This window comes from Dunckerocampus dactyliophorus, chromosome 16 (genome assembly GCF_027744805.1).
Source record: "Dunckerocampus dactyliophorus isolate RoL2022-P2 chromosome 16, RoL_Ddac_1.1, whole genome shotgun sequence".
NCBI lineage: Eukaryota > Metazoa > Chordata > Actinopteri > Syngnathiformes > Syngnathidae > Dunckerocampus > Dunckerocampus dactyliophorus.
In genome coordinates, this window is record NC_072834.1 from 22,961,026 (window position 1) to 23,249,383 (window position 288,358).

The window sequence follows — 288,358 nt, forward strand, 5'->3', positions numbered from 1 at the left end:
ACTGTTTAACTAGCCATGTTACATGCACTGTTCAGCACTGTTTAACTAGCCATGTTACACGCACTGTTCAGAACTGTTTAACTAGCCATGTTACACGCACTGTTCGGCACTGTTTAACTAGCCATGTTACAAGCACTGTTCGGAACTGTTTAACTAGCCATGTTACACGCACTGTTCGGCACTTTTTAAGTATCCATGTTACACGCACTGTTCGGAACTGTTTAAGTATCCATGTTACATGCACTGTTCAGCACTGTTTAACTAGCCATGTTACACGCACTGTTCGGCACTGTTTAACTAGCCATGTTACATGCACTGTTCAGCACTGTTTAACTAGCCATGTTACACGCACTGTTCGGCACTGTTTAACTAGCCATGTTACATGCACTGTTCGGAACTGTTTAACTATCCATGTTACATGCACTGTTCAACACTGTTTAACTAGCCATGTTACATGCACTGTTCGGCACTGTTTAACTAGCCATGTTACATGCACTGTTCAACACTGTTTAACTATCCATGTTACATGCACTGTTCAACACTGTTTAACTAGCCATGTTACATGCACTGTTCGGAACTGTTTAACTAGCCATGTTACACGCACTGTTCGGCACTGTTTAACTAGCCATGTTACATGCACTGTTCGGAACTGTTTAACTATCCATGTTACATGCACTGTTCAACACTGTTTAACTAGCCATGTTACATGCACTGTTCGGCACTGTTTAACTAGCCATGTTACATGCACTGTTCAACACTGTTTAACTATCCATGTTACATGCACTGTTCAACACTGTTTAACTAGCCATGTTACATGCACTGTTCGGAACTGTTTAACTAGCCATGTTACACGCACTGTTCAACACTGTTTAACTATCCATGTTACATGCACTGTTCAACACTGTTTAACTAGCCATGTTACATGCACTGTTCGGAACTGTTTAACTAGCCATGTTACACGCACTGTTCAGCGCTGTTTAACTAGCCATGTTACACGCACTGTTCGGAACTGTTTAACTAGCCATGTTACACGCACTGTTCAACACTGTTTAACTAGCCATGTTACATGCACTGTTCGGCACTGTTTAACTAGCCATGTTACATGCACTGTTCGGAACTGTTTAACTAGCCATGTTACATGCACTGTTCAACACTGTTTAACTAGCCATGTTACATGCACTGTTCAACACTGTTTAACTAGCCATGTTACACGCACTGTTCGGAACTGTTTAACTAGCCATGTTACACGCACTGTTCAACACTGTTTAACTAGCCATGTTACATGCACTGTTCGGCACTGTTTAACTAGCCATGTTACATGCACTGTTCGGAACTGTTTAACTAGCCATGTTACATGCACTGTTCGGAACTGTTTAACTAGCCATGTTACATGCACTGTTCAACACTGTTTAACTAGCCATGTTACACGCACTGTTCGGAACTGTTTAACTAGCCATGTTACATGCACTGTTCGGCACTGTTTAACTAGCCATGTTACATGCACTGTTCGGAACTGTTTAACTAGCCATGTTACATGCACTGTTCGGCACTGTTTAACTAGCCATGTTACATGCACTGTTCGGCACTGTTTAACTAGCCATGTTACATGCACTGTTCAACACTGTTTAACTAGCCATGTTACATGCACTGTTCAACACTGTTTAACTAGCCGTGTTACATGCACTGTTCGGAACTGTTTAACTAGCCATGTTACATGCACTGTTCAGCACTGTTTAACTAGCCATGTTACACGCACTGTTCGGCACTGTTTAACTAGCCATGTTACATGCACTGTTCGGAACTGTTTAACTATCCATGTTACATGCACTGTTCAACACTGTTTAACTAGCCATGTTACATGCACTGTTCGGCACTGTTTAACTAGCCATGTTACACGCACTGTTCAACACTGTTTAACTATCCATGTTACATGCACTGTTCAACACTGTTTAACTATCCATGTTACATGCACTGTTCAACACTGTTTAACTAGCCATGTTACATGCACTGTTCGGAACTGTTTAACTAGCCATGTTACACGCACTGTTCAGCGCTGTTTAACTAGCCATGTTACACGCACTGTTCGGAACTGTTTAACTAGCCATGTTACACGCACTGTTCAACACTGTTTAACTAGCCATGTTACATGCACTGTTCGGCACTGTTTAACTAGCCATGTTACATGCACTGTTCGGAACTGTTTAACTAGCCATGTTACATGCACTGTTCGGAACTGTTTAACTAGCCATGTTACATGCACTGTTCAACACTGTTTAACTAGCCATGTTACATGCACTGTTCAACACTGTTTAACTAGCCATGTTACACGCACTGTTCGGAACTGTTTAACTAGCCATGTTACACGCACTGTTCAACACTGTTTAACTAGCCATGTTACATGCACTGTTCGGCACTGTTTAACTAGCCATGTTACATGCACTGTTCGGAACTGTTTAACTAGCCATGTTACATGCACTGTTCGGCACTGTTTAACTAGCCATGTTACATGCACTGTTCGGCACTGTTTAACTAGCCATGTTACATGCACTGTTCGGAACTGTTTAACTAGCCATGTTACATGCACTGTTCAACACTGTTTAACTAGCCGTGTTACATGCACTGTTCGGAACTGTTTAACTAGCCATGTTACATGCACTGTTCAGCACTGTTTAACTAGCCGTGTTACACGCACTTTTCGGCACTGTTTAACTAGCCATGTTACACGCACTTTTCGGCACTGTTTAACTAGCCATGTTACATGCACTGTTCAGCACTGTTTAACTAGCCGTGTTACATGCACTTTTCAGCACTGTTTAACTAGCCATGTTACATGCACTGTTCGGCACTGTTTAACTAGCCATGTTACATGCACTTTTCGGCACTGTTTAACTAGCCATGTTACACGCACTGTTCGGCACTGTTTAACTAGCCATGTTACATGCACTGTTCGGCACTGTTTAACTAGCCATGTTACACGCACTGTTCAGCACTGTTTAACTAGCCATGTTACATGCACTGTTCGGAACTGTTTAACTAGCCATGTTACATGCACTGTTCAGCACTGTTTAACTAGCCGTGTTACATGCACTGTTAACACTGTTTAACTAGCCGTGTTACATGCACTGTTCGGAACTGTTTAACTAGCCATGTTACATGCACTGTTCGGCACTGTTTAACTAGCCATGTTACACGCACTGTTCGGCACTGTTTAACTAGCCATGTTACATGCACTTTTCGGCACTGTTTAACTAGCCATGTTACATGCACTGTTCGGCACTGTTTAACTAGCCATGTTACACGCACTGTTCGGCACTGTTTAACTAGCCATGTTACATGCACTGTTCGGAACTGTTTAACTAGCCATGTTACATGCACTGTTCAGCACTGTTTAACTAGCCATGTTACATGCACTGTTAACACTGTTTAACTAGCCATGTTACATGCACTGTTCGGCACTGTTTAACTAGCCATGTTACATGCACTGTTCGGCACTATTTAACTAGCCATGTTACATGCACTGTTCGGCACTGTTTAACTAGCCATGTTACATGCACTGTTCAGCACTGTTTAACTAGCCATGTTACATGCATTGTTCGGCACTGTTTAACTAGCCATGTTACATGCACTGTTCAGCACTGTTTAACTAGCCATGTTACATGCATTGTTCGGCACTGTTTAACTAGCCATGTTACATGCACTGTTCAACACTGTTTAACTAGCCATGTTACATGCACTGTTCAGCACTGTTTAACTAGCCATGTTACATGCACTGTTCGGCACTGTTTAACTAGCCATGTTACATGCACTGTTCGGCACTGTTTAACTAGCCATGTTACATGCACTGTTCAACACTGTTTAACTAGCCATGTTACATGCACTGTTCGGCACTGTTTAACTAGCCATGTTACATGCACTGTTCAGCACTGTTTAACTAGCCATGTTACATGCACTGTTCGGCACTGTTTAACTAGCCATGTTACATGCACTGTTCAACACTGTTTAACTAGCCATGTTACATGCACTGTTCGGAACTGTTTAACTAGCCATGTTACATGCACTGTTCGGCACTGTTTAACTAGCCATGTTACATGCACTGTTCAACACTGTTTAACTAGCCATGTTACATGCATTGTTCGGCACTGTTTAACTAGCCATGTTACATGCACTGTTCGGCACTGTTTAACTAGCCATGTTACATGCACTGTTCAACACTGTTTAACTAGCCATGTTACATGCACTGTTCAGCACTGTTTAACTAGCCATGTTACATGCACTGTTCGGAACTGTTTAACTAGCCATGTTACATGCACTGTTCGGCACTATTTAACTAGCCATGTTACATGCACTGTTCAACACTGTTTAACTAGCCATGTTACATGCACTGTTCAGCACTGTTTAACTAGCCATGTTACATGCACTGTTCAACACTGTTTAACTAGCCATGTTACATGCACTGTTCAGCACTGTTTAACTAGCCATGTTACATGCACTGTTCGGCACTGTTTAACTAGCCATGTTACATGCACTTTTCGGCACTGTTTAACTAGCCATGTTACATGCACTGTTCAGCACTGTTTAACTAGCCGTGTCACATGCACTTTTCAGCACTGTTTAACTAGCCATGTTACATGCACTGTTCGGCACTGTTTAACTAGCCGTGTTACATGCACTGTTCAACACTGTTTAACTAGCCATGTTACATGCACTGTTCGGCACTATTTAACTAGCCATGTTACATGCACTGTTCAGCACTGTTTAACTAGCCATGTTACATGCACTGTTCGGAACTGTTTAACTAGCCATGTTACATGCACTGTTCAGCACTGTTTAACTAGCCATGTTACATGCACTGTTAACACTGTTTAACTAGCCGTGTTACATGCACTGTTCGGAACTGTTTAACTAGCCATGTTACATGCACTGTTCAGCACTGTTTAACTAGCCATGTTACATGCACTGTTCAGCACTGTTTAACTAGCCGTGTTACATGCACTGTTCAACACTGTTTAACTAGCCATGTTACATGCACTGTTCAGCACTGTTTAACTAGCCATGTTACATGCATTGTTCGGCACTGTTTAACTAGCCATGTTACATGCACTGTTTGGAACTGTTTAACTAGCCATGTTACATGCACTGTTCGGAACTGTTTAACTAGCCATGTTACATGCACTGTTCAGCACTGTTTAACTAGCCATGTTACATGCACTGTTCGGCACTGTTTAACTAGCTAGACATACACATTGTTTGGCACTGTTTGGAGAAAAGCATTTATTTAACCAAAGTAAAAAAGTCTTTCTGTGTGACATCTTTGTGTGTGCTAAATATCCCATGTTACAAAGTGGACACCTGCGACAAATTAAAAAGTGTGGAAATTGCAGTACTTTGAACTTTGGACTTACTTTGAAATCCAAATTATACTTGTAGTTATGAATTATTATATTTCTGAAAAACCATGCTAGAGTGAAGCCGCAGAGTTTAAAGCGCTATGTGGCGAGGGAGTACTTTATTTCCAAAAGAGATATGCATTCAAATCAATAAAATAAGAAAGGAAGTCTGAATCTGAAGCCCGGTCAGAGAAATATTGCAGACAGTCTGCAATACCGATATCAGTACAGATAAGGGGAATTAAGGTACTTGATGCATATTAAATAGCCAAGCTGAAAATAATTTTAGTCATTGTTGTACCATGGGGGTCAAAGTGTAGCGACACACCAATGAAATGATGGATTAATCCATCAGGGGTTGGACAAGACTGATTTCTCCTGAATGTTAATCTGCCAGGACCTCTCCCCCAGCATCTGTAAGACCCGCCCCTACGAATGTTCTTCTGAATGACAAAATAATGAGGAAAAATCCCACATACATCCTGCAAAACCATACTCTGTTATACTGTGGCAGCAGACCTCCTATTGTCTGGCGTTTTAATTTCTTGGGAGGTGCAAAGGATTGATCCCAGCCCCACACTGAACATCATATTTCTAACATCCTAGCTGTGGTAGCCTTGGGTACAAATCACAGCTACTATATGCATTCCCAAAACTGGATCGAAAATGCAAGCTGTCTCAAATCAGCCTATGAAGAGCAAGGAGACTATGAATAAACACAGGACGGAGGACAAGGACGCTGCTGTAACTGAAAGAAGCAAATTTATGCAGCATGGCCGCACGGAGACTAAGCCGAGCCTGAAGATCCAGTTCAAAGATGCACTCATGAGGAGAGGATAGCTTCCTCTGACCAGTTGCAGGCAAACAGCTCACTCTGCTGCACACAATTGCTACTGCATCAGTGGAGCATTCAAGCACCAATACACTCGGGGCGGCTGGTGGATTTTGTACCTGAGGACAAAAGCGACCCAATTCCCAGCGCTAGCGCGTCACAATGATACAAGCCGTCAATAATGTACAAAAACACAGCATAACAAAGTGTGGAATTACACAATCGGGGATAAATACCATAATTACGATACTTATCAGACCGATATCAGGGAATTATGACATCATAGAGATAAATCTGATAACATTTAAAATACCCATGCTCTCCTCCCATGAGGTGAGATTACCGGTACTGTGCAGGTGAGTGAATCGAGCGCTCTTTTTTCTCCTTCCTGTGACGATAACGGCCTGTCATGACTTCCCCTGATTTCACTTGCAAACAAACGCTTCACTTTCCGAGGAAGACAACTTGTGTGCTGGTTGTACCAAATGCTCCACAATAAGCGGAAAAAAACCCATCAAACAGACAAAAAACCTCATCAGCCACCTGCAATGCCATCACCACGGAGTTTGAAACGTTTTTAAATGTGAGACCTCCGTGGCGTCACACCGCCTGCTCGGACTGTGTGCCTGAATACAGTGCACCTTGCTGGGCCACGCCAGGTGGCTCCTCCTGCGCTGCACTCCAGTTCTCCTGGCCTCTGTAGCGGCACATCAGCTACTCGGAGCGTGTGCCTGAAAACGGTGAACCTTGCTGGGCCACAACAGGTGGCTCCTTCCGCTCTATACTCTGGTTCTCCTGGTAGTAATGTCATGATATTTGATTAGGACAATACAGATGCAGTTGGTCAAATCCTAATTTGTCTGCATCCGTCTTACCTCCAGGTTTGCACAAACTACACCTAAATTTCAATTTTAAGAAGCAGACCTAAAAACGTTAACGGTTATCAGTACCACATCGGTCCTGAGAAGCACAAAGTTATCAGGATTGGTTTGAAATCTCTGCATTTCTATTACTAAAGCAACCAAACCAGTTCACCCTTTATCCTCCAATACAGTCGTCTCTCGCTATGTCGCGGTTCCAATACCGCTGCCTCAACGTATCGTGAAGCCATTCAATCCCAGCCATTTCTCAAAAGACATCCCTTCCAGTAGCCGGCATTTTAGACGAATTCGACTGATTTTTCAAGGCTAAAAGTCATGAACAGGTTTTCTATGCCCTAACCAAGTATCTGCCATAAACGAGGGAGGACGGCACATCATCTGTAAACAACTCCAAACCTCTACACTACAACGTCATTTGCAGCAGTTAAGAATCAATATCATCTAACAACATGACAAAAACATGACAAATGAAATAAAATACAGATTTATATATACAATATATGTACATTCACTTATTCACTTCCCTCTGTCCTTTCTTCAAGGTGGGCCACAATCAATTAAGCGCTGCGCTGTTCATGTGATGATGTGTTCAAGCCCACTGGTAAGTTTGAGTGTTCGGCATAGGCTTTCAGACATCAACCAATGCCAGACGTGTGAGACGACTCTGAAATTTGATTGGTTTAGAGAAACGGACCCATTTCTAATAGTGTTTAGGTAGCATGGGCCAGCACTACTGATTCTGAAGGCCCTGGACAGATGACACGAGACATGCTAGGAAATGAAGATATTGGAGCGTTGGGAATGAATTCATACAATTTCATGAAACAAAGTGAAAAGTATTGAAGTTGTGAATGTAGGTCAGTGCTTCTGCTCGTGTTCAGGCCGGCAGAGACGGCGCACCACTGGCTGCTTTGTATTGGATTTTGTCTGGACGTGATCCTCAGTCTATGATGGAATTAGGGTAGGAAATATATTTTTCAAAATATATCAGGAATGCAACAAAGGTGGGAAGGACATTAGGCGTTGCACATTACACACGATTCCCTGCAGTTTTAAATCTTGCAAAATTCAGATATAAATGAATGGCGGTGTTTGACCTCAATTAACTCGTTTAACAGTATTGCCTGTCCTGGAGCCTTAAACTGTCTTTCTGCACAACCAGAGGCTGCGTCATTAACATTTTCACAAGTTTGAAAGCACTTTAATCAAACTCACGTGATGTACATTAGCTCCATCCATCCATTTTCGATGCCGCTTGTCCTCACCGGGGTCACGCAGGCATGCTGGAGACCATCCCAGCTGTCTTTGGGCCAGAGGCGGGCTACACCCTGGACCGGTCGCCAGCCAATAGCAGGGCACATATAGACAAACAACCACACTCACATTCACACTTATGGACAAAGTAGAGTCTCCAAAAACCTAACATGAATGTTTTTTTTGGAATGTGGGAGGAACTCGCTGAAAACCCACGCATGAGAACCTGCAAACTCCACACAGAGCTCAGTTTGCAAAATGCAACCGTACACTGATCGGGAATTGCGCCTGCTGCACACTACAGTAGAAACCCAGCATTTGTGTCTAATGGAAGGCCTTCATTATGAAATAAACCACTGAGTTTGCGTCTGGTGAAATACAGACACTATAGTTTACCCCATTGGAAAAGGTGAAGTTTGTGTTGTGTTGTGTGTGAAGGACGGAGATCAGCAGGCTTTCATGGGTCGATCAAGTAAATGAACTGATTTGCAACTGTCTGCAAGAGTGAGAGTTAAATAAATTAGAGGCACTGCGGCAGAGACACTATCAGATGAACCTATCAGAGAAGATGGCTGCAGTAATTGAGAAACAATCTCCTCGGTTCAAAATGGGAGGACAGTCTTCATCATTGGCAGCCAAGGCCACTCGTTTTGTCTAACTGCTCATTCATTCCCTCACGGTCCCAGTGTGGGAAGATTCACCATGGCGACACCGCATGGGACACAGCTTCCTCAAGGATGCTTGGCTTGCTAAGACACCCTGAAAATGGGACACAGTAATCCCTCGTTTTTCGCTTATGAGTGAAATTCCACAAAATAGGATTATTTATAAATCAAATATTTCCGTAGTTAGAGCGTGCTTACGACCTTCTAAATAGGGTTTTAGAGGCCTCCAGACATGAAATAGCACCCCTATAGTCACCTTTACACTCCCGCTACTCAAAAAAGTAGACATAAATAAAAAAATATTTATATAAAATATATAAAATAAGTCATTTAAGACATACTGGTGGTGCTCGTGTGTGTTCTGGTGCTGGAGGGAGCTGAGTGAGGGGTGGACAGGAAGTGACATCGGGGGTTCAGAGTTGAGTTTTAGCATGGCTTGGGTTACGGCCGCAACAGTAATACAGTGTTCCCTCGCTCCATCACGGTTCACCTTTTGCTGTTTAGCGGGTTTTTTTCATGCAATCTTAATTTTAGTTTTAATCTTAATTTTTATTTTTTTTTTTACAGCGTGTGAACTGCTTGACCCTTTAAGAAGAATTGCGTCGTGGGAAGTTGACTGCTGTAGTTCTATGCTTTAGCACCAGGTGGCTGTCTCACTCTCCTGTTGTGATCATTGCTAGCAAACTAGCTAACCGTGTGAGCTGCTTGCTAACCGCCAATAAACAATAAAAGTAGAAGAAGCAGCTGACCGTGTGACTCCGAACGCTGTAAGCTTGCAAGTTTTCTCCCCGACAAAACCCACAATGTCGAAGAAACCTTGTGCACCCAAAAGGCGGAGGAAGCCAGCCAGCGCACAAGAAGTTGGAAGGCAGCGGCTGTACGCCGCCATTCCGGAATAAATGAATCCTCGGTTCAAGGAGGAGGACGAGGGGAGGAGCAACGTGTTTTGACAAGCACACAAAAACGCTTCAACGGAGCGGCGCCAGGATGAAGAGTGAAATACGCGCGAGTCACTTCATAATTTCTTGTGTCCAACCTAGTAGGTTGATCATTAAAATTTAAACTAAATTTGAACTTTAAGAGTTTAACCAAGAGAGAAATGTGAGAAAGTGTATGACGTGTATGGTGGGGGTTTTACAGCCTTAGAACATATAGAATCAATCAATCAATCAATCAATCAATCAATCAACAAATAACGTTGGCTGCTTCGTGGATTTGACTTTTTGTGGGCTATTTTGGGAACCCCTTCCCCGCCATAAACGAGGGGACACTGTAGTAGTTAGGGATGATTGTGCCTGCAGTGAGCCTGCAAAACAAGCCTGTTCTTCCAGCGTTCAAGTCTGGTGCTTGTGTGTCTCACGGAGCATGACAGTAACATTGCTGACACCCAGTGACGAGTTGTCCTTCACAACTTTGCGCTTCGAATTTTGGTTTTTAAAAATATTAATAAATAAAGCTGTTTGGTGGTTGAGTGGGGCCCATTGTTAGCCAAAAATATGCATATTGAAGCAAATGTTACATTTTTTTTTGTCTAAATGAAGCATTTTCAAGCATAAAAATGGCTAAATCAGGCATTCAGAAGACACGTTCAAAAAGATGTAGTATTCTACACTGGTCACTAGGTGTCAGTAATGTCACTGTAATGTTGGGTGAGACACACAAGCACCAGACAACAGGCTTTTGTTACCTCCGCCAAGTGCGGCGCAGAAGTTATGTTTTTGCCGGCATTTCTGTCCGTTTGTGTTCAAAATAACTTGAAAAGTTCTGAATAGATTTGGATGAAATTTTCAGGAATTGTCGGAAATGGGATATGGAAGAGCTGGTTAAATTTTAAGGGTGATTTGGATCACCGTCTGGATCCAGAAATGTTTCAAAGGATGCTCTAACATTGCGAGACAGGACCATTTTCGGTGTTTGTGCACATAACTCCACAAAAAATGGGAATAGCACTTGCAAAAAAAAAAAGTTTTCCACAGGCTCTACAAAATATCAAAGAATGCAGGATTATTATTTTGGTGTGAATCACAATATGGGGGGGGGGGACTTTGGTGCTTGGCGGAGGTCTGCGCTCTTCGAGTGCTTCTCTCGTTGCAGGTTTGAATGATTTCACAACAGGCACAATAACCCCAAACACGGGTTACTGTTACGCACGTAACACACGAAAAGCTAAAACTCAACTCTGAACCCCCGACATCACTTCCTGTCCACGAGCACCACAACACATTTACAGCAACACACACACGTACGTGTCTTATTTTTTTATACTAAGAGCGTAACGATGACTATGGGGGTGTTTTTCATGTCCAGAGGGCTCTAATAATGTTAAAAAACGCATTTAGAAGGTTGTAAAAACATTTTCTATGCCTTAACTACAACAAAATCCCGTTTATAGATAAGGAATGCTACCTTGCGGAGATTCACTTATGACGGTCGAGTCTGGAAGCAATTCTAACCGCCATAAACGAGGGATTGCTGTACCACATATCTACAAACAAGTGTCTCTGGATGCCTAAAATTTGTATTTCAGTCCACTTAGCCATTTTTATGCTTGAGAATGCTTAATTTAGGCCAAAAAATGTGCTTAAACGCGCATATATTTTGACTAACAGGCCGTGTTCAACCACAAAACAGCATTATTTATGAACTGAAACGTTACGGGAATTCGTGTCCTGCCCTCACAAAGCGCATGAAGCGTGGGGTGTACGCAGCACGCAACATACACGAACGTCAGGTTAAAGCCATTAACCACCGCAGCGATGACCAAACGGAAGGCTATTTACTCGCTTTAACTTCACGTCCGTTCAGCGCATCATTAACATTCACCGGCTAATGGTCACCACACCCCTCCCTCCCAGTCGCCAGCCTGTGTGCGCAGAGCTTGAACCTCATTTCCTGCCGAGGAGAAAGGTTTGCTCTTATATGTGTGAGGATTTGCAGTCGGGCAAACAATGAAAGGTCATCCCGTCCAATCTACAAGAGATTGCAAAGAACCGTGAGAGGCCCGACTGCAGATAGAAATATGAGCCCAATGAGGATTTGTTCTCCACGTTCAACATTCGTTTAATCTCTCCCTCTCATTTCCCCCTTTCTATCTTTCACACCCCCCCCTCCCTCCAAGCCTTAACAGTCTGGCTACCCGTAGCCATGTGTTTAATAGGATGAGGGAAATCATGTTAAAGGCTTTAAAACCTCTGCAGTGAAACGGTGTCGATCTGCCAAGCCTGCCCCGCGTCGTTCAGTTCCTCCTTCTTTGCGTGCGCTCAAACGCTCTCCTCTTTTTTTGGAGTGACTTAGCGCCGGCTCGCGCCGCTCACGCCCACAGGCCCCGGCTCATTAATGGAGGGAAAAGACGCCGCAGCCGTAAAACGTCTGCACGAGTATTTGTGTCGGGATGTTTCCTCACTTGACGGAACGGACACAGCGATTGGAAAAAGCGGGTTGCTAGGCGAGGAAGCTTCCGTGCAGGAGTTGTACTGTACAGAAATACAACTACGCTGTATTATCTGCACCAGCGAGACTCCAGGCTGCCGTCGGAATCCCAAATATGGATCACAGACTGAATGAATGTGCTGCCGTGTCCTACTTTCCTCATTGTAACCAAATTTGCCAAAGGCCCTTTATAATAGCTGGAATACAACTGGACTGAATAAAATATGGAAACTGAAATCACAAGACAGTACGCTACTCGGAGAGGATTAATGTGCTATATCTAAAACAGTCCTATTAATATTGCATTGAATAAAAGCAAGCCTCTTTTGCAAATTTCAGTGGGAGCTACAGCACTTATGTTGAATAAAACAGCTTGCTAGCTTCCCTTCTCTACAATTCTATCTAGAGAATGGCAACAGTGGAAAAAAACAACAAAAACACACACACTGTTTAACAAGTAATCTAAAGAAAACAGCAAAAATGGGAAAATAAGCAGTAATTTTACAAGAATAAAGTCAAAATATACGACAAGTTGTATTCAATGACAACAAATTTCACAATTTTATGAGGATCATTTTTTTTTGTAGCAAAAAGTTGAAATATTAAAGAATAACAATTTTTTTAAAGTAATATAAGAAACAAAACAAAAGATGAACTCGTAATTTTGGGACATTTAGGTTGCGTGAGGAGTTATATTAAGGCAATAAAGTCCAAATTTTATGGGAATGAATTAGAAAAGAAGAAAGTGAAAATATTTGGAAAACTATATATAAAAAAGCAACAGCATAAATGGTAATTGCTTTGGACATTTTACAAGAATTAAGTCCAAATGAAAAAAAAAAGTTGCATTTTAATGGAAAAGAAGTCACAATTTTACGACAATAAACATTTTAGTAGCATAAAGCTGAAATATGAAAGAAAAATTACATTTTAAAAAAAAGTCATAATATGAGAAACAAAGAATGAAGTTGTGATGTTTGGGGAAATTAGGTTGGGGGGTTAAAATATTACAGCAATAAAGTCAAAGTATTATGATAATAAAGTAAAAATACTATGAGAAGAAAAATTACAAGAAGAAAGTTGTAATATTTGGAAAACGATATATAAGAAAACAACAGCATAAATGGTAAAAAACATTATAAAAAATTAAGTCAAAATATTTTTTAAAAAGTCATATTTTAAAAGATAAAAAGTCGCAATTTTACAAGATAAATCAAAATATTATGAGGAAATATCATTTATATCTATTTATATCGTCATTTTAGTAGCATAAAGTTGAAATATTAAAGAAAAAAGACAAAAATAGGTTAGGGGAAAAAAGTTACAATATTACAGGAATAAAGTCAAAATATTATGGGAATAAAATTTACAAGAAGAAAGTTGAAATATTTGGAAAATTTGGGGAAAAAAAACAGCAAAAATTTTACAAGAATAAATTCAAAATATGAAGAGAAAAAAGTTTTATCTTAACGAGAAAAGAAGTCGCAATTTCACGAGAATAAATGAAGAAAAATCATGTCATTTTTACTGCATAAAGTCGAAATAGTATAGAAAAACGACGCTGTTTAAAAACAAAGTCGTAATATCACGGGAAACAATCAAAACAAAGAATCAAGTTGTAATTTTGGGAAAATCAGGGTGGAAAGAAGTGATAATATTACGAGAATCAAATTAACGAGAACAAAAGGCACAATTTTACGAGACCAAACACGTGTGGAAAAATCATGTCATTTCAGGAAGAACATAAATCAAATACAGCAAATGGCAAAAACAGTAAAAAAAAAAAAATTCAGAGAATAAAGTAAAATTATGAAGAGAAAAAAGTTGTATTTTCACGAGAAAAAAAAAGAATTAAGTTGTAATTTTGGGAAAATGAGGATGGAAACCTCATGTGTGTTATTGTATTACTAAAATAGTCAAAATAATAGGATTTTTTTTAACAAGAACAAAGTTGAAATATTTGGAAAATTAGAAAACAAAGCAACAGCAGAAATGATCCAAACTGCAGAAGTTTATGAGAATTGTGTCAAAATATGAAGAGGAAAAAGTTGCAACTTTACGACAATAAACTCTGAATATCATGAGGAGCATAGAGTTGAAATGTTTTTGTTTTTAAAGTTATATTATGATGAGAAATAAAGAAATGAATAAAGTTGTAATGAAAAAAAGTTCCAATATTACAAGAATATTTTGGGAATAATGTCATAATTACAAGACGAATATGGACACATGGAAAGGTGAAACAGCTGCAAATTTTATTGAAAAAACAGCATGAATGGTAAAAACAGCTGAGATTTTACGTGAATAAAGTCAGAATATTAAGACAAAAGTCTCAATCAAATGGGAAAAAACTCCCAGTTTTATGAGAATGAACTCAGAACGTGTAGCATTTCACCATCACAAAGCTAACATGCAGTATTACAGTATTACATGCAGTAAGTACATACGGTAGTGTAACTTCTTAGCAAGCCCACATTGGTTGGTTTTAGGGGTGCGCCGATCGATCGGCTGATTTCCGTGAAAAAGCACGGTATCGGCACAGGTCAATACTCGCATTATAACGCCGATCAGCTCCGCCCCCACTGCACCATTTCACTCAAGGATGATCGTTATCGGTATCGGCACCATGATACCCTGATCGGAGCAACTACGTTTCCCAAAGATCAAAGTGGCAAAGTTGCAAGCTTTCATTTTTCACCATGTGGCCAACAATCCGAACCCCGACGTCACTTCCTGTCCTCCACATGTCCAGAACACATTTATTGCAACACACACGTGCACGAGTGCGATGTATGTTTCAAAAGGCTTATTTTCTCTGATTATGTGTATTGGGCAATATGAGTGTAAAGGTGACTGTAGGGGTGTTATTTCATGTCTAGAGGGCTCTAATCATGTTAAAAAACGTATTTAGAAGGTCATAAACTGGTTTTCAATATTCCAATTTTAACCCAGGAATCCTACTTTGTGGAAATTCACTTATGTTCAGGTTTGGAACCAATTATTACTTTATATAACGTCCTTGAATTGTTTTTTTTTTAAATTTTTTAATAAAATAAATATTTTTCAGTATGCGGCACTTAATGGAAAGAGTTTGGACACCCCTGGCCTGTATGGTAGCCATTATGTAAGCTAGGCAAGCATGAGGTTTAACATCTTGCAGATGTTGACGACGGCATCATAACACGGCAGCCATGAGGGTTTGTTTATTGCCTCCCCTGCCATCTTCTCCTCGTGACGCCTGACAAATGAGCAAAGCAATGTCCTTGCTGTCGTTTCTCAAGGAGATTTGTGAGGCTGTTGCATGCTTTTCCCTGCAGGTGGCGCTGTCTGACCGCGTTCAGGTTTGTCTCCAGTTTTCTCTAATCCTGGAGCGACTCTGTCGGGGCAGATAGTCACGGTGCGCGGCTGAGGCTATCAGGAAGGAGAGGGAAACCAGGATTGAAGGCGAAGATGGGAGGATAAACGTGGACCAGCGAGGCAAATGGGGCTCACGAGTCACTCGTCAGGTGTTACGGGGTAGAAGGGTTGGAGAATAGGTGGGAATTGTGCGTGCGTGTGCGTGCGTGTGTGATCCCTGAGGACATAAAGTTGCGGGCACTCTTCTTCTCAATGACTGTTTGTCTTCAACCAGGTTCTCTGGTTACACCCTCCCTCCCCCAAGTGTCCATCTCCTCGTGTCTCCGAGTCCAGTGAAAACCTTCCCCCACCCCAGCCTGTCTCTAGGAGTTGCAGGTGAAATTAGAGGGTATCATTTCCTGCAATCAGCAGAATGTGGTTCAGAGCACCCCCCCCCCCCCCCCCCCCGCCCCTCTGGCCCCTTCCCACCCCAGCATCCACCCACACACACACACAAATACCCTCCCATGCCTGGGGGCAGAGAAACCTCAGCAGTCTCAGCGAGAAACCTCCCATCCCTCCCTTGGTTCTGTCTTCCACATGAGGTCACTTTCATCTTCAGATCGGGGGTGCTGGTGGTGGTGGTGGCGGGGGGGCACGCACTAATGAGGGCGAAATGCCGATGATGTGTAATTTGGGGTGAAGAGATTTCGGGAGAAGGTGAGGGTTGAATGCTAAAGGGGGCAGGTAGAGAATGAAGGTGTGCAAGTCACACACACGGACACGTCACATGCTTAACCGATCACCCATGAATAAGAAGATTATGCCGCTGAGTTTCCTGGAATGTTCTCTCCTGTCCTCCCTCAACAAACCCGCCCAACCCCGACACACACACACACACACACACACACACACACACACACTCTTCTCGGGATGCAGTGTGGATGTGTCGGTGCTCGGATGGTCCGGTGCTCCACAGTTACATAATCTTAGACCCGTCATGTGTCCCTAATGCAACTCACTCTACACACACACACACACACACACACACACACACACACACACACACACACACACACACACACCCACACACCCACGCACAACACCATCACTGAAACATAATTTCAGCTGTGCCGTACTTTGCGCAGTCTTTGCAGTACTAGCATGGTAGTGTGAACCAAATATGGCTCAAACTGATGCTGTTAAGGGTGCACGTTGCATTTTCTACTCTTTGTTGGCGCTTTTCATCCATGTGCGGTCGTCCCTCGCTGTATCGCGCTTTGAATGTCGCTACCTCACTATAGCGTGCTTTTTCAGACGGCTGTTGCGTGGTTGACTGTGGCCTGTTATTAGTGGAAACCTTCTATGTAGTATTGTGGTCACGAGGCATCAGTAATGCTATGAGACGTGATGTTAGATTACATTACCTTTCGCACTGCATGGAGACTGAGCCAGCAGCCCAGGCGTGTCTAAGTGACTATTGGGGTGATTTTTCATGCCTACAGGGCTCTAATCATTTTAAAACCCGTATTTAGAGAGTCAAACAGGTTTTCTATTCCCGTAGAGTATGATTCCTTATTTCTAAATGGAACATATTTGTAGTTAAGCCCTTCTAAATGTGTTTTTTTAACACAATTAGAGCCCTGTAGACATGAAATAACACTCCTATAGTCACTTGTAGTACCCAGGTAATAGAAAACAAGACATCTTAGACATAAATAAGACATTAAATAGTCTCACATGTTAGCAATAGCAGCATACTTGCTGGCTGTTGTCTCAGTGTGATGTTCCTGACTCCTGGTGGCCAGCGTAGTAGAATACGACTGCAACGGCACAGTGAACATTCACACAGAAGCTGCTGTCAGCCACAACTCACGCCAGTCACTGGCACTCCACACTGCTAAACATTGTTTTGGCAATTTCCTCTCAATAAAGATTGTCCACAGAAACCAACACGTCTTTTGTTTATTTTATTTTCCAAGCTTTGAAAAGGCACCAATCAAGCAAGAGGACTTCAATGCTGCAGTCTACTGGATAAAGAAACACAAGCTTATATTACCAGGACGTGAAAGCACACATGTAGGGTGTTGCCATGCAAGCAGACGCTTGTACTTTCAACACAAGGACAATAAATGAGAGAAGCCCTGCCGGGCACCACTAGGATGCCTCTGGCTGGCTGGGGTCACTGTCCGTCCCACAGCACAGAAAATACAAGAAATACAAACGGTCATGTGAGAACTGTTAGACTAAACTTGTTGGAAAAGATTGCTAAAATATTTATTTTTGCTAACACTCGGCAACTCAGCAGGCTGATGTCACACATGTGACCTCCCAGGCCCCTCCTCTTAAAGGGGCACACAGCGTTACTGGTATTACACAACATGTAACAGCTTCTAATTGCCTTATATTTGTATTTTCCTTCATTTAGTCATTTTTATAATCGAAAAAACTTAATTTGGGCCAAGAATACGTACCATTGCTTATACATGCATATGTTTTGACTGATAATAGCCCATATTCAACCACGAAACAGCCATCATTGATTAATTCATACATTTTGGACAAACCGCGACAGAGTGAGACTGTGGTGGTTCTCTACCGCCAAGGTACTCAAAGCGCTGTGACACTGTTACCGCGTTTCCTTACCGATGACGCAGCATCAGGAGCAAAGGGGGGTTCAGTATGCTGCCAAGGATACTTTGACAGGACGGGCGATCGAACTAGCAACCTTCCGCTTAGGAGACGACCACTCTGCCACCTGAGCCATGCTGCCCATTTAGTGTACTACCCATCCATCCATGTTCTATACCGCTTCTCCTCATTAGGGTCGCGGGGGTATGCTGGAGCCTATCCCAGCTGACTTGGGGCGAGAGGCGGGGTACACCCTGGACTGGTCGCCAGCCAATCGCAGGGATTTTGTGTACTCCAAAACACACAATAGGTACAAATCAAAGTAAAACCATCGTGTTATGGTTCTTTGTGATTCTTTGTGATCTACTATTGGAAAGGAGTGGTTTGGCTCTTTAAAATGAGAACGAATCTTGCGTGTTGTGATTTATACAAGACTGGGGCTTCCCATTTTTTACATGCCCAAAATCACTAACCTGTTAAATGATGCATTTTCTGGGTGCAACTCGAAATGAATTAGTATTCTCTTTGACAACTTTTTTTGTTTCAGTTTGGAAAGAAACTCTTGGATGCAACGTAATTGGCCGCGGTTCAGAAGCTTTGAAGTAAAATTGCTTCGGTGGAGAGGACTATTGTAAACTGGATTACGAGTCAAGGGGCTAATAAGTAATCATTCTTATTCTCTATCATCTTTCACTTTTCTTTTCTTGCCGTGCGTGAGAAGAGCTCGCGACGTCCTGCCTCTTCACCCGTGCCCTACACGGCCTCTTAATTGTTGGCATTGTATCGATTTGAGTGCTTGTCGTGAAAGAACATCACAGATGAAACTAAGATTACAACTACAAATTTTTCAATGAATAGTTTGAAAAATACAGTCAAAGCTCAGACCCTCGGCGCATGTGGGCGGGGCTCCAGCACATCACAGACTATCGACAGCAGAGTAGCGTAGCCACGTCCAGCCAAACCACACTTCCTGATGAGTTGAATGAGTTCTATGCCCGCTTTGATACCCAAACTCCTGATGAGCAGAGAGGGTGGCTGAACCTGGGGAGCACACAGGACTCACCTCTCATGGTGACATCAGCTGATGTGCGCAGGGTTCTAAACAAAACAAACCCACGAAAAGCAGCAGGGCCAGACAACATCTCAGGACGTGCACTTCGGGTTTGCTCATCAGAGCTAGCTGATGTGCTTGCTGACATATTTAACCTGTCGCTTGCACAAGCATCTGTACCGACCTGCTTTAAGTCCACCACCATAGTGCCCGTACCCAAGAAGAGCAACGTGACCTGCTTGAATGACTATCGCCCTATAGCACTCACTCCTATTGTTATGAAGTGCTTTGAAAGATTAGTCATGACCCACATCAAAAAGAGCATCCCGGCGGCAACCGTGGACCCTCTACAGTTTGCATATCGCCAGAACCGGTCCACGGATGATGCAGTCAACACTGCCATCCACACAGCCCTTTCTCACCTACAGGGCCAGGACACATACGTCAGAATGCTATTTATAGACTATAGCTCTGCATTCAATACAGTCAGCCCCCACAAACTCACAGATAAGCTCCTCACACTTGGCCTGTCTCCCTCCCTCTGTAACTGGGTGTTTAACTTTCTCACAGGCAGGCCCCAGTCAGTCAGAGTCCACAACCGCACATCCAGCTCAAGAATTGTGAGCACTGGGACCCCACAGGGGTGTGTGCTGAGTCCACTCCTCTACACGCTCTTCACCTACGATTGCGTGGCCTCCCAGAACAACACCAGCATCATTAAATTTGCAGATGACACTACAGTCATCGGACTGATCACTGGTGGTGTTGAAACATCATACAGAAGAGAGGTGGCGGACCTCATAGCTTGGTGTCGTGATAACAATCTCCTTCTCAATACAGATAAGACTAAAGAGATGATCATCGACCCAAGAACAAGGGAAAAGGAGCCGCATAGACCCCTGTTTATTGATGAGACTGAGGTGGAGAGGGTGAAAACCTTCAAGTTCCTTGGCACACACATCAGCGAGGACCTCACCTGGTCTCACAACACCCAACAAATTCTGAAGAAGTCCCAAAGGAGACTGTACTTCCTGAGAAGACTGAGGAAATTTGGCATGTCCACCACAATCCTGAGTTGCTTCTACAGATGCACTATCGAAAGTGTCCTTACCGCCTCCATCACTGTTTGGTACGGTAACTGTACAACACGTGATAGGAAGGCACTCCAGCGGGTGATCAAGACCTCACAGAACATTGTTGGGGCAGCCCTCCCCACACTGCAAGACATTTATAAATCTAGAGTCCTACGAAGAACACACAACCTCATCAAGGACAGCATACATCCACAACACTCACTATTCACACTCCTACCGTCAGGCAGACGCTACAGGAGTTTGAAGTCCAGGACCACAAGGCTGGCAAACAGCTTTTACCCACAGGCCATCAGGCTCCTCAACGAAGCACTCGCACACGCCGCACGCAACACACGCACACACTCATAGCACTTTATTTATTTATTTATTTGTATTATTTACTTGTATTAATGTCTCGTCTGTTGTTGTTGCTTAATTTATTGGTATATATGTTTATGTGTTTATGTTTCTTATGTTCTTATTCTTTCATTTGTTTTCTTTCTTTTCTTGGGAGAATGAACAGAATAAGATTTTCATTGCATAGTATAACTGCTGTTTTACCATGCACATGACAATAAAACTCTCTTGAATCTTGAAAGCTTGGTTTTTGAACACCGGCGTTCTTATGATTCAGTTTTCGATGAAAAATGTCAGGTCTCGTACGCCGTCTCGCCCCGTCCAGGAATTCATGTGATTTTGTATTAATTCAACCAATCATTCTTTTTCTATGCCGCTTGTCCTCATTAGGATCACGGGGGTATGCTGGAGCCTATCCCAGCTAACTTCAGGCGAGAGGCAGGGTGCCCAAATGGAGATACGAACCCAGATAGTCCAGATCTCCGGACTGTGCGGCCAGCATGCTAACCACTAATTCAACCAATCCCTGCAAATTATGGGTGACCTTGCAACTCCGACCAATGCCCGCAACTTCCCCATACATTTTGCCACATCATCGTCATTTTCGCCAGTTGAATTTGTCCCAGAACAGGGCTGAAACGCGCATGTCAACTGCCTAACCAAAATGTCTACTTCCTTTGTAGAGCGATGGCCGTGTAACAATATCTCAAGTATTGATTGCACTAATGGCAAAACCTTCATACACACCCTTCGGTAAAACCTCTTCTTCTATAGTTTGCTTCCGTCTGTGTGTCTGTCTACAGCGCCACACGTAGGTGTGCCCTGTGTATTACTTTGTTCACCCATTGAGCCGTTCCCGTCTGGATGCAACTATTTACTAATCCGGCACAGTGTGGATGCAAAAAAAAAAAATGTTTAAAAATCCCAGGAACGTTTCCGTGTGGACAGGACCTTAGGCTGCGACAATGTCCAAAAAAAAAAAAAAAATGAGATGTGAGATATTGAGAAGTTGTTTTTGGTGCGAATCTTCTCCTCCCTCTTCGTTGCTCGCCATCTTCCCAACAAGTCTTCACTAATAATTCACCACTTAGGATTATTTCACATTGTTTTTCGTCATGTTTTAGGTTCCTGGAATGGATGAAATGGATTTGCATTCATTTCTGTGGGAAAAATTGCTTTGGTTTTCGTACGTTTCACGTTTCATCTGACCTTTTGGAACGAATTAATAACAAAAGCCAAAGAACTTTTTTGGGGAATTTTGCCCATCATCCACAATCGTCATGAACACACATCTTTCTCTTTTCTGTGGGTTCTATATTTTGGTCCTTTTAAGCATTTTCGGAACTTCCTTCCTGGGTGCATTGATTTCACATAGCAACGTAGAAACAAATGCTACACCTAGCATTCACTTTTCCAAACTCAAACACAGCAAAAACACAGCAGCAGTAACAGCAGCTCCAACATGGATGGATGTAGCTGCCTGAGGCATTGTGAGCGTGGCGAAGATAGTCGCTGGCAAGCTGGTAGCTAGCCGGTGTGGTGTGGCCAAGTGTCACTACGCTAGTAACGTACGTAGTTCGATCGGCGTAAATACGTTAATGACAGTAATAACGTCGCTGTAGCTTGGTTAATACGCATGCACCATTACATGGAAACGGTTTATTTCAGAAGGCTTTATAGGCAGAATAAGTGTTTCCCATTACGTGCATTCTTATTTGCATTTCAAGCTGTTTTTATATCTTTACAACGCACAGTAAAGAGAAACACATATGTGTTCGGGTCTCACATAAGGATTGTGGATGACGGGCGAAATTCCATTAAAAGTTTTGTTTTTATGGAAAGAACAAACGATGCAGCAGAAAGTGGTTGAAATGTGCTGTAGCGAGGGAATGATGCATGCAAAGACAGGAACACAAAGACAGTGGGCTTAATAGAGAAAAAACAGACTCTTAGCAGGGCGTGACAAATGATCCTTTAAGCCACAGGGCACTAGATGGGCAGTCTGAAAACAAAGGCAGTAATTAGACAAGGAAGCTTTCTCCAAGCGTGGCCAGAAGCAGGTCACATTAAGCAAAGTGGAAAAGTCAGTTGTAGCGATGAAAAGCTCATTGTACTTAAAAGTTATGTTTTGTCCAGAAAGTTTTTTTTAAATGTATTTCTTGTAGTTGACGTTACATTTTGTACGTCTTTTGTGTGTAGCTGTTGTTCTAATTTTCTTGTTCAGCTGATATCTCATGGTTTGTAATTGAGTTTTACAAGGCCCACTGAAGAGGAAACCTGCTGTTTCTGGTGTTATGGAATTCAATTTGTTCAACTCAAGTGTCTATTGATTTTCTCCACTCACTATTAACCAATTAGATCCAATCACTGGGAGGCTATGAAGATTTGGAACACCAGCTACTACTGTATCAAATTGGTAAATGAGTACATTGGTGCATGACAGATGCCTATTGCTTTATTTCAACAAAAAACAGAGTGTTGTTACATATAACAGATGAATTGGTGGGGGAAGCGTGTACCCATATGCAGACACAGTAAGGATGAAATCCTCCAAAAGAATTTTAATCTTAAACGGAGAGAAACGTAAGCGGCAGGAACCACAATAAAGTCTGGCAGCAGCAAACCACAAATGGTGAATAGATGCAGCAGAAGCAATGCGACAACAAAGACTGAACAGAACCCGGGGAAAGGGATAGACTCCGGTTCATGCGGAGAAGACAAAGCTGCTCGAACACAAAAGGTAGGCGATGAGCTAGTTGGCTGGAAAAGGACAACATGTCTAAGAAAACATTTAGGTAAATGCAAATCACTTCTAGACATTTCCATGCAGTCTGATACAAGAGAGGACAAAAGCACAGCTGGAGGGGAGGAAGTTGCCCTACCGAGTCTCTATCTAGTGGACGAGTTGGTCAACTACACTTTCACTCACCCTTTGAAAGACAGCACAGCAAAGCCACATGAAACATTCAAAATTGCAACAAAAGACAAAGCTTCCTAGCTTCAGTTTCACTTAATCACGTTTCAATCCCCATTCTCAATCCTTACGGACAGGTAGCAAAATATGTCAAATGGTTGGACACGGTATAGATCAGGGATATTCAACTGAAATTCACACAGGTCCAGATACAGAACATTTCCTCAAGCTAAGGTCTGGTTTTCCCCGCTTCCCAAAAATGCCCCCCGGGTAGTAATTTGGACAACCCTGGGTTAGGATTGTGAACCACTGTTCTACAGGATCAGGATTTGGGACAATTGTCCAAACTGTGCTCTGAAACTGCTTATTTTTTGTGACCTGAGCTCAGACCTGAGTGGGTACATTTGGTCCTAAAGTTTGTGCTTTGTCTCACGGTTTCACATTGTCACCTTGGATGAGTGCCACATTCTGAGCATATACTGTAGATAGTTTTGTGCTTGCAGAAGGAAGATTGAACATAAATGAGTCCGTCCGTTCTGGTCTCAAAGCACTGTCCACTTTTCTGTTTTTCGAGCGCAATGCGCATTTATTTTTATTTTCACTTGTCTCGCTGTCCTCTGGCTCCCCCACCATTGCCGATGGTCAGGACCAGGGAGGAAGGAGTAGCAAGCGGGCGCGTAGGTGCATATCTCGTAACTTTTCCTGTAGCTTTCACTTTTTTCGCTGTCCATTTTATCCATATCTATCACTCTTTTCTCGCTGTCCACTTGATCCTTCTTGCTGACCACTCTATCCGTTTCTGCTGCTCTTTTTTTGCTGTCCAGTTTATCCATATCAGTCTTTTTCTTGCAGTCCAGGTTATCCGTATCTATCACTCTTTTCTTGCTGTCCTGTTTGAATCTATTTATATTACAGTTTTTTTTCCTGTCCACTTTATCCATATCTAGCACACTTTTCTCGATGTCCACTTAAACGATATCTATCACTGTTTTCTCGATGTCCACTTTATCTGACTATAGGTCCAGGTCCGTATTGGATGCCGTCTGTGTTTGGACGCCGCGGTTTACCAGCTAGAGACCCCATTCCCTGGTATACATGATGGAAGCCATGTTTTGCATCGCGCCCCTGCCTCTTGCCTCTGCCTGCATGCCTGTGCACGAGAGCACATCTGTATGCTCAAACACTGTCACACCATCAGAAAGAGTGGCATCTGTTGAGATGTTTCTACATGGTGAGAGCAAAAGGTATCATATTAATTTAATTGCAAGCAGAGTCAGGGCCTCTGCTGAGAGACCGGCTTAATGTGGCAACAGATGAGTGTTCGGGGTAAACAAGGATTTGGCTGTCCTCCACGGGAATTGAGAGGACAGAGATGGTGGATTAAAGCGAGCAGTTTTGGCTAGAAAACCGCCCAGCCCGTGGTGGCTACGGCTGCAAATCCGAGCGCTACCTACCACTGACATGAGCACTGGACCCCATGTAACAGTTCACGTGTGATCTCAGATATTTAGTGTCACAGTCCATCCCCATGAGCACATTAAGTGTGGTTAATTCAGGATGGTGGCAGGGGAGAATGGCAGGCAACATTTCTCACACATTTCTCCTTTGGCTTTGAATGTGGTGTCTTTGCACCCGTGCTTTTGGTTGGCGGCTGAGCTGGGATGGGCTGCGCAGATTTGCCTTGCAACTAAAGGCTCATACCAGACCTTCCATGCAGGGGCTTGGAAATGCGCCAGTTGTGTCTTCAAGTGAACTGCGGTGAAGATGGTTACACACCGACTCCCTCAAATTCATCTCTGTGGTAAAAAGGCTACTCTCTGTCCTGCTTTATTTCTCATTTCTCATCCGCTTAGAGCAATATATACAGTCGGTACGCTGACTCGTTTAGACCTACTATTTGATTGTTTTGACACCAGTGCAATGGTAAGGGCATTTACAGTAGTCTTATTTTAATCAACACAGCTTACTGGCAGCTATTACAGTCATTAAGGTCGTAAATACAGTTTATGCACACAGGAAATACACCAACATGCATTGTAACTCCTCGGCCAGGGGAGGTTTTATTCAGCTGACCTTTGCCAGTGGAACAAGTGGTTGTGTGAGGAAGGCAAACCATGACAATGTAAAAAAGAAAGCATGGCGGAAACTCGGTTTTCCTACACCCCAGTTTTCATAGTATTCCAACATACTGTATGTCAGTTATGGTACGGCCAAACAGTGCGCCTAACAAACAGGCCGCGTGCCCAAACAATGCATCCACGTATTGTTGACTCAGTCTCTGTGAAGAATGGATAGTGGTTCTTTCAGATTTGGGACACTAGAGGCACATTCCAGCCTGTATGTGTGGTTTATTTGTTCATAGAACGATGGACAACTCTGTCGTCTTCCTGCCTCCTTTCAAGCACGCTGATGGTTCAAGCGCACTGCGTAGTTGTGACTGTTAGAGGAATGTGTTCTCTTTTTATTCAGGTTTTTATTCAAGTGCCGGAACTTTGATAAAAGATGAAAAACAATATTTTATTCAAGAACAAACTCGTACCAAAGTACAAAGTAGTGTCTGTTACAGTAGGATTGTAATGTAAAGGTTCCTTAGTTGCACAGGGAATGGTTTAGCTGAGACACATTACCGATAGTGGCCGGGCCAGGGTGTTGGATTGGATTATTATATATATATATACAGTATATATATATATATATATATATATACACATATACATATATATATACACAGTATATATATATATATATATAATTTCTTATGGGACAAATTCATTTGGTTTTCATACCTTCTGGTTTTCGTCTGACCTTTTGGAATGTATTAACGACAAAAAACGAGGTTCCAGAGGACAGGCTAAACAGATATCGTGCAGTAATACAGAACAAATGCAAAAAATGCAGTTCCTCTGTTCAGGGTCACGGGGTCTTTGGGTGAAAAGGTGGACTACACCCAGGACAAGTGGGCTACGCTCAGGACAGGCCACCAGTCGGCAGGGAGAAAATCATTTACACTGTCATGGAGTTGGAAATAACCCAACACTGGCTACACAGAAGTCATCTGAGAGAACCACTTCACGATCAATAACCTTGATTTGTTTATGTCAAAAATAGTTTTGCAAGTGTAGATTATCAAGCAAAATTGCAGAATCTCAAGATGCTTTATCTTTATGTTTCTTCCTTTGTTTATTTTCCATTCTCAGGGACTTTAGTGTTACACGAGACGTTACACGTGGTGGTTACTCATTAGTACTCGGCTGACCTTTTTAGTGGATCAAAAAATATTTTTGCTGAAGCGCTACCTTGTTGATCATTTAAGGTCAACATACTTTGAACTTGTGATGGCCATCACCATGGTAATGCAGGAATGAATAAATATAAATCAATTGACTTGATCAATCCCATCAGGGAAACTAACAAAACGACAGTGATCGTACAAACCAGGGCATCAAACTCATTTTCACCGTGGGCCACATCAGGTCTGTTTGCTTTCAAAGGGCCTTTGAATCTATTGCAACTGGACTGCTCATGTTGTCTAAGAAGGCGTTTCGCCTCTCATCCGAGCAGGCTCTATCAGTTCCTGCTCAAAGACTAGGTAGGACAGCTCTAATCTGAGGGGATAGCGCGAGATCCAAGCATTTACTCTCCAAGGTAGAGGCCCGCTCCGACCAACACTTGTTTCTTGCTTCTGTGACAGTCATTAAGAAACAGTGGAATGAGGCCTGTGCCTGCCACACAACTCCGATTGCACGCAGTGCAAATTTTCTGTCAAAATTGACGAAACAAATGTGTGATGTGCATCATTTCCAGGCTTTTGTGGGCTATGAAAAACAATGTGGTGGACCGAATCTGTCCCCCCGGGCCTTGAGCTTGACACCTGTGGTATGAACCAGTAATGGGACCATTGCATCAGGCAGCTACATTGTTACAATGAATACATTCTGTGGCTAAATTAAATCATGCATGTCCCACTTCTTTAGTTTATGTCATGAAAAGCATTAAAAAACATCATTGGGATTAAATGTTTTTATTTTTTATACTTGGCTTGGACCTTTTTGATGTTTTCACCTAACCTTGTGTCCTGTGCAGACCCAGAACTGAATCATCCGAAATGCCTTCCCTTGGCCAACTTAGGTTTCACAACACAGATTGGCAGCACTTCCCAGACACACACACACACGCACACACACACACACACGCACACACACACACACACACACACAAACCGGCAGCCAGGTTCAATTTGTACCCTGGCATACCTCAATACACCTAAAGCCGGATTTAAAAGTTGACACACCTGAACTTCCCTGCTTTTTCTGCCTCTGTATTAAACTATTCCTGAATTTGTTTTGTCGGCACAGATAAAGATGAAACAAACAAACAAAAAAGCCGGCAGTTATTTTGACGTTTTTGTAATCAAAACATTACTCAGCCCCATTCTACCTCAGCACTTTAATCTTAAACATGAATAACTATGTGTTCCCTGAACGTGGCCCTGTAATTACAATCTCTCTTTGACAACAACATACAGCACATGAGAGACCCCACGGCATTGCCCCTTGCTGGGGCTAATGCAAATTGTCCGTTAGTTTTCCGGTACCTTGATAACATCATAGATCTGCACGGTATTCTCACAATAGTACAAGTAAGCCCCGAGTGACTTGACTGCAATTTCCATTAATGCATTGCAGCTTCCCTGTGGTTCAAAGGCTGTCCTGCAGCAGAGCTGTGCAACATCAAACAGAACTTGCTTATGAAGGAGAATATTGGAATGTGGAAGCTTCAGCTCAACTATGCATGCTGCAATAGTGGTTTCTGATTTTTACACAGAGACGGAGTTGATTCAAGTTGTGTCTACACAGAGGCATGAATATGTCAGATTACCCTGTATACTGTATATGCAGCCATGGCCAAAAACATCGGCATGCCAAAGAAGCACATTTTTGGCCAAAAATGTTAATGTTTTTGACCACGGCTGCATAAAGTAGGTTGATTTGGGTGTATTCCATTCTATTGTACTCTATGAACAGAACTATTGATGAATTATGTGTAATTATGTTATTGCAATGTTGAACTGAATCGTGAATTATTTATTATTTTGTATGTATTCTGTATATCTACACAGTCATGCTCAAAAACACTGGCATCTCTCACTGTATTGGGGCGCAATAATACAGAAAATTCACAGTTCGGTTCGATTCTATACTTTAGTCCCGCAGTTCACTATTTTCAATACAAAAAAAGACATTTTCATGCCTTTTTTAACTTGTAGTTTATTGAAATTATAAACATCCATCCATTTTCTATACTGCTTCTTCCTCGTTAGGGTCGTGGGGGCATGCTGGAGCCTATCCCAGCTGACTTCGGGCGACAGGCGGGGTACACCCTGGACTGGTGGCCAGCCAATGGCAGGGCACATATAGACAAACAACCATTCACACTCACATTCATACCTATGGACAATTTAGAGTCACCAATTAACCTAACATGCATGTTTTTGGAATGTGGGAGGAAGCCGGAGTACCCGGAGAAAACCCACACACACACGGGGAGAACATGCAAACTCCACACAGAAATGCCCAAGGGAGAATCGAACCCAGGTTCTCCAGGCTGTTCCTGTGTTGGCCAACATGCTAACCACTAGACCACCGTGCGGCCCAAAATTATGAACATTACAATTATAAAATAAACAAAAACAATTATCGAAATGACAACACAGCAGAAGCCAAGGCAACACAAAACGTTTTTCAAATAAACCTAAACACGATCAATGAATTTCCGCTGATTCAATATTAATAAACAAAAACATTTTGTTGTTAGGACATAGAAAACCTGTTTATGACTTGCAGGTTTTAACATTATTAGAGCCATACACTTTTACACTGCATTTTCCTTTGTTTACAGTACATCACATTGGGGTCAGTGCAGGGACATAACAGACAGACGCCGCTAGCCGAGCAAGCTAGCGAGCTAACCAGTTAGCCACTCCAATTTACTTATTCTAAACGTAAGAACCTGTTTCAAACAGAGTGGGGAATAAGGACAAAGAAACCAAAAACGTACCACTTCCACACGGAAAGAGAGGAGAACCTTTTTTTCCCACTCAATCTCAGATGGATGGGCTCTGCCGGCTCAGTAGCCAGTCTCCATGCAGTGTGAAAGGTAATGCAATCTAACGTCATGTCTTATAACATTACTGATGCCTTGTGACCACAATACTACATAGAAGTTGTCTTTCAATGTTTTTGGACTAATAACAGACCATAGTCAACCACGAAACAGAGATAATTTATTAATTATTTTTTGAAAACGTGATCAACTGAGGGAGCAATATTGAAAGAGCGATATAGTGAGGGACAGCTGTACTGGGAACAGCTTAATACTGTGCAGAACCTTTAATCTCCCAGGCCTGACCCGAGCTTGAAGGAGACACTGCCCGGGTGGGCTAAAAAATGCAATTATGCACAGCCTTTTTTTTTATTTTCAGATTTTTGAAATGCATTTATTTGAATCCACACTGCTAAACGTCTTACTCTCAAACTCACAACATCTTTTCAGATAATGGTAGCTCTTAAAGCTGCACATTTTGTTGCAGTCGCAAATGTGATGAATTATTATTTACTTCATATGCCGGTCTCACTTATCTCTCGCTTTCATCACCAATTACACTCCTCCACATCCGTAAAGGTCATAATCATGTCAGAGAAATTCTTGAGCTTTTTAATCTGTTTACAGCACAGCGGCTGCACCATAATCCTGCACGCGCCGTCTCGGTGTAAACACATTATGTCTCAAGCTGTAATCTGACTAAAAATGTCCACTGGCTCAAACCTTGCATCCATTAATGCTTTTATATAAATGTTGCCAACACACGTCTAGCGAATAAACACACGCATCAATATGTGAATCCAACCCATGCCCCCACCCGCCCCATGTCTGCAGATGTGAATGTGAGCAGGACATTCTAGAAAAAAAACAAAAAAAAAACAGCGCTCTCACGGCGCCCTGGTACGACCACCTGGTATGTGTGACAGCTGGAAATGGATGATGCCTATAAACAGAACAGCATGCACACCCAGTGACACACGCATGCTCTGCACCTTGCAAAGAGATGAGCAATGGCAAACAAACCTTTGTCAAGATCACGCTCTAACACACTTTCTCTATCACAAATGTAAATTGCTGCATGAGTAAAGAAAGACATTACAGCATACAACACCTGCAGTCATCTCTTAGCACGGGGGATCCCTGCATTCTTGCTGGAACTGGACTGCATTTCACAATATTTGCCATTTGAGGTCCAAAAGGAGAAAGAAATCTCGGTTGCTCTTCATCTCTCGTCTTATGTGAACAGATGGAGGTTGTGTTTCTCCTGACGGACTCATTGGGCCAAGTAATTGTCACAGGATTTCAACTAAAGCGTGTTTAAACAAGTATCGCCAAAGTGTTGATGGAGTCTCCAAGAATAGCTGTTTGTGCTTTTATTTGAGAGACAATAAGCACGTAGCGTCATGTTTGGTGAACTCAACAAATGTATGTAGAAAGTAAGAGGTTTTATTAAATCAAGGATACAAGCTGAAAATCTGGCAACCATGACTACTGATGGGTGTTTAACGGGGTCAAAGGACTGGGTTATAGAAGTCCAAAACGTCTTGCTACAATTAAGAGTTAGCATTCAATTGGTTACAAACAATGTTGCAAAACCAAGCCCCCCTTGATCCGTCCAGGCATCCATCCATCATCTTCTGCTTATTCGAGATCGGGTCGCAGATGTATACGCCTACGACAAGAAGCCTGATTTCCCTCTTCCCGGCTGCTTTGTCATTTGAGAGACAGTCTCTCCAACATGTCCTGGGTCTTCCCCAAAGCTTCCAACCGATCGGACGTGCCGTGAACACCTCCCCAGGCATCCTGACCAGATGCGCAAGCCACTTCATCTGCCTCCTCTAAATGCAGAGGAGCAGTGGCTTTACTCCGAGTTTCTCCCGGATGACAACATTTCTCACCTTACCTCTAAGGGACCATCCAGCCACCCTACAGATGAAACTCATTTTGGCCACTTATACCCGCGATCTTTCCTTTTCGGTCCCTACCCAAAGCTCATGACCGTAGGTGGGTAGGTTGACCGATAAATTGGGGGTTTTGCCTTTCGACTCAGCTCCCTTTTGACCACAAGCGACTGATGCAGAGTCACAACACTGCAGACGCCGCTTCAATCCGCCTGTCCATCTCGCGTTCCATCATTCCCTCACTCGTGAACAAGAACCTGAGGTACTTCAATACCCACCTGGGGCAGGATCTCATACCTGACCCGGAGATGGCACTTCACCCTTTTCGAGCAAGAACCGTGGACTTGGACACTCAGCATCACGACCAGATGATGCCAACGGGACCACATCATCTGCAAATAGCAGAAAGCTAATCCTGCAGCCACCGAGCCGAATCCCCTGAATGCCCTGAATGCGCCTAGACATTCTGTCCAAAAAGGTTGAATGAACAGAATCAGAAAAACCAACACTCAAAAACGTTGTAATGACATCCACCTTAATCCTAAAATAAAATAACCTAACTGAGAAAGTTAATAGAAAGTCTCCAATAATAAATGCAGCAAAACTGCATCAATGAAATTCCTGGCTCAGGATCAATAGACTGTAATGTTTGCTGGATTTCATGGCAGTGATTTCAGTGCCAGAAGTTAGCTTTGAGCCTTCTAGCGATATTCTGATGCTAAATCAGCGGAACATCTGTGCTGGGAGGTGCTCATCTGATGACCCAAAGGACTCTTCAGCTATGAGCCACAGAAATACAGAGCATACATCTACCACTCACATCTACATTTTCTGCTTCACGCTTTCCACCCAGAACTGTCATGTTCTTTAAAGCCACGTCTGCTGCTGCTCAATGGGTTCACATTTAAATGGACGGGAGGTACATGAGAACTTGACAAATCCCTTCACAGTTCCCGCAACATAATTTCCATCAAATTTCCATGAATTGCTCTAAAGTGCACACCATCTTAATCCCTGGATATAGCATGAAGTCTTGGTGGTCCTCACACTACAAGGTGAGTTGTGACAGGTTGTCACACTACAGTATCATCGCCGAGAGAGAAAAGAAATGGGAAAGCTACGTTTGTATCAGTTTAAAGCTTTGATGTGGTTGTGTGTTCAGCTACAATCAACTCGCCTGCAGAGAGGGAGTGTACGTGTACGTGAAACATGACGCATGCTGCAAATATGCTCCTATATTCAACGATATTTAACAGACAAATCACACCATTGTGCACAAACTGGCGAGCTCAAAGCGGGACGGTGACCCCTCAACGATCCCAACAGAGATGGTCGAGCATTGGCCGAGTTGTTCAAAACTTTGCAAACAAAAAAGCCCACAGTTGCTTATAAAATGCAAACCTAGCAACACTGATGTCTATATTATATCTTATACGTCTTATTATGTCTACAAAATTGGGTAACACAACCGTAAAAGGTGACTTTAAGGTGTTATTTCATGTATAGAGGGCTCTAATAATGTTAAAACACGTATTTAGAAGGTCTTAAACAGGTTTTTTATTCTCTAGCTACAAAAATATTCCATTTATAAATAAGAAATCTTATTTTGCGAAAATTCACTGATCACGGTCAGGTTTGGAGCCAATTAACTGCGAGAAACGAGGGATTACTGTATATGTACATTTTTTTACATTTTTGAGGTCATTGATACACCTTAGTCATCGCAACGCACCAGCAGACAACAAAGCCTAGCATGGCGGATGGCCGGCGAGTGAGAAATTTAAGCTACCCTTGCGTTCCAGTATGTGGAAACACTTTGGCTTTTGCAAAGAGGGAGAGGTTCTGAATAAGTTGCTCGCTGTTTGTAGGATATTTACTGTAAAGGTCAAGTAAAATACGACGGCAACAGACAAATCTCTCCATCCACCTACTAAGGCGCCATGGGATTTCACACAACCCTGACCATCCAGGGACCTCTCATTTCCGCTACAGTAGCAACGCAAGGTAACATCAGCGCTTACTGTACTTTTATTGAAAAAGTATTAAATATTGAAAATGAGAACAGAAAAGAGTTAATTCAACCTGAAGTGTTGGTTGCACTTCCTTCAAATAAAATGTGAATGCATTTGCCATTAATTGTTGTTTACTTGTTTGTTTACATCCATAATTCATTTATACCTGATTCCCTTACAAAAAAACAGCGGAAATCTAGGAACCGTCACCTGCACTGCCCAGTATCCACGTATTTATTTCACAGTCAGACTGGTTGAATTTTTGGCCAAAAAGTTACTGAATCGATGTAAAGTTACTGAATTGTTTCGGATCGTATTGTTCGAAATGAACCAATATTGTCCTCTTGATTGATTGATTGATTTGAACATTTCATTTCTCTTCAGTATACATCACATATCACAATTCATAATTCCACATGTTCAAAATCGTATCGGCAACCACCAATCATGATATGAATCGAATCGTTATTAAAACAAATCGTTACTCCCCTAATTTGCGGACCTTTACGATTTGTATCCTTGATTCAGTCCATCTGTACCGTGGTGCCGCTTTCACAGCAGGGGACAAGTAATCTGTACAGAACGTTTTGTTTTAAGCAGTTTGTTTCATTTGTCTTCATCCTTCCCGTACAGCGTGCAGTGTACTTTAGTTTTACGGCACTGTGATGAACACAAGTAGACACAGCAAACGACAACGTTGGAAGGCAATGAATCATGCTAAACAACATGTTCTGAGATAAACATTGTCTGGTTGTTTCAGTGTGTTCATACAAGCCCTGCTTGTTTCCTGGCTGGTCCAACCAGAAAAGTAGCTGGTATTTTCAATGAGATGTTTGGAAGGTGCTGATCATACACATTAGTATTTCTCTCTAGATATTTCCAAGATGAAGGACCATTCGACAAGTGAATGTTTTATAATACTTGTGAAGAAGCAATTATCCCGTCTTCAGCCAGCGAGCTATTTGAGTGTCGGCAGAATCTGATGAGGTGGGTTCTCTGAGCGCATGAACGCAGAAGCTTTCGAGAATTTGCATGCACCAGGCAATCTTTACCTTCTCAGTGAAAGGCAGGTTTAATCCTACAGATTTACCCGGTGAGACTTTAACCTCAGGTACGAGTGAAGACGGAGGCGCTGAGAAAATAGGAATTTAAAAAGAGAAATAAAGAAAGTGCAGACCTTTTCTTGGGTATCAAGTGTCGGCTCAAACGGTATTGAAAATACTCCCAAAATGTTTTAGCAATAGTTCTCTTTAATCTAATTTTTATATTTAATCTAATTCTGCCACTGAAGGAGACAATTACTGGTGATCCGTCCTGGTTGTAAGCCAGGTCCAAACAGTACTGTACTGTACATTCAAGTCCCCAGTCTTCTCATAGCTGTTGTTAAGGATGAACTTTGTAAAAGTCTAGTTTAGGATTCAGGAATATGGCAAAATTATTGGCATCTATTTTAGTAAACTTTAAGTTCAAATGGAAGCGCTGAACAACTGGTAAAACTTAGCGGAGGGAAATCTCATGATACTGAATAACAGGTTGGCACATATGTAAAACCTTTTATGGGAAGGCTAAGGGGAACAACTGCAATCTGAAAACGGGTTGGTTGAGTTACCCTGAACTTGAGGAAAATGATCTCTGTGTGTTTGTTCTGTCAGCACGTCGGGATGTTACACAGGTGGTGTTTATGTGCTTTGTTATCACACGTACCCCAAAAGGGTTCCGTCAGTGACGTCATGCATCCCCCAACCTTGACCTGTGGCGTCTGATAATTATCGTGCACCCGTGGCATACACCGATATGTATCTCCCAGTGTGTGTTCACCTATGGTGGGATTCAAACGCCGACAGTATATAGAACCCTCCATGAATTCTACATAGACTTCTGAAAAACCTTTTTTTCCCCAAAGTTGTTGAAGCAAACTCCTCGTGTCTGTTGAGAGTTCAAAAAGAAAAAAAAAAAACATTTGTCCCATGTGCCAAGGAATTCTTACGTTTAAAACCTAATTACCATAGACTGATCCGAAACGGAAATGGAGACAGATATGTACAGCCTGCAGCTAATGAGCAAGCCACCCATGGGTCACGGACATTGGAAATATAATTTCTGTATGCAAGAAGCAAGCTTCAGATTCCACATGGATGCATAATGGAGGGGGATTAGCAAAGAATGCCTCCTGTCATCTGCGGACAGCGTGATGAGCTGAGAGGGGATTGAAGGAGAGAGAGAGTGATAACGGGAGGAGGGAGACAAAGACAGAACTAGGCCAATTGTTTTGATGTGCTTAACTCTTTCTGGCTTCGTGTGTGTGTGTGTGTGTGTGTGTGTGTGTGTTTGTGCGTGCATTTGTAGTCTTATGTAAACATGCTTATACGTCTGGAGTCAGAGTATTCACCACGGCCATTGTGCATCACAGTACAAAGCACCGGGACGCTCGTTATACCAACAGTACTTTGAGCTGGAGTGACATGTAGTTTAATTATATATGTAAACCATCCAATGTTAATTGATAAATCAGCCAATTATTTCAATTAACGCCAGTATTTCAAGCAGTTACTAAACTGCTGATGGAATGCTTGTCGGAAAACAACACTCTCACGTGGAGGATGTCCGGGTGGGATGTATTGTGGTAGTCTACATTCATGCATTTCTGGCATTGAAATCATCAAATCTATCAAAAGCGAAAAGAGCAGTCTAAGGGTTTGCAAATCTACGAACCAGGCAGTGGGAGTTTATCTGGGTTAGTGAGTCTTTATCAGTGATAATAATAGATGAGCTGCACCTCCTGGCCTACTGGGAGGTGCAGTTTGCACTTTCCAAGTCACCTAAATGGCAGGGATTGCTGTTTGAGACGGGCCATTTAATGGCTGGTTTTATCCACATCTGGAAGGGATTTGATTTGAAGTTGAGATTCTCAGACGTTGGTGGCGAGTATTCAGGAATTACGCTTGAGAAAGAAAAACACTACCTTACAATGGAACCGATTGCGTTCATTACTTTTATGGACAGAATTTCTAGGCGCAGCCAGCGCGTAGAGGGGATCCGACTCTCACTGGATCGGTTTAAGTACCTCTGGGTCTTGTTCACGAGTGAGGGAAGGAGATCGACGGGCGGATTCGGTGCGGCGTCTGCAGTGTTGCGGACTCTGGATCGGTCCGTTGGGTCGCTGGGTCTCCCTTAGAGACAAGGTGAGGAGCACGGTCATCCGGGAGAAACTCGGAGTACAACCGCTGCTCCTACGCAATGACAGGTGGCTCTGGCATCTGGTAGGGATGCCTCCCGGAGACCTCCCTGGGGCGGTGTTCAGGCTAGGTCCGACCAGTGGGAGGAAGACCCAGGACACGTTGGAGAGACGATGTCTATGAGTGTGTCTTTGGTTAGAGCAGTGATTCGACAGGTGGGTCGTGACTAGACGATCCAATATGCATCTACTGTGGATAAACGGGTTACGATGCGATTCAATCGCGATGTATTTTAAAAACAGAACGATTCGATACAGTGTACAAACGATACTGTTCAATACGATTCTATGGTTACATTTCTTGATGTGGACATGAATCTTATATTATCATATAAAGAAGCCAACAGTATAAAAGTTGTATTCTTACAGTATTTAAGTGTATAAAACAGCACATCATATCCCGACCTGTTGCCGACCTGTCCCACCTTGCTCAACGGCCCTTGAACGCACCATCTAACTTTCTTCTATGCTGTACAGATAGACTGTTATACTGTATTTTCCCCCGGTTTCTTTCACATCATATTTGCTCCCAAATGCTGCTGCTATGTGGGAATGCATAAAGGGAAGGTTTGCTGACCTTACTGAGTGCTAATGTGCATATTTGTTTAGTGCACAACCTCTCTGAAAAACAAAGTCCAGGCTGCTACTGGTGGATGGTGGCTCTGTATTCATTTAGTGCTTTTAATTTGATGTTCCTGTTTTAGTTTTACACAAAACATAATCGATAAGACAAAGTGGATTGCTATAATGTACGTATGTTGGTGACTGGCTAGCGCACTGCTAATGCTATTTACATCCATTATTGTGGTCAGTCATGCTAAGCTACGGAGCATGCGTGAGAATCGTGACAATCCAGCAGCCCAGGCTCTCGCGTTGTTTGTGAGCCGGACTGTCAAATGTTCGCTAATCTTGCAAAACCAGTCTCTACAATCCATTCATCGATGGATTCTTATCGATCCAGGAGGCTGCTACCAATGCAGCTGCTTCTCTCGCTTTTCAAACCGCATATCCGGTCGCATCGGTTTATCGTTCACAACCCTAGTCGTGACCCAAAAGTGGGTCGTGGATTCGTTTTCATTGAGTCGCAGGCCTTTGCCAGGGAAAAAAATATAACGTAATTACTCAATGTCCGTGAATGCACCTCACGTTTGTGTCTGTGCTACTGCGTTTGCTACGCCGCGCACCTGAGCAGCCGCGTAATCTTATAAGTTTGAGTTGTAAAAATGTCTGCAATTTGGGTTGCTGCTTGTCACTGAGGGGGGATGGTGGATCCCGCAGCCAAGTTGCTGTACGTTGCTGAAACAAGCAAGGTTCCACTGTATATTTTTATTTTCTATTTCTTTGTTAGCCACACTTGTTTTATTGTGTTGATTTGGCCCTCTAGTGGGCTGTGCATGGAAATTTAGGGCTCCAATATGGGACCCCCCATCAATTCATCAACAATATTAGATGCTCTCTGTGAGTAAAGGACCCAAATGGCAATTTCTTTACCAGGCTTCATTATAAGGATGGGATAGTTTCATAACCTCTAGAAACGGGAACATCCCAAGAATACACAACAAGGCTTCTTTTGGCGTAACAAGTGACACAAGCACAACAGAGAGCAACCTTTGGCAGCGTTTTTACCGTCATGTCCATTAGGAAATTGATTCTAAACTCGGAATATAAGAGTACACTTCCGAATGACGGAATCATTTCGAAAAGGAGAAAACATTTACTTCTCTTTACTTGTCAATACAAACTTCATTATCTCATCTGTGCTTTCCTTCCCGCCGTGCCCTTGTCTCTCCACGGGGACCAAACACCCACTGTCACCTGTCAATCAAGTCGTGACGTGCGGTGACCTTGTGCGGCATTGTTGGAAAAGATTTGCATTGACCTTGCTTTTTCCTTTTGCCACCGCTTTCCTCGGAAAATTGGCTTGCAAAAAAAGGAGCAAGCATTTGATTGATTGACCCTAAGATCAGTTCCGTTAAGATCAGTCAGCTTGATTGGGGTTTAAATCTGAGGTGCCAGAGATTTATTTATTTATTTATTTTTACATTTAATAAGGCCATAGCTTAATGATGTTGCTTGACAATTAATTAACCTTTGAATCGACATTGTTTATCAAGCTAATACAAACATTTATTTGCAAACAAGGTGGACGTACAGCGGAACCTTGGTTAGCGTCATTAATGCGTTCCAGAAGGTCCGACGCAAACTGAAACTTACTCCCAGAAGAAATCATGGAAATCCAATCGATGCGTTCCAAAGAGCCAAAAATGTTAACACAAAACATGTGGTCATGGTAGAGATGCACAATATCTTTTTTTTCAAAACTGATGCCAAGAACTTTCTGCTTCTCAATGGTACCGATAACCGCATTCAGATATGACCAACTGTACCTGTTGATTTGTCCTAATTAAGTATCATGACATGACTACCACCACATCACTACTATCAGGAGAACCAGATAGAACCAGAGTAGAGAGCAGAGGGAGCCACCTGCTGTGGCCCAGGAAAGTGCACTGTATTCGGGCACATGCTCCGAGCAGCCGGTGTGTCGGTACGGCGGTCAGGAGAACCGGAGTATAGAGTGGGAGGAGCCACCTGGCGTGGCCCGGCAAGGTGCACTGTATTCAGACACACACTCCGAGCAGCCGGTGTGACGCCACGGAGGTCTCTGGTGTTTCAGGCGGATGATAAGGTTTTGTGTGTGTTCGATGTTTTTGTTTTTTTTCCACCTCGAAGCGGACCATTTGGTACAACTAGCACGTAAAATGTCTTCCTCAGAAAGTAGCCCAAATGTTTCCAAGTGAGCTCAGGAGAAGTTACGACAAGCCGTAGACTTCACAGGCAAGAGAAAAAATGAGCGCTTCATTTGCTCACCCGCATAGTATGGGTAATCTTGCCTCATTTTTTTAAATGATCAGTTATCAGAGCTATGTTTAATGTTATCGGATTGATCAGTATGTAAATTAACATTTAAAGTCACTTTTACCTTCATTGAAGACTTGATTGTTGACAAAGTCACCATGTGGCAGTGAAGTCTATCGTGTTTGTTCTTGATCAAAATGCTGGCACTTGCAACTTTCTTTGGCTCCACTGTGGCTTCCTTTGCAGAGACTTGTGGCGTAACCGTGCTAGTTAGCAAAGAACTACAGAGTCAACCGCTGACGACAACACACGGGCGGGCGATGGAGCTGAATTCCAATTCCGGTTTCCATTTTCTCAGCAAGCTAAAAGGCTGCTAACAAGGATGTTTTGTGGATGGATTTCGAACGGTAAGTTTGCAAAAAATACATTTATAGTTGATGGCGCCAGCTGTCCCGATTCAGCCTCATTTCCAGAAGTCACATCATGTGGTGACACCTCTCAGCTAAAGCAGCGTAAATGAACGCTTCTCGAGGTAGATGGTCGACCTGGTTCAGTATATTTTTCATCAAAATAGTAGGCATGCCAAAACTTTGTGTTGCTGCTGGATGTTCATACTATCCGAGTGATACTGTAAGTTTGTTTTCTGTTCCAAAAGAGGAAGGTTTAACACAAAAATGGACAAAGCAAGTGCAGAGAACGAGAGACAGATGGACGCCCACCTCTCTTCTTTGCGTTCTCTTCTTTGCAGTGATCATTTCACTGATGACTGGCATGAAGGAACACCTTTACGAGAAGCATTTGCCTTGAAAGTACGGGATAAACGCATTTTGAGTTGAGTTGAGTTTGCATGTTCGTGTGTGGGTTTTCTCCGGGTACTCCGGTTTCCTCCCACATTCCAGAGACATGCATGTTAGGTTAATTGGTGACTCTAAATTGTCCATGGGTATGAATGTGAGCGTGAATGATTGTTTGTCTGATTGGCTGGCAACTGGTCCAGGGCTTACTCTGCCTCTCACCCAAAGTCAGCTGGGATAGGCTCCAGCATACCCCCGCCACCCTAATTGGGATAAGCGGCATAGAAAATGATTGGATGGATGCTTTCCGCCGGTACACAGGGAAAAAAAAAAAAAACAAGAACGACCACTACATCAAAGTTATGTCTTGTTTACAAAATGTCTTCTAAACACTATTCCTTGATAGCGACCATGCTGCAAAACATTATATATGTTATACTGTACAAACATCTAATCACAGCCATGTTTACTGTGGGGGGTGGTTCGAAATACACAATGAAGAAGGCTACAAAGACCCCTTTACACTCATGAAGAAGACAATTTAAAACAATAATTGAAGGACTCCAGAGTAATTTCCACTTACCATTCTGTGTTTTGAAGACGACCGATCATCTCCATGTCTTAAGGCTTAAGTCCAAGTTCTGCAAGTTCTCTATTTCACCTCCAAATGTTTCTCCCGTCTCAAAAACTATTGCCACACCGCTCACATCTTCGCTATCATCACTGTAAACATCATCAGTCGCGTACAGTGCTATGTTTATGTACCTGAGTGATACAGTATCACCCCGATGGCGTCACTTCCGGAAATGAGACATTTATAGTTCATGGTGCCAGCCATGGACTATAAATGTCATTTTGGAGAATCTACTGTTCGCCTTCAAAATTGAACATCATAATGACAAACAACATATAACATATTTAAGCAAAGTTGATGAATGATGTCGGGTACGCTTGACTGCATTTATTTATATTTGTTGCCTTCATTTGTGTATTGTCAAGCTGAATAAATGAATCAGGAGGAGAGCGGTGATGATGACTAAATTAGAAGAAGATGAAGCGTAATACCGACAGAGACCCAGCAGGGGAGACTGCGCTACAAAATGCACTCTGTGTGTGTGTGTGTGTGTAGGTGTGTGTGTGTGTGTGTAACAAGATGGAAGGCTGTTCCTCCAGAAGTGAGGAAGACCAATTTGCTCCTTTCTTTTCCTTCCTCCATCAACATGACATTGTCGCTCTACGACATTTTTGGGTTTTTTTCCTTCATGAAAACAACCAACCAGCAGCCTCTGCAAATCTATGAGTTGGTCTTTATTGCCTCATGTTGCCCGTGAAGCTCATTCTCAAACAACGCAGCTTCTCGCTCTCCCTCCCTCCCTCTCTCTCCCTCTCTCTCTCTCTCGTGCTCATGAATGTCACCTCTACTGACGGTAGCTGCCGGAATTCACACACACATACTCTCACAACCACTGGCTGACTTTGGATGAGGAGGAGGGGGAGGACGCGGGGCAGGAGGGAAAGGGAGAGCTGGGGGTGGGGGGGGATTTGGTGAGGACTGTGGGAACAGAGCGATGCCATCAAGAGGCAGAAGACGAGTCTCGATCTATCTGGGTCCATGCATCTTCACTGTTCCCGCAAGCGTCGCCAGCGTACCGACTGCTGTTCTACCTCCGGATTTAAGTCGGCTGGATTACCGCCGGGACTCCCGGATTGTTGTCGGGTGCTGCCACGTTTAAATGGGAGGCAAAGTTGGACCCCCATGGACTGCACAAATGGTGACCAACACTTTGTTTTTTCTCGCATCTTTAAGAGCTTCCTAGCATTGGAAATGATTTCACTTTCCCCGAGTGAAAGTCTTTTTATATGTGAAATCATCTTTTGTATCGCTTATTCCAAGTAGGGCCAGTTTTTGACATTAGGAACTTGGCTGTGGACCCATTTTTCGTTGGTGTTGACGATGCGTGAAAAAAGCAATATATGATAAAGATCTACCCTTTTTAAAGCCATTCTTGCTATTGTTATTATCAATATGTGACCGCAGCACTTTCCCTCTGTGATATCTGCGTATGATGTGTACATTGGACTGCAGGTGAACTTGCATCCTCCCAGTTCTTCTGTCTCCAAGGGAACCCTCCCACTAAACTCTTCCCTGTTAACCCAGTTAGGGCTCCCCTGCGGGGGCTTCTCTAAAACCTTTCGTCCTACTCCAGTTTTTGCCGAAAAACAAATCCACAGCGGCAAGAGGGGGAACTGTGAAGGAAGACACCCCCCTCCCAAAGTTGAGGGGGGGGTGGGAAGATGGCAGCTCTCGCCAGCTCACTCATTAGACAGAAGCGGGCGGTCAAGGACGACCAAACCAACCGACCGGTGGCCAGCAAGCGTAAGCCCTGTCCGAAGAGCAACAAGTCCTTGTGCCAGAAACAGATCCTGGTTCTGATCTCCAAAGTAAGGCTATGTGGGGGTCGCAAAGGTCGCAACGACAAGAGACCAGGTGAGTCACCGCTACACCACGTTGAACTTTATCAACTATACAATTAGCCTAATCATAAAACTAATCTGTAATGCATAACATCAACATTTTATGGGCCGTTTTATTTCAACTGTAAAGATTTTGTCCCCATTTGCTATGTACTTGGTTTATGTAGATCATGAAAAATTATGACTGTTTTGCCCCCAGTAAATTCTATTCTCGTTTTGTTTCCTAAACAAACCAAAATTCTGGATGGTAACCAAAAACTCTCCCACCAGGGTTCTCCCAGAATGACAACAGGGTTTAACGCCCAATGTGGGTGAAGATACTGCGCTATGCTGGGCAATATGGAAAACACAAAAAACGACCGTAAATAAGAGGAACATGCTTGGGAGCAATTGCATCACCAAAAACAGGCACCAGACACCTTAATAGTCTGAAAATGTAGATCTAGTGCAAAATAGAACTTAATTTTCATTGACATTGTCAGGAGATGTATTAATAGGGCTGTTACATGTTACAATTTTTTTTAAATCAGATTAATCACGGTTTTAAAATTAATTCATCGTGATTAATCACATTTAAAACTATGCCAAAAATATGTGACTTTTTACTGTATTTCATTAACAGAAAGATAAATGTAAGGATATGATTATATATTTTTGTTCGTGCTGTCAAAATATGAAATAAATTTTAATCAGCATAATCACATTTTTCAAACGAATTAATCATGATTAATCGCCGTTTAAAACCATGTCTGAAATGTGCCCATTTGTACAATATTTATTTAATTAAAAGAAAGATAAATGCCAGGGCTGTCAAATGATTACAATTTCTAATCAGATTGATCAGTTTTCAAATTAATTAAGCAAGATGAATCCCTATTCATGAATATGTCTGAAAAGTGTTCATTTTAACTGTATTTTATTAATGTCAGGGCATGACTATATATATATATATATATATATATATATATATATATATATATATATATATATATATATATATATATAAAAAATTGCTAGAGATGTCAAATTATAAAAATTTTAATCATATTGATCAGTTTTGGAATTAATTAATCACAATTAATCACCATTTAAAACTACGTCTGAAATATGCCCATTTTTACTGTATTTTATTAAAATAAATATCAGGACACGATTTTATATATGTGTCTGGGGTCTCACACGATTAAAATGTATAATCAGATTGATCAGCTTTCAAATTAATTAATCATGTTCAATCACCTTTGCAAAATATGTCTAAAATACATGTTTCACTGTATTTTATGAAAAGAAAGTTCACGTTTATATACATTTGCTAGGGCTGCTAAATTATTACAATTTTGAATCAGATTAATCACAGTTTTCAAATGAATTAATCGTTATTCATCACCATTTAAAAATATGTCTTGAAATGTTCCCATTTTTCATTTTATTTTGTGAAAAGAAAGATAAATGCCAGGACACAATTTTATTTACATATAGTCACATGACTACAATTTTTAAAGCAGATTGATCACACTTTTCATATTGATGAATCATGATTAATCTCCATTTGCAACTGTGTCTAAAACACGCCAATTTTTACTGTATTTTATGAACAGAAAGGTAAATGAAATGACAGGATGATGTACTGTATATATTTGCATGTATTAAGAGCTCCAGATGAACGCACCATTTCAACCACGCTAAAAGATTCCACACATCTGAAAGTCTATTTTCCTGTAGCTTTGATTTTGTACATTTTGTATAAATGACTGAAAAATCGATGCCATTCAGTCGCTGATGACTGACAAAAACGTTTCCTACTATTTGCCCAGATTTCATTGGAATTCTGCCTGCACTGGCCGGATGGAAGGCCGAGGGTAGCTCCGAGTCGACCGGCTTTGACATGTCAGAGTTACTGTAAACTCCGCTAACCAGGGATGCTCTCTTGGCATTCACGGCTGCAAAACAAGCACAACTGGGGAGAAATGTGAGCTGGGTAACTGTCAGCTTCTTTGATCGTCATTCCCTTTGAAAGCGCGAGTCCCTGAATGCAACATGATGTACTGCAACATATCAATGAAAAGAAATCCAGAATACAAACTATACAGCCTAATTGGTACAGTGGCCATATAGTGGCTCACTAAATACATTTTTCAACATTTAATAGCTTTTGGGATGTCACCCCTGTGTGTGCTCCAAAATAATTGCTTTTTAAAGAACACTGTTCCATCAACGTAGGAGAGAGCATAATCAGCAGTTATATTAGTACAGTTCTCCTTCATTGTGGCTGACAGTTTGTTGAATTATTCCATTCATGGCAGGGGAAATGTTTTCCTTTATTTCGGAACAATAAGCAGGCGTCAGACGAACGACGCACGTGCTGCTGAGCAAACACATGAAACACGAAGACGCCACATACTGTCACAATTGATTGGGGAAGACACTGAGGAAAGTTCGAGTGTCTGTATCCCCGCAGAGCCAAAAGCTGCTTCTAAGCAGATTGAATATGGGGCGTGATGAGCGGTGCTTTGTGCTTGATGAGGGCTTTCCATCATTCTGCACCACAACAACATATGTCTGCTCGGCTTCAAACGGCATTTTAATGCAAAATCTGCAAAGTCCACCCGATGGCCAGAAGCGTGTCGCATGGCAGATAGCGTATAATATTGTACAGTAATCATTACATCAATTCAAACCACTTCTCTTTTCCTCCAGTCATAAGTTCATGCCAATGATTGCCCGTGCAGCAAATCTGACGTAATACTACTGCAACACACCGTAAGATTAAAGCTTTGTAGTCATTAGGTTTTTGTTTATTTTTGGTGTAGTCTGGACAACACTCCATTTTAAGAGATGCCAGATTTGCACCGTGTCCGTTGTTGCGGTACAAAGAGGTCAACTGCGGACATAACGGCCTTTTCTCTTACAGAGCCTCTCTATGACAAAGCAATGTTCACAACAAAACTCACAATGTTAGCACTGCCTTGCATTGGCATTTAACACTGAATTCAGCATAATTTATAGTTTCATGGAGAATTCAGCCACCAATTGTTGACCAGCACACACGTCAATCACCGGGAATGTACCTTTTCTGACAGTTGTCAGATCAAAACATGACGTTGGTAATCCAGCGTTGTCAGCACTCATGAAGTGACAGAGACTGGCTTTCGTCTTCGCCGCGTGTCGTCACTCGTCTCCGGTACAAAGAGAACAGAGGAGGTCTGGTCAAAGAGCGGAAGTGCGTCTTTTAAAAATGACAGCTCTGGCAGCAAATTGACATACAGTCGCCCTCGCTATATCGAGTTTTTTCAAAAATAATTAATTCAGAAATGATGGCTGTTTGGTGGTTGAGTATGGCCTATTAGTAGTCAAAAACACTGAACGTTTTACAGTATGTAGTATCGTGCTCACTAGGCATCAGTAATGTTATGAGACATCACCTCCACACTGCGTGGAGACTGGCTACTGAGCCAGCAGAGCCCAGCCCACATGGCGTGGCTGAGACGGACACGCCATGACTGAGATCGAGTGGGGAAAAAAGGTTCTCTCATTTCGTGTGGAAGTGGTAAGTTTTTGGCTTCTTTGTCCTTCTTCCCTACTCCGTTTGAAACACTAAGTTTAGAATAAGTAGACTGGAGAGGCTAACTTGTTAGCTCGGTAGCTTGCTATGCTATGCTGTCTGTTATGTCCCTGCAGAGATCCCGTAGCCTGCTCAATGTGATGTAAACAAGGAATAATACGAGTGTAAAAGTGACCACTATAAACAGGTTTTCTATGCTGTAACTACAAAAATATTAAGTTTGTTAATATTGAATCCTACGTTGTGGAAATCCACTTATCGTGGTCGGGTCTGGAACCAATTAACCACCACAAATGAGGGATGGCTGTACTTGTTTTAACCACAGCATCATGAAACACGCTTTCACTAGTTCTTTGGCAACCATATTATAGTGCAAATACCATTTCTTCTCTTTAGCGTTTCTTTTGACCGCATTGCTATCAGATAAGTAGTCAACGACTACACAATTGAAAAGGTTTTCAAATTGCATGAAAAAAATAAGAGTGTTAGGAATGGAATATTTTCTACTCTGTCTTAGACAAAATACGGCAACGTGCTTATCTACCACAGAGGCATAACACACTCACGAGACCTTTCACTTGGAAATGATGCACCCTGTTGTTTCTGGAGACCTTTTAAATCTCTCTCTGAGGAGCGATTAGCTGTCCAAATTTATACTAACTAGCGATAGTTTTCAAACCAATATCCCAAACAACAAAAAAAGAGAAGTTTACACCCATTGTACTGCCTCTCGGACAGAAGTTAGAAAACAAAGCGGAACAAAGTTCTTTGTTGGAGATCAATTGGACTGCTAAACCTTTGCTGGCTGCTAATTGTTCTCTCCAGTGCTGGCATTGCAATTGCTTGCATCTTTTCCTTTTTTTATTTAAATTGTAAAATGTTGAAATTGATAGAATAATTTCACAGATGTTAGAATAAAATAATCTGGTAGGGGACTTTGAGTGAGAGAAATGCATCTATTGTGTGTCTCCCAATATTTTTCAATCAGTTGTATGTAAGTGTTGTGCAACTCTTATTGTGCCAAGTATGTGTGTGTGTGTGTGTGTGTGTGTGTGTATTGTGAAGGCCTCTATGAGGAGCAATTAGACTGACAATGCACTGAGCTTAATGTAACAATAATAACAATAGTAATAATAACAACAATGAAGTCATAATAATGATGATATCTAACGCCAGCCAGTGTGGTTGTATGAATGTAGGTTGGTAAAGCTCACTCTTTGAACCTTATAAGAAAAATGCACCTTTTTTGGAATTTTGCCCGTCATCCACAATCCTTAGGTGAGACATGAACACACGGTGCTCAATGGGTGCGCCCCATTACGTGCATTCTTAGCTGCCTCTTTTAAGCTGCTTTTACATCTTTCGAACACACAGAAAAGAGAAAGACGTGTGTTCATGTCTCATAAGGATGGGCACATTTTTTTTTAAGTGCAGTTTTCCTTTAAGTTGCTGTGGACATCAAGTTGACAGTTTGGGCTTTTAGCTCGACGGCTAGTGCACTCGCCTCTGCACAACGGGCTGAATCAGGCGGGCTACACGTACTGCTAATGCAAGAAAACCACAATCTAATTAAATTCCTCATAGAGTAGAGATACGGGATGATCGGCGTATTAATGTTTATGGTCCACACTTTCCAGCCTGTAAATACCCGGGATGAGATAACATCACAGGAGGCGTCAAAACATTAGATCAGATTATCATTTTGTGTAACTTTTCCTACACTACATCATAGTGTGCTATTGATACAAACCTTCATTCTAATGCTATTGTGCATCAAAATATGTTTCCTTTTATCATCATTCCCTTTGTTTTTAATGTGCAGCAACAACATTGTTCAACACCGGCACCACAATGTTGGACGATTAAAGGTCAGACGATGATGTGGAAATGATGCCTTGGCATCGCGTCAAAGCCCTTAGTCAGGTCCATGTCACGCCCCGCATTACTTCTGGCTTGGCAGCTTCTTTAGTTCTGTTTATTCCTCAGTTCCCGTTTTCATGCCCTTATTTTGTATTACTTCCTGTGGTTTTTTTTGTGTGTTCCGTTTTCGGCCGCTTTTACGTTGCGTTTGCATCATTTAGCTCAGCTGTGTTGGAGCATTCCTAATGTCTCGTGCATGTTTGTGACACGTGCCGACTTTCCTTTTCCCGTCTCTGCATCCTGGGGTCATCTCTTCACCACTCAGCGCGACAGGCCAATCACATGGGCTCACAGCATAATACTTAATGAGGTTTGCTATGATATGCTGTGATGTATTAAAGCAGCGGTGTCAGTCCTCAGTTCATTTCTGGTGGAATGATATCTAACTTTCATTACCGTCTGGGAGACGCGTGTACTCAAGCAACTGCGGTTTATTCCAGCAGGTCGGCCCAACAGTTGCATGTTTGTATATGTGCATCGTTGCATCCTACAATGTCCTGTGGGAATGAAAAGCGATTAGAGATTAATCTTCCGTGTCTACGCAACTCAGCTGCACGTCATTTGTACACACAATAGTTCACAACTTGCACGTACTATAAGGAGGATCAAAACAACCGGTGGCTCTTATTTAATCTCATCTCTAATCTTTTCTAAGAGGTGGATATTTTGTTCCCAGCTAAACGTTGAAGTGACAAACTTTCCAGCCTCTCCGTGTGTTTGGTATGAATCTCACTATCAAGTTCTGGTCAGACCACCAAAAGTGGAGTGATTATGTCACGATCCGCACGGCTGTTTATTTCCTTTGTTTGGTTAGTTTCTGTTTTTCCCGTTCTGTGCTATTAATTTGTTACCTCCAGATCCTATTTTGTGTTCATGGCACCCCCTTGACTCCACTGAATCAGGTGCAAAGCGCACCTGATCTGCAGTGGTGCAGTTGGTACCTGGGCCTTCAATGGGGACTTAACCAGACAGAATTTTCAATCGGCAGACATTGTGAAGTCCAGTATTGTTAAAAAAAAAAAAAAAATAATAATAATATATATTGCCGTATGTTGTCGTCCACCCTGACTGGGATTGGTCGTTACCCCGGGATCACTGCAGGGACATAACAGACGGTTGACGGTTGGTTGGAGCCAACTAGCCTCTTAAATTTACTTACTCTAAAGTTAAGAAAGTGTTTCAAATGGCGAGGGGAAGAATGACAAAAAAGCCAAAACTTACCACTTCCACACGGAATGAGAGGGGAACCTTTTTTTCCACTCAATCTCAGCCACGGCATGCAAGCTCAGCTCCGCTAGCCAGTCTCTGCAGTGTGAAAGGTCATATAGTCTGTCAATCTGTCATGTCTCATGACATTACTGATGTCTAGTGACCACAATACTACATAGAACTTGTCTTTCAATATTTTTTGGCTAATCATAGGCCATAGTCAACCAAGAAACAGCCATCACTTATTCATTCATAATTTTTTCATAAAAATGCGATGTAATAGCGAGGGATGATTGCATATGACCGTCAGCCACTGAGAGCAGAACTTGGCTTGTCAAACAGTTTTGCTCTGATCAACAAATCAAACAATAGAAAATTGCTGACATTATTGTAGGCCAGCTAGCTGGCCCTGTGAGGCGAATCTGAAATCTCACCGGTTAAAGAAACCCTTAGCAACCCCATTGCTAATAGTGTTTAAGTGACATGGGCCAGCAGTCCTGATTCTGAAGGCCCTGGGCAGATTAGATGCAGAAGCTGACATGCAGAAGTTGAAAACTGACAAAAAACAAATTAATAAATCACCAGCCAAGAGGCATGCTAGGAAATGAAAATAATAGACTGTTGGGAATCAGTGCTTCTGATCATGTTTAGGCCAGCAGAGAAGGCTTTGCTGGCCTTGACTGAACACCACTGGTGATCTGTGACGATGCCGCCATTTAACACAGCTTTGGTGACAGCTAGTTGCCAATTTGTTTGTCCACAAATATTCATCTCTGTACCTGACTTGTTCTTGTGTGGTGCTTTCAGGGTTCTTTTTCTGTTGCTATTCCTGTGGCCTAGCTTCTATGTTTTGGGATGTTTTGTGATTCCACACTTTGAACTGCCTGTTTGCGTCTTCCTGCAGTACCTCGCTGTCTGCCTCAATCTCCTTCCTGAGTCGAACTGTTTACTTTTTTGTCTATTTTCCATTTTGTCTAGGTTTTTTTCCATGTTATCCAGACTTGCACCGTTGCCTGGCGTTAGCCGAGCTTTACTGTCATTCTTTGTTTATTTGTACTTTGTTCTTTGCCGCCTCGTGTGAGCAGACAATCATTCATTACAGGCTTTATTGATTCAACCCGCGGCCATGTCCTTGCATCCTGGGCTAACGCTAAACCAAATCATAGCAAAACATAACAGATTAATCAATAATCACCCTCAAAGATTGTTCAAGGTGGAATCGGAGCATAGCAAAAATACACTGAACTGCCTGCTGCTGTGTATCACCTGATCACCAATTAGCGCCACCTTTCCTGACACGTGGGTATTATTCAAAACAAATCAAGAATATGAAACGATAGGAAAGAGGGACGTGCATGGTATTATACGCCACGATGTATCAATGTTCTACCACACATATTCTAAAGTTGTCATGGATTCCATCTTTCAAATAGATGAAAGCACAGAGTGTCGTGGCTCTACCGAGACCAGGGGTGTCCAAGCTTTTCCACATAGCGAAAAATGAAAGGATGCAACTTTGCCGCTTTGATATTTTGTAAAGAAAAACACGTAGACATGCTAGGAAGTTAATATAAATCCAGAAGAAACTGCATCTCAGCTTTGTGATGTAGGTGAAAAAGCCTATTAGTACCGTTTATTGTCTTTGTTCTTTTTTCCCCATGTTAGCTGTTTTTTTTTTTTTTTTTTTTTCCAAATATTTCACCTTTCTTCTCAAATAATATTTGTACATTTTCTTCTCAGAATATTATGATTTGATGTCCATAATATTTGGCCTTTATTCCCATATTATACAGTTTTCCCCAACCTCATTTTCCAAAAATGTTTTTTTTTTGTGGTTCATCCATCCTTCCATCCATCTTCTCCTGCTTATCCGAGGACGGGTCGCGGGGGCAGCAGCCTAAGCAGGGAATCCCAGACTTGCGTCTCCCTAGCTACTTCGTACAGCTTCCTCCCGGCAGATCCCGAAGCATTCCAAGGCCATTGGAAAGACATAGTCTCTCCAACGTGTCCTGGGTCTTCCCCCAGGCCTCCTGTCGGACCTCCTCCCCAGGGAGGCATCCGGGAGGCATCCTGACCAGATGTCCGAGCCACCTCATCTGGTTCCTCTCAATGCGAAGGAGCAGCGTTTCTACTCCGAATTTCTCGCGGATGACAGTGCTTCTCATCTTATCTCTAAAGGGAGAGCCCAGCCACGCTAGGGAGAAAACTCATTTCGGCACGTGTACCTGTGATCCTGTCCTTTCGGTCACTGCCGAAAGCTCATGGCCATAGGTGAGGGTGGGAAGGTAGATCAACCGGTAAATTGAGAGCTTTGCATTTCGGCTCAGTTCTCTCATCACCGCAACGGACCGATGCAGAGTCTGCTTTTTTTAAATCCATAATATTTTTACTTTATTCTCATAACATTAAAATTTTTTCCGCAACCTAATTTTTCAAAAACTTTATTTGTTGTTTCAAAAACAACAACAAAAAATCCTTAATATTTAGATTTTATGCTACTAAAATTGCATAATTTTTCTTACACTGCAAGGTTGTTCTCATAAAACTTTTTTTTCGTTAGTTTAGAACTTTTCCTCTTAATATTTAGACTTTAATCTTGGAAAATGATAGCTGATTTTTCTATTTTTGCTGTTTTGTTTTAGTTTTCTTGTCATATTATGTTTACATTAGAATGTGCCACGGGTCCAGAAAAAAAACAAAAACAGCCGCAGCCCGCAAATGGCCCTGCACCCCTAATGGCAAATTACAGTTTGACAAAAAAGTGTAAGAGTGGTGAACATTTAAGAAGGATGTACCATATTTAGACCTAACACACAGCGAGGTCAAACACCATCTGGTGAAGTTGGAAACAAAACGGCTTTAAAGTCAAACTGTAGCAATAAAAGCAATGAACTCCTATCAGCATACAACAGTAAAAGCTGTAAACATGATCATTACATTTTCACACAGGGATGCGGGTGTATCGTCATGGCGCCGCTACGGACACAGGCTGCAGTAACCGGACTGAAAAGCCACGGTGCCTCATTTGGGTGCTAAATGAATGCAGACTCAGCCACCTGCAACAAGTACTCGGAGGTGATATTGTGCAAGTAACACAGCGTCCCGACTGAGGTAAAGAGAGTCGGACGCTCTTTATTGCCAAACCTTAACACGCATACAGCGATGCTCAACTCCAACACAACACAACACTTCCTCATTCATTATCCACCAATCACATGTCATAAAATGGCGTTATTTTGGACAAACTTAGGTTTTTTTTTTTTTAAGTACCTTTTCAGGCACCAGCGCCGTATTGGATAATACGTGAAAGATATCCAACCCGAGTGGATACTCTACTATAAAATGATGAGTCATCAAAATGTATAAAAATATACTGTAGTGTAGACGTCCCCCCCCCCCCCCCCCATTGACTGGGCTGCTTGGCATCGAGCTGCAATGTAGCCGAGTGTCTCAGGACAGTTTGAGCACAAACGTTAGGCCCGGCTGGGAAGCAGCAGGCCGAGTTACAAGGAGATCCAGCGGAGGATGGCATTAAGCTGACCCCAAGAGATCAGGGCTGTGCAAAGTCGCTTACTCGGCAACACCTGATCAGACGATGCAGTGTTGGGTAGCTTCTCATCAGAACTTTACTGACTGTGACAGGGGTCAGAGCAACGCAGAGGAAAAGCGTACGAGACGGGGAAGCGAGGAGGAGGCGGAATCTGGCAGAGGTAAACAGACACTAAAAGGAGAAAAGTCGAGATCTTTGCCACGAGCACAGAAATACCGTTTTAAAAGTGGAGTTGGATGGGAAGACAGGGGGCGGACGCAGATAGAGCGGGTAATCCAACATGCAGGAAGAGGAGTAAAGAGAGATAGCACATGAGATTAAAGGGAAGGTGGGTGGAAGTGAGAAGAGCTGTGAATCAGCCTGTCGTACAGGCAGTACCAGATAGGAAACCACTGGGCTGGATATTAACTGTCACTGCAGAAAGCTCCCTTCAACATGAACTTTTCACTTGCTCCCCCCCACCCCACACCCTCTATCGAGAGAGCTTTCTGTTGTTATTTTTGATTCCATAAAAGTTGAAAGGACTGTCTGTTGTTCAACTTGCAGAATTACCGACCCTGCTGGAAGCTGTCTTCAGGTGCCACTAGAGGCGTCACAAGACGCTCAGCTCGCGAGACGGGACCATACACGAGATTGGGCCTACAATAACGAGATTCGGCCGTTACTTTTAAGAAAAGAAAAGGGCACGATAATTCGGATCGGACCACGGGGAATTAGGACGTTAATACCGATAAATCCAATGACATCAAAAATTGCACAGATAACCGTCTGTCGTAACTTCCCCTGAGCTCACTTGGAAACAATCATTCACTTTAAGAGGAAGGATGAAAGTTTAAGAAATGTTCTGCGATGACGGGAAAAAACACCACGAGCCTACAAAAAAACCCGCTGCCGCCGCATTTGAAGAGTGAAAAAGGTTTCCCAGAGACCTCAGTCGCGTCACACCGGCTGCCCGGCACGTGTGCCCGAATACAGTGCACCTTGTTGGGCCACGTCAAGTGACTCCTCCCCCTCTGTACTCTGGTTCTCCTGATAGTAGCAATGTCATGATAGTTGATTAGGACAAATCCACAGGTGCAGTTGGTCAAACCCTAATTTGGTCAAGTCCGTTTTACCGCCAGGTGTGCACACTCTACAGTTAAATCTAATTTTCAAAAGTACAGTATATATAAAAAAGCTAGCGGTATCAGTTTGAAAAAAAATATGATGCATCGGGAAAAAAAAATATGACAATATTGCAATCTGCATACAGTATATCGTTTCTACACGTTACACACAGAGTGCATGCCAGACACCCCGCCTCCACCCACTGAGGCCGCACTTTGGACACCCCTGCTTTAGCGTGACATTAGTGCCCATATTCAATTGTAGCGGAGTTTACAGTTTTGTACGACTGTGCGAAGGTCAGACTAGCATTGTGGGTAGTCTGATGTGGGGTCGGGAAGAGACCCACATTCGAGTAAAACTACAAACATTCCACATCCAAGATCAAAAGGTTTGCTCAAGATTTTGCAGCATTTATATTTTAAACTTGTGTGATGAAGTCCCACAAACTCCATAGTCTTGGGATTTCCGACTCTCAACTTCATCATCCGGATGAAACATACCCGGAACAAAATGGTGTGAAATGACGAGTAATAATCTATTTGATCCCGAAAACTTTATCAGATTAAACTGCAGCAAAGCAATAAAAGTTTCAGACTAATCGTTGAGGGTTTTCTTCATAAAAGTGGAAATCCAGACAAGATTAAGGAGTTTGTGTATACATTTACTTTCATTTCATGGTTTATCTGATTTCTGCTCTCTTGATTGCAGAAGCTCCCCTCATCGCTTGCAAAAAAAAAAAAAAAAAAAAAAAAAAGTCAATGGACACGATGAGGGGATTGTCTGTGCGGCTTTCTGAATTTAGAGTGGGTTTGATATTTAGCCGTAGAGAAGCTGTTGACAAAGCTCTTAAAAGAAAGCTGCACTTTCTTGGGAATTTTCAACCACACGTCTCTCTTTTCTGTGCGTTCTAAAGATATAAAAACAGCTAAAAGGAGGCTTCTAATTAATGCACGTAATAGGACACACCTATTCCGCCTACAAAGCCAGCTATTAAAACACCTCCAACAAGGTTGAGTGGTTTTCTATCCATGCTGTGATCATGTAGTTACAGGTACTTACATGATAACATATTTTGCTCATTTTAAGCATTGGTTTCACATAGCAACATAGAAAGGAACACCGAGCGTCAAAACCAAAAACACAGCAGCAGTGGCGCCAGCTCCGATATGTAACGTTACCTTTCGCTCGTGGCCTGAGGCATTGTGAGCGAGTGTGTGATGAAGCTAGTCGCTAGCCGGCTAGTCGCCAGCCGATGTGGTATGGTGAGGTGTCACTATGCCAGTAACGTAGTTCTTGGGCGTAACAATGTTAATAACAATAATAATAGCAATGTCGCTGTGGCTTGGTTAATATGCAGCTCACATCATGGAAATGGAGCGTTGTTGGCACTTTTGAGGTTTTTTTTAGAAACTTTCATAGGCAAAATAGGTGTGTCCCATTAAGTGCATTCTTAGCTGTTTTTATATCATTAGAATGCACAGAAAAGAGAAAGACGAGTGTTCATGTCTCACATAAGGATTGTAGACGATCAGCAACTTTTTTTTTTTTTTTTTTTTTTTTTAAAAAGGGAGCTTTTCCTTGAAGCCTTATTTAAAAGTCAGGCAGCTGAAGGATGTGTATGCAGAGAAGGACCATTTATTTCCTGTCGTCCTACAGGTAGCACCTTAACCTCCCACGCGTACTTGCTAAGTGGGATCTGTGGGCGCTCTGATTAAACCTGACAGAGACAGATTGAACTTACCTGGAACAAACAAAAAGACAGTGAAGATGGGGGGGTGCTGATGAGAGTACCAAGATGAGTGAAGAAGAAGAAAAAGTCCACTCAAAAGGACCTGAGAAGTTATGTAACACGTCTCGTGGGACACCTTTACGAGCGTAAAACTTAAAAACAAGTGACTTGATAGCCGCTATAATATTCCCCGTGGCGGTGTTCAAAAGAGATTGATCATTGCTTATTGCCACGCATTATGTTGTGAAGTGGAGTTAAAAGAAAATGCAGCACATTGAGCTGTGCACACAGAGACACAGTGCCATCATCTCGGATGTTTGGCTCAAATGTGTAATAGATTTTCCACTCATCCTGTGCCAAGCTGCTCGTAAGATTGTAAGATCCTCTCCAACACTTTGTTTTCTCTTCTTTGCACTTTTCCTTCTAGTGACTCTTTCACTGTTGGGCTGGGAATCTTTGGGTACCTCACCATAACGATACAATTCGCAACACATGGCTCACGATAACTATAATACAGTATGTCCATTAAAAACAAAATACATTTCATAGTTTATATTTTGCAGCATGATTTACCCACATTACAGCAATACAGTGGTCCCTCGTTTATAGCGGTTCATTGGTTCCAGACCCCACCGTAATAAATACATTTCTGTGGTATAGGATTCATTGTTAATAAATGGAATATTTTCAGTTAGGGCAGAGAAAACCTGTTTATGACTTTCTAAATATGTTTTTTTTTTAACATTATTAGAGCCCTGTAGACATGAAATACCACCCCATAGTCAGCCTTACAATCCTATTATTATTTGTTTACATCACATTACGCAGGCTACAGGATCAGTGCAGGTGCATAACAGATGACTGCCGCTAGCATAGCAAGCGAGCGAGCTAACTAGTTAGCCTCTCCAATTTACGTATTCTAAACTTAAAGTGCTTCAAACAGAGTGGGAAAGGGAAAAAGAAGCCAAAAATTGACCACTTCCGCACAGAATGAGAGGAGAACCTTTTTTTTTTTTAACTGGATCTCAGCCATGGCATGTCAGCACAACCCTGCTGGTTTAGCAGCCAGCCTCCGTGTGGTGTGAAAGGTAATGTAACCTAACGTCATAACATTATAACATAACATTACTGATGCCTAGCGACCACAGTACTACATAGAACTTGTCTTTCAATCTTTTTTTTGACTAATAATAGGCCATGGTCAACCACAAAAGTCGTCATTTATTTTTGAAAAAGCACGAAATAGTGACAGAGTGATACTCGAACCGAGATATAGCAAGACAACATCTTTTTTTTTAGCTGTTTTACAAGATGTAACATTCCAAAATGGTCCCTGCATCCTTTGACTTTTCCATATATGGTCCACAGTGGAAAATGTTTGGACACCCCTGGCATAGCAGCTATATTTTCATACCAATTTAAAAAATGATACGGGCATCAATAATCCAAATCGCAATAGTTCCCCATGACGATATTTCGTCACACTCCTATTTCAACGTTCGGGAAACTACACCTGGCGTTTGCAGTGCAGTTTGGCAAAGATTGCGTGACGATAAAACAACGTGACAAACGATCACAGCCCTGCGGGACTTGTGCTCGTGCTTGTTCTGCATATTCAAGTTTCTATTTCCATCTGCGCTGGGGGGTCAATGAGAGAACGGACAGGTGAGCTCTTGAACGCAGTTTCTCAGCTCACCAGGTTGGTCTTTTGTTTGCCCGTTAACGTAAGAGCAGCCAAAACCCGTTTGCGTGCGACATGCTCGTCAGTGTCGTTTAGAAGCAGCTAGAACTTTGTCTCCCTGGGCCGCCATTGTCACCGTAGGTGACTTATGGAGCCTTGAATTTAAATGAAGAGGCAATTGTTAGAGTCACAGGTGACGTGATTCACCGTGATACACCTCACTCAGCCAAATTCCTTCTTTAACCTCAGCCCCTTGTTGCCACCCTCCTGTCTATTTATGTGCAGCATCCTTCTCTCCCTCTCTCGCATGCCATGCCCCAAACCCTTTCTCTGTATATCTCCATCATACCATCAGCTGTTCTTTTCCTTCCCTCTTTGCCTTTCTGCTGCTGTCGCTTGTATTCACATACAAAGTTGATCATCATGAGCAGCGCTCTGGAGCTCATGGCCCAGTTTAGAAAAGTGAGAAAAGGGCAGGAACCATGTTTTCCCGTGAATAAAAGTGAATGAAATAAGAATGAACATTTCACAAGTTCATACATGCCGCACAATCCCAGCAGAAATTTTTTGTTTTGCTATTATTTCTTGTGGCGCAACCCCAGGATGCAAAGGCATGTCAGAAGGTGTAGTCAGAAAAGGTCATTATTGCCCAAAACGGCTCAACAAGGCTGACACAAAAAAAGCCTAAAAATACAAAAGTCCAAAGCAAAGTAGTACAGAATGGCATCAACTCACCATCGAAATGACTTCCAATAATCCCATACCAACCTAATGGTCCAGCATTGTCCCAGTGACACTGCTGCCCTTAAGAAGCCTGCTGATTGCTAACAAGGAACAGCTGAGACAAGTAGCTGCCTCAGAACAAAACGAGCTCAAGAGAACTCAAAACTGTGATAAATCATTCAAGGTTAATGGAATATTTTCACCGAGCACAGAAAACCTGACTTCTAAATATGGTTTTTAACATTATTAGAGCCCTGTAGACATGAATTAACACCCCTGTAGTCACCTTTACACTCCTATTAGTCTTTGTTTACAACACATTGCTCAGCAGCGAACTAACCAGTTAGCCTCCTTTTTCTAAACCCAAAACTTACCACTTCCACATTTTTTTCCACTCTATCATGTCGGACATACCATGGCTGACTTCATGCAGTGTTAAGGTAATGTGATGTAAGGTAATGTCTCAATGTTTTGTGTCATTACTGCCACCTAGTGACCAGAATACTACCTATCACTTGTATTTCAATATGTTTTGACTAATAATAGACTGTAGCCCACCACAAAACACACATCATTTATTCATTAATTTCTGAAAAACCACAATATAGCGAGAGAGTGAAAATCAAACCGCGATATTGCAGGTGGTTGAGTCTACATCTTTTGAGGTCTGCAGCCAGTCAACAGCTCGAATATCAGCATGTCACACGCTCACCCCCCCATGAGTTTCTTCCATTTTTTGTATGTAGACGAGCCGTACGACCAGTTGTAGCCTAGGCTTTAAACAGGATTCCAAACAATAACAACAAACGATACCAGAACTTTCTCCTTGTCTGGACATCCGTCCTTTACTGGAAGCAGAGCTTCTTGGCAGGAGTAAGGGACACACTTAACACTGGAGAATCTGAAAAACATTGAGTAAGCGACTCTTACAGAACCATAAGGTCAAGTTGACCTCTTCTTAAGTGCAGCAGGAGTTCACAGAAGGATTCATTCTACAATATATTCCCCACTTTTGGAGTTCCCAAAAGAAACAAAAATGTTCCTTGTTCATACCTTTGTGTCCCAGTATAATTTCAATTTGGCCATTTCTTAAAGCGAGTTCACAGATTAAGTTCATGTGGATCCTGATACATGTTCATCCTGACTAAATGGGCACGGAGGGGAAGGGAAGGTGTTGTGGGCAGCGATTTATTCTGAGCCAAAGGCAGAGTGAGTGAGCAATGTTTTGGCTGACGTTATCACCGCCCAGATTCTTAATGTGCCTCTGTAAGAACGGTGTTGGTCGTCTTCAGTCCTTTTCTTCAATCACCCGCTCATGATCACCACAATGTTATCTGGAGGGACTCTTTGTACTTCTTGTATTCCCTGGCCTGTTATGATCTGTCAGTCAAGTACGTCAGATGGACATATGTTTAGGATAGTTTGGCCTTGGCAAAGGTCTGAGCTCTCGTAAGCGTCATTGTCGGTGTCTTGGTGGATTGGATCTCATTCGACGGCACAGATGCACGGAGAAGAGGAACACAGCAAGAGAGCAGCTGAGGGTAAAATAGATCATAAGCAGGGAGGGGAGAGACGGGAAGTCCTGAAAATATAAGTCAAGGAAAACCCCCAGTGTTTGATTCGGTCAGAGTCGACGAAGAAACGTCCTTGGCTGCTCAGTCATGCGGCCCCCAGTAATTACCTCCAGCCCTCTCAATAGGAGCTCAGATAGCCGGGTATTAGCAAGCAACATACGGAGCTTGACTCAAGCCAGATAAATACATTAGTGCAATGATAACTAACACAGACCTAACACTGATGAGCAATAAACCTCAACTACTGCTTATTTTTCAGTGCAATTACGTTGCAGCTCAGGGTTTAAGCGTCCTTGATGGCTGCAGTGATGCATGAAGTGATTGCCTTGGGTTCTTATGCACATTGAACTCATTTATACAGACACACATTTAATTGCTTGGTGAATGGTGGTACTATTAGGATGAGGCACCAGTCCTCCCCTGGGGGTTTTAAGATGATTATTGGTGTTGAATCTAAATTGATGAGGGGGGGAGTCCCTGCATGTGGAGACTGTGAAATGGCTACTGCTGGGCTACGAGACAAGCTGGGTTTAATAAACACAACGTTATCAATGAACTGTTTACATAGCCATATTTCTTTCCAAGATATTAGACAGTCCTTGTTAACTTCCAGAACGCTTCCCGTCAGACGCTGCCGCTGCACGCATGCCTTTCTACCTGTCACCAGCTATTCTTGGTCCCACTCATGTGTGATGAAGGTCACTTGGGAAATGGGCCTGCTGATGAGTGGACATGTTGTGGGCAACACTTGTGCCAGTGATGTACACAAACACTCTCTTTGACCCACACTCCACTGACCTGCTTCAGATCATTTTTTCTGTCACTCAAGTCCACATGCGTCCCATGAGTGACGGATGCCGTCATACATGGGAAATACCCACCGTGCAAGCTGCTTGCCTGGAAAGATAACATGCTGCTGCAACAATATCAAACTCTGTTCAGTAGCTGAGGCCATAAAACTAATTGATTACCCTGAAAGCAATTTTCCAAAAAGTGGATTTTGAAGTGACTTAAAAGGTGAAAAAGATTTATAGCCCTCATCTGTTTAGTCTTTTGTTAGTCTTTTTTTTGAAAGTACAAAAATGCATCAGTGAGCCTGGTAGGCTACAGTATGTCACAAAAGTGAGTACAACCCTCACTTTCTGCAAATATTTTATGATATTTTTTCTTGTGACACACAACACTTTTAAAGTTATAAAGTAGTCAGTGTACGCCGGCTTGTATAAGCGTGTATATTTGCTCTCCCCTCAGAATAAGTCGACACACAGTCATTAATGTCTAAACTGCTGGCAACAAAAGTGAGTACACTCTTATGTCAAACTGTGCCAATTGGGCCCAAATTGCCATTTTTCACTGTGGTCAGGTGACTCCTAACAAGGCTCCAAGGTCTCAGGTGTGACTAGGGAGTAATTGTGTTCAATTGGAAGTTCAGTGTGGCACTTCATGGCAAAGAACTGCCCGAGGATGTGAAAAAAAGAATTGTTGCTCAACATAGATTTACAACTTTATTTTGTTTTCTTCGTTTCTCAAAACATTACAACTTCAAAAAATGAAAACAAAATGATTTAATATTTCAACTTTATGTTACTAAAATGACATTATTTTTCTCTTAATATTAGCAAAATTGCGACTTTTTTCTCTTGATATTTTAACTTTATTCTTTATTTAAAACTTTATTTAAAACTACGGCTATTGTTTTCATTCTTGCTGTTGTTTTTTTTTATTTACCAACTATTTCAACTTTCTTCTTGTAAATTTTCTTCTCATAATTATAACTTTGTCATATTTTTTACTTTATTCCCGTAACATTATCCCTTTTTCCAACTTTATTCGCTGTATTAAAGTAGATCTGTAGATTTCTGTAGATTACAACTTGTTTCTCTCAATATTTACATTTTAAATTACTGATTTGTCCAATTTTGCTGTTGTTGTTTTTTCTTGTTTTTTTGTAGTTTTCTTGTTGAATTATATCTTTTACATTTGTGAGCCAATAAAAAAAAGCTACAGTGTCCAAATGGCCCCCGGGCCGCACTTTGGACACCCCTGATCTAAGCCCAATTGAGCATCTGTGTGTCATCCACAGTTTCTGCAATGCGATTCACAAAACTTGACAAAGACGATGGCTGAACCCAACACAGGAGCCACAGTGAATGTTTGCAAGAGAGAATGCTAAACATGTCAATGTCTAATTTATTTGCAACGAAAACCTGGGTAGTTTCGCTTCCATTTTATCTTTACCCATAATCAATGCTTTATTAGATTTTTCTGAGGGGATTTGTCTTTGATGGATGAACAGGTTGTTCTGTTTCCAAGATAACTCAAGGAGTCACATTCAGAATGAGATGAGATTAAGCAGAAGAGGAGGAGCTACAAGTTTTCATTATGGGATCTGGGATCCCGTCACACAAGGGGGGACTGCCATTAGCCCCGTGACCCTGCACAATCAAGTTTGAAAATTGCATTAGCGGCATTTAAAAACAAATGTGTCTACGGGAATGACGTTTGATGTTTTTGAAAGGAAGACGGACATCAGTGAATATTCCTCAATATTATTCCTAAAGACCTTTCAAATAGAGCATCTGGTTGGGTGATAGAACTAGACTTCTTTTTGCCTTTGCTGTTTGAATCAATCTTTTATACCCAAAACACTGAACAGTCACTTGTTTTTCCGGATGTCATCCCGTCTTCTACCCATGTGGCACAGCACAGGCTACATTTGCATCGCTGTGACAGAAACACAAGAGTTTTTGCTCATGTAAACAACTGTGGGTTTTGCCAATCCAACCAGAGGTAGACAGCTGTCACAGCAAGTTACTATCTGTCAGTGCACTTCTCTAGGGCTTTTGGGGGGCTGCAGGGGGGCAACATGACAGCAAGCGGGACACAAACCATTAAAGCAGGAGTTCAATGTTTATGGAAGAAAGTCTCTGCATGGTGGAGGGTTACGTAAAGATGCCACAAAGCAGTAAGTACTGTCAATATTTGGTTAGCCTGGCTTAGCACAAGGCCTTCTTCATCTGTGCCACAATGTGAGACATCTTCCACCAGCCTTTAAATATTTAAAACAAGGAAAGCAATCGAGATGTTAACGAAAAAAATTGCAGAGAGACAAATTTAGTTACTTAGCAGGCTGATTCCTGGTCCAGGGGGGATGACTTAATTCATTATGAATGGGCAGACAATTCCATTCTGATTCCAAAAATCAAAACAACGATTCCAAGGAACTGAAACACTGGGAAAATTCCCAATCCTCTGAAGCAGGGGTGCTCACACTTTCTCAGCCTGCGAGCTACTTTTAAAATGATGTACATCCTACTATAAATACAGTAAATATATATATTTACAATATTTATACAGTAAATATGAGTGTTTATGTACGTTACACATGTACATGTATATCAGGGGGGCACGCACAGCATGAAAACATGATCATTCTCTTACGATAAAACATACAATATATAAAATCTAACCGCAAATGACTACACTGAGTACTAATGATTAGTATTTCACATTCACAGTTTCAAAGTTTACAGGCAATCAGAGTAGTTGCCGTTCATTCACGGCAATAAAGATAATTACACATTTGTGTACATACCCTGAGTAGTATGTCAGTCAAAATAGCAACATAGCGTTGATTATACTTACACTTCATTACGTCCAGTTAGCATTTGCTGTCAAACATTACAGATATGCGTACAAGAAATGAAAATGATTCCGCAAAAGACAATGTGGCTGTAGTCAAGGGAACTTATTAAAAAGCTTTCAGGAATGGGAACATTTTACAATTCATCATGACGGAAGCGCAGAATTCATGCACGTCTACAGTGGAGTTCATGACGCGAAGCAAAGCCATCAAACAATTGACTTTTTTTCTACATAACTAGCCGCTACAAGTGAATGGATAACTTTTGTGATAGATATGAGTGTTTCAAACAGAGTGGGGAGGAAGGACAAAGAAGCCGAAAACGTACCACTTCCACATGGAATGAGAGGAGAACCTTTTTTTTCCACTTGATCTCAGCCACGGCATGTCCGTCTCAGCCATGGCGTGTCGGATGGACTGTGCTGGCTCAGTAGCCAGTCTCCATGCGGTGTGAAAGGTCATGTAATCTCACGTCATGTCTCATAACATTACTGATGCCTCGTGACCACAATACTACATAGAACTTGTCTTTCAATATTTTTGGACTAATAATAGGCCAAAGTCAACCACGAAACAATCCTAATTATAAATTACTTTTTTTTTTTAAACGCAGTATAGTCACAGAGCGATATTCGAACCACGATATAGCGAAGGACGAGTGTCCTTGACTTGGGTGTAAATATGTCGTGCTAGACATTTTCGGTCACAAGCGCGCAAACCTAAAAAGCCTAAAAACTAGTCTTCAACCTTTTCAGGCATTGCCACGTCGGAATGCGGCACAATGCGTGCCGTTTAAGGCCACTGATTGACACCTACATTTGAATTTTCATAATGTATCAGTAAAAATTCATGAACCCAAACTGAATTTAGAGTAGAATCATGTAAAAATATGGCTTAGGGCTTGAGGAGTTGAGGTTGCAATATGGGAATGGTAATAGGGTGCCACGAGTCGACAGTGACTGAATCAGTGGCAGTAAAACATGTTTATGTTTTTTTTGTTCAGGGAAAATACCACTGGATTGGAATGCATGGGTTGTTCTGGCTTGAGATGGCGTCTGTGCAATCAAGCCAGCTAATTGAAACATTAGTTGGAGTGTGTCTGACACCCTCCACGTGGACATTTTGATTGCATGCGCCATCTATTGAATTTCTGCTTAAGTGTGCTTTTGTTTGTGGTGCCACTCCTCATTAAATGACAGCTTGATTGCACATCGCAGATATCTCTCCATTCATCGTGCTCCTCCCTTCATTTCCCGCTTTCCTTATCTTCCCTTCCTTCATTCCACTTTTTTGCATAGTAACACACCGCTCTGATGTTTTTTGGCGGGAGGAAAACGTTGTGTATATTATTTAAAGCTGGCATGAGGAAGAGCGTGAGGGCAGGGAGCTGCTGCGGTATTTTGACAAGCAGAATAGAAAGGCAGAAGTGGCGCAGCAGCGTGCACGGAACGACGGGAATAGGTCACCATTTCACTTATGTCTTGACCCCGGCACACTTCCTGAGGGAAATGGTCCTCCAGATCTCATCACTGCATCATCATCCCGCTGCTTTCTTGCTCGTCACGAGAAGACAGACATATTGCGCAGCGCCCCCAGGTGCCTCCCGGGGGGGTCGTGTGAGAGGGCATGGGCGGAGATTAGCCAACGAGAAATACCCACAAGCCTCCCCGCCGCTCCGGACCGCTCTGTCATAAACTGCTCCTTCAGCCATGTTGGTCTCCCTCATTAGACTTACACTGGACGGGAACGGTCAGTTCGCTGGTACGGTGAAAAATTGAGCGTTAAGATGAGTCATTGAGGACCCCGCAGGGCTCTCCTCGCTGTGTGAGGAGCCAAGGAGGAGGGGGTGAGGTGCTGCAAAGGTTCTGTCAGTTTCTTAAATTAAAATAGGCTGTGGGGCTTTCACTCATTAAACATTCACTCTTTTCAAACCCCCCGCCCCCATCCTCTCCACTACCACCAAGGTTTCTGATTGCATTTTTTATGTTGCTAACTCTACAACTCTCTCTTTAACTTTAACCTCTGACGACCTTAAAGGAAACGCACACTTTTTTTGGGAGCTTTGCCTATCATCCACCACGTCTTTCTCCTCCCTGTGCGTTTATTAAGATATCAAAACAGCTAAAAAGAGGTCATTACTGTCAATTCTGGTGTATAAGCCGCACGTGTGGTACTGTGGTGTGCACGAGTCCAAGAGGACCAGGCAGGTCTTTATTTGACAGGAGCCAATCATGAACTACGAAAAAAATCACGACGAGCTTGTCAACCCAACGGAAATTGCAGGAGGTCATTGCTCAACGGTCTGACTCACGGTTTCATCATACAAACAACATAAAACGCATCACATAGCTCCTTAACACTCAAACCTCAGAAAGATACAAACATGTACCAATATAATTTTTTTTTAGGTTTTCCCACAAGGCAGTGCATTTGAGAAAACCATTTCATTGGAGGAGCATAGAAAGCATACAAAATGATGGATGGTGCTGCAGTGCTGTCTGTCCACCAGAGGGAGCCAGTGGAACCAAAGCCCAAAGGGAGGCTGACGTCATTGCAACACCCCATCAGATGCAATGCCTTATAGGAAACCTTTACAATGTTTTTCATTTTTTTCATCTGTGTATATTTGTCAGGTACACCCTTTGAGTGTTAACTTGCTGTGTGATGAATTTAGTGTTAGCAAAGTGTTCTTTGAAAGATGACACCGTGAGCCAGACTGTTATATTGTTCTATATACTGACCTCCTGCAACTTCCAATGGGTTGACAAGCTCGCTGTGAGTGCACTGATAGCTCGTGATCGGCTCCTCCCAAAAAAAGAGCTACCGTTTCCTCACTGACTCGCGAGCGGCACAGTATTTAAACAATAAGTAGTAGTTCTGAAGTAAAGGAGATGTCACAAGACTAGAATTTGCCATAAATTCATAGAAAGACGTATGTTCATGTCTCACATGATGATGGGCAAAATTCCAAAAAAGGTGCACTTTTCCTTGAAGGGGCTAATATTTCAAACTTTTTCAAACTATTTTGTTTTTGCAAATCACTCTGCAAGATCAGAAACGTTTGACTTCAAAACCATGAGAATATCATTTCTCAGCTGTACTTTCTGTTGGCGCATGCAAACAAAAGGGTAACAGCCGTGGTAAGTCAACATGTCAGCATTACTGCAAGCATGTTAACAAGCTGACGTTAACATCTTGCTTGTTGGCGCCCCGCAGTATCGCGGCTCGCGTTCCAAGAGAAAATGACACTCTTTTTCTTGAAACTCTTACCTGATCGTCTTCCATGAATGTGAGGATTTCGTAAGGATACACAAACAGCTAATAGGTGCGCTCGTTTTCTTGCTGGAATCTCCAGAGACGTCCGACTGCAAAGAGTTATTCAGCAGAAGCACTTTTAAGTTTTAGTCAGTTTTTTGAGTTAATTAAAGAATTGCCCAAGGTGCATTTTGCACTCTAGTGATGGGAATTTCATCAGGTACTTTTGGCTTGGCTCCCTAAAAAGAGCTCCCAAATGGCTCCTCTGAGTTTTTTTTTGTTGTTGTTGTTGTTGTTCAAATTGATTCCTTACCAAAACAGGAGGGGTGCAGGAACACAGGTAGTGTACATGTACGTATCGAACTGCAGCTTAAAGTCAGGGATGTCCAAACTTTTTCCACCGAGGGCCTCACACTGAAACCTTAAAGGATGCAAGGGCCACTTTGATATTTGTTTGTTTCTAAATATTCCAAGAAAAAGTACATCTCAGCTTTGTCATATACAGAATATGAAAAAGCTTATTATCAATGTCAACTTCGCTCTTTGCTTTTCTGTTTGTTTGTTTTTTAATTTTACGACTATTTCAACTTCTTAAATGATCTTCTAAAAGGTTTTTCTCAATCCGTGCATGGCCGCGAGAGGCGGGGCACACCCAATGGCAGGGCACATGTAGACAAGCACTCACACTCACATTCACACAATTTAGAGTCTCCAATTAACCCAACATGCGTGTTTTTGGAAACCCGTAGAAACCCACCCACCCACCCACGCACAGGGAGAACGTGCAAACTTCACACAGAGATGCCCAACAGCGACGCCATCCCAGATCTTCCTGATCTCCTGACTGTGATGACTTGTTTGGACTGTATGCCCATAACATCATAACTTCTCCTCAACCTCACCTTCCCAAAAATGACATCTTTATTTTGTTTTGTTTCTCATAATATTACGACTTTTAAAGAATAATGCCTTTTTTAAAAAATTATTTCAACTCTATGCTGCTAAAATGCCAATATTTTTTTGAAATTTTTTATATTACAAGTTTATTTTAAAAAAATCTCATTAGAATACAACTTTTTCTCTTCATATTTTGACTTTATTCTCATAAAATTGCAGCTATTTTAAATTTTTGATGTTTTTTGTTGTTTTTTTACCAATTTTCAAGTACCTGTATTTCAACTTTCTGGTCTATTTTCTTCATTCGAAATTTGGACATTATTTCTATAAAAGTTAGATTTTACTCTCGTAAGATGATAACTTTTTCCACAACCTAATTTTCCAAAAATGACAACTTTATTTGTCATTTATTTAGGAGTTAAAAAAATTGTGTCCATTTTCTTTAATATTTCAACTTTATGTTACCTTATAATAACTTTTTTCTTTTTTAAACTTTTTTCTTTCAACATTTTGACTTTATTCTTGGAAAATTAGTGATTTTCCAATTTTGCTGTTTTGTTTTTTTTTGTTTTTTTTTAGAATAGAATAGAATTGTATTGTCACCGTCACAGAGTACAACGAAAATCTGTCTGGCACGCTCTCCTTTGCAGCATAAATCACTAAACATAAATCTAAATATAAGGTGCATTCTAAAATATAAAATACAGATCTTAAATATTTAAAATACAGTACGACATTTCAATAATAAAAAAGTGTCTAGGTACAAAAGTATCCAAGAAAGTGTACAGTTGTATTGCACATTGTAAGTATAATGCACATTATGAGTGTTATTACTGCACGTTAGGTGATATTGCACATTGTTATAAGTGCAAATTGCACTTGTGAGTGTATTTTTTATTTATTTTTAGACTGTGCCAATAAAAAAACAGCTGCGGGCCACAAATGGCCCCCTAGGCCCCACTTTGGCCACCGCTGCTTTCAGTGATGAGATGTTCCAACTGTGTTCTTTTGCAGAGCCACAGCTAAAGGGCATCGTCACGCGCCTGTACGGCCAACATGGATACTACCTTCAAATGCAGCCCGACGGCACCATGGATAGCACGAGAGATGAGAGCAGCTCTTTTTGTAAGTGTGTGAGTATGCCAGCGTGTCGCTGTAAAACACCTGGGAGAAGCCCAACATCCTCAGCGGGAGACGTATCGCCAACGTCGACATTGCTAATTTCTGCGGCTGACGTGACGTGAACGTTATCTGACCTCTGGAAATCAAATTAGATCTTTTTAGTCGCAAATTATGCACTATTCCCCGCAAGTTTAATTGAATTTGGAGCTTTGACCCTCCACAGACATTTCACACTGCAGTTTTAATGCACTCGATTCCAACTTGAATTTGTTCCATTTTCCACATAAAGTATTTTTTTACTATCTTAGCTTTGGAGCAGAGAGCCGCTCAGGTGCTGTGTCTAACTATCCGCTTTTAGCCTCGGCTGCAAGCCCCATTGGCTGAGGGAGAGTGTCCCGCTATTATCCAGTTTTAGAGGGAGTGTTAAGCTTAGTGAAGGTGACACGGTGTAGAGTTTGCTGCAACATAAACTCTGAGAGGTCACAGCATTTGGGCAAAAAGGGAGATGTAGCATGCAGCAGAGACACTGCAGCCACTCAGACTGCGACAACGTAGAATGAGAATCAAAACACACCTTTGCTAAGTGATATTGTACTTTCAATCACACTCATGTGACTTTTATTCTCTCTCTCTCTCTATTTATATTCTCCAAACTTCTTTTTTTTATCCAATTTAGCACAGTTCAACTTAATTCCTGTGGGACTGCGGATTGTGGCAATCCAGGGTGCAAAGACGGGGCTGTATCTCGCCATGAATAGTGAAGGATACCTCTATACCTCTGTAAGTATTCCGTGCAGATCCGTCTGTGGAAGCCCAAAATATCACTGCAGGGGTTTGTGATTGGGGTAGGTAAGCTCCGAGAGTTGCTGTGCCTGATCCTGATCATTCCTGGGAGGCTTTTTCGCGGTAACTGATAAGGAAATTCTCTCTGTAATCATATTAAAAGGGAATACAAGGAAGGCCTTTATCGGCTGCTGTCATTTTGGATGTCGAGCTTTTGAGATGTCTGTCAGTTCCATGTTTACTAGTGCGCTTGTGTCACGGCACATTCGGCTTGACTTTTTTCTCAACACTGCTTTAAGAATTGAACGTTTTATCCATTAAAGACTTGTGAACCAAAGCCCCTTTAAAGGAAAACGGCACTTTCTGGGGGGAATTTTTGTGAGGCAAGAATACCCTTTTTTCACACCTCTTCCGCCTATAAAGCCCTCCAAAAAAAACCTCCCAAATCCTCCAACGATGTTTCATGTACATGCCGTAGTCGAAGGAAAGGCTTTGTGTATCTGGGGGAGGACACTGCTCCAAGAGACCATATGAGAACAAACAAAGTGTTGTTTGCACTAACAAACACTGCAGTGGTGGAAACCTTTTTTCCACTTTCCCCAAAACGACTGAATAAGTCTCCCCAGGCAGACACCTCTCCATCGAGTAAGTCACCATGATATTCATTCATGGCACACGGAGCACACGGTGCTTGATATCACAGCGAGGCTAGCAAGGCGCTGTGTCACTATGCCAGAAAAGTAGTTCCTCTATGTTAGCTCCAACAACAACAATGTTGTAAAACGGAGCGTTTTTGGCGGGTTTTAGAGGATTTTATAGGCAAAATATGTGAATCCCCTTTACCTGCATTGTGAAAAACCGCCAGCAGGAGGCGACTATCTAGAACGCACAGAAAAGGGAAAGACGTGTGTTCTTGCCAAGCGGAGCGTTAACGTTCTGTTTTTATGTGTTTGTTTGTTTGTGTTCAACATAACTTGAAAAGTTCTGAATGGATTTGGACGACATTTTCAGAAATTGTCAGAAATGGGATGTGGAAACACTGATTACATTTTGGTGGTGCTCCAGATCACCGTCTGGATTCAGGAATTTTTAAAGGATTATTTAACATTGTGAGATAGGCCCATTTTCGGCATTTTTTTATAACTCCACAAAAAATGAATTTCCCCGCTGTGGGATAAATAAAGTACAAATACAAAAGATGTATCAGAGCACATGTTCGGGACATTTAGCCTTCCCGGTACATTGTACTATCAGGATAGGTGTTAGCGTACTAGCGTTAGCATGTTAGCATTGCTAGAATGCTAATGTTAGCATAGTAGCATTTTAGCCATTTTTATAGGTAGACACTATTATTCTAGGTGTTAGCATACTAGCATTGGCATTGCTGGCACGTGAAAATGAGCATACTAGCATTTTTTGCAATTTTCATGAATATGAACTTAAGCCGACGCTTAGTGCTATCATGCTAGGTGTTAGCATGCTAGTGTTAGCATGTTAGCATAATTACACTAACAATTATACCAACATTTTTAGTATTTTCAGAGGTAGGCACTTACACAAACACTTAGCGCTATTATGCCAGGTGTTATCATGCTAACATTAGCATGTTATCATTGTTAGCATTCTTTAAGTCATTCAAACCCTTCCATGGTATGTTTTCATGGTCAAGGAATCTAAATATGCAGATAAAATAAATGTAGGGCTAATGTTTATGGTGTCACAATATGGGAGGAACTATGACTCTTGGCGGAGGTCTGCGCTCTCAGAGTGCTTTTCTAGTTGTACTTTAGTTCATTTAGCCATTTTTATGCGCGAAAATGCTTAATTTAGGCCACAAAAAAACCTAACATTTGCTTCAATATACATATTTTTGGCCGTGATAGAGTGAAGCTGCAAAAGACGAAGGAGCAAAGTGGCGAGGGACGCCTGTACTTGTCATTTACGAGTCCCAAAAGTACTGTATCGTGTTCCGTTACCAGACAAGAAAGCGCTCTAAGGGATTCATATAGATTAGTGATGCACACTTCTTTTTGGGAGGCTATTTGTGTGTTGGTTTTACTGAGAGATGTGACAACAATTAAGTGTAAAATGATGTGCAATATGGCAAACGCACCAGCTCTTATTATCCTCTGAGCCCCTGCTTAGTATGCTTTGCGTCAGTGAACAGAGTGGGGATTTCCTCTGCTGCAGTCAATAGATGGAGTGCAGCCCACACGGATGCACGCACGCACTCACACGTACACGTACACGTACACATGCATGCATGCATGCACTTGGTGGTATGTAGGTGCTGTACGACCGAACACCTGTCTTCCGGTGTAATATCACGCATATTTGATTTAATGACCCCATATTATTCCCTGGGGTGTGCCTAACACGCTGATTTAATGGTGCGGGGAGGGACTGAAGGTAGAACGGCACAGGCCTCTGCAGATTACTGTTCAAAGCTCACGCTCATGTTTGCTTTTACGTTTAATGGCGTCCCAGGAGAATGAGAAACAGATGAGTTAACTTTCCCAAACACTGTCCGACTCCGGGAGGTGACAATTTCGAGAATTTCTCGTCCCAAAAATACTACTTCTAAGTGTCGAGTAATACCGGAGTTGCACTGGGATTCATTCCTTCTGCACCTCTCATAAGACAGGCTATACTGTAAGGGAATGAAATTGACATAAAAGTCGCTATACAGTCCAGCCTCGGTCAGCGTGCGCCCCTGGTGAGTGTGTTTTTCGGTTTCTCTCAAAAATTTACGCTGGATTTTGCCTCGGTTTGCGTCCAATATGACACACATCTTGTCGTGGCATTAACTCGTCAAACACCAAAGACGTAGTTATGCGTTTTTATAATCCCGAACGCCAGATCCCAGCGACGTATTTGTACGTCTTTTAGGTTTTTTTGCGCGAGAGGCGAAAAGAGGTGATGACGCAACTCTCCACTAATGCGTTTCACTTCAGAGCAATTTTACATCATAAAAACGGCCACAAGGTGGCAGAAGTGAATTTGATGAGAGCTCGGCAGGGATCATGCGGACGAAAAAAAACACACATGACAGGAAGGAGGAAGTGAGAAAGCGTGGAGGAGTGTCGCGCGCGGAAGGTTACGCATTGTAAGGACATTTTAACGCATGCACACGCACGCGCACACGTGCACACACGTACGCACACACATGCACACGCATAGATCAGTTCCACATGTGAAAACTGTAAATAGTTCATGGTGTTATATTTGTCAAGAAATTATTTTGATGTAAAACAAGCCTTTTTTGTGTTGTTATGTTGTGGTGTAGTTCTTTAGATATATGAGCCGTCACAAAAGCAAACACAATTCGTGTCAAAGTGAAAGTTACGCTTGAAATGTGTCTTTTCACAAAAAGCTGGTTTTCTCCCTTTTGTAGTTGGGAGCTGATATTTTCCTGAAACGTACCTATGTTCTACTGCTGATTATTAAAGAACGGAAAAAGGTAGAAACAAACTTTTTTCTTCTGATAAAAGACGGGAGTCCGATCTTTCTTTCGGTAGGTTCCATGTTCATAAAGCTGTAGAACTCAATATTCTGTGTGCCTTGAAAGACAATGAAAATGAGTTAAATGAATGTGTGCATCCAACGGTGTTCATGACTCATCTTTACTCCAAAACGTTAGCATGCTCTCTAAATGGAACCGGACGTCATATTCTCCCAGCTCCTCTCCTGTCTATGACGTCATCAGTGTTTGACACTGTAGTTCTTAGCTAATGAGCACAGTTACGGTTTGAGATTCCAACGGTAGGACAACTTTGGGCGAAAATATCACGTTTTGATGGTTGGACAGGATTATAATTACGGCTCTTAAATGTGTTATTTTATTTGTTACTTTAAAGCTTCATGTGACACAGCACACATGCACATTCATGTCATGTTTTTTTAATTCATGTGAAATGTCATGTCGCCGATCGGTTTTTGTGATCGCCTTTGAAAGGCATTTATTGGCACATGCGGATCACGTGTTTTTTACGGAAATCGTCCGATACTAATCGGTGGCATCCCTAATTGAAATGTATGTAATATCCCAACATAGTTCTTGTAATTTGCTCAGATATGAAATGCCTCTGGTGATAATGACACACAGCCGAGCGTTACTTGTTTCCTGCGTAGCGTGGATAATTAAAAGCAGAGTGATTACTGAAGGCAGCAGGCGTCACAGAGGGTCCAGGAGAGAATGGAAGGTGCTACGCCCCTCTCCGCTACCTATCAGCTGTCAGTCCGCACACCACATGATCATCCACCCGCTGAATGTACGTGTTATCATTCATTATAACAGTATTAACCGTCTCATCCAACGTTAAACCCCTTTTAATAAGCGCGTCCGTGTCCCATGGACTTACGTAACACGGCCCCTGACATGGAGCGGCTACATCTGCGCTCCACAACAACATCAGCAACACGCCTGCTGCTGCCTGACACGCTGCAAATGTGAGGTTAGCATTCTGTGGTTTTGGGTGAGAGGTGGCTTTGCTGCAGCGGTATTATGGAAATATGGTGATGTTACCATATTTATGTCACATTTGCACATATCCTGGCCAACGGACGCCTGTATGACACTCTGACCCCTGCAAAGACTGTAACTGCATGTCAGATACGCCAGAAGATGTTGACAATTCCTCTACATTGGTGGGGCATTCAAACCCCAACACATGCATACATTCTTCACTGCTCTTTATATCTCAATTGTGTCCAGCATTCGTGGTTTTCCTTGTGAGCTCGGGAGTGTGTATTATTCGTACTTCACTTGTCTTGTTTGGAGGTGTAAGAGCAATTCCAGTATAGGACGGCACGCAGAGTTAAGCTTCCTAAAGCAGGCGGGATAGATGTAATCAGAAAGGATGGTTGTGTATTGGTGGGGGACGGTGGTTGGGGGTGCTCTGCATCATAAAAAGCTTCCTTCCCTTCTTGGGGATTCTCAGCACGGACGCCACATATTATGTCGTACGCTCTCATCTGGTTTCGTTTCACTTCTTTTTAGCTCGCGACACGCAAGAAAGGCAAGCAGGTCATTCCATCGCTTCCCGAAGTGAAAGTTGAAGGTTTATTTCATTTCAAGCGACTTAAAAATACACGTTGCATTCAGCCGAGAGCAGGGATGTCCAAAGTGCGGCCCGGGGGCCATTTACTGCCCGCTTTTGTTTTTTTTATTGGCCCTCGGCACATTCTAAGAATATGAGTAAATAAGAACATTTTTTTTTTAATGGGAAAAAGAGCAGTCATTTTACAAGAATACAGATGAAATATCAAGAGAGTAAAGTCATAACATTAACATGAAGTTCAAAAAAGACTCAAATATGTAATTTTTTTAAAGTTTCAATATTATGACAAACAAAAAGAATAAAGTTGTAATTTTTTTTTGAAAATTCAGTTGGTTAAAAGTTAGAATATTATAATAGTAAAGTCAAAATACTACAAGAACAAAGACATGATTTTAAAAGATAAAATGTACAACAAGAAAGTTGAAATATTTGTAAATATTGTTTTTAAAAAAAGGAAAAACGAGCCAAAAGGTAAAGTAAAGAGAGAAAGTTCACACTAATAATGTGCTTTGTCACTGACAACACAAAGCTGAGATGCACGCTGTTTTTTTAAAAATGACGACTGATATACAAAAATACAACCGACAACCGATTAACTGGTGTTTGTGCACACCTGGAGGTAAGACGGACTGGAAGTACTTAGGATTTGGCCAGCTGTACCAGAGAACCAGAGTATAGAGGGGAGGGAGCTACCTGCTGTGGCCCAGCAAGGTGCACTGTACTTGAGCACACGCTCCGAGCAGCCGGTGTGACGACACGGAGGTGTCTGGCAAACCTTTTGCACTTTTCAAAGGCTGCTGTGAATTTATGAATTCGGGTGGCTGATAAGGTTTTTTGTGTGCTTGATGGGTTTCTTTCCCCCCCTCACTGCGGACCGTTTGGTACAACGAATGTTTGTGTACAGGTGACTTCACGGGAAGTTACGACAGGTCGTTAACGTCACAGGCAAGAGAAATAAGGAGCGCTTCAATTGCTCACCCGCACAGTACGGATAATCTCCTCTAATTGGAGCGTTTTTTTAAATGATTGTTTATTGGAGCCATTTTTAATGTTATCGGATTTACTGTTATGACGTTATGATTCCCTGATATCGACCCGATATCAGGCACCCCTAGTTTTACATTTTGTAAATGTAAATGTGACCCCCTGCATCCTTTTATATTTCAGTATTTCAGTTTTCTCTTGGTGGAAAGAGTTTGGACACCCCTTGCCGAGAGCAATAGTTCATCCCGTTCAACTTTGAAAACACGCAGTCGTCCCTCGCCACTTCGCGCGTCAACTGTCACGACATCACTCTATCACGTTTCTCCCCAATATATTCATTTTTAAAAATCATACTGCGGTTCCTCGCTGTTTCGTGGTTGACTATGGACGATTGTTTCTCAATGTAGGCAGATTTAAGCAGATTTTACATATTTTTTGCCTAAATGAAGGATGAAAATGGCTAACTGAGCTTCAGTACAAGCATAAGGCATTGGGAAGGCACACTGTACTCACACATTCAAAGACAAAGGCCTGGGCACACCTACAGTATATAACACGTACCTAACACAACATCATCCAACAAGTTGCAGTTAGTGGTTGTGTGTAAGAACTCATTAGGGTTGCCAGGGGTTATGCTGGAGCCTATCCCAGCAGACTTTGGGCGACAGCCAATTGCAGGGCACATATAGACAAACAGTCATGCACACTCACATTGTACCTTGCACCATTTGTACTTATTTGGACAATAAGTCGCCAATTAACCTAACATGCATGTTTTTGGAACGTGAGAGAAAGCCGGAGTACCCGGAGAAGAGTCACGCACGCACGGGCAGAACATGCAAACTCCACACACAGATGTTCAACGGAGATTCAAACCCAGATGTTCCAGATCTCCTGACCACCAAGCGGCCATATTATGTTTTTTTAAATATTATATCTACTATATTAAGGATAAACCGTTACCATTGCCATTACTGTATTGGGTAATAGGAATGTAAAGGTGATTATAAGGGTGTTATTTCATCTCTAGAAGGCTCTAATATTGGTATCAGTTTTTTAATAATTTTATAATGAAAGCCGAGTGGGCCCTTTAGGGAACCACAAGCAACACTGCTGTCGCCATAACATCAACACGCAGCACATACTGTACTTGAGCCGATGCTTTGCTTAACCGTGTTTGGGGTGGCAGGACGTGTTGGGTTGTCAAAACACCGCTAATGGTGAGCGAGGTAGCGGATAGATACATATATGTAGACGCCGCATCGAGCGCTGAGCCGTATGTCAACGTCTCGGCCATACTGGATGTGGCAAGAGTCGGAGCGGAGAAGATGCGTCATTCATGCGCTGCAAACCAAGTCCCAGGGAATAACATGTCCCAGGTAAGACTCAGCAATTACCTTTGACAGTATTTGGCCCATAGACTGCATGTTTTGGCCATTATAACACCTTTTTGAGAGCATAATTTGTCCACGTTGCAGCAATTCATTCATTCATATGCTATGGGGTAGCGGGGATGTAACGCGGAAACAGCGGCAGGCAGGCGAGGTAGTTTGCTTACTCGAGTTGTTATTTACAGCCACGTGGACAAGCTAATTGCTGATGCTGTGCCCATTAGGTTCACAAAAAGATATTAGCAGTGTCACAAAACCCGTATTTTAGCGATGCAAAAAATGGGAAATTGAGAGTTGGACGATCTCGGCATATGGGATATCGTTAAAATAGCCAATATCGGACATCCCTACTTATCACTCATCGGGTCTTGAACTGATTAACCGCGATAAAGGAGGGACAACTGTACATACTTTTTCCGACACCAACCAACCACTAATCTACAACCTGGATTCTGTGGTTCCGCTCGGATCCGGAGGTTACTTCAAGGTGAGTTTCAAAAATAGATGTAATTACAGTGACAAGGATTTGGACCCCTGTGCTAAACGGCCATGAAAAATGATTTTATTGAACAATGATTGCATGGTCGTGTCTGGATGCCCCCCCCCCCATCTAATGACGACATCCATCCCTTCGGAGATTACATGAATGAAAGGCAGCTGATGCGGTTTCTATCGTCTGCTTGATTTCAAGGGAGTGATTATGAAGGGTAATTACAGGATTACTTGGGGGAGGGGTTATCGCTGGTGTCACTTCAAAGGTTGAGCTGGAGGATATTTAGTTGGAGTGATGGGCTCGCTGTCAAATCAAGGGGCACGGCCAACGTTGAGCCACAATTGTCGGGTTTGGTCCTGCGAGGATGAAGAAGAGCAAGTCTCTCCATTTGTCTTCTGGATCCGTGACTCACATCCTCCCCGAGTGATCTTTTACTCACTTCTTTTGTTTTGTTTTTTTTACTTTTTCTCCTCGCTTTCCCTTTTTTGTCTCGCCCCCTTTGCTCTCCGGTCTGTTTAATAATGAATGAAGCGGATCATCTATCGATCCTCTCCTCTTTGTGTTAGCAGAGCAAAGGATATCAAACCTATCACAGGATCTTAAAATAGCTCCAAGCTTTGGTGGTCTCCAGTCGTGGGTGAGCTCGTCCGGGTTAGGAGCCAAGGCTTGTTTTGCTCTGGTCAGGGAGTGGCCGTTAAATGGGAATAAACTCCTGGAGCAGCAAAGTGGACAGAGAAAGGTCACAAAGTCCTGAATTGCCTTGTCAGCTAAAGGATGATGCCTTTCCTGTGAAGGAGGAAGGTGATGATGTATGACACGTGTGAAACTGGAGGTCTCTCTCCTACGTTTGGCCCTTTATTAACTCATTCGATACCAAAGACCTACTTATACGTCCCCACGAATGCATTTCACTTCAGAGCAATTTTAAGCAATAAAAGCGGCCACAAGGTGGCAGCAGCGCGTTTGATAAGAGCTCGGCAGAGATTGTGTGGACGGAAGAACCACACACGACAGGAAGGAGGAAGTGGGGGAGCGTGGAGGAGTGCAGAAGGTTTACGCGTTGTGGGGACATTTTAACGTGTGCACACGCACGCACGCACGCACGTGTGCACACACGCAGTTCAGTTGCAAATGTGAAAATTGGGAATAGTTCATGATGTTACTGTATATTTGTTATTTGGATGTAAAACAGCCCCGTTTTGTGTAGTTTATGTTGGTGTGGTTGTTTAGATGTTTGAGCTGATATTTGAGCAAATGCAAAAAATGTTTGTGTCAAAGTGAAACTTGTGCTTGAAATGCATCTTTTCACAAAAAGCTGGCTTTTGGGAGCTGATATTTTCCTGAAACTTACTTGTTCTCCTGCTGATTACTAAAGAACGAAAAAAGGGAGAAGAAAGACTAGAAAGTCTAATGTTTCTTTTGGCAGGTTCCATGTTTCTGTAATATTCCGTGTGCCTCGAACCATCAGTCTAAAATGGTCGGTACTGGGATTGAATGAGTTCAAGTGGTGGTCTTCCAGCTCGGGATGATTCGATTCGAATCTAGATGCACAGGTTGTCATACGACTGAAACACGACATATTTGAAAACAGAACGATTCGATGCCGTGTACAAACGATGTTTTTTGACATACCGGTCGCCTCAGTTTATCGTTCACAACCCTGCGTCTAGCCCTCGTCTGTCTCTCTAAAGTCTTGGAGAAAATGGTCGCTTCCGCCATTTTTGCCGTGCTGTGGCGGGGGTTAATCAATTCAGCAGATTGGCTTTGCTCTCTGACAGGAGAAGGACTCTGTGGAGACCCTGATGGAGACGAAGGGAGATGTATATCTGTCGCTGTTGCTTCATATCAGCCGTCAACATTACACAGAGTTGGCTTGTCCTTATGCTGAGGACACACGGAGGGAGGGGGCAGGAGGATGAAGTGATGCTGGGATCGTGTTTAACAACTGGTTTAATTTAAAGGATTTGATTTCACTTTTGCTAATTGGATTTGGTGACAGATCTTACGCAGCTGTAGCCAGTAACGCATGAATGACAAAAAGATGATTCTTTTTTAACAGGCAGTGGAAGACGTTTCATGAATCAACCACAGGTCAAAATATTGCAGTAAAAATTGCTATCAAATGAATCACAGTTTTCATCATGATAATCACTATTTGCCACTTTGTGTGAAATATACTCATTTTTACCTGTTTTATCTGTTTCTTTGTTTGTGTTCAAAATGGATTTGGTTGAAATTTTCAGCAATTATCGGAAAGGAGATACGGAAGGAGTGATTAAATTTTGGGGGTGATCCGGATCACCGTGTGGATCCAGGAATGTTTTAAACGACTTTTTAACATTGTGAGATAGGACCATTTTCAGCATTTGTGGCTACATTGTGCTACCATGCTATGTGCTAGCATGTTAGCATTGATAGCATGCTAACATTAACATACTACCATTTTTTGCTTTTTTCATGGGCATCATCCTAGGTGTTAGCATGCTAACGTTAGTGTGTTAGCATTGCTAGCAAGTTAATATTAGCATAGTAGCATTTTTAGCTGTTTTCAAGGGTAGACACTTATGAACACTGAGCACTGTCACGCTTGGTGTTAGCATGCTAACATTAGCATCATAGCATTTTTTGACATTTTCATAGGTAGACATTATTATGCTAGGTGTTAGCATTGCTAACATGCTATCATGAGCATACTAGCATTTTTTGAGATTTTCATGAATATGAACTTAAGCAGACACTTAGTGCTATCATGCTAGGTGTAATTATTATAAATTGTTTAGCATTTTCAGAGGTAGACACTTATACAAACACTTAGCACTATTATGCCAGGTCTTAGCATGATAACATTAGCACTTTAGCATTGTTAGCATTCTTTAAGTCATTCAAACCCTTCCATGGTATGTTTTCATGGTCAAGGAATGTAAATATGCAGATAAAATAAATGCAGGACTAATGTTTATGGTGTCACAATATGGGGGGAACTATAGCGCTTGTCGCTGTATCTTATGAAGAGAAAGATTAATGACAGGACACAATTATGTACATTTGTATGTATAACAAGCTCCAAATGAAGCTAAAAGATACCACCCATGTCTGAAAATGTATTTGGCTAACGCTAGTTTCTTCAGTTGTAGCAGAATCACACTTTAATCACGTTATTATGAGCCACACGAGTTGTGTTCAAAGACACCGCGTAACTTAAGTAGAATTCACATGTTTTGAGCATTGATGTATTTTCTGGGCTATCTGAGCACACTTAAATGCAGCAAATTGTACGCCCACAGTAAGAGTTACGTTAGTGACAGTTAAGAATCTCCATTTACTCGTTTTCTTTGTCTTTCTATTTATTTAGACCACACATGCACGCGGAATAAGGACTGTGATTTTCGGAGTGTCGGCGAATGCAACCCGATGTCGTCTAGTGACATGGAGGAAGTAGTGATGTGCAACACCACTGATTTCGTTTCCCATCCGATACTGAGCAAATTCAGGCTGGTATTGGCAAGCATCGATATTTCAGTATGGATCCACACATCACTGGTTGTTTGTGAGTTGGAGACGCATACAACGTATGGCGTTGCTGCCAATGTCTTCAGGTCAGAATGAGGTGATCAAAGAGAGGCAGGCTCTGCGTGGGGACGCTAACAGAGACACGAGGCTTGACATGATGCGCGTGCGTTAACGACTCTCACATTTTTTATGTAATTGATGAAATAAATAACTTCCCGCCGTTAAAGCATTGTTTTTGACGGCCCTCATTTTGTGTGAACCAAGACGCACATATCAAGAAGAACTCCAATGAATCACAAGAATAAAGTCTTCACTATGAGAATAACGTAGATTTTACGTACGTTACGTTATTTTACGGGAAAAAAATAAGATGTTGTAATATTACAAGGGGGGAGAGCTCGTAATCGTGCCCCCTCTTTCTCACGTGTCTGTTGTTGTACGGCGGATATTAGCGGATTGTGCGTTTCATCTTGGCTTCCCTGTGGACCGGGTGGCTGGGAGGTTCATGATGTCTTGCCATGTGCAGCCTGAATGTTCATCCTGCTGTACCCCAAGGATAAGAACGTCCATGCTTGCAGTCATTGTTTTTTTCCTGTTCAAAGACTCTTTTATACACGATCTCATGACGATTGCATTATTTTGCTTCCCTTGCAATGCTCGCTAATGTGAGCGCCCCGTTCTCCCTCTTCATGTTTACTTCCAGGAGAACTTCACTCCGGAGTGTAAGTTCAAGGAGAGCGTGTTTGAGAACTACTACGTCACATACTCCTCCATGCTCTACCGGCAGACCCAGTCTGGCCGCTCTTGGTACATCGGCATCAACCGGGATGGCCAGGTCATGAAGGGCAACCGGGTAAAGAAGAACAAAGGAGCCGCCCACTTCCTGCCTAAAGTTATCGAAGGTTTGTTTCCATTTGTGTGCGCTAGGTGTTTGGTAGGGATGGGCGTTGGACGAAGCTTCCTCAATCAGTCAATCACCCAGAAAGCTTTCACACGAGGGCTATTCAAGCGCCCGGTCCGGCTCGTGAACGACCACGCCGTCCCGCAAGGTCACTTCACAACTTTGGAGCGGCTAACAGCAGATACTCCTGTTGTATAGAAGATCTTTGACTTGTGTTTTGGCAGTCGGTCCTTAAAAACAGCACAGCGCTTCTGCTTGTGTTTTTCTTTAATGAATATATTCATGTTTGTATTTGCTGATGACGATGTTGGGCGTTTGGCGACGTTTCAGCGTGAAAACAGAACAGAGAAGAGAAGAGAGAACATTGACGTGATAGCCAAGTGAGAAGCCCGGGCCCTTGGCCCCGGGACTTTCTGAACAATTGGGTCCAATAAGCCCTGGACTGTCACGTCTTTCACACCGATATGAAAGCGAGACAAAATTTCACAAAACGGACAAAAATCTCAACAAGCAATTGGTAAATTTGGATGCCCATCCGTATTCCAAATGTTTTAGCCTTTGTTTTCGAGTTAAACGACCGTCAATAATCACCTTGTTTCCATTTTTCTTGCACAGTTGCAATGTATAAGGAGCCATCGCTACACGAGCTCACGAGCGAGCCCGTGAGTCCTCCTCGGAAGACAACCAAAACATCAGATTCCCCGTCCCTAAAGAATGGGCGGAAAGAAACTCCCAAGGCTGACGCCTCGTAGCACAGGAGACAGAGGGTGGGTCAGAGGGCAACGCTGACACTTGGAACACCGCCACCCATCATGCATGGAGGGCGTCTGGGTGAATGGCCCTGATGGGCCCCCACGTTCCAGAAGAGCACTATAAGATGCTGAGGGATGAAGGGTGAGTCGTACATCAGCAGCCAAGAGGTGCAAAGAGGAGTCATCCCCCCCGCTCCCTTGTCAACACAGAACGACCAGCGTGGGCTCTGAGCCAGCGACGAGCACCCCTCATCCCTGCGTTTGTTTGTCTTCTTCTCGGCCCCTTCCGACTTCCGAATGCACAGCCCCCCCATGTCTGCCATAATTGGGCTTCTTTGTCGCTTTTACAGCTGTGTCTTTTCGCCCATGTCTCTATGGAAATACAGTGGAACCTCGGATTTCGGCACTAATTTGTTCCTAAAAAACTAAACGTACAGAAATTGAGCCAATTTTTCCCATAGGAACGCCAATAAAGTCAGCTGGGATAGGCTCCAGCATGCCCCCGCCACCCTAATGAGGAGAAGCGGTATAGAAAATGGATGGATGGATGGAAATCTAATAAAGCCATTCCAGACAACCACAAATGCATTTCAGAGACAATAAGTACAGTTTTACATAGGAGTGCACGATATTTATCGGACCGATAAATGACGTCACACCAATAAATTTGATGATATTAAAAGTAGCTCCGATAACCAAAATTTTAAAAAATGTTCCAATGAGGAGATCATGTTTTAATAGCCTCTGAAAACTTCCCCTGAGCTCACTTGTAAACAAGCATTTACTTTCTGACAAAGTGTGTGTGTGTCGTGTGTGTGTGTGTGTGTGGGGGGGGGGGACGGGCACACAAAAAACCTTCTCAGCCACCTGAAACACCAGCGCCACAGCATTTGAAAAGTGCAAATGGTTTGCCAGAGACCTCCATGGAGTCACACCGGCTGCTCGGAGCGTGTGCCCGAATACAGTGCACCTTGCTGGGCCACAGCAGGTGGATCCCTCCACCCTATACTCTGGTTCTCCTCATAGTAGTGATGTGGTCGCAGTAATGTCATCATATTTGAGTAGGACAACTCAACAGGTACAACAAATCCTAATTAGCTCCGGTCCTTCCTACCTCCAGGTGTGCACAAGTTACAGTTAAATCTAAAATTTTTTGAAAAGTAAATATAAAAAAGTTATCGGTTAAATTTTTTGAAAAGTAAATATAAAAAAGTTATCGGTACCATATCTGTTTTGAGAAGCAGAAAGTATCGGTTTGAAAAAAAGATATCGTGCATCTCTAGTTTTACATAAATGACTCGAGGTGTCACAAGACGAGATGGGACAATAAACGAGATTGGACCTCCGAAAACGAGACAAGACGAGATTTTATCATTACAAGAAAAGCACAATGAAAACATGTAAAACAGTGCATGACAACATGTTGCAATCTACTAACATCATTTCTACTACGCTGCACACCACTGCACTCTGTGTGTATGCTGGCGGCCCCGCCTCCACCTACTGAGACAAAGAGACGGTAAGATGGCTCACTCCGTTCATGCCGCTGTTTATGCAGCCAACCAATGCACAGAGTGAACTCTCTTCCTGCCTGTTTGTGGGCGGGAGACGAAGAAAACAGACACGCATGCAAATGGCAATATACTGAGGCGGGCAAAATGATCCAGTTCATTTTCATTTATTGTGTGATTCATTCATTTATTTCTTCTCGTACGAGGGCCTACGAGACATTTGTTCTCCGAACGAGAAATCTTGTCATGTTTTAATTTCACGAGACCTTGTGACATCCCAACGAATGACGAATGAATGGAAACTATTGATGATCCTGGCCAGATTGAATTCACCAAGAGAGTGTACGAAAACCGAGGTTTGACTGTATCGGATTCACCATTCACACGTTCCCGTACCGACCTCGACTTCATAATCCTCACCCATGGGCCTCCTCTTGATCCCTAAAGTTGGTGACTATGCCCCCCCTCCCCGCCAGCTTTTCCCCACACACCATCTGCCGACCAGCTCAGCTAATCATCAAGGTCAACTAAAGCTCAGTGAGAGATGAAACAGCTCAGAGAGTAAAGACGTCAATTGGAATCCTGGGTCGGGTCGGGATCAGTATACTGGGGAGAGCGTGGGGACAGAATATCAGATACAAGTCCAGGACCTCAGCACCAGTAATTTTTACTAAATGCTTAATATCCCCATCGAAATCCACCTGTGCCATGATGAAAAATTGGAATTCAGGACCGGGCAGAATACTTTAATATGGAAGAAATCTATCTATTCAATATAGTATGAATTATTAGGGATATCAATCAATAGAGTTATGAATGAAGACACCAGGGGATATGTCCCAAAAAGCCCCCCCAAAAAAGACCCCAAAAGAGAATAAGCGATGTCCTCTTTGCGGCCTTTTTACCCACCAGGTGATCACTTATCATTAGAGAGCTCGCTCAAACGCTACACGTGAACAACTGGGTCGAATATTTTCAATCCAGCGTGGATCAGAAAGCAGTCATCTGAAAACGAGCGGAAGTGTATACTTCACTCAGCATCTGCTGTCAGCATAAAGCCGGGTTTGAAGGCAAACATCAAAGCCAGAGGAGCCTCTGAGCGGGAGCACTTGTTATTCTGACGATGTCTGGCAGCTTATCCACCCGCTCACTTTATCAAATCACCTTGGAAGAATCACCCTCCAAAATGTAGCTGTCTGAGGGGATGTCTTGGTGTGACTGCGCCGTAACCCCTGTGTGTCGGCGTCTTTGACGCTACAGATGCACCTTATGTGTGTGGACGGGCGCAAGGGAAGGCGATGCTGCAGCTCACCTTAACGGTGTCATTCAGAAAGAGCGTGACGCTGGCTATCGTGGATAGGCGATGCCCTGTATGGACTGTTGTCACTTGTTTTTAGGTGGGTATGGTATTTCAGGCTTCAGAAAGAGACAGTTTTAGCACAATATGCAATGACCTTGTGTCAGTCTAGAATTCTAAAGGAGAGATTGGGTGCTGACCACTAAGGCAAGCTGCTTGGGGATTAAAAACAAAGTTGAAAGAAAAGCATTCAGTCAAAGTCAACCAGAAAAGCTGCCATTTAGTTTGCAATATTGCTGCGTCTGCAGTGATGCGGACTCTGCATCGGTCCATTGTGGTGAAGACAAAGGCAAAGCTCTCAATTTACCGGTCGACCTACGTTCCTACCCTTTGGGTAGTGACCAAAACAAAGATGGCGGGTACAAGCGGCTGAAATGCGTTTCCTCCGTAGGTTGGCTGGGCTCTCCCTTACAGAACCAGGATGCTTCCCGGACACCTACTTGGGGAGGTGTTCAGGGCACGTCCGACCGGTAGGAGGCCTCGAGGAAGACCCAGGACACGTTGAAGAGACTATGTCTCTCAACTAGCCCGGGAACGCCTCGTAATCCGCCGAAAGGAGCTGATCAAAGTAGCCGGGGAGAAGGAAGTCTGGGCTTCCCTGCTTAGGCTGCTGCTCCCGAGACCCAACCTCGGAGAAGCGTAGAAGATGGATGGATGGATGGATGGATGGATAGATAGATAGACTGCAATATAATCATTATGGCCACGAAAAATACATCAGTACAAATCACAAGGACAGTGTCACATTTGAAAATGTCCTAATGAGAATTTAGTAGGATGTCATACAAAAAGCAATACTAATTGATAGATTTTTTTTAATCAATTTGTGTCAACCCCCTTAACCTCCTAACTCAGTGGTTCTCCATTACTTTCTGTCATGGACAGACTTTTCTCACGGCCCCCTATGATCGCCCCCTTTTCAAGCATATATTAATCGATCAATCGTGTTTTGTGGTTGAATAAGCCAATTATTAGTCCATATATGCAAAATGAACTAAAATAGAAATACAAGGAATTAAGAAGCCGCATTAAAATTGAGAATGTGGTATTCTGCATTGGTCACTAGGTGTCAGTAGCTGTTCGGTGAGACAAGAGGCTTTTATTACAGGTTTCAATGATCTCACAGCAGGCACAACAATAATAATCATAACAAAATAATCATAATAATAGCAACGCGGGCTACTGTTGTGGCCGTAATCCAGCTACTCTGAACACCGGACATCACTTCCTGTCCACATGTCCAGAAGACATTTATGGCAACACACACGAACACGAACACACGAGTTTTATTCATGTCTTAAATGGCTTATTTTCTTTGATTTGACCTACTCTATTGGGTAATAGCAATGTAAAGGTGACTGTAGGGGCTCTAATAACGATAAAAAACGTACTTAGAAGGTCGTAAAAATGCGCTAACTGTGAAACAATTCCATTTATGAATACAAATTCCTACTTTGCGGCGATGCACTGATCAAGGTCCGGTCGAGAACAAATTAACCAAGATAAACGAGGGATTATTGTAGTCCCCCCATGCCTCTCACCCCACTATTTGAGAACCACTGTACTAACCGCTTTGAAAAAAACAACAAAAAGCAGCCTTTTTGCGCCAAAAGATAGTGTTGCACATTCAATTTTGGCATATTTGTGGATTGAACATTGTTTTTGACTATAACTCATGATTACTATGGTACCTGCATGTGAAGATGGATTCAAGAAAGTGAACTGAAGGCTTAATATCTCGAGTGTGATAGCCTACTGAGTGTTAAATTGCAAGACGGCCAGTACATGGAGGCTGTTACTGAAGAAAGACTGGCATGTGGATTATATGCTGATAAGGAATTTCTTCAGTAAGGAATGCAAGACTCTTGGCAGGGATGTATGAGGCATGCAGATACGATAACGAATGTAAGACACGTAAGTTATGGAGGGTGAATTTAGTTGGGGGGGGGCTCCTGTCTTCTGGGGGTTACTTTCCCCAACACAGTCGTCCCTCATAATGTTGCTTTTTCACAAAATAATTCATGAATAAATGATGGCTGTGTCATGCTTGACTACGGCCTGATATCAGTCATATTAGTCAAACAACATTGAAAGGCAAGTTAAGTGTAGGGCCGCACGGTGGACTAGTGGTTGGCATGTTGGCAACACAGTCACAGTCAGGAGATCGGGAAGACCTGGGTTCCATTCTCCAACAACTGCATGGAGACTAGCTACTGAGCCAGCACGGCCCAGCCCACATGCTGAGATCGAATGAAAGGTTCTCCTCTCATTCTGTGTGGAAGTGGTACGTTTTTGGATTCTTTGTCCCTCTTCCCTACTCCATTTGAAACACTTTCTTAAGTTTGGAATAAGTAAATTGGAGAGGCTAACTATAGCTCGCTAGCTTGCTATGCTAGCAGCGGATGTCTGTAATGTCCCTGCGGTGTAGCCTGCACAATGTGATGTAAACAAAGAATAATAGGAGTGTAAAAGTGACTATTGGGATGTTATTTCATGTCTACTGGGCTCTAATAATGTTAAAACCCGTATTTAGAAACTCATAAACTACGCTCTAACTGTGAAAATATTCTGTTTATTCATCTTGAATCCTATTTTGTGGAAAAGAACAATTAACCGCGATAAACGAGGGACGACTGAACATTGTCACGTGTGTCTATACCAATTTTTGACTTTCCCTACTGCGTGATATCAACGTGAGAACACGATGGGGTAAAGTAGATCTCTCTAACGGGCTTATTCAGCTGCCACCCTGTCAACGGTGTCACATTTGATTAATTTATCCCAATTAATAATCCGATATTCACATTCCTGTACTCTTGAAAACAGCCCCTGGTGTTTGTCGAGCTGAAGTTGTCAAGAGGGAAATACAACAAGTAGACAGACAAGAACCGAGAACGTAGGCTGATATTGCAAGTCAAGTGGAGAATGGATATGGTTGAAAGTCGGTTCAAGAGACATCGGAAGATTCTTATTGCATTTTGGAAAGTAGATGTATTAGGTTTCTAAGGTGTGTGTACGTGTCTTTGACAAGGAGGTAGGTGAGACGAGACGAGAGAGAGGGGAGGGGAGGGGAGGGGAGAAACAAAGGGCATGGGAAACCATGATCGATAGACTCAATAAAGCACAAACAAGAGAAGAGCCAACTTGTGGCGGTTGCAAAAACGACTCAAAGGTCTGGCAGAGACAGGAAAATCCATTGGTTCATAAAGAACTCAGAGTTGTGTTTTCTTGGCATAAACGCTGTGAAGAGGCCACGTGGGTGAGAAAAGACTTTCCCTCGTTTCTGAGGCGCACTTCAAATTTGCCCCTGACTGTTTCCTCTGGTTCTAAGCAGCCAGACTCTTTCCGGCCTTGATTCTTCAAGCCAACCACCTCTACAAACGTCTGAACCAGGACAGGGAACCCATGATGTGGCTTTTCTTAACAACATCACATTTATTACCTCCGCCAAGGGCAGCGCAAAGTTTTTATGTTCATGTTTCTGCCGGCGTTTATCTGTTTGTTTGTTTGTTTGTGTTCAAAATAACCTAAAAAAGTGCTGAATGGATTTGGATGAAAAATGAAAAATGAAAAAAAATACAGGACAAGTTTTCCCACAGGTTCCATGGGATTATATGACCTTTGGTTTTGGGCAAAGGTCATTTTTTAGTGTAAATTTACACCTTTAATCTTCATTCTTCAATTCATGAGGAAAAAAGTCGTACATTTACAACAATAGAGTCATAAATTTACAACTTTTTTCCTCAGGAATCTACGACTTTATTCTCGTTAATGTACAACTTTATGCTCGAAATCACGGAATTTTTTATATTTTTTTCAACGTGGCCCTAATACTCCGCCTCAATTTTACACCCCCCACTCCCTCCCCCAGTTTATGTGCATTGCGAGGATGAGCCATTGAGTGCTTTCACTCGAGCGGGGAAGGACAGCATGAGCGCAGGTTGTGACCAATGACAATAAAAAGCAGGCATATTTTCATATATTCCTAGCGTGAGCGTGAGCGAGTGACGCTGAGAATAAACGGAAAGGGTTGATGAACTTTAGAAGCTATTTCACAGCGTGCGTCAGTGTAAAAAGAATGATGTGTCATATTAAATGTATGCTATGTCCATGATACATACAGTACACTATATTGTATGAGTACAACGTCAGCTCTTTTTTCTTTTCCTCTTCAGACACGGAAATATACACGTGCTCTGTTTCTGTCGTGTTCCGTTTCATCTCCAATGTAAACTCAAGCAAGTCGGAGTTCTTCCTCTCTTTTTTTTCTCCTCTTTGGTTTGCACTGATGCATCTTTACAAATGCGCCCCCTGTGTGACCTTCCTCCCAGCTGAATCCCGCCGTGTGACTACGTCGTATGTCTGTGAAAGATGTAGTCAAGTGAAAACGACGACCAAAGCCCACATGCGTCCTGTCAACACCAGCAATGACCTTCGTGGGCTCAGAGTTACGGTCACGCACGTCTTCCAAAAAGTTCCTTTCTCTTTCCTGCTCCTCTGGGCTCCCGGTGTCTCTGTCTCAAGCCAATCTTCTTGTCTTGCGAATAACTGACACTGAGAACGAGAGGAGAGATTTTTAAGCCATAAATGAAAACGGGCATTGATCGGCCAAGGAGGGAAGGCCTGGATCCGCCGGCCCCTTCGGATTCAGACACACGTTGGACTCCAAAAGAGCCGAAATGAAGCAGCAGAAACTGTCGTTTTTTTTCCTACAACTCCAGGTGAAAACCAGCAACATGTAACAGGAAGCGCTTGCACTCAAGGACCTGAAAATCTCAACTGTGGATTCACTGGCAATGGATTGCAAAGGCGATCTACGGTCTGCAATAAGAACTACTAATTGTCCTGAAGTATGTCACTGTGGTTTGACTCATGCGGGATGACTCCCTCTCAGTATCTACGGACAAAGCCCTTGATTTAACCTCTCCAATCACCTGACGTTCCATCAAACCCGTATACATTTCTACAGCTTCCCAAGTGGAAGCGGTGTCCTGTTGGGGAATAATATTCAATAAAACCGCATATATTTGTATGGTTGGAAGCAGTGCTGTTGGTGTCGTGTCCTCATTTTCCATTCCAGCTAAGATATTTGACACATTTGGAAGCATAGAATGTTGTTGGTGCGGACCACTACACCAGCGGTTCTCAAATGGTGGGTCGCGGACCCATTCCGGGAGGGTCACAAACAGCAAGTCTAAAATTCCGTTTAAATACGTAATACCCGGCTCATGTCTGACTGCAAGCGAAATATCTGATTTTATGGCCTTTTTGATCATTTCATTTTAACTTATGCGTTATTTGTGTGCATGCAGTTATCATGTTCTTCCTCGTTTCCTTAATAAAAGGCCTCTAAAATGCACTTTGGACATGTAATTATGACAAAAAACAGAATACGTTTGCTTGGTGTGACTTAAAACAAAAGCAGAAAAAATATATATGAAGGAATATAATGAAGTCATTCAATGCCAGCCATTTGTCAAAAGACAACCCCTTCAGTGGCGGCCATTTTAGACCATTTTGGCTGATCTTTCAAGGCACACAGAATGTTGTGTCCTACGGCTATATAAACATGAAACTACCAAAAGGAAGATTAGACTTCAGTCTTTCATCAGAAAAAAAAAAGTTTGCTTGTCCCTTTTTCCGTTCCTTAATAATCAGCAGTAGAACATTGGAAAGTTTCAGGAAAATATCAGCTCCTGACTAAAAAAGGGAGAAAAACAGATTCTTGTGAAAAGATACATTTCAAGCATAACTTGCACTTTGCCACAAATGTTTTGCTTTTGTGACCACTCAAATATCTAAACAACTTTACCTTAACTTAAACAACACAAAAAAGGGGTTGTTTTACATCAAAATAACAATTTATTTACAACTATAACACCATGAACTATTTACAATTTTCACATTTGGAACTAAACTGAGTGTGTGCGTGTGCTAAAAATGTCCCTACAATGCGTAACCTTCCGCACGCTACACTCCTCCACGCTCGCCCACTTCCTCCTTCCTGTCGTGTGTGATTTTCCGTCCACATGATCTCTGCCGAGCTCCTACCAAATGCACTTCTGCCATCGCGTGGCCATTTTTATGGCTTAAAAGCGCTTGAAGTGACCTCTTTTACTGTACGTAAACGTAAAAGACGTATGAATATGGCTGTGGGAGCCAGCGTTCGGGATTAAAAAAAACCTCTAAGCACGTTTTTGGTGTTGAATGAGTTCATTCACAAATAAATTAATAAATAAATAAGACTTAAATAAAAGTGGGAGAAAATAAAATCAATAAAAATCAATAAATACAAGTGTAGAAAAAATCTATAAATATACAAATAAGTGCAAAAAATAATAAAAACTCAATTTTTACAATTTTAAAAAGTGTGAAAAAATGATTAAAAATAATAAAATGAGCTACAGTCATGAAACAATGATTAGAGCACCCTTGTTTCTTCAGTTTCTTGTTCATTTGAATGCCTGACACAACTAAAGGTTCTTTTGTTTGGACAAATATAACAATGACAACAAAAATAGCTTATAAGACATTTGTTGGCAGTACAATGCTGTAGCTATTCACGTAAGAACGTAAGTGATTTTGGTTCTCAAGAAGAGCATGGAAGTTGCTAGATATCAGCTCTTACATGAAACTCTTATGAGTTATATTTGTTATCATCGTTCTATTTGTCCAAACAAACGTACCTTTAGTTGCACCAGGCATTAAAATGGATCAATAAACTGAAGAAACAAGAGTGCTCTAATCAACATTTCCATGACTGTACAATTAAATAACAATAAAATAAATAAAAATAAATGAAAAAAATTTTAAAAAATATAATAAATACAAATAAAAATGACAAATAAGTGTAAAATAATAAAAATTTAAAAAATTAAAATGAAAATTAAAAAATAAATAAAAAGGTAAAATGACTTCAATAAAAGAGGGTCCCAATTTAATGACCAAAAAAAATGTGGGTCTCAGGTTGAGGCCATTTGAGAACCCCTGCGCATTGTGCACTGCATATTAAAAATATGACCATTAAAAGCAGGATAAAGTCATCTGTGAACGGTGTAGAAAATGCCAATACGTTCATTGCAAGTGGACAAAGAGAGTGAAGCTCAAGCTCAACCCGTTCAAATGGAAAGATTGCAACAATGAATCAACAACTATTTTGGTCGTCAGTGAATCACTTTTGGATTGTAAACATGCACTGTAAACATCCTCTGAGTTGTTTTATATTAGCTTGGCTGTATTCTAAACCACCCTGCTACTTCGATAGACTTCAGGGTTTAAAAATAAATAAATTACTGAAATTATTCATTTTTTGAAATCAATAACGTGATACAACAATCACATGACTCGTATTCTTTATGCTATGATATGAAATACACTACTTTTTAGACACATTCTGTGAATTTGCACAAAAAGTGGTATTGGTACGATATCGCTGATACCAACCGGAATTTTTTTCACTACCATCAGAAACCAAATCAGTGGTATTCTGTAAAGTGTGCCAGCTACCACAGGGTGGCACCCAAAAAACAATGTTTTCATAAATATGACCCCAAATCAAAGACTTTATTATTATTATGGCATCACGTGTTATTATTATTTCATTTAGTATGAATTGTATTTCTTCTTATGTTTTCTCCATGGACAGCATATCGGTGCAGGAGCGCAGTGTCGCTTCACTGCAAGAACATCATGTTGACGCTTGTCAGCTCTCTGATTGACTGGCGATCAGTCCGGCGTGACCCTGCCTCTGCCCCAATGTCAGCTGAGCAAGGCTCCGCCCCCCGTGACCCTGCACAGGACAGTTGGTGGGGAGCGCATCATATTTCATATCCTGCTAAGGCATTCCAACAAGTCACCCAGAAAGGCTTATGGGACTAACAAGAAGGAGGAGTACACAAAGAAACCCATTTTTCAAATATTTCCACTTTCTATGTTTTCTTTTCGTAATATTATGACTTTATTCCCATATTTTCACTTTTCACCAAAACTTCATTTTTTTTTTAAAACAGAAAAAATAAAACATTTTTGTTTTGTTTGTTTGTCATAATTTTACAACTAGTATTACAAAAATAACACATTTGGTCTTTAATATTTCAACTCTATGCTACTAAAATGACATTATTTTTCATCATAATATAACCACTTTAAAGTCGTAAAATTGCAACTTATTTTGCTCGTTAAATTGAAACTTTTTTCTCTTAATATTTTTACTTTATTCTCATAAAATTGCAGCTGTTTTTTTCCCTTTTTACATTTTTTTTCCCCAAATATTTCAACTTTCTTCTTAAATAATTTTAGTCCATTTTCTTTCCAATACATTACGATGTTATTCCAACATTATTTTCACTTTCCCCCTCAACCTTACAGTAATGTTCCAAAAATTACGCCAGTTTTATTTTGTTTGTTTCTCATAAGAAAAATAATATTACAAAAATCAAAATGTTTTAATATTTCAACCCAGTGCTACTAAAATAACATTTTTTCTGTTATTATTTTGACTTTATTCTTATAAATTACAGCTGGTTTTTTTTTGCTGTTGTTTTTTCAAAATATTTCAAATTTCTTCTTAAATAATTTTAGTACATTTTCATGTTATGAAATGTTATGTACATGTTATGACTTTATTCCCATATTATTTTCAATTTTCCCCAAACTTAATTTTTTTTTTAATTATACCATTTTTTTTGTTTGTTTCTCCTAATATTACAACAAAAAACATTTTTCAACTCGACTCTACTAAGATTACATGATTTTTTGTCATAATATCACAAGTTTATTCTCATAATTTTGTAACTTTTTTTCTCTTAATATTTTGATTTTATTCTCATAAAATTACTACAACTAATATTACAAATTATTTCATTTTTAAGGAAATATAATATTTTTTAATTTAATTTTTCAGATTTTTTTCCACATTTAATGAGTTTATTCTCGTAAAATTGCAAGTTTTCTTCTCCTCACAACTTTTTTCTCTTAATATTTTGACTTTGTTCTTGTAAAATCACAGCTGTTTTTCCATTTCACTGCTTTTTTTCCCCATTTTGGCTGGGTTTTTTTCCCCAACTAGTTTAACTTTCTTTCTTTCTTTCTTTCTTTCAAGTCCTTCTTTCAAGTCCCTCCAAGTGTGCACAAACTACAGTTAAATCCAAATTTTAAAAAGTAGTTTTAAAAAGTTATTGTACCATATTGGTCTTGAGAAGCAGAAAGTTATCAGTATCGGTTTGAAAAAAAAAAGATATCGTGATTCTCTACAAAAAACAATTAACTCGAGAAGTGATGACACAACTCTCCACTGATGCCTTTCACATCAGAGCAATTAAAAACAGCCAAAAGGTGGCAGAAGTGCATTTGATGAGAGCTCGGCAGGCATCATGTGGACGGGGAAATCACACATGACAGGACGGAGGAAGTGAGAGAGCGTGTCGTGTGCAGAAAGTTACGCATTATAGGGAAATTTTAACGCATGCACACGTGCACGCGCGCACATGCGTGCACACACATAGTTCAGTTCCAAATGTGAAAATTGTAAATAGTTGGTGTTATATTTGTAAATAACTTGTTTTTTCACAACATAAACAACCCTTTTTGTGTTGTTTATGTTGGTATAGTTGTTTAGACATTTGAGCTATCACAAAAGCTAAAAAGTTGTTTCAAAGTGGAAGTTATGCTTCAAATGTATCTTTTCACAGGAAGCTGGTTTTCTCCCTTTTTTAGTCAGGAACTGATATTTTCCTGAAACTTACCTATGCTCTGCTGCTGATTACTAAAGAATGGGAAAAGGTAGAAACTAACTTTTTTTCCTGATGAAAGACGAAAGCCTAATCTTTGTTTTGGTAGGTTCCATGTTGATATAACCATACAACACAATAATCTGTGTGCCTTGAAAGATCAGTCAAAATGGTCTAAAATGGCCGCTACTGAAGGGGTTGAATTTTGAAATTAAATGAGTTAATCAAATAGTTGTTGATTAATTGGAAAATGATTAATAATCGATTTGTAGATTAATTGTTGCAGCTCTACATGTAACCACTGTTTCATAGAAAAAAAAAGCCCACACTTTCACACGTTTATGTTTTTATGCTAATTCAGTGATCATGTTTTTTCATGAAGCCTTCAGATTTCGCACTTTGACGGCGGTCTTTGAACGCTCCATAGCTGCAGTGAGATGCCAAAGTACACTACACTGATTCCAGCTACATCAGTAAAAAAAAAAAAAGCCCAAATATTCATGTGTATGATCAACTGAGGAGTCTAAATAAAGAGTCAGGATTAACCAAAATATATCCAACGGATGAATAGCTGCAATTACAGCTAGTTCACAGCCCAGCAGTCAATTAGACGCAACAATGTCAGGATGATTAGCCTGCTAAATGGATGACAGCTCATGTAGCGCAGATTAGGCTAATTAACTGACAAATCGTACTCACCATCAAGTCGAGCAGCATCCGATCTGCTAGATTATCGTGTGCTCCACACCGACACTGACTTTCACAACACTTTCAGATGCCACCTCAGTCTGGGTTAAAAAGCCTTTTTTTTCCAAGCCAGAGCACCTCAAGTCTGAGGGTTTTTTTATATATCATTCTCAGTAAAAGCACATCAAGCAGAACAGTCTGAGCTCCGACTGAATGGAGCGTTTTATGTCCTCATGCAAAATACAAGCATTGCAAAGCATGGGGCCAAACATAAGCGCTCACATTTGCAAATCACCTTCAGACTGTTCATGAAAACCCTCATAAATTTCGGCAAATGTGAGTGGAAAATTCCAAAGTGATGACACAGCTGCACACTAATAATGGATGTCACTTTTCGAGCGGTTTCAAGCCATGAAAACGGGAGCGCATTTGATAAGAGGTCGGCATGTGACTGAACGGAAAACAACAAACACGACAGCAAGGAGGAAGTGGACGAACGTGGAGGAGTGTAGCATTGTAGGGAAATTTTAATGCATGCGCACGCTCGCACGCACACGTGCACACACACATAGTTCAGTTCCAAATGTGAAAATTGTAAATAGCTGATGCTGTTATATTTGTAAATAACTTGTTTGAACTTGGTTTTCTCCCTTTTCTAGTTGGGAACTGATATTTTCCTGAAACTTACCTACGTTCTACTGCTGATTACTGAAGAACGGAAAAAGGTAGAAACAAACTTTTTTTCCTGATGAAAGAGGGGAGTCTAATCTTTCTTTTGATAGGTTCCATGTTTATATAACCATACAACACAATATTGTGCGTGTCTTGAAAGATCGGTCAAAATTGTCTAAAATGGCCGCTACTGATGGGGTTGAATTTTTAAAAACGGCTGGGATTGAATGAGTTCATATCAAATTCACTCTTTGCTCGTTTTTTCCCCCCATTTTTGCTGTTGTTGTTTTTTTCTTTTCATAATGTTATGACTTCATTTTCATAATAGTTTAACCTGATTTTCCAAAGATGACAACTTTGTTGTTTTGTTTGTTTCTCATAATATTACAGCTTTATATCTTTTTGCTTTAATATTCCAATTATTATTAGAGGGACTGCATGCAGCGGGTTCCTCCACCTGCCTCAACGGTGCCAACGTAACACACACCCAAGACATTACTTACTCTCTTGTGCCAACTTTGACGTAGTGGTCGTTTTTTGTTTTATTTTTTGTTTTATTATACCGTACTTTCAAGCCAAATGCTTCTTGTCAAGGTGCTCCTTCAAAGCAGCCATCAGTGAAATGATAACCGCAAAGGGCATCTGTCTCTCGTTCTCTGCACTTTCTTCGTCCATTGTTGTCTTAAACAAAAGAAAACAAACTTACAGTATCACTCGGATACTATGAACATCCAGCAGCAACACAGAAATTGGCAGGACTAATATTTTGATGAAAAATATACTGAACCAAGTCGATTATCTACCTTGAGAAAAAAGAAAAAAAAAATATTCCAACGTTATGCTACTAAAATCACATTATTTTTCCTCATAATATTACATTATTATTGTAAAATTACGACTTTTTTCTTGTTTGACTACAGCTTTTTTCTCTTCATGTTTTGACTTTATTCTTGTAAAATTACTGTAAATGTTTCCTATTTCTTCTTGTTTTTAAACTAAAAAATATATATATTTATTATTTCAATTATATTTAAAAAATGTGCTGCGGGCCAATGAAGGAGGCCCCAAATGGCCCCCTGGCCACACTTTTTGTATGTTTATGTCCAAATATTTCAAACGAGACCACTGCGTAAGTCATAATGCGATGAGAATAAAGTCAAAATATAATGGGAATAAAGTCAGAATTACGAGAAGAAAATTTACAAGACGAAAGTTGAAATAGTTGGGGGGGTGGGGAACAGCAGAAATGGAACAAACAGCTACAATAAAGTCAAAATATAAAAGAGAAAAATTCTAAGTAGCATATAGTTACAATTTTATTAGAATAAACTTGCAATATTAGGAGGAAAAATAATATAATTTTAGTACCATACAGTTGAAATGTTACAATTATTTTTTTGTAAAGCCATTAAACAAAATAATCTAATTATTAGGCTGGGGAAAAAGCGAGAATATTATGGGAATAAATTCAAAATATTATGGAAATAAAGACATAATATTACCAGAAGAAAAGGTACAAATATTATTTGAGAAGACAGAATATTTGGGGGGGGAAAACAATTGGGCGGCAAAGACTTTGTTTGGGATTACATAAAGATACATTCTTAAATACTAATATACATTTAAACAAATAAATGTATATAAAAATAACTAATAAATAATTTAATATATTTATATATAAATTTATCTACTTGTTTTTTTAAACAAATGTAATGTATATATTTTGGTTTTGTTAGTTACTCCCCATTGGAGAACCACTACCACATGCTAACCTCATCATGGCCACTAGATGGCGTGATTGAACTTTAGTAAGGAGCCTGAAGTGACTTCTACTTCTACTAGGATTCATTATAAACTGATGAGTCATCAACATTTGTCGTATGTGTCAGATGGCAAGGTTAAATCCTAATTGCAACACTTCTTCCCAGTCAGGCAACTTAGCACTGAACTAATTCATAACATGACTTTTGCAGTCAAGGAAAAGTTTTGATTAGAAGTACTTTGATTTTACAGTGAAAGATGACAAAGACGACAACATTTAAAGGGCGATTGGAAATGAAAATACCCGCGCCTGCATTGCAATGCACGAGTCCGGGAAACCGGAAGCAGGAGGACCCGGACAGCCGACCAAGAACAGACACTCCCTGTCAAGTCGTAAACAGTTTTAGTAGCAGTTTCTCTTCAGGTGAGTAATTGTCTTGGTCAAGAAGCAGCAAAACAAATGACAGCCTGCCGCTGCACGTGTGACTCACTGCGCCCTGCGCCAGTGGGCAAAGTCTCCAGTATCAATGTGGGGTATATGTGAACACTTCACTGCTCGTTAGAATACCGCTTTATTCTCGTCAAACTACAGCATACATAATGCATATTTGTACTGAGTGGTTGGATAACACAGGTGTGGTTTGCTGGACAAGTAACAGCCAAATTCGACAGCTACTGTAAAACCCGTTAAATGAATTAATGGGGAAAAAAACAATGTAACTCCTAAACCGAAAGGAGTGAATGAATGGACCCCCCCAAACTCACCATCTACTATCTGTTTGTCTCGTCGCGCGTGACACAGCAACAGGCTGTTCTCCGGAAGTGTCGACGTCATGAAACTGAAGGCGTGTCTTTCGGCGACGTACGCGTCGAAACTGCGTGCGCGTCCCCGCCCACCTGCAACAGAAACCGCCTAAAAAAGCTCGCTCCCGCTGTGCCCTCCCGATTCAAGGTGCGGCAGAGCAACAGGTGCGCGAGGCGACATCGTCGGCCATTACAAACACAAGTGCCGCCATTAAAGAAATTATTGTTTTATACTTACGGACAACAGCTGGAATTGTTTTAAATACTTCCCCCCCCAGAACAAGTCAATTTAAAGACGTTTGATTTAGAGGAGTGGGAGATATTTTGAGCAGGTGGACTTTGCCTCCGTTTTTTTTTTCATTTTGAAATCAGGTCGTCGTCAAAGGAGAAGAAGAGAAAATGGCCAACTCGGGTTTACAGATGTTGGGCTTCGTCCTGTCGCTTCTGGGCTTAATTGGCTTGATAGTGGGCACCATTCTTCCGCAGTGGAAGATGTCCGCCTATGTCGGGGACAACATCATCACGGCGGTGGCCATGTACGAAGGCCTGTGGATGTCCTGTGCCTTCCAGAGCACAGGCCAGATCCAGTGTAAAGTCTACGACTCCATCCTCCAGCTCAACAGTAAGTACTGCTAATCATGCCAGTAAATATCCATATTTCAGCCTTATAATCTCCTATTCGAACACACTTTGTTTTTTTCTTGAATGCTGAAACTGTTTTATAACCAAATGTCCCCAATTTGACTGAAAGGGAAGTGTATGTCTAACAGGAACAAGTGTAAGCAAATGAACCACGCCTGTAAGAATCATGGGGAATCCTTAATCCACCGTTATTTATCGTGTATTTACAACCCTCACCTGCACCCCATTGCCGGAGCTCTGCCTAACCGGTTTAGTCACTTATTGACTCCCAACCGGAATGCTGTTGTTTAAGACTCACTTGGGTGGGGGGGAATCAAATTTAAACCAGGTTTTGGAAAGCACACGCCTAACCACAACAGGATCTTTTATTACCTGTGGGGGCCAAACATCTTTATCAATAACTACACGCACAATGACGTCGTTTTATGGTCGTCTGTTCAAGGAAGTGGTAGCACTGATGCAGCACAAGGTGCTTTTGAGTTCCCTCTTGTCTTTTGAGTCTTATCTTTTCTTTTTTTTTTTTTTTTTTGGAACGCGTGGCTAAATGGGTCAGTTGGTAGCTGGATTTTCCTTCTATGGTACTCGTTGCTAAGTCAGCAGATCCTACACGCCATCAACCGCCACACCCGTGCACATCTTTTTTTGACTTGTTAATGTTTTCTTAATCCATTTGAATATTTTTTTTTCACCCCACCGGTCTTTACAACTTCATGTGTCGACCCAACCTTCCATAAACATGCGAGTAGAGTTCCGCTTCCACTCCAATAATGGCTTGACCTTTGGAAAAATACCAACACAAAGCTCGATGTTCAGGCAAGTAACGCAGACAGGATGCACACAGTGGGTCTCTTTGTTTGCGGATGGAGGTCTCAAACTTAAAATGTCCACCGGCAACCAGCACCTGCATTAGGAGTGTTCTCCGAAATGATGTAACCTGAAACCTGGTCAGACCTGTTTGAGTTGCACATACTGTTGCACTCACCCACTTCACCCTCCCCAAAACCACCATTACCACCACCACCTCTCAGGCCTTTCGAGGCGCTATATGGAATGCATCTTAGGGAGCGCCACCGAGGCACAAGGGACCAAAGTCACTCTGTCATGCGTCTACCCAAAAGCTGCAACTTGCGATTGTTCTTAGTCGAGTAGGCCCTAGACCAGTGGTGTCCAAAGTGCGTCCTGGGGGCACGTTCTTAAAAATATCATTGAACAAGAAACCTAAAATTAACACATCACCATTAATTTCACAGGAATAAAGTCTAAATATTAAGAGACAAAAGTGGCCATATAATGAGAAAAATCCGTAATTTTATGAGAATGTTTCAGTAGCATAAACTTGGAGTATTAAAGAAAAAAAATCTAAATATGTGGGCCTATCACAATAACACATTTTGCTGGTCGATAATTTGTACTGCAAATTATCGCTGATAATCGATATTATCAACATTTTTTAGACTTTTTTTAAATTGTCAGAGGTGCAATTTACATTTGAACCACCAGATGTGTGGTGTGGTGATGTTTTTGCCATGTAGCGAACGACACTTTGTGAGCGCGTACCATTTTGCACTGTTTCGTTTATATTTGCCGACTAAACGCCTCAGTAAGTGTTGGCGGTCTAGACGAAGGCTCCGCTACCCGAGGTACCTTCAGCGCAAACATTGAAATGTAATTGATTTTATGGTAATAAAGTCAAAATATTAAAATTTTTAAAAGTTGTATTCTATCAAAGAAAAAGTCACAATTTTACGACAATACATTTGTTATATGAGGAAAAATTTCATAGCATTTGTAGCACAGAGTTGAGGGGAAAAATGTTTAAAGTTGGAATACAAGTGAAGTGAAAATATGATGGGAATAAAGTTATAATTATGAGAAGAAAATGTATAAGAAATTGAATAGTTGGAAAATTAAAAAAAATAAGCTGAACTTAAAACTAATATAATTTTACAAGAATAAAGTTAAAATATCAAGAGAAAATAGCTGTATTCTAACAAGGGAAAGTCAGTTTTATGAGAGTAAATTCATATTACGAGGAAATGTCATCTTTTGTAGCATAGAGTTGAAATATTAGTTTTTTTTTTTAAAGGTCGTAATATGAGAAACAAAAACGAATACATTTGTAAATTTTTGAAAATTAGTTTGCAGAAAAGTCATGTTACGGGAATAAAGTCAAAATATTATGGAATAAAAGTCATAATTACGAGAAGAACATTTGAAATAGTTAGAAAATAAAAACAAAACAGAATTGGCAAAAAACAGTTGTAATTTTAGAAATATAACGAGAAAAAAGTTCTATTCTAACAAGAAAATGTTACAAGATGATATAACCTGAGAATATGGGGGGAAATATCATTTTAATAGCACAGAGGTGAAATATTAAAGAAATTTTACTTTTTTTTTTTAAAAGTGGTAATATTATAAGAAACAAAACAAAATAAAGCTGTCATTTTTGGAATATTAGGTTGTGGAAATATGTTACAATATGGGAATAAAGTTTAAATATAATGAAAAGAAAATTGCCGAAGATTATTTGAAAAGAAAGTTGAAATATTTGGGGTAGGGGGGGCAGCAAAAATGGGGATGGGGAAAAGAGTGAAGTTAATAACATGCTTTTTCACGTATATGACAAAGCTGAGGTGCAGTTCTCTTGAAATATATACAACTTGTTAGCATAGCTACATGTGCTGCTTTACAAAATATCAAAGTGCCAAAGTTGCATCCTTTCATTTTTCACTTTGTGGCCCCCGCCGGAAAAATGTTTGTGCACCCCCGGCCTAGATGGACCAGATCGATATGAAGCAAACACAAACAGTTGGTGCTTTGCTACGCAGCGTATCAGAAAAGAGGAAAAAATGCCCATCAGTTTCCCAAAGTCTGATGTTGCGCGTGTGTGTGTGCGCGCGCGCGTGCCAATATGACAAAATATTCACATTTGAAAGGCTTGAAATCAGAGGATATTTCCATTTTTAGATTAGAAAAAAAAGAACAAAATAGTTGTGGCTTAATCATGGATTAACTGTTGACCCATGCTGTACTTTTTCCACCCAGGCGCCCTGCAGGCGACGCGCGCCCTCATGATTGTGAGCATCATCGTGACGCTGGCCGGCCTGGGCGCCGCCTGCATGGGGATGAAGTGCACCAACTGCGGCGGGGACGACAAAACGCGCAAGTCTCGCATCGCCATGACAGGCGGCATCATCCTTCTGATTGGGGGTGAGGACCGGAACGGCAACACAAACACGTACTTTAACAGCGTTTAGATGACATTCTTTGCTTTCCCGCAGCGTTGTGCTCCATCATCGCCTGCTCCTGGTACGCTCATGACATCATCCGAGCCTTCTACGACCCTTTCACCCCAGTCAATACCAAGTGAGAGCATCACAATTCTTCCTGTGCATTGTTATTATTTTGGACAGAATAACGACTAAATAAGGAACGTTGCTTACCTTTTTATTTGCAAAGGTACGAGTTTGGGTCCGCCATCTTCATCGCCTGGGCCGGAGCCTTCCTGGTGGTCATCGGGGGTGGCATGCTGGCAGCTTCTTGCCCAAGAGGCAAACCTGCACCAAAATATCCCATCTCCAAACCTCCCAGCAGCACCAAGGAATACGTTTGAACAAGAACAGTTTTACACCCACCACCTGAGAAAGTCCATACCTGTTAATATTTTTTATTCATTTGGGATTTAAGTTGCTTCAGGGCAACATGTAAATGTTATTGTCATATTTTAACCACACTGCCCTGTCAGGATGTCCCCTAACAGCTTCAACCTGCAAAGCGCTCAAGTTTTACAGAAGTCCAAACCTGTTTTTGTCCCAGTTTAAAAATAGTTTCCATGTTACTGTGAAAAGAGCCGTGCTTTAGAACGTATAGTCGCTAACAGGAATGCACTGGATGGAGAACAGATATGGCTGGCAACATTCACAACCTTTCAGCACACCACGTCTTTGTGCCTTTTTATTTATGTCAATCATTCCTACTGAACTAATCATGTGCCAGAGTGAAACCGTGTATGATGTACAATAACACTGATTTCTTTCATTAAGATTGCCAATGTTGTTGCTGTCGGTCATAACAGGACAGATGCTTTGGAAGTGATGACTGTTTAATGGCTTTTACTCCTGTTTTTAGTCGTGGCAGTTGCTGCACTTTTTTATGTCTTTTTTTATTTATGATTTTAAGTTTTTGTTGTATATAATTAAAGTTAAAAAAGTATTGATGTGGTTGCCTCATGACTGTTATAATGTATACATAACTTTGAGGCGAACTGGTTAGCTTTCTAACTAGCGAAAGTCGGAGTCCCTACAGCACTGTTGCCAACCTTTCAGTAAGAAAAGTAGCTATTGGCTGTCCTGCAAGTCGCTAGATGGCGTCGTCGTCTAATTTGCGTATCAATTGCATATGATATAAAACGCTGCGGGATGGGGGAGCAGAGTTTCGTAGGGTAAAAACACCTTAATTACGTTTAGAACTACAAATAAACTTGATTCTTGATTTAAATTAAAATTGTTCAAAAGAAAATATTTTATCTCGGCCAGCGCCTCTCAGAGTTCTCCCATCACACGTTGGCAATTGAACAGCGAATAACAAGATTATGTTGTTTGTTCTACGGCTCACGTTAACATGACAGATGTGGTTTGTGAGTAGCACACTCTTCTGGTGAACATATGTAATAGCAACTCATTTGCACTTAGACGCGTGAACCTCCACATCATGGCTTGTGACTGCCTTTGGCCTGTCAACAGCACCCTCCGCTGCTTAGTGACAACATAAAATGCAGAATACGTGCTTTCACCATATTAGAAAACTCCCCAACTACGTCAGAAAAAGACGCTAGATTTGTCACTAGTTCCTTTTGAGAAAATTTGTCAAGGGGGATTGGAATGTCGCCAGATCTAGCCACAAAATCACCAAGTTGGCCACAGCGATCGGTTCTGCACACGCGTGACAACCACACCACGACAGCGCTTCTACGTCACTTGCTGTGGTAGTTATGTTGTAAATGCATGAACATAAATGATCAATAAACATACTTTATATGTAATATATTGGGGATTATTTTCTTAGTGACTTACTGAAATAGTTTGCTAGCATGCAGATATTGCTATCGTTTTTATTCACCAAAACAGACACAAAACGCGCAGACACAAATGTCATATCCGTATTATTTTTTTCTAAAGATATCTTGCTTTTTTTCAGTGGCGAAAAATAACTTTGAGCAAAGTATGGAACCAAGAAAAGAGGTCTTGTAATCATCCCTTTGCACAATGGATAAAAGATCGATTCTGTTGTAATTTCTCCATCTTCTGTTCTTTTGGGAGTGGGGGGTGTATGACGTTGCGGCACAATGAGGTAACAACTCACGTCTCACCACTAAAGCGCCTCATTTGCCCTGCACCGGGACCGCCTCTTTGTTACCAGTTATTCTTAAAGTGAAGCAGTTTTTAGGTTTCTGCTATTAAGGTGTTCAGGGCCACACTTCCACCGATTGGAGGCCATCTTCCTCAATGGACTTCTGCACGCCGTTGGTAGTCAATGATTGATAGCTTTGCTTTTACTGCCCCCTAGCGTCTGACTACTGAAGTGGCTCTTCGTTCTCATATGCCATGCACTGTGTCCGCCTTTCTACCAGCAGTTATTGACTACTAAAACAAAGTGCTTGCTTTAAAAAGACAGCCGACCAAGCATCCAAATGACATTTTCCTCACTTGATACACCAACGCAAATTCAACATATGAGGAAGTGATAGGCTTCCTCTTTATACATAACATCCATGTCTGGTTATGTTCCTGTTTATTTTTATTATTTCAGTGACAAAGAGGCCACATTCCAAAACACAGCACAGGTTCAGTAAAACTTTGAGAAACCGCGTCATCACTCGAACGGGCCTCATCATTCGATATTTATGCATTTGGTTAGTTATCACGACACCAGCATCTTTATAAAGGCTCACTCTTCATAGAATAGGATAAGCTTGCATTGAACAGGGGCACCCTAAAAAGAATCTCCCTTTGCAAAAAAAATAAAAAATAAAAAATTTGCTTCCTGTTAATGAAACAACACTGAGGAATAACGCAACAACAAAAAAAACATACTAACTGATCCTGTAAATCAACCAAAAGGGTGTTCAATGTTATCAGTGGACACTAACAATGTATTCCCCATAGGAACATGTGGGTGCATTGGACAAGCCTTGTATAAATCAGTCATCAACCATAACCTCTTAATAGTCATAACGTTAAACATGATTTTCAATGAGCGCAAGTGTGAGGAACATGGTGGGGGTGGGGGGTGCATGAAGTTAAAAAAAAAAAAAAAAAAAACTAATAAAAATTGGAATATTTATTTTGGGTCGGCCACAGCTTGTCTCCATTTCCACAGCTCTTCAATAACCTGAGAAGAAAAAGCAAGAAATAGACAAAATATGACTCAAGACGGCTTCAACAAACAAAAGGCAACATTACACAACACTACCTTGGCATCAGAGACTTTATAAGAGTTCTTCACAAAGTTCTCAAACTTGGGCTGGTTTTTGGGCAATGCGACTCCCTGAGACAGAGCACAAAAAAAACCCCAAAAAAAACATTTCAGTGCTCAGCAGTGCAGATACAAGACAAACCACACTCTCACCTTCTTCATCGCCTCAGTCATCTTTGTTTGGATCTCAGGGAGCGTTAAAGGTTCCTTGGGGGTTGCTGGAGCTTTAGGTGATTTTTCCCCCTTCCCTTTGGGGGTCTTCACCTGCAAAGGTTGCAGCAACAAAATACTTCTATTCAATTGTAATAATAAAAATAATAAACAGCCACGCTTCATTTGTCAAGTCAACACAAACATTGATGCATTTCTCGCTTCAAATTCTGCAGCTTCGCTCAGTTTTACAAAATATATTGGTTGAGTGCAGCCTATTAGTCAAAGATGTACACATTTAACCTCATTTAAAAAAAATCTACACATTTACACATTTAATACCTCAACTATGAATTTGCAAGCATAAAAATGGCTAAATGAAATAAGATACAAATGTAAGAACTCTTGCACTGGCCACCAGGTGTCAGTAATGTTTACTGTAAGCACCAGACCTGATCACAAGAACAGGCTTTTATTGCAGCTCTGAACGATCACACAATATAAAAATCCCCCCCAACACGAGCTACTGTTGCAGCCGTACCCCCACCAACTAAAACTAAACCCTGAATCCCCGACATCACTTCCTGTCCAACACACGCGAGCACAAGTTTTATTTTCTCTTATGGGGTGTTATTTCATGTCGACGGTTTCTGGTGAAATTCACTTATCACGGCCGGGTCCAGAAAAAAAGTGATAAATGAGGGATTACTGCATATTATTGTGTTAACTGATTTGGGTCCCTGAACACTTTCTTTTGGTTGTCGTTGAGAGAAGAGGTTTTATAGCGTATTCTTTGTATATCAGATTATTTTAACAGCTTCATTAACCTTGTGTTGACAAGTGAAACTGAGGATTTAATCCACAGGACTGAGGTTTATGAGTGAATCGCTGTGGCAGGATATGGCGCCACCTGGTGCACGGCATGTTTCTAAAAGAAGTACGGGAAGGTGAATAAGGATTCAACAGCAGGTACCTGCTTTGGGGCCGGAGTGTTGGGTTTGGAACCTTTGCCATTTTGGGCGGACTTGGGTGGTTTGGACGGCGTCTTCTTGGCCTGGTGAAAGATGTAGCGGACGTTAGCAGGAGCACCGTAGTCACTGCTGCCTCTAAAGTGGATCTACTAAATGCTCACCTTAACTGGCGAGTCTTCATCCCTACAGGAAAAAAACAAAAACACAAATCTCAGCGCAGTCCTGATTTCATTCATCTATTTTCACAATCAGGCGATTGAATGCCAGGACGTCGTACACCAGAGATCGTTTTCACAAAGCTTCTCAGAAAGCTCCTAACTTAGCCTAAAAAACTCCCCTCAAGGAATCTTGGCCCAAGAGTGATGAAGGAAATTTCTGAGTAAGGATGGAACAAACTTATCTTAGTGGGGGTGTGGTTACCTCGTAAGAGCTGTGGGTGGTTCCAAAGAGGAGGAAATACACCAAAAGGGAAAAATGCGCTCTCGTAATGCATGGACAGTAAAACCAACCCATCACACAACTTTGACTTATTAACAAATGTAGACTTATGACATTCATTTTATATTTTTGTCATGATAAAACCTCAATGACTTCATTACTGTCCATTTATTTGATATTAACGGTGGACGCAGACTCAGCTGAAAGCCATTCCTGTGACGGCCAACGATACGAGGCTGTGAAAGCGCCTTCATGGCCTAAAAAGCTTTGTGAATAACTTAACTTAGCAAGTAAAACTCCAAGATTTGTCCAAGAACGACATGACTAAGAGGTACGTTCAGCCTGAGGAAGCTTTGTGAATACGATACGGGCGGAGGTTCTCAGTACTTCAAATGTAAACGTTGGCACTCACTCATCCCCTGCATCAACATCCAGCTTCATCTTTTTCTGCAAAAAACATAAATAACTTATTTTACAACAAACAATAAAAGCAAAGTACATTAAAAACAAAAGAAAACCTGAGATTTGAGGACAGGGGACATGGCGGGTCTTTTCTTTGACACTGGGACATCTTCCTCCTCCTCCTCTTCATCATCGTCGTCATCATCATCGAAGGACTGATCAGGTTCCATCACTTTTGCGGCAAATCAGAGGCGTTAAGAGAAACGGCACCACGTCCACATCCTCTACGACCTTGTACGCTCACAGGACACTTACTGACAAGGTGCTGTCCGCTGATGTGGATCGGACCAGAGCCGGCCTTCAGACGGAAAACCGCCGGCGGTGTGATGGTGAAACCCCCGAGGCACACCTGCAAACACAACCACCACACGTCCGCACTAAAACCAAAAATGTTTTTAATTTTTTCCTGATATGAGAAACTAGTTTGTTGGAAAATTAAGTTTGGGGGGGGGGGGGGACTTACATGAAAGTTAAAATGGTTGGGAAAAAAAAAAAAAAAAAAAAACAGAAATGGGGATTTTACGAGTAAACTTGTAATATGGAAGGAAAATCATGTGAATTTAGTCGCAGAAAGTTGATATAAAGAAAAAATATTTATTTTTTTCAAAAGCTGTAAAATGAGATGCTAGTTGCAATTTTTTGGAAAATTTGGTTCGGAAAAAGTCAAAATATTCCATGAGTAAGGTCATAATATTATGAATTGTTTTACAAAGATTACCTAAGATGAAAGTTTAAATATTTTGAAAATAAAAAAACAGCAAAAATGGGGAAATTGATGCTAATATGCTTTTTCACCTACTGTACAACAACAAAATATCAAAGTGGCAAAGTTGCATCCTTTCATTTTTCACAATGTCGCCCTCGCTGGGAACATGTTTGGACACCTCTGCTTTAGGGCATACATGTTTGTTATTTTTGTTTATTTCAGGTTTTGCCCATCAGTGCGAACGCACTTATGCACTCCAAATGTTACGTATGGAAGACCAAGAATTGACCATCAACTTAATAGCGCCTCTGCTGGTTGCAGCCGGTACGACATGTTCAACCAATCAACGGCACACAAGCACACAGTAAAGCTAACGTCTCCTCCCACGGGTCCACACTTACACTCGGCAGAGTGGAGGGCTTCAGGGAAACCAGCGCTGCCGTCACCTTCTGACCCTCCGAGTCTTGTCCTTCCACCTCCACCAGGTGAAACTCATCTTTCGTGGCCGGGTCAGCACACGCCTGCAGGGCCCCCCCCGACAAATACAAGTCATTAAAACGCAGTTGCTCTCTTCCCACCCCTTCTTTGAGTTTCATGATTTTGCTTTATTAATAGAGGGCACGATGTCAGATAACAATAGCGCTGTGCTTCTCAAGTCCGATATGATACCAATAACTTTTTTTATCTACTTTTTTCAAATTTACATTTAACTGGTTTGTGCACACCTTGAGGTACGGACTCAAATTTGGATTTGAAAAACCATACCTATTGATCTGTCCTAATCAAATACCATGACATTACTACTAACACATCACCACTATCACGAGAACCAGAGTATAGAGCGGGAGGAGCCACCTGGCGTGACCCAGCAAAGTACACTATATTCGGGCACACGCTCCGAGCAGCCGGTGTGACGCCACGGAGCTCGGGTGGTGCTGGCGTTTCAGGTGGCTGATAAGGTCTGTCTTCCTCGGAAAGTCAAGTGTTTGCTTACAAGTGAGCAGACCATGAACATCACAGGTAAAAGGAGCGCTTGATTAGCTTTTTTTGTTTAATTATCAGATGTATTTTGTTATGTTATCGGATGAATCGGTATCATATCGACCCTTTAATTCTCGTGCACTCCTATTTTTTTTTGTGAACAGTGCATTTACCATCCGTAGATCCAGCTGATGCTCAAAGTCATCATCCTCTGGATTGAACAGCACCTCCTTTCCGGTTTCAAGCACGCAACCTGATGAAGACAATCAACAACACAGAAAAGCACAATTAATGTGTGAAGCACACGTCCACCTTGAAGTCCTCCAGAACAGGCAAAACTTTGGCATTAAACAACAACTACTACATTTATGGAGTAATTTCGTTACTGATTCAATAAAGCTGAGAATGTGCGTCATCGTGCCTAAAGTTGCAATTCACCGGACGTACACAAGGGGGCGCAGCAGTACCAACGTGGTTATTTCCACATGGTCCGGCCTGCCTTTTAACATAAAGGCAAAAACGACACCATAGGCACAACTACATGATTGACACGGAGCAAATGTTTTTTGGGTTTTTTTTATTTTATTTTTTAATAAAAAACCAAAACCTCGTGTCTATCGAGCGGCGATGAGTTTAAGACTGAGAGCTTTAGCACATCAATGTCCAATGTGGCAACAGAGTTCGATCATGAGCGATCACAAAGTTAACACATCAAGTCTACTTCCACCTAGTAACCCGAAAACGACAATTTCAATGAAAGCTAACACAAAGTCGAAGCAAGTGCTTATTTAGATGCGTTTGAATATCAATATAAACGGGCAAACAGAGGACGCCATGTTTTTTTGGGCCAAACCACGTGTGGGGCTGCGCCAGCCGAGTGACACGCGCGTACACCCACAATCATCATACACGTCACACAAACTACTCAGTGCTAAATACTACATTACGACATGCTGCGCATTTTAAAAGGCGTTCTATTTTCTGTTACCTCACTTAGACTGACCAGTAGTGTCCTCGCCTACGTGTATTAAACAGTCTCACCGTAAAGGAACGTCTGTGGAGACATCTGCTCGCCGCTTAAACCGTTCATTTTGTAAAGTAAAAGAAAAAAAACAAATAGCGACAAGCTTGACTGCCGTGGAGCAACAAAGAAGTTGTTCCTGTAGAAGGTGCACACTTCAATACTGGAAGCTAGCTCCGCCCCTCCTCTTCTTTTCTTCTTCTTCTTCTTCTTCCACGTCGTCGTCTTCTTCTTTTCTCTTTGAGGTCGAGGAGCCAGCCAATTAGCTCAATGTCGTCATCTGTCGTACATAAGGTGTATTGCATACTGCAAACGCGACAGCACACGCGCGCTCTGTTACAGTGTTGCGTCCTTTTCGTAACAGACAATTGCATTCTTAATAAAGTTGAATTCAGATGAATTATTTTGTATTCAAAACCCACCTCCTTCTTTTCTTTCATTTATCATTGCCTAACGTACATTATTTTCTATCAGACAATGGTGACACTTAAAAACTTTTTAATAACAAAATGTAAATTAGTGTTAACATGTTGAATCGTGTTAAATGTAATCAAAATAAATAATTGAATTCAAATCAGTTGCAGAGTTTCAGTGGCCTTTTTCCCCATTGAAAACGAATGAACAATTTCAATGTCCCCCCCATTGGTGGAAATTCATTTAACATGTAATTATTATTATAAATAAAATTATTCTTATTATTAATTATTAGGGCCCCGTACACATGAAATAACACGTCTATAGTCACCTTTACGCGCTTATTATTCATGTTTTACGTCACATTGCTGCTAGCATAACAGTTAACAAGCTAGCAAGGTAGCGAGCAAGCGAGCCAACCAGTTAGCGTCAAATTTATTTCGTCGAAACTTAACAAGCCAAAAACTTACCACTTACACGCGGGAGCAGATGAGAACTTTTTTTTGCTGACTTTATGCAGTGTCACTGTAATGTAATGTAAGGTTGTGATGTGCGGATTGATACGGAAATATCGATACGTGTGATACCAGCTCTTCATGCCCTAAAACCGATTCTCGAATCAAAACATCGATACTTTCGTCACTTGTTGTAATGTTTGTCTGAAAAGCTTGTCTGTTGAAAAGATGACCGATCGTGAACGGAGCCACGACGGTATTGTGAATTAAGTTTTCCTTCTTAATGAATTCATCTTTTATTGTAATGCTTTTATTATTTAAGGTTTTTTTGTTGTTGTTTAAAATACCATTTCACAAATTTTATATGATTATTTTTTCTGTTGTTGTACATTAGATTGGCTATATTGTAAATCACCCCCAACCTCGATATACTTCATGGTGTAAAATAAATTAATGAATTACTTGGTTTATTTAAAAATAGTAATGTATTATAATAAATAATAAAACATTAATTAAATAAATGAATATATAAATAAATTAATTAAGTGTCTTTTAAACGTATTCTTTATTCTTGTAAATTCATGACTTTTTTCTCGTAAATCTACGACTTTATTCTCAAAATCTCAAATTTTTTTTGGGGTATCATAAATTTACAACGTTTTTCTTGTAAATTGATTACTTTATTCTCGTAAATGTACAACTTTAATTATTATTTATTTAATTTATTTATTCCTTAATTTACGATATTCTTGTAAATGTACAACTTTATTTCTTACTTAGTTCATTTATTTCTTAATTTTCCAATTTTATTTCTCTTAATTTTCCAACTTTATTCTCGTTAATTTCTGACTTTATTCACGAAATCTAAATTTTTTCTTCTCGTAAATTTACGACTATTTTTTTATTTTTCATTTATTTTTTAATTTATGATTTTATTTCTTGTAAATGTATTACTTTATTCTCGTAAATTTACAACTTTTTTCTTTTAAATTAACAACTTTATTTCTTATTTATTTTCTTTATTTCTTAATGTATTTAATTTCTCGAAAATTTACGACTTTATTCTCAAAATCTCTGATTTTTTTTTCATGAATTTACGACTTTTTTTCTTGGAAATGTACGACTTTATTCTCATAAGTGTACGACTTTAATTCTTTTTTATTTCTTAACTTACTTACTTTGGTTCTTCATTTATTTCTTAATTTACGAATTTACTTAATTTTCTTAATTTATTTCTCGTAAATTTCCGACTTTATTAACGAAATCTCCAATTTTTTCCTCGTAAATTTACAACTTCATTTCTTATTTAGTTCTTCATTTATGATTTTCTTTCTCGTAAATTTCTGACTTTATTCTTGAAATCTCCAACTTTTTTCTCGTAAATTTACAACTTTTTTCTTGTAAATTGATTACTTTATTCTCGTAAATGTACAACTTTAATTCTTATTTATTTAATTTATTTATTCCTTAATTTACGATATTCTTGTAAATGTACGACTTTATTCTCATTAATTTACAACTTTACAATTTTCGTAAATTCATGACTTTTTATTCTCGTAAATCTACGACTTTACTCTCGAAATCTCCGATGTTTTCTCTCTTAAATTTACAACTTTATTTCTTATTTAGTTCATTTATTTCTTAATTCCTGATTTATTTTCTCGTAAATTTCCGACTTTATTCACGAGATCTCCAATTTTTTTCTCGTAAATTTACGTTATTTCTTATTTAGTTCTTCATTTATTCTTTTAATTTCCGATTTTATTTCTCGTAAATAAAATTGTATTCTTGTAAAATCTCCGATTTTTTTTTTTTTTTTTACCCCAATGTGGCCCTAATACTCGGTGGCACGAAAGTAAAAGACAAGCCAAAGTAAGATTTTATATCTTTATTATTGGTATGGCTTAGAATTAGTTGACTTTTCTCCTCATGAAATGAAGCAAGTCAAGGTCAAAGCAGGACCTGAGGCTATGACGTCACATGTACTGTACAGTATGTCAAGTAGCAAAGAGCTACATTAGCTGCAAAAAACAAAAACAAACACACGATTCCTACTTCAGTGGCCTTTTTACCAAACAGCCTGTGCACTTTCTCCAAACACGGCCACTTATTGCAGGCAAGTGCAGTGGCCCCCCAGCTGTCTCACCACCTTTGCGTTGAGCGCTGGATGGAGGACGTACTGCATGTTGGATTAAAACACCCAAAGCTGCCATTCGTACTTACGGAGGTAAAGCTTCCACCGGAACGTCGGCTGTATGTACACGCACGACACTGCAGCAAGTGCAAATAAACACATTACGCACACGTATGATTTTACATTTGACACATTTTGTAACCCTTTAACGACGCACAGAGACACACAAAAGGCAAAGCGGGAAAAAGAATACAGCATGAAAAGAAGATATTTCTTAAATAGACACAAACGCACGTTAACATGTCAAGGTTCTTTCACGTTATACGGCAAGCTCAACATCGACTGAAACCAAGCATCCCATAGGCCGGCAAGCACATCAATCACATGACTATTCAAATGTCGTAAAGTGTCTCCAGACAGCCGTTTGGTATGGCAGAAAAAATACACTCCTTTTTTACAACTTATACATTATATACTTGAAGAAAAAAAACTGCATCTCAGCTTTGCGATATGCTGTAGGAGAAAAAAAGCCTCTTTTTAGTATCAACTAATTCACTCTTTGCTCCTTTTTTCCCTCATTTTTCCAAATATTTAAACTTTGTTCCGCAATAATCTTTGGAAATTTTCTCTTCATAATATTACAACTTTATTCTCATAATATTTTGACTTTATTCCCAATATTAGAGCTTCTTCCCCAACCTCATTTTCCCAAAAATACAAAATTTATTGTGTTTATTTCTCATCATATTTTTTATGTATGTATATGTATACTGTGTATATATATATATATATATATATATATATATATATATATATATATATATATATATATATAGACTTTATTCTCGTAAAATCACAGCCGTTTTTGCAGGGTTTTTTTTTTTTTTAATTTTCCAAATATTTCAACTGTCTTCTTAAATAATCTTTGGATTTTTTTCTTTTTGGAATATCATGACTTTATTCCCATAATACTTTGACTTTTTACCCAACCTAATTTTCCAAAAACTACAACTTTTTTTGTCATATTGCGACTTTTTAAAGAATAACCAATTTTTTCTTTAATTTTTAAAATCTATGCTACTAAAATGAAATTTTTTCTTGGTAATAGTCTCTCATACTTTTTTTTGTTGGAATGCAATTTTTTTCCCTCTTAATATTTTGATTTTATTCTCATAAAATCACAGCTGTTTTTAACGTATTTTTTTTAAATTTCCAAATATTTTAAATGCCTTCTTAAATAATCTTCATAATTTTTCTTTTCGGAATATTATGACCTTATTCCCATAATATTTGAACTTTTTCCCCCAACGTAATTTTCTAAGAATTACACCTTGTTTCTCATATTATGACTTAAAAAAACATATTTTTTTTCTTAAATATTTCAACTCTATGTTACTAAAATTAAATTATTTTTCCTCATAATATTACAAGTTTATTCTTGAAATATAGTGACCTTTTTTTCTTGTTGGAATACAACTTTTTTCTCATAATATTTTGACTTAATTCTTTTAAAATTACAGCCGTTTTTGCTGGGTTTTCTTTCTTTTCTTTTTTTACATTTTCCAAATATTTCAACTGTCTTCCTAAATAATGTTGATAAACTTTCTTTTCAAACTATTAGGACTTTATTCCCATAATACTTGGCCTTTTTCCCCCCAGCCTAATTTTTCAAAAATGACAACTTGTTTCTCATATTATGACTTAAAAAATATGTTTTTTCTTTAATATTTCAACTGTATGCTATTAAAATTATTTTTTCCTCATAATATTATGAGTTTATTCTCGTAATATTGTGACTTTTTTCCTTGTTGGAATACAACTTTTCTTAATATTTGGACTTTATTCTCATAAAATCCCAGCCAGTTTAGCTATTTTTTTTCTCCAAATATTTCAACTGCCTTTTTTAAATAATCTTTGTAAATTATTACTTTTCGGAATGTTATGACTTTATTCCCATAATATTTTGACTTTCTCCCCCAACCAAATTTTCTTAAAAATTACCACTTATTTCTCATATTTACAAATTTATTTTTATACAATTACAGCTGTTTTTTTTTAATTTTCTTAAACTATTTTCACTTTATTTTAAATTTTCTTGCAATTCTGATTTATTCCATAATATTTTGACTTTATCCTCACAACATAACTTTTTCTGCAACCTAAACTTATTTTTCCTCATATTTTTTCGACGTAATTCTCGTAAAATTATGACTTTTTCCTCATTAGATTACATCATTTTTCTCCTCAATATTTGTACTTTATTCTTGTAAAATTGGTGTTGATTTTTCCATTTTTGCTGCTGTTGGTTTCTTTGTATTAGTTGTCTCGTTAAATTCTATTTTTAGAACGTGCCAGGGACCAGTGCAAAACAAGGAAGTGGCCCGCCTTTGAAAACAGGTACGAGAGTTTGACCTCCATGCTTTTTCTCTTTTTAGCGACAAAAGAATTCAAGTCCTGCTCTGTCATGCAAGTCTTTGTCTGCATTCCGTCGGCAGGTGGATTAAAAAAAAGGTCAAAAGGACGAGAGACTGCAAGTCCCGCACGTCCTCTGTGCATCCACGCACCGAGCCCTCTGATTGTTCGTCATCCGTGGTTTCCTCCTCTCGTCTTACATCACATTCTCAAACAGCTGCATGGATCTCATCATGGTTTCATCCTGAGAGGACAGACTACAGGTAAACACGCTGGAATTGTACACATGCAGTATACACACACACACACACACACACACACACACACACGGTAAATAACCAGCAACCAAACTCATCCCCTGCAAGTGTAGCCAGAGCCGGCTGGCCCATTAGGCAATATAGGCTGATGCTCAGGGCTATTCTCAAGCTGTGGCAATTTTTTTCCAAATATTTCAACATTTTGTTTTTCTTGTAATGTTAGAACTTTATTCCAGTCATAATTATTATGGTAAAATTACTGCTGTTTTTTTTCTCCATTTTTGCTGGGGTTTTTGTCTTGTTTAATTTCATTTTTAGAACATGTCATGGGCCAAATGAAAACATTTCATTTTATTTAAATGAGACAACTGAATTGCGACTTTATTCTGGTAAAATGATGACTTTTTTCTGTAACTTTTCTCTGGTAATATTATGAACTTTATTCGCCTAATATGATATCTTTTTACCAAGCTAATTTTCCAAAATTTGCAACTTCAATCTTGTTTTGTTTCTTCCAATATTACAACTCTAGAAAATAGCATCTTTTTTCTTTAATATTTCATCTTTATGCTGTTAAAACATAACATGTTTTTCCTAATATTACAACTTTCTCATAAAATGGTGATTTTTTTCCTTCTAGAATGACATTTTTTTTCGCATATTTTTATGACTTTATTTCTGTAAAATTACTGCTGTTTTTGTCCATTTTTGCTGTTTGCTAATTGCTATTTTAGGCCAATGAAAAATACGTGCGGGCCGCAATATGGACACAACGTAGAACGAAATGAAGAACACGTACCTCCTGGCAGGCTATAACAAACTCCTCTAAAGTCACCACTCCGTCTTTGTTTTTGTCCATTTTCTGTGGCAAAACAGCACCGTGTGGGTCAGGGCAGTAGAACATTACCTGCACATTTCCAAACAATAGACAGACCTGAAAAAAGATATCCACATGCTGCTGTGGCACATCTCCCTTCAGTGCTGGGTAGGTGTACTTGCCCATCATGTCATAAATGGCCTTCACAATCTCCGTCATTTCCTGCAAAAAGAAACGATGCACAGTGAGTTCCTGGAAAGATTTTGGAGGAGGAGGAGGAGGAGGAGGAACCAACGACTAGCAGAAGCCCCCGGTGGAACTAAATAGGATCGTAATTACAAACGGCAAACAGGTGCGCTCCCAGCTCCCTCAAACCAAAGTAAAGGTGCTGCATCCGGTGTCAGACAGCAAACAGAAATAACAAAATAAAATCACCAAACAGGAAATAACGGTGGAACATAGAAAAACCTTCAATCCTTCAATTTATCATTTTTTTCCTCCAGTCTCGTGTCCTTCTCTGCAGAACGACGACTTTGTTTATAACTTTTTCCGCATCCTAATTTTTTAAAATTCGGATTTATTTGTTGTTTTGTTTGTCATAATATTAAAATAAAAAAAATCTTTAATATTTCAATTTGATGCTACTAAAATGCTGTTATTTTTCCTCATGATATTACATTATTCTCATAAAATTATGACTTTTTCTCATTAGATTATATTTTGACTTTATTCTTGTCAAATTACTGCTGATTTTCCATTTTTGCTGCTGTTGTTGTTGTTTTTTAAAAAAAGTTTTCTTGTTAAATTCTATTTGTAGAATGTGCCGGGCGCCGCACCTTGGACACCCCTGGATTCCACCTTGCGTCCTGGGGTAACAACACACGGCGCGGTCTCACCTCCCTGTTGATGTAGCCATCTCTGTTGATGTCGTAAAGGTGAAACGTCCACTCCAGTTTTTCCCTCAAGGTTCCCCTCAGGAGGATGGACAAGCCCACTACAAAGTCCTGGCAGCAAGAGAACGCAGCGTCAGTGCACACGAGACGGCCAAATGTCTTCTGGAGGCCATCCGGTTGCAAGTCATGTCACCTTAAACTTAATGGAGCCGTTGTTCGTCGTGTCGAAAGCGTTGAAAAGGTAATGCGCGTACATGCTCGCATCTGCAGCTCAAAACACAAAACGTGTGACGACTCTTCTGAAAAAATCAAGAGCGGCGACGCGGGCTAATATTTACCTCCGTGGGGGAAAAACTGTGCGTAGATGTGTTTGAAGGTCTCCTCGTTTACCACTCCGCTGGGACATTCCTGGGGAGAGGACGTAAGACCATGAAGCGGCGTGAAATACGACATCGTTCACCAAAGTCTTTGTGGTTACATTCTTGAAGCCACGGTAGAGGATCTGGAGCTCCTGCTTGCTGAAGTTGGTTTGGGCTTCCAGTTGTTCCAGACCCTCCGGCCGGTGGCAGACGGTCGTCATCTCAAGCTCCTCATCTGTTTTATCTGCAGAGAAGAGCAGCAACTTAGCAAGCTTACAGCTTTCCAAACTCTACACTTGGTGTGACGTGAAGCCTGAGATGAAGTTGGCAGGAACACGCCACACGTCTGCAAAAAAGCATCGCTTACTCAGGACAAAAAGGCAACGTGAGTAAACTGGGGAATGGGAGTCAAGCTGCACTTTGATTTCCCCCTCGGAGGTTGGGTCTAACAAGGTGCTCAGTGTCAGGCGCTGTCAAGAAGGTTAATAATGTGAAAACACGACGGCTCAGACGGGCCTGTGGGTAAATGTTTGTCTCCGGCGTCTGGGAAATACCAGCATCCGTACGCAATTTAAACAGCAGTCCGTTGACAAACATGAGCAAACCTCCCAGAGAACGGCCACACGGCCACGTTCTGTGCTGCCTTTGCTGGTATTTTACTGGCAGAACCAAATCCAGTGTTGTACTAAAAGCCACAGCCGTGTTCGCACCCGTGACGTAAGAATGTTACACTCACAATTTCCTGTTTCAAATACAAACGGTCTCAACCTGGGACCCACATTTTCCAATGGTCATTAAGTCGCGACCCACGTTTTTTAAAATATGTTTATGATTTATTTATTTTGTAATAATTTTTTACATTTTAATGTTTTTTTTTTACACTTTGATTTAAGTCATTTTATTTTTTATTTACACTTTTATTTCAATCATTTCTATTTATTAATTTATTTTTTACGTATTTTTATTTAGGTCATTTATTTACATTTATTTAGGTCATATATTTACATTTTTATTTAGGTCATTTATTTATTTTTTATTTTTTTTATATTGCTTTTTTACACTTGATTTATTAACAGTTATTTTGATTATTTCAAAAAAAAAATTTTACACTTTTATTTTAAGTCATTTTATTTTTTTGTTTATACTTTTATCTAAGTAATTTATATATATATATATATATATATATATATATATATATATTTTTTTTTTTACATGTTTATTTACATCTTTTTTATTTATTTATTTTGATGACTTTTTTTTCCCACTTTGTCCATAGGTATGAATGTGAGTATGAATGGTTGTTACACTTTGACTTAGGTTATTTTATTTTTTTTTTATTTTCTCTTTCATCATTTTTTAAGTTATTTTTATTTTTTTTGTATTTAATTTTATTTTTTTTTATTTAGGTGATTTTTATTTGCATTTATTTTTTTTGTAATTTTATTCAAGTCATTTTTATTTCTTCTTATTGGCTTTTTTGTACACTTTTATTTATGCCATTTTTATTGTATTATTATTTATACTTTCTTTGAAGTCATTACAGTAGAGTGACTAGAGGGAATAGAATTAGAATACAATTACATCAGGAATTACACATACACACAATGACATACAGTATCCGAGTATGAAAAAGTAAAAAGTAAATCTGTTGCTCGTTAAAAAGAGTGCTGTACTGCGATTGCAACAGTGTGGCGTGAAAGAGTAAAAAAAAAAAAAAAAAGGTGTCAAATTGAAATTGGCAGGTGTTGATGAGATGAAGGTGAGATGGAGACGTGAAGGTTATGTGACAAACCCAGAGCCGGTGTCGGAGGCCTGATGACTTATTTCCTGTTTCGCCGCCTCGAGGATGAAAACGAGCTTCTTTAAATAACTGCCTTTCCGAACTGTCGCCAAAAGCTGCAAAGTAGTGATTATAGCAATCATCCCCAGCAGTCTGAGCGTAAAAGACTGCTAGCGTTCACAAGGAGCGTGCGCTGGGAGGGAAGTGACGGGGATAATTAGAAGTGTGTCAGGTGGCCATGGAAGCCCTGAGGAAACAGCATCGCTTGCTAATGACACCAGCTTGTACTGTTTACACAAACAATATGAGCCGCTGTTTGGCTCTCGGATGCCTCGTCCCATCGCTCCAACCAGGAGGTTACATGCTCGCATCCACTTTACTCTTCCTAACCTCAACAACCACACGTCTGTCAACATCTTCTTCTGAGTTGAGAGAAGGTGACAATGCTAACTCATTTGGTAATAAGGCTGCACGGTGTATGAGTGGTTAGCATGTTGGCCACACAGTCAGGAGATCGGGACGACCTGGGTTTGAATCTCTGTGTGGAGTTTGCATGTTCTCCCCGTGCGTGCGTGGGTTTTCTCCGGGTACTGTGGTTTCCTCCCACGTTCGAAAAGCATGCATGTTAGGTTAATTGGAGACTCTAAATTGTCCATAGGTATGAATGTGAGTGTGAATGGTTGTTTGTCTATATGTGCCCTGCCATTGGCTGACAACCTGTCCAGGGTGTACCCCACCTCTTGCCCAAAAGCTCCGGCATACCCCCGCAACCCAAATGAGAATAAGCGGCATAGAAAATTAATGTATGGACGGATATTGGGTAATAGGAGTGTAAAGGTGACTATAGGGGTGCTATTTCATGTCTAAAGGGCTCTAATGGTGTTAAAAAGTGTATTTAGAAGGTGGTAAACAAGGTGTTCTATGTCTTACATGTCTCATTTTCTCTTATTATATTTACTATATTGGGTAATAGGAGTGTAAAGGTGACTATAGGGGTGTTATTTCATGTCTAGAGGGCTCAAATAATGTTAAAAAACAATATTTGGAATGTTGAAAACAAGAGGTCTGTGTCGGATACGTTTTATTTTCTCTTATTATGTCTACTATATTGGGTAATAGGAGTGTAAAGGTGACTATTTGCGTGTTATTTCATGTCTAGAGGGCTCTAATAATGTTAAAAACCAATATTTAGAATGTTGGAAACAAGAGTTCTGTGTCTAATATGTTTTATTTTCTATCATTATGTCTACTATATTGGGTAATAGGAGTGTAAAGGTGACTATTTGCGTGTTATTTCATGTCTAGAGGGCTCCAATACAGTTAAAAAACAGTATTTAGAAGGTTGGAAACAAGAGTTCAATGTCTTACATGTCAAATTTTCTCTTATGTCTACAATATTGGGTAATAGGATTATAAAGGTGACTGACTATAGGGGTCTTATTTCATGTTTAGAGGGCTGTAATGATGTTCAAAACTGCATTTAGAAGGTGGTAAACGCGTTTTCTATGCTCCGACTACAAAAATTGTCTTGCATTTATATTTTTTGTGGAGTTTATTGGCCTATATACATTTATAAATTGCTCCTTATAAAATGTTTACTTCAAAAACATGTCAATGGGACACCTCTTGCTGAAAATATTGTTGTTAGCGCTAAGTTTGGTGTTGCTGTGACGTTATTCATTCATTCATCTGCTTAATTCAACCGCGTACCTTAGACTGGCATAATATTTTCATACAATTTATTAAGAAAACATTTTACCCAAAAAGCAAGTCTTAATTTTCTACAAGTTATAGTTTTTATTTTAAAAAATGTTGAATTTTCTTCTTTTTTCCGCTATTATGCAGTCGTTCCTCGCCACTTCCCCGTTCGAACTTCGTGGCTTCAATGTATTAATCTCTATCAATTAATTAATAAATAATCGCTGTTTCGTGGTTGACTATGGCCTATTGTTAGCCAAAAATGTGCAAATTGAAGCAATAGTTTTGCCTAAATGAAGCATTTTCAAGCATAAAAATAAGTAAAATACAAATACTGTATAAGGCATTCAGAAGACGCATTCAAAGACGTTGTGATGCTACGTAGTATTCTACACTGGTCATTAGGTGTCAGTAATGTTACATTGATGAGATAAGCACAGAAACCAGAAGTAAAAAAGGAACAAGGAACTTTCCCAAAGCCTATATTGTCTTATTTTCTCTTATTATGTGTACTATATTGGGTAATAGGAGTGTAAAGGCGACTATAGGGGTGTTATTTCATGTCTAGAGGGCTCTAATCATGTTAATAACTGTATTTAGAAGGAAGTTAACAGGGTTTCTATGCTTTAACTACATAAATATGTAGTTTATAACTCTTCCAATGCTAAAATGTGAGTCTGTCTTATGTTTTATGTATGTCTTACGCAGGATTTCTTATTTATTATGTCTACTATATTGGGTGATAGGAGTTTAAAGGTGATTATATAGTTCATGTCTAGAGGGCTCTAATAATGTTTAAAACTGTATTTAGAAGGTGGTTTTCTATCTACGAATTACGAAAATATTCCATTTGTAAATAAGGAATCCACTTTGTGAAAATTCACTTATCACGGTCGGGTCTGGAAGTGATTAACCGCGATGATGCAATGCTGCTGCATGCATTTCTTATTGATTTGAATTCTCCACTACGGCAAACAACAGCCCCAATTCCAAACCTGTTGTGAAGCCAACCACCACAGTGTCAATAAAAGTCAACATGATCACCTCTTGGTGGATGCTAACATGCATCTGTTTGCGCAAGGCCAACTTTAGCAGTTGTCTTTGATGATAGCCACAGCACATATTCCATTTCCACAGCGTCTTGGACCCTCCAGTCCTAATCACACAGGTTGTCGGCGTGTTTCTTTATCTCTTTAATACGCTGCAACAAATTCACCATTCACCCCCGACACATCATTGTTCACTCGCTCATGCCCCTTCAACCCAGTCGCCATGACAACAGGCCTCTCAAGCGTGAGGGGAGAGAGAGGTATGATATGTGAGCTGCCTGTTAATTCACATGCAACCCTTGTTTCTCTCTTATTCGCTCCTGTCGAAACCCGGTTGGGGGGGGTCACGCATACACGTACGCGTGTCCCCGTGCACGTATCGCCGCCAAAGAGTCAGGGACAGTGATTTTGCTCGCCACTTGCTGTGCAAGGACACCCTGCTTGATGAAACACTGTAATCTCTCCATCATAGCCACAGTGCACGAGATATGACTCACTTCAGCAGCAGCAATGGGGTGGGGGGTGGGGGCGGGGGACTCGTACTGAAACATTACTCCCAGTTTGTCCAAGGATTTGCAAGTGTTAACGTTTCTTTGCTTTAATTGGCCGGCACATGAAAAATACATGGGCGTTTTCAATAATTGTCAAACAGAAACGCTGGAGACGATGTTGCAAGTTAAGCAAGCACATGTTGCACAGAGAAGCACTTCCATCGTGTTGCCATACCTCTTGTTGGTCTCCTCTGCTTGGTTTGCATGGTCAAAGTTCCCACCACTGCACCCATACTGTCACCGTGGTAACCAGCCCGGACAATCCTAACAATACCTTTTTTCCACGATGTTGTCAGCCTGTCGCTCCCTCTTTGTCTCCCTACAGTTTCTCCCCCCGATTATTTCCCCTCATGCCTCTTCGCCCAGCATCGACTCTCCTCTTTCAGATGGTTCCCTTGGATTTCTCATCTCATGCTCCAAACGCACGCTCATAAAACACACGGCAGCCGATCCTGCCTCCCCTGTGCCACTCCCTCTTTTCTGTGGCTCCCTCCACTCATCTGTCAGCCTGGCCCGTCTCCCCCCACCCCGTCTTTCCAGCTCCCTGCCTCCTCATGGGCTCATACCGTATCATTGTGGCCGATACGTGATGCAGCGCTCGCTAATACCGCGACTGGAAAGTGAGTAACAGCTGGCAAAGGATTTCTGAAGCTGATAAATAATAGTACTTTTTTATTCACTTCTAACGTCCTTGCTATAGTTTACATACAATGGAGTACTAGGGCCTTATTGGGAAGAAAAAAAAAAAAAAAAGACTGAGAATAAAGTCGTAAATTTAGGAGAAAAAAGTCCTAAATTTATGAAAAAAACAAGTCGTAAATTTACGAGAATGAAGTCGTAAATTTACAAGAAAAAAAGTCAAACATTTACGAGAAAAAAGTCTTAATATTACCTTTGCCCAAAACCAAAGGTCCCACAAGTCTTCCATTTTCATAGCTGTCTCATGCAATGCCTGTTACGACGGCGTAATCTGAGATTTCAAGAATAAAGTCGTAATTTAGAAGAACAAAGTCGTACATTTACGAGAAAAAATGTCATAGATTTAGGAGAAAAAAAGTCATAAATTCACAACGATAAAGTTGTAAATTCAGGACAAAAAAAGTCGTAATTTTACAAAAAAAAAGTCGTAATTGTACGAGAAAAAAAGTCATAAATTGACGAGAATAAAGTCGTAAATTTAGGAGAGTAAATTCGTAAATTTAAAACAAAAACATTTTTAATTTACAAGAAAAAAAGTCTTAATATTACCTTTGCCCAAGGCCAAAGCTCACATTAGTCCCCCATTTTCATAGCTGTCTCATGCAATGCCTGTTACGACGGAGTATTAAAATAATCTGAGATTTCCAGAATAAAGTTGTAAAAAAAATTTGAAAGTTTATGTGGAAAAAAAAGTCATAATTTAAATGCTAAATGCTGCTCAGCTCTGTTTTGCTGCCACGTTATAAATAAAAGCTTGCCTGCAGAAAGAGGAAAGTTTCCTTCCTTCCTGAAGAGCTAAGGTCTATTTTCCCTCTGACACGTACTATTACCACTTCATTCTCGTAAATTTACGACTTCTTTTCTCATAAATCTATGACATTTTTGTAGTAAATTTATGACTTTATTCTCAAAATCTCACTTTTTTTCCATAATAATTAATAATATTAATAATAATAATATTATTTGTCATAATATTTTCACGTGTCAAGGGTAAATCTGCTGCTGGCTCCAAAATTGAGACGAGACATGTTCTTTAAAAAGGTTCAATGTCATGCTAAATTGTGGGTTAATATAGGAGACAACATATGCCTGTGAGGGGCAGAGACGGTGAAAGGCAGACTCACATGCCCAGACACCCAAGCCTATTTGAATCAGGTGATAAGCAAGTGGAGGACTACTAGAATTTATCATTGTAGAACATCATATGTTAGCACATGAGGGAGATGGCAGCACACTGCATTCACTATAAGGCAGGGGTGTCCAAAGTACGGCCTGGGGACCATTTTTTATTGACCGACATATTCTAAAAAAGACAATTAAACAAGAAAACTAAAAAAACAACAAGATTGTAAAAAAGAAAAATAATTTCACGGCAATAAAAGAGAAAATATTAGGAGAGTAAAGTCATAATATTAAGAGAAAAAAGTATAAAGTAAGGTTTTTTTCAAAAGTGATAATATTATGAGAAATAAACAAAACAAAGAATAAAGTGGCGATTTTATGAAAACTTAGGTTGGGTAAAAGTTATAAAATTACGGCAATAAAGTCAAAACATTGTCAGAAAAAAGACATAATATAAAGAGAAAAAAATGCACAAGAAAGATTCAATATTTCTACAAAAATAAAATAAAAACAGCAAAAATGAAAAAAAAGACCAAAAAAAAGCTTAACGTACGGTGAAAAAGTTCATTTTGTACTAATAATATGCTTTGATGCAGGCTGTTTTTTTCTGTGAATATAAAAAAAAACGTCTTTGCATACAGTATATGTGTTAATTTAAAACAATGTAAAAGTGGCATGCAGCCCTCAGTGGAAAAGGTTAGGACACCCCTGCTATAAGGAATAATTTTATTTGTGCAAAGCTGATGTTAGTTAATATAGGACACAGTATATGCGAGGGGAGCTGTGATCGCCTCCTCCTGTGAGGGACAGAGCCGGTGTAGGGTGGACTCACATGCCCAGAAACCCAAGCCTATTTGAATCAGGTGATAAGCATGGGGAGGACTTCTACACATAGTAACATTTCATTATACAGCCAAAATACAAGAAGAATGAAGTCATAATAAGAGTAAAAAATAGGATAGAGTTGACATTAAAGACTAAAAATGTAATTTTTGTAACCGCTGGAATATTGTCGGAAACAAACGAAACAATGAAACAAATGCACTTTTAGGAAATTTGGGTTGGGTAAAAGTTATAATATCACAATAATAAAGTCAAAATATTGTGAGAATAAAAACATAATATTCAGAGAAAAAAAATGTACGAGAATAAAGTTTAATTATTGGGAAAAAAAAATTAAAAAACAGCACAAAAAGCAGAGAAAAAGTTCATATGCAAAAAGTACTTTGCATAGTACATGGGTTGGTTTAAAAAAATGTAAAAGTGGCCCCTGCATCCTTTGATTTTTTAATTTTTTTCGTATGAGGCCCTTGATGGAAAACTTTGACACCCCTCCTATGAGGAATCGTTTTAAATGTGCAAAGCTGATGTTAGCTAATATATGAGACAACATATGTGAGGGGACAGAAACGATGAAGGCCGGACTCACATGCCCAGACACCCATGCCCGTTTGAATCAGGTGATAAGCATGTGTCGAATTTATCATTATAGAACTTCATATGTTAGCACACACGAGGGAGACTAAAGACATGGTATGGCAGCTCATTGCATTCACTAAAGGAAAAAAAACACATTCTTCTAACAGTGTGCAAGTCAATGACTGCAGCCAGAGCCAGCAATGCTCATTGAAAAAAGACAAAAATGCATTTAAGGTTGCGCATTGTCGAGTGCCACTGAATATTCATGTATATTCATTTCATAAAAATGTTACTGTCAGCTTTCAGAGAAAAGCTGCAGTCATGCAGCCCATTAATAAAAAAAGAAATGTTCTGTTTTGCTATTGGAGAAGTGATTAATTCAACAGAGCATTACATCTGCACAACGTAATTAGCTCTATCAAGAAATCTTCCTTTTTAACATAACGATAACTCACCTTCCTCATTAAAGATGTGCAATGTGGGTTTGAATATTACAATACTTGACATTGACTGAGGTGAAGCGTTTTGGCACCGCAATCTTTCTTTTGCTGTGTGTGTGTGTGTGTGTGTGTGTGTGTGTGTGTGTGTGTGTGTGTGTGTGTGTGTCTGTGTGCGTGTGTGAAAGTGAAGGATTGCTTGAGAAAAGCTCTCTTACTTGTAAAAAATTCATGGATACACGTTTTTTTTTCCTCTTCACTGCAGCTCCAGCTTCTCCTGTTCTTGAAAAGAAGTACAGTACATAAGTAAGTTATGATTATAGTAGCTTAAACAGGCCGATCACACATAAATGGAATCTGTTATTGCCTTGTAGTTATGCAAGACTTAAGGGCGTGATTGCCTCCACCGCTTGACAACTGCAAAACACAAAGTGATGGTGACGACGAGCCCTTCTAAAAACCGTCAAAGAAGTACGATGCACCATCGGGGCGTACCATGGCACCACACGATTCAAAAGGTACGTCTGGGGGGAAAGATCAATAGAACGGCAAAAGGTGGGGAAGCAAGAAAGAGGCAGACACAGAACATCAAATAGCTGTCAGGGATAATGGTGAACCAGTGTTGTGAAATCGCAGGAGGAACGTCGAACAATGTCCACCGACCTCCACGACACGGAAGCCCGGTCGAGCTGGGAACCACATTCACACAAATAATTTAAACATCCGCTCACGAGCAGCAAGAGGTAAGCCTGCACAGGCTAAAGCAGTGGTGTCCAAAGTGCAGCCCGGGGGCCATTGGCCCTCGGCACATTCTAAAAATACAATTAAATCCCCAAAGATGATTGAATGCAAATGAATGCAAAAAGGTGTCATGAATTCTGGCCGCTGCTACAAGGAGGTCTGAGAGGAGAAGAGGTCATCTTCCAGACCAGCTGAGAATGAGTGGTTCTCTTTTTATGTGTATTTCATTTTTTTATGACTGTATTTTATAGGGTTGCCAGCCGTCCCGTATTGAGTTGATAAGGGACGTACTTTGTCCCTTATTAGCGGCAGAATCAAAACTTAGTCTGTAAAACGTGGATCCTATTGATGACAGCTTGTCACAGGCTAAGCCAAGCCAATCGATGCCAGCGCGTCTGATCGCTCGCCTATCAGTCTCATCGCCGTTCTCCTTTTCTGGCGTCTTTGTTTACACACTTTGCCCAGCTGTCACTCTGCGTCACATTGGCAGCAGCTAGCCAGCTGTCTGCCTAGCTTCCGATCTGGTCAAATGTGTCTTTTTACCACAATGACTGACACAATGAATTAGTTAGGAGCCCATTTTTGTCCCATGGGGAAGCTACAAGTGGCTATCACGTTTATGAGGTGCTAACTTTTCTTTTTATTTATTTTTTTTAAGTTTAACAACTTTGCTCTTTTGTTATCATAATAATAATGTCTTTAACAATCAAATCACAAGTTAACATAAATGTCCAGCTTTGTGAATGACGCTGTCGCAGGGGTCTCCAACAGGTAGCTCGTGAGCTACCATCTGATTTTGAGTAGCTCACCAAAGATTATTTGCTTAAACTCTACACACAGTTTGGGTGGAGATCTGCTTTTTTCAAGTAAAGTACAATTTAAATGTTGCCAGTCACATAAAACACAAATAGCTCACCTCTCCTTTTTTTTTGTCAAAAGTTACTTTTATAGTGCTGCAAGTTGGAAACACCGGTGTTAGCTTAAACCTAGACTCTGAATGCATACCGTTTTGAGTTAAGCAAGATAGATTTCTATAAGAAAGCAATTGAAATTATTATTTTTATTCTGTTATTTTGATTATTCTAAAACATGCATCAAATTAAATTCAGGTTTGGGTCAAATAGTACTAAATTTGTTTCACACCAAGGCAAATAATAATAACAACAGTTAACAGTTCGTTGGTCCTGCTGACAAGGTGTCCTTTATTTATTTTTCCGGGGGTTGGCAACCCTATTTAAATGTCCTTCATGTGTTCCGTGTGCAGTGAGTGACTACCTGCACAAAAAAAGGCGACTGCTGTAGTTGCGTTTGTCGGCCAGCAGGCTACTTTCTGGTTCATTAATTTGAAGGGACTTCAAAGAAAAGAAGCACTGCACTGTAGTAACGTCTTGTACGTCTCGACAGACGCACACGGAGCCTGACGCCCTTTTTAAACTTCATCGCCCACCTAAGTACAGCAAAAGAAGTGCACAAATTTCAATACCGTGCACTCGATTCGCCGTAGCGGTGTCCACAATAGCAACACAACACAACACTTCCCCAATATCAAGACGTTTTACAATACAGGCAGCATGTTTGACATTTTTTGCACATTCTCCGTGTTCAGTGTATTTCCTATCAGTGACTTTATTTCTATTATTTAAGTATTTAAATTACTATTCTGACTGTTCAACATGTCTCAAAATGAGAAAAATGTTTTCCCACCGTCCTTGCCTGGGATAATATTTTAAGAAGGTAGAAATGCCTGCAAGATAACCACAGGTCTAAAAGTAAGGACTGGTTCGCTTTTCATTACCGTTTTTTGTATTTAATCTTTTTATTCCTATATTTTACATGTCCGTCGTGTGTGTGTACAGTGAGTGAGCACACAAAAAGGCACGTAGTTGGGTTTACCGGCCAGCAGGCTACTTCCTGGTCCATTCATTTGAAGTGACATCAGGCCAAAGGCGGACTACACTGTAGTAACGTCTTTTAAGTCTCGACAGACACGCACAAAGTCCTTTCAAACTTTATCGCCCATCTTAATACGGCAACAGATGTGCAGCGTTCCAACACCACGCAGCGCTGTCCACAGCAGCAGCACGACACTTCCTTATTATCAACCAATCACCGTCACGGCGAGCGAGGTGCCTTCATGAACAGCGGAATTGTGGGTATCAACATTACACCAAGACAGGCAGGGAGGTTTTTTGCACATTGCCTGTGTTCTGTTTGAATGGTGACTTTATTTCGTTGTTATCATTTTATTTCTATTATTGGATTATTTAAATTACTATTGTGTTCAGCTTGCATGTCCCAAAATGCTGTCAACTAAGCGGCGGCTCCATTTGAAAAGCACAGATTTGGCACCGGTATCAGATCAAATGGAAACAACATCATCACCATCCCAGTCAATTACAGTCTCAGGTGGACTGCTCCATCCAAATTCATGACTCACACCGCAAGAGTAAATCTGCACACTTTGAGGTGATGATGCTCCATTTGACTTGTGATTGACGTTTGCAGCCGTGCAGAATTGAGACATCCCAATTGTATGTGTTCCTAATATTTTGCTACAAGACATTCTGCAGAAGGTTAAATAAGATCACATTAGATTGTGACTTGCACCTTTTCTTGTTGCCCAAACCTGTCCTGTTGTATTGCATGACATTGTTTCCTCCACATTTTATAGCTCATTGCTTTCTCGCCAGAGGAAAAAAAAAAGCCCCAGCTCCGCATTCAGAGAGCTATCAGAGACCGAGGCAGTTCCCTTGACAGATGTTTGCCGTCTCAAACTGCGTTTCAGCACCGTCTCACACTGCACTGAGCCGTGCCAAGGCTGCTGCACTGCAGTCTATAACTTCATTATCTGCTCATATGCCGCAAGACACCACCCATGCACATGTGACCTCATCGCTGCCTGTTTTTACATGCAACAACACCAGTCTGGAATACAAGTCAAGCATAGCATGATGTCCAAGCTGTCCTTTTGCATGTATAAAATAGCCCAGGAGGCTGCGGAGGCTTGGGGCCAGCACTAAAGATACGCTGGACTGTGATTAGTGTGTGGGTGATTGCATTGGCACGGAACAGCAACACAAGTGAGGCCAGCTGAAAGGTAATAAGATAGCGCTACAGTATATCACAATCAATGGACCGACCCGACAAGCCTTGTCAAATGGAAATGGAAACAAAATGAATTCTTCTCTGGGAATTTACCAACTGCACGCTTTGCTGAGTATTTCACCATGAAAAGATGTTTTCTTGTTATTAGGAGACATTATTTCTGCAAATTGCACATTTGAAAGGTGCACTTAAGTTAGGGTGACCAAAAACCAGCAATGAGATACTCAAGTAACACTCAATGTTTACTCAAAGACGCCTTATCATTTCAATACATTTAAAGTAGGCATCCTCTGTATGGATAAAATGGTTACTAATATGATGATACTACAGTATATAATAAGCCGCCAACACAGCAGCCTCTTTGCAATTACGTCACATGCGCAGAGTGCCTTAATGCCACACAATTTAATGACCCATTGAAAAACAATGAAAACCTGGACATTTTCATCACTTTCTAAAAACTAGAAAGGCACTCGGAGAGTGCAGACCTCCGCCAAGTGCCATATTTCCCCCCCATATTGTGATTTACACCATAAACGTTAGCATGTTAGCATGCTAACACCTAGCATAACTGTGTCTACCTATGGAAATGGCTAAAAATGCTACTATGCTAATGTTAACATGCTAACACATAGCATGATAGTGCTAAGTGTCTACCCATGAAAAACACTAAAAGTGCTACTATGCTAATATTAGCATGTTATCATGTTAACATTAGCATGCTAACACCTAAAATGATAGTGGTGTTTATATATGTGTCTACCCATTAAAATAGCAAAAAATGATAGTATGCTAATGTTAGCATGCTACCAATGCTAACATACTAACATTAGCATGATACAGCAATGTATCGGGAAGACTAAATGTCCCTAACAAGTGCTCTGATCATTTTTTTGTGGAGTCTTATGCACAAATGCCGAAAATGGTTCTATCTCGCAAAATTCCTGGATCCACACTGTGATCCAGATCACCCCCAAAATGTAATCAGTTTTTCCATGCTCCATTTCCGACAATTCCTGAAAATTTCATCCAAATCCATTCAGAACTTTTCAAGTTATTTTGAACACAGACAAAAAACAAAAACCAGACAAACGCCGAGAAAAACATAACCTCCGCTCTGCGCTTGTGCTTGGCAGAGGTAAAATAAACCAAAAAACAAGACAGGATGTGTAAACAGGATGTGGCCTGGGAAAAGAGGACATTTGGTCACCATCACTGGTATTGGACGTGCTTGCTTTATAGCAAGTTTCAAACTCCCCTTTTTTTCCTGGTGAACTCCCGTATTTTACCCCTTTTTTCCAGTAAATTTCCCATAGTTAAACTTTCATAAAAAAAAATAAAAATCCTTTCCGGTCGGTACTGCAGATAATGCAGAATTTCCCTTATTTTTCGGGGAAAATTTTTGGTTGAATACGGCTAATATCAGTTCATCAATATCAGTAACCTCAGCCGGAGGTTTGAAATCTCACAAGATTTCAAGGCAAAATCATCCCTAAAACGGGCTACTGTTGCGGCCGTAACGCACGCCAAGCTTATACGGCACCGGGACACATTTACAACAAGTCACTCGAGTCTTATTTATATGTTATTTTCTCTTATTATGTCTACTATGTTGGGTAATAGGAGTGTAAAGGTAACTATAGGGGTGTTATTTCATGTCTAGAGGGCTCTAATCATGTTAAAAATATTCCATTTCTACAGTAAATAAGGAATGCTACTTATTAACCGTAATAAACGAGGGATGACGGTGATGTTTCTCCTGCGAGGTCATGAGAAGGGCTTCTCGTGGTGCGCTTATGTCAGAGCAGCTGTTGAATTATTTAACGTGTGTTTGTCCCCCTCGCTGCGTCACCGGCACGCTTCCGTGTTCCATGAGATGTTCAACATACGCTGACGTCATGACGAGACAAAAGAGCCGCATGAAGAACCAAGGTGTGGATGTCTTTGCTCAAGCATGAATTATGTACAATACATCCTTCCAAAAATAGAAAAGTGCCATTTTTTGAAAAGGCTTAATTCCACCTCCAGGTTTGCGTATTCACAGAAATAGCAGCCATTCTCTGATCAAGTGTAAATATATAAGATTGTAAAAGCTGTTTCCTCTGTGGATGTTATAGTCGATTACTCACAGAAAATCAACGAAGTGGGGAAAAATGATGGAAACTAATTAACACAAGCATTAATATTTAACATTTACAATGAACCATGTTGCTCAGCAGACATGTATGCACCAACTGTACCTGCTGGTTTGTCCTAATCAAATATCACGACATTACTACCACATCACTACTATCAGGAGAACCAGAGTATAGAGGGGGAGGAGCCACCTGCTGTGGCCCAGCAAGGTGCACTGTATTCGGGCACACGCACCAGGCAGCCGGTGTGACGCCACGGAGGTCTCTGGCAAACCTTTTGCACAGGCAACTGATAAGGTTTTCTGTGTGCTTGATGTCCCCCCCCCAAATTGCTGACCATTTGGTACAACGTCCTTCCTCTTAAAGTGAGCTCAGGAGAGTTAACGTCACAGGCAGGAGAAAAAAGGAGCGCCTGATTTGGTCACCCGCACAGTACAGGTAATCTCCCCTCATTTGGGTGTCCAAACTACGGCCTGGGTGCTATTTGCAGACCACAGCTTGTTTAAAAAAAAAAAAATTATTTTACAAGAAAAAACAACAGCAACAAAGGAAAAAGGGCAAAAAGTGTAATAACAGGTGTTAATAATAATAATAATAATAATAATAATAATAATAATAATAATAATAATAATACGCTTTGTCACCCAAATACAAAGTTTTGTCTTTCAATACATACAGTATATAGCATCTTTTTTTCGCCTTTTTTGTTTTTTTACAAAATATCAAATTGCCCCCCCGCTTCTTTCCCATATGTGGCCCTTGGCGGAAAACGTTTGGACACCCCTGACATACACAATAGAGGCCATATACATATATATGTACAATTTTAATTAGTTAAAGAATTTTGTGGTTATCCAAGTAATATATAATTACATGAAAAGGCCATTGTTTTTTTGGACAAGTCAAATATAATAGAAGAAGATGGACTACTTTTTTTTCAAGAAAGCAGAATGCATACAATATTGCTTTTTTGTTTTTTTTATAGCTTTTTTTAAGGTTTTGTTTAATTTTGTTAAGTTTACATTCATTTATAGTTTATTCTTATTTTATATTATATATATTTTATATATTCTATTATATTTATTTTTTTTATATATTTTCACGAAGTTTAGAATTTTTTATGTCATTTTTGAGTAACTTACCTTTTTTAAGTTTCCATTTTATTAAAATGATCAAGGCCAATAATAATAACCATAATAATAATTGAGGTCAATATTTTTGTGTGTGTGTGTTTTTTTTTTTACATCGCAAACTAATTTTATCTCCTAACTTTTTAATAGTTAATGTTCCAATGCAGGCCGCGTTTATATGCGTTAGTATTTTTAATAAATAAATAACTGCCACGGGCCACCAAAAAACGTGTGATAACTGACAAACCATATGACAAAAGGGTACAAATAAATAACTCCCCGACAGAATACCCAAAATAATCTCACTAATATGTCCGAAACATGCTTGTTTTTGTCACTTTCCTGTTCAACTAAAGTGAAACTGAACCAACGAGGCCGCCATATTTAAGTTGTAATGCAATAGAGTGAACAGCAGATGGCAGCAGAGCTGTGCACGGCATCGCTACACTGATAGAGGCTTTTCTGATAGATCGGCCAACAAGGTAACCAAAATAAAATACAGCCTTCACCACTTCTAACAAAAACCACAACACACCGTTCAATGATTACCTCTCTGACAGAATCAATCAATGTTGTCTTGGTTAAAGAATTAGAAGGTTGTACCCAACGCTGACTGATACCAGTATGTGTACATTGTGGAGAATGCGAGGAATACTATAGAGCAAGACAGGCAAAGATAAAAATACATCTCAGTGATGGCGGTTACATAAAAGCGTGTAGTGAGGTGATGTAAAAAATTAAAAGCAGAGACACACACTGTTGGCTCCACTTCACTGCTTTTACAGCAAGAGACAGAAGAAGAAGAATGGGAATAAAAAGGATGAAGAGCAAAACACACCACAAAGCTCATGTAACCGACAGGGGTGTCCAAGGTATGGACCGGGGGCCATTCACGTTCCCGCAACTTGTTTCATTGGCCCCTCTGAACTTCCTAAAATACAATTAAACAAACAAAACAACAACAACAAAAAAACACACAGGAAAAATGAAAGAATTGCAGTAATTTTATAAGAATTAAGAAAAAAATATTGACAGTAAAGCCAACTTATTAAGAGAAAAAAATAGCATAACATTTAAAAATTAAAAGGAAAATAGCTGTGAGATGAGAAACAAACAAAACAAAGAAAAAGTTGTCTCAACATATCAACATGGGTTGGTTAAAAAAATGTCAAAGTGGCCCCGCATTCTTTCATTTTTTTACAGTCATAAAGACAAGAAAACAAACAAAAAAAACCAGTAAAAACAGAGCAGTAATTTTACAAGTATAAAAAACAAATATTAAGAAAGTAAAGTCATAATAAGAGAAAAAATTGCATAAAATTGAAAAATTTGAGTTGCAATTATTGGAAGATAGTTTGCAATTTTTGGAAAATTAAGTTGCTACGAAGTTTTAATATTCCAACAATAAAGTCAAAATATTATGAAAATAAGGTCACAATATTACAAAAAGAAAAAAAAAAGAAATAAAAAAAAATAGCAAAACCATAAAAACAAGAAAGCTTAAAAAAACACACCGCAAAAAAGGAAAAAAGAGCAGTAATTTTACAAAAATAAAGACCAAATGTTAAGCGAGTAAAGTCAGACTATTGAGAGGAAAAAAATTGCATAAAACTGGAAAATTAAAAGGGAAAAATTCATCACATGAGAAACAAACAAAATAAAGAAAAAGTTGCAATTTTTGGAAAATGAAGTTGGGATTAGTTTTAATATTATGATAATAAAGTCAAAATATTACGGGAATAAAGTCATAATATTAAGGAAAAAAATGTACAAGAAGACAAAACAGCAAAAAGAAGTGTAATGTAAGGATAAAAATGTCATATTAATATAATACGCTTAGCAAAAAAGCTGAGATGCAGCCTGTTTTTATTTCATTCAATATAAAAACAAACATCTCAGCATATCGACATGAATTCAAAATACAATATATAACAGCGGCCCCCGCACCTTTTGATTTTTTTGGTTTTGCAACAGAAATAACAAGGTGAGAGCACGAACGCCAACGACCGAGACGGACAGTTTTCTCAACTGGGAAAATGGAGGTGCCTCGAGTAGCGGAGCCTCCATACATATGACAACATACATATATACGCAACTTCTAGCTCATACAGGTACACGACACTTGAGTACCATCTAGTGGTTCAAATGTGAATTACACTTCTCATGACAAATCAATGAAAAATTGGTCTCCAAAAATGTCGATAATATCGATTATTGACAATAATTTGTAGCTCAATTATCAACCAGCAAAATTTGTTATCGTGACAGGCCGAGCCATTCCTTGTTGCTAAGAAAGTCCCTCCCCTCCCAGCAGGATTATAACACCGCGATACGGCTTTCAGGGTCATGAGGCGTATCAGCTTCTCCCTGAGCCCGGCTCTTTTTAGCCTTGAATGTTTAAATGATGAAGATGAATATGGATGCTGCGGCTTTTGCAAGTGGAGCGTTTTAAAAGGTGACTAAGCTGAGCTTCATGCTCGGTGCCTGTGCATGTGAACGCTGTGCAAGCAAGCAAGCTGCAAGCAGGATGAGTTCTTTACATGGTCCTGTTTACCTGCCACGTGTGTGATGATGTGTGTGTGGGCGTGGATTCTCCCATGCATATGATAGCAGGGATGCAGAGGCGTGCGCTATAAAAGATGATCATGGGTGAACTGGTCTACAATACACGCTGTCTAAAGGGAGTGTTTATTTTGACATAAGCATGCATGCTGTACTTACAGTACATTCACACCAACGTACAGTACATACTGTACAGCTAAAGTATCATAGCATCAATACAGAAACACGAAAACATGGCCTCGCAATGATAACTAAATAAATTAATCACACGATAAACAAACAAAAAATAGCACAAAATTGACAAATGAAAGGGAAGAAAGTTGCAATTTTTGGAAAATTAAGTTGGGGAAAAAGCTTTAATATTCAGACAATAAAGTCCAAATATTATGAGAATGAAGTCACAATATTACCAAAAAAATGTACAAGAAGAAAACTGAAATATTTGTAAAATTAAAAAAAAACAACAGAAAAATAGTGTATCTGTGTAGGCTCTCAGTCGTACAGGAGTTGTCCATCGAGGAAAAGGCTTCTTGAGACGTCATCTGTACTTCTGTGAAGAAGGTGTCGGACGTTTCGCTCCTCATCCGAAGAGCTTCGTCAGCAAACTAATAAGTGCTGGTAGCTTAGGCCTTAAATACAGTAAGAGTGGGCGGAATTGGTGTGCCAACACCCTCCTCCTATTGGTTCGTTACACTAAGCCTGCATTCCTCATCTTTACAGTGGTATAATCCTTATGTAGCGGGGGTCTCCGAAAAACTCCAGAGGATCTTATGGCAACACAAAATTCCTACCTATTTCAAACCAGTAAATACCCTGAGACAAAAATTAGTGCATCCTAAAGACAAGGCTCCAAACCAGAAACAGAGCAATGTGGTCTATTCCATCCACTGTAAAGATGAGGAATGCAAAGAGCACTACATTGGGGAAACTAAGCAAATGCTCCAAAAAGGCTTTATCAACATCGCAGGGACAATTCTAGTGGTCCTCAATCAGCAGTACATCTACACCTGAAAGCTACCAATCACTCTTTTCAGGACAGCGAGGTAAAGATTTTGGCCAAAGAAAACAGATGGTTTGAAAGAGGAGTAAAGGAAGCTATTTTTGTCAAACAACAGAACCCATCATTGAATCGGAATGGTGGTTTGAGGTTCAATTTGGACCCTGTGTTCAGCAGGTTACTGAGACCAAAACCCACAGCTCTTAGTCTTGCAAATGAGGTGAAGGCAGGGCCGAGCCAGAACAATAGATGCTAACAAGCCAGTATCAGAGTCGTTCATACCCAACTCAGGGAGCGACACTTCCCTTTTATCGTAGGTGTGAATAACAGGATAGGATTATACCACTGTAAAGATGAGGAATGCAGGCTTAGTGTAACGAACCAATAGGAGGAGGGTGTTGGCACACCAATTCCGCCCACTCTTACTGTATTTAAGGCCTAAGCTACCAGCACTTATTAGTTTGCTGACGAAGCTCTTCGGATGAGGAGCGAAACGTCCGACACCTTCTACACAGAAGTACAGATGACGTCTCAAGAAGCCTTTTCCTCGAAGAAAAATAGTGTAATTTAAAGATAAAAATGTTCTTAATAAAATAATACGCTTTGTCACCAATAACAAAAAAGCAGTCTTTTTTTTCAATAGAAAAAAGTCTCAGCATATCGACATGGGTTGGTTAAAAAAAAGAAAAAGAAAATGTGGCCCCCAGAGCCTTTCATTTTTATTACACAATTTAAAAATTAAAGAGAGTTGCTATTTTTGGAAAATAAAGTCGGGGAAAAAGCTTTAATATTATGACAATAAAATAGAAATATCATGACAAACTCAGTACAATAAAGACAAAATACAAGAAAAACAAGAAAACTACAAAAACCCAACAAAAATGGAATTTTACAAGACAAAATATGAAGAGTCATCATATAAAGAGACATAAATATCATACAATTTAAAATGAAAAGGAAAATAGTCGTGAGACGAGAAACAAAAAAAGCAAAGAAAAAGTCTAAATTTTTGGAAAATAAAGTTGGGGAAACAGTTGTTATATTACAATAATAAAAAGTCATAATATTATGAAAGAAAATGTACAAGACGAAAGTTGAAATATTTGCAAAAATGAAAAAAAACTGAAAAAAGTGTAATTTAAGGATAAGAATGTCATACTAATATAATACGCTTTGTCACGGATATCATTTTTTCTGTAAATATAAAAAACATCTCAGCATATCGACATGGGTCGGTTTAAGAAAAGGTAACCGTGTCAGTGTCAGCATGAAGCCCTCGATGGAAAAGGTTTGGGCACCCCTGGTATAGGACGTATTGTGAGAGGCAGGACAGTTAAATCAAGGGTCTCCAAAGTGCGGCCCAGGGGCCATTCACGTCCTGCAGCTGTTTTTTTATTGGCCCTCAGGACTTCCTAAAAATACAATTGAACCATAAAAACATCAAAAATTGAAAAATTTGCAGTAATTTTACAAGAATTAAGACAAAATATGATAAATGAACTTGATAATTTTGCCGGCCTCCGTATATTCCCAAGTACATGCTTGTCTGTTTTCCTCCAAACAGGCAGGAAGAGGGTTCACTCTGTGCATTGAGATGCTTCACAGAACATCGGAGAACAGTGTGACAGTCGTGCAATCGCATTGTCTCCATGGGGGCCGCGGGGCCGCTAGCATACACACACAGCGACAGAGTGGAGCCTCGTCAGGAACCATGCAAGGTAACGTTGTAGACGTTAGGAGGGAAAAAAGATGCTTGGGCAGCCAAAAGCCACAGCGTCCGTGTGGGAATCTTAATCGTGAGCAAGGTGAGCCCATCAACACTTTCCTAGTTACTTATTCTGAAGTGGTAGCAACATAAAAGCAACAAAACAAACTTGCCTACCTCAAACGTAGCCTCCCGATCTGGGAAAAAAACTACCCATTGAGACGCACAACGTTTGGTTGGCAAAGTAAATACAAACGGAGCAGCGCAAAATGATGTGCGTTCACCGAAAGTCACGGTAAAAGAAATGCTGCTCTTTAATACAATTGAAAAGCCAGCATTCCAAGAAATGCTGCAAACGTTTGACAGACAGTAGGGATTGCCTCTGACAAATAGATGTCACAAACACCACAAAAATTCCACAACTTTACAGAATAAAAGATGACATATTAAGGAAAATATTGCATTATTATAATCTATTATTACCTCCACCAAGGAGGTTATGTTTTTGCCAGCGTTTATCTGTTTGTTTGTTTGTTTGTTTGTTTGTGTTCAAAATAACTTGAAAAGTTCTGAATGGATTTGGATGAAATTTTCAGAGATTGTCGGAAATGGGATGTGGAATAACTGATACAATTTTGGGGATGATCCGGATCCCCGTTTGGATCCAGGAATTTTTAACATTGTGAGATAGGACTATTTTCGGCATTTACGGATATAACTCCACAAAAATGGTCAGAGAACTTGAAAAAAAAAATACAGGACAAGTTTCCAACAGGTTGTACAAAATATCAAAGACTGATCCAGATAATGGAATCATTCAGGATACTATGATCCAGAATATGAACAAATAGGGGACCTTTGGAATTTGTATCTATAGGAAGACAACAAGCTATTGACATGCAACAAACGCCATTATATACAGCCAAAACCCTGTGGAATCTGGATTTGTTGTATCTTGAAAAGCTATGGAGCTAGATCCATAGTTACGGAAAATGCCTTTTTTGTGAATAACTACTTTTTCATGGCCAAGGAATCTAAATATGTACATAAAATAAATGTAGGACTAATATTTATTGTGTAATTCACAATACGGGGGGGACAATGGTGCTTGGTCTGCTCTCTCCAAGTGCTTTTCTCATTATTTATTGTCAATTTGTTGGGCAAGAAGCATTTTAAAACACACCTGCGTTGTTTTGTGACGAAGTTAAATCAAAACGTTTTTGTCCAGTCATATTTTTCATTGTGCTTAACGTTAAAATCTTGTTTCGTCTCGTCTCGAGAGTTGGGTGTGTCGTGACACCCCTACGCATTTCATAAATGAACATCCGTATGCACGGCAGGCTTTACACCATCCAATCACGTGTCAAATTAAACAACCTCCATGTACTCCTCATGTACTCATTACTGAATATGCACAAAAGCCAACTTGGTCATTTTGTTAACCAATATTTGACCATTTTTGGCCTGGTCCCAAACCGAGACGCAAGAGTTAAAGGAGGTGTGTCCAAACCCGCGACCTGGGGGCCATTTGCAGCTCGCAGTTTGCTTCATATGGGCCCACGGCATATTGGAGAAATTAAAGTAAAGTAAAAAAACAGCAAAAATGGAAAAAGGTGTTCAAACAACTTGTTTCTCAAAGTATTATGACTAAATTGTTGCTGATTTTTGCTGTTTAAAAAAATATATATTTTTAGAATGTGCTTCGAGCCGATATAAAAAACAGCCACAGGCTACAAATGGCTCCCGGGACCGCACTTTGGACACCCCTGGTCTATGGGCTACATACACCTTTGATATTCTGGTTTGCTGTGGACCACTGGTAGCCCTTAGGTCACTAGAGGTCGCTGTTCCCAGAGTCAGGACAACACAAGGAGAAGCAGCATTTTATCTTTTCGCATTCTGCTGATGAGTTTAATGTTCTATGTAAATGATACATTCATACAATGACACAACTAAAACACCTTATTTTGTCTTATTATGTCTACTGTATTTGGTAATAGGAGCGTAAAGGTGACTATAGGGGTGTTATTTCATGCCTAGAGGGCTCTAATCATGTTAAAACCCATATGTATTGGGGGCGGGGGTAATAATTGATTCTTAGATGCATCGCCATGCGGACATTGACGATTATTAATCGATTGATAAATGTCAATAATCGATGCTGACGGAACAAAAACAACGGAACAAAAAGACGGAAAGCGGAAATGCCGCCCGGACAGTTTATGGTGGTGCACCTAAGTGGATTTTAAGCGAACGTCTGGGAGCACTTTGGCTTCCACGTTGTCGAAGGTAAAAATGAGCTGGACGAGAGCCCGACCATATGCAAGCTTTGTCATCCAAGCTTCAAATATTTTGGGAACACGACAAAGATGAGAAACCACATCGCTCGTTTCCACCTGAACCAGGAGGAAAAACAGCCAGCTGAAGTTGCCAGAGAACCATCGAGCAGGTGATAACTCATTTTCCACCCAACTCGGAAAAGGCAAAGTGAATCACAAAGTCAAAGGATTGTTGGATCTTTCGTGCTTTGTTGCGCACTTTGGAACCCAGATACAACATCCCATCACAACGTTATTTCACTGACGCCGCAATTGTGAATAAGGGCAGCCTAGTTGCTTTGCTTATTCCTAACATACTGACTTCTGCAAGCATTATTCTTGTATGAGAGCTGCTCTGTCAGAGATTCTATGCTCAGGATTTGAGTTTGGATTCAGAAGTCTATTATTTATTTGTGAATAATGGCAGATTTTCTTTTAATGCTGGTTACTCAAAATATGTTAAAGTGTGTTCATTTTAAACATGCTGCTGCTGGCACACTTTACTTTTCCAACTGGTTGTGTGCAAGGGGAATACAGTTTGTTGGTAGATGTAACCTTCTACAGTCATTAAAAGATCATGGAAAGAAATTATATATATATAAAAAATGATGCATGAAAAAAACAGGCTACTGATCACAAAAAATCGTTTTATCATCGCATCGCATCGCAGGCCTCTGAATCGTAATCGCATCGAATTGTGAGGTGGCCAAAGATTCGCACCCCCAGATTTCTGTGCTCTAACTAGGAAAACATTTGATTTATGAAGAAGGAATCCTGCTTTGCAGAAAGCTGCGGGTCTGGAACCAATCAAGCTTGAAAAACGAGGGATTTCTGTACATAGATTGTCGACTCCGAAGAGCTTCCACGCTGCCAACATGTAAACCGGACCATATCGGATTCCATCAATTGCGTACTCGTGCAAAGCCCAACATTACGTCGTATTTTACAGACATTTTTACGGCGACTGGTCATCGTAGTTCACACCGCCACAGGCGCCATATTGTTGTTCACGTTCCTCAATCAGCAATAACATGACGCAGGACTTCAAACGTCATTTAGTGCGGCTGAAAATGTGTAAAGTCAAGTGTTTGGATACCTTTCGAAAGGCTTCCTGAAAGCAGTCGCTGAACAGACTGGATCAACTTGAGCACCCCCTGCCGGCAGCGGCTGGTACAGCCCGCCATCCTTGGGCACAAGCTGGGAAAGAGACGCTTCTTCCACTGTATTTCAAAGCAAAACAAAAAGAAAAAAGATTTGGACCGGCGGCCTTTTTAGTGGATGATAGTTAAAGGTTCTTTAACACACCAAAGTCGGAGGAAAGTAGAAGAAAGTGCTCACGTGTGCATTTACATTCACTTTAAACATAAAATCCACTTTGTTCACCCAAGCAAACCTCTGGTGGTCAAGAAAGTTGGGAAGACAGCAGCCAGAACGTGCAAGAATCGCAGAAATAGCAAAAAAATCCAAGATTCAGTCCTGCAAAGCAGCGCTTGCGATTAAGGAGCGCAGAGGGTGTACCTGGAGACGTTTATTTTCTGCTCTTTCCAGAAAAAAGTCAAGAATCTCATCTTCATCCTCTCAGAGCATCTTGGTCATATTCCCATCCCTGTTTTTCCCGCTCCCTCCCCGCTTTATTGTCTGATCTGCAGCGAGGGACTCGGCGGAGGCTCGATGGAGCCTCTGGTGCCTGGAACAGATTTGCCAACAGCACTTAACCACCTCCTCCCACGTGCTCCCTCCTCCTCCTCCTCCTCCATACAGCTCCGTCCCTCCCTCTCTTATAATGCCTGTCTAATCTTTCAAGGAAAAGTGCGCTTTTGTTGGAATTTTGCCCATCATCCACAATCCAATATGTGAGACACAAACACAAATGCGCTCAAAAGATATAAAAACGGCTAAAAAGAGGCAGATAATTAATGGACGTAATGGGACACACCTATTCTGTCTACACGTCTGCTATTAAAACACCTAAAAAACAAGGTTTTATGGTTGTTTTAAATATTTTATTGTAGTACGTTTCTTTGTTTCTATTTGATCTTTTAGTTTTTATTGTTATAATTTTTACTTATTATTTACGTTTACATTCCTTTATTTACTTATTATTTATGGTTTTGCTAGTCTGTGCAGCACTTTGGAAACAGTGTTTATAAAATGTGCTATATAAATAAAGTGGATTGGATTGGATTGGATGGTTTTAAATCCATGTTGTGAGCATACAGTAACTATACAGAATATACGCCATTTACAGCTGTGTACGTGTTGTTTGAGCCACAGGTTTATTGCATGGTTAATTGCATGGATAGCATGGTTTATTGCACGCTTTATTGCACAGTTTATCGCACTATTATGGCAAAGGATTATCGCACAGGATTTTTGGAGCGTTTTTTGTGATGGAGTCTGACATCTGCAGGAAGGAAAGACTTCACTTTTCCAAACTCCAAAACAAAAAAAACAGCAGCAGTGGCGGCAGCTCCAATATGTAGCGCTACCTTTCGGTGGCAGCCAGTGAAGCTAGTCGCTAGCCAGCTAGTAGCTAGCCGGTGTGGTGTGGCGAGGTGTCACTACATCAGTAACAATGTTAATAACAATGACGCTGTAGCTTGTTAATATGCAGGTCAAATTATGTAAATGTTTTTTTTTCAGAAGGGTTTACAGGCGGAATAGGTGCGTCCCATTACGCGCATTTTTAGCTGCCTCATTTTAGCTGTTTTTTTTATATATTTAGACCTCAACCTCAAATACATCTAATTACGTACTGTATAAGATAATACACTGTCAATCAAATGAAAGTTTTCTACATCATACTGTGAGGTATACTTACTGACTTACTGGGAAAATATTGGAACTACCCAGTGAAGTAGTTTACGTATTCACGTGACCACAAGCAAAGTCGGTTCTACCAGGAAAAGACTCCCAAACCGGTTATGTAATCTTGCAGGTTGCTTGTGGAGACAGAGCTCTTTTGTGTGTGTGTGTGTTTCTCACTCCACTCAAGTGGGAAATGCTGTGTGAGAGATGGTTGCTAAACGCCCTCTCTCCTCTCGCAGCGTCTAGTGTGGCGTCTTTTTGTTTTTGGCCCAAAAAAAACCAGACTCCCACATTTCTCAACCGATTCACAGCAAGCCGTTACTGTAACATTCCGCTTATTCTACAGGGTGACATGGCTCAGGTGGTAGACTGGTTGTCTCCCAACCCGATGCATGCTTGTTCGATCCTCGTGCAATTTGTCGTCCACTGAAAACGAATGGGCAATTTATTTGGCGCCCCCCTTCTGGTGGAAAATCATTTTACATGACTGTAACATTCCACTTATCTTACATGACTCAGATAGATAGATAGTTCCCGTGATAGACTGGTGGTCTCCCGACCCGATGCTGGTTCGATCCTCGTCCCCACTGTAATTATCCAACTTATTACATTTCAACATTCAGTCTGCATTTTTACTTGGCGACATTTCAAATTCCGCCAATTTTAATCAGATAAAACCGACACCCCACAGTATGATGGGGTGAATTTAGGATGCTGGAGGCGGCAGCTTGCTGCGCGCCACGAAAGGCTTCAGTGATTGATGAGAGGCAAGGTTGCTCTACGGAAGGAGTGTAATCCAAAATCTTTAGTGTAGATGAGGAGCATGAATGACAAACAAGGAACAGGAGCCTCCCAGCTGACCCCACTCAGCCTAAGCAGCAGGCAGCATCGATTACCAGCAGGTGTGCCCAGTTGGCCCACCTGCAGCCGAACGCCCAACTGCAGGGAAGAGAGAGAGCGCCACAAGCAGCACATGTGGATATGCTAAGAAGTGATTTTCCGTACATTTCAAGAAAAAGCCTGCATTTCAGCTGATATACTGTACATTCGCTACGACGACATTATTTTCCTCATCGTTTACGAGTTTATTCTCGTAAAATTGTGACTTTTCTTCTCATTCCATTTTTTCTAAATACAGTATTTGGATTGTATTCTCGTACAAATGACAGCTTTTCCCCATTTCTCCTCTTATTTTAAAATGTTATTTTAAAATGTTATTTTAAAATGTTCTTCTCGTAATATAACCCCCCCCAACCTAATTTTCCAAAAATTACAACTTTATTCATTGTTTTGTTTCTCATAATAGCCTTAAAAACAATAAAAATTGTTCTTTAATATACATATTAGGGATGTCCCGATCCACATTTTTTGGCTTCCAATCCGATTTTTTTAATAGTCTTGCTGATCCGATCTGATCTTTATTAATAAAAGTACATTTTGTTTGTTTTTTTTAAAACAATAAGCTTTTGTTACAAACATGAATTTGTGGGATTACGCAACCTGATCAACAATATTGTTTGGCTTTTGTAACAAACCTCCGTGAGTCAGGTCCCTAATCCAATAAAAGATCCACTAAAAGATCAAATTGGACAAAATGGGTGTGCAAAATACTTTTATGATAGGACTTATCATTTGATATGATTATACATCAATTTGTGGTGTGATTTAAAATAAGATTTTTTTAAACATGCTCTCTAAGGCCCTATGAAATCTGTTTTATTTTTTCCCAAATTCTGTTTTCTCCATTTGAATTTTTTAGAATTCAGTTTTGTACCGTTTCCACTTATTTTACCAGCATAGAGTGTTGCTATTTGGGTTAGTGACACGGATGGCACACATGTAATTCCAATGCCGTTATTAATGTAAGCTATTTTAATGACACCCTTATTTTGTTTACACAATTAGACAAATGTGACAAAGAGCGCTCTTATTTTGAAGGCCGGAATGTGTTCTGTGTGTGTTGAGAATGGCAATTCATGCTCCATAACAGAGGAGTTCCAAGGTTTTTGGCCACGTTTCCACATGTTTAGTAGTGTTTGTGCGGTCCCTATTGTCAACCAGCGGTTAGAGCGGCACTTCCCATGTGAGCACCCCGCACCATGATGCAGCAGTCCGGGCACAGTGAGAGGGAACTACGGCTGTAGCTACGGAGCCGAGCATCCAACGTGAAACTAACTTCGCCACGATACACCGCGGACATATCTACACGTTGGTGTTGTGTTTTCTTCTTCTTGCGGTTGACGCGAGTCGAATGGGAATCAGCTTTGAGGCGCATTACTGCACCTACCATGTTGATATTAGCCGATCTTCACAAATACAGCAGATCGGCAGCCGATCCCGATCCTGAAGATGGGATCGGGACATCCCTAATAGATATGCAATATATCGATCAGTATCGGCCGATTTCTGTCAAAAAACAGGGTGTCGGCATATCCCGATACTTGCTTTTAAGCAGCAGCCAGCCTATCGCCACCATCTCCCACCCTTCACAAAGCCAAAACAAGCACGTCTGTCGTGTGGGACTTCCTGTCGTTGTGAGAGTGATATAAGTTTTGCACACTGCAAACACGCCTTAAAGCTCTTTAGTTTAGTGCAGCATTTGGGGGGCGGGCACTTGGCAGGGTGTGGTGAGTTTTTGGGGCTCCCGATGTGATTGTCGGCCTGGCGGCAGCTAATTGGCCAAAACGCGGGACATGAGGCGCTTTATTCTTTGTTTTTATTTTTTTACCATTTCTGAAATTGCGTAAAAAAAAATACAATAAAATTTTCCAAATATTTCGACTTTCTTCTTTTAATTTTCCCCTCCAAATGAGGACGTGTGTTGTGATTTGAGGTGCGGCTGTCGAATGCTTGACCCCCAGCATGCGACACAGAGCAAGTGCACTCACAGCTACTCACAGTTGTGCAGGAACGAACAAAAAGCGCCTGAGGGAAAAGGCTCTGTGAAAACACAACATGTCGTCCTGGAAAGCAGCACAGGCAGGGAGCATTTTCAGGCGACAGCATGGACGAGGATGACAGAGGCAATGGAACAGCGCCGTCCCACCACGATGCTGGGCTTATAAACCCAACTAATTGTGATTCCTAAAATATTTTTAGTTAATTGCCGTAATATTATAACTTTTTTCCGACCTAAATATCCCCAGTTTATAAATTTATAAAATGTATTTTTTTTCAAAGACCGTCTTTTTTCTTTATATTTCAACTTTATGCTCCTAAAATGACATTTTCCTCATAATATTGTGAAATTAAGATTTTTTTTCTTGTAAAATTATAGCAGATTTTTTTGTTATTGGGGTTGTGTTGTTTTTTTGTTTTTTTTTACTTTTTAAATAACATTTCTACGGGCTGTGGGATGAAATAGTGCGAAATGTCAATGCTTGTAAAAATGGTGGGCTTTCTGACAGCATTATTTACCGGTATTATCACATTTGCAGAAGTTATTACCGACTTATGGTGAAACAGCACAATATTGGGAGAAAAAAAAAGAATTTTTTCAACAAAAATGTGTCAGTTTATGAATGCAGAATGTGCAGGGATCTACTGTATTATCATTTGCCTTATTTGTATCAAAATTTCAAATTTTTCTCCTTACATTATGCCTTTCCCCCTCACTTTTCCTTTAATTTTATTTCTACAATGTGCCTCGGGCTGCCGGCTGCAAAATGCCCCCGGGCCGCACTGATCCATAACATATAAAAGTTGCAACAACACAAGTTCCAATTTGAACTATACATAAAAACACTGTACTATGCATAAAACACCATACTGATCTTTGACCTTTGGACTTTAAAAATGAAGTGCCTGCTTTATTTTTTCCTTTGAGTTTTCCTTCCTTAGTTGGGGTAAAATGTCCAAATACTCCAAAGCCGGCATAGACACAAGGTTGGTCCCTGGGGGTGTAATGGTACAGCTGCTACCTCTTAAGGCAAAGGGCGTGGCTTTGATCTCAGTCTCCAACTGTTTAAAAAAGTCTGTTAATTTGTTGTCTTGCACTAAAAATAATTGATTTAATAATGTCACAGGTACAGTATTCATATTACTCCAAAAGATGAATTCAAATAGTATAAAATGGGTCAAATAAAATCCTGCTTAGGACGACAGTGCTTGAAGTTACATGAATGATCATTATCAGACCTCTATCGTACCAAAAAAAGTCTTTTTTTAAATCACACCTACACAGCAAACTCCCATATGGCTGGGGGAGTATTTCTATCATAGTTGACAAATGCTGTCCTGCTGTGCTCCACTCGGGGACAATTTGGCTCCACAAACACCAACCTGGACTTTGTTCAAACGCAGTATTTACACTCTCCTGCCGCAGACGGAAATAGCTGTAGAGGAATTAAAATGATTCTCCTTCGCCACACCACCCACACACTTGCATAATGTGTGCATAGTACATTTAAACACTGCGATGCCACTCGCCCCTTCCTAAAATACCTGAATATTCCCTTGCATTCCACTATTTAACATTTCCACTATTATTAGTTGGTTAAAAAATCTAATTTATTTGTTATTTCTTTTTGGCATGATGGTATGATTTTAGCACATGGGAGCTTTTCCCGCACCAACACCATCCACTTGAACTTAACCATTAAAAAAAAATCATATTTTAGTGCCTTAATATAAAAAGGTGCATATCTAAACTACACTGGATGAGTACAATATCATAATAATAACTCAACATGCACCAAGAGAACAGCCAACTACTTGGATAACTAGTTATGACTGCCATCTAGTGGATAAACGTCAGCAAAACAGGGAGGGTAGTTTATCTTTGGGCTCCAAAAATGAGCTCAGCATCCTAAATTGAGGCGCGTCCACATTTTGGCCCACATAAGAGGAGCTCAATAGCACCTCTGATGCCGTGCTTGACTTAAATAAATTCATATTTCAAACGGTTTTTATTCTTAACTACATGATCAGATATCATCCTCTGTTCAACGACTACACAGTGGAACCTCACTTAGCGTGTTTTCCGTTTTATGTTGACAATGTACGGGAAAGTTTTGTTTGCTGCGTTAGTCCAGCTACGTTCTTAATGTATTTCTCATCGCAAAACGCCCTTGTTAGCAGCCTGTTAGCTTGCTAATACATGGAAACAGGAAGCCGAAGTCAGCGCTTGACTCCATAGTTCTTTGCTAACTCACAAAACATTAGCTTACATTACATTACCTTAACACTGTATGAAGTCATGAAGTCAGCCATGACATGTCCCACATGATAGAATGAAAAAATATATCCTCCCATTCCATGTGGAAGTGGTAAGTTTTTGCCTTCTTAAGTTTAGAATAAATTTGAGGCTAAGTGTTTAGACGCTACCTCGCTAGCTTGCGGCCGTCTCAAGTCCCTGCAGTGTAAGAGTTGCAATGTGATCTCAACAATGAATAATACTAGTGTACCGGTGACTATAGGGGTGTTATTTCATGTCTACAGGGCTCTAATAATGTTAAAAACTGTATTTAAGACAGGTTTTCTATGCTTTAACTATGAAAATATTCCATTTATTAACGTTGAATCCTATATTGCGGAAATTCATTTAACGCGATGGAGTCTGGAACCAATTAACCATTATAAAAAGAGGGACGACTGTATACGGCAGGGGTGTCAAACTGGTGCCATGGAGGGCCGAGACACTGCAGGTTTTTTTTCCAGCCAGTCACTAAAGCAGGTGATTTTAATGATCAACACCTTCAGTTTGAGGGAAGGAGCTCATCAATTAAATCACCTGCTGAAGAAACTGGAAAGAAAACCTGCAGCGTCTCGGCCCTCCAGGGCACCAGTTTGACACATGTGATGTAAACCATGACTAATAGGAGTGTACCGGTGACTATAGGGGTGTTATTTCATGTCTACAGGGCTCTAATAATGTTAAAAACCATATTTAGAAGGTCATAAACAGAATTTCTACCCACTAAAAATGAAAATAATCCATTTGGAAATAAGGAATCGCACTTGAGGAAAATTCACCTAACGAAGTGGCAGCGAGGTCTACATGGACCCCACGTTAGTGTTTTGCCATGAGTTACTTCTTGAATTCAATCGTGTTTCTCACCTTCTTGATGAAAATGCCGGCACTTGCAGCTTTCTCTGTCTTCACTGTGGCTTATTTTGCAGCTGTGATGAAACGACCAGCAGAGACTCGGGGTGAGAGACACTATTGAATTCAAGAAGTAACTCACGGCAAAACAGGAAGGTGGTGTCACCGTCTTTGTCAACCGTCACGTCTTCAGTGACGGCACCGACCTTTAAAGTGACCTTAAATGTTCATTTCCATAAGATGAAACTGCATTTTCAGGCTTAGAGAGTTGGTTTGACACTCTTTCGCCTACGAAGAAGGCGTTTGTGTGTATGAAAGCAGATTATTATGATTGCAACAGTTACACAGCATGCTGTGGTGAATAAATCATGAAACCTTGGGCCACTTTTCATTCAGTCACGGTGCTGCCGGGGTCAAGCCAAGCTTTTGAGCATAAAAATGCATGCTTGGTCACTCATTCACTGTCATCGGCAGCGCTTTTAACCACTTTTGTCTCCAAGGGGAGCCTGCTTGGGAAACAAATAAAGTTATGAATTAATTCCTTGTGACTTATTTCTTCAAGGGAAATGTTATTGCTGTGCCGTAAAATGTCTGGTTATTTGCATCGTGCATGCATTTGGCACCGCTAGTGTGGCTCCTCCCAAACAGATGAAAATCTAAAATACAATACAATATGAAATCATTTCATGAAACTTTAATGAAAGAAAGAAATCGGGTGCCGCCAGGCAAGTGGGGGAAGCTGCAAAAAAGCGACACCGGTCAGTCCCTTTCACCGTGACTCATGAGAAATACCATTTTGGTTATATTGCATATTTAGATTCTTCATCTCAGTCTCTTTATGCTCCTCGGACACTTGGGGAAGCCTTTGCTTGTTAGAGCGGCTCGATCGTTTGTACACTCGCAGTTTTCTGCGTGACGGCCTCCTGCAGAGAAGCAGCTCTGCATAGGCCTTGCGAAAGTCCCTGTTCAAGGCGGGGTACAGGATGGGGTTCAGGAGAGAGTTAAAGTAGCCCAGCCACAGCAGCACAGAGTGAAGTGTCGTCGGGGGGTTCATCTGCTCTTTGATGCCCGTGCAGGTGAAGAAGGTGAAGTAAGGGAACCAGCAGATGACAAAGGCGCCCAGCACGGCGGCGAGCGTGATGGTAGCTTTGTGCTCTGTGGCGATGGCTGCAGTCGACGCCGTGCGGGCGAAGGAAGGCGTGGTGGCACGTATTTGCTGCACCTGTGATCAACATGAGACGAGATGTAATGGGACACCGTGGACCTCTGCAACAATCAAACAAGCCAGTAGATGGCAGAAGGACCTAAAAGCAGCAAGAGTTAACAAACTCAGCAAGACAGGAATCTTTCTTTCTTGATTGGTTCCAGACCCAACTGATAAGTGGATTCAATATTAATAAATGGAATATTTTCATAGTTATGGCATAGAAAACTTGTTTACAATCTTCTAACATTAGAGTCCTCAAGACATGAAGTAACGCCCCTATAGTCACCTTCACATTTGTATTACCCAATTTAGTAGACATAATAAGAGAAAATAAGACATAAATAAGATAAGCGGCATTTACACTTGTACCCATTTTACCTCCGCATTGTCCTGCAATTCGTGTCATTTATTTATTTATGGCACGCCTGGGAAGCGTGAAGACTAGTTTGTTTATGCATAAATTACGCACTTGCCATGCAAATCATAACACCGAAAATGATGCACATTGGCATGAAATGACAACGCTCGCGCACGACTTATTTACGCCCCGTCTAGTACTGTTTACGTCTAGTGCACGACAGCTGTAGGCGCGTCGCATTGTTCCCGCATGTGCATGCATTGTCACGAGCACGTCCCGCATCCGTGAAGCAGTCGTGGCATCATTTGGTCCCGCTGTGTCCCGCGTGACGCCACGATACATGATCCTGCTTCCCACACAGTCGGTTCTGGAACTGATTAACCACAATAAACGAGGAATGTCATAGTTTCTTCAACATAGCGCGTAAATTTGGGATTAGCAGACTGGGCTCCCTTTTTTACAGAAGGTGGAGCGCAGCGAGCGTTCAAACTGTAGCTACAGTTACTTCCAAAGTGATTTTGATACTCACCTGTTGGCGTGCCACTCTGAATATGCAAAGGTACATCCCACAAATAATCAGCATCGGCAGATAAAATGAGCACAAGACATAAAAAACAATGTAGTTGTTATTCCATTCAAACTGGCAGTAGCGTCCCTCCTTATCCTCGTCCCCAACGTGCCAGTCCAAGTGCTGCACTCTGTAGTCCACCGTGTTCCAGCCCAGGTGGATGGGCACAAAGGACACAGCCAGTGACGAGGCCCAGATGGCCGCAATGGCCACCGTCACCCTTGTGGCGGTGATTCTCGACATGTAGCTGAGGGGCGCTGAGATGGCAAGGTATCGGTCCACGCTGATCGCCAGCAGGCTCAGGATGGAGGCAGCGCACAGCATGACATCCAAGGAGACATAGATGTTACACATGGTTCCTCCCAGGGGCCACTTCCCGCCACGGAGCTCCAGGGTGGCGGAGAAGGGTAGCACCAGCAGGCCCATCAACAGATCTGTCACCGCCAGCGACACCACAAAGCAGTTAGCAATGCGCCACAGTCGACGGCTGAGGCCCACGGCCAAACATACCAGCACGTTCCCACCGATGGTCAGGGTGATAAAAGACACCAGAACTAACCAGTGGAGAGCTGTGGAAATCATGACGAGTCACTGAAGAAGCTTTGGGTTATCTCGTGGTTGAAAAGCCTTTCTTAGCCACTTAGCTCCACAACCTGTTCATTTTTTCATGAGAGTGTATGAAAGTCATCAAGTTCATAGGTCACAGAGTGAAAAGAACTTCCCAGACATTTGCATGTTTTTCCTTTTCTCTGCTGTGACGCTCTGAGGTCAACGAGGCCCTGATGAAGAAAAAACAGCTGTTATGACACCGACTGCACATTCTTGTGGAAATATCACACACACACACACACACACACACACACACACACACTACCTTCCTTATTTCCTGTCTGCTTACTATTCATGTCATGTGAGCAGAGGAGAATTACATGAATATAGTCAACTTCCTGCCAGAGTTTATTGGGAAGATTGTTTTTTTCGGCAACAGCAATGTCACACTCATGTTGTAAGAAAAGGCAAATCCTTTGTCCTCCAAAAATGTTGCACTTAAATTCACTTCCTTTTTAATCACTAGTCATTTTAACGTGTTACTTTTTGCAGTGGTGTGCTGTCAGGGCCAGCAGAGCCTTTTCTGCTGGCCTAAACACGATCCGAATCAATGACATGCATTTACAAGTTAAATTCCCGTATTTGTTATCATCATTTTGTAGCGTTCTTCTTAGCTGCACTGCCTCCAGTACGTGTACGCATTAAACAAGATGTGAAAAACTATCCAACATGCTGCCGGAGCCTCAGGAGTAAAATAAACATTTAAGCTGTTTAAGGACATGATTCCAAACTCCCCACGCAACCCATCACAAAAAGAAATGGGGAGGAAACGAGCAAAAAGGTTGGTTAATGCAACCTGTGACTTTTTCATTTTCTATGCCGCTTGTCCTCATTAGCGTATACCAGCTGAGTTTGGGTGAAAGGCGGCGTACTCCCTGGACTGGTCCCCCAGCCAATCACAGGGTACACATAGAAAAACAACCATCACACCTGTGGAGTCTCACAACCATTACCATTAAACAATCCATTTCCTGACATGTCCCAAAGAGAATCCAATGTTCTAAAACTTTAAACTGACGACAATGGTGCCACTCATGGTTTAATCTTGTTTCCATGGAGACTACAGTGGCTCACACACGCATTGAATGCATTTAAAGTAAAATGTGTAGGTACTCGCCACTAATGAATGATAGTGTAAGATGATAGGTGACTAGATGCAATCAGAGTCACGGTGTAGCCTTTAGCCTGGTTGTCAGGCTAGCAGGCTCGAGAAGGCGTTTCTCCAAGCGCCGTCTACATGATCCACACTGCTTTCCTGTTTTTAATTCTAATACCCGTTTACGACCACATTTTCACTTGTGTTCACTTCGTTGCAAGTTTTGATGGAGCCAAACAAACAAACTTTTGTGTCTCACGGCACACAAATATGGTGCGTTCAAGGACCGCCGAACAAAGTGCGACATCGCAGCGCTTAACAAAAAAACAGTATCAGTAAAGTATAAATTATACTGTAGATGGACGACATCTTTTTTTTAAATACTGGAAACTTTCTGCTTCCCAGTGGTGGAACCACCCCAATGCCACCCCCAACAGCTGGGGGACAATTTTGACAAATGCGGCTCTGTGGTGCAGAACATTAGTTCAGCCTAACCGCTGTTAGACGGTTGGATGCATTTCACTGCAGCACACAACTTTCCGTGTGGAGGAGCTGTCAATAAAACTGCGTCGTGCATGAACTGCAAGCGGTAGGTAAGTTTTCCATGATTACTTTGGTCGGTTCCGATCAAGTTTTCTCACTATGTTGACTCTGAAATTCTGAAGCGTGATTCAGCACATAAATCATGGAAGCTCTCTGTAGCAGCATGAGTGGAAACCACTTCCGTTAAATGCCCTGTGCGGGTTTGGCCGCCATGATGGGGAGCAGAATCCAGAAACAATGCATTGAAAACCTGTCCCCAGCACACTGCTCAGCTATTATTTGCTCTAATAGATGGTCCAATAGCAGTGGTGGCCGTGGCCACCCCTGGTCCGGCCACTCCACTGGCCATCTAGACAATTCAGGTATCAACTTATTGCCACCCCTACGTGAGTAATGGTCTCACCTTGGCCACCCAACTGTACCTGTTGAAGTCAAATATCATGACATTACTACTAGCACTTCACTACTATCAACAGACCCAGTTTATAGAGCGGAGTGAGCCATGTGCTGTGGCCCAGCAAAGTGCACTATATTCGGACACATGCTCTGAGCAGCCGGTGTGCCGCTACGGAGGTCAGGAGAACCGGAGCATAGAGCGGAGTGAGCCACCTGCTGTGGCCCAGCAAAGTGCACTATATTCGGGCACACGCTCCAGCAAGTGTGACGCCACGGAGGTCTCTGGTAAACGTTTTGCACTTTTCAAACGCTGCGCCGCTGGCATTTCGGGTGGCTGATAAGGTTTTTTTTGTGTGTTTTTGATGGTTTTTTTTCCCCCTCATCGCGGAACATTTGGTACAACTAGCATGCTAAATGTCTTTCTCTGAAGCAGTGAATGTTTGCTTACATGTGAGCTCGGAGGGAGTTACGACAGGCCATAAACGTCACAGGCAGCTATTTTTATTGGATTTATCGGTATGACATGCACCCCTAATATAAACATGTACAAACTGTGGGCTTTCTAACATAACTGTTGTAAATGTTGCCTCTATTATCACGTATTTATAAATTATTACCTGACCAGATGCACGAGCTACCTCATCTGGCTCCTCGGAAGATCAGCGGCTCTATTCCGAGTTTCCCAATGACAATATTTCTCACCTCATCTCTAAAGCCTAGGTCACAACTGGCCGTACGGGCTCCTACGGCTCCTAAAAAGCGCAACAAACGTATCAGGAGTGCACGTGCGACGTGCTGATTTTCGAGCCGTTGACTGGCTGTAGATCAGCCGCAAAGGTTACGTGCGGCCAATGTGTGTCTTTTGTACGTTTTTCTGGTGTCAGGTTTGTACGTCGCACTTGTCGTGCGCCACACGTGCACCCCACATACGTAATACACGGGTATTTTGTATGTCCTCCATGTCGAGATCTTACTCCTTCGTGGTCACCACAACTACGTTCTCCATGAAAAAATAAAAATAAATCAACACAATTTGGGGAACGCCAAAAAAATTGTACGTCCGGTTGTGACCCAGGCTTTATGGAAAGCCCAGATGTCTTACGGACAAAACTCATTCCGGCTGCTTGTACCCACGATCTTGTCCTTTCGATCACTACCCAAAGCTCATGACCTTCGGTGAGGGTTGGAACGTAGCTCAGCTCCCTCTTCACCACAATGGACCGATGAGGTCCGTATCACTGCAGACGCCGCAACGACGCACCTGTCGATCTCACGTACCATCCTTCCCTCCTTCCCCCCCCCCCCCCCCCCCCCCCCCCCCCCCCCCCCCCACGGAGATGGATAACGAGTGATAGATAATAAAAAAACAATAAAACCAAAAACAATGCTGAGCAAAATTTGAAGGATAGTTTTCATTGACATAGTACACATCACGTTGTACTGTTAATCAATCCTTTACTTTTAAACCTTATAGGAATTTCACATAGGACTTTTTCCATGAGATAAACACCACAAATTTAAATATGAAAGCCTGACAGTTTCACATTTTACATGTAAAATCACCCTCAAAATGCATGTATACTGTATACTGTACTGTGAATAGAAAAAGTACTATACACCCCCCCCCCCCCAATACTTGGCTACATCTTGTAAATATTTAACCAGCAAACATGCATGACCCAGCAACATATTTATTTATCATTATGTCTTTGCCCAAATGAGACCTTATAGTGTGATTCCTCATTCTACGCTCAAGAAAAGTGATGACTCACCTCATATTGTTCTGCTAACGTCTTCCCAGGTCGTAAATAAAGTCTACTGCCAAGCAGATGCTGTTTATGTGCTCTCTCTCGCTCGCCGTCTCTCTCTCTCACCCCAACCCTGTGCAGACTTACTGACCGTGCGAGGCAGCCAAGCCACCTGCTGTGCACTCTTTCAAGGTTGGCGCTTAATCGGTTACTCATTTCCCAGCTTCAAAGCATGTGCCTGAATTTTACAGCTTTGCATCATTTTATTGATATTTAATGCATCAAATCATCAACGCACCTTCTCCTTAACAGCGGCTTTTTGTTCGTTATTGTATTTGTTTATGATAAGTAAGGTTTGTGAGCCATTAAAAAAACATTTGGACTGTCTAATTTTGTTTTTGAAAATCTTGCCATGATTGACTTATTCATGTTTTACATCATTAAATTAGAAAAGCACCACTATGAAACATGTTGTGAATAAAAAAAGCAAAGTCTAGGCTAAATGGATCATTTATAAACCAAACTATTGGATGACTAACCTGCCAGTTTTTATTCATGTGGGATGAAATCCCCCCAATCCACGTTTGGGCATGTGGCAAATAAACCCACAACTTTGTACACATTAATCCCAAGTTATAAATTCACTAAACTACAAAATCAAATCGATGATTGAAGAGTGTTTATAAAAGAACACAAACAAGCGAGATGAAGAATACGCAGAGGAAGCATTTTGTGGATGTTGACCCTCAGTCCAACGTGGGAGCCATAAAAAGTGAATATTTCGGGAGAAGGAGAAGCCCTGAGAATCAGAGCAAAAAAAAAAACCAAAAAACAAAAAAGAGGACACGCACTTACTTTTGTTTCAGGGATTGTCTGCTGTTGACACACTCCTGATCAAAATGTTAAGGCCAGTTGAAAAATTGCAAGAATTTACATTTTGCATTGTTGGATCTTAAGGAGGTTGAAAATGAAGAAACTGACCAATTTATTGCATACAAGCATTCAAGTGAAATACGCTTTTCATCTTTCGTCTTCATAAAGAAGACCATACCTCAAAAAGACCCCAAATCCCCCTAAAGTAGGAATAAAATGTTCAAAAAAGGAGCCAGTAAAGACTGCTTTGGGCACGCGTGATGCCAGTGTTTCCAGGAGGCTACTGGGAATGTTGCTCCAAGTGGTGAAGATGGCTTCACGGAGGGCATCCACTGTCTGGAATTGATGTCCATTTTTGTAAACTTTCCTTGCCATCCATCCCCAAATGTTTTCAGTTGGATTTAGATGAGGGGAACACGCAGGATGCTCCAAAAGAGTGAGATTATTCCTTTGGAAGAAGTCCTTTGTGAAGTGCAGTGTTGTCGTGTTGAAAAAGCCAGTCATCACCACACAGACGAGGGCCTTCAGTCATGAGGGATGCCCCCTGAAACATCTCCACATCGCCGGCAGCCGTTAGACGCCCCTGCACAAGCTGAAGCTCTATTGTTCCATTGAAGGATCATGATGATGGAAAACATCTCAAGTGGGATCTCCTTGTCCTCGTTGGAAGCCATCAGGAGTGTCAAGGTTCCATTTTTTCTCATCAGGGAAAAAAACTTTCTTTCACCTTTCAATGTCCCATGTTTGGTGCTCTCCTGCAAATTCCAAAATGTTGTGGCGTTGAAGACAACGAGGCCTTTGCAGACGTTTTTTTTTTCTTAAAACCCTTCTCTGGCAAAAGGTGTCTGATGGCACTCGCACCAGTAACAACCTTCATTCATTTGGGCCGAGGATGGTCCCGTGTCTTGACGGGCAGCCAATCAGATCCTCCGGCTCAGGGTCAGTGACATTTTTTTGGGTCTACCACATGACTTCTTTGTTCCATGAGCCTCAGGATGTTTGAAGAAGTTTCAAATGACTGTCTTACTGCATCCAACCTCAGCAGCGAGGGCGCGCTACGAGAGGCTTTGCTTGTGCAGCCCAACAATCCCAAAGCCTTCAAAGAGACAAAGCTTTTTTGCTTCTGCCATCAAGATCATGATAGTGTGAATACCTGACACGAAATCACCTTCAATACACATTTTGGCCAAGACTTTGCCTTTTAAAGGCTACGGTCTTAAAGTTTTGATGAGCTGATGAACAGCCTATTTTACTGTAATGCTTCTTTGCAATAACTTCCTTACTCAATTTTTTTTTTGCCTCACTACCATTTCTTTTTTTGCATAGAACCTCCTGAACATCCAACATGCACTGTACATTCTTGCAAATTTTGTCTATGTGCTAGATAGCTGCAGATGTTTAAAAAGACTCCATTGTTCCACCTGCTGGACATGAGTGGTTACTGTCTTGCAATAAATCCTCCTGAAGTGCAATGTGGGTTGGCAAGATATTAGAATTAGTTGCAATTATTCAGAGGCCGCCCATCTATCATGAACGCTTTATTATAATACATTCCATACGACACAGAGGACTTTTGAAATCCTGGTTAATTAAAGCTGCTTATCTTCATTAGAACTGTCGTGGTTGCAGACTATATGGCGGATTTGAAGCCAACTGCCAATCATCCTCTTTCATGCCGCTATTCAGACGAGACGCGAGCGAGCGAGCCCAAGGTGATGTTTTTTTGAATGACAAGATAATTCACAGGCTTTGGAGACTAATGGCCTGGTCTGCTTTGTGTTTTGGATGCACTTCAGCATCTAAGCTCTCTTTTACCGTCACTCTGCAGCTTCAGCAGTGGAAGAAATGCAATAGCAGATCAGTGAAGAGTCGCTCTCGTTCCGTAAAAGCAGACGTAGATTTTCACATGTTGTATTTCACAAGCACCTCTTTGTTATTCTTCCGGGATATCAAGTCACAAGACACTTTTATTTAAGTCAAACCAAGCAAATGATTTATTTTTTTAATCACCTCAATACACATAATTACATGTCCAAAGTGCATTTGAGAGGAATTCATTTATTTATTTACTATAAATTTATCCATACATCCATTTTCTATGCCGTTTATCCTAATTAAGGTCACGGGGGTATGCTGGAGCCTATCCCAGCTGACTTTGGCCGAGAGGCGGGGTACACCCTGGACTGGTCGCCAGCCACTCGCAGTTATTATATATTTCTGAGGGGAATGATTTATTTTATTTTATATTTTTTATTTTAGAAGAAAATTAAAAGAAACATGATAAATGTGTGCATATAAGTAATGCAAACATTAAAGTTAAATATCAAAAGTACATTTAAAATGTATTTATTTGTTATTATTTATGTATGGAGAGTAATTTATTCTTTAATCTGATTTTATTAAGAAAGCGAGGAGGAACATGGTGAATGCATGCATATAAATAATGCATACATTCAAATTAAATATTAAAACTGCATTTTAAAGACATTTATTTCTATGTTTATTTATTGGAATTTATTATTTTATATTATCTTCTTAATAAAATGAGGAGGAACATAATAAATGCAGGCATAGAAACAATGCTTACATTGAAATTAAATATAAAATATGCTCATAATGCGCTTATTTATTGAATCCTATCCGTTTCTTACTTCAAGTCTCTGCTTTTCTTTTGATCACGGCTGCAAAATAACCCAAACAGAGCCAAAGAAAGTTGCCAGCATTTTGATAAAGAAGGTGAAGCATTTGGACATACGAAAAGTAAGAAAAGTGATGATACCGTAAAACTCCAACAAAATATTCGACATGGTGTGGAACTGCGCTGCATCATGCTGAGCGGTGTTTCCAATGTTTTGCTTTTCTTATTTATCAGTTGAAAGGGGGCAAGTTCTTACAAGTAAAAACCCAACAGGTCCTTCCGATCGCTAATAAACGAGTTCATTATCCCAGGTCCTTACCAAGAGCAACATTCCATAAGAGGGGAAGCAGCTATAAACTACAGCGGCTGTAGCGGGGTCGCCTCTACACAGCAGGTGACTTAAAAAGTTTCATCTTCAACGGGTGAGATGAAGCCTTTAAATGGAGCAGTGAGGCGGGAGAAGAAGCGTGGTCTTGCACCCCCGAGGTAACCAGGGTTTGAACAAACTACACATTCTGCATTTATGAAACAAAACACAGAAAGTTTAAAGTCTAATATTTAAAGCCCTGCAAGGCAAGCACTTGCTCCGTCTTAGAATTCCACCATCGTGTCTCCTCCATTGTTGCCTGTCATGTCACATTTTCATCGCAGGGAAGCCGATCTCTCACATCTCGGTGGATTACTGCGCCTCCAAAGCCCCTCTGGAGGACACTTGACCCTGAGAGGAGGAGTGACAGCAAACCCCGACTGCCCTTCTTTGCCCTCCTCCTTCTCTCGCCGTCCTCAGGGAACACTGCCAGTGAGTCTCTACGTCAAAATGACTCATTAGTCGTGTCTGCGAATCAAACCAGCAGCAGTGTTGCCATAAATACTGTGGAGGTGAAATAGGGTGGACTTCCCACAGCTTATTTTTGGTATGTGCGGCTGTGTTTTAATTAATTAAAGTTTATATAAGCCTCAGCAAACAAATGCTGACACGCAAACTGAAAACATGATGACAAATATTTTCAACTCTGACGCAACTATTGCATTTTTGGGTTGTCACGTTTGGAACGGCGGTAACTAAATGATTTCATTATCACAAAATGCCCGAAGCTTCTTAAGTGCTTACCATAGTGATGTGCAGATTGGTACTAAAATATCGATACTTACGATACCAGCTCGTCATGCTGTAAAATTGATTCTCGAATCCAAATATCGATACTTTTGATACTGTGGTCATTTAAGGTAATGTTTGTCTCAGCATAACCGATCGTAAACGGAGCCATGTGTGAATTGTGGATACAATTTTCATTCTTATAGTAGCTCTTAAAAATGTATTTTACTGGTTTTATTATTTTACTTATTTTGCTTTATTTGTTGTTTAAAATACAATTTTCACACATTTTATATCATTCTGTCCTCTGTTTTCTATGTTGTTGCATATTAGCTTGGCTATATTGCAAATCACACCGCTACTTCAATATACTTCATGGTTTAAAATAAATTAATAAATTACTTCATTTATTTCTTTACATTAATAATTTATAAATAAATTAAAATCAATAATTCCATACATTAATATGAATAAATAAATTAATTAAATGTCTTGTATTCTTTTACCAGAAACAATCAGTGAATTTGTAGTATCAATATCGCCGATGTCAGCCTGAATTTTACTCAGAATCGGATCGGAAATGAAATCAGTGGTATCACATGCAGTATCACTAGCTAGCGAAATGGCAACCGGAACCGGAAGTCAGCAAAGCTGTTGACATAAAACACATTAAATAAATTATTATTATTCAGTTAGCTTATGGAACAAATTCATGACGCTAACCAAGGTTCCACTGTAATTACGTTGGCGTGGTTTACGTAATTGATGCACGAGCATCATGGAAAGCCGCACCTTTCTGTCATGACGGAAAGGGGAGGCACACAGTGGAGCTCACCAGAGTCTGACACTTTTTTATAACTTCATTCTCACCTGAACGCACCAACAGCAGTGCAATTCCAACACCATGAGGGTATCTACTCAAAAACACGTCTCTGTCTCTGTCCTCGGAACGACGCTTTGTCATTCTCACCCTCGTTCTCTTCACAGGTGCATTCAGGGACACTCCGAACATTACAACGTCTTTATTAATCGCGAATGTGCGGTCGAAATAAACAGAACGGCAAAGAGACAGTGGATACTCTTAGCACTCATTTCAGCTGTTAATACGGAAGTAATTTGCTGCATTTGGTATGCTCGGAAATCCCAGAAAATGCAATCAAAACGTGAATTCACCTTAAATTACGTGGTGTGTTTGAAGTGTGAAATGTTCTGCCACCATTAATGAGACTAGTGTTACAGGCAAATCAATGATCAGGCAGTGTGGCATCTTAAATAAATCAACTTCCTCTGTGCACCATTCATTTTTTCGTATATATGTCAAGCTGCATGATTAGTGTATGTTTTATTGGATTAAGAACACACATGAATCATTACTGTGATTTATTGGCACCGGTGCACTGCAGAAATGCCCCAAAAAGAAGAGAAAAATGAAAATCAGCAGACTTTTCTAAAGGAAAGTTTGTAAAGTAGGTAGTGTAAATAATCTATCATCTTTTTTTCCCCAGAAGAAGATAAATGAATATCCTTGAATTAATAATGCCACAAGAGTTTAGAGAATTTCAGCTTTGTACTTGTTTGGCCCACCAAGGCTAGCATCATTTTTCTTTGGGTGAACACTGCCATAATAACACTTTATTTTATATATATATATATATATATTTCAATGAAAAATGAAGCTCCTGAGCTGATAATGGCCAATGGATTGGTATAGGAAATGAATCCAAAGTAACGTTGACAATGCATGTAATAAAAAATGTAGACTGAAGGTGAGAAGATAAGACAACAAGAAAAACCATGCCGTTTATTTTTAATGCCTGCAAGATTGGTTCAGGTTCACCCAATCTGAAACTGCGTGCAGACATTCAGTGCTATTTAATGACTGAAAAAGCAAAAGAGGACACACCTGGGCAGCAAAACACACCTGTCAGTCATGTGTTCCAGTACCTTTGCTTTTACCTTAACTGCTGCTCACCGTATATTTGCTGAGCAACGTTGACGCACCAAAATGAGTTTGTCTGTCTAAAAGGTGTTGAATCTTCGGTCATCACCCCAGTAGACAGAGGAATACAACGAGAATCAAACATACTGTCGACATTTTTAGTGTCACAAATGGTTTGTGTTGACTTCAAATGTCACACAAGAAGAGAAGCTCTATACTTTATCCTGGAAATAAAATGTGTTCTCATTCCATTTTCTCAAAGGCATTTAGTAGGAGTTCATCCAAAATGTACTGCATTGTTTTCATGGGAAAACTCTTTGAGAGCTCCGTGGACGGACATTAGCGTCTTATGAATATTAGCGCAAAATATTGATATTGTTTTGATAGCGATATACATGTAGAGCGTTTTTAGCAAGGCGTGTCGGCCATGTTTGTGGAAAGCGTCGCTGTCACCAATCATTGGACTCTTCTTAATAACGACTTAGTGACGGGCTGACCTTCAAGTGTGAGGTGAAGTGTGAAATGAAGTTATACAGTTGTCCCTCGCAATACGGCGGTGAATGAATGAATGAATGAATAAATGATGGCTGTTTGGTGGTAGACTATGGTCTATTATTAGTCAAAACATACTGAAATACAAATGATATGTAGTTTTCTCATCACTAGGTGGCAGTAATGCCACAAAACATTGAGACATTAGCTGACATGACATTACCTTTACACTGCATGAACACATGAAGTCAGCCATGGCATGTCCCACATGATAGAGTGGGAAAAAAGTTCTCCTCCCATTACATGTGGAAGTGGTACATTTTTGCCTTCTTAAGTTTAGAATAAATATATGTGAGGCTAACTGGTTAGCTCACTAGCTTGCCTGCTTGTTAGTGCACTGGCTTGCTCGAGGTATGCAGCATAAGAGTTGCGCAATAAAGAAGGAAAAGTGTTAAGTTGACTATAGGGTTGTTATTTCATGTTTACAGGGCTCTAATAACGTTACAAAACCTTATTTAGAAAGTCATAAACAGGCTTTCTATGCTCTAACAAGAAAAATATCCAATTTATTAACACTGAATCCTAGATCGTGGAAATTCTGGCACCAATTAGTCGCGTTCAACGAGGGACGACTGTATTACCATTTTACTGCGGCTGCTTCCTTTAAAGTTAACGATGAAGACAAATAATGAAGACAAATGTAACACGGATACTCTTGAGGAGCTTATTAAAAGTTATGCACTACAGTAATCCCTCGTTTATCGCAGTTTATTAGGTTCCAGACCCGACCGTGATAAGTGAATGTCCTCAAAGTAGAATTCCCTATTTAGAAATCAAATAATGTCACAGTTAGAGCATAGAAAACCTATTTACAACCTGCTAAATCAGAGTCCTCTAGACATGAAATAACACCCCCTAGTACACTCCTCCTACCCAATATGTCTCACCGAACGTCATCATCACAACGTCTTTGGTCTTCTGAATGCCTTATATTTATTTAGCCATTTTTATACTTGAAAATGCTTCATTTGGGGAAAACAACATATACAATTTGCTTAAATATGCCCATTTTTGACCAATAATAGGCCGGATTCAACCACAAAACAGCATGATTTATGAATTTATATATTTTTGAAAGACCGGGAAGCCGTTCCAACTGTTTTATGTGGTTTCATCTGTTTTTCGGCCACCCTGCACACATAGCAGACATGTGCTGACAATAAAATATTTTCCTATTTGAATAAAAACAATTAAACCTCTTAAGGATCAGAAGCAACTTAAATGTACAAAATCCAAAGCGAAACCGTGGTAAAAGATGCAATCACTCTCCACGTAGTCGAGGATGAGTCTTCTGTCCGTCACTAAAACAGCTTACAAGTACAGTCAAACCTCGGTTTTTGCTTTTGCTTTTGTACAATATTGCACGTAACGAACTAGTGCGTTTGTCCTACACTGTATCATTCCGTGAAACTGAGTGCCCAAACAAAGCACCCTAGCGTTGCTGACTTCCTGCAACTGCGAAATTGCCTCTGTTTACGTACGTTTCGCTTTTCGCCGATTCGACAAAAACCGAGGTTCCACCGTACTATGACAAAAATCTAAACATGCAGGAGTTTCCTGGGCAGCCACTTCAGGAGAATCTTGTAGAGCTTTTTGCTTTTCTTCTTGGACTTCCTCACATTCTTCATGGCTTTTCCGAGCACACTGAAGCTCAGCGACCCGGATTGGTGAATGTGGTCCGCCTTATTTCCTCTCGCTGAATGATGATTCAGAACCTCCAAGAAGCACCTTTCCTGCTTTCTGAAGTCGTACTCCACACTGAACGGAGAAACAGACACGCATTAACGGGTCGCTGACGTGGGTGATCAACTTTGCTTAAATATCTTATACATTGTTTGTAATTATGTTCTACACTGTTCGATTTTTGAAATCAAATGGTCAATTCGCAAAAATTCCATTTCTAGTTCCCATGACGCCACCCATGACGAACTAGCTCTCGCTGTTCAGCCTCATTTGCGGAAGTGACGTAAATCAGAGTAAAGAAACGCTTCTCGAGGTGGATGATCGACTTGGTTTCATATATTTTTCGTCAAAACAGTAGTCAGGCCAAAATGGTGTGTTGCTGCTGGATGTTCATAGTATCCAAGTGATACTTTAAGTTTGTTTTCTTTCCAAAAGAGGAAGATTTAAGATGAAAATGGATGAAGCAAGTGCAGAGAACAAGAGGCAGATGGACGCCCACCTAAAGTTCTGTTCTTTGCAGTGATCATTTCACTGGTGACTGCTATGAAGGAACACCTTTACAAGAAGCATTTGGCTTGAAAGTACGCATTTTGAAAAAGGATGCTATTCCGGTGGTAAACAGGAAAAAACAACAAGTAGAACGACGTCAAAGTTGCCAGAGAACAGAGTAAGTCATGTCTTGTTTACATTATGTCTTCTAAACATTATTCCATGATAGCAGCAAGACTGTAAAGCAGGGGTGTCCAAACGTTTTCCAGCGAGGGCCACATACTTAAAAATGAAAGGATGCAAGGGACACTTTGATATTTTGTTAACCAACACAGAGATATGCTAAGAAGCTTTATGTAGCTCAAGAAAAAAATGCATTTCACCTTTGTAATGTAGGTGAAATGCTACTGAAAATGAAGTTTTTTCCATAATAATTTATTTTAAAAAAAATGCAACTTTTGTTCATCATTTGATTATGACATTTTTTCTTAATATTTTGACTTTATTCCCCTAAAATTACAGCTGTTTTACAGCTTTCCTCTTGTAAATTTTCTCTTTATATCTTTTAACAAGAATGTATTATTTCTTTATTTCAACATTGTTCCTAAAATTATATTTTTCCTCATTTTCAAAGTTTATCCTCATAAAATTGCAACTTTTCTCTCACTAGAAAACTATTTTATTCTCTTAATATTTTGACTTTACTCTGGTCAAATTTCTGCTCTTGATTTTTTTTTGGATCATTTTCAAAATATTTCAATTTTCTTCTTCTGATGTTTGGACTTTATCCCCATGTTATAAATTTCCGAGGAACCTAAGTTTCCAAAAATTACAACTTTATTTAATGTTTTTGACTTAATTAAAAAAAAAACGTTTTTCTTGAATATTTCAACTTGACGCTACTAAAATGACATTTTTCCTCATACTGTTACTTTATTCTTGTGAAATTATGTTTGTTTTCTAAATATTTGGACTTTTGATTGATTTCCCCATTTTTGCTGCTCTTGTTTTTTTTTTCTTAAATTTCCTTGTTAAAGTCCATTTTTAGACTGTGCTCACAGCACAGTCACAGCCGTGGGCCACAAATGGCCCCCAGGCCGCACTTTGGACACCCGTGCTGTAAAGCATTATATCAGTTATGTAAACATCTTTTGACAGCAATGTGTATTTTTACTGTGGGGGGCAATGGCGACAAAATGTAAATAAATCCGGCTATAAAGACCAATTTACGCTCATTACGAGGCTGATTTTAAACAGTAATCGAAGGAGAAGCAACTCCAGAGTATCTTACCATTCTGTGTTTTGAAGGCAACCAATCTTCATCTCCATGTCTTAAGGCTCAAGTCCATCTTCTGCAAGTTCTCAATTTCATCTCCAAATGTTTCTCGCTTCTTTTCTCCTCGGAAACCATTGACCCACCGCTCAAATCTCGGCTATAATCACCGTAAACATCCTCAGTCTCAAAACTGCTATGTGTGTTTACCTGAGTGATAGCACTCCCATCGCATCACTTCCGGAAATGAGACTGAGTAGCGAGAGCTAGCTCGTCATGGGTGGCGCCATGAACTATAAATGTCATTTTTGCGAATTTACCGTTTGCTTTCAAAAATTTAACAATGTAGAACATACTTCCAAACAATATGTAACATACTTAAGCAAAGGTGATGGATCATGTCAGGGATGCTCGAACACCACATTCACACACAATCCAGCTCTTGCTTGAAGCTCGACTGCATGTGAGGACGAATCCGACGAGCCGTTCGTATGTGTCATTATCGGGTGTGATTTGTGTGCCTCGTCACTTTTCAGCACGGTCAGGGACAAGACACCAACACACGTCAGAGAATAAATCAATTTAGAAAATACGTATATCTCTCAAGATAAAGCTGTCTCAGGTCTGGCTTTGTAGTGCACAAGCCATTTTTTTCCCCCCATTTCAAAAAGATCAGAAGAATTTTTGATTTTGTGGCCTTTCTTAACCTCCACAAACAGAAGTGCTGGTTCAGTTGATTAGGACTTATTTTTATATTGGCTCCACCTGACGCAACGATTCAGCTTGAGGGTGGAAGCTCAAGTGAAACGTCTGACTATGAAAAGTCATCTGTAAACCTTATATTCGATTCAAGCTTGACAGTCGGGTCACCATAGTTTCATGACCGAAAACCAGGACACAAAGGACACTCAAAGTTTACTCAAAGATGCCTTATTTCAATACATTTAAAGGAAAAGTGCACTTTTTTATTTTCATCATCATCCACAATCCTTATGTGAGACATCAACACGTCTTTCTGCTTTTCTGTATGTTCTAAAGATATAAAAACAGGTAAAAAAAAAAAAGAGGCAGGTAATTAATACACGTTATGAGACACACCTATTTTGCCTCCAAAAACCTCCAACTCGGTTTTATTGTTTTTGTATCCATGCTGTGAGAGTGTCGTAACAGTTACATTCATGATAACATGTCATACTTGCAGTATTTTGCTCATTTTCAACATTAGCAGAACTTCCTTTCTGTGCGGGTGAGCAAATTTTCTCCTGGCTGTGACGTTAACGGCCTGTCATAACTTCCCCTGAGCTCGTTTGTTCCAAATGCTGCGCGATGAAGAGCGGAAAAAAAGTATAGAGCACACACAAAACTTTACCAACCACTCATAGTGTCAGGGGAGTTTGAAAAGTGCAAAAGGTTTGCCGGAGAACACCGCGTCGTCACAACGGCTGCTCGGTGCGTGTGCCCAAATACAGTGCACCTTATCAATATTTTTGGGTTATTTGCTTAGCCTTCTGACTGTGCATCCTCGTATGGGCAAGTGTTGACTATGTTAGCCGCCGTTGGCTGATGTTGCAACGCGAGCCTCAAAAACTCACCTTACACCGTCAAGTGTACGTTCTTCAAATTAAAAGAAATATTTAACGGGACATTTGTCGTGATTTGTCTTGCAGGATGCAAACTTTACATCCCTGTCACAAATGGCAGACATGTTTGTACATGTTTGAGCAGGACACGAGCAGGAGCAGGACACGACACCGCACACAAGCTTCTCTGCAGGCTGCAGGCTGCAATAGTACGAGCCACAGGCGATTGGTTTTTGTGATCGGCTTCGAAAGGCATTGATCGGCATATGCCTATAGTGCTTTTTCCACTCATATATGCCGATACTGATCTGTGGCCGATCGATCGGAGCGTCTCTAATTTAAAGTACCGGTATGCCTGCTCTGTGTGGATGGGGAATTGTCTGGAACCAAAGACACAAATTCCAAAGGACGTGTTCAAAAAGCAGCACATATTCCAGTAACAGAACGACACAGGAACTTCACGTTTTTCAATGTAACCAATATTTTTTGGGGAAAAATGTACCCTCTAAAGCTGCAAGAACTTGGGAATTTGAACCGCCGTTGTGCACGACGTCCCCAATATTACGAGACTTCAACTCGGCAAACGTCACAGGATTAATAGGAGTCACAGGACACACGGGAGGCGACCGCGATTGGTGAAATTCATTGCCATCACGTACGAAACCATGCACATGTGACCAACTAAACGGGTGAGCGACCCATTCACATCCAGAGCGAATTGTACGAGTCTCCCACGGTTTGATTGGCTGTCAAATGTGGAGGAAATTTTAGAGTAACAAAGTCGTTCAGAGGAGGAAAAGTTGCCAGTGTTGATCGAGGACTCTTGCTAGTATCGGATCTTGCTAGGATTGAAGATAAATTTACATAAATGTCCGTGTAAATTTATGTAAACTTACCGGTTGTGTTTACTCTGGCGCCAATGAGTTCCCAAGCTGCTGCTTTTTCTTTATGTCTCTATATTATTTTTTTAGAAATGTCAAATAGGTCCTGGAAATCTGACACGGCAAGTATAGCGTACTGATTAGCACCCCGTCCGCTCATTGGTCGATCAATAAAACTCCCGCTGATTGGTCCTCGTCTGGGTGACAGCGATGAAAAGTTGAACATTTTTCAACTTTCTAGGATCGTGTCGCAAGACACGCGTCGCATGACACGCACGAGCGCAAACTTTCACGCGCACAAATTTTGCGTGTCGCTTGTCTAGACGGTGACACGCAGGTCGCGCAGGTTCCATTAAAAACGAATGGAGTCAAGGCGATGTCGCCTCCCTTGTGTGCCGCCCATAACTCTGTGACTATGTTTTGCTTTTTCTTAGGATTTTTGTGGCATTTTGCCAACACAAATTCAAAAAGCCTCTCAGGGATTTCAGCAGTGTCGTAATGTTGCTCAATTTAATGGCCCAATGAAAACCAGGTCATTTTCATCACCCCCCCCCAAAAAAAGAGGATATGAGAACAGGACATGTCCTGGGAAAACAGGGCATATCCTCGTAAAACAGGCCGTTTGGTCACCACCAGGAATCGGTGCTGAAAGCTATGTACTGTATATGTTGCTGGATCTGTAGAAACCCCAAACCTTATGGGTGACAAATATGATGTCATAAAATAAACCCAAACCCAGTGAAAAACCCAAAACACTCATTCAAAAAGCCACCCAAATGCTGCTCAATTTAATGGCTCAATGACAACCAGGACGTTTTCATCACTTTGCAAACTAAATGTCCTCTTGTAATAGGACATGTCCTTGGAAAACAGCCTATGTCCTCATAAAAGTGGATGTTTGGTCACTGTGGAAAATATTCCCATCTCTCTCTCTCTCGCTGCCATATATATATGTATATATATGTATATATATACAAGTATATGTATATATATATATATATATATATATATATATATATATACAAGTATATGTATATATACTGTATATATATACATACATACATACATACATACATACATACATACATACACACACACACACACACACAGGTATATATATATATATACATATATATATATATATATCTGGCTAGATCTGCAGAAAACCTGACCCAAAACATATGACTCACCTGTAGACAATGCAGGCAGTCTTTTGGCAAGTTGAACAGTTTTTTAGATCCTGTCCAGTTTTGAAGGATCGTCGTCTATAAAAGACACACAGGTAGAATAAATTAGCAGAACTTTTTTCTCAGCACTGTGACATGAACGAGTGCTTTTGGCACCAATTAATTGTATGACACACATTTTGCCCGACATGAAACAGTTCCTACCGGGAGAGGGTTATTCTCAAACATGACCTCAGACAGTCACAACAAATTAGCACTCCACGTTGGATGAGAATGATTGACAGAGACACAATGCTAGAAGCCAGTTTTAATCACTGCTATCTGGCACAGAGGAGTTTTGGAGGTAAACTCTACACACCCAGAAGTTGCACGAGACTATATTTGGGTCCTAATTAGACTAGCAGTCCAGCGACAATACCAGGGGTGTCCGAAGTGCGGCCCGGAAGTTTTTTAATGGCCCGCTACCCATTCAAAAAATAGAATTTAACCAGAAAACTATATAAATATAAAATATAACAGCAAAAATCAACAAATCAGAAGTAATTTTATAAGTATGAAGTCAAAATATTTAAAAAAAAAAAATCTTAAGTCGTAATATTATGAAAAACAAACAAAACAAGAAATAAAGTTGTAATGTTACGAGAATGAAGTCTAAATATTGAGGGAAGAAAGTCTTAAGAAAAGTCAAGAAGAAAGTTTACGAAAAGAAAGTTGAAATAGTTGGAAAATTTAAAAAACAACACCAGCAGCCTGGAATTGATGAGAATAGTGAGAATCGATTAATGAGAATAGAATAATGACAATACAAAAGTCTAAATATTAAGAGAATAAAAGTCACAAGAAAAAAGAAAAAGTTACTAGAATAAAACTGGTAATATTATGAGGGAAAATAATGTCATTTTAGTAGCATAGAGTTCAAATATTAAAGGAAAAAATGCTCTTTTTTAAAAGACATAATGTTATGAGAAACAAACAAAACAAAATCAAGTTGTAATTTTTGGAAAATTAGGTTGGGGAAAAAGTTATATAGTTATGGAAATCATGTTTTTATTGGCCCGTGGCACATTCTAACAAGAAGACCTAAAAAACCCAACAACAGCAAAAGTAAAAAAATCAACAGTAATTTCTTAGTTCTAATAAGAGAAATAAAACAAAATAGAGTCGTATTTTTTGGAAAATTAGGCTGTGGAAAAAAGTTATAATATTATAGGAATAAAGTCAAAATATTATGGGAATAAAGTTATAACATTAAGAAAAGAACATTTACAAAGAAAATTTAAGAAAAAAGGTTAAATATTTGGAAAATTGAGGGGAAAAAAAGCAACAGCAAAAATGACGAAAAGAGGGCAAAGACTGAAGTTCATTCTAAAAATAGGCTTTTTCACATTCAGCACAGTGGATGCGGAAAGTATTCACAGCGCTTCACGTTTTCCACATTTTTTTGTGTCACAGCCTTATTCCAAAATGCATTAAATTCATTTTTTTCCCTCAAAATTCTACACACAACATCTTTGTTCATTTTTCAGCATGTGGCCCTCGGTGGAAAATGTTTGGACAACCCTGTGTTCGAAGAAAACATACACACTGTGCTGTGCACTTTACCGCCACATTTCACTTCTATGACGTTAAATCCACACACACACACACACACACACACACACACACGCCTCCTCTTACCCAGTGGCAGGACTGTGAGTGGCCTCCAGGTCATGGATGATGTTCAGCAGAGTAGCGATCCTGTCCTTGTTGGCTGCCAGACTGGCCTCCACACTTTGAAGCCTCTGCTGTATGGATGCTGATTTACAGCACTGTGGGGACGGAGGCAGCAACAGGGCTGCTTCAGTCGGGTGGGAATGAGCCAGGATGAGGTCCTCTGGGTCCAGCTTGGTGGCAGCAGCAGGACTGCGTTTTGAATCCCGGCTGACGATTGCCTCAGCCACACTGGACCCGGGGCGTTGAAGGGACGTGGAAGTGAGTTCCCCCTCGCCGCAGCGTCGTGCTGCTGCAATTAAAGACAACTTTGGGCCCGAGTGAGGTTCTTGTACTGATGATGTGTTGAACTCAGACTGGTGCATGAAGACATCACGCGCACTTTTGTTTGCCTGAGTTGAGATAATGGGCTCGTATTTTCCTGTTGCTGTGACAGAAGCTCTTGGATCATTTGGCTGCGTCTGTTTATCTGCATTGGATTGAGGCGTACTGCTTGCATGCATGGGTGATATGCCCGAGGCTAACTCTTTTGTGTTTGAATCCATCTGCTGGGCTGTTACTCCTGGTGGGCATGTGGCACACTGTCCCTCGTGCTCTGTTACCGTGCCTCCTCCATCATGTGCACCCTTTTGTTGTTTTGCGTTAATGCAAGCCTGCAGACAAGAACTGTTGGATTTAATTGGGCAAATTGTAATTTGAGGGTTAGTCACCTGTGTTATGCTCGGATGATTCTTTGGAACGACTCCAGTGATGAGATCATGCAGCAGCTTTGCATCCGTATTCAATTCCCTGTTTAGTTTGTTTGGCTGATGGTTTTGTATCGCATTTGACACATGACTGCTTTTGCTGCAATGTTTGGACACATTTGACAGCCTGGACAATGCAATCCGAGCTGTCTTTGACGTGTTTTTCCGACTGGGAACTACACAGAGAGTGGGTTCATTAGTGGTATCAGATGTTTGTGCGCAGCAAGGCTTCTTTGTATTATTATGACAAAGTGATTCAATGTGTTGATGTGACACGTTGCTTGTTTTAAGTAAAGAATTACATGATGCACTGGAGTTGCTTTGGTTTTCTTTCCGTGTAGATGGAGGTTGAAGAGTTGAAGAGCTCCTCAGGGCTGTGTTTCTGTGCAAAGCATAATTAGTAGTTGTAGAGATGGGAGCTGACATCCCAGATTCAGAATCCAGGCTTGCACAAGATAGTGCACTTAGAGATGCCGTTTTTAGCGTTAATTCGGAATTTGAGCAGACTGGCTGGACTTTTGCATTGAAATGTTTCGGATTAGGTTTGCCATTTGTATTTATTCCACTGGAACTACCATTACCTCGACCGGGGCTATTTTCCAGCGTGGGAGCTAACTCGGCTAAGGTAAGTGACAGACCTGCAGGTGTGAATTGTGTTTTGGATTTCTGAAGTTCTAGTAGTCTGGTGGGATAGTTAGGTGAATCTTTCGTTTCTGTGGATTCATGAGGTGTTCTTTCCGCGGACGTGAGTGCGCTAGGAACCGTTGGAGCGGTTTTAGGGAATCCAATGCCGTGTGTGTTTCCCGTGGCTGTTGTGTACAAATGAGGAGTGTTCTCTTGGCTAGCATGCACAGATACACACACATTTTGCAAGACACTGCGTTCATGGTGGTGTTTAAAAGGTGTCTGTGTGTGGGGGTAGTTGGATTTGGTAGCAGTGGCCATAAGAGGAGTTGAAGGGAGACTTCCTCTTTGGGGGGTTTTCCTGTTGAGAGGCGTGCTTGTTAAAGATTCCAAACTATCTTTTTTTGTTTCCATTGGGGCTTTAGTGATGGTGTTTGCATTAGCGTGGATGGTTTGTGGCTGGGTCAAGGCATTCATTGAATGGACCGGGCATGCAGGATGCCATGTTTTTCTACATCTCAGTACTTCTTCTTGAAGATGTAACACTTGTGGATAGCTTGTCTCTTTGTCTCTGTTGGCGGTGCTCTCAGGGAGTTGATGGTTGCTTGGTTGGATGTTTGTCTCATTACGGGACGGCTGAAGATGCAAGTCGTGGGCTGACTTAAGATGTTTCTCCGCTTGGAAAGCAAGAGCAGTAACGCTTTTCTTCCCTGAAATCTCAGCTCCCGCTGTTGGAGACCGTCTACCCCCACAATGGTTGCATATTTTTTGGGATGCACTGAGACGTCTCGGAGCAGAAAACAGCAGCATCTTCCTGGACTGCTTGCTATAACGGGTGTGCACTCTTGTTTGGTCTGCGTCAGTTGGGCCGGAGTCACCATTTTCAACACTAATTCCTCCCATTGCCTCTGAATCAACCACACTACCGTTGGTGTAGCGCACAGAAGGTTTCAGTTTTGGGCCCACGTTGGTTGGTGGGTTGGTCTTGATTATACTGGAATCGTAATAACTGCGATCTTGACTGCACACAACATCCCCTAAGGCCTCCCCTACAAGTTCCTTTCTACTCTTGGAGTCCACACTTTTTGCTCCTTCTTCCTTGTCACCATTTGTTAGCAGTAGCATCTCTTTGTACTCCCTGGTAACGTAGCTGTTGGACGTGTGGGCATTGTGAATCGACTTCGTGCTGAGTTTATCCGCGAGCTGCGCACACCGCTGTGTAGGGGCTCTGCTTACCCCCGGGGACGTCTGAACGCCGACACTGCAGCTCTGAAGACCCCACGTCTGCAGCAGTGCTCCTCCGGTTGCGTCGCCTTCTGTCGTCCTCCAGCCACGAGCTCCAACCAAGGCTGGGACGCCCAGAACGGGAACTGGAGTGGTCAGGTCAGCCGCTCTTCTCCCCATCCTCCGGCTAATTGGTTCCAACGTTCCACAATTCGAAGGAGTATTTCCCAACTGTCTAATACATCTGAAAGTACAAGGGTAAATAGAAGCTTACAAGGAGAGGCATGTTACGTGACAAAGAAAAAGGACACTGTTAGGAACTTTAGGGATGAATTGCACAAATGAACAAGACTTTTGAGAATTCAGGGCTAGAAGAGAGACGTTTGAACTGTGAAGAAAAGCGGAAACAACTTGTGTCGTGTTGTATTTGCGGGTATTTTGTGACCACGCAAGTTTTGAGTGTGCAATAACGAGGCAGCAGATGTTGGCCTGTCACGATAATCGATAAATCAGTTGACCGCACGGTAAATAAACACGAACTCAGTCATTTTACCGCCCTCGATTAATTGACACGCGCATGCATGTTTGTTTTCCTCCTCTCGCTCTACCAAACAGGCTGGATGAGGGATCAGTCTGTGCATCTGTCTCAACAGCTGGACGCGTTGCGGAATGAACAGAGTGAGTGAACCCTGCTGAGTTCTTGCGAGTGCACTACTTGCGGTGTGTGTGTGTCGTGTGCCACACGATGGAATGCCTGTTGTGGATAAAATATGACCCGATGTCATTTTCAGCCCATTTGTGTGTCGTCATTTTGTGACAAAGACAATGAAACAAATAACACAAGACGATGGAACTTACGTATCACCTGCCGTGATTCCCAAATTACAGCACCTCATTGTGCACCAAATGCATTTTGCAGAATCCAGAATACGCACTTTGACCAAACTCAGACTAACGTTACAGCGTGTTCCACACACAATGTTGGTAACAGCGACTCAAGCAAGTTTTTGCTTTATTTTATTACTTTATTCCCAGAATATTTTGACCTTATTTGTATAATATTATAACTTATAACAACTTTATTGTGTTTGTTTCTTATATTATAACTTAAAAAAAACCTCTTTTTTATACACTATTTACATTTTTTCAACCTAAATGACATTATTTTTCTTCATAATATTACAACTTCATCTTTGTAAAATTACAACTTTTAGATTACAAAATTTTTTTCTTAATATTTTGACTTTATTCTCCTAAAATTCTGTTTTTTCCTCATCTCTGCTGTTGTTTTTTTTATATATATTATCACTTTATTCCCATAATATTTTGACCTTAGCCCCATAATATTACAAGTTATTCCCCAACATTTGTCTCTTCATATTTTGACTTTATTTGTGTAAAATTACTGCAGATTTTTTCCATTTTTTCTGTTGTTGTTGTTTTTGTTTAATTCATGGCTTTATTCCCATAATATCTTGACTTATCCCCGACCAAATTTTCCAAAGATTACAACTTCATTTTGTTTTGTTTGTTTCTTATAATATTACAACTTCAATAAATAAATAATAGTAATAAATAGTAAATAAAGATCGTTTTTTTCTCTCTGCTACTAGAATGGCGTTATTTTTCTTCATAATGTTATGACCTTATTCTTTTGACTTTTTCCCATCAGAGTACAACATTTTACTTTTCATATTTTGACTTCATTCTTGCAAACTTACTGCTTTTGTTTTGTTTAGTTTTTGACGCGCCTGTCAGCCGTCGCACCTGTTGCCCATCCCTCATCGTGGGACTCCCTCACCCTGCCTGATTCTGCACGGGTGTTCCTCATCGCCTCTGATTACCTGCTCCCTCTTTGTACCCTCTGGTTCCTCCTGTCAGCTGCAAGTTGGTTGTACTCTCATGTCACGGTCCTGGCATATCTCATTTTTGCTCTGCCTGGTTTTGGACCCTTGCTTGTTTTTTGACCTCTCCTTCTGCCTGCCGTATTTGGATACCTTTGCCTTTGTGGACTGACAGCTTGTGTACCGACCCCTGCCCCCATATTATACCTTACCTTAAGAACTGGCTGCCTTTGAGTCCTCCTCACGACAGTTTTCTTGTTAAATTATATTTTTAGAGTGTGTTTTGGGCATGATACATACAAGCATCACTATTCCTGTAGAAACTAGTCTAATGTCATATTAGCATTTCAAACTCATGCACACATCTCATTTGTCTGACACTAAACAGAATAATTTATTGGCAAAATAAACCACTGGCACTCATGTAGCCCTTATGGAGATCTGGCTCGCCTTCATGGTTGGCTGCTATCAGTGGCGCTATCAGTATAGATGGCACTACGTTGGGTGAGAACTGAATAGGAAGTATCGCCCTTTCACAGAAGCTGCAGTGTTTGTGGTTCATGACACATATGTGTCTCATGGCAACAATGCTTTTGTATGGAAGCAAAGCTTTGATGTCAAAGTTAAATAAAATAAAGAGTTGGTATGCGTGTCGTAACTTTTACACAAACACATTCTGACAAGGCTCCTCTCACCCTCACCCTCCTCTTCATCCTCACCACGACAGGCACCCAGCCACGTCCAAAGTGCAAAAAGACCATGTAGTCATTCACCCCTGTAGGCTCTGTTAACTCGGGTGGCTGCTACATGAACCCTCACGTGAAGTAACCAACGCACGTTGTGGATGTAAGCGAGACAATTTCATCATTCTGCTTTGGTGTCATACCTGCGCGACGTCCGAATGTGAAGAGCTAAGTTTCCACTCTCTGCTCTGCCGTGTCCTCCAGAGTCCCCAAGTCGCTCAGAGGGTTTTTAATAGAAGTGAAACTTTACAGTGTCCATCTCTGAGTGAATATGCCTGACATTGATCAGGCTAGGCTGTTTCCGCATTGAATCTCCCCTCATTTGGTTCTGATGCTTGCTCCACGCTCGCCTCGTGGTCTCCTTAGATGCTACTGAATGCAACCCAGCACTTGCTTCTTTGCTTCCTCCCCTCTGTCTTCCGCTCCCTCGCTCCTATTTCCATCACTATCCTCCCTCCTCCCATCATCTGATCTACAGCTGGGTGGAGATGGAAACAGAGAGAGAGAGAGAGAGAGAGAGAGAAGGGGGAGGGAAGTGACTTGCATCAGTGAGGTAGGGACCGTGTTTAAATTACCATGCAGAAAAGATGGGCAGCGCAAGGATGCGTTAACCCTAAAGTTGAGAACTGTTCCATGACGCTGGTTGACTTCCAAGTTATTCTCATTTCAAAATTGTAAAGTGGAAAACTTTGGTCCGGCCTCAAACTGTTGCCATCATGAAATCTTCATGTATAGGCAATATTTCAATTCAAGTAAAATGGAATAAAATTAGGCTCCAGCACACCCCTGCGACCCGAGTGAGGACAAGTGGCAATGAAAATAAAATAAAATAAAATAAAACAAAATAAATAAAATTGTGTATGGATAAAATAAAATAAAACAATGTGTACATAAAATAAATAAAATGGTGTATGGATAAAATAAAATAAAATAAAATAAAATAAAATAAAATAAAATAAAATAAAATAAAACAAAAACATTAACTAAAATAAATAGATGTATAGATAAATAAAATAAAATAAATTATTCATGGAAAATAAAATAAAATAAAATGAAAATGGATGAGTGGATGGATCATTAAAATAAATAAAATTAAATTAAAATGCTGGCTGGCTGGTCAAAATAAAATACAAAAACAGAATAAAAATGATAGATGGATGGATGGTTAAAATAAATAGATGATAAATGAAATGAAATGAGATGAAATGAAAGGAAATGAAATTAAATGAAATAATGGATAGAGGGATGGTTAAAATAAAATTAAATGATGGATGGTTGAAATAAAAATCAAATGTAAACATGTAAAAGTATGTTTGAGCTGGCTATTTGCAGTTCCAGATTTGCGAAGTTACGTCCCCATATTTGCAACTTTATTTTGCCATCCATCCATTTTCTATACCGCTTCATCCTCATTAGGGTTGCGGGGGTATGCTGGAGCCTATCCCAGCTAACTTCGGGCGACAGGCGGGGTACACCCTGGACTGGTCGCCAGCCAATGGCAGGGCACATATAGACAAACAACCATTCACACTCACAGTCATACCTATGGACAATTTAGAGTCACCAATTAACCTCACCTGCATGTTTTTGGAATGTGGGAGGAAACCGGAGTACCCGGAGAAAACCCACACACACACGGGGAGAACATGCAAACTCCACACAGAAATGCCCAACGGAGAAGGTAACATGGCAGAATTTAACCCTCCTGGTTGAGCCAATCCCACGTTTCTCCCGGGCTCCAACTGGGGTCCGCAGAATGAGAGTCAAAAGCGCTAGCCATCAAGCTAAAAGCCTGGACTGTCAACTTAATGTCTAGCACGACTCTTAACATGTCGGAACTCACTTCATTTCTATGGTAACTATGGCAATTAAGATATGGCCTCGAGATCAGTGGTTCTCAACTGGTGGGTCGGGACCCAAAAGGGAGTCACCGGGCTTTGCCTCGGAAAAAAAATAAAAATAAGCTGCTACTTTTTTCTCATGCTTTCAACACTGCTGCTTATACAGTGATGTGGATAATATGTGGTCACGTTCTGGTCTCGCGACATCTTGTTTGCTTCCGAGCAGCGCCCTCGTCATGGAGAAGGCGCGGAGAGGTGTCGGGAGGTTCATGCACTAAACTGTAATACCAAATGTGACCAGTAGATGTAGGTATATACTCAGTAATGTTGCGCAAACGTCTGAAGAAGAGACATTTGCTTCCCGTATTCTGGCACGAGAACATGGCGGCACACCAGGGCTGCTCGTGGAGCGTGTCTGACTACAGGGCACCTTGCTGGGCCAGGCCAGGTGGCTCCACCCGCTCTCTAACCTGGTTCCCCTGAGCTCCGGGGTGGCACATCGGCTACGTGGAGAGTGTGTCCGACCACAGTGCACCTTGCTGGGCCTGGTTCCATGTTCCATCGCAAGCTCACTCAACAAGACGTCTGGTCTTTTACATGTAAAGAGAAGTATCAAGACGGCAATGACAGCGCGGCTTTCTGGTGGGCTACTGTTTATGTTTAATCTTTGTGTCTAACCTCTTTCTGTGGACTAAATATCTCATGTCAGGACGTGGAAGAAGCTTGTAGACCGGTGGGGCTTGTCTGTGAACTAATCTGTTTTTCTCTCTAAATTTAGTGGGTGCAGCTTAAATACTGGTGCGTCTATAGTCCAGAAATTACGGTAATTGGCCAACGTCTGTGGATGCACCTCACGTGCTTGTCTGTGCTGGTGGCTTGCTGCGCTGCTGCGAGGTGCATCTGGATGACTGTCAAGCTTGAGTGGGAGAAGAAGGACATCAAGTGGAGACTCAACATGCCGTCCAGCCAACACACAGTTGCAGATATCTGCTGGAGAAGAGACAGCGTCTCATCACTGCAGCTCACATTGTGTTGAAAACAGTCGCTTTAAAACATAAGATACACAACAAGTTTGATTGGAAAAATTCCCGCAATTTGGGTCACCGCAGGCGTGATGCTGGGTCGGAGAAACACTGCTGGAGATGAACACAACTTCCCATTGCTTTGTCACTGGGATTGTTCAGGCTGCGCTTCCTCAGAGGCCTAATTTCAGATCCCGCCCTCTTAGTTAATAGCCAATGGAAGTTATTTCTCCTGTCACCAACATGGTTGCAACCGCAGACCGCATTGAAATGGGCTTTATATGAGGCCTTCGTGTGTTGCGTTCATTAGATTGCCCTCATATTCCATTAGTGCAGCTGTGGGGAACATGAAGCTTCCTTGGTGCGTGGAAGATTGTTCCTTAGCCTCAAGGTGAATACACAATAGTTTATCACTGCAAATGCATAATAACCAGGCCACGATTGATTTACGGTCTGTAAATGTTTATTTGGATCACAATTAATCATCGCAATAGTTGATTCTACTGTACCTTAAAGAATATTAATATCTGCAGCTTTTTTGTCTTCATTTAAAGGTCCATTAGGATGAATGTAAATTACCATATTTATGAGACAAATATGATTGATACACGTGTGTTGGAAAAGAAAATTAAATATTAGCGACTCAAGTGAATGCAAATGCATTCTAAAATATTTTTTACAGAACTGCACTGAAGTAGCAGATTGCCAATCACAGTGGGACTGTGTTTCAGCCCGTCTACATGTGTTTTGGTGACTTGGAGAAGGCATTCGACCGTGTTAAATACCGGCTAATTCAGGCTGTTTGTTCCCTGTATGGCCGGTGTCAGAGTTTGGGTTGGACTCGATTCTGGACTCAACGATTCATTTCAATACTTTTATGGACAGGACTTCGAGGCGCAGCCCGGGCGTTGAGGGGTTCCGGTTTGGTGGCTGCAGGATTGGATCTCTGCTTTTTACACAATGATGTGGTCCTGATGGCTTCATCAAGCCGTGACCTTCAACTCTCACTGGATGGGTTCACGACCGAGTGTGAAGCAGCCAGGATGAGAATTGGCACCTCCAAGTCCGAGTCCATGGTTCTCGACCGGAAAAGGGTGGCGTGGAGGACCACTTTCTGCATTTGTGCATGTAACTTCACATAAAATGGTCAGAGCACTTGGAAAAATAAATACAGGACAACAGGTTGTACAAAATATCAGAGACCGATCCAAAAAATGTAAGATTATTATTTTGGTGTGAATCACAATATGGGGGGAACTATGGCACTGGGTGGAAGTCTGCGCCATGTTCATGTCTCACACAAGGATTGTGGATGATGAGCAAAGTTCCCCAAAATGTGCACTTTACATACATTTTTTATGGGTGAGATACCAATGAGATTCAACTTACTAGTACCAGTAGATGTCAGCATTGCTGGAGAGATGGCCTCCTGGAGGCGGCGGTCAGGAAAAAACAGACGACGTGAGAGCATTTTAAGGATCATCGCTCCAGTCTACAGACAGATGGCGCCCACAACACATATTATACAGTCTGAGGAGACTCCCCCACATAGACAATAATTAGCATGAGACCTCATTGTTCAGATGGAGGAGAGGATTAGCGTCCCATGTTAACAGCAGCGTCCTTGAATCCCCCACCAGTTGGTAGTGATGTGCACAACTGGTGCTTGCTTTTGATCACCATGGTTTTCTAATTGATTATATTGCTAGTTTAAAAATGGTCGAATGTTATTGCTTGGGTTTGAGCGCCATATTGTTACTGTATTGGGATAAAAAAAACAACCTTCTCTTTGCAAATTAAATTTCAAAAGCACAAACCCATAAGTGGTGTAATAGCGTCAACGTGGAGACGTCCAGTACAGCGCTGGGCTATTTGGTATCGAGCTGATACTACTACATCTACTTCTTCTTGAAACCGTTCAAGATGATTTTGCCTTTAATCTGTTGATCATGATTATAATCCAAATAAAACACACACGCATGGTTAATTTGTTTCTTGATTACGAAATACTTTTTAGTATGTTATTTTATTATTTTTTGTGAACTTATTTTTTACTTTTATAATGTCATTACTTTATTTATAATCATTTAACTTATCTTGAAAATTTAACTCAAAGTTGAATAAGAATGCGTGTGTTTAAAAATTCAGTTTGTTCAAATTCAGTTTAAAAAAAATCTTTTTAATCATTTTCGAATGTTCAAAACTCACACCACACTTCTGGTTTTTGTAAGATCCGTGTCACGTGACTATTCACTTGAAACATGATTGGCTGCCTCTGAGACACATTTCATTCATTCGGTCTTAATTTGGATGTTGGCTAAGCTGACATCCATCATGGACAACACCTCTCACCCACTACATGACACTGTGGGTTCCCTTAGCAGCTCCTTCAGCAGCAGACTGTTACACCCACGGTGTAAGAAGGAGAGGTTCTGCAGGTCCTTCATACCGACCGCTGTCAGGCTCTACAACACCTGCACCACCTGAACCATGTTGTAGTGCTTTACTTTACTGTTCTCTTTACTTGTCTTGCTTGCTTGCTGCTGTAACAGGTAAATTTCCCCGCTGTGGGATAAATAAAGTACATACAACTACAACTACAATTTACCGTAAGTGCATATGTGAATTTTGAAACGTTGAATGTATTTGCAATCCATTTGTTTGTGCTGAATTTTTATAAACTGAATTTTAAAGCACGTGCATTTTGCAGACCATTTTTTTATTTTGTGAAATTTTCAGCACAAAATTTGGTCATAAAAAAACAAATTAACCTTCATGCAAAACATTCATGTCTGTGATGACAATCGTGATGATTGGGACACCGCATGATTTTTAGATATCAATACATAATTAACCTATTCATGTGCACTCATTTGACCCCACAACTATAGCCTCGCTTTTTGCTTTGCAGCCGGTGTGGAAGGCGTTCAAAGAACTTTGCACAATAATTAACACGCGTGATGACCGAGGACACGAACAACAAGAACAACAAAAAAACCCATGCAGATATTTCGAGATTTGGGTAAATAAACATAGAAAAGAGAACTGAAAAACAGTGTGATTTCGGTTAGCGTCTGCAACAGTTTGAGTGTTGAAAATTTACGGAAAAATTTTCTGTTGGTGTTCGGTTGGCGCACATGGCAAGACAGGAATGTGGTGTACGTGTGGCGTCTAACATGACTTTTTTTTCCAAAATAGCACCTGAAATGATTTCCTCCTTACTTGAAGTAATGGCAAATGCCAAAGGTTCATTTTACCTGACCTGTGTCCAGAAGATAAGTCGACTTCTCTGAGGGACTGTAGGTTGCTTTGATGACGCCCCATTCGTTGTTGGGGATATTCCCGCCACGTATCACGTGGGAGCCCATTCATGTGACGCGAGCTTGTGTTTGTAGCAACCAGCTGCAAAAGCCTCCAAGTGGGCCAAGTGCGGAGGCTTAGTTTGCATTCAGTGTTTGCCCATTTTATTATACTCACTGGGAGTCGATAAAAGCATCAAAACATTTGCAGCAAACTGTTTTATTGTCTTGCTTTTGCAGCATAGCCGTTGCTGTTATTGCCATTGAGTTTTTTTATGTTCATCGAAGTTGCTCGTGAAGAGGAGAAAAAGAAGAGACTAATTCACTTTTGTAAAAAAAACAAAAAAACAAAAAAAGTGCTTTCAAATGCTTCCTAGTCCCATTTGTTATAATTTTTTTATAAACTGAAACATTATTTCTGTACATGCGCTTTCTCCTTCTAAAGGAAAAGCTCTTATACTTTGTTGTAAAAGTCTGATTACCGTCTGTTGAGCTTGGATATCGAATCCTCCGTCCTGGCAGTCAAATTCATTCAGCAGAGCGTAAAAATATTTTTATTGCATTTGACTTGTTGCTGACTTGAGCTGTTTGTGTATTTCAATAAAGTTTAAAAATAAAACACTGCAGACCACCAATGGGTCATTTGGGAATAACCATGAGGCGTCCATCACATACAGTAAATGACTTGTATATTATACAGAAAACGCTAAACTTTAATTTGAATTTAGGGTGCTTAATTAACACTGATAATTATTATATTAAAAATAGCTCTGATAATGAAAAAAAAAACCCAATGAGGCGAGATCAGCCACCTGAAACGCCAGTGCCGCTGCATTTGAAAAGTGCTAAAGGTTTTTCAGAGAGGCGGCACACCGGCTGCTCTGAGCGTGTCCCCGAATTTAGTGCACCTCGCTGGGGCACAGCAGGTGGTTTCCTCCGCTCTATACTCTGCTTCTCCTGATAGTATTGATGTAGTAGTAGTAATGTCATGATACGGACAGACCAACAGGTACGCTTGGTCAAATCCAAATTTGTTCCAGTCCTTCTTACCTCCAGATGTGCACAAACTACACTTAAATGTAAATTTTAAAAAGTGGATATAAAAAAGTTAACGTTATCATATCGGTCTTGAGAAGCAGAAAGTTATTGACTGGAAAAAAAAGATATTGCACATCCCTAATTTTAATGTTAAAATCCAAAAAGAGCCCAGAATGAAAGCAAACTGAGTCTATGCAGCAGCTGCCGCACCCCTTTAGAAAGTGAAACTTAAGCTTGTGTGGCTGGAAAGTGAAAGTTAAGTTAAACTGTTTCTAACTATGCTGGTAGCGGGTCTGTTTGACATCTTCTCCCCTCAGTACTTTTCCGTGGGTCGTATGTGAATGTTGTGCAACTAAAGGTGTGAGAATCATATCGAACAGTAACCTCATCCATGTTAAACACAGGAAGTGAAGAAATGATCAGCAATTGCTGTGACAAGGAGAGCTGGGTTTACTCAGAATCAAAAAGTCCCAACACAATTTTGAGATATTTAAGAAAAAACTTTATTTGTGACTTATTAACAAAACACATTACCAGGTTGAACTCATTAGAAGCACTATTATCACCTCAACAATAAGCAGGTGTACAAAAGAAGTTTATGAACAGATCTGCACTGTCACAGTCGACTAGCATGTGCCACCCACTGCCACACCCAGTGACCGACAAACATTCACTATACACAAGCAGCGAATACATCGACTTTTTTTTTCGTACTTTTTATCTATTTTGATTTTTTTGGGTCTTTTTTTAATTTCTTTTTTTTACATTTTTGTCTCTATTAAGCAAGGAATAGATATTGGGTGTGTGTACATGAGTTCACAATAGTGTTTGTTTGTTCATTTCAAAGCTTAACACAAGTTTAAGGGTTGATTTTCTTATCTATGAAAATCAAATGTGTAAAAAAAAACAAAACAAAAAGGCATTTCATAGCGTAACACAAAAGCATGATGTATATATAGAAGATTGGATTTTACAGGAGTAAAAAAATGTGATACTCTTAGGATTTGCCACAAATTGCGGTACTGTTGGAGTTTCAGTGCGGATCGATGTGTAGCGCAGATTTGTGGTTTCAGTACACATTTACCGGTGAAATAAAACATATTTAGGTATATATAGTATTTATATAATATCTGTTTCCTTTGCTTTATAACATGCAAACAGCCACTTGGTGATCTGACAGCACAGGAGTACATCTGACGGACGGACAGACAGACGGGCAGGGTCAAGGACGTGTGAGCACGGTTGGAGTTGAGCACCGACAGAGACCGGAAAAAGGGTGGTTCTAAAATAAATTGAGGTGAGAAACTTCCAGTGCCAATGCCTGAACGCTCAAACGGGATTTCTCAAAAATTTGAGCAAAATAATGTTAGCAACGAGCCACTGTGGCTTCTTCACGGACTGCTTATTAAAAAACTAGGGATGTCCCGATCAGCATTTTTGGTCTCCGATCTGAACTTTGGCAATGTTATTATAAATTATGGAACTGAACATGTTTTTGTTGTGTTGTGATGGCAGAACACGAGTGGATCCGGACATTCACAAAAACCGCCAAACCCCACGAGCCACGATGGCGATAGGCTGGTCATCCCAAGCCTTAAATTTGACAACCTGTCCGGCACCTTTCGCACTCTTTTGGATATTTGTCTTTCTGCTCTGGCATAGCAGCCTTTTCTTCTGTGGCCTTGCTCACCTCTTCTGACTCGGTTTTATGTTTGGTCCTCAGATAACAGATTCAATTTGTGGTATTGAGTGCAGTCCTGCTAGTCCATCCCTTGAAATTGTCATTTTGCAGACATATTTTCCTTTTTCAATACAGACGTACCTCCACATGGCAACTACTAACACTACAGTTTACTTTCCGGCCTGCTGCAATAACAAAGCATCGGGTGGACGCATCTTCCGAGCTCCACTCAATAAAATAAGGCATGCGGGATCGGGACATCTCTAAAAGAAAACACCTCCTGCTTATTTGCAATAATGAAGCAAATGTAAATTTTGATTTATTTGCCTGTGTTTTGACCTCACTAATGATTGCACCATCTCGAACCATCGTTGGGAAAACGATAAATGCCTTTCATCAAACAGTGGAAAGCTGCAAACATTACTAAACTGCTGTGTTTCATCCCATTTGTTACCGTTTTACATGAATGTAGGTGAGCGTAGGGACATAGATCAACCGCTAAATTGAGAGCTTGGGCTTTTGGCTCAGCTCTCACCAGTCAATCTACATTCCTACCCTCACCGATGGTCATGAGCTTTGAGTAGTGACCGAAAGGACAAATTGGCAGGTACTAGTTGCCCAAATATGTTTTCCCATAGGGTGCCTGGGTTCTCCCTTAGAGATAAGGTGAGAAGCACGGTCGTCCGGGAAAAACTATAAGTAAAGAGGAGCCAGATGAGGTGGCTCGGGCATCTGGTTAGGATCCCTCCCGGACACCTCCTTGGGGAAGTGTTCAGGGCACGTCCGACCGGTAGGAGGCCTCGGGGAAGACCCAGGACACGTTGGAGAGACTGTCTCTCAACTGGCCTGGGAATGCCTCGGGATCCCCGGTAGGAGCTGGACAAAGTAGCCAGGGAGATGGGAGTCTGGTGTTCCCTGCTTAGGTTGCTGCACCCGCGACCCAACCTCAGAGAAAGATGGATGGATTATTATATTGTTATATTTTTTCCTGCAATCAAGTGCGTCAAACGAAAAGCCTCAGATTGGCCGAACAGCCACACAAAGCGCCTATTAACATTAAGCAAACGTCGCAAAGGTGTGTATGTTTGATGAGTGTGTCGTCTGTTTATGAATATGCAAAGACATGACAGTGACAGTCCATGTAAGGGGAGTGACTTCCCAGGACAGATGGTATTCCCGACTGTCGATTTGGGTGGATGGGACTAGGAGAGGGCAGACAAGCAGCGGGCACGCACGTCCTACAAGCACTGAAGCAGTTGAGGCGGTGGCAATGGGCTTGAAGAACATCTACTTAAACATTCAAAGACAGAAGTAGAGGGATCAGGCTTGAACAAGCAACGTTCCCACTATACAGCCGTATAATGCACTCTCATCAGCAAGAACGCCATTGTCCATCAGTCTTGGAGCGTATGCGGGGGAAAGTAGCGTCCCATGTTTGTGTAAGTTGGAGAGTCGGTGTTTGTTTCTCGATTGGGGGGATGCTGGTGCACAGCTGGATTGAGACCCCAGGAGAGCTTTGCCGTAGTCCAAGAAAAGAGGCAAATGGTCAGGTGGCGGTTGCATCAGCTGCACACACTGAATGCTCCCGAGTTACACTGCATCACTAGAGTACAAGCGGCAACAAGAAAATAGTTAAGCGAACAATAAAGCCGGTGCAAATGACACCAAGTCACACAATTGTACTCACTAATATTAAATTGTGTTTCTCCTTTTTTTTAAACCATTTACATTATATCTCTAAAGGACTACAGCGGATATTTCGAATGTTTCTCAACCGTTTCTACAAACGACTAGTACTTTTTGTGTATATCCGTTTTCCTAAGACCATGAAGTTGTCATTCAAGACTGAGCATGTACAGACTGCATTTGTTTCGACGTAACATACACCCACCTTGAGCTAAATGGCAGCTTGCCCATGTACAATGGTGTACTTTAAAATGGACAAGCGTGTTGCAGAGGACGGAATTAGAAAAATACAAAAACTTATATTTAACGTCATGGTTTCATCCTTTGCAGGTCGATAACGACTCTTATCGTCAACCAATGTCTACTGTAACTAGTAAACAGATTTCATATTTATTTATCATCTTCATGCTAAACCTAGCTGCAGCCATGGAATGTCCCTTAAAAGAAAACTGCACTTTTTAAAAAAATTTTGCCCATCATCCACAATCCTTATGTCAAACAAGAACACGTCTTTTCCTTTTCTTTGCGTTCTAGATATATACTGTATCTATAAAGCCCTCTAAAAAAATATCCACAAACCGTAGGAGCTTACACCATCTGGTCCAGCTGGCCTGGGGCGTCTTTTCCAGTTGATTTTGGGTAAGTGGAAAAAAGTTTCTACCACTGCAGGGTTTGTCATCACTAACAATTCTTCCTTGGCTGTGATACAGTCTCTTGGAGCAGTGTCCTCCTCGCCAGACACACGAAGCCTTTCCATCGATGGTAACACTGTGTAGCACTCAGTGCAGCAAAAACACTCAATTTCTGCCGAGCATGACTGTGCCAAGTCATGCCGGTCCTGACTCTCTTGGCCCCCATCTGCTCCGAGATGTCACCCTTTCTTTTTGCCCACTCAGCTTCTAAAAGCTGCAGCTCGTGATAAGGAAAATGATAAGGCTCTGGATCCTCATTTTTCCTAAAGTAGTCGTCGGTGGTGTTACTCATAAAGTCTGCCATGATTAGCAGTAGCCAACACAGAATGCGCTCTCTATGCTGTTTCGGAGGGAAGTAACATTAGTTGCTATCCGTGAAATCGATGAGGTCGGTAATGCTAAAAATGACCAAAATACTAATAAGTATTCCATTTTATCCTGCTGTGGCATGGTCACAGCATGGATATAAGACGTTGTTGGAGGTTTTTGGATGCTTTTTTTTAATTACCCGCATTGTTAGTGGAAAAACTGCCAGCACGAGGCGGCTATCTACCGTAGATTGCACAATAACGTGAAAGACGTGTTCTTGTCTCACATAGGGATTGGAGATGACAGGCAAAATAAATTTCTGTGACTAAGTATATAGTACAATCAAATCTTGCAGTTTTCTAACAAGCTGCGACGCCACAAATTGAACCTGGGAACAAACCTTCGCATAGTTGGTGCAACCCAGTGTAGATCCTTAACCCCTGCAATGTGCCGTTACACTGAAGGAGAGCTGAACGGTCGTCTCGCTTGTCTCAGCCACCTTGTTCTCTTAAGGTGCTAATCTCATGGTCCACATGTTGTTTCTTGTTTTTTTCATTGTTTTTTTTTTACAAAACACCACATTTGCTGAATTTCACTGATGCCTACATATTCCTGAAAACAACAAAAAAAAGTCACATTTTTCAGTTTGGCTGAAAGTGTGGTGCATAATTGCCGAGATGCCAACGCAGGCATCGTTTGCTGGCAATCGTCAAATACAAATTGCTCTTTTCTACGTTCTTTTTTTTTTTGGCGTTTTGGTTTTCATTATACAAAGTTGGGCGGGGGGAAGAAATTTGCGGGGTGTATACTAAGCCCATAAAATGCCTTTAAAATGTACATTTGAATAGAATGAACTTCTACTGGTTAAAGTTGAAGGCCAAATGAGCCGTAAAGAGAAAAGCGTTTGTTTAGCAGGTTTGCTTGCTGCAGAGAGCCAAGCTGGGCCGGATGCCTGATTGGCAACAGCACAGTGTAAATATGGCATTTAATGCATATGGTGCAAAGACGATACTGATTTGGCTTTTTTTTCTGGCTCTGTAATCAGGATGGCATCTTGATATTAGCTTGAAATCACCCCTCTTTCACTCTTCCGCTCCATCATCTTTTCCTTTATCCTTCTTTTCCTTCTTATCCTTCTTCTTCTTTTTCTTCTTCTTAGCGTCGTCCTTCTTGCCAAAGCTTATGAAGTCACCTTTATCGTCAACAGGGCCGGGATCATGGCGGATGGAAATGATGGCAGGGGATCCGGGGATGATGAAGGCTTCGGGAGGAATCTCTCCGGGCTTCAGCGCCTGCGGCGGGCCATAGCTTTGTCCGGCGCCGTATCGGAAGTGCCAGCTGTTGCTGTTGACACCGGCGCCTACTGGGGGTGACAGTTCTCCACCACCCTCTCCATCTATCAATGAAAAGACACATCTCATGTCACATCAAATCAATCATGACCACATTGCTTCCATACAGTAATGGTGTATAATTTGACCATAAAGTATCAGCTTTAAAATCATTTGGATGGTAGTAGAGCGGCACTACTTTAGTGCGGTAAGACTGCGTACTGTTGTTTCTTAGTATGTAACCTTCCATGTGGCCCTCCATTTTTCCTTCTATGTATTTTTCATTTTTCTTTCACTGATGCAGAAACATGGATCTGAACCTAAATGGGCAATGATCAGTTGCTACCAAATACAGCGGTACCTCACAATTTGGACAGAAGGGCATTGAACCGATCACAGCTGGATTCTTCAGTCTTAGAAGACGTTTCACCTCTCATTCTGCGGACAGCCGTAGTCTGTTGTTTGTTTGTTTGTCGGATTCATTGGATTTACATGATTTCTTATGGGAAAAATTGATTCGGTTAGAGTCGGATCTTCTGGAACGGGTTAATGACGCTAGCTGTACATATACAGTATTTAAAGACACATATTTCTTTTATTATTACTTATTAGTCTCAGCTAGGGATGGGTCCCTTTCACATTTGAACCAATACGGCACTGATACCTGGTACTCAATGGTACCAGTTTTGATGGTTTGGTGTGGTTAAAGTCTGTTTGGTTGTTTCTACATACCGGGATGGGTCCTGATGTCATGTATTAAAAGTATTTTCTTCCAGAACATTGATATTTACTAAACAGGTAGGTTTTATTGTACCCATATACTTTAAAAACATGATTTGTCTCCTTGTTGGTGTCAACATTGCCCGGACCCTCTAGTTTCGTCTTCTTCTCTTGTGAACTGAATGTTACTAGGAGCGGCGCCATGACACTCCACGGAGATTGGCGTTTTGATAGCGAAACATGGTACTGTTTGATTTTACGTGAATCTGTGCCCGGTAGGGTTGGGCATCGTTTGAATTTGAATGGTTCCGATTCCTCGTTTCGATTCCGGTTCCAAACAATTCTCGATTCCGATGTTGCTGTAAGCTACTTTGAATGCCACCTTTATTTTGTTAACACAAGTAAACAGGGGAGCGCTCTTATTATGAAGGCTGGAGTCAAAGTAAAAACCTTTTAACGATCCCGGGAAAATCTGAATGTTAGTCCTGGTTCCCACTGATGCTCGAGACCGATGCTCGAGGCCGATGCTCGGTGCTGGTGTTGTTTGTTGGGGTAGCAGCACCTGGGACGTAAAGAGGATGGACAAACTGATTCGGAAAGCCAAAAGAGTTATTGGCACTCAGTTGGAGGAGTTTGTAACAGTGGGGGCAGCGGAGCTTATTCTCCAACAAACTCCTCCAGTTCCCTTCCCACAGTAAACGCTACAGGACTTCATTTATTCCACACGCCATCCAGCTCTACAATACCTCACCTGCCGGTAAAACATAATTCACAACAATATTGCGCTGTACTGTCTGCCCTCCCTTGTATAAAGTTTACATTTAATTTGTATTTACCTTATTTCTACACACTATTTTAAAACCTTATCTTATATTCTTTTTATTTTATGATATTTTATTCATATCACATTGCATTTTTGTAAAACTGTTTTTCTTTTTCTTCTGCAATTGAGCTACTGTAACCAAACAATTTCCCTTGTGGATCAATAAAGTCTGTCTAAGTCTAAGTCTAAGTCTAAGAGTATGGACAAATGTGGTCTCTGAACATTTAAATCTTGGGATCTGTTGCTTGGAATTTGGTGTCTGACGATTGGAGCAATCTAATCTTGCTCTGAACAAGTAAAATCGCCAAAATAGATAAGAAATTGCCAGAGGGGGAGGGATCCATATGTAGAAATAGTATTATGTACAGCCAACATAAGATGGTAAGGTGAAAAGGTTACAGATGCGCCGATGAAATAGTAAAGGGAATGTTAGATGAGATCCAGAGAGATGTCGACAGCGAGAGGCACAGCAGTAAGGAAGATGGGGGCGGGGGGCGGTGCTTTGCAGACACCGTGCTCTCAGGCCCACACCAGTTCTCTCTGCGCTGACCTACTTTCAGGCGGGATTTTATTTAGATCAAACAGACCCTTGCCAAAAGATTCTTTTTGATTTTTCTTTGTAGGCTATTTATGACATTACTGGAATGCTGAAATGGTTTCAAGCGCTGTCCCTCTGGGACGTACGTACGCTGTTACACACGGTCTGGTACAAAGTGCAGCCCCCGCCCCATTTTTAACGAGTTCATCAAGTCAATTACATGCATGGACATGTACCAGCGGCCACAACAATAGACAGCACGGCAGTCAAAACATTCGTACAAAAATCATCCTAACAATGCAGGACGCCAATTTCAAGTCAAACATGTTGTTAGGCTTGATATTTATGATGAAATCGTAAGTTGGTGACAGGCGCATAAGAACACATATTGTAGCTTCGGCATCATCAAAAAGTAGTACATGACATGATTAGGACCAGGAAAAAAAACAAAAGAATATGCTGGAATAATGTGAAAATATATTGAAGATAATCTTGTATTTTTACATGTTTTCCGCAATCTGCTAAAAAAAAAAGGGCACGCAAGTTAATTACCCCATGTAAATGAGCTTGTTTAATGATGCATCAGTGTCAGATTAGATGATTTTATCTCACCATTAGTCGAGTAAATCCCGTAATACAGTAATGCTGGTCTGTTTTTGAGGATTATGATATTTGATGGTATGTATTTAATCCCACTATAAATCCATGGAAAGGGCTCTAGCATTTGAAACAGGCCTTGTTTAGCTGCTGTCAGTGGTCAGGGAGGAGGACGAGGACTTGACTCGTCTCATGAAGAGTAAGTTAAATATTCTGCAGACTCTGCTTTTTTTCTTTTTTTACAAGAACATTTTTCAAGCGACTTACAGTTGAAGTCCATATTCTACAAACCAGGCTTTACTTTTTGTAAAAACATTCAGTGTTTCCCACAGGACTGCAACCTATTTGTGGTGGTTTGAGTATAACTTGCACAATTGTGTATGTGCATGGATTTTTTTTTAAAGACTTAAAAAAACACAGTGGAACTTTGGTTATCTTACACCTCCTTTCTTTAGCTCTTCTTTTCCTGCTATCACATTGCTATCAGAGAAGTAGTCAAGGATCACACAATTTGAAAGGTTGTATTCAAAAAATAAGAGCGACATATTTGGTTACAGCGCTGGGCAGACTGGTGGGTGTACAGGACATACTGTATAAAGCCGTTGCCACGCCCCTCTCGAAAGTGAAAGCTAAGCTTGTACATTCCAGTTTGAGCCGGTTTGAGCCAGGCATTCTGGAATGAACTAATGACGCTAACAGAGGTTCCACTGTACATATAATTCATGTGATATTATTAGCTAATAGTCTCCACATCAGCTTTTTGCCTTATGTTCTATTTTTCAATTTTTGCCATTTTTAAAAGTTGATTTTATTTATTTCTTTTGAAAAATATATTAATTCATAAATTGTTGTGTGGGTGATACAGTCTATTATTAGGTAAATAATCTACACATTTAACTCATTCAATCCCAGACATTTTTCCAAACTTCAACCCCTTCAGTAGCGGCCATTTTAGACGATTTTGACTAATCTTTCAAAGCACACAGAATATTGTGTTCTATGGCTGTATAAACATGGAACCACCCAAACAAAAGATTATACTCATTAATCAGCAGTAGAACATAGGTAAGTTTCAGGAAAATATCAGTTCCTGACTAAAAATGGAGAAAACCAGCTTTTTGTGAAAAGATACATTTCAAGCATAACTTTCACTTTGACAGACATATTTTTTGCTTTTGTGAAGGCCCAAATATCTAAACAACTATACTAACATAAACCACAAACAAAAAAGTGGTTGCTGTACATCAAAATAAGAATTTATTTGCAAATATAACAACATGATCTATTTACAGTTTTCACGTTTGGACATAAACTGTGTGTGTGCACACGTTAAAGTTTCCCTACAATGCGGAACCTTCTGCACGCTACACTCCTCCATGTTCTTGCACGTCCTCCTAGCTGTCGAGTGTGTAAATACAGGCAAATGATCCATGCCGAGCTCTTATCAAATGCACTTCTTATCAAACGTTTTTATGGTTTGCAACTGCTTGAAAAGTGGCTTTTTTAAGTCTGCAGGTGCGTCATCACCTCTTTTTGCCTCACGCGCAAAGAAAGTGTAAAAGAGGTATAAATACGTCTTGGTATAAATACGTCTTTGGGAGCGAGCGTTCGGGTTTAAAAACATGTATAAACTCATCTTTGGTATTGAATGAGTTTAGCAAATGTTACATATTTTTGGCCCAGGTTAAGCATTTTCAGTCATAAAATGTCTAAATACAAATAAATATACAAACATACAAATATAAGGCACTCAGAAAACGCATTTCAAAGACGTTGCGATGATATGTAGGATTCTACACTGGCCACTAGGTGTCAGTAATGTTACACTGACGAGCAATAGCCACTGCAGCAAGTACTGTACAGAAGCCAAAAGTAAAAAGTAAAAGGATGTCAATTCAATTGTGATCCATCTTCTATGCCGCTTATCCTCACTCGGTTTGCGGATATGCTGGAGCCTATCCCAGTTGACTTTGGACGAGAGGCGAGGACTGGTCAGGGCACATATAGACAAACAATCATTCGCACTCAACCTAACATCCATCCATTTTCCATGGCGCTTACCCTAATTAGGGTCGCGGGGGTATGCTGGAGCCTATCCCAGCTGACTTCAGTACATCCTGGTTGACAGCCAATGGCAGGGCACATATAACTCACATTCATACCTATGGACAATTAATCTAACATGCATGTTTTTGGAATGTGGAGTACCCGGAGAAAACCCACGCACGCACGGGAAGAACATGCAAACTCCACACAGAGCGGAGATTTAAACCCAGGTCTACCCAATCTCCTGACTGTGTGGCCTGTGTGACTATGTGCTAACCACTCAGCAACCGGCCGACTCAACCTGTTTTTTTGGAATGCGGAGGGAAACCGCAGTACCCGGAGAAAACCCTCCCAGAGATGCCCAACGGAGATTCAAACCCAAAGCTTCCCGATCTCCTGACTGTGCGGCCAACATGCTAATCACTAGGCCACCCTGCGGCCCTGTGTGAGTCTATATTTTGTCTTATTTACTGTTATTATGTCTACTATATTGGGAAATAGGAATGCAAAGGTGACTATGGGGTGTTATTTCATGTCTAGAGGGCTCTAGAAACCATATTTAGAAGGAGGTAAACAGGTTTTCAATGCTCTAACTACAAAAATATACTAATTAGAAATCGAGAATGCTATTTCATGGAAATTCACTTATCACGGTTGACTCCGCAACCGATTAGCCGCGATAAACGTGCGATGACTGTACTGTAATTCTTTCACTGCAGGTTGTTTTGGTGCAGGAATTTGACCAGCTGAGACAAAATGTCAGTGAAATGCTGATTTTAATGACGTGAATATTGTCAGAGTTCAGATTGCAAATATTACTGTGTGCGTAGAAGCTGGTGAAACTGGGTATTTGTGATTCAGCCCCATACTAGCCTACAGTATATTTCACAGTGGAGTCGCTGCAGCTAAGCCGGGCTGTATGGCTGCTTGAGGTGGTTGCCATGACACCTGATGTAGATAAGCGGTTGTGTGAAGCCTCGCACTGTAACCCGCATTTAAAACGGGAGCGACGCTATTTTCCTCCCCCAGTCCACCGCACCTTTCCGATGGTTTGGAGCTCAAAGCTTTCGTTCTTTCCACCTGTCCTTGTCACCGCTCCATCCTCCATCCTTTCCGTCCCTAATTCTCCCATTCAGAGATAGGAGCGGTTGCCATGGGAACTGCCTTCGCCCACTCCCTGCTGATGGAGGGTGCGGCTGCTGCAGCAATCGCTCAGTTAGACAGTGTTGCCAGGCAACAAGTCACATGGTGTTCCCTAGCAACAACACCACTGCAGGAACTTGCCAATCCTCTTAACCTTTCTCCCTCTCCATCCCCCCACCCGCCCCCTCACACCTCACTCCCCCCGTCCCCGCATCCCCCCTCTTTTGTACCTCGACTTTGCTCTTCCTCTTCCTAAATGACTTCCAGTGTTCAGTGTCTTTTTTCATCGCAGTCTCATATGACTGATAATAGCTTCTGTCACCTTCTGTCTTCCTCTTTTGGGCCACTTACATGAACACCATTTTGAGGGTGCGGCAATTAAAATTCATCACCACCTCGTCGGACAAATTCATCAGCATAACAATCTGCTGCAGACTTCTCTCTAAAAAAGCCAGCCTGGTTACAGTACATGCCTCTGCAACGATGCACACCTAACATGCACCCGTGCACTCCCGTTACACAAATGCACGCTTCTTGAAGACAATATTTGAGGATTTGCGTGGCCAAGGAGGCAGATTTCCATCTGCTCCAACAACTGCCACAGATTGTGCATCTAACACGCCATTGCAGGAGGAAATGATACACATAAATATGCCTCATAGTGCCAGACAGCAGCACATACACTCCTGATCAAAATTGAAAAATTGCAACAAAGCACATTTTGCACTGTTGGATCTCAAAGTAGAGCTTCCAAATGCAAAAAGAAAGTGAGACATTTTTTTAAATTGCAAACAAGCATTAAAGTCAAATAGGCTGTTCATCAGCTGATCAAAAGTTTAAGACCATACTTAAAAAATACACACAAAGCTCTCCTAAAATAGAAATAAAATGTTCAAAAAAGGAGTCATGAGTAGTTGCGTCATTCCTGTTAATCAGCTAAAAATGGGTTTGGGCATGTGTGATGGCAGTGTTTCCAGGAGGCTAGTGGGAATGTTGCTCCAGGTGGTGAAGATGACTTCACGGAGGGCATCCACTGTCTGGAACTGATGTCCATTTTTGTAAAATTCCCTTGCAATCCATCCCCGAATGTTCCCAATTGGATTTAGATCAGGAGAACACGCAGGATGCTCCAAAAGAGTGAGATTATTCCTCTGGAAGACGTCCTTTGTGAGTCCTCAGTGCAGCGTTGTCGTGTTGAAAAAGCCAGTCATTGCCACACAGACGAGGGCCTTCAGTCATGAGGGATGCCCCTGAAACATCTCCACATAGCCGGCTGCCGTTTGACGCCCCTGAACAACCTGAAGCTCCATTGTTCCACTGAAGGATCATGATGGAAAACATCTCATTTGGCATCTCCTTGTCATGCCAGTAACGTTGGAAGCCATCAGGACCATTAAGGTTCCATTTTTTCTCATTAGAGAATAAAACTTTCTTCCACCTTTCAATGTCCCATGTTTGGTGCTCTCCTGCAAATTCCAAACGCCCAGTTTTGTGCCCCTGAAGGAGATGAGGCCTTTGTAGTCTTCTCTGGCAGATGGCGTCTGATGGCTATTGGACTGCACTCTGCACCTTCATTTGGGCCGAGGATGGTCCCCTGTCTCGACTGAGAGCCAATGAGATCCTCCGGCTCACGGCCAGGGGCATTTTTTTGGGTCTACCACTTGACTTTTTTGTTCCATGAGCCTCAGGATGTTTGAAGAAGTTTTGAATGATCGTCTTACTGTGTCCAACCTCAGCAGCAATGGCGCGCTACAAGAGGCCTTGCTCATGCAGCTCAACAATCCCGCCGCCATCAGCTGATGAACAGCCTTTTTGCATTTTGAAGCTCTGCTTAGAACCTTCGTAAGATCCAACAGTGCAAAATGTACATTCTTGCCCTTTTTCAACGGGTCTTAAAAACTTGATCGGGAGTGTATTTCACCACTGACTCACTGAGAGAGTGACTGTGATGAAATGTCTCATCCTGGAGTCTGGACCTGTGCTCTAATTCCTAATGTCAGACAGGAAATCAATGAAGAGTGCACCAAAATCTTCTTTTCCACCAACAAAAGCTATTTCTCAGTCATTAACGCCGAGCCAGTGTGTGTGTGAATCATGAAGCGGCGGTCATGTTTGGGGTCAGCACTATTTACATTGCTTGTGTTGTGCTGCAGATGTTCAACCTCACCGCCCATGCAGTCTAAATCATTCCCTGCCTGGATTTAAAAAACAAAAAATTAACAAAAACATCTGTTTTCGTTCTCAAGTCTCTGTGCAGCGGTTGTGTATCTCTGTTCCGGTGCTCGTCCCTCTGGATTTTCGGTGCTCAGGTCAACTTCGAGTGCAGCTGAATGCCAAATGTAATACAATGTCCTTAATCAGGGGCTTTTTTTTTAATTCTCACCATTTTACCATATTTTCCAGACATAAAAAAATGGGTCATCGTTTTTTTGTGTGAGTACTATGAGTACTAAGTATAGTAGAACCTTGGATCGCGCCATTAATCCATTCCAGAATGCTCCTACTCTAACTGAAACTTACTCAGTTGTTCCCATAAGAAATCATGCAAATCCAATGAATCCGTTCCAGAAAGCTAAAAATGTTAACACAACACACATCTTTATAGTTTTACAATTTTGGTTTTACATGCACAATACTTCGAATAGCGTATAAATGAGGAATGACCTTCATTGAAGACGTGATTGTTGACAAAGACAGTGTGGTGCCAGCGAGATCAACACGGACACCACCTTCTTGTTTTGCTATGAATTCAATAGTGGTTCTCTGTGCTACAAAAATATCAAAAACATAGTTGGACGCACATAGTGTATCAATAACACAACAAATTCCGTGTCGTATTGTATGCTAACTATATTAGCAAGCTAATCGGCCGCTAACAAGGACATTTTGTGCTAAAAATACATTTAGAACACAGCTGAACTCACGCAGTGTATTAATAACATGACAAGATGTGCTATATTCGTCGCTAACTGGAAAATGTACCCAAACCGAAGCAAAAATTTGGCATAAATTTTCCACGTTAATCGAAAAACATCACGTTAAAAGAAAAACACAGGAACCAAGGTTCCACTGTATTAGCAAGCTAATAGCCCGCAAACAAGGCTGTTTTGTGATAAAAACACATCAAGAACATACAGTAGTTGGACTACGCCTTGTATTAATAACACGACGAGACGCGCATTATACTGTACGCTAACCGGAAAATGTACGCAAACTGAGGCAAAATGTATGCATACATTTTCAATGTTAACCGAGAGACGCGCTAACTGGGGCGTACACTAACCGAGGTTCCACTGTACTTCTGTAATACAGTAAATCCAATATGTTGCGATATGTATGAAAGTAACTTAATTGGGGGAAGTCCTTTGAACTATTACTACAACGGTACAGTACTTAATAATGCTAATACTTAATAATACATCCATGTTATTACTGGGGAATGCATCAGAAATACGCTCATCATTATTAACTCATTCAATCCCAATAACGTATTTATACGACTTTCATGTTTTTTTGCGCAAGAGGCAAAAAGAGGTGATGATGCAACTTTCCACTCATGCGTCAACACTTCAGAGCAGTTTTAAGCCATAAGAAAGACCACAAGGTGGCACAAGTGCATTTGATAAGAGCTTGGCAGGAATCACGTTAACGAAAAAATCACACGTGACAGGAAGGAGGAAGTGAGAGAGCGTGGAGGAGTCTAGCGTGCACACGTGCGCACACATAGTTCAGTTCCAAATGTGAAAATGTGTAAATAGTTTATGGTGTTATATTTGTCAATTAATTACTATTTTTGTGTAAAACAAGCCGTTTTGTTGTGTTGTTTATGTTGTGGTATAGTTGTCTAGATATCTTGAAGTGTCACAAAAGCAAAAAATACTTGTGTCAAAGTGAAAGTTCTGCTTGAAATGTATTCTCCCTTCTCTAGTTGAGCTGATATTTTCCTGAAACTTACCTATGTTCTACTGCTCATTACTAAAGAACAGAAAAAGGTAAAAAAGAAGCTTTTTTCCTGACGAAAGATGTGAGTCTAATCTTTCTTTTGGTAGGTTCCATGTTTCTATAGCCATAGAATACAATATTCTGTGTGCCTTGAAAGATCAGTCAAAATGGTCTAAAATGGCCGCTACTGAAGGGGTTGTCTTTTGAAAAATGCCTGAGACTGAATGAGTTATTTAGCTTTTAGCTACATTGTCACTCACCAGCAGCACTGGACACGGTGGGCCAGTTCTGGACCAGCATGCCTTGGGCGCCCTGCATCACAGAAGCCTCCTCCATGTGGACCGAACTGAAAAGCACAACACATCAAGTGACAGACATCCAAATAAATATTTCTGCATTATGCTGAGATTTAAGTTGCAAAGTGCAAAGTTGTACCAAAAATGCTGCTTTTATAAAGACAATCATGCACATAAGTACTGCAACATGTGACTGACAGGTGCGTCCTACTAAATTGCTTCTTCCTAAATAACAGACTGGGTAGGATAGTGGTTCCTCATTTAGAGGTGAAAACAACGTGAAAATGTCCTATTGATGGTCATCATCATGAGCATTCATAACATGAATCACTGCAGCATTGAATTTATATGTGAATGTTTCACGGCACCTCTGTTGCCATAATTAGCGTGACTGATGAATATCATGCTCTGACAACCGAAAAGCCCAAATGCCTTCATATGGTGTCACATGTGCAAGCGGCCGGGACACACTGGGACAGGAATAAATGACATACTGGCGATGCCACAGCCTACGGCCGTCTTTGCATGCTTGTGTTTTCCTTTCTTTTTCTTTAAGTGAGCTCTCACGGAGTATTGTTCCACTAATGCACGAAGATACCAGCGAAAGCTTTCTAGTAGCTAAACACCTGAATGCTTTTAGGTACATTACCGTGTCCATGTAAGCTTTTAGGTACTTTAGTATCTTCATGTTTTTGCCAGGGAATTCGCTCTAAGCAAGGAAGTGTTGAAAAGATGCCACCTGTAAGCAATCATTAACTTGCATGGTGCACTTTTGCATGTCTATCAATAAGGTAACCCTAACCCTTGGGTCAGGATCCACCTTTGTAATGGTAATGGTTTCATTGATTTGAACATGCATACAGGGCACATTGGAATGCATCGCATTTTACAATTCACAGATCCGCATGTCCAAAAGGGGTAGGAAGAAGCAAAGCTTATTTAATCCTACCCCTCCATCCGTTTTACATCAGTTGCAATGTGTTTGTTCACTTCCTGTATTCCAAATGCACTCTCTTCTGGTTAACACATCGGAAAACGATAAGGTGATGTAATAATGTGGTAAAATAGTAGTCAAATTTCTTGTCCCGTAACTACTTCATATGACAATCATAATAAATATAGGTTTTGCCTGTGTGGACTGCATTTAGAGGTGAAAACAACATGAAAACTATATTGCTGTCTGTGGGTGAAAAATGGATGGAAAATCAACCGGAACCATTGCACAAATAGTAGTTATAGCAAGTGCAACCATTTGGAATGTCTTGAAGAAGAAGGGAAACACTGGTGTGCAAAGTAACAGACGTCAAACAGGTACACCAGGGGTGTCCAAACTTTTTCCAGCAATATTTTGCCAACCAAAACATGTATATATGCAAAGAAGTTTTGTCCCTATTATGTCACTAGTATTGGTAAAACAGATAATATTGTTCAGCTGTATGCAGCTTAAAAAATACAGCGTTTAATTGGTTCCAGACCCGACTATGATACAGGACTCAATGTTAATAAATGGAATATTTTCATAGCACATAGACAACCTGTCTAAATGTGGTCTTAACATTATTAGAGCCTTGTAAACATGAAATAACAGCCCTACATTGAGCAACTCTTCTGCTGCAGGGACTCTAGACGGCCGCTAGCTAGCGAGCTAGTGAGCTAACCAGTTAGCCTCGAATTGATCTCTTCAAAACTTGAGAAGGCAAAAACATACCACTTCCACACGGAATGGGAGGGGAGCTTTTTATCACTTCATGCAGTGTTAAGGTAACGTCTAGGCCACAATAGCAAATTTTGCTGGGCGATAATTGTGCTACAAATTATTGTCGATCATCGATGTTATCGGCAACATTTAGGAGACAATGAATTACTGTCCATTAATTACTGTCGTGAGTGTGATTCACATTTGAACCACTAGGTGGTACTCAAGTATAGTGCATTTGTGTGATCCACATTAGCTTGAGTTGCCTGTATGTATGTTGTTGGCTGAGTTGCAAGCTGTTGACGGTAGAAGACGTTGTTCTTAATGTTTCACGAAAACATCACAATTGTTCTATGGCATAAAATTGATGCCATAAAACCGTATCAAATGGTTGCATTTCTTTTGCAATGTAGCGAGCGACACTGTCTGAGCGCGCGCACCATTTTGTTTGTACTTATTTTGCTGACCAAACGCCTCAGTAAGCGTTGGCTGTCAGGACGAAGGCTCCGCTCCCCGAGGCACCTCCATCGGTAGTTTTTCCCCCCAGTTAATAAAACTGACTGTGTCGGTCGTGGCCGTTCATGCGCTCACCTTGTTCATTCTGTTTAAAACAGAAATATGACCACACTGGGGCTATTGCGCTAGCTTTAGAAACCATCGTTTCTGTGCCTTCATTCATGTTACCAGACGCTTTCTCGCAGGACTAATTTGCTGCTAGGTTGCTGTTAGCACTCTGTATCCACTCACTCCTAGCCCCGCCTCCGCAAAGAGGCTGAATGAGAGGAGAATTCACTCTCTCCGTTCATTCCATTATAGAAGCGCTGAGTGAATCCTCTTTTCATCGACGAGACGTGCAGATGAAACACACACGCATACATGCACGTCATTATCGAGGGCGGCATAATTATGGACTTGTTTTTTTTAATGGTTCGATTAATCGATTAATCGATTTATCGATTATCGTGACAGGCCTGTTTTGTGTCATCACTGCCGCCTGGTGACCAGAATACTACATGCCACTTGTATTTCTACCTGTATATGTTTGGACTAATAATAGACCGCAGTCTACCACCAAACAGCCATCATTTATTCATGAATTAACTTCTGCAAACCCGCGGTACAGCGAGGTACGACTGTAAGCGGATGTGTTCCCGTCCGTATCACCATAATTAGTGAAGTTAGCCTAAAAGTGGGCCTCCTCTGGCAGGGTCCTCTGCAATGCAGTACATCCAGAATCTCTTAAGTGCAACACTTGTTATGTTGGGCGGGGATGTGCCATGAATACAAAATGGTTATGTTCACTCTAAGGAGTGTGAATGTTCTGCTTTTACTTGCAAAAATGCTACTTTAGTGTGTCAGAATATGGCAGGAAAGGACTGGTGTCGTTTTTTTTTTTCTGCACCGATGACTCCGGGAATGTGGGTCAGTGAATTTAGTGCAACATGCAAAGTGTGCGAGGAGTAGAACATTACAAAACGCCTGTGTTTGGGGTTAAGTGTTAACGAGAGCGTCTCCTCTGTCCATGAACATTACAGGCTCTGACATTTTCGAGATGGCGGCGGCAAATTGCGGTGATGATTTATGTTAATCCACATCATGTTACAGTCTCCTGATGACATGATGCACATTAGGATACTTCCACACCACAGAAATTAACACTAATTTCCAATTAAAACCTGCATAGACGGGAGCAGAAGAGTGCACAAACGAGCAGTCAGCATTGTTAGTATGAAATGATAAAAATTTCACTACAAAGGGGACGCACGTAGAGGAAAAAAACTCATTAGCCTAGTAAAGTTCCGGCTGTCCTCGCCTCACATTTTCATTCCGTACGCTAATGCCACTCTTTGTACCCTGATCATTATAAACTCAAGGGCCAGACGAGGATGAAACAACTACATTTTTATTCAAAAATGCTTTGCTTGCTTACTAATGAGAATGTTTCCATTAAAAATCCTTCATTATCAGACAAAGATGGGAATACACGGAGGCGCTGTTCTACATTCAGACCTCATGTAACCCAAATCTTCCAAACATGTTTGTTATTGTTGCAAAACCTGAACCATAAGCTAGAAGCCATTATGAACCTCCTAATTGAATTGTTATGATTCAGTGTTATATTTTCTGCGTAACACAGCGCCTTATTCTGTCTTTTTTGGATACGCTTTATACAATCAACTACAGTCGTCCCTCGGTTATCACGGTTAATTGGTTCGATATGGGATTCAGTGTTAACAAATGGAATATTTTCATAGTTAGAGCATAGAAAACCCGTTTATATTTTTTACCATTATTACAGCCCTGTAGACATAAAATAACTAGGGATATCCCGATCCAATCTTCAGGATCGGCTGCCAATGCGCTGTATTTTGAAGATCGGATAATATCGGCTTCCGCCACGAGCTCGGGCCACTCTCCAACATGGTAGGTGTGGTAATGCGTCTCAAAGCTGGTTGCCACTCGCCTCCCACCACCCGCAAGAAGAAGAAAATGCAACACCGCCCTGCGGACATGTGAAGTTAGTTTCATGTTGGACATTAGACATTCGGCTCCGTAGCTACAGTGGTAGTTCCCCTCACTGGGCCCGGACTGCTGTGTCATGGTGCGGGGAGCTCACACAGGAAGAGCTGCTCTAACTCCTTGTTTATACTGGGGCCGTCAATAAATTACTATTGCCTTGAAGAGAGTTTGTGAAAAAAAAAAGTCTAAATCGTACCACAAATTGATCTATAGTTTTTCAACTTCCTCCTTAAATACTCTTCATAAATTTTCTTTTAATAATATTTTGACTTTATTCCCGTAATATTATAACTTTTCCCACAACCTAATTTTCCATCAATTACCACTTTATTTTGCGTTCTTTGTTTCTTATAATATTACAACATTTAACAAAATAACTGATTTTTTCTTGAATCTTTCAACTCCAAGCAACACAAATTTTTCCTCGTAATATTACGCGTTTATTTACATAAACGTTTTTCTTGAATTTTCTTGAATACGACTTTTGTCTCTTAATATTTGGACTTTATTCTTGTAAAATACAGCTGTTTTTTTCCATTTTTATTGTTGTTTATTAACTATTTCAAATTTCCTCTTCTAAATGTTCTCCTCGTAATGATGATGATAATTAATTTTATGATGATGATCATAAAATTACAACTTTTTCTCATTTGATTATAACTTCTTTCTTAATATTTTGACTTTTTGGTAAAATTACTGTTGATTTTTGTTTTACATTTTCTTGTTAAATTATAGTTTTAGAATGAAAAAAAAAAACAGGCACACGAATGGCCCCCAGGCCACACTTTGGACACCCCTGGAATAGTGGATGAATCGAAACAAGCCTAAGAAAAATAATCGTTAGCGGCCAGCCCTAGTCCCGATACTTTTGCCCATGAAGTGTGTTAGCAAGTATAACCCGAGTCCACATGTCCTCTGCTGTCTGTGTTAACAAGTTCACACCTCCAGACAAAAAGTGTATAAATACACACAGAGTGCGTGCGGGGCAGTCGTACGCGCAGACACTGATGCGTGCGTACATCAGCTAATCTGAGAAAGGTCATAACTCATTCGTCCTTCATGCTTCCTGCTTAAAGACTGGAACTGGGGACGGTGGGGGCGGACTGGGTGACGCTGAGAATGTAAATGTCCCATATAGTGTTACACTGCAGAGGACGTGTGCTAAGCATTCACTGATGACAAACGCCCTAAAGGGGCAGAAAGACATGCTGGGGGTCAAATATGTCATCCTGACAGTGGCAGATGCTAATATGTCAAGCTCAAAGGGGTGTGGGGGGGCTTATTGGGAGGTATCATGGGAGCTTTTGGTGGAGGATACGGGTGAAAAGCTGCAGCTTGTATAACGTGATCCAAAGTTGCACGACTTACCTCTGGACCCCCGCCCTCAATGATGCAGAATATCGCCAGTCAGCGTTTGGGGCTTTTGGCTGAGCGTGCAAGAGGTGAGCGGAAAAGCAGATGAGAGAGAGAGAGAGGGAGGTGATGGAGAGATAAGACCAAAAAGAGTTTAGTTGAATCTCATACAGTGCAGAGCTCCAGTCTCATCAATTAATCATGATACACATCCCAGCTCTGGATCCCCCCCACACACACACACACACATACATGCTGATATTTAAGCACATGCATGCGCCAGCAGTCCTGAATAAGCTTCCTGATTGGCTCCAAGCCATTTTGGGGAGGGTTTTGTTGTTTTGCCTGAGAGGCGGGGGTGTAACGGCCTTGCAGGCTTGTGAGGATGCAATACTCCCCGCAGACCTGTGGTAAATTACAGCCCATAAAAGCAATAAGCAAGGGCCTTCATCGCCACGGCAACCACACCCTTTGCTTCTCGTCTGAAGACAGGAGGATCAGTGGCACAAAATGCAACTTCTACTTTTACGGCCTCGACGAGAGCCGACTACGCCTTTAAGTTCAGTGAAGAATGCGTTAATGGCCTTCCTCTTTCATGGTCATTAAGTTTGTTTGGCCCTTTCATCATCTTTTTCCATGTGAGTAACTGAACATCCTACACTGAATCAACCACGACTGGTCTCGTGTTGGTTGGACTCGTCACGGATGCTGTCACCGGCTTATTACCTCCGCCAAGCGCAGCGCGCAGATGATGTTTTTGCCGGCGTTTATCTGTTTGTTTGTTTGTGTTCACGATAACCTGACAAGTTCTGAATGGACTTGGATGAAATCTTCAGGAGTTGTCGGAAATGGGATATGGAAGAACCGATTACCTTTTGGGGGTGATACGGATCACCGTCTGGACGCAGGAATTTTTTTATAGGATTCTTTAACATTGTGAGATCGGACCATTTTCGGCATTTGTGTATATAACTCCAGAAAAAAAATGCCGGACAGGTTCTACAAAATATCAAAGACTGGTCCAGATATTTATGGTGTAAAAGGGGAACTACAGCACTTGGCGGAGGTCTGCGCTCTCCGAGTGCTTATCTAGTTGGAAATACATCCGAGTCACTAAAGGGGCCGCGGCTTTGGACCTGAAGAACGCATAGCGAGTGTCCCAGATAAAGATGGCACATAATGTTTCATCAGTGCAACTCATAGGGGAGTATTTTCTGCTGCCTCTTTGACAAAACCTAATTTGCGGGGCCGAGCAACAGAGGCTGGAGGTTAATCACATTTATTTCCCTCCACTCGACTCTGTGAAACATTTCCTCCACATGTAACAGATGTACGGGGGACAGCTTCGTGGGTGTCATCAATACTACACCTCTCAATGCAACTGCCAGACATAGATCTTGGTTTACATGTATTACTCCAAGTCAACATTTGTATCCATGACGATCAACCCAAAAATGTAGATATCCGCAGATTTCAGCCTCTCAGATGTGAATATTTCCTTGGTTGCCCATGAAAGCAGAGATATTATCTTTGTGTTTTAGGCGAAACAAGATATTCCCACACATCAGCTGTGACTTTGGAACAACGATGAACATTTTCGCCTCTTTTCTGATATGTTGCCGACCAACCCACCAACTGTGTTTGCTTTATATTGACAGGGATGTCCACACGGCGTAGGACCACGTCGTGAAAAATGAAAGGATGCAACTTCGCCACTTTGGTATTTTGTGAAGCAGCACATGCAGACATGTTAACAAGTTATCAATACTTCAAGAAAAAAATACATCATATCGGTGAAAATGCATATTATTAGTATCCACTTTTTTGATGTTTTTGTTTTATATTTTCCAAATATTTCAACTTTCCTCTTGAATTTTCTTCTTGTAATATTTTGACTTTATACCCATAACATTATATTTTTCCCCAACCTAATTTTCCAAAAATGACAACTTTATTTGCTGTTGTTTCTCTCGATATTACAAATGAAAAAAAATATTTCAACGCTACACTGCTAAAATGAAATTATTTTTCTTCGTAATATTACAAGTTTTTTCTCAAAAAATGTAAACTTTTTTCTAATTAGAATAGAACGTAACTTTATGCTTGCAATATTACACCAGTTTTTTGTTTTTTTTTTTTTACATTCCTGGAGTTTTTTCCAACTATTTCAATTAAAATAGAAATGTTCTTGTAATTTTGACTTTATTCCCATCATATTTTGTATTTATTCGCATCATATTATTTTTTTTACACAACCTAATTTTTCAAAAAATACAACTTTATTTTGTTTTGTTTCTCATAATATTATAACTTTAATTTTTTTTTGTTAATATTTCAACTCTATGCTACCCAAATGCTACAGTTTATTCTCCTCCTTTTTTTATTATTATATTTTTGACTTTATTGTTCCAAAATTACAGCTGTTGTTTTAACATTCCTGCTGTAATTTTAATCTTCCAACTATTTCAATTAATACATTTTCTTCTTGTAATTCTGACTTCATTTCCATAATATTTTCACTTTATTCTCATAACATCATACATTCTTCCGCAGCCTAATTTTCCAAAAATGACAACTTTATTCATTGTTTTGTTTGTTTCTCATAATATTACATATTATTATAATATTTCAACTTTATGCAACTAAAGTGAAGTTATTTTTCCTCACAATATTACGTTATTCTCGGAAAATTACGACTCTTTCTCGTTAGATTACCTTTTTTTTCTCTATAAAATGACTTCAGATTCTTCCATTTTTGCTTTTTTTTTGTTTTCTGTTAAATTATATTTTCAGACTGTGCTACAGGCCAATAAACAACAGCAAATGGCCGCCATGATGCACTTTGGACACCCCTGGTCTGGAGCCTAACCAATTACTCAATTAATCAAAACAACGAGCTTCAGACTACTCGACTAAAAACCTAAAGTTGAGCGTGTATTGCATACTTTATTGTATATTCTACTGCCTGTGGCACAGACTGTGAAAGGGAACAGAGTGAGGTTCTCCAGGCTGGTGGACTTAATGCATCAATACCTCTGCATACCCTTCAACTTCAGTGTCGCCGGATTATGTTTTCAGCTGCTGCACTGGCTGTCATTAGGCTGATTTAAAATAAATAATCAGTGAGCTGTAATTAATTGGCTTGTCCATCTGATGAAATGAAATTGCTTTGACAACCCAGCCATAATTTGAAACACAGATTTATGAAAGTGAGTTTTAAAATGAAGACCCGCACTGTCACGGGAGTGCAAATCTTACGAATAAAAATGAAAAGGCTGACGGATGTTTTTACTGTTGGCAATCATTATTAGGTCTACTAATTGGATGTGTGGAGAACTAGCAAAATGAGAACGTCTGATCATAATTTTCCTCGACAACTCGTCTTATAGTAGCTTCTATGGAGTCAATCAACTGCAAGGTCCGACTGTAAGGCCCTCGTCTCATTCAGACACACTTAGTTCAAGCCCACTTGCTCAGAGACTGAGCAAAGAGGTGAAGACTACATGACCCACTCCACTCCGAGCGTGGATGTGATGACAACCTCAAATGGAGACACAAATCTCTGAATCATCAGAAAATCACACAGGGCTGTAGAAAAGCATCAGGACTGACGCTAATGCGGTGTGAGCGCTGAGCTGGGCTAGGCTGAGCGACTGCACGGGATGAGGGCGAACTGAAGCAAAGAGAGTGAAGCCCAACACTGATTCAGTTGTTGGCTTCCATGCCAGAGGCGAGCAATATTCAACGTTAAGAGACATTTTAGCTTATGTGAGACACGAGTGCACATGCCTTTCTCGCTTCTGTGTGTTCCAAAAATATAAAAACAGCCCAAAAGAGGCAGCTAAGAATGCAGGGAATGGGACGCACCTATTCCACCTTCTGAAAAAACCTGCATTTCCATAATGTGAGCTGCATATTAACAAAGCTACAGTGACAATGTTGTTATTATTGTCATTAACATTGTTACACCCAAGAACTACGTTACTGGCGTAGTGACACCTCGCCACAACACACCGGCTAGCTACTAGCCGGCTAGCAACTAGCTTCACCACACACTCGCTCACAATGCCTCAGGCACGAGGAAAAGGTAACGCTACATATTGGAGCTGCCGCCACTGCTGCTGTGTTTATGTTTTTGACGCTAGGTGTAGCGTTCCTTTCAATGTCGCTAGGTGCACTCAGGAAGGAAGTTCCGCTAATGCCTAAATGAGCAAAATACTACAAGTATGACATGTTATAATGAATGTACCTGTTACTACATGCTCACAGCATGGATAGAAAACCATAAAACCTTGTTGGAGCTTTTTGGAGGTGTTTTATTAGTGTCTCCCATGACGTGCATTGATTAGCTACCTCTTTTTAGCTGCTTTTAACTATTTTTTATATCTTACAAACACACAGAAAGACACATGAGCTTAAGAAACCCATCATATATTGCAGCCATGCAAGCAAAAACACTTGAAGTGTTGAAACATACCTCTGGGCAGATTTGCAGCGAGGCATCAGGCATGCTCAGTCTGCGTACAAATCCACTTCCACTTGTGAAGAAGCGGTCAGCGCCGCTGCCCCAGGTGCCACTGATGGGCCGTCCTGTGTTGTAGAACATGAAGGTGTCACTGCCAGAGGTGGCTGTCAAGCAGGTCTTGTAGCAGTAAGTCTTTGTTAGTGAGCCATTTCCACGCACTTCAATGTAGTGAGGCTCGACTTTAAGGTCCCTCCTGAGCACCACATTGTTATTCGGTTGTCCCGCGGCTCCGCCGCCAGGGCCACCGGCACTCACGCTACTGTTGCCACCATCCGGAGGGGGCTTCTGTGACCCACAGCAAGGGGAGCAAGACCCCGGTTGCGTGCAATAGGCGTGGCAGCGGACAATTGCCAGCACCACCACGGTGACCAGGAAAACAAAGGTGGTGGCGCTCAGAGCAACAATCAAGTAGAGGGTCACGTTTGAGAAAAGCAGCGTACTGTGGGGCCTGATGATCTTCTTGGGGTCAAGGACCACCTTGGTGGTCACCTCAACGACAGCCACATTGATGGTGGCGGTGGAGGAGAGCGCAGGATGTCCGTGGTCCTTCACCAAAACCGTTAGAGCAAAGGAGGTGGAGTTGTCTTCCAGGATCCTACGGGTGGTCCTGATCTCACCTGTGTGTTCGTGCACCTTGAACAAGTCCAGGTCAGTGGCCGTCTCCAACACGTACACGAGCCAGGCGTTTGGACCCGCATCCGCATCATACGCCACCACTTTGGTTACCAAGGCGCCGGGCTCTGCGTTCTTGAGAACCGTCTCCAAGGAGCGTGTACCATTACCCGGAGGTTTGACGATGAGTGGCGCGTGGTCATTCTGATCCATGATGTAGATGTAGACGGTGGCGACGCGACTAAGCGGGGGAATGCCCCCATCTTGGGCTTTGACCTGGAAGTGAAACTCTCTAAGTGATTCATAGTCGAAGGCTCGCAGGGCATAAGCCTCCCCGGTATCGGCCTTTACGGACACGTACGAGGTGACGGGAATGCCGTGGTTGTTGTCATTGAGCACCGTGTAGGTGATGCGTGCATTCTCTTTGATGTCTGCGTCTTGAGCTTTCACGGTACACAAAGAGGCCCCGGGGCCGTTGTTCTCTGTCACATAGACCGTGTATGATGTCTGCTCAAAGCGGGGTGGGTTGTCATTGACGTCAGCCACGTCTACCTGGATGGTCTTCTGAGAGGAGAGGGGAGGGTTTCCTCCGTCTGTGGCACTCAGCGTGACATTGTAGGCATCAACGGTCTCGCGGTCCAAGAAGGCTGAGGTAACCAGGGTGTAGTAGTTTCTGAATGACTTGATCTTGAAAGGAAGGCCTGCTGGGATCTCTAAAGTCACCTGCTTGTTGGCGCCAGAGTCCCGATCGGTGACGCTAATGAGAGCAACGACTGTGTCGGCTCGAGCGTCCTCCCTCACGGGGCTCGACAGGGATGACAGCACAATCTGAGGGACGTTGTCGTTCACATCCACCACCTCTACCACCACCTTACAGTGTGCCGCCACCGCCCCTGGACCTTTGTCCATAGCTTGGATGTACATCTCGTACGAGTTGGTCTCTTCGTAGTCAACATTGCTCCTGACTCGTATTTCTCCTGTGTTGGTGTCCATGCTGAACATCTGCCTCACTCTCTCAGGGGTGTAGCTGCTGAAAGAGTAGTACACCTCGCCATTCGTGCCCTCGTCCAGATCCGTCGCATTCAGTTTGATCACCAGGGTGTCTTTGGGCGAATTTTCCAACAGTTTCACCTTGTACACGGAGTTGTCGAACATGGGGACGTTGTCGTTTGAATCCAGGACTCGCACGTTGATTTTGGCGGTGCCCGTTTTCTCAGGTGTCCCGCCGTCAACGGCGCTCAAAATTAACTGGTGGTAAGGCGTTTGCTCCCGGTCAAGAGGCTTCTTGAGCACGAGCTCGATGTGCTTTGTATTCAAGGAGGGTTTGTTCGATACCAGCGCAAAATGGTCATTTGTGCTCAGCTGATATATGCGAACTGCGTTCGAGCCAATGTCAGGATCCTGGGCATTTTCAATCGGGTACCTAGACCCTGGCAACGCAGATTCTGTGATTTCGACCTGGTACTCGTCCCGAGGGAACTGTGGCGCATTATCATTGGCGTCCACTATCTCCACCTCAACATGGTGCACCTCAGTGGGATTTTCCACCAGAACCTCCAGGTTGATGAGGCAGCTGCTGGATGAATCGCACAGCGCCTCCCTGTCCATCCTCTCATTAACAAGCAACTTGCCGTTTTTGGGGTTGACAATCACGTAGCGCTTACTGCTGCTGCTGGACGTTACCTTGATTTTTCGGCTGGCCAGCTTTCGAATATCCAGCCCCAAGTCATGCGCCAGATCGCCAACCAGTGCCCCATTTTCCAGTTCTTCCGTAACAGAATAGCGCAACTGTCCGCACGAAAGGCCACAAAATAAGGAGAATATCACAAAATAATAAAAAGGCACATGACTCCCTAGCCGGTGGCATATCCCCGCGACAGCCATTGCAAACTCATAGGATCCGCAGACGGATTAAACGCAGCCTTCCGCCTTTTTAGCTTGCAGTACCTCGCCTCCCAGCACCTCATTAAGGTGGGCTAAATGAACTCCGGCTGAATGAAACAGAAGCGGCTCATCCATTGTCGGAACCGGTGGTGGCGAATCCTCTCCAGCGCACCCATATTTTCTTTGTCCGTGATGCGCTTTTTTTTGTCTCCAGTGCGGGCTGCTGACGGGTGTGTTTCCTTGCCACTGGAGCTGTGAGAGCCGTAAAACGCCGCAACATACCCACGTAGTACTTCCGTAAAACGAGAGCGCCTTCAAAATAAAATGCAGGTTGACTGCGAAATGAACGTGCGTACGACAAAGTCAGCCAGTGTAGCGTGGCTATTTTGGGAAATCTCTTTCCCTTTGTCATACATTCTTTATTTGGGTTATTACGGATATAAATACTAAATGGTCCGCAATGTTTCTATTATTTTGAAAATCGTAACCGCAAGTAACACCACCAAATGCTTACAACTTGACCTTGAAGGCAGCATCCCACCCGAGCGCGCACTCAGACGCTGCCTCCCCTCCTCCCTCACCACCCATTTCTCTCCTCCCAAAGATCTAATGTGTCGGTGGGGATCGTAAATACTCAAATACGCACATACTAACGCTGCTATAAAACAAGGTGTTCACACGGAGAGTCATTTTGCCTTGCAGTGCAAGCGTAACATTACACGGAAATGTGCGCGTGCGATGAAACGCATTTGGGGTGTTGTCCCTACCACGGCAGCCTAAGACGAATATTTAAAAAAGCGGGCCATTGTATGCAGTGGAGGATGCTTCCTTTGCCGGTAGCGATTCTGTGGTGCAGCCTACCGCATGAAGATGATTTGGGCAGCAGGGAGAAAACATTGCACTGACAATCACAACCTTCCCTCCGCATGGATCGCTGTCAGTGGTAGACCCCAGACTGTCAGGTCACATCATGGCATCGAAGACGCCTGTGGTGGACCCCAGAAAGCAGACGTATCACGTTCCCTCTGGTCCAGTTCCCAGGGAGACACATGATGTAGGGTGTTACACATACCGTGACGATCGACTGTTCATTCCCTGCACAGCCTAATTAGGCGGTGGTGCATTTGGGGGGGGGGGGTCTACCTGCAATTCATGGAGCGCCTTCTTATATTTTTGTACTTGAAATATAGAAACACAAATAAATTACACCTACTGGTGTGAATGAGGTTGACAGTCTGCGTTAGGCAGGGTCTCTTTGTCTGGTGCTCTGCTGCATAAGGATTACATAAGGTTGCACAGTCTGTCATGCAAAATGTATGGAAAGATTGGATAAATGGTCAGCTTTCTCTGACCAATCCCAACACGAGGCATAATTATACATGTTTTGTGGGTATAGTTTCCCATAGGGGCTGCAATGCCGCTCTATAGTCCGTGTAAACTGCTTGGAAGGCTCCTGTTGCTCTGCACAGAATAGGAATGGCACCTTATCGCTCAAAGTGTGTGTATTTCTGCACTTTGCATATTTTATGGCACCGTTTTCCACAGCGGGCTGAAAAATGAAATGATGCAAAGGGCCACTGTATATATTTTGTGAAGCATCTCAGCTTTGTGGTGCGGGTGGAAAAGCGTTTTCTTAGTATGAACTTCAGCCTTTGCTTTTTTCCCCCCCATTTTTGTTGTTGTTGTTTTTAATTTCCCTAATATTTAAATGATCTTCGGAAATGTTCTCGTCATAGTATGAGAACTTTATTTGCATACTATTTTTATTTATTCCCATAATATTATAACATTTCCCCCAACCGAATTTTCCAAAAATGACAACTTTATTTTTGTTGTGTTTCTTATGTTATGACTTTTACAAAATAACACATTTCTTCTTTAATATTTCAACTCTATGCTACTAGAATGACATTATTTGTCCTCGTACTTCCACAACTGTGGTAGTCTGACATTCAGACCTACGCGTGGCTTGAGACTGGAGAAACTTTATTTGAACTTTATTCTTGTAAAATTACTGCTGATTTTTGTCTTTTTTGTTAGTTTTCTTGTTAAATTACATTTTTAGAATGTGCCACGGGCCAATAAAAAACCAACAGCAAGCTGAAAATGGCCCCCGATCCACACTTTGGACACCCCTGCCTCAAGCTGTTTTCATTTAGTGCTGTTCCTTTTTTGATGAAGCTTGACGAAAGTAGTAATGGAATGATCAGTATGATACAGTGCACTTCTATATATAAATAAGTCACAACAACAATATTAAGTACATAGTTCATGTTATTGGATACATACATATGAGGGGTGAGTATGTAGTAGACTCTGAATCTATTGGCCCCACCCCCAAACACTCCTTTAAAGGGAATAGCAGGGAAAAATCAATTCAGCACCAAGGACAGCTGAAACACAGTCCTTGTTGAGTGGACCTAATTGGATTAATTAAAGTGAAATTACGCCCACTCACGCCAGGTAATAAATGAAGTTATCACCTTCATTTTATGATTCTCTTGATCTGTGACGATGCACGCGTGTTTCCAAGAAGCCGGCGCCATTAATAGCTGCCAGTCACTGTCTATGCTTGTGGCTGGCCTTATCCGCTCATCTGAGAAGACCTTAGAACAGTGGGGTTTTTTTACAGTTTGTCAACAGTGTATCGCCGTAGTCGGGGGTAGCTAAAGCTGTGGTACGTGGAATGTGCTGGTCCTGTCTCATGTTGAGACCCAAAGTACAAACAAAGTATGTTATTTTTACTTTGAAAACACAAAGTAAGCATAACATACATTCAGGCAAAACATGCATACGGCTCAACAGGAGACAGGACTGACACATTGCACGTGCCTACACACTAATGTACATTTAAATGTCTAACTATTGTTGTCATACTTGGAGGTGTCGTGATGTAAATTGCTGATGCTAATTGCGAGCATGTACTGTATTTGGGATTTACAGTGTAAATTTGTGTGCATGTGTTTTAACGCATTTCAATGACATTGAATGTCACAGAGAAATCATTTGTATTTTATGTATTGTATTATGTATATATCCGTATTTATTTCTGTATGTTCAATTTTCTTTTTTATTTCCCTTTTTAAATGTATTTTTGCTCATTGGTTTACATTTACTTTATTTTTATTTTTACATCTTATTTTCATTTTTACTTTTTGTATTTATTTTCTTTTTGTTTTTTAATTTACATGTTATTGTAATTAGTTAATGAATTCATTATTTTTTATTTGTTTTCTTTTATATGTACAGTTGAACCGCTGAAGCCCGCCCACCTCCAAGGTGGCCACGCCCCACTATTTGAGAAGCACTGCCTTCGAATCGTTGAAGTTTACGTGAAATCTTACAACGGGGTGTTAGGGCCAAATTAAAAACAAACAACACTCTGAGATTTTGAGAATACAGTCGCAAATTGACAAGAATAAAGTTGTAAACTAACGAAAAAAAGTTGTAAATTTACGAGAATAAAGTAGTACAATTATGAGAAAAAAAGTTGCAATGTTACAAGAATAAAGTTGCTAATTTACGAGAAAGAAAGTCATACATTCACGAAAATAAAGATGTAAATTTACAAGAAAAAAGTCATAATATTACGACAATAAAATGATACTAAAATAATAAAAATGAGAATAAATTTACAAGAATAAAGTGGTAATATTACGTGTCATACGTGTCAGAGGGAAAATAGAGCATAGCTTGGAAGGAAGGAAAGGAAACTTTCCTCTTGCTTCTGGTATTGCTTTTCTGGCAGCAAAACAAAGCAGCTGAGCACAAACAGATTAGCATGGCTAGCCCTTCTCACGTCCGCCTTCCATGCCCCGCCCCCTCTACATGCCAAAAGTCCCCCCTTGTCATAGCTGTCTCAGGCAACGCCAGTAACATAAACTTCTTGTCATATTACGAGTTTTTTTCTCTGAACTCTGCAACTTTTTCCTCTTAAATTTACGTGAATAAAATCGTACATTTATGACATTTTTTCTCGTATATTTACAACTTAATTTTTGTAATATTACATTAATATTAATATTATTATAATATAAGTTTTTTGTTTTTTTGTTGTAAATTTATGACTTTTTTTCTCGTAACTTTATGACTTTTTTCTGATAAATTTACAATTTTTTTTGTGACTTTACAACTTTTTACTTGTAATTTTACAAGAATAAAATTTGGAAATGTGACTTTTTTTCTCATAAAGTTACAACTTTATTCTCATAACATTATGATTTTATTTTTGTGATATTATGAGTTTTTTTCTTGTAAATTTCCGACTTTTTTCTGGTAACTTTATTATTTTTCCTCATAAGTTTACGAGTTTTTTCTCGTAACTTTACGACTTTATTCTCGTAATATTACGAGAATAAAGTCAGAAATTTATAAGTTTTTTTAATTTACGACTTTATTCTCGTAACATTCAGAGTTTTTCTCAGAACTTTACGACTTTTTTCTCATAAATTTACGAGAATAAAGTCGTAGGTTTTATAGTTTTTTTTCTAATGAATTTATGATTTTTTTCTCATAAATTTACAACTTTATTCTCGTGAATTTACAACTTTATTTTCGTAATAGTACAAGTTTTTTTCTTGTAAATTTCCGACTTTTTTCTCGTAACGTTACAACTTTTTTCTCGTCGTATGAAAAATTAAAAATTACAAATAAATTCTACAACTTCATTTTTGTAATATTACAAATTTTTTCTCTCAAATTTACGAGTTAGTTCTTGTGTCGGAAATGTAGGACTTATTTTTCCTGTAAATTTATGGCTTTTTTTTCTCTTAACTTTTTTCTTGTAAATTTACGAGAGTAAAGTCGTAAGTTTATGACTTTTTTTCTCGTAAATGTACAACTGAAATGTGAGGGTTTTGTTTTTGCCGACTGCGGCCCTAACACTCCTTTGTCAAATCTGAATAAATCAGGTGAATGCAAACAAAATCACATAACACTCAAATCAACCAAAACGTAAGTCAGGTCGTGGCTTATCAAAATACGCTGACCTCATCATGCATCATTACTTTCCCACCTTATTTGTGGTTCAAAATCTGTTTTATTTGGAGTAAACCTCTTCCCTGTTCAACATTGTATTCTTTGCCAAGTGCTCCTTCTTGCTCGCAGAAATCATTTTGGGATTTGTTGCATAAGCCCCAGCACATTGTGTTACCATGACAACAGCATGTTGCGCTGCCAGTTGTGATCACTGTCCTAAATTTGATGTGCGTTGCCCACACGGAGCTGTGCTTCATGGTGTCAACATGCTGCAGTATGTATTCTATACCTCCCCACCTCCCAAAAGAAAATGCATCATAGTGCAGCACTGAGCCCTTTTGAAGGGCAGACACGCGTGCGGGACATCATCTGCCACAGGCATCACTCAAGATGGAGTCCAAGCTGCGGTGCACTCAGCTCCATACCTCCTTCAGTCGCTTGGCAATATGAGGCCTGCAGAGCAGAGATATACTGTAGAAATAATCCAATAATTACAATCCAAATTCTCTCTCATCAAAGGAAATCTTGGTGATGTGGCGTAAAGGCGACATGACAGATGTTGTCTTTGGCTGTCTGTGGCATTTCACATGACATTCTCTCCCAGATGCAGGAACACGTTGCTACTCACGTGTCTCCTTCCAAATGGGAGTGACAACCTGTTCATTTGTGTTTCTGCAGCATCGCAGGCACTGACTTATCTCTTCACGCAGGCTCAAAGACGAAAACACACACAGAGGCCATTCTTCCTTGGAGTCGGGGGCCGATCGGCACGTCACAGGGCGCTTGTCGACTTTATCTCCGCTCTCCGCTTCCAGCAGCGGCTCTAGGTAATAAAGACTCATGACCCCATTGTTCATGGGCCCCAGCCAGGCCATCCTCCCTGCTGTTCTGACTCCCTCCTACAAATGGGTCAAATCCTGCTTTGCACGTTATACTGTCACTGCACTCCTAATAGGACATTTGATGCAAGTTATAACTTGGAGAAACACAATTATAATTACATCCAGTCCTTGCTTCCTAAACATGTGACTTGTGCAATAATAGCAAAAGTTGCCATTAATTATGAACGTGCCAGACCCTCCTGCTGACAAGATCAATCACGAACACGCTCAGGGATGAAAGGCACAGACAGAGGGCGCCAGAGAGCGTTTTTTTTTTGGTTTTTATTTTTTGTCCAGCTCAGGCCAGAGGCTGGAGCGGATTGTTGCCATCTGCAGCCTTAAACGGGGCATTTGTGTGCAGATGCTGCGGATATTTATCAACCAAATGCAAAACATTTCCATGTTCACTTTCCAATAAAAAAGGTCAACATAATCTGGTAAATATCCCATAAACCGCTTCTTCCCAAATCTGAAAATCTCTATTTTTTTAATGGCCTAATCCACCAAAACAGTTCAACTGAAACTCAAGCCAAGAAGCTTCTGCAATTCAGCTGATATTTGTACTGTACGGTCACTTTATTGATTAATCGTCCATCAATAGAGTCCATGAGGCGCTGATGCACATTGGAGATGAAGTGGGGCAAAAAGGGAATGGTGTGTTTTGATTTTCACTTTCCTTTTCTAACATGGAGCACATAAACAATATCGTACATAGGTTACATTACAACAGGGGTATCTAAAGTGAGGACTACGGCTGTCTGTTTTTTTTTATATTCGAAAAATATAATTTAACAAGACAGCAGCAAAAAAATTCATCATACTTGTATTATGCATGTATATAATATAAATAAATATATATATATTATATATATATAGAAAAAGTTACTTATTAGTATACTAATGTGAAAAAAAATATTTTATCCATCCATTTCCTATACCGCTTCTCCCCAACAGGGTCGCGGGGGCATGCTGGAGCCTATCCCAGCTGACTTCGGGCAAAAGGTGGGGTACACCCTGGACTGGTGGCCAGCCAATGGCAGGGCACATATAGACAAACAACCATTCATACTCACATTCATACCTATGGACAATTTAGAGTCTCCAATGAACCTAACATGCATGTTTTTGGAATGTGGGAGGAAACCGGAATACCCGGAGAAAACCCATGCAAGGGAGAATCCAACCCAGGTCTTCCCGATCTCCAGGATGTTCCTGTGTTGGCCAACATGCTAACCACTAGCCCACCCTGCGGCCATTTAATGAATTCAATTATTCTAATTATTTTATGAGAACAAAAAATAACTTTTTTATACCATAAAGTTGAAATATTACATATATTAAAATGTAATAATAATAAAAGTAATTTTAGAAAAAAAGTAAAAAAAAAGCAAGAGAACGAAATTTAAATTTAACAAAAACAAATTGTACCTTCAGGAGAACAGTGCTGCAATATTATGAGGAGATGTTAAAGAAAAAAAGACGCAATTTTTAAAAGTCGTAATATTAGGAGAAACCTTTAAAAATTACAAAATGAAAAAATAAACAGCAAAACTTTAAAAACAGCAATAACTTTACAAGAATAAATCAAAATAGGAATAGAAAAAAATGTTATCTAACAAGAAAAAGTCAAAATAACGTAATATAAAGAGGAAAACTAATGATTAAATAAGACATTTTAGCAGCATAGAGTTGAAATATTAAAGAAAAACATGATTATTTTTAAAGTATATAATATTACGAGAAGCAAATAAAAAACAAATAAAACAGTATTTTTTTTAAAAATGAGATTGTGGGAAAAGTTGCAATGTAATGAAAATAAAGTCAAAATACTTTGAGAATAAAGTCACAATCAACAAGAAAAAGTGAATGTAATGTTACGAGAATCGTGTGATGACAAAAACTCATGTCATTTTAGTAGCATAGAGTTGAAATATGAAATATTTTTTTTAAGTCATAGTACTATGAGAAACAAAGACAAATAGGAAAAAAAAATAGGTTCGGGAAAAAGTATTTTGGGAATAAAGTCATAAAATTTTGAATAAAAAAAAAATAACGGCAAAAATGGGAAAAAAAACAGTTGTAATTTCAAGAAAGTCAAGAAAAAAAAAGTTGTAATTTTATGAGAAAAAAACCCGTCATTTTTGTAGCATAAAGTTGAAATATTAAAGAAAGCCATTATTGTTTTGAAGTCACGATATTATGAGAAACAAACAAAACAAAAAATAAAAATTTTATTTTTGGAAAATTAGACTGTGGAAAAACTTCTGATACAAAAAGTCTAAATGTTTATGGGAATGAAGTCAAAATTCTGAGAAGAAAATTTACAAGTTGAAAAACCCCCACCAAAGATGAAACATTTTACAAGTTTTAATATTGTGAGGAAAAATATTAAAGAATTTTTTTTAAGTCGTAATATAGTGACAAGCAAACAAAACAACAAATAAAGTTGTCATTTTTAGAAAATTAGGTTGTAAATAATGGGAGAAAAAAGTTAAAATAGCTGAAAAATTTAAGAAAAACAACAAGAACAGCAGAAATGGTAAAAATGTGGAATTTTACGAGACTAAATTCAAAATATTAAGAGATAAAAGTTGTATTCTAACAGGAAAAAATTAATCATTTTACGAGAATAAACTTGTCATAATATGAGTAAAAATAGTGTCATTTTAGTAGCATAGAGCTGAAATATTAAAGAAATATTGTTATTGTTTAAAAGTCATAATATAATGAGAAACAGACAAAACAACAAATAAAGTTGCAATTGTTGGAAAACTAGCTGGGGGGGAAATGTGATGCAAATAAAGACATGGTATACTAGAAGAAAATGTACAAAAATTTGAAAAAATGTGGACACCCCACACCCCAGCATCTACGATGTACGGCGCCCTGGCCCGTCACAGCTGGGCTGCAAAGACAGCTGAGAGAATGTAGCTGGCACACACAAACGTAGCCACAGGTGCACCACTTATTCTCCCTGACCCACTTCCTGTTCTTTTAATGGACGGAAGTAAGCAGAGGTTGAAGGCCTTTTGTTGAAAAGTACTGCTGAGAGGGTGGTAAACCCTTGTTGTTCAGCTGTGCAACAACGCTAACACATTTCTTAACATCTGCATTGCTTAGTCGTACATACTGGACAGCATTTTTCTTACTCTTTCAAACCGTATCGAGTGCTCGCTTAGACCCTAGACAAGGGTGTCCAAACTTGTACCCTCCAGTGAGGGCCACATAGTGAAAAATGTAAGGACGCCACTTTGATATTTTGTGAAGCAACACATGTAGACATGGTAACAAGTTACATCCTGAGGATCCCCAAGACCTTTGGGAAAATACTCTATGGTCTGAAGAGACAACAGTTGAACTTTTTGGAAGGTGTGTGTCCCATTACATCTGGTGTAAAAGCAGAAAAATAACATTATAGCCACGGTAAAACATGGTGGTGGTAGTGTGATGGTGTGGGGCTGTTTTGCTGCTTCAGGACCTGGAAGACTTGCTGTGATCAATGGAAGCATGAATTGTGCTAAAGGAGAATGTTGGTGACCTCAAGCTGAAAGCAACTTGGGTTCTGCAGCAGGACAATGATCCAAAACACACCAGCAAGTCCACCTCTGAGTGGATGAAGACTTTGGAGTGGTCTAGTCCAAGTCCTGACCTGAATCCTATTGAGATGCTGTGGCATGACCTTAAAAAGGTGCTTCATGCTGGAAAAGCCTCCAATGTGGCTGAATGACAACAATTGTGCAAAATTCCTCCCCAGCGCTGGAAGAGACTCATTGCAAGTTATCACAAACGCTTGATTGCAGTTGTTGCTGCTAAGGGGGGGCCAACCACTTATTAGCTTTAGGGGGCAATCACTTTTTCAAACAGGGACATGTTTTTTCTCCCTTAAACTGCATTTTATGTTCAGTTGTGTTGTCATTGACTAATATTCCAACTTGTTTGATGATTCGAAACATTTAAGTGTGACAAACATGCAAAAAAAAAGAAATCAGGAAGGGGGCAAACACCACCGTATATGTAATATGCAAGTCTAGATACACCATATTACCAAAAGTATTTGCTCACCTGCCTTGACTCACATATGAACTCAAGTGCCATCCCATTCCTAACCCGAAGGCTTCAATGTGATGTCGGCCCACCCTTTGCAGCTATAACAGCTTCAACTCTTCTGGCAAGGCTGCCCACAAGGTTGAGGAGGTTGTGTTTTTAGGAATCTTTGACCATTCTTCCAAAAGCGCATTGGTGAGGTCACAAACTGATGTTGGTCGAGAAGGCCTGGCTCTCCGTCTCTGCTCTAATTCATCCCAAAGGTGTTCTATCGGGTTCAGGTCAGGACTCTGCAGGCCAGTCAGGTTCATCCACACCAGACTCTGTCAAACATGTCTTTATGGACCTTGCTTTGTGCACTGGTGCATAGTCATGTCGGAAGAGGAAGGGGCCCGCTCCAAACTGTTCCCACAAGGTTGGGATCATGGAATTGCCCAAGCCCAACTCCTGAAAACCAACCCCACACCATAATTCCTCCTCCACCAAATTTCATACTTGGCACAATGCAGTCCGAAATGTACCGTTCTCCTGGCAACCTCCAAACCCAGACTCGTCCATCAGATTGCCAGATGGAAAAGCGGGATTCATCACTCCAGAGAACGCGTCTCCACTGCTCTACAGTCCAGTGGCGGCGTGCTTTACACCGCTGCATCCGGCGCTTTGCATTGCACTTGGTGAACTAAGGCTTGGATGCAGCTGCTCGGCCATGGAAACCCATTCCATGAAGCTCTCTGCGTACTGTACTTGGGCTAATCTGAAGGCCACATGAAGTTCGGAGCTCTGTAGCAACTGAAGTCGGCGACCTCTTTTCACTATGCGCCTCAGCATCCGCTGACCTCTCTCCGTCAGTTGACATGGCCTACCACTGCTGTTGTTCCCAAACTCTCCCATTTTCTTACATTAAAGCTGACAGTTGACTGTGGAATATTTAGGAACCAGGAAATTTCACGACTGGATTTGTTGACAGTTCCATGCTGGAATTCACTAAGCTCCTGAGAGCGGCCCATTCTTTCACAAACGTTTGTCAGAACAGTCTGCATGCCTCGGGGCTTGATTTTACACACCTGCGGCCAGGCCAAGTGATCAGGACACCTGATTCTGGTCATTTGGATGGGTGAGCAAATACTTTTGGTTATATAGTTGTATCTCCAGGCTTCTGCTCATCCTGACAAAGATGCTACTAGTGTGCATGCTGGAGTAGAAGCACAACTCCCTGGTTTGGTTTCTAAGAATGAGCACACACCAGGGAAAGTGGGTCAGAATGTGTGAGAGGGGAGTTCAGGGAGAGAGAGAGAGAGAGAGAGAGAAAGAGCAAGTCACTTTCCATAACTTCATCTTGCTCTTCTTTGAGAGACACAGCAAAGAGACTGATTTAAAAAGCTTTATTCAAACTATCATCATCAAGCAGAACATTAAAGCCAAATTAGCGACATCAAAACCCGACAATGAAATGGACGGGAAAAGAAAGCAAGGCCATTCGCTCCCTTTGGGTCTGGGATCCACGGAAATGGGACGGGACGTTGGATGTGGCTCTCCAGCGTTCTGTACAATCTGACGTGGTGGAGAAACCCAGCGGCGATCACGAATGACACGAGGTGACGACACTAAGCGAAGAACAAAAGCACCTCCTGTGCATTCCATCACAGTGAAGATATCAAAAAGTCTAGTTTATTGAAAAAAACACAAGGTAAAAAGTGTTTGAATTTACAGTAAATGCATCTAACGCGTCTGGAAAACCAAAAACTCAGTCACTAGCTTTCTTATATTTATCCTATTAGACCACACGTTGTTGGATTTCATCAGAGGAGGAACCAGAATTTTGTGGCCCACAAGAATTTAGTAGGATTTTCACATTTTTGTAATAAAAAATACATAAATGAATGATATTATAACACGGTGCCCTCCAGAAGTAATACTTTGTTTATTCAATCAATAAATGAATGTCTATGTCAGATTGCCCGCATTTAGAGGTGAAAACAACATGAAAACCAGAGAGCTGTTTATGGGGGAAAAACAAGCAATGAGATGGAAAAATCAGTCAGCACAACAGAAGAAAAAGAAAAAAAAGGCTGGAATTTGCCAAAAAAGTACGGAAATGAGCCTCAGAAATTTTGGAAAAAAGTTCTATGGCCCGATGAGTTCCTTGGTCCATCTCAACGGTGTCCAAACATTTACCAGCGGGGGCCACATAGTGAAAAATGAACTTTGCCACTTTGATATTTGTGTTGAGAAGTTATATGCAGTATATTGCGACAAAAAACGGCATGTCAGCTTTGTGATAAATGGAAAAGCTTAATATTAGCATCAACTTTCTTCACGTTTTTGCTGTCGTTTTTTTTCCAAAAAAATTAAACTTTCTTCTTAAATTGTCTTCATAAACCTTTTGATATTTTGACTTTATTCCCATTATATTAGAACTTTTTGCCCCAAGCTAATTAAAAAAAAAAAATACAACTTTATTTTGTTTTGTTTCTTATATTCTTTTTTTTTTTTTACAACATTTTTAAAAATGTCATACTTCAACTCTACGCTGCTAAAATGATCATCTTGTTCCTGATAATATTACAAGTATTACAAATATTACAATATTACAATATTCTAGTACAATTACAGCGGTTTTTTTTACTTTTTTTTTTTTGCATTTTCCCAATATTGCAACTTTCTTTGAGTACATTTTGTTGTCGTAGTTACGACTTTATTTTCATTATATTTTGACTTTCTTCTCATGACATTATAACTAACAAATTATAACTAACTCCATCTTTATTTGTTGTTTTGTTTATTTCTCATTACGACTTAAAAAAAACATCTTTTTTTCTTTAACATTTCAGCTTTATGCTACTAGAATGAGAATATTCTGACGCTATTCTTGGGAAATTACGACTTTTTCCGACTTAGAATATTTTCCTCTTTAAAAATTATTCCGTTATTCCTCTTTTTAAAATGTCCAAATATTTCAACTTTTTTCTTAAATAATATTCGTAGATTTTCTTTTTGTAATATGACTTTATTCTCATCATATTGGAACTTTATTCTTATCATATTGTAACTTTATTCTCATCATATTGGAACTTTATTCTTATCATATTGTAACTTTATTCTCATCATATTGGAACTTTATTCTCATCACATTGGAACTTTATTCTCATCACATTGGAACTTTATTCTCATCATATTGGAACTTTATTCTCATCACATTGGAACTTTATTCTCATCATATTGGAACTTTTTTCCCCACCCTAGTTTTTAAAAAAATACGTTTCGTTTCTTTCTCATAATACTACCAAGTTGCAATTTTTTTTCCTTGTTAGAACTTTTTTCCCGTAATATTCTCATAAAATTACAGTTGTTTTTTCTACCATTTCTTATTTTTCCTTCTTATTTTCCAAATATTTAAACTTTCTTTGAGTACATTTTGTTCTCATAGTTACGGCTTTATTCCCATAATATTTTTACTTTGTTCCGCTGTTTTTCCGCAACCAAATTTTTGAAAAATTATACGTGATTTCTTGTTTTGTTTCTCAAAATAATATTTTTTTTGCCTTTCTTTAATATTTCAATATGCTACTAAAGCATACTAAAGCAAGCTACCAGCATTGTAATTATTTTGACCAGCATTTAGGTGGAATATTTTACTCTAACATCTGCTTGGTTAAAATGGACCAACCCAGCGTGCTTTTTTTGGTGCTACAGTAGCCCAACGACTGGGTTACATTTGGGTTTTTAGTGTGTATGCAACTTGAATGATGATATTATGACGTTATTCTTGGTAAATTACATCTTTTTCTCATTAGATTACATTCTTCTCGTCATATTTTGACTTTATTCTCGCTAAATGATTTTTCCATTTTCCCGTGTGTCTGTTTTTTTTTTTTGTTTTCTTCTTCACGAGATTCCGAAATGTTGCACTGGCAATAACTATCATTTGTGCATTTCCATCTTCTCTGATATTCACCATTGCTTGTTTTTCACCCATAGACATCTCTCTGGTTTTCATGTTGTTTTGACCTCTAAATGCAGCCAGCACAGGCTAATCCTATCGTACCCTATCTGACACTGAGCAGTGCTATTTAGTGATTGAACCAGCAATGTGCATGTCCTAAAACATGCTAAATCACAACACTTTTGTGTCAAAATGTGACATTTTATTGTGTTGAATGTTGCCAGTATGTGCTTAAGTGGCACGGTGAGGCTCTCCCAACAGCATTTCCTACTAAATTCTTGTCAATACTGCTCAGAATGCCATCGGCTCATTCTTCCAAAGCCACATCCGTATCGTTTTACAATGCAGAAGGCACGCAAAGAGCTTATCGGACTTTAACAATTGACTGCTTTAAGAAATTGATTGCACAAATGCATGTTCTCCAAAGCAAAAGATCCTCAGTCTTATCGAGCCCTGCTATATCACACATGTAGCAAAACTATTAAAGTATGATTGTGGACATTCTCTACAGCTGCAATTCCCTTGATCTTTTTGTGCATATTTGTTTACCCTTTTTCTGACCTTCATACCGATTTAAACCACGCACTTCAGGCTGTTAGATTCCATCCTTTAGCACCCGAAGGAGCTGCTTTAATCAGCCCCTTGTTTCTGAGAAATAAAAAAGTTGCTGTATTTTCAGAACTACAGTATAGCGAAAAACATCAAATCCACTAAACGTACACGAACGCAACACAAAATGCCCTTGAAGAAGCTCACGGAAGCAGCATCAAAAGTTAAGACATAGAATATCCAGAAAAGAATGTGGAAAATGAAGCCACCTCGCCTCGGCTTCCGTTCATTCATCGCCGAGATGAATACGTTTTCATATCCTTGTTGACATGAATGGATAGATTTAGCATTAAAAAAGCTTTTTTTCATGTATTTTTTCCTCCTTGTCATATTTTTATTGCCAGTTTTATCAGCTTATATGATTGATGGAAAAAAGATGAACTTCCATCTATGACTTTTTTTATTTTTAAGTGGTGCTATGGTTCGCTCAGGGGTGTCCAAACATTTTCCAGCAATGGCCGCAAAGGTGAGCCGATTATTAGTATCAACTTTGCTCTTTTTAAATTTTCCAAGTATTTCAAATTTCTCCTTAAGTATTCTTTGTGTATTTTATTTAATACTGTGACTTTACTCCCATATCATTATAAATTTTCCCACAAACTCATTTTCACCAAAATTACAAATTTAGATTGTTTTATTTATTTTTAAAATATTTTTTCTTTAATATTTCAGCTATATGCTTCTGAAATGATGTTATTTTTCCTTATAATATTCAGAGTTCATTCACGTAAAATTGCGGCTTTTATTCACATTAAAATAGAACTTATTTCTCTCAATATTTTCACTTTATTCTTGTAAAATTACAGCTGTTTTTCAATTTCTGCTGTTAGCTTTTAACTTTTTCCCTAGCCTCATTTTCCAAAGCTATTTTGTTGTGTTTGTTTCTCATATTACTTAAATATAACTTAAAACGTTTTTTTTCATTAATATTTCAACTTTATGCTACTCAAATGATGTTATTTGCCTTAAAATATTCAGCATTTATTGTGGTAAAATTGCGGCTTTTGTTCTCATTAGAATACAATTTTTCTTCCCTCAATATTTTGACTTTATTCCTGTAAAATGACAGCTGTTTTTCCATTTTTATTGTTGTTTTTTTTATTATTTTGTAAATTTTCTTCTCATGATATTTTGACTTTATTCCCATAATTTTTTACCTTTTCCCCAACTTAATTTTCCAAAACTTGATTTTGTTTTGTTTGTTTCTTATAATATTACAACTTTTAAAACATAACATTTATTTCTTTAAGACTTCAACTTTATTATTATTACTAAAATGTTATTTTTCCTCAAAAATAATATGAGTTTATTCTTGTAAAATGACAACTTTTGTTCCTATTAGAATATGTCATTTCCCTTAATATTTGGACATTATTCTTGTGAAATTACAGCTGTTTTTCCATTTCTGCTATTTTTGTTTTGTTTTTTTTAATTTTGTACATTTTCTTCCCTATGACTTTATTCTCATAATATTATAACTTTTTCCGCAACCTAATTTTCCAAAACTTTATTTTGTTTTGTTTGTCTGCCATATTACAACTTTTTAAAAAATATATATATTTTTTTTCTTTAATATTTCAACTTTACATGCTACTAAAATAATGTTTTTGGTCGTCATAATATTATGAGTTTATGCTGGTAAAATTGCGGCTTTTTTCTTGTTAGAATACAACTTTTTTTCGTGAATATTTGGACTTACAGCTGTTTTTCCATTTCTGCTGTTGTTGGTTTTTTTTGTAAAGTTTATTTTCATAATATTTTAACTTTATTCCCATAATATTATAACTTTTCCCCAACCTCATTTTCCAAAAAATGACAACTCCATTTTGTTTTGTTTATTTGTCATAATATTACCACTTAAAAAAAAATAATTCTTTAATGCCACTAAAATTATTACGTAATTTTCATCAAATTACAACTTTTTCTCTCAATATTTGGACTTTAGTCCTGTAAAATGACTGCTGATTTTTCCCATTTTTTGGCGCTGCTGTTCATTTTTAGTTTTCTTGTTATATGATCATTTTACCGCACTTTGGACACCCCTGCTCTCACCCAACATTCAGTTTGAGTCCTCTTTGGCTCCCTCATCACTCATTCCGAGCACCTTAGAAATAAATAATTAGCGCTGCCATGGAAGTTCTGCCACCAAAATACAAGTAGATCATTAATACATGGCCGGTGAGGTTATTTTTAACAGCACATATGCCCCCTCCCCCCAAAAAAGATTCCCTTGATATTTTTGAAGTATTCAAAATGTCATCAAGTATATCACAGACACATAAAGCCCAACTGAGCTTTTTTTAGTATAAAAATGATCTTACATTGTTTTTCTTTGAGTAAAATATGAGATATTAACTCAAATGGCCACAGGTGACCAGTGTGAAAAAAGTGAAACTGGATGACTGAGCTACAATTCACTTGTATGGAAGAATTACGCTCACCCTGACTCATTGATTAGGCGTGTTGTGTACTTAGCACTAGCAAATGTTTCCGTTGGGTGGAAAGCGAAAAGGCGTGTCCATAGCAATCAAGAATTTCACCTCTTTGTCCAAATCAAACGTGTTCTAGAATCATGCAGATGCATGCCGAACGGAGAAGGTCTGTGATGATTCACGGCTGATACTTGCAGGGTTGGAGGACGGCTTGGAGGGACTGGAGGAAAAAAAAAAATCGCTGTTTCACGTCCCGTGAGGAGATGATTATATCACGGCAGTTCCCTTCTGGTTGCCTGCTGAGAGACGGAACACGGAATTAGCATCGACACGAGCGTGCCGAAGATTACAGAAAGTCGTCACTCATGCAACGGTGGATCGTGACTGGTTACTGCCACCATCATTTGCAAAATTAGGGCTCATGTACAAAAAACTTCAATCAGTTCCATGAAGAAGCAAGACGGGGTCACCAGTAAGGAGTCATACGTGTTGCTGAAGCATGCATGCACAAGCAGGCATCATAGTAGGAATTTTTTGCCATCACTTTTGTCCTGGATTTTGGCCAAGCCGGCCAGATGTGCACGACATGACTCTGACCAGCAGCCAATTTCATTCTAATCTCCGCTCTCAGTAAGCTGATAAGTTTCCACCCTTGCGAGCCTGGCCAATTTGAATGATCGTTGAAAATGGTGTCGCAACGGTGCACAGCTAGTGAGAGAAAACGCGGGCAACTTCGCATCCAGGAAAACATCACCCGTAGGATTTTACAGTGAACCAAATTGAACTGAAAAAAACATGAAAAGTTGAAAGAAATAGTGGCTCTACGACACGTAGATAGCAACCAGCATACCTCCAGTTGTAGAATGGACTTCCTTTCATTTTGAGTACTTCAGAACAGAAGAAAGAGACAAGTTGAACAATAGGTGAGAATGTCAAACACGCACAAACATCATGAGCATCATCGAGAAAGAAAGAAATATCAATCTAAAATAAGTCCTCTTTGTTAATTTGTTATTATTAGTATCAACAGTTCAGCCTTTCTTTCATGTTTTAGCCAAATGTTTATATTATATACAATAAAAGATATGTAATCATTTTTTATAATGATTATTCAACATTTTATTTACACTGTGACTTTTGGCTTTATTTTCCCCATTTTTTCTGTTTTTATAATTATTTTATTATTGTTCTACAGCGGGGGCCAATCAGAAACAACCCGTTACGACCCAAGGGAGCATAACATATTCAATCAGGGCACAGGGAGTCAAGTCATCCAGGTTTATTCGTGATAAAGCAGAAAAAGACAAAAGAAAAACCTCCCGTGCCCAAACAAACAAAAAGACAGTGAGGTGAGCAGGCTAACCCTCGAGGGCCGTCGTCCTGTCACCTCACCGCTTCCCCAAACTGAGGAAAAAGCAAGGAAGTCCAGGCTACTTCATCCAGCTCCTCTTGGCGGATCCCGAGGCGTTCCCAGGCCAGCTGAGAGACATAGTCTCTCCAACATCTCCTGGGTCTTCCCCGAGGCCTACCTGACGTGCCCTGAACTCCTCCCCGGGGAGGCGTCCGGGAGGCACCCTGACCAGATGCCCCAGCCGCCTCATCTGGCTCCTCTCAATGCGGAGGAGCAGTGGTTCTACTCCGAGTTTCTCACGTTATCTCTAAGGAGAAAACTCATTTCGTACCCGCAAGCTTGTCTTTTCGGTCACTACCCAAAGCTCATGACCTTAGGTGAGGTTAGGAACATAAATCGACCCGTAAATTGAGAGCTATGCCTTTCGGCTCAGCTCCCTCTTCACCACAACGGAAGCGTGCGGCGCCTCTCGATCTTGCGATCCTTCGCTCAGTCGTGAACAAAACCCCGAGGTACTTAAACTACTCCACTCGGAAATGACACTCTTGCTTGAAAACGCTTCAAAAACATACATAAAAATTGCTGAAATGTGCATATTTTTGACGAATAATAGGTCATATTCAACCGCGAAAGAGAATGATTTATGAATTAATATTACTTTGAAAGACCGTGATGGAGTGAAGCCGCGAAATTCAAATTGCTGTACTTGGAAAGTATGGAAAGGGATCACGTTTAACCGTAAAGGTTGCGCTGTGCTGTATTCTGCTTAAAATGCACCAGACTTGGTGCCTGATACAGCTCATTTAGCACATCTTGTCCTTGAAGAGAACCGTTCCATGTCTGCTTTCTTTCAAGTGCTCCCACTACTGTGATACGCATCTGGGATAAATGACCTACATACTACATTAGACATCGAACAGTGGAACATTATCTGTGTGCGGGTGTGTGTATATGAGTGGGGGGGGGGGGGGGGGGTGTATTTGTTCGACCTAATTATTCAATGTGATTGCTTATTGGCTCTTTAAATACTACTAATAATTAGCAGTGTGATCAGGTCTTTCAGCTCATCGTACTTTTACCCCCTGCCGACATGATGACCAATTCACCCCCGTCCATTCGTTTGCTGCTTTTTATATGTGTCACAATCTGCAGGGATAACGACACAGCCACGTTTTTTTGGGTTGGAATTTGTGGGGTTTCATTGCTGTTTTAAGGCCGACTAGTAAAAAATATGCATATTTAAGCATATTTTAAATCTAAATGAGGCATTTTCAAGCATAAAAATGGCTAAATGACCTAAAATAAAAACATGGGGCATTCAGAAGACGCATTCAAAAACATGTTGCGACGATATGTGGTTCTACACTTCTGCACTGGTCACTAGGTGTCAGTAATGTTACATTGGTGAGACAATAGCCATTCTCCCCATGCTAGCTTGTGCGAGTCTATTACCTCGCATTTATGTCATACGAGTACAAAGGTGACTATAGGGGTGTTATTTTATGTCTAGAGGTCTCTAATTATGTCAAAAAGCATATTAAGAAGGTGGTAAACAGGTTGTAACTACAAAAATATTCCATTTAGAAATAAGGAAACCTACTTTGCGGAAATTCCCTTACACGGTCAGGTCTGGAACCGATTAACCGCGATAAACGAGGGACGGCTGTATTCCATTGTCTGTACTCCGTTTAAAAATGTTTAAAAAATGAGGCACAGTAATCTCTCGCTACTTCTCGCTTCCAATCTCGCAGCTTCATGCCCATCACCATTTTTCAAAAATATAATCATTGCTGTTCCGTGGTTGACTACAGCCTATTAGTAAATTTAAAAAAAGCATATTTAAGCAAATTTTACGGATTTTGGCCATAAAAATGGCTAAATGACCTAAAAAGTGAAGAAGACGCATTCAAAGACATGTTGCGACGATATGTAGTATTCTACACTGGTCACTAGGTGTCAGTAATGTTACATTGATGGGACAATAGCCACTCCCCCCACCACTGTGAGCCTATATTACACCGCATTTATGTCTTTCTTTTTTCATATTATGTCTACTATATTGGGTAATAAGAGTGTAAAAGAGAAGGCTCTAATGTTAAAAACTGCATTTAGAAGGTGGTACAGGTTTTCAATGTTCTAACTGTGAAAATATCCCATTTATAAATAAGCAATCCTGTTTTGGGGAAATTCACGTACACGGTTTTGTCTGGAACTACTTAATCGTGACAGTATTGAAATATAGAGTGTATATTTTGTTTTGGGACTGGGGGAGGGGCATGAAAGCGTGTTTCATCTTATTTGTGTATGCATTGCTAGTACTTGTATATGAAAACATGTCATAGAACACACCATTTTGTTGTCTTGTCAGCACATTGTGTACATTTTAAGCTGCGCAAAAGCTTACTTGACTGTAAAAATGTAAGCCTATATGTTGCATGGCATGGTTACGTACCTCCAGTGTGGACGCTCTGGACTCTGTGGTCTCGCTTGGTCCTATGCTCCTGGGTATACTGGACACAAAATACCCGGCTCCTTTGGGTATTATGGGCTGTCTCACAACCACTTTGCCTTTCCTGGTCTCTGCGAGGAACAGACTGTACCAGTAGGCATCGCTGGAGATCAAGGTGGAGTCTGCGATGGTGGAGCTCCTCTGGCTGATCACGCTGTTCCTGCTGATCACGCTGTTCCTGTTGGCCGGTGGGATCTTGATGGCCTTCGGCTTTGGTTTTTGACACTTCAGCACAATGATCACCAAGATGGTAATGAGCAGCAGGAAGGAAACGGCCCCCAAGCCGATGACTAAATACAAGTTGAGGTCTGTGAAGACGTCATACTCTAGCGGCAACTCTGTGGTCTCTGAAAAGGCCATGGCATTTTCCACTGTGGATATTTTAATGGTGACCGTGGCGGAGAGAGCGGGGTCGCCGTTGTCTTTCGCGACAATGACAAGACGTTGTTGCCGGGGGTCTCTGTAGCTGAACATCCTTGTCGTCCGAATCTCGCCGTTGTACTGATCTAGACTGAAGAGGCTCGTGTCGCTGATTTGCAAGAGCTGGTACGTGACCCGGGCGTTCTGCTCGGAATCCGCATCGATGGCGATCACTTTGGCCACTAAATGCCCCTTATCCGTCGACCTCGGTATCACCTCTTCGACGACAGACCCTTGTGCCCGCCATGGCGACACGATGACAGGGGTGTTGTCGTTTTGGTCCAGAATTATGATGTGAACCGTCACGTTGCTGCACAGCGGAGGGACACCGGAGTCCCTCGCCTCGATGTGGAAAAGATACTCCCTCTCTCTTTCATAGTCAAACGTCTTGAGTGCATAAAGGTCTCCATTCTCTGGATTGATGGAGAAGAGCATCGACATGGATGTGTTCACTATCTCTTTCTCCATTATGAAATACACCAAGTATTGGTTCTCATTCAGATCCGGGTCAAACGCGCTCAGAGATGTCAGCAACGCCCCCGGTAGATTGTTCTCCATAACGTGGATGGTGTAGAAGGACTGAGGGAATGTGGGAGCATTGTCATTGATATCATGAATCTCCAAGGTGAAGGTCTCGCTTTCAGTTAGCGGCGGCGAGCCTTTATCTGACACTCGCAGCGTTATTTCATATTTGCTCTGTATCTCTCTGTCCAGCGGCTTTGAAATGAGAAGCTGAAAGAAGCCCTCGGAGGACTGATTCAGGGTGAAGGGCAGGTTTCCCTGCTGACTTAGGGTGAGCTCCACTTCCCCGTTGTTTCCGGAGTCCCTGTCGCCGACGCTTACCACCGCGATCAGCGTCCCCACGGCGGCGTTCTCCGTCACGGCGCTTTTTAGCGACTTGATGGTCAGCTCGGGGTAGTTGTCGTTCAAGTCCGTGACGGACACCATCACTTTACAGTGACCCGACAGCGGGGTGGCCCCCCTGTCCTGAGCTTGGATGTGCATCTCAAAATTCTGACTCTCCTCAAAATCGATCACGCCCTTCACCTTGATCTCGCCGGAATTTGGGTCAAGCGAGAAGAGCTCCTGTGTCTTCTCAGACGTGTAGAGCGTATACGAATACAGCAAGCGGGCATTTGTGCCTTCATCCAAATCTGTTGCGTTTAAGGTCATAACCACGGCGCCGGCAACGGTGTTCTCCGAAACATCGACTTCAAATACCGGTTGACTGAAGAGGGGGGCGTTGTCATTGATATCCAGCACGTTAATAATAATACTGGCTGTACCGGAGCGGGGAGGAACCCCTCCATCCACAGCGGTTAAAATCAGATGATGCACCTCATCCGTCTCCCGGTCCAAATTGCCATCAAGAACCAAGTCCACATATTTGGAGCCGTCACTGCCAGTTTGAATGTCAATGCTGAAGTATTTGCTCTTGCTTAGGTAGTAAGTCTTGATTGAATTAGCTCCAACATCTGCATCTACAGCATTTGTTAATGAGAATCTCTCACCGGGAGGGGTTGCCTCGGAAACATCCAAGTAAATGGTCTTCCTCCGGAACACTGGCGCGTTGTCATTGATGTCCATGATCTCCAGCTCGATGTTAAAGATACGTATGGGGTTTTCTAGAATCACATCCATTTTCAGGAAGCATGATGTTGTTTTCGTCATGCAGATGCTTTCCCGGTCGATCTTCTCGCGGATGATCAGCTCCCCGGTCTCTTTGTTGATGTCGAGGTAATTTTTGCTGTGAATGACGTCCAGCTTAGCTTGCCGTTCCACCATGCTGCGCACATCCAGACCCAAATCCGTGGCCAGGTTTGCAACAAAGGAACCCTCTTCCATCTCCTCCGGAATGGAGTAGCGGGTGATGGCGAGCGCGGACCCCCACAGTGCGTTGAATGTCACAACGGCGAGAAGCACTTGTGTCCGTGAAGGTGCCATCGTGCTGTCTCTCGAGGGGAGCCGTCAAGCAAATGCGTGCAAGCGTTCAGGCTGTCTGGATGTGAGGACGCGCCGGTGTCATTCTTGCCTCCACGCGTGGGAGCTGCAGCAGGCAGGCCACGCACGGTGCACGCGCAGCACCGCCGATCCTCTGCAGGGGCGTGTGCAGCGCTTGTGGGGGCCGGCCTCGGGTGGCCTTGCCGACGTGAAGGGGGTGGGGGGCCATCATGGCACTTTCTTGCCATTTAAGACATTTATTGCAAATAATAAAACACTTTAAAGTCTGCAGTTTGTGTGCTTTTGAATATTCTGCAAATAATGTTTGCTTTGCGTTGTGTTTGCTTTTGGAAGCCTGGTTTTACTGCCTTAAAGTTTTGAAATGTAACTAACAGCGGTTTAATGAGATTTTCTTTGCGGGGTTACCATGGCAACCCTGACTTTCTGCTATTGTGTGCCTGGACCTGATGTACAATGAGACTGTGCCTCAATAATACCTGTATTTTGGCGCCATCGTGTGACTAACAAAAGAAGTGCATGAACATCCGGGGTCCCATTTACCGTCCAGAGCTGCTTTTTTATCGGCCCGCGGCACTTTCTAAAAGTAAAATCAGAAAACTGAAAAAAAATCACAGCAAAAATGGAAAAAAGAGCAGTAATTTTATGAGGATAAAGACAAAATATTAAGCAGTAAATTCATAATGTTAAGATAAAAAAATAGCATAAAATTGAAAAATGTAAGGAAAAAAGTATGATAAGAGAAACAAACCAAAAAAATTGGAAAAATTAATACTACGATAAATATTATGTAAATGAAGTCAGAATATAATAGAAAATGTACAAGAAGGAAGTTAAAATATTTGCAAAAAAAGTATAATGTAAAAATAAAAATACAATTAAACAAGAAAAAAAAACACAGCAAAAATGGACAAAAGCAGTCATTTTACAAGAATAAAGACAAAATATTAATACATTAAAGAAAAAGGAAATTAAGATGGGGTGGAAATAATATTACAATAACAAAGTCAAAATATGACAAAATGATAATATAAAAAAAAATATGACAGAAAAAATAATAAAAACAGAGTTGAAATAATAAATAAAAAACAGCCAAAAAGTGTCATGTAAGGTTAGAAATTTCAAACTAATATAATACACTTTGTCACTGATGGGCACCCCTTGTATCGGGCATATAGTGAGGCAGCACAGTTAAATCAGGGGTGCCCACAGTGAGGCCCGGGGGCCATTTACAGCCAGCAGCTGTTTTTTATTGGTCCTCTGCACTTTCTAAAAATAAAACACAGCAAAAATGAAAAAAAGAGCAGTAATTTTACAAGAATAAAGACAAAATATTATGAGAATAAAATATTGCAAAAAATGTCTACAAGAGGAAAGCTGAAATATTTGTAAAAAATAAAAAAAACACCCAAAAAGTATCATGTAAGGATACCAATTTTATAAAAATATAACACGCTTTGTCATTGATACAAAAAAGCTGAGATGCAGGCTTTTTCCTTTAGTCAACATGGGTTGGTTTCAAAAAAACGTAAAAGAGGCCCTTTTTGTGACATTTTTGTTTGGTGGTTTGGTTTGAGGTTTGAGGTTTTTCTAATGTAAAAAAACATGCCTCCACTCAGTAAAGGTTGGGAAACACTGTACTGGAGCCCAGTGGCCCCCCCTGGAGCAGTTGTCCTCCTCAGCTTTATCCGCTCCATGCTTGTAAGTGAGAGTAAATACACTCAACGAGAACGACAGTAGTGGCTGACAATGACTTGACGACAATGCTCATGTTTTCATAGAGGGGTGTTCAATGAACATGTTTATTTTTGCGGTTGCAGGTGCACTGCATCGTACCGAAAACTGATGTTTGACCATATTTATATAGACAGTAGTTTTTTATTCCTTCAAAACATGGAACAAGCTATATGTAAGCTTCAAAAAAGCCTTTCTTTTCCGTACAAATCAAGCTGAATGATGTAAACACGTGATGTACTTGAAAGTAACTTTTTTTAAAAAGACCTTCCAAAACAAATAAAGCATAAGCAAATGAAAAATGATGAAATAATCACGAGACATGATGAGAAGCAGCCGCCGGTATGAAGGAGTGTGCTTGTTAAAATACATCAACAACACTAAACAAGGATGAAAATATTGTTATACACACCCATGGGTTATTATTATTATTATTATTATTATTATTATTATTATTATTATTATTACTATTATTATTATTATTATTATTATTATTATTATTATTATTATTATTAATGGAGTGGATTCATGTCAAGGAATGTAAATGTTTGTGGTGTCCAAAAGGTGAGGAAATGTTTCAAAGGGAAGCTGAAGGACCAACTTGCTACTACTACTACTACTACTACTACTACAAGCTAGTAGTACTCCTACTGGTTGAAGTGCTTCCTAACATGAAGTACAGTACATGCACAAAAGACATTGATTTACAATTGATTTATTGCTTTCTGTAGGCATTACTGTGCAAAAAAAACAAAACGCCACTCATTAATTGTGCAGGTGTACCTAATATTGTGGCCATAAACACGGGGCACTGAGACAGGAAGTTGCTTTCATCCATAACAATTGTAAGAACAAATAAGATGCACGAAGCACTTGAGGATTTGTTTTCATATCTTTGTAAAAAACATAAAAAAACAGCAGCCAGACGAGCGCCGCTTTTAAGAAATAAAAACATTTTGTGGCGTGACACTAAAATGAATAAAAAGCTCATCGTGCGTTTCTGCTCGCATTCAAGCGCGTTATTCAACAACATCTCAGGGGACAAGAAAAGGACAAAACTAAGGTGTGGACAACCAGTGGCCACCACTGGTCTCCATCTCAGACAGAAATGAAAATGATGGCATGTTTATCAAGCGTGTGTGTGTGTGTGTGTGTGCTGTATTGCTGTACTTTGTCTAAAACAGATGGAAAATGGAAAATATTCCATTCCTAACAATATCATGAGGCAAATGAATTTTGCTGAGGTTTCACAGTTCCAAGCAACCCTCAGAGGCCACTGTGGTCCGCAGTGAAAAAGAGTTTTAACACCCCTGGGAATGTTTGGAAAATCTAACATCTCACGACCGCTCGGTGTGACACTTTTATTGTTCAATGATTGAGTGAATTGGCTTCTTTTACCTTTTGCTTTCAAATCCTGTCAAATGACAGAATGCAACGCAGAGCTGAGAGAGACAAGCATCGTCAATGAACCTTTTAAGACAACGCAATTTGCTGACTTGAATTCCAAAACAGAGCTCAGTAGGCCACAAACATGTACACCATCTGTGAGGGACATGCGCCCTCTAGTGGCTACGCAAAAATGACCTATTTTGGGGGTTTACTGTAAGGAAAACATTTCCAAATACTGGAAATATATCATATTTTGGTTATCATATGGTCGGATCTCACCCTTCCGGGACCAAATGGCGCATAAAGCCATCATACTTGAAGGCAGTTTTAAATATAATAAGTTCTAATCCTGAAATTTGGACCCTTGACATCATCAGAGCTCATCCATACTGTTACATACTTGTACTGCCCTTCTTCTTTTCATCTTTTGAGTTCTCGCGCTGTATCGTATCTTTTCCTTTGTAGCCCAAAAATCCAGCATAACAGGGTGAAAGGTGGACTTTATTTATATAATATATACTGTACACAGACTTTATACAAATGACTTCTATCAGCGTGCTACTGTAACAGATGAACGACAGATAGAACAGATCACGTCACGGATGAGGACGATGATGTAAATGACAACAACTGCTTTCAATGAAGCCTGAAGGCGACACGGAGGTCGTCGTCCATCTAAATGTGAGCAACAATTCAGTGTGACATGAAAAGTAACAGCAACTTGTGCAAGGAAGACTTCATGGTTACTACCCGACTGAGCTGGTTTACAGCAGGGGTGTCCAAATTTTACCCAGCGGGGGCCACATTGTGAAAAATGAAAGGATGCGACTTTGACACTTTGATACTTTGTAAAGATATGCTAAGAAGTTCAAATTGTTTCAATGTTTGTGACATGAGTGAAAAAGGATATTATTAATATCATCTTCACTCTTTGCTATTGTTTGCTTTTTTTCTTTTAAATATTCCAAATATTTCAACTTATATATTTAAGCTTTGTAAATTTTCTTCTCGTAGTGTAATGACCTTATTCCCAAAATATTCTGGCTTTTTCCCCAGCCTGATTTTCCAAAATTTACAACCAAATTTACAATTTGTTTTGTTTGTTTTTCATAAAACTATGACTTAAAAAAAATAAAGTCATTTTCTTTAATATTTCAACTCTATGCTCCTAAAATGACATTTTTCCTTATAATATTATGAGTTCATTCATGGAACAATGTGCCTTTTTTTGTTGTTACAACAATATTTTGTCTTTATTCTTGTAAAATTACAGCTGTTTTTTTTCATTTCTGCTGTTTTTTTATTTTTTAATTTGTATTTTTTTAATATTGCAACTTTCTTCCAGTAAATAGTCTTCTCACTTTATGCTTTATATTTTCATCTTATTCCTGAAATATTATACATTTTTCCCCAAACTAATTTTTCAAAAATTATTTTGTTTTTCAAAATATTATGACTTTAATAATTCAACTCTGCTACTGAAATGACATTATTTTTCCTCATAATATTAAACTAATCTGGTAAAATTACTGATGACTTTTTCATTTTTGCTTTTAAACTTTCTTTTCGTGAATGTTCTTCTCGTAGTGTGATGACTTTATTCTCACCTTCTTACCGTAATATTCTAACATTTTCTCCAACATAATTAAAAAAATATATATTTTCTTTTGTTTGTTTTTAATGTTATGACTTTAAAATAAGGTCTTTTTTCTGTAATATTTCAACTCTATGCTACTAAAATGACATTCTTCCTTATAATGTTGAGTTTATTCCCATAAAATTGCAACATTTTTCTCTTAACTTTAAAAGAACATGACACTAAAATGAGATTATTTTTCCTCCTAATATTGAGAGTTTATTCATGTAACAGTGTGACTTTTTTCCTTGTTAGAATACAACTTTTTCGTCGTAAAATTACGGCTGTTTATTTTTTTTCCATTTCTGCTGTTTGTTTTTTTCCAACTATTTTTCCAACTTTTCCAACTACTTTCTTCTTGTAAATAGTCTTCTCACTTTATTCTCATATTTACACATTATCCCCATAATATTAGAACTTTTTCCCTAACTTAATTTCCTAAAATATAATTTTAAACGTTTTGTTTTTCTAATATGAAAACTTTAAAAAATGCCATGTTTTTAAAAAAATATTTAAACCCTATGATGGTAAAATTATGTTATTTATCCTCATAATTTTACAAGTTTATTTTTGTAAAAATGATGCTGTTTTTTTCATGTTTGCTGCTGTATTGTTTTTTTTTTTTTTACATTTTCTAACTATTTAAACTTTCTTGTTGTAAATTTTCTTCTCATGGAATTATGACTTTATTCTCATCTTATTCCTGTAATATTATAACTTTTTCCCAAAACTAATTTTTCAAAAATTATTTTCTTTGTTTTTCATAATATTATGAATTTTTAAAAAAGGTATTTTTTTATAATTCAACTCTGCTACTAAGATGACATTATTATTCCTCATAATATTATGTTATTCTTTTAAAATTACAAGTTTTTTTAATATTTTGACTTTAGTCCCATAAAATGACTGATGACTTTTCCATTTTTGCTTTTTTTAAAAAAAAAAATTCTAACTATTTAAACGTTCTTTTCGTAAACGCTCTTCTCGTAGTGTGATGACCTTATTCTCACCTTCTTCCCGTAATATAACTTTTTCTCCAACCTAATTTTTCAGAAATGATTTTCCTTTGCTTGACTTTAAAATAATAAGGTCTTTTTTTTTTTTAATAATGTCATTGTTTTTCCTCATAAGATTACGTTATCCTCGTAAAATGTAACTTTTTCCTTCATGTTTTAACTATATTCCTGTAAAATGACCATGTTTGCTGTTGTTCTTTTGTTTGTTTTTTTTTACTTTTCTTGTTAAAGGATATGAATAAGTAAATGTTAAAAAACAGCCGCTGGCCGCATATGGACTTTGGACACCCCTGGTTTCCACAATGCGCTCTTATGGGAATTCAGCAGGAAAAGATGAAAAGTTAAGTGTTAAGAGTAGGATGGCGTTACGTTGGATGTGTGCGGTGCAACCCCTCCAGTTTCATCATGACCGCCATTTCAGTACATGTGAGCATGGTGCTGAAGCGTTATGCGCACTGTTTCCATAGCATAACCCCAGCATAAATGGTTTCTAATAATTCCAGTTGATGATTTACGGCGATGAACCGGAAAGGTTTGGCGCCTCATTTGAAAATAGCATTGCTGATGAGCCCGTCGTCTTTGTCGAAAGACGCTTCATAGTTCGATATGAATTTCTTTTTCTTCCCAAACGTGGAGAAGGTGTTGTACACGTCCAAGTCGCCTCTCGGCGCCAGCTTGAGCGTGCTGTAACCCGATGTGGTGCCGGGAATGTACACGTTGTGCTGGTAGTCCGCTGCCTCGGACTGAGGCTGGGTGTACTTTGGCGTCCACGGTTCCTCTTGAAGAGACATCTTGCACTCTGCAAACACAAATGTCAGGATTTACCGTCCCGATTCATGTGCATTTCCAGAGTGTCTGAACAAACGTTACCGCTCATATGGTTCCCCCAGGTCCAGTACTGTGGTGCCACAGAGCAGAAGTAAGCGTCTGCGTCGTACTGCTGCGGGCGTGACAGAGTCCCCTCCATGTTTCCTGAACTGTACCTGAAGAGGAAGCTTCACATCGTCAGCATACGTTCCTACATTTGCAATGTACAGTACGTGTGCTGTAGTACTGAACTATCCACCTCTTGTATGCGGAATTGCGTTGATTTTTGGCCCAGGTCCAGTCCTTGCCGGAGTACCTCAGCTGCATGGTTGAAGCATAGCACACGTAAATCAATAACTTGCTCGAGTGCAGCAAACGTGTTTTCTGCTCGGCTGGGGTGCCCTTTCCTCCTTTCTTTATGCTGACGGACAGCAGCTCATGCACCGCACGGGACAACCTGTGTTGCTTCCCACCTCGGTTTTGAGTCATGGGGGCACGAAGGATGCACATTTTCCATGTTGCCACAATAAAATGGCAGAATTCAGCCGCTCTCCTGACAGTCCCTGTTAGTGTAACGCCACAGCTGCCGCCTTTTAAGGTGAAAAGCCCGTCTTGTCCCCATTACATATATTTTAATATGTTAATAACATTATAAACAAACAAAACCTTATTAATGCATGAAAATGGTTTTATAATCTACATTATTTTCAAATATTATGCTGTATTATAGAATTTGTATTTAAATAGCTTATTATAGTGTGTGCATGTGCGTGTATCATATTAGTTCAGGGTCAAAGGTTAAAAAAAAGAGGTAAGGATGTCCAAAACTGTAAAATAATGAGTATTTCAGAATAATTGCTACAGGTGTTCTGGAGTCGGGCTGCAACTAAAGATTATTTTCATAATCAATTAATCGGTCGATTATTGTTTTGATTAATCAATGAATCTTTTTTTTTTTTTTTTTTTTTTAAACACATTTTTAACTTCCTCCGCTTAGCAGCAATCCCTTCAACAATGCATGAATGGACATTTTCCCTCCCCAAAATCACGGCAAAGTGCGCGAGGAAGAGGAATTTCTCCGTCACCAATCAACTGACAAACATCACAAACACTCAAGTGCAAGTCAACGAGTCAGACTGCTGCATGTGCATCACCGATAAATAATGGGGCGAGGGGCGGCGCCTTGTTTGATGGTCAAGTTGTGAAGCACGTAGCAAGATGATGTAGCCTGCGCGGGACAGACACAGCCATGGCTTTTTGTAGTTTCACTGTTCTACCACTAGGTTTTGTGTGTACGCATGGTAAGAGTTGTGCATAAACGTACGCATTTTCCTACGCAAATCCCATCGTGAGTGGGGATGTTGTTACGCACGCATCGCTCTGCAGTGGTTTTCTTCACAAGATATCAGAAAGAGGCAAAAATGCTCTTTTCCAAAGTCACAGCTGATGTGTGTGAATACCTTGTTTTGCCTGAAACACAAAGATGACGGCTAAGCTTCCATGGATGACGAAGGAAATTCAAAAATAGTCACATTTGAGAGGCTGAAATCAGGATATGTAAAGTGCATCTTTAAATGAAACGATTAATTGAAACTACCAAAATAGTTGTCGATTAATTGGATAACCAATGAATCACCCATTAATCTTTGCTACGCTATTCTAGAGAACTTACTACCTCCTCTGTCTGCATAAAAATAGTGTTCGGAACACAGCACAGCACTGGAGAAATTCATTTAATGCTACAAAAATGGCAAGAAAAAAAGAAGAGAGACAGACGGACCATCGTAACTCTTAATGGAGGTTTGTTCCTCCTCTTTTTGCTGTATTTTCCCAATTTTTGCTGTTTTTCGAAAAAAAATTGTATTTTTATAATGTGCTGCCGGTCAATGAAAAAAGAAAAAAAAAAGAAGCCTCGGGCCACAAATGGAACGCAGGCCTCACTTTGGACACCTCGGCCCTAAAACTCACATCAAACTAAATTCAGGTTCAAGTCAAATTGGGCCCCAGTTTGAGGAGGGAGCACACGCTGCTTGAATGACATCAGTCCAATCACTCACACTCACAGACCGCAACGTTAGGAACACCTACGCCTTGATTGAGAGACAAAACCACCCCAAAGAGCCCCCACTCCTTTGATTTCTATTAGGTGAAAGCCATGATTCAATTGTGCGAGTGTACCCAATGTTGTGACCGAAAGGTCCCACAAATACGCAAATCACAATGGGATACTGATCCGTGACAGAAGCGCTTCCTTTTCACAGGCCTGCGTGTTGCTCTAGATATGCCGGAGGAGTCGGAAAAAAGAAGCTCTAACGAGATAATGATGAGGTAATGAGGTACAAATTGACTCGGTGTGATGCATCACATTACTTGGAGTGCACGGAATGACTAATGGAATGAATAATGAATGTGGTTACAAATTTAGCAGCTCACACTTCATCAGGTAAAATTCAGCATTTTTGATATATACTTGAGATGCACAATGTGTTTTTACAAACCGTACCGTACCTGGAGGTCAGAAGGACTCAAACAAATTAGGATGTGACCAACCGTACCTGTTGATTTGTCCTAATTAAATACGATGACATTACTACGACCGCATCACTGCTATCAGGAGAAACAGAGTATAGAGGGGAGGGAGCCATCTTCTGTGACCCAGCAAGGTGCTCTGTATTCTGCCGTTAACATCACAGGCGCTTGATTTGCGTTTTTTGAAATTCTCGGTTATTGGAGTTATTTTTAATGTTATTGGATTCATAACATTAAGTCAAAATTCCCTAATTTCGGCCCGATAATTATCGTGCACTCATATATACCACTGGTGACCTTTACACAAGTGGAGCAAAAGCATGAGGACATGTTGCAGCCATGAACAGATCCAACTCAAACTGTTTTTCCTGCCTATGTTGATATTGTTGCACCACGTCAACAATAATTAACAATAATACCATGACATTTCCATTTCCCCTACCACTAACAATTTCAAAATATACATAGAATTGAAGATCCTTGTAAAGATACGGTATGTACTTCACAGTAGTCCCTCCTTTATCACAGTTTATTAGCTCTAGATCATTATAAGTGAATTTCCGTAAGCTAGTTAGTCATGGGTGGCGCCATGGACCATAAATGGCATTTTTGCAAATTCACCATTAGCTTTCAAAAAATCGAACAACGTAGAACATAATTACAAAGAATATATCATATTTTTACGCAATATTGGTAAATCACGTCAGGGACCCTTTAAGTTTAGAATAAGCAAATTGGAGAGGCTAACTAGTTAGCTCGATAACTTGCTATGCTAGCGGCGGCTCCAGGGAACCCGTAGCCTGCGCAACGTGACGTAAAAAAAGAATACCAGGAGTGTAAAAGTGACTATTGGGGTGTTATTTCCTGTCTACAGGGCTCTAATCATGTAAAAGCCATTGATGAAATATCAAACGTTTTTATTTATATGCTCTAACTACAAAAATATTCTGTTTATTAATATTGAATCCTACTTGGTGAAAATGTTATGCTTGGAAATTTCTTAATTTAGTCCAAAAATACATAACATTTGCTTAAATATGCATGTTATTCAATGAAACAGCATATATTTGTGAAAAACCATGATAGAGTGAAGCTGCGAAATTCAACGCTGGAAGTGACGAGGGATTAAACCAATTTACCTCTTGTGGGGTTGATGTCCTGTTGTTGGCCAGCTCGTTCCGGTCCAGCGCGCTCCAGCCAGAAGTCAGGTAGTCTGTGCTCTTGGCGTTATTCTGCCGTACCGACAACACCGGACTGCAGGGCTTGAGGAACATAAAGTCACTTTTGGACGATTCTGGCGTCAGACACATTTTATAGCAGTACGTTTGCGGCAGCGCTCCTCCGCCGTTGGCCTCTGCACAGCCGGCGGAGTCTGCGGACATCCTGATGTTCAAATTGGACTTTCTGAAGATATCTGCGCTGCCGGGCGACCCCGTGCGGCAGCAGCAGCCGCACAAGTTGGCGGCGGGGAAGCTGGAATCTCTGTTGGACACTCTGTCCTTCAGCCGCCTCACTGTAACGAGGACGATGATGGCCACGAGAAACGTGAAGGAGATGGCGCCCAGGGACACGATTAAGTAGAGGCTAAAGTTGGAGCTGTGATGGGGGCTCAGTGACAGGTCACCCGAATCGGGCTGGGATTCTGGCAGGCTGTCAACCACTGACAGGATGATGGAAACTGTGGCCGAGAGGGGCGGTTGGCCGTTGTCCTTCACCAGTATGACCAACCTATGCCTTGTGGGGTCTTTCTCCACCAACTGCCGTACTGTCCTGATTTCCCCCGTGTATAAAGCCACGCTGAACAAGCTAGGGTCGGTCGCTTGGAGCATTTGGTAGAAAAGCCGCGAGTTCTGGCCTCCGTCCGCGTCTGATGCGCTTATTTTGCCGATCAGGTACCCGGCGTCCACGTATCTTGGCACTGCTTCGACCGGGGGTGTCCCGTTCTGAGGGAGAGGCGACACGATGACGGGTGCGTTGTCATTTTGATCCAAAATAAATATAGTCACGGAAACATTGCTGTTTAAAGGCGGGAAGCCGGCGTCTTGAGCTTGGACCGTGATGTGAAAGGTTTTTAGCTGTTCGTGGTCAAACGATCGGAGGGCGTAAATATTCCCGTTATCCGAATTTATGGACACGTATGTGGAGACCGGCATGCCTTGGATGTTGTCATCTAGTATTGAATAAGAGAGGTACGCATTTTGCCCAAAATCCGGGTCCTGCGCTATCACGGAGCAAATCGAAGCCCCCGGCGCGTTATTCTCCGTCAAATACACGGTATAAGACGGCTGCTTGAATACGGGCGCGTTATCATTCACGTCAGACACCTGAACCAGAATGGTTTTCCTGGTGAATAACGGCGGAGAGCCCATGTCTCTTGCAGTGAGTGTGATGTTATACTCTGCCACCGCCTCCCTGTCCAGAAAATCACTCGTCACCAGCGTGTAGTAGTTTTTAAAAGAGGAGTGCAGCTGGAACGGGACCAGATTTGGGATCTCACAGTCCACGTTCCCGTTTTCCCCAGAGTCCTTATCCGTGACGCTGATGACAGCAATGACGGTGCCGGGGGGCGCGTCCTCGTGCACAGGTGTAGACACTGACGTCAGAATGACCTCCGGGAGGTTGTCATTCCGATCCAAGACGTTCACCAGCACCTTGCAGTGCACCGCGACAGCGGAAGGACCTTTGTCCTTGGCCTGGATGTAAATCTCATGCATCCTTGCTTTTTCATAATCGATCACCCCTTTCACTTTGATTTCCCCCGTGCGCGCGTCCACACTGAAAAGCTGGCGCACTTTGATGGGCGCGTGCCCGCTGAAGGAGTAGGTGATGTCAGCGTTGGCGCCCTCGTCCAAGTCGGAGGCGTTCAGCTTGATGACCACTGCGCCCTTGGGTGCGTTTTCAGCCAGTCTCACCCTGTAGAAGGACTGGTCGAACACGGGCGCGTTGTCGTTCGCGTCCAAGACCGTGATGTCAATTTGCGCAGTGCCGGACCTCTCCGGAGAGCCCCCGTCCACCGCCGTCAGAACCATCTGGTGCGCGCTCTGCTGCTCCCTGTCCAAAGGGCTCTGTAGAACGAGTTCGGCGAATTTGCTTCCGTCGCTTCTCGTCTGGATGTCCAAAGTGAAATGGTCGTTGACGCTCAGCAGATACGTGCGCAGCGCGTTGGAACCCACGTCCAAATCTTGCGCGCTTTCAAGTGGGAAGCGGGACCCCGGTGCCGCAGATTCAGAAATGTCCAGGTTAAATTCAGTCCACGGGAAGCCAGGAGAGTTGTCATTCACGTCCACGATTTCCACCTCCACTCTGTACAGCTCTAGAGGGTTTTCTATGACCACCTGCAGGTGGAAGGAACAGCCCAAACTCTGCTCGCACAGTTCTTCGCGATCTATCCTCTCGTTCACAAATAAAACCCCATTTTCCAAATTCACCTCCACGTACTGCCTCCTGGTGCCGGAAACGATGCGGAACCTGCGCGCCGAGAGTTTATCCAAATCCAAACCCAAGTCCTCCGCTATGTTTCCCACAAAGGCGCCATGTTCCAGCTCCTCTGGGATGGAGTAGCGGATCTGGCCACAAGCCGGGTCCAAAAAGCAAACCACGAAGACAAAAGCACAAACTACGGGGCATTTTACGCACGCCTTTCGTCCCTGCACCCGCTGTTTGTCCATTTGGAGGCTGGCTCTCAACTCCCATCCAAACTTGACTCCGCTGATAAATGGCGCACAGTGCAGTGAGGGGGGGCAAACAATATAAATATATATATAAAACTTGACATTGGTGGGACTGAAGCGGCTCCTGTCTGCCTGAGAGAAAGGAGAGCGGGAGGGGGAGAGATGCGCAAGTGGGCTATCGCAGATTACTCTGTGTGCGCGTGTGTGTGTGTGCGTGTGCGTGTGTGAGAATCATTGGCCCTACTGTTTCAATCGGACATCTGCTTGGATAATCTTGACTGCACCCGATCCGATTCATGCCAGCGTCTCAAGGCTTTAAGTTAGGTGTGTCCAAAGTGCGGCTCGGGGGCCATTGGCGGCTCACGGCTGTTTATCTATTGGCCCGCGGCACATTCAAAAAATATAATTTAACAAGGAAACAAACAAACAAAAACAACAACAACGCAAATGGAAGAATCTGAAGTAATTTTTTTCAATCATTTTTTCAGAAAAAGTTGTAATCAACGAGAAAAATGTGTAATTTTACGAGAATTACGTAATGTTATGAGGAAAAAATAACATAAAATAACACTTTAGCAGCATAAAGGTGAAATATTAAAGAAAAAACATCTGTTTAGAGTGCTAATATTATGAGAAACATACAAAACAACTAAAAGTTGTCATTTTTGTTGAACGAACCCCCAGCAGAAATAGAAAAAAAACAGCTGTAGTTTTACGAGAATAAAATAAAAATATTCTGAGATAAAGGTTGTACTATAATGAGAAAAAAGTCACAATTTCACCAGAATAAACTCGTAATATTATGATGAAAAATAATGTCATTTTAGTGGCATAGAGTTTAGTAGCATAGAGAAAAAAGCAATTTTACAATAAAAAGTTGTAACATTGTAATAAGTTGTAATATATAGTTGTAATATAGATATATAAAATATTAATATATATTAAAACATAAAGAAATAAAGTTGCAATTTTTGTGGAAAGCTGAAATAGTAAAAAAAAAAAAAACACATCAGAAATGTAGAAAAGCAGGTGTAATTTTACGAGAATAAAATAACATTCTGAGAAAAAACATTGCATTCTAATGAGAATTTGTTTTACCAGAATAATCTTGTGATTTTATAATATGAGGAAAAATTATGTCATTTTATTAGCATAGAGTTGACATAGTCAAGGAAAAAAAGCTATTTTATGAAAAAAATATATATTTATATATATATAATGTGAGAAACATACAAACCAACAAATAAAGTTTAAATTTTTGTTGAAAGTTGAAATAGTAAAAAAAACAAAACATCAGAAATGGAAAATACAACAGCTGTAATTTTACAAGAATAAAATAAAAAAAATATTCAGAGAAAAAGGTTGTATTCTTACAAGAAAAAAAATTCACAATTTTACCAGAATATACTCGTAATATAATAATATTATAAGGAAAAATAATGTCGTTTTAGTAGCATAGAGCTGAAATATTAAATAAAAGTTATAATATGAGAACCAAACAAAAGAAAAGTTGTAATTTTTGAAAAAAAATATAATATTATGGAAATAAAGTCATAATATTACGAAAAGAAAATTTACAAAGATTATTGAAGGAAAAAAGTTGCAATATTTGCAAAAATAACAGCAACAATGGGGGATAAAACGAGCAAAGGCCGGAATTTGTGAGTTTTTTCACCTGTATGACAAAGCTGACATGCAGTTTTTTTCTTGAAATACACACAACTTGTTAGCATATCTACATGTGTTGCTTTAAAACATCCAAGTGGCAAAGTTGCATCCTTTCATTTGTCACTGAGGCCCTCACTGAAAAAAGGTGTGGACCCCCATCCTTTAAGTGCATTTTAAACCTGCATTGGTTCACTCTTTGCTAAGAGTGAGAACTCATCACTTAAACAAAAGCACATCAAAAGCAGCAATATAGTTGAGATAATACTTAATATGCACAATGTCACAAAATCTGGATAACAGTGTCCCCTCAAAATGGGTCAACACACAACATCTAAACCGCTGGCAACAAAAGTGAGTACACCTGTCATGAAAATGTCCAAATTGTGTCCCAAGTGCAAATATTTAGTGTGGCTAGCATTATTTTCCAGCCGTCTTAACTTTCTTGGGCACTGAGTTCACAAGAACATCACAGGTTGCTTTTTTTCAGGCCATCATGGCGGCATCATCATGTACTCAACCTCTCTGGTCAACCACGGCGAGGCCCGTTCTGAGTGGATGCTTCCCCGTTATAGTCGTAGCCACCGTGCTGCAACTCAGTTTCTGGGTGTTGGCAATCTTCTAGAACATCTAGATGTAGACCATTCTTTTTTTTCACATCCTCAGAGTTCTTTGCCATGAAGCGCCATGTTGAACTTCCAGTGAAGGCGATAACACCAAATCTAACACACCTGCTCCCCATTCACACCTGAGACCTTGTAACACTAACAAGTCACATGACCCCGGGAAGGAAAAATGAGTAATTGTGCCCAATTAGTTCGGTCTAACATGAGGGCCAGCGGTTTAGACATGAGGGGACAGCAAATGTACACTGACTACTTTACATTGCATCAAGGTGTCCTTTCTTCAGAGGTGTCCCATGAAAAGGTATAAAACATATGTGAGGGGTGTAGTCACTTTTGTGACCTACTGTATGGTCTTGTTTGTGGTGCGTTGCGAGAAGCATTGCTGATCTAATTTAACCCCATTTCAGTCCATCATTATTTAGTAAGTCGTTGCTTAGGCCACAGCAGGCCTTCTCAACTGGTGGGTCGCGACCCGAAAGTGGGTTGTGGATCCATTCTGGCTGGGTCACAAACAGCGAGTCAAAAATGACATGAAAATACATATACAACCAATGTTTGAGATGTCTGACTTAAAAAAAAAAAGCAAAATTGATCAATATTTGCATGTGGTAAAAATCATGGTGTTCTTGAAAGATGCAGACTTTTTTCTGTACCACTGCTTAAACAAAGTCACCTCTAAAAACTGGCATTCATTTGAAAAGGTCCAACTGGCCCTGAAACGGAGAGGGTTCTCAGGGTGTTGAGATGTCTCCAAGGATGCACTGGTTTGGAGCGGTCAAAGGTATAGATGTGTGTTCAAGTCAAAGAACACGGCAAGTTGTCCTCTGTTTGGTGGATTTGGTCAATAATAGTCAGCAAGCACTGGTAAACTGTGGTCTTTATAAGGCTTTATGCTGTGGTACTGTAACAAAATACAAAGAATACAAATTGTCACTGAATAAATAAACAGTAAATTAATGTAACCAATATTACACAAACATAATGATTAGCCAAAGGCACATCAAATACAGAACTCAATAAGGAAATTAAGTCAATATGATGCTTATTAATGTAATAAATCGCTATACAGTTAGCTTGAATGCTAATGTTAGCATTAATCAACACAAGAGTCACACTGAACAAAAGTGTATAATAGAGCTCATACAGATCTAACAACTGAATTAAACCTCACCTTTATGCATTCACGCACAGCATTAACTTGGGAAAACAAGGATGAGGCGCAAGGAAGGAGAGGAAAGGTACATCTGCCTGTACAGCGTCGGAGAAGTCATAAAAAAGACGTTTTTAACTGATGCAACATCACACTACTGCGGTGCGTTCACTGACGGCCGAACACAGTGGGACAAAACAACGCCCAAATCTAAACATTACCAGTGAAGCATAAACAACACAAAACATGGTAAATTATGGGCTTTCTAACAGGCCCATCTTTTGTGATATCAGCCCACACCAGAACACCACCTTGGTAGTGTCTGAATGGAAGTGGGGCTTAGTGCCCATTACTGATCCAGCCACGGGCCCATCCATCTGATCGCTCTCATTTCATGGGTGCATAAAGTCTTGTCTTCAGGTGTTTCTTGGGCCAGTCTTGACATTTCAACTGGTGTCTTGTTCAGTGGTGGTCCGATTTCAGCCTTCCTTGCTTTGGAGCACTGAACACCCGGTACTTGTGGGTACTAGACGTGGGTGAGCGTTTTGGACTATGCCAGCAATGGAGGACAGCTGAAAGACCAGCTGAAAAATTGCACACATTTACATTTTGCACTGTTGTACCAGCCTGAATTTCACTCGGCATCGAATCAGAAATGAAATCAGTGGCATCGCACAACACTAAAAAAATAAAATAAAAATACTCCCTTGCCACCACCCAGTGCCAGCTTGCCTACTAAGGTGGTACTAAGGTGTTTCTATCTCAGTTGCCTGCTTTAGCTACGTGTGCGTGTGCGTGTGCGTGTGTGTGTGTTAATTAAAACTGAACATGAGAATTTCTCCTATTTGAGCAAAGGCACAATTAATGCAGCTCATGTGCTGGTTACATGGCCTAATGTTGTGGTCTGGGAGCGAACATTTAACAGCATAATCACTTCAACAGAGCAGTTGTATCCTTTTATCGTCATCTCGACGCATGCTTGACCCATTTGCTTCAAAAAAAAAAAAAAAAAAAGTAACCCGGGCTGAAAAGTGAAAACACAATCTGTCTGCGGCAATGAAACGGCAGCAGATGGCGAGGTTTTTCCACGGGCTCATGCTCTTTTTAATTAATGGAATGGAGATTAGAGGGCATTTTCCCTGGATCATTAGGGAACAGAGGAATTAAGACATTTTGCGAGAAATAATCCCAAGGCTATCCATGTGATGCACATGTGCTTTCCTCTCAGTGGTCATATTGACCTGCTTTTCACAGCCTAAGTGCATGGCATCACTTACCCACTGCACGCTAAGTAGCTGGAATACGGGGACACAACCGCCACATTTAGGGATGAAAAAAATACAAAAGAGATTATCTCCTTGTCACTCTTGCCTACACACACGCTCTATCTCCCTCTTTCACTCATTCAAGGGCAAAAGCAGAATACAATCCCTTTGTCCTTAACTGCTTTTTATCTTTAAAAAGGGTGGGATTAGAATAGGTTGGATGGCACTCTGCTTCAGCTTCTCCCACTTAATCGCTTTTAGTTGGGGAAAAAGTGTTGTGCATTCCGCTCAAATGGTCGAAAAATGTTTTGAGGTCAACTAATTATTATGATTTAAGTTAAAAAAATGTAGCTCTTCTGCCCTACCTGCTCTGAAAATGCCAAAAGCAAAATTGTACTTCTTGTAACATGATTGACTGCTCTGGTTATGCGGTTAATAACAATTACCACCACTGTCCACCCCCTCTTTGTGTATAAGTTGCTCTTTTTACCTCCATGCTGCACAACAGGGTCAAATGTAAGCTTCATCACACCCTGACAACACGACTGTGTTCAAAACAGAAAAGCTACCCTCCATTTATCGCCGTTAATTGGTGCCAGGCCCGACCGTGACAAGTGAATTTCCGCACAGTGGGATTCCTTTTTTATAAATGGAATATTTTTGTCGTTAGAGCATAGAAACCCTTTTAACAACCTTCTAAGCACAGCTTTTAAACATAATAGGAGCCCTCTCGAGATGAAATAACACCGCTATAGACACTCCTATTACCCAATATAGTAGACATAATAAGACAAAATAAGACATATCAGACAAGGGTGTCCAAAGTGCGTGCCACTCATTTATTTATGGCCTCTGGTACGTTGTATAAACGGAAAAATAAACTTCAAAAATGGAAAAAAGGAACAAAAAAAAAAGGCACGATGCATACAGTCGTCCCTCGTTTAAAGCAGTTAATTGGTTCCAGACCCGATCGTGAAAAGTGAATGTCAACGAATGAAATATTTTCATAATTGGATCATAGAAAACCTGTTTACCACCTTCTAAATACGCTTTTTTAACATCAGCAGATCCCTGTAGACATGAAATAGCACCCCTTTATTCTCCTTTACACTCCTATTGCTCAATATCCCAATATAGTCGACATAATAAGGGAAAATGTAAGACACAAATATTGTAAGACTGGTGCTTATGTGTGTTACTATAAATGTCTTCCCTACAGCACCTTAAAGAGAGGCAGACAGGAAGTGATGCCGGGGTAACAGCTGCAAAAATAGCCCACATTTTTATTAAGGATTTTTGTGCCAAGACTGGTGCTTGTGTGTCTCACCCAACATTAAAGTAACATTACTGACACCTAGTGACCACTGCAAACTCTTTGAATGCATCTTCTGAATGCCTTATATATTTATTTTCATTCGTTTAGCCATTTTTATGCTTGAAAATGCTTCACTGAATCACAAAAAATACATAAAATTAGCTGAAAATCAGATTTTTTTTTTACTAGTAATAGGCCGGATTCCACCACAAAACAGCAAGGTTTATTCATTAGTATATTTTTGAAAATTCAAAGCGTGAAGAGGCGAGGGATTACTGTACTGCAGCTGTAAAGCATACATTTTCATGTACAGATTTCGCAGTAGTCTGCAAAATCATCATGTGAACATTTATTCTTGCACGCTTGACTGCATTTTTGTTATTAGCCTCTGCGTTGCGCCATGATGTGCCCCCCCCCCCGGTAGAAATGAAAAATAAGCAACCTGCAGGAATTTTATTTCTTTTTTAGTGCCCTTATAATATCACAGATCACTCAACTTGTCTTTCATGAAGTTGACCCCCCCCATGAATCTATCCTTTTGAAGAGGTCATCACCTGCATTATGAAGCCAAGCTTGGCGTGGATGGCTAAAATGAAAGCTGAACAAAAACACACATTGGAGTTGTCACACGGGGCGCTTCAGACATTTATTAAAACCTCTGGAGCCTTTGACATGAAACGCTTCTCTGTGGAAGTAATAAAATGAGTCTGTTTACCTTCCATCTTTTCCATTTCCCTTCCAGAGCTTGGTCAAGGAGCAGAACTAATATACTGTAGATGCATTTTTGTTTTTTTTGCAAATCCACAGGCGCTTGAGGCAACGTTACTGACATGTGACTTTGTGATTTGTCGCTCGTGGCGGCCACTTTGTAAACATTCGTGCCCTGACTGCACCACACATGGGTTGCATAGGAGAGTATCCTGTTAAACTCTACTTCAATACTCCCCATTCTAAAAGACCTGTACCAGACTTGGCATTGTCCTTGCTGTAAATGGACCACAATAATATCATATTCTTAGCATTAATTGTCTTATGTGTCGTCGCTAAACTTTTGAATTGCTTAATGAGAAATCCACAGCATCATCTGTGAGAAATAAGTGCCCTATTTTCCAGACTATAAATTGCACTTTTTTCATAGCTTGGCTGGTTCTGCGAGTTAAATGTAAAAATATACTTACCTTTATTCATCTTTAAGTTAAAGGGATAGTTCGGATTTTTTGACGTGACGTTGTATGACATCCCCATCAGCATTGTAGTCCATTAACAGCGACAAACCCCGACTTGGTCTCCTAAATCCAATTCTGGTCAGATTTCTGTGATGCCTTCTCCATAAAAATCAGACCTCACAAAACGCTCGGCGTAATATTTGTCTCCCACCGTATTCCTGCGCACTGTTGCCTGTGCGTTCTTGTGTGTGTGGAGAAGACGCTCGCATATACTTCCGCGACAGAGCACCGCGGCCATCTTGTTTTTTATGTATGTGTTCCACGGCCGCTAAGGCTGTGTCTGTAAGTAATGTGCAACAATAATTACATTAGAAATTTGTTATTTTAGATAGCAGTGTTGTTTAATCAGGACACTAATTACAGTATGTCTAGCTTGGAGGTTGTAGCTGCTGCGTTAGCCAAAGAATAAACACACACGTATGATTTGCAGTCTATTGTACATCATTTGTGAATACAAAAATTGCGTTTTGGGGTTAAAATATGGCTTTTAGTACTGATTGACTGAGGTAGAAATTAAATAGTGAATCTAAATTTACATGTTAAATCTGAATATATAAATATTCTAAATGTAAATGTTAAGTCTAAATATTAAATATAAATGTTATTAATATATGTTACACCTATACATATGCATATCTATCTATCTGTTTGTCTGTATGTGTCCTGCGAGTCGCCCGAAGTCAGCATATATATATATATATATATATATATATATATATGCGCCTTTCATCATTTCAATTGCTAATAAAAATGTAAATATGTGAGCGTTGGCCCAATGTCAGCGCATTGCACAATGGGTAAATGTTTTTAAAGTGACTTTATTGTCGGCTTAAGAATCAGCAACATGCAAACACACACGCGGAGTCGCTTATAGACTGGAGATTAAGGCACAATTCAGGTCACTGGCAGATGTGCAGAAGCTAAACAATTAACTGGCCAACAAGCAGATGTCTCAGAGATAGCAGCACACCAGCCAAATGTATCAGTGAGAAAAGCTCTTTAAGGCCATCTTTCTTTTCTTTGTCAAGAGAAGCAGCTGCTTGATAGCCTGCCAAGTTCTGCTTGCTCGCCACAGGATGATCCAGGCTACGGAAGTTAGGATCTGAGTTTGCTTTGTTGTGGTTGCAACCCTCCAAAAGTTGTGTTAAACATTTATCATCATTTTGGCAGCCATAACATAATGCATTAATATCCATCCATCCATCCATCCATTTTCTATGCCGCTGCTCCTCATTAGGGTCACGGGGGCATGCTGGAGCCTATGCCAGCTGACTTCGGGCGACAGGCACGGTACATATCATTAATATTATATCAACAGTATGATGACAGGAGTGGTAAAATGTGTCAAATCTGTAATTGGGCATATAAAAACAGAAGTCAGAAGTGGTTTAGTAAAAAAAAAAAAATGCATATTTGAGCAAATGCTACACATTTTTTGCCTAAACTAAGCATTTTCAAGCATGCAATTGCTAAATGAACTACAACAAAAATATAAGGCATTCAGAAGATGCATTCAAAGATGATGATATGTAGTATTCTACACGGGTCAATAGGTGTGATGAGAAACTAGCCACTGCAGGACGTACTGGACAGAAACCGCAAGTAAAAAAGAAACAAGGAGCGTTATTATGTCTACTATGTTGTGTAATATGAGCGTAACGATGACTATGGGATGTTATTTCATGTCAAGAAGGCTCTAATGTTAAAAACCACATTCAGAAGATATTTTCTGTGAGCTAGCAAAGGAAATATTGCATTTATAAATAAGGAATCCTACTTTGTGGAAATTCACTTACGGTCCAGTCTGGAACTGATGAACCCCAACAAACGAGGGATTACTGTACTTTTAGCAAAACCACTTTTAGCATCACCACACAGCTTTAACCTATATGTCAGTTTTCTTCCAATTTCTGTACAGGGGCGTCCAAACCTTTTCCACTAATGGTCGCGTACTGAAAATCAAAGAAATGTTTTGTATTTTTATGTATTTTTTAATGTTATAATATTTCAGCTTCTTCTCTTTACAGCTGGCCTTTTTGCTCTATTTTTCAAATTTTTGCTGGGCTTTTTTGTTTAGTTTTATCTCTACAATGTGCCGCGGGCAACAAAAAACAAATGGCCCCTGGGCTGCACTTTTGGCACCCGTGACTTAAAGTCCAAATAAAGTCTCATTATAACCTCATAATGCACTGGAATTCCCTTTAAACACAACTTCAACTTCTTTATTCAACAGTTGCCTGAAGTAAAGACAGACTTGTTGTTTTGAGTGACCTTGAACAGCAGCAGTGGCAGGTGGGAGTAGAAAAACTGCATGTGACATATGAAAATGTCATTTGTGCCCAACTTTAACCTCATTTGCTGACAGCTTGAAAAGACTGCGTGATAAGTTTGCCATTTCAAGGCAGCCGGGGCAATCATAATTATGTCCTATTATGGAAAATCAGTGGAGAGCAATGCAATCGTGATGTCATCCCATTATTTTGTGCACAAAGGAATGTGTTCAGCACATTTTTCCTCATAAATATTCAAATTCTCACATTTGTTTATTGACTCATTTCGCCTTCTTTCAGGATGCTTCTCAACAAAGACAAAAATGTTGCAAACTAGGCTTTCCTTTGCATAATAATATTGAGCACGCATCCTGCATGCATTCATGGATATTAAAGTACCGTCACTTCCGCTGTATAAGTCGCTACTTTTCTCCTCACACCCTGCGGCTAAAACAGCGATGCGACTAATATGTGGTCATGTTTTAGTCTTGCGACATCTTGTGTGCTTCGGAGCAGTGCTCTCATCACGGAGAACAATTGGGCCATGTACTACCAAATGTGACCACTAGATGTAGGTATATCCTCAGTAATGTTGAGCAAACCTATGAAAAAGAGACACTTGCTTCCGGTATTCTGGCATGAGAACATGGCGGCACACCAGGGCTGCTCGGAGAGTGTGTCCGACCACAGTCCGCCTTGCTCTACCCTGGCTCTACCGTGGTTCCCCTGACCTCCAGGGCGGCACATCGGCAACTTTGAGAGTGTGTCCAACCACAGTGCACCTAGCTGGGCCACACAAGGTGGCTCCACCCACTCTGTACCCTGGTTCCGCTGACCTCCAGGGCGGCACTTCGGTTGGAGAGTGTGTCTGACCACAGTGCACCTTGATGGGCCAGGCTGGGAGGCTCCACACGCTCTCTACCCTGGTTCCCCTGACTTCTGGAGTGGCACATCAGCTACTTGGAGAGTGTATCCGACCACAGTGCGCCTTGCTGGGCCACGCCAGGTGGCTCCACCTGGTCTCTACCCTGGTTCCCCTGACATCCAGGGTGGTACGTGGGCTGGAGAGTGTGTCTGACCACAGTGCACCTTGATGGGCCAGGCTGAGCGGCTCCACCCGCTCTCTACCCTGTTTCGCCTGACCTCCAGGGTGGCACATCGGCTACTTGGAGAGTGTGTCCAACCACAGTGCGCCTTGCTGGGCCACACCAGGTGGCTCCACCCGCTCTCGACCTTGGTTCCCCTGACTTCTGGGACGGCACATTGGCTCCTTGGAGAGTGTCCGACCACAGTGCACCTTGCTGGGTCAGGTTCCATGTTCCATCGCAAGCTCACTCCACAAGACGTCTGGTCTTTTAAAGAGACGGATGAAGACGGCAATGACGCGTGACTCTTCTGGCGGGCTACTGTTCATGTGTAATCCTTGTATCCCATGTCACAATGTGGAAACATGCGGCTTGCAGACCTTTGTAGCTTATGGACAAATGTGTTATGATTTTTTAAATGTAGTGCAGTTTAAATACTACTACGGTAATCCCTTTTGAACTACATAGCCTTTACATCCTGCAGCATCTCTTCTTCATCTTTCAAATCCAGAAAGCTGTCATTACTTCAGTCCACTAAATGGTCAGAAAATCAATAATTGTCAATTGTTAACCAAGCATACCTAAGTACATTCTCTCTGCTCTGCTTGGCTGTACTCCTCACCATAATGTACTGTCTACGTACAATATTATTTCAATTTATCAAAATATAATAGATTAGAATAGAATAGAATTATATATATATTCTAGAATAAAATAGGAAAGAAGAAAATACAACATAACTGCAGCACAATGAAAGGCAGCGGTACACCCACCCAAATTAACAGCAAAGTACAGACCAGGGTAGATAATGACGCCTCCGCTAACCAAATACTCTTGCAATATTACATAATGTGCTGTAAGATGTAAAGATTATTTTCAAACATCCAACATCTTATTGCATTTTTGTTATTTTAATACACTTTTTATTTGTTTGTGCTTTTTTTCGACCTACTTGCCGCCACTAAGTCGGTTAATACCGTACAGTTTAATATTGAATAGTACTTGTATTAGTCTTATGCATTTACATACTGATGATGCGAGATTGTCTCCCCCTGCCGGCTACTAGAAAGAATGCATCTTAAAGTGCTTTGCATTGGCTTCACTTGACTGAAAGCTTTGCTGTTTTCTTCATGTGGAAGTCTGACAGAACAGATGAGTTTACTATTATTACTATTAAGTAGATTGTTTTTATTATTTAAGTGGGTGTTTGCCATGTTATAGATCGACTTGCATTGTAAATATTTCATTTAAATAGTATTTCCTGAACAATGCAGCCACATTATTACATTATGACGACAATTGTAGTGAATATTAAAGAAACTCTGGTTATGTCAACTTTTAACAGGAACCTCAGAAAGACCTCTGAGGGTTAAGAGATTAAAATACAAAAAAATATATAATAAAATGTAAAACCATTTTTCACATAGTAGGTGTCCTTATTTGGAATTAGAATATTTCCATAGAAAACCATTTCACAAACTTCAATGTATTTTTTAACATCAGAGCACCTTTACACTCCTATTACCCAATATAGTAGACATAAGAGAAAATAATACATATAAAAGACATAAGACAATGGCAATGGGAGAGTTCTTTGTTGTCTTTTTCTGGACAGCGTACGTCCTGAGGTGGCTATGTAACATTACTGATTTATGTAAACTAATAATTTAATAATGAACGTATGCAGTTTATTTATTTTAAAACCTGAAGTACATTGAGGTAGCCGGGTGATTTACAATATAGCCAAGCTAACATACAACAGCAAAACCAGGACAGTATCATATAAAGTATGGGAAAATGGCATTTTAAACAATAAAAAAGAAATTAAGTAAAAGAATAAAACCATTCAAATAAATGATTCATTATCAAGAGCAACTAAAAGAATGAAAATGTCACAATTCACACATGGCTCCGTTTACCATCATTGTTCAAACGTTCCAGTCAAACATCAAAATGAATCAAGCATCAAAAGTAGAGATGCTGTCTTTTTTTTTTTTTTTTTTTTTACAGATACAGATAACTTTCTGCTTCTCAAGCCAAATGGTACTGATAACTTTTTTTATATATACTTTTGAAACATTTAGAGCTAACTGTTGTTTGTGCGCACCTGGAGGTCAGAAGGATTGGAACATATTAGAATCAAATATCTACGACCACATCACTACTATCAGGAGAACCGGAGTATAGAGCGGTAGGAGCCACCTGGCTTGACCCAGCAAGGTGCACTTGCTTGTGTGCTCCATGTTTTTTTCCCCCCTCATCGTGGAGCATTTGGTACAACTAGCACCCAAAATGTCTTCCTCGGAAAGCAAAGTGTTTGTTTAAAAGTGGGCTCAAGGGAAGTTACGACAGGCAGGAGGAAAAGGGAGCGCTTGATTTGCTCACCCGCACAGTACAGATAACCTCGCCTCATTGGAGTGTGATCGGTTATCGGCGCTATTTATTGAACTCATTCAATAGAATGAACAGAAGTGCATTTGATAAGCATTTGATAATGTAAAACCACACTCGGCAGCAAGGAGGACGTGGAAGAGCATGGAGGAGTGTAGCGTGCAGAAGGTTATGCATTGTAGGGAAATTTTAATGTGTGCACGCACACAGTTTCGTTGTCAGTAGTTCATGATATTTTTTTTGTGTTGTTTATGTTGGTATGGTAGTTTAGATATTTGAACTGTCACAAAAGCAAAAAAAAATTGTATCAAAGTGAAAGTTGTGTTTGAAATGTATCTTTTTGCGTAAAGCACTTTTTCTCCCCTTTCTAGTCAGGAACTGATATTTTCCTGAAACCTACCACGTTCTACTGCTGATAACTAAAGAAAGGAAAAGGTAACAACAAACCTTTTTTCCTGATGAAAGGCGGGAGTCTAATCTTTCTTTTTCAGAGGTTCCCCGTTTATGTAACCATAGAACACAATATTCTGCGTTCCTTGAAAAATCAGTCAAAATCATCTAAAATGGCCGCTACTGAAGGGGTTGTCTTTTGAAAAATGGCTGGGATTGAATGTTATCGGATTTATCGCTATGAGGTCATAATTCCCCATAATTCCCCCATAATACCCCAATTGATATTTTGATTTGAAGAGCTGGTATTGGAAGTATGGATCCACACATCACTAGTTCACACAGGAACACCCAACTGTCGTATCTTCCAATGCATTGCCCATGCAAGTTGGATGGAGTTATCCTGGATGTCGATCTTCCGATGTATCGTCAATGCAAGAAGAAGAAGAAGTCAGCCTGTGCTGAGGAATAAAGCCCAAATTGTCCCAGTAATGCATGAAATAAGTGAAGCTTGGCTGGTAAGTAAAAAGCCAGCCTTGTCAGGTCTCCCCACACAAATCGGCCATAACCACCTGTGCAACGAGACATCAGCTCCTCAGCTGACCAGTTAGATGCATTCCGCTGCCAATGGCTCATGTGCCAATCACCATTAACGCTTGGCGCACCTGTATGGCATTTCCCTCCACCGACACTCATTCTACCCTCAATTGCTGCCACTTATGTCCTAAAGGCTGTCATCTTCACTTTGCGCTCTGATGCCTACCCCCACACCCTCAACCCGTCCCTCCTCTGCTCTATTTTCCCCAATTCAGTCAAGCCTGTGGTTGTTTGTCAGTAGAGGCTGATAGCAGTTATTCACTTTCCCCTCCAGCCTCCCTATAGCTTTGTCACCACTTTTTGGCAGAGTGCCTCGTTTGTGATGATGCCACGTCACCGTGCAGATGAGCCGTATTAAAACATCTTTGCATGTATGCCTGCACAGAATATATTCTGCAGAAATGCATATCGTGCATCAATAAAAGCCCCAAATGTGCCCTTTAGTTGGAAGTGTCATGAATGCAAGGCAGGATTGTACCTGTAGAGGTCAGCACATGTCTATAATCATTTCAGTATGGAATATGGATATGCTCTCCACCTTTTTAAGACGCCATCATAGGGGAAATCAATATTGACTATTTTCAACCCATTACCACGTGTAAATAAATAAAATGACTACTTCTTAGAATGTAGTACTTAAGGGGTATTATGGCTCATTACCGTGCATAGAAAATATCCACACTGAATTAAAACACTTAGCTGTCATGATTACGGAATATTTAGGTTGATATTAGCTTTTATTGATCTCACTTGATGAGCACAATTTAAAGCATAATGTAGCTGAGATTCCCATACGCTTATGCACTGCCCTCACGGAGAAATTGCACATCTAATGCAAACATTATGCAGATTCCGAAAGCACATTATACTTGATACTGCATAAAGCAAAATGCAAATAGTCGGAGAACACTCAGTGCTGGGAGGATGTGTTCCACAGCATCATAAAAACAGATCATTTATTTGGGTTCTTCTTGAGAAAAACGCAACGCCATAATCGTTTTGACAGACGGATACTGTATTCAAACGGCGTGTTCAGCGGAATGAACAGCAAGCCGACACGCGTGTAAATCTAACATAAGTTGCCGTGATAGCATTCGCTGGCGAAAGGCTCAAATCCAAATGAATGCTGTTAGCAACAAGTTCATGCTTTAATGCAGGGGTGTCCAAACTTCCAGCGAGGGCCGCATAGTGAAAAATGAAAGGATGCAAATTTGCCACTTTGGTCATTTGTAAAGCAACTCATGTAGATATGCTAAAAAGTTCTATGCATGGTATATTTCAGCTCAGCTTTGTCATAAAAGGTGACAAAACATTTTAGTATCAACTTCACTGTTTGCGCTCCCCCCCATTTTTGCTGTTTTTTTTAGTTTCCAAATATTATCTTCTTAGATCACCATTGTAAATTTTCTTTTTGTAATATTTTGACTTTATTAACATAATATAAACATTTCCCCAGCCTAATTTTCCCAAAATTACAACTTTATTTTGTTTTGTTTCTCTTAATATTATGCCTTTTTTAATTACATTTTTTCTTTAATATTTCAAATCTATGCTAATAAAATTGCATTATTTTTCTTCGAACCTAACTGGTACAGATATGTGGATGACACATGGGTCAAACGTAGAAGCTAAGAAGTGCTAGCCTTCACCGAGCACGTTAACTCAGTGGACAAAAACATCAAGTTCACATGTGAGGATTTCAAAGACAATAAGTTGGCTCTTTTGGACTGTGACGTCCACATTGCAGGCGTCGGGTGCATGTTGGTGTTTACAGAGGACCCACACACACTGACCAATACCTACTTTTTGATGCCCACCACCCACTGGAACACAAACATGAAGATACAGAGCTGATAATGTTCCCACCAGCCCACAGGCCAAAGAGAAAGAACATAAGCACCTGAGGGATGCCCTCAAAACCTGTGGTTACCCCAGCTGGTCGTTTGTGAAAAGTGCATCTTGCTCCACAAAGAACAAAAGCAAGGCGGGTGAGGAAGAAAAGAGTAGCAGACGCACTAACATTCCCATCCCATATGTGTCAGACCTATCTGAGAAAGTCAGAAGGATCTTTAACCACCACAACACACCAGTACACCTCAAACCTGCCAACACTTTGAGACAGAAGTTGGTACACCCCAAAGACAGGACGCCACATACCCAGAAGAACAAGCTGGTGTATGCTGTCAGTGCAGTGAGGGATGCACCGATCTTTACATTGGGGAAACCAAGCAGCCACTGAGATGGGCTAACTCTTTAGGTCCAGACTCTGTGGTCTACCTGTACCTGAAAGAGAAAGAGCACTCTTTTGCAGGCAAAAATATACACATTCTGGACAGACAAGACACGTTCAAAATGCTGTCCTTTCATCCCTTCACTCAGTCATTTAGCCTCTAAAAAATAAATGAGGATTAACCACCTTGGTTTCGGATAAGTCCATGATCATCATTCCATCTGAATGGGATGCTAACGACCATCGTTGGTGGGCAGAGGCCCTTCTCCATTGTATCCTAACCATCGTCACCACTAAAGAGCCAACCATTCCTGTCTGGACCTGCCTCCTCCTTCAGAGGATTAATCCATTGGATATTGCACCAGGCTCTCAGACTAGAGCTGTCCTATCTAGTGTGACTGGTGTGTGTCCCACCCAGTCTTTGAGCATGAACTAATGAAGACTGCCCGACGTGAAATGTCCAGTTGAGATCAATTGAATGCCGTGAGAATACAATGACCTGATGAATGAGAATATTCACAGCATTTTCCCTCATAAAATGACGTAAAATTGTGTCTTTTCTCATAATATTTTGACTTTATTCTGATAAAATTCCATTTTAAATTTTCCAACACTTTCAACTTTCTTCTTGTAATTATGACTTGATTCCCATAATATTTGGACTTTATTCTCATCACATACCATAACCTCATTTTCCAAATATTACATCTTTTTTTTGGTTTGTTTTCCCCATATTGTGACCTTAAAAATTAGGTTTGCCTTCAACATTTTGCGACTGAAATGACATTTTTCCTTATAATTACGACTTTATTCTCATACATTTTAAGCTTTTTTGTTGTCAGAATACACCAATTTTCTCGGAACATTTTGACTTTATTCTCATAAAATTCCACCTGTTTTTGTTGCAATTGGCGTGCAGCCAGTAATTGGACCCCAATGTAGAGAAGACAAAAAGCAAGGTGTAGGGAAAAAGTTGTATACAAAAGGCATACTCCAACGGAGTAGGAAAAGAAACATACAACACAAAATCCAAGTATAAATCAAATACTCCGGGTAAAGCCACACAAAATAGCCAAACAAAATGTGCTGCTGGAAAAGCCACACGGAAACAAGTACTGGCAAGAATGCTAGGAGAGCAAGCGACCAAAAAGAAGAAGGCACACCACGAGGTAACGGTTGAGCGAGGAGTGACTGAAATCCATGAAACACTCTGGCAATAAGTGAGTCTCCCAGCACGGCTTAAGAAGGCCTGATCAAGATGACTCTCAGGTGTGTGCAGGTGGCTCCGCCCCGGCAGGACCAGCAGTGCAGTGCAGGCGGCAGCAGAGCAGCTCCAGCAGAGCATGACAGTTTTTTTTCCCCATTTCTGTTGTCGCTTTTCCAATTTTCCAACTATTTCAACTATCTTCTTGTAAATTTTTTTCTTTCATTCTGACTTTATTCCCATTATATTTTGACTTTATTCTTATAATATTATAACTTTTTCTCCATTCAAATTTTCCAAAAATTCATTGGTTGTTGTGTTTGCTTGTTATTATATTATGGCTTCTTTAATATTTCAACTTATTCTCTTAAAATTATGACTTTTTTTCTTGTTAAATTACAACTTTTTTCTCTCAACTCACGCAATCCAAGCCATTTTTCAACAGACAACCCTGTGATTTGGAATGATCTTTCAAGGCACACAGAATATTGTGTTCAATGGCGATATAAACATGGAACCTACCAAAAGAAACATTACACTCCCGTCTTTCACCACAAAAAAAAGTTAGTTTCAACCTTTTTCTGTTCTTTCTAATCAGCAGCAGAACATAGGTAAGTTTCAGGAAAATCTCAGTTCCCGACTAAAAAAGGGAGAAAAACAGCTTTTTGTGAAAAGCAATGGGGGAGCCGTGGCCACCATTGGTCACTCAATGGCCACCCCACTGGCCATCTCGACATTTCAGGTATCAACTTACTGTCACCCCTACCGTATGTGAGTAATGGTCTCACCTTGACCACCCCAATGAAAAATTTCTGGGTCTGCCACTGGTGAAAACATACATTTCAAGCATATCTTCCACTTGATCAGAAATATTTTTTGCTTTTGTGACAGTTGAAATATCTAAACAACTATACCAACGTAAACAACACAAAAAAGGGGTTGTTCTACATCAGAATAACCATTTATTTACAAATATAACACCATCAACTATTTACAATTTTCACATTTGGAACTGAACTATGTGTGTGCACGTGTGTGCGCGCGTGCGTGTGCTTGCGTTAACATTTCCCTAGAATGCGTAACCTTCTGCATGCTACACTCCTCCACGCTCTGTCACTTCCTCCTTCCTGTCATGTGTGATTCCTGATTGATATGATCCCTGCCGAGCTCTTATCAAATGCACTTCTGCCACCTTGTGATGGGTTTTTTTTTGCTCTGAAATGTTAATACATTAGTGCAGAGTTGCATCATTACCTCTTTTTGCCAAAGAACATAAAAGACGTATAAATACATTTCTGGGATCGGGCACTTGGGATTATTAAAACATATACATATGTTTTTGGTGTTGAAAGAGTTAATATTATTGCTAAAAAATACTACTGATTGTTTTTTCTGTTTTTTCTGTTTTTTTCTTTTTTTAGTTTTCTGTTTAAATTACATTTTTAACAGCCGCGGGTCGCTAATAGCCCCTCGGGCCGCACTTTGGACACCCCTGTATTAATGGTTTCATTGCTCCAAACTAAAATGATGAGTAAAACTAAAATGATGATGTGGAAGCTCTCCTTAGACACCGTTATGCGATCATTTGTTATTCTTTTTTTTCTGTTGGGTCAAAGGCCTGATGAGCATAATTGATAAGTTAGAGCTCATCAAAACCAAAAGCACCTGTGGCAATTCTCAGCATAACATTTGCAAAGTGCAACCGAGAGACGTGAACAGCATGTGGTAGAGTACATACTCTACTTAGAAATATGCACAAGGTGTGCTATTTTAGCTCACTTATTCCCTTCTTAAATTCTACCCCACATTCAGGGGGGCTCTGTCTTGCCAATTATAATTAGCTGGAATCGGTCAAAGTCAAAACATGCCAAAATGGATTATTGACTAAATTTATAACTGTTCAACACCTCAGGGTAAGTCTATAACATATAAATCATATTCCAATCTTTCTACTTTAATTTGCAAATTAATTTCCAACAAAATGGGTCACATTTAGGTGCCAGTCTAGATTTTTTTTTTAAAGACTGTGAGTAATAGGAACAGGCCTCGTAGATATTCACATAAATAGCTAATGTGACACTGTGCTTATTTGGAAAGGTCAGTGTATAAGGCTGCCTCTTCGGAGGTGGTGGAGATGTTTCGGATTTGGCCCCATGCTGGAAGGTGAGATCGTGGTTTTGTGCAGAAACAGTGCCCTCCAAAAAGTATTGGAACGGTGATACTGTCAATGTCTTTCTTTTGCTTAAGACTGAAATCATCTGGGTTTGACGAGAAATGAATGAATATGATGAATATGAAACCAGCTTTTATTTCCAGGTATTTGCATCTGGATCAGATGCACAACTTAGAAGATGGCAGCCACTTTTCATGTGACTGATAAGTGTGTCCTATCACATTGAATATTCAATCAATAAATAGCTCTGAATGTCTATGCTCACTTTCAGATTGGGTAGGCGAGAGAAGATGAAAAATCCATCCGAGTCATTGCACAAACATTGTTCAAAGCCACTACAGCCATTTGGAATGTTCCTTAGAAGAACTAAACCACTGGTGTACGAAGTAACAGATGTCAGAGTTGACGTCAAACCCAAATGTTTTCAATCTACAACAAAAATAAATACTGGAGGGCATTGCATAATGTCAACAGTTTTCCAATTCCTCCATTAGCACACTAAACCAAAACATAGTTGGAAATCGAGGAAAAGGCTTCTTGAGACGTCATCTGTACTTCTGTGTAGAAGGTGTCGGACGTTTCGCTCCTCATCCGAAGAGCTTCGTCAGCAAACTAATAAGTGGATGAGGAGCGAAACGTCCGACACCTTCTACACAGAAGTACAGATGACGTCTCAAGAAGCCTTTTCCTCGATGGACAACTCCTGTACGACTGAGAGCCTACACAGACGCATAGTTGGAAATGAAATGAAATGTTCAGAATCAAACCTTCTGTTTTAAGTCAAACCTCATCTGATCGTATACTTACGAGATACACAGAGGACTCGTAAAACACTATTCTTGGGTCACAGTGTTGGTTAACCTGCCACCTCTTTGCTCGTCTGAAAAGACACTCTAGCTGCTCTAAAATGCTGCTGCACGAATACTAATCAGAACCAGGAGAAGAGATCATATTTCTCCTGTACAGTAGTCCCTCCTTTATCATCTTTAATCAGCTCCAGACCCGACTGTGGTAAGTGAATTTCCCGCTAAGTAGGATTTCTTATTTATAAATGATTTTTTTTTGTATTTAGAGCATAGAAAACCTGTTTAAAACCTTCTTAGTATAATTTTTTACATTTGAGCCCTCTGGAGATGAAATAACACCCCATAGTCACTTTTACACTCCTACTACCCAGAAATAATAGAAATAGAAATAATAAGCGGAAATAAGACATACAGTCGTTCCTTGTTTATAGCGCTTAATTGGTACCAGACCCAACCGTGTTAAATGAATTTACGCAATATAGGATTTGATGTTAATTAATGGAATATTTTTGTAGTTACAGCATAAAAAATCTGTTGTGACTTTCTAAATACGGTTTTTAACATGAGCAGAGCCCTCTACACATGAAACAACACCCCTATTGTCACCTTTACACTCCTATTATTCATTGTGTACATAATAAAGTAATTATTTAATTTCTGAAAAAAACGTGCTGTAGCTAGGGAACGATAATCAAACTGCAATATTGCAAGGGACTATATAAGACATAAAAAAGACTTAAGGCTAGAAATGTGTCCTGGTGCTCGGGGAGTTGAGTGGAGGGTGGACAGGAAGTGATGTCGGGGGTTCAGAGTTGAGTTTTAGTTTGACGTGGGTTACGGCCGCAACGGTGGCCAGTGTTTGGGATTATCGTGCCTGTTGTGAGATCATTCCAACCAGTAATCAAAGCCTTCCGGCAATCAAGTCTGGTGCTTGTGTGTCTCAGTCAACATTACAGTAACATTAACGACCCCTAGTGACCAGTGTGGAATACTACATATCATCACTACGTCTTTGAATGTGTCTTCTGAATACTATATTTGTATTTTACTTCACTTAGCCATTTTTATGCTTGAAAATGCTTCATTTAGGCAAAAAAAAAAATAAAATTTGCATATTTTTTGATGCATTCAACCACAAAACAGCATGATTTCTTACATATTTATGATATATTTATGATAGCATAAAGCGTGAAGTGGCAAGGGACTACTGGCTCGCCATGCAATTTTTTACTTCATGTAAAATACTTCTCCTCACCTACAAGGCACTAAATGAGCTGGCACCATTTAACCTTGTAGATCTTATGGTGCCTTATCAATCTACCTGGTTGCTTCCATGTGCTGTCTTTGTATGTTACAAACAATGCTAAGCTAATAGCTACTATATATTATATGATTGTGTCTCCTACTCCATAGCAGAGCTGAGCCTACTCAAAGTGGCGCCCCAGGTGAGATTTTTAAATTTTTTTATATGGTACCCCCCCCCCCCCCATCAACATTTTACACAGCCCACAAAATGATGGGTGTGGGGACACTTTCATTTTCATTATTTGTGGCATCCCTCTAGTCTCTCCAACGTACCCCAAGACAAGTTGGAGAGACGATGTCTCTCAGCCGGCCTGGGAACACCTCAGGACCCACGGGAGGAGCTGGACCAAGCACCCGGGGGGAGGGAAGCCTCAATCTTCCATTTTTAGAGTTCATAGTGAAAGCTAGTTTAAACATAATTGTATCACAGCATAATTTTTCGCCCATGTTTTTGGCACCACCTGGAGGCATCTGCCTACATTGCCTAATGGGTGATCTGGTTCTGCTCCATATGATATGAAAAAGTATATCCACAAGCACTGTCTAAAGTCCAGAAAGTGCTGTTCCACACGTCATAGGCAATAGAACTGGTTTAGGTAGATGAAAAGCCAAACGCCAAAGAACCATTTTAAATGCTTTCTACCCCATTTTTTGTGTGTCGTGTGTAGGATTTGAAAGGAGTCAGTCAGTGGAAAGATGAAGCTGCGGTTGGCAGCCCGGCTGCAAGTATTGGGTATAGAAATTGCCAAAGCAGTAGGCAGAGCCAGTGAAGGAGGACTAATTCCGCCTCCCACAAGTCCTCCAACAGTTGATTGCCTGGGTGGGCAGCGTGGAGGCAATCCCTCCTGCCCTCCTCTTTACTTTGGTGTTAGGTGACTAGCTCATTGGAGAGCTAGTGGCAAACAATAACGCTGTCATCCGGAAAACACACTGCAGTTTTTTTCTCCCTGAGCAAAAAATGGATTGTGGCACGAGCAGAGGATATCAGTACACAAGTGACTCTTTACCGCCTATGCTATATTCTCCTTTTTATCTCTTACGTGTACCTTTTTAGAGCCATACCTTGCTTTTAGACGCTGCAGTAATGCCCATATGACATACTGCATTTCTATACTGAAGAATAACATTTAAAGAAGTAGCTCAGTTCTGCTTAAGGACATAAAGACGAAATATCCATACTGCATGAGGGATGGATTGTTTGCTGCCGGAGAGCTGTTAAGTTACAGCAAATATTCCATCTCGATAAAAAGATACATTCCTGGATAGATGCTGAAAGCACAATAAAGCATTTTCTCTACATCTGCTAGGAAAGTCATGATAATACAGCATAAGGCTCCCACTGTTCTGCATCTGTACTTCAGTTTATCTCCAGATAAAATGGATGTCTTAATATGCAAACACTTCAAGGAGATACAGTATTTCTTTATATGGTATGCGAATATGGTAAAATGACTCAATATTAAAAAAGTCAAACTTTATTATTATTATTATTATTATTATTAATGTATGTGTATGCATATATATATATATATATATATATAAATATATATATGTGTATATATATATAATTTTTTTCTTTTTCTTTTTTTGGGGGGAGGGCTATCTTACCGTTATCTATTATATATTATTCTGACTATCACTGAAAACATGACATGGAATGCAGGAAGTGAACAACATGTACTGTACAAGATGTAGATTGGAAGGGGGGTAGGATTAAATAAGCTTTGCTTCTTCCTACTCCTTTTGGACATGTAGAACTGTGAAAAAAAAAAAAAGACTCATGAGATGTATTCCATTGTAACCTTCATGTTCAAATAAACTAAACCAAACCAAACCAAACCAAACCAAACTTTAACGTGAATTTCAGCCAAATGGAATATTTACATAGTCAGAGCATAGAAAACCTGTTTAGGACCATCCAGATGCACTTTATAACATTATTAGAGTCTTCTGAACATGAAATAACAGCCCTATAGTCAGGGCTACCTGGCCGCGGGCACCACGTTGGTGACCCCTGTAGTAGACATAATAAGAGTCATACACAAGATCGACTGGTGCACCATCTGCAGTGATGCGGACTCTGCATTGGTCTATTTTGGTAAAGAGGGAGCTGAGCCAAAAGACAAAGCCCTGGAGGTCAGGAGAACCAGGGTGGAGAGGCGCCAGGGACACCTTTTCACCGCCTTCGAGCCGCCTTTGAGCCGTGATGGGGCGGGAGGGGTCGAGCGGCGTGTGGAGCCCTTGGTGGATTCAGTTATGGGACAAAAACATGCTTGCGTCCCTCGGTAGGGTGGCTGGGATGTCCCTTCGAGATGAGGTGAGAAGCACTGTCATCCGGGAGAAACTCAGAGTAGATGAAAGACGAGGTGACTCGGGCATCTGGTCAGGATGCCTCCTGAATGCCTCCCTGTGGAGGTGTTCAGGCCACGTCCGCCCGGGTAGGAGACCTCGAGGAAGACCCAGGACACATTGGAGAGACTTTGTCTCTCAACTGGCCTGGGAAGGAACCGGACGAACAAGCAGGGGAGAGGGAAATCTAGGCTGCTCTGCTTCGGCTGCTGGATCCGCAACCCAACTTTGTGTAAGTGGAAGAAGATGGAGGGATGGATGCATAGAGTCACACATGTTAGCACTGGGAGAATTCCTTGTTAGTGTTCATTTTTTACTTTTGGTTTCTGTACAGTACTTCCTGCCGTGATAATTTTCTCATCAATGCAACATGACTGACACTTATCTGACACTGACACATATCACCGCATCTTTGAATGCATCTTCTGAATGCTTGATTGTATTTTAGTTGATTTAGCCATTTTGATGCTTGAAAAAGCTTAAGTTAGGCCAAAAATGCATAACATTTTGGACTAATAATAGTCACTGAGAGAGTGAGGCCACGAAAGTCGAAGCGCAAAGTAGAGGGGCATGCATGTACAGGGGAAAAATCTGAGCTGCTGTATTTTGACAGAAGCTCCAAAAGCTTCAATATTACATGAAAGGATGTAGCGTATAGAGGATTTTACGCTGGGTAGGCTTATCTGCAATTTCTATGAAACAGTACTCATTCCGAACTTTATTTATTTTTTAAAGTTTCGATTTTACAGAGGCTTAATAGTGAATATCAAAGACAGATTAGTGCTGCTCATAATTCTCGTACATCAAACAAGTGTCACGTTTTGAGGGCTTGACACAAATGCAGTGATTCCTCTACTTGCACATCCAATGGCCAGCATGCAGTCACATATGCAAATGAGCTGCTGTATAAGAACTGCAAGGACAAAATGCCTTTACCAAGACAACAATGCTCACCTTTAGGTGGTTTGGTTACATTTGACCGCTTGCTGTTGAATTAAACCCCACAATTTTCTGCTTTTTGGGATTGCATCAGAGCTGTAACAGTGAGAGTTTGGTGAGATGCCGCGTGTTGAGTATTCCGCAATGCAGTGTGAACATCCATCTGACACCTGAGACTCACGTCTCCAGCACTGTGTGGTCGAACGCAGTTGCTTGCAGTTGTGACAAGTATTTTTGTAGTGTGTTGTGTGTCACACCACACACTAGTCACACATTTAATTACCCCAATTTTGCTAATAAAGTACACACAATTGTGGCAATATCCCACTTTGGGATGTAAATGGTAGTATTCAGACTGAAAAACTAAGTTTTACAATTATGTTATCATATGCAGAAGTCAATTTTAAATACATATAAATGACGAATGAAAGAAATGCGTAAACATATACGGTTAATTTTACCTTGATGGAAAACTTGATTGTCGACAAAGACCTTTAATAGTGTTTCTCACCTTAAGCCGCTGCTTTTCTGTTGATCACGGCTGTAAAATAACCCAAATGGTTCCAAAGAAACACTATTGAATTCAAGAAATAACTCATGGCAAAACAGGAAAGTGGTGTTCGTGTCTTTGTCATCATGTCTTTGTCAACCTGAAGGTAAAAGTAACCTTAAATGTTCATTTATCCCTTTCATTCATCATTAATATGCATTTAGGATTGTTTCGTGCTTCAGTTTCGCCTATTGTTTGTCAAATATTATGTATATTGAAGCAAATTTTATGTATTTTCGGCCTAGATTAAGCATATTCAAGAATAAAAACAGCTAAATCAAGCAAAATACAAATATTCAGAAGATGCATTGAAAGATGCTGTGATGATATGATGATAGATCTGACAGTGGTCACTAGGTGGCAGCAATGTTACTGTCATGTTTGGTGAGACACAGGCACCAGACTTGACCGCCGGAAGGGGCTTTTATTGCAGGTTTGAATGATCTCAGGCACAATAATTCCTAACACGGGCTACTGTTGCAGCCGTGACCCATGCTAAAGTAAAACTCCCGACGTTACTTCCTGTCCGCCTCCCACTCTGCTCCGCTAGCATTTGGACACATTTATATCAACACACATAAGCACTCGTATCTGTTAAATGGCTTATTTTCTGTTATCATGTCTACTATATTGGGCAATAGGAGCGTAAAGGCGACTATAGGGGTGTTATTTCATGTCTAGAAGGCTCTAATAATGCTCTAATAACGGTCGGGTCTGGAACCAATTAACCGTGATAAACAAACGATTATTTTACATGTACCGTTGCACCCGGAACATATATCATAATGGAAATAAACCAAATCATGCTGAACACGGTGCACGTCATGAATTTGATCCATGCAGCTGTTCCTAACAAACTGTGCGACAAGTGTATACAAACAATGTGGGGTATCGGCAGCCTCCATCAATAAGCAGCAAATAAATGGTGGTTATCAGGATGAAGCTTGCTGATAATGGCTTCAACTTCCTCGTTGAGCTAATGGGGGGAATCAAAAGCAGGAGCTGAAAAAGACTGCAGAATCAATATGAAGCACTTATTCTGATTGGGCACAGTCCCCACAAACAACAAGCCGGAAGGTGTTAGGTCACTTTTATTTCCAGCCCTTCTGTCTGCTTTACAGAAAGAACAAAATAAAAAGTCGTACTTTTAGAGACACTCAAAAATGACATGCTTTGGAGAGTGACACGAGTTGTCTTATACGTCAAGGACATTCATCTTACATCACACATCAGATGTCCATTAGCTCCCTTTAAATTACCGTTATCTCGCTGTCAACTATCTTATTCTACATACAGCGCTCTCTAAAAAGAACATGCCCCCTGGCCTGGAACATGTTATCTGTGTCCATTTAACAAATGTTGAGCATATGACAGCTCATCAATAGCCGAGCTATTTTTAACTTTGCTCAAACACAACAGCCTGGGGAGCAGGGTTAGATGAAAAAATATTAATCTCTCTCAACAAGTCAGTCTGTTCAGGATGAAAAAAACAGAAAAGGTATACGAGGCATAACAATCAATCAACCGCCGTTCCATTTTGCTGGAGAGTGATGTCAACATCATCAAGAGATTTCCAGACGTATGACAGGGAATTGAAAGGCGGATTGTCATACGGTATCTAACATGCATTTTTTGCTCGCCGTCGTTTTCATCAGCGTGATCGGTATACAGAGCGCGTAGCTGCGGTAGTGATTTGTAGCTTGGAGCCAGGCGCATGTCCATGATGGAGTTGAGTCCTGCATCTCGCCACTTTCAAAGAGCTACGGCTCAATGAATCTCACACCTTTCAGCTTGATGTGCACTCACAACAAGGAACACTCGCACACTCTCCTTCCCCACTCCACACCCCCGCTTAAGTGGAAGCTTTCAATCGCAAATGTATGCATGACCCCACGGCGAATCAGCGTTCTTTAATGGATGCAGGTCAGCTTGTCCGATATGTTACTTAAGGGTCTTATAATAATTACTTGGTAATTGTTCTAGGTTGTGTGAACACACACCTATCGCCACAGAATTATTTTAATCCGGACAAAAGAATACGCAAAATGGCAAGTTTGGAGGCTTTTGCTGACATAATTACGCGGTATTGTTTCGAACAATATATGCAGTAATTATGCAGTAGCGTCACGGCGCCAGCGGAAGCAAAGCAGGCCGGCTCCTCCCCCTCCAAACCTTTTCTGGGTGAACTCTGTGTCTCAAATTAATTAATTAATTGACTTTATTCATAGATGGAAAATAAGACGTTTGTGTACCTGCATACCCAAGCCCACTAGATACAGCGGAAGAATACACGATGTGCGACTCACTCGCAGCCACACTACTGTCAACACTGGACTGTCGCAAACATCGTGAAAGATAAAGATTGTAACATCGTGAAAGATAAAGATTGTATTGCAACGTCTACCCAGACGTTGTAAGGATGACGAAGAGGTGGTCCATCGACAATTTTCATGTAACTCTTGTATTTAGTGTTTTATTATGTATTTTATGTCCTACAGACGTTTCGTGTACAGAGTAGGTAATTTAGGAGTTAACTTGACTATCATTTATGTATAAGATCCGACATAACCCGAGGACCACGCGTGTTACATACCTGATGCCTTGTATACATGTTTTTTTCCCCTCGATACATCATTTATTACCTACTCTGGATGCCTTGGAGGCAAACATCGGTGATGTCTTTACTGTCTGTAGATTATATTCATGTGAGACCCTGGGATAATGTAACCGCTGCCCTTTGAATGCTGTGAATTAGCTCTGAATATACACCTCTTGTAAACAGTCCGTTATTATTATGAAGGTCGAGTTCGCTGTTGATCTGGTGTAATATGTTTGGGAAAGGCGAACACAATAAACTGTCGGAAAAAAATAACCCCAAAACAAAACATATTTACAAATTTGGGATACTGAATTTGTCCTTAAACGCAACTGGCAGCTTTTAATGGATCAAACGGCTCCGCAAAACTGGTGAGAACATTTTTATTAGACGCCCTCCAACCCTGGTAACATATTCCACGTGCATCCCCTTCTCTTTGACAAAGCTAACTCGGTGCCAACTTATCTGATGTCATCATGGAGTAATGACAGTCTCCCTTTTTGCCCGGGTGTATAATTTGGAATCTAAAATGCTGATGCAATTTATAGCAATATATTCAATGCAATTAGAAAGTAAAGTAATTGCATGCGGCCACAGCAGGTATGAAGTAGACTTTTTAAAATGATACTTCAGTAGACATACATCTTAATAAGTCTTTTTTCCCGTACGCTTTGACTTTCCGTGTAACCAGTGACACACGCTGAGCTTCATGGATGGGAGGCACTGACTTATCCTAATACAGGTTCCTCATTTTCTTCAAAGAATTTTTATTCTCATTCATCAAAACGTTTGCGGTCTTAGCTTTTTGTGCCGAATCCTTCTCCAAGAAAAGTTCTGATACTTTGTTGGAAAAGTCTGATCACCATCTGGTGAGTTTGGGTATACATTGGAACCTACACCCTGGTTAGCGTGTTTTTCAGTTAACGTCGAAAGTTACGGCAAAATGTTGCCTCGGTTTATGTACATTTTGCCGTGTTGTCGTGCTATTAATACGCTGCGTGAGCCCAGCAGTGTTCTTGATATATTTTTTAGGGCTGGCTAAAATAGCAAGTTAACGGTGGTAACTAATTTATTTCATTAATTACGTTGTTTTTTTTGCATAATTAACGCATACGCATCATGGCAATCCACGCCTCTCTGTTATGACGACAGCCGTATGCGTCTCCAACTTACAAGCATGTCTGTAGTCCGTTCAGCCTCGGGATTGGACTTCCTCATTGTTGCTACCACAAGATGCATTCAGGGACACGCCGAACATCACATGTTTGGTCTAAATAAACAAAAAGGCAAAGAAAAAAAATAAGTCACTCTATCACTCACTTTGTAACTCTTAATGCGACAGTACGATTTGATGCATTTAAGTATGCTTGGAAATCCCACAAAATAAACTCAAAACTTCAATTACGTGGTGTTTTTGAATGCAACCCTTCATTGCTCATAACAGCAAGGTTAAAGTGTGATTCAATCTACCACTAAAGAAGCTAGTGTTAGGTAAATAGATTTTCAGTCATGTGTGCTATCTTTTAGCTTGATTTACTTTTCAATTCATTTAATTCAGACAAATAGATATATTTTCTGTCCTGTCTTTTATATTTCTTTCAATAATATAGACTTATTCGCAAATGGTGATTAATCATGATTAATTAATCTGATTAAAATTTTTAATCATTTGACAGCCCTAGAATTTTTTTACCACAAAACGTCCTTAGTCCCTAACAAAGAAGCTAGCTAGTTAACAAAATGGAAACCGGACCCGGAAGTCAGACTCTCAAAGATGTTAACGCAAAACACGTCTTTATAGTTTTGCATAAATGCATATAAATGATGAATCAAAGGGATCAATGAACATTTAAGGTTACTTTTTCCTACGTTAGACGTGATTCATGATGTGAGTCTTCCCAAAGACACAATGTGGCAACGAGACACAACACGGACGCCATCTTGGTGGCATTCCATTTGGAATTGTTTATCGCATGTAAAACTATAAAAAATATGTTTTGTGTTAACCTTTTTGGCTTTCTGGAATGGATTAATTCGATTTACATTATTTCTTATGGGAAAAATTAATTCAGTTAGCACCCATTTCAGCTAGAGTCGGACCTTGCGGAACAAATTAGTGACGCTAACCAAGGTTCCACTGTATCATCCTCCATCTTGGCAGTCAAATTATTTCATTCATTCAGCAGAGCATAAAAATATGCTGTCAAAAAAAGCTGCTGGCTTTTCCCCTCTATGGAAAGATGGCAGCGACAAGCACCTTCCATTACTGCAGCACCTCCGCATATGACATTTCTATGATTCTATCATTTCTATCAATTTTATTGTCTGATTAGTATGAATAATGATGTCACGCTTACATGAACGACATTACGCGGGCTGTAGAAAACCATGATGTAGAATAAATGTTTCTGCAACATTATATTATTGGCGACATGACAAACAAAAGCTGGCAGCTCAGTGCGCACTAAGCCAAGAAGAAAAGCTGGCAGCTGCCTCATTTTAGGTTTCTGTCCTGTATTTGATCAGGAAATGTGCAAATACAGTGATTTTTATGTTAACAGCGATTGGAATCATGCAGAAAATACATTCATGGCACAGTTCAATGGGCAAATATTGATATTAATTGCAATCATTGTTCATGTTTTTATTGATCAGAATTTGTAAGCATCTGAATGTGTGCTTTCATACTTGACTCTGGATGTGTTGAGGAAAAGATAAGCCATAACCTTTGAGAAATGTGTTAAAATCACATTGAACTTTTCATAGATCTCCATTCAACGTAGCTGTGGCGCAAGGCTCCTAACCAACAGCCGGCTTGAGGTCGGCTTATGGTTTTTCATAAACCAAAAGTGGTTAAAAATATTAAAAGCTTGAGAGAGTGTGTAATAGACTTGGTGCATCAAAAAGGGAATATAAACTCAAGGACATCTATAGAAAAGTGGATCACCCATCGCAATTTGGCAAACCAACGTGAGCTGTCATTGACCGTATAACCACACAATGACTCCAAATTGCGGCTCGCTTCTCCGAGACTGTTTTTTCTGGTGTTGGAAGCGCTATGTGCGGACATGTACACGTGTACCACACAGCGGTGAGTGAAAGCCAGCGATTTAAAAGAACAGACTGAGCAAATAAAAGTCCTTATGTGTCACAATTCAAAGTTAGTTAGTTTGTTAGGGAAGTCAGACTCTCACAAATGTTAACACTCAACATGTTTTTAGAGTTTTGCATAAATGCATATAAATGATGCTAGCGAAGTTATTCTTTCTCTAATTAAATGGTAGTTATGTGCAAATGAATGTCAAGGAGTCCATACATTTGATTACTCACTTATTACTTGGATCATTTTCCATTTGCAATCACGTGCAGCTGATTTCATATCATAAGCCTCCGCAGGCATTACACTCTCTACTGGGGGCACTTTCTCCGCATAAAAATGATTAGCACTACAAATGTAAACAGTATATTCCATAATAACCATCACAGGGCGAATATAAACATATCATTTAAATTGAAAACCTTTAAAAAAAAGCACAGACATTAGCAGTAGCAGACAGTAGCATTACAAATACGCAAGTCTTTGTTGCTATATTCAATTAGATCCATTGTATTTGGCTTTTACTGCATGTATACTGTCAATTGTGTAATCGGGTCTAATGTTTATGTCATTTACTACTAATGTCCAGGACACATTCTGTTTTCATGTCCTATCCTGGCCGTCCTGCCTTTTTGGGGGGGGGGGGTTGTTTGTTTTTTTCATAGAAAGTAATGGAAATGTCCTGGTTTTCATTGTTTTCATTGGGTCATTAATCGAGGGCACTCTGCCACATGTGAATTTGTGACTTTTTGAATGACTGTTGCCAAAAGAAAAAACAAAACATATGCACCGAGTTTGTCCTCTGACACTTGCCGAGTTGAAGTCCCGTAACAATGGGGACGTCATGCACAATGGCGCATCAAATTCCCAAGTTCATTTTTCCCGAAAATATTGGTTACATTCAAAAACGTAAGGGTTTGACCTCAAGTTCCTACGTCATTCTGTTTTTGCAATAGTTTTTTGATGATTTTTGAATGTTCTTCCTTTGGTTATAGATACTATTTTGTAATGTAACAATTTTTAATGAAACAGGAATTGAAAACAGGACATGCCCTGAAAAAAACAGATGTGTGAACACCTTATTCTATAATACCAACTCCATAGTTGGTTGGTTTGCCATGAGTTGTCTTGTTCTCTAATGAGGTCACAATACTGATCTCTCCATAGAGCCAATGATATAACACATTCATTCTTCTTAGAAATAAACATTTTCAGAGCCCACAAATGGCAGGATAGTGAGGAAGAGCTTATCTGTTTTCTGGGAATTGTGTATAGCGATGTCCAATAAAACCTCCGCAACACTCTCAGCAAATAAAGGTTACTGGAATGAATCATTCCGATGTTGATTATTGGAAAACAGCCAAGCGAGGGGAAGGATGGAAAGGCTTTCATTGTGCTTGGAAGCAGGATGAGTGCAGAGACGGGATTGATTAATTTACTTCTTAAAGTGTCAAAGCAGAGGATTCAGTGATGGGGCGAACATTTCAAATATTCAAAGGGGTGAATGTTCTTGTGAATAATCTATTAATCACTGAGATTTTTAGCCGTGGAGATGAATTGCGTTGTCTGGATTCTGTGCCCGCTGCCACGGAATCATTAGCTTCCATAGTCGCTCACTCTGCAGCTTACACGGGGGCTAATCAGCAGCTCTAATGGACACACTTCATAACTGTCAATCTTTGCTGTACGCTGGAGAGATCCACAGTGGAAAGACTTTGAGCATACCAGCAACCGCAGGACGTCATTAATGGGAAGGTGATGTGCCCACATACATCTTAACACATGGCGCTGCAGTAGATTCCAACTACAAATATCCTGTTCATCTCATATTTACTGAAGCGCGGTGAGGTCCCAATAATTAAGGTAACCTTACAGACGCTGTTCACGGGCAAGTGCACGTATGAGTACCTGGCGTTGTAGATGTTTCATCTTTATTAGCCGGTGCATGGTAAGTCTAGCTCTTCTTGCACTAATCCCCAGCTAAAGAAACAGCTTTCAAGGAATTAACATCAAAAGTAAAGCTTTGCATGCCAACGGGGGAGCTTTCAATAGAGCCTGCTTCAACTATCTTCTAAGTATTTTCAGAGCCTCGGGGATGAAATGGAAGTTAAGTTTAACTTGCTCGGTGCTCTTCTTCAAGTCTTTGACCTTGTTTTCAGGTCTCTTAATAATCCCTGAGATGCTTGAATCTGTGCGGTGGACGGGGCATTTCCATGGGGCACTGCCAGAGGGTGAAGTTGTTTTTTTTTTCCCTGTTGGGCTTTATGCCAATTCTCCCCTTCAATTGAACTACCCGCAATAAGCCAGCTGGGGAGGGGGTGCTGTTTTATATTACCTGCAGTATCACCTGCATTTTCATCTACCTTGCCAGAGATCTGGATTATTTTATATAGACTTTGGTCCTGCCAAATTATTCATAGAAACACTGATTTAAAATAGAAGGTCCCAAATTTTTTAGCGTCAACGTACAAAAGTTCACATTTTAAATACCCTCACAGGGGCAGCAGCCTAAGCAGAAAAGCCCAGACTTCCTTCTTCTCGGCTACCTTGTCCAACTCCTCCCAGAGGCAATCCCAGACCAGTGGAGAGTCTCTCTAATGTGTCCTGGATCTTCCCTGAGGCCTCCCACTGGTCGGATGCGCCCCGAACAGCTCCCCAGGGCGGTGTCTGGGAAGCATCCTGACCAGGTGCCGAGCCACCTCATCTGGTTCCTCTCGATGTGGAGCAGCAGCAGCTCTACTCTGTGGTTCTCCCAAATGACCGAGTTGCTCACCATATCTCTAAAGGAGACCCCAGCCGCCCTACTGAGGAAACTCATTTTAGCCGCGTGTACCCGCCATTTTGCCCTTTCGGTCACTACCTAAAGCTCATGACCATAGGTGAGGGGAAGGAACGTAGCTGGACCAATAAATTGAGTGGTTTGCCTTTGATGAGTTCACATCAATGCAGATACTGCACCAATCCGCTTGTTGATCCATCCTTCCCTCACTCGTGAACAAAACCCTGAGGTACTTGGACTCCTCCACTTGGGGCAGGATCGCATCCCTTACCCAGAGATGGCACTCCACCCTTTTCCGGGTGAGTACCATGGACTCGGACTTGGAAGTGCTGATTCTCATCCCAGCTGTGAACTGAACTGAAGCTTGTGACCCGATAAAACCGGCACGACCGTGTATGTACTATGTACTATTTATTATGAAACGGTGTGCCATTCAGATGGAGTATTCAATTGCCACGTATTGCATAAAGACATATACAGTACAGTTGCACTCAAAATGATTCAACCCTCTTTGTAACTTCTATTTCCAGTCAAACTTATGTTATCAAACACCACAGTTTTTGTATGTTTTCCCAGTTTTCACCCCAGTTTTCGACAACTATTTTCGCCGGTAAGATGACTCGGTGACGACCCGATAAAATGCCTCAGGATACGCCTCGGGGAGCTGGACGAAGAAACCAAGAAGAGGGAAACCTGGGCTTCTCGTATTAGGCTGCTGCCCCCACAACCCGACATTGGATAAGCGAAAGAAGATGAATGAATAGATGAATTTGCCTAAATTTTGCCTCAGTTTTCGTACCCTTTCTAGGTTATCGTACAATATTGCACGTAACAAACTGTTGTATTTTAACGTTTGGTATTTTGAATCTTGTGGTATTTATTATATTTATCAAATATAAATCTCTTGGTGATCGCCGATTCGATTTGAATCTAGACACACAGGTTACAATACAGGTTACAATTCAAAAATGATATATTTTAAAACAGATCAATTCAATGCAGTGTACAAATGATACGATACGATACAATAAGATACGATTCCATTTGATTAAATTCTACGGTTAACGTTTGTTGACGTAGACATTAATCTTAGATTATAAAATAAAGATGCCAATTATATGAACGTGGCATTCTTACAGTATTTTCAAATGTGTAAAGATCATATCCTCAAGCATGCTGTAAGGCAACAGAATAACATGTCAAATGTATTTATTGTTTAGACACAGACCAAAAAAAGACTTGCTAAACATCTTTTTGTTTGATGGGAACAATATTTTACATTCTATATTTTATATCTATATTTTTATACCTGTTACATTTGTAACATTTACGTTTTAACATGTCTTAATGTTGACTGACAATGGATGAACGGATGAATGGAAGTGGCCCCACCAAATTAAGTTGCGTTGTATACTGTGTGCAATGACAATAAACATCCATCCATCTATCTATATAAACTATAACAATGAAACAGCAGACGTTTTAACCTTCAGTCCTATGAATAATACAAAATAAATAAATAGTGCAAAGCCCCTTAAATAATGACACATCTCTTCAAAAGTGGCAAAAATGAGTCCACGTACCGATGAGTAAATAGAAGTATTTGTCTCATGGGTGCAATGAAAGTGCTGTGTTACCTTGGAAAAGTAAACAATCCCATACTCAAAATGTCATCACAATAGTAAGCGTGCAACATTTCAGACTGAACATAGAGTTTTCAACACTCCAGGTAGGTAACAAAGGTGCAACATTTCAAAGTAAACAAGTTCCAAAGCAAGAAAGTTACCATACTCACCTCTGGTGGTCTGGCTGCTCAAGTTTTGTGCCCTTTTTGTCAAATCCAAACACGTTCCAAACTTTAGGTTTCTGCTGCGGGGGAGCAAGTGCGAATCAGGAGGGGAGCTTAATGTCAGCTGACTGATGTCATATGACAACTACAAAGTGACGTTTACGCGAGCTACCCAAACTACCTTGGCGATCTACCGATCGACGTAATGTCCACCCCTGATTTACATCCATTCTCATCTTCAGTCATGGCAAGCTATGGAGCATGCGCGCATGTAAGGCTCATTCATTTGGCAAACTCAAATGACAATGTTACACAAATTGGTCTGTTTACCACATCAAAAATAGGTTCCATTCTGCCGAAGAAAGAATAAATCAAGGAAGTTAATGGTGCAAAAGTGTTAAAGGTGTTAACAAAACAAAACATCCCAAATGATCAAAGATTGATTGGATTTACTGGATTTTCTTTTAGGAAAAATTGTTTTCATAGGTTTTGATTTTCTTCTGACCTTCTGGAATGAATCAATAACAAAACCTGAGGTACCATTTATAAACTTAAAAAAACCTAATGAAACAGTTTTCATTAAACCGACAAAACAACGTATCATATTTTGGCAGTTCCAAATTATGCTGCTCCCTTTTTCCCACCCATACTTCATCTTGTTCACGATAAGTGACAAACAACATGACTACATTCACATTTGCATATGAATGGAGTTGAAATAGTGCATATACAGTTCAGTTTGAATCTCCATAGTGTGTGTGCATAAAGGTAAGCCTGACAAATCAGTGCTTCTTGTACGTACATTCAAGGGATGCCTTTGCTCTCGCATATTTCTCCTCAACACTTTTAGTCTTTCAAAGAATGTGCTCAGGGACAGTTGTGATTCTTTTCTTTTTTTTTTTCCAAAGTACATTCCAATAAATTAAAGGAGTGCGGCAGCTTTGCTTTGTAGCTTAAAGGAATAACACACCCGGCGTCTCATATCTCGTAAGGTTCTGAATGAATTCTCCATGGTAAAATGAATAGCTCATCAAATGGAAGCGTCCCCTCCGACGGACCATCTTTCATCCTTCCAAATGTGTTGACAACTTTCTTGACAGAAGGTTATTTAGGCCATTTACTTATTATTATTACTCTTATTGAGTAGTATAATAAGTAGTATAATAACAAGTTATGTGCCTTTGAAACCCACTGAAACAGCAATGCAATGTCTCCATTTAATACTGACAAAACTGTCATAAAATAATCCCTTATTTATCACAGATAATTGGTTCCAGACCCGGCCATAATAAGTGAATTTCCGCAAAGTCGGATTCAGTCTTGATAAATGTAATATTTTCATAGTTATGGCATAGAAACCTTGTGTACAATCTTCTAAATACAGTTTTTAACATTATTAAAGCCCTCAAGACATGAAACAACACAGCTATAGTCACCTTTACATTTATATTACCCAATATATAATGAAAGAAAATGCGACATATTAAACATAAATAAGACAACAAAGACTCACACGCGAGCAGTTACTTGTTGTTTTTTTCTGGACAGCGTACTTCCTTGCGGCTTTAAATGGCTTTACAGTCGTATTACCCAATATAGTTTACAGAATAAGTTTAAGTCAGACATGTAAATTAATCCATTCCATTCCATTCCAAATATAGTTTACAGAATAAGTTTAATAAGTCAGACATGTAAATGAATTTATTCATTTTGGAAAAAACTCGATATAGCGATAGGGGCGATAATCGAAATGCGATATTGCAAGGGATTACTGTATTAACAGAAACGCTGAGCTCAACATGTGGAGATATACTCAGGGCTTCGAATCGATCAAAGATGACATGGGACAAACACTAGTCAGACTAGATAGGCCAGCTCTCGTTTGAGAATTTGGTGCAAGATCCAGTGTATTTACCTTCCAGACAGAAATGGTTTCGCTATTTAGTGGGGCCAAATGACGGCCGTTAGGCTACAATGGAGTGGGGCCTCTGCCTATCGACAGGTTGTTTGG

The 288,358-nt window shown here is 40.7% G+C and overlaps 9 protein-coding genes across 17 annotated transcripts; 2 read left to right on the forward strand and 7 right to left on the reverse strand.

Moving 5' to 3' along the window:
- Positions 1-41,992: 41,992 nt before the first annotated feature.
- On the forward strand, positions 41,993-97,231 carry fgf11b (fibroblast growth factor 11b). 2 transcript variants are annotated; one of them, XR_008566334.1, is made up of 6 exons: positions 41,993-43,201; positions 69,053-69,163; positions 69,837-69,940; positions 82,085-82,283; positions 82,898-83,176; positions 96,977-97,231. XR_008566334.1 is itself a non-coding variant. In XM_054754410.1 (5 exons), exons 1-5 carry the CDS (start codon positions 43,009-43,011, stop codon positions 83,032-83,034), a joined length of 744 nt encoding a protein of 247 aa, XP_054610385.1. In that variant the 5' UTR covers positions 41,993-43,008; the 3' UTR covers positions 83,035-90,637. The 2 variants fall into 2 exon arrangements, 1 of the variants encoding a protein (XP_054610385.1); XM_054754410.1 differs by lacking the exon at positions 96,977-97,231 and having other exon boundaries at positions 82,898-90,637.
- Positions 97,232-99,807: 2,576 nt separating this feature from the next.
- LOC129168763 (claudin-7-B-like) lies at positions 99,808-105,165 on the forward strand. Its single transcript, XM_054754411.1, has 4 exons — positions 99,808-100,176; positions 103,245-103,409; positions 103,481-103,565; positions 103,659-105,165. The coding sequence occupies exons 1-4, from the start codon at positions 99,954-99,956 to the stop codon at positions 103,810-103,812; spliced, it is 627 nt and encodes a 208-aa protein (XP_054610386.1). The 5' UTR covers positions 99,808-99,953; the 3' UTR covers positions 103,813-105,165.
- A 1,258-nt stretch (positions 105,166-106,423) lies between these two features.
- On the reverse strand, positions 106,424-111,598 carry npm1a (nucleophosmin 1a). The gene is made up of 11 exons (XM_054754409.1): positions 111,423-111,598; positions 110,555-110,634; positions 109,802-109,921; positions 108,950-109,043; positions 108,751-108,866; positions 108,645-108,679; positions 107,956-107,977; positions 107,797-107,877; positions 106,827-106,937; positions 106,671-106,745; positions 106,424-106,589 (listed from the first exon to the last, which is right to left on the reverse strand). The coding sequence occupies exons 1-11, from the start codon at positions 111,469-111,471 to the stop codon at positions 106,539-106,541; spliced, it is 834 nt and encodes a 277-aa protein (XP_054610384.1). The 5' UTR covers positions 111,472-111,598; the 3' UTR covers positions 106,424-106,538.
- Positions 111,599-115,171: 3,573 nt separating this feature from the next.
- On the reverse strand, positions 115,172-144,256 carry kcnip1b (Kv channel interacting protein 1 b). Of its 4 annotated transcripts, XM_054755441.1 has the most exons (10): positions 143,897-144,256; positions 143,688-143,811; positions 128,117-128,175; positions 119,263-119,387; positions 119,123-119,192; positions 118,978-119,048; positions 118,788-118,895; positions 118,009-118,113; positions 117,874-117,936; positions 115,172-117,061 (listed from the first exon to the last, which is right to left on the reverse strand). In XM_054755441.1, the coding sequence occupies exons 4-10, from the start codon at positions 119,362-119,364 to the stop codon at positions 117,014-117,016; spliced, it is 567 nt and encodes a 188-aa protein (XP_054611416.1). In that variant the 5' UTR covers positions 119,365-119,387; positions 128,117-128,175; positions 143,688-143,811; positions 143,897-144,256; the 3' UTR covers positions 115,172-117,013. The 4 variants fall into 4 exon arrangements, with proteins under 4 accessions (XP_054611416.1, XP_054611412.1, XP_054611415.1 ...); XM_054755437.1 differs by lacking the exon at positions 128,117-128,175; XM_054755440.1 differs by lacking the exons at positions 143,688-143,811; positions 143,897-144,256 and adding an exon at positions 128,266-128,315.
- A 7,910-nt stretch (positions 144,257-152,166) lies between these two features.
- hrh2b (histamine receptor H2b) lies at positions 152,167-158,104 on the reverse strand. Of its 2 annotated transcripts, XM_054755359.1 has the most exons (4): positions 157,992-158,104; positions 154,135-154,354; positions 153,537-154,009; positions 152,167-152,664 (listed from the first exon to the last, which is right to left on the reverse strand). In XM_054755359.1, the coding sequence occupies exons 3-4, from the start codon at positions 153,999-154,001 to the stop codon at positions 152,212-152,214; spliced, it is 918 nt and encodes a 305-aa protein (XP_054611334.1). In that variant the 5' UTR covers positions 154,002-154,009; positions 154,135-154,354; positions 157,992-158,104; the 3' UTR covers positions 152,167-152,211. The 2 variants fall into 2 exon arrangements, with proteins under 2 accessions (XP_054611334.1, XP_054611333.1); XM_054755358.1 differs by having other exon boundaries at positions 153,537-154,354.
- A 5,811-nt stretch (positions 158,105-163,915) lies between these two features.
- On the reverse strand, positions 163,916-179,529 carry LOC129169593 (mucin-4-like). Its single transcript, XM_054756158.1, has 4 exons — positions 179,193-179,529; positions 173,836-176,706; positions 172,162-172,236; positions 163,916-166,823 (listed from the first exon to the last, which is right to left on the reverse strand). The coding sequence occupies exons 2-4, from the start codon at positions 176,640-176,642 to the stop codon at positions 166,604-166,606; spliced, it is 3,102 nt and encodes a 1,033-aa protein (XP_054612133.1). The 5' UTR covers positions 176,643-176,706; positions 179,193-179,529; the 3' UTR covers positions 163,916-166,603.
- Positions 179,530-186,728: 7,199 nt separating this feature from the next.
- On the reverse strand, positions 186,729-214,908 carry LOC129169085 (protocadherin alpha-C2-like). The gene is made up of 4 exons (XM_054755098.1): positions 212,100-214,908; positions 207,638-207,696; positions 202,018-202,103; positions 186,729-192,013 (listed from the first exon to the last, which is right to left on the reverse strand). The coding sequence occupies exons 1-4, from the start codon at positions 214,641-214,643 to the stop codon at positions 191,700-191,702; spliced, it is 3,003 nt and encodes a 1,000-aa protein (XP_054611073.1). The 5' UTR covers positions 214,644-214,908; the 3' UTR covers positions 186,729-191,699.
- Positions 214,909-225,912: 11,004 nt separating this feature from the next.
- LOC129169356 (protocadherin alpha-C2-like) lies at positions 225,913-237,894 on the reverse strand. 4 transcript variants are annotated; one of them, XM_054755726.1, is made up of 3 exons: positions 235,333-237,894; positions 232,380-232,416; positions 225,913-231,825 (listed from the first exon to the last, which is right to left on the reverse strand). In XM_054755726.1, the coding sequence occupies exons 1-2, from the start codon at positions 237,751-237,753 to the stop codon at positions 232,405-232,407; spliced, it is 2,433 nt and encodes an 810-aa protein (XP_054611701.1). In that variant the 5' UTR covers positions 237,754-237,894; the 3' UTR covers positions 225,913-231,825; positions 232,380-232,404. The 4 variants fall into 4 exon arrangements, with proteins under 4 accessions (XP_054611701.1, XP_054611700.1, XP_054611698.1 ...); XM_054755725.1 differs by having other exon boundaries at positions 225,913-231,828; XM_054755723.1 differs by lacking the exon at positions 232,380-232,416.
- A 5,722-nt stretch (positions 237,895-243,616) lies between these two features.
- LOC129169332 (protocadherin-10-like) lies at positions 243,617-250,690 on the reverse strand. Its single transcript, XM_054755679.1, has 4 exons — positions 248,019-250,690; positions 244,610-244,671; positions 244,414-244,526; positions 243,617-244,342 (listed from the first exon to the last, which is right to left on the reverse strand). Exons 1-4 carry the CDS (start codon positions 250,545-250,547, stop codon positions 244,086-244,088), a joined length of 2,961 nt encoding a protein of 986 aa, XP_054611654.1. The 5' UTR covers positions 250,548-250,690; the 3' UTR covers positions 243,617-244,085.
- Positions 250,691-288,358: the final 37,668 nt, after the last annotated feature.

What these genes read in the sequence shown, in the direction of transcription:
- LOC129169332 (XM_054755679.1), bottom strand. Translation starts at nt 250,547, where the DNA reads ATGGACAAACAGCGGGTGCAGGGACGAAAGGCGTGCGTAAAATGCCCC. An exon ending in GGACATCAACCCCACAAGAG is followed by an intron (nt 244,672 to 248,018) that starts GTAAATTGGTTT and finishes TCAACCATGCAG; the next exon opens with CTGAGGTACTCCGGCAAGGA. An exon ending in CTGGGGGAACCATATGAGCG is followed by an intron (nt 244,343 to 244,413) that starts GTAACGTTTGTT and finishes TTGTGTTTGCAG; the next exon opens with AGTGCAAGATGTCTCTTCAA.
- LOC129168763 (XM_054754411.1), top strand. Translation starts at nt 99,954, where the DNA reads ATGGCCAACTCGGGTTTACAGATGTTGGGCTTCGTCCTGTCGCTTCTG. An exon ending in CTCCATCCTCCAGCTCAACA is followed by an intron (nt 100,177 to 103,244) that starts GTAAGTACTGCT and finishes TTTTCCACCCAG; the next exon opens with GCGCCCTGCAGGCGACGCGC. An exon ending in TTCACCCCAGTCAATACCAA is followed by an intron (nt 103,566 to 103,658) that starts GTGAGAGCATCA and finishes TTATTTGCAAAG; the next exon opens with GTACGAGTTTGGGTCCGCCA.
- LOC129169085 (XM_054755098.1), bottom strand. Translation starts at nt 214,643, where the DNA reads ATGGCTGTCGCGGGGATATGCCACCGGCTAGGGAGTCATGTGCCTTTT. An exon ending in TTGAGGGCGGGGGTCCAGAG is followed by an intron (nt 202,104 to 207,637) that starts GTAAGTCGTGCA and finishes TGTGCTTTTCAG; the next exon opens with TTCGGTCCACATGGAGGAGG. An exon ending in CACCGTGTCCAGTGCTGCTG is followed by an intron (nt 192,014 to 202,017) that starts GTGAGTGACAAT and finishes TTTCATTGATAG; the next exon opens with ATGGAGAGGGTGGTGGAGAA.
- fgf11b (XM_054754410.1), top strand. Translation starts at nt 43,009, where the DNA reads ATGGCAGCTCTCGCCAGCTCACTCATTAGACAGAAGCGGGCGGTCAAG. An exon ending in TCGCAACGACAAGAGACCAG is followed by an intron (nt 43,202 to 69,052) that starts GTGAGTCACCGC and finishes GTTCTTTTGCAG; the next exon opens with AGCCACAGCTAAAGGGCATC. An exon ending in CCTGCCTAAAGTTATCGAAG is followed by an intron (nt 82,284 to 82,897) that starts GTTTGTTTCCAT and finishes TTTCTTGCACAG; the next exon opens with TTGCAATGTATAAGGAGCCA.
- LOC129169593 (XM_054756158.1), bottom strand. Translation starts at nt 176,642, where the DNA reads ATGGGGAGAAGAGCGGCTGACCTGACCACTCCAGTTCCCGTTCTGGGC. An exon ending in ACTCACAGTCCTGCCACTGG is followed by an intron (nt 172,237 to 173,835) that starts GTAAGAGGAGGC and finishes TGTCTTTTATAG; the next exon opens with ACGACGATCCTTCAAAACTG. An exon ending in ACTGCCTGCATTGTCTACAG is followed by an intron (nt 166,824 to 172,161) that starts GTGAGTCATATG and finishes TTCTCCGTTCAG; the next exon opens with TGTGGAGTACGACTTCAGAA.
- hrh2b (XM_054755358.1), bottom strand. Translation starts at nt 154,157, where the DNA reads ATGATTTCCACAGCTCTCCACTGGTTAGTTCTGGTGTCTTTTATCACC. An exon ending in TCAGAGTGGCACGCCAACAG is followed by an intron (nt 152,665 to 153,536) that starts GTGAGTATCAAA and finishes TGTTGATCACAG; the next exon opens with GTGCAGCAAATACGTGCCAC.
- kcnip1b (XM_054755437.1), bottom strand. Translation starts at nt 143,956, where the DNA reads ATGTTTAAAGTGAATGTAAATGCACACGTGAGCACTTTCTTCTACTTT. An exon ending in ATGGCTACATCAACAGGGAG is followed by an intron (nt 118,114 to 118,787) that starts GTGAGACCGCGC and finishes TTCTTTTTGCAG; the next exon opens with GAAATGACGGAGATTGTGAA. An exon ending in TTGTTATAGCCTGCCAGGAG is followed by an intron (nt 117,062 to 117,873) that starts GTACGTGTTCTT and finishes CTGTCCTCTCAG; the next exon opens with GATGAAACCATGATGAGATC.
- npm1a (XM_054754409.1), bottom strand. Translation starts at nt 111,471, where the DNA reads ATGAACGGTTTAAGCGGCGAGCAGATGTCTCCACAGACGTTCCTTTAC. An exon ending in TCCACAGACGTTCCTTTACG is followed by an intron (nt 110,635 to 111,422) that starts GTGAGACTGTTT and finishes TGTCTTCATCAG; the next exon opens with GTTGCGTGCTTGAAACCGGA. An exon ending in CCCCTGTCCTCAAATCTCAG is followed by an intron (nt 108,680 to 108,750) that starts GTTTTCTTTTGT and finishes TGTTTTTTGCAG; the next exon opens with AAAAAGATGAAGCTGGATGT.
- LOC129169356 (XM_054755722.1), bottom strand. Translation starts at nt 237,753, where the DNA reads ATGGCACCTTCACGGACACAAGTGCTTCTCGCCGTTGTGACATTCAAC. An exon ending in CCAGAGCGTCCACACTGGAG is followed by an intron (nt 231,829 to 235,332) that starts GTACGTAACCAT and finishes TCCGTCTCTCAG; the next exon opens with CAGGCAACCAGAAGGGAACT.